Genomic DNA, 243,793 nt, shown 5'->3' with positions numbered 1-243,793 from the left:
CTCTGGGGTTAATAGTGACTTTGGAATTGAAGGAATCATATGCATAGGGGGAAAGAATTAAAGCTGCTCCCCATGTGATGTGGGTCTGGTCCATACCAGTCCATGGCTACTTTTAAGAAAAGGAAAAGACATTGGGGAGCCCATCAGAATCTCGTGCTGTTGACCTCAAACACTCTGCTGTTGACCTCAAAATCACCATACTTCATCATCAAAAAACTTTAGTGTGTGTGGCAGCACCCACTCTTTGGAATTCCCTCCCTTTGAATATTAGGCAGGCGCCATCTCTGCTATCTTTTCGGCACCTTTTGAAGACTTTCCTTTCAACAAGCCTTTTAGGTTGAGACCTATTCCAGTCTGCGTTTGTGTTAGAATTGCTTAATATGTTTTTTAATAATGTTTTTAACCCTCTTTAAAGTTGTTTTTTTAATGTTTTTAACGTTGTTTTGTTTTAATGTATTTTTGAGAACCAGTGTGGTGTAGTGGTTAAGGTATTGGACTATGACCTGGGAGGCCAGGGTTCAAATCCCCACGCAGCCACGAAGCTCACTGGGTGACCTTGGGCCAGTCACTGCCTCTCAGCCTCAGAGGGAGGCAATGATAAACCACCACTGAATACCACTTACCATGTAAACCCTATTCATAGGGTCACCATAAATCGGGATCAACTTGAAGGCAGTCCATTTCCATTTTCAAGATCTGTTTTAAAGTGTTTTTAGCACTTTGTTTACCGCCCTGGGCTCCTGCTGGGAGGAAGGGCGGGATACAAATTAAATAATAAATAAATAAATAAATAAATAACTTCAAAGGGAGATTCCATTTGAAAATTGCTCAACTAGAACTGATCAGCAGGTTTTATTCTGTTAGTTTAGGATTCAGTCAATCAAGGCCATGGTGTTTAATTAGCATCGCAAAGCTATGAAGAGGGTATTATTGTGATTGTTGTAATGGTCACTGGGCTTATTTTGCATAAATTTATTCTTAGAAGAAGTCAGCATATTTCTTAAATGTCATTGCTTTTTGCGCCAAATGTTTAGATACCTTTTTTCTCTATGTCCATGTTGACATCTGCCTCCTGAGGACAGCACTGCATTCATCTGATTGAAGTCAGCCCTGATCTAGTCCATAAAAGCCTTTGCCACAACATATCTGTTAGTCTATAAGGTGTGACAAGACACTTTTATTTTTACATTAATAGTCTAAAATGTCTTCTCTTTCAGACAGGATTTGGGTGTTTTTAAACCTATTTTTAGCTCTTTTTATTATGTTCTTGTAAATCACCCCGAGACATGTGAAAGGCAATTCATTAATAACAGCAACAGCAGCAGCAGCAATGTCTACATAGCTATTCAAGTAGCTGAAATAATCATATGACAATGATTTACTACAATTCTGCAAAAATTGATTTTGTAATGGGAGGTTTGAAGTGGGTGACTGGAGATAAGGCCTTGTTGCACAAGAAGCTTAAACCAGCTTCTGGTTTCATCAAGTAAGTGTGTTATCTGAGTGCAAAGTTTACATAATGCTCATTTGCATTACGAAATGCCCCACCTCTACTTTCACTTCCACGTGAACAAAGATTAGACCTTAATAGATAGCATCATGTGGGTGTGGCTCAAGGGCAATCTAATCGCTGAAGGACAAAAGAAGACATCATAGCAAAGTAATCCCCATGTGCTATTTATATAAACAAAAACTTTTATTTACAGTTGTATAATATGCACCCCAGTCCTCTGCAGAATCCGTTAAGTTCAATAGGGTTTGCTTACTCCTGGGATGGGGGTCTAGAATTGCAGTCTCATTTTATTTTCCTGTTTATTTTTTACTATTTTTGTCACTTTGGGGGCAGTGTGTTTTCCTCTGTACTGGCGGTCAGTTTCACTTCCTGATTCTGTCTCTTAACAGTTATTTTGGGATTAGAACATAGAGCACTGGCTGCCCCTGTGGGTTCCACAGAAACATATACATTCAGCAAGATAACATTATTTATTGGACCAACCAGTGATTTAAAGATTATGGAAGCTTTAGAATTGCACCAAATTTTTCATTTTTGCATTCATGCATACACAACAAGGGAAGTTTGTGCATGTCTATTCATTCTCCTCTGTGATGTCTCATTAGGGATTAGATGGTGCTATAGGAAACATTAAAAACAAATGTGTCTTATCCAATTAAATCCTCAAACAGTACGATGGAAGAACTCCTGGGCTCCTGCTGTGAGGAAGGGTGGGATATAAATCAAATAATAAATAAACTAATATTCCACCTGATCTCAGCATGTGTCATCTTGGCAAAACAGGGATGATGTGTGTGCTAGTGAAAGGCTAAAGGAGTAAAACCAGCTAGGGGATTTTGTGCTTCCTAGAACTTATTCTGATAGAGTGTATACTTTTTCCCAGAGGGGCTAGCTGTACAAGTCACTTGTAACAAAAATAATCAAAAGAGTCTTGTGGCACCTTAAAGATTAACATATTTATTATTGGTGCTGGTTCCAGAGATGATTGTATTGACATTAATAAGGAACAGTCATAGATAGCACAGATATTTTGTCATTGGTAACTTAATTAACATATATATTAATTTAACAACAATAAACAAATTGACAATGACACTCTACTCGTATTGGGATAACAACTGTAGCTCTATCCCTGTGGCATATCATTTATATAGAAGTAGAGCTCAGAACGCTTTTGGCTATGTGGAAGCATATTCCATAGAGAACAAAATAACAAAGAGTTCCAAAAAACAACAATAATGAAATGATGGGCTTTAGAAGAGGTCCAACCCCCCTCCCCCACAAAAAACCAAATCAGTAGCAAATAGGCCCAAATGAGAGAGAGCACAGGCTTCCTAATCTTCCTGTTTAGATATATCACTTGCCACCTCCTGTGCATGGTAGTCACATGTTAGGACTGGAAAACTCAAAGCCAAACAGATTGTAAATGGAGTTCTTGAATGTTGGTATACTGATGTGGAATGGCAAGTTCTCCCTATACTAAAACTAATGAAATTTAAAAAGTCAATCCCAAATATTGCTTGAATCAGAGATCTGGGATTTCCACATTGCAGATGAGGTATACTGCATCCAGAACAGAATTCTAAGGACTATACTGGAGACCCCCAGATATACTCGGATCCATCATTTGCGGCTGGAAATGGAATCTTTTGTCTGGTCCACAAAGTTCTTTCGGCAGATACCCAACTGTGGAACTCCCATTCCAGATAGGATTTGCCCTCTCAGTACTGTTTTTCCATCACATTTATTTATTCAGGCCTTTGAGAGAAATTAAGACTGAAAGACTGTATTTTTAAAATAAATTTTATTTATTGTAGTTTATATTGTGTAGTCAAACACAATTCATAACATATCATCAGATATCTCAACATAATTGTTCCAGCCATCTGTTACTCTACTAATAACCCTATATAAACAACCACATAAGCAAAAGTCTTTCCAGTCTTACACAGTCATATTGCATGTTCTAAAAATGCCACAAAACAATTCCATCTTTTAGCAAAATCATTATTTCCTTGTCTTCCCTTCTTCTAACCAGGGCCAGTTCCAAAGGGCGGCCAGGTTGGGCACTGGCCCGAGGGCCCTGCAGCTCTAGGGAAGTGATTAATGTCTCTCTGCGAGAGGGGGTGGTCCCTGGCTGCCTGAAAGAGGCAGTAGTGAGACCACTCCTAAAGAGCCCCTCCCTGGACCCAGAAAATCTTAATAACTATAGGCCGGTAGCAAATGTTCCATTCCTGGGCAAGGTCCTGGAACGAGTGGTTGCAGGCCAGCTCCAGACACTCTTGGATGAGACCGATTATCTGGATCCATTTCAGTCGGGTTTCAGGCCTGGTTTTGGCACGGAAACAGCCTTGGTCGCCCTGTATGATGACCTTTGTCGGAAGAGAGACGGGAGTGTGACTCTGTTGATTCTCCTTGATTTCTCAGTGGCTTTCGATACCATCGACCATGGTATCCTTCTGGGGAGACTAGCTGAGTTGGGAGTGGGAGGTACTGCATTGCGGTGGTTCCACTCCTACTTGGCAGGTCGCCTCCAGAAGGTGGTGCTTGGGGAACATTGTTCAGCACCCTGGACTCTCCAGTATGGGATTCTGCAGGGGTCAGTTCTGTTCCCCATGCTGTTCAACATCTACATGAAACCGTTGGGTGCGGTCATCCGGAGCTTTGGAGTGCGTTGCCATCAGTATACTGATGACACGCAGCTCTATTTCTCCTTTTCATCTTCTTCAGGTGAGGCTGTCAATGTGCGGAACTGGCTGGCTGCGACAATGGACTGGATGAGGGCTAATAAACTGAGGCTCAATCCAGACAAGACTGAGATGCTGCTAGTGGGTGGTTCTTCTGACCAGATGGTGGATGTCCAACCTGTTCTGGATGGGGTTGCACTCCCCCTGAAGGAGCAGGTTCGTAGCTTGGGGGTTCTCCTAGAACCATCTCTGTCACTTGAGGCTCAGGTAGCCTCGGTGGCACGGAGTGCCTTCTCCCAGCTTCGGTTGGTGGCCCAACTACGTCCCTATCTGGACAGGGATAACCTGGCTTCAGTTGTCCATGCTCTGGTAACCTCCAAATTAATTACTGCAATGCACTCTATGTGGGGCTGCCTTTGAAGACCGCTCGGAAACTGCAGCTTGTGCAAAATGCAGCGGCCAGATTGGTAACAGGGAACAGACGGTCCAAACATATAAAACCAATTCTAGCCTGCTTGCGTTGGTTGCCTGTATGTTTCGAGCTCAATTCAAGGTGCTTGTTTTGACCTATAAAGCCTTACACGGCTTGGGACCACAATACCTGATGGAACGCCTCTCCCAATACGAACCCACCCGTACACTACGTTCAAGATCAGAGGCCCTCCTCTGGGTGCCTACTCCAAGGGAAGCTGGGAGTCTGGCAACAAGGGAGAGGGCCTTCTCAGTGGTGGCCCCCAAATTATGGAATGATTTTTATGACGAGGTGCGCCTGGCACCAACACTGTTATCTTTTCGGCGCCAGGTCAAGACTTTTCTCTTCTCCCAGGCATTTTAGCATGTGTTTTAAATTGTTTTTATATTGTTTTAAATTTTAAAATTGTGTTTTAAATTGTTTTTAAAATATGTGTTTTAAATTGCATATTTGTTTTAATGTTTTTGATTGCTGTAAATCGCCCAGAGAGCTTCGGCTATGGGGCGGTATACAAGTGCAATAAATAAATAAATAAAGTAACCTGGGGAGGTGGTGGTCTCTCCAATACTGGAGGCATTCAGGAGGCAGCTGGACAGCCACCTGTCGGGTATGCTTGAACGTGGATTCCTGCATTGAGCAGAGATGGCCTTATAGGCCTCTTCCAACTCTACTAATCTATGATTCTGTGATGGCTATTAATGGCGTCTAGCTGCAATGGCTGTGTTCTACCTCGACTGACCAAGGCAGCCTTTTTATTGCTGGGAATCACAAGTGGGCAAATCAGGTCCTTTTTGCGGGCTTCCCTTGGGCATCTGGCTGGCCACCTGATAGCAGGATGCTGCACTGGATGGGCCTTTGTTATGATGATCTAGCAGAGCCTTCTTATGCCTCCTTTATGCAAGGGGTAGTTTTGGAGTGAGGGGGTGAGTCCAGCACAGGCTCTTTCCCTCTCTCCCAGAGTCAGACGTGCCTACTGGCATGGAGTTTAAAGTGCGGAGGGAAATAGCAAAATAAGGGAGTGACACAAAAATAAGGGTGAGCGGTTTTGTGCCTTTCCGGCGCCTATGAGAACCCAGTTCCAGGACATGGAGAAGCAACGTCACACTCACTGCCCCCAGCGTGGTCGTGAGTCACCTACGCGAAGCTCATTGGCTGCCACGACGCCTCTCTTCACACTCCCGCTTCCACCGTGCTGCAAACTTTGGGTTGCATCGGCGCTCGGTTTGGTAGTTGACTACCGGGGCAGCGAGAAAGCGGAGCGGCTGCCGTCGTCAGCCCTCGGAGACGTTTTGTTTCATGTCTTCAGGCTGGTTTAAGAGGCGTTTCTTGAGCAGCGGGAGCGCCGCGCGCCGGGGGAAAAGCGCTCCGCAGCAGCAAGAAGGAGACGAAGCAGGGTCTCCGCCGCCACCCTCTCTGCTGTTGTACAGACGGCCCAGATTCCTGCGTGGAGCTTCTCCCAGCGAGGAGAGGCAGCCTGGCAAGCGCCCCGTCCTCTGCCCTTCCCGAGACAGGCCTCTCCAGTGGCACACGGGCTATGCGGAGTAAGTGAGGCGGGGAGCTGACGAAACCTCAGGCGGTCTGTGGGGAAAAGGCTTGTTTAACGCGACAGCTGTTGCAGGACAAGCAAACTTATTCTGGCTGTTTTCATGACTTGAGGCTACCTCTTGGATAGCAACCACTTTTTTAAAAAAAAAAAATCCATTAAGGCCGCAATCCCACATCAGAGGTAAGCAAAACCAAGGAGGAGGCTCGTATCGCCTTAAAAAGCGAACTAAATGGCATAATGAGCCTCCTTATTGCTTTTGCTGTGAAATAGACTAACACAGCTTCCACACTATAGATGCTGTTACTACCATTAAGGTCTGTGAGACTCCGTCAGGGGTATTGTAGTGTTTAGTGTGTTTTTCACACATGTTATGTAGACAGCCCGCGAACACCTGTTTGTTGAGAGTAAGGTCTGATCCCCACATTCATGTTTGTCCCTGCAGTGTCAAATTATGACTTTGGTGTGTGAATCGGCTATCGAGAGATCTAGAAATCTGATGCTAGTGTCTTTAAATTTTACTGGGTTTTTCTAGTCCTGCATCTTGAAGATCTGGTTTTAAAAGAGAAAGTGGCCTTTTTCTTGCTTAACTCAGAGAGAGTGGCCGGCTGGCTGGCTTTGATTAAATAACAATTTTGTTGCTTTATTTTTCTGCAGCATTAGAACTTACATATTATTATGAATTACAATAATAGTGTCTGCAAAGTATTATTAGTTATAAGGCAGGCACAGATAGCAACTACCTCAGTGTAAAATACATCTACCTGGCTATAAATGGTACAAAACAATTGCACTAGTGCACAGAAAGAGATTGTATACCATACGTGCATGACGACAACCATTGTCATAATGATGTTGGCATGACTTTGGTGTTAAGAAAACTACTCTTGTTTGGCATGGAAAAGCACCACAGCAGTTATTGCCAGTGATACAGTGTAGGACTGCTTAATATATTTTTGAGTTATGTACACAAACCTATTGTGGGGAGAATTTCTTAGGCCAAGGGTTCCCACACTGTAATCCACAGATCACCATGGTCCGCAGGCTTCATTCACGTAGTCCCTGCAGTGTGTCTGTGGATTTGTGGCTGAAGATGGGAGACGGCACATCGATAGCATTAAATGTTCATATTGATTTTTAATTGTATTTTTATTGGTTTCCCGCCCTTATATTTTATTGTATTACAATATATAAGAAGCACTGAAAATACAATTAAAAATCATACAGCATCTAGCACAGTGCATTACAATTGTTACAAAAGGCAGAAAAATCATTAAGTGGTCCACCAAGACCCTCAATGCTTTTCAAGTAGTCAGTGGAAGGAAAAAATTGGGAACCACTGGGGAGAGTTTGTACAACATGAAAATAGTTGCTAATTCTTCCAGATCATGTTAGTAATTTCAGTAATGTGTCTCAAGGCAGTGTTCTTGGGATTGGTTGCCTCCATACCAAAGAGAGTATTTGTACTTTTAATTGCTGTGTGGCAGGGAAATGGGTGGTAAGAGTGGTTTCTTGTGCCATGGTGATGGTGTGATGACAGGAACTGCATACATCCCATCTCACAGCTGTAAAATGCATGGAGTAACTTTCAAGGCTGTGGGAGGTTTGCCTGCAGAGCTGAGGCAAATACGAGAACTGATGCAAGTGAGAAGTAGCACCTCCGCTTCTGTCTTCTTGTACCTATATAGTAATACAACAATCCATGATAGGGAGTAGAGACCTAAAAGGTGTGACTTGGAGCACACAAGCATCCTCTTTACTTAATTGTTTGATTTTATAAGCATGATTCTACCGAAGCTAAGTACTTGAAGATCTGTTGATTTCAGCTGAAGAGAATTAAACACGTTTTAACTCCCCATCAAAATCAGAGGCAAATAAATTTGCTTCACTTTGGCAGAATCACCCCTGCTGCTAGGATGACATTTTTCCAGGACAACTATATTCTTGAATATCTAGCAAATTGAAGTGAGGCTGGTCACAATGATTGCATATTAGGTGATACAGGAGCAGTGCTAATAAGCATACATACTACTAGTTGGTTAAATGAACACAAGTAGTTATGATTTATGGAAAAACATACATACAAGAGCTTTAAATTTAGAGCCTCATCTCTGTAAAGAAAAATGAAAGTCCTTTGTAGTACTTAATTAAGTGTTTAAGCCCTATTGGGAATGTAGGAAGTTATATTTCCTTTCCAGTTGTGGTATGCAAACATTAGCTAAGGACATGGTCTTCCATGCAGCACAGGACTAATCAGTTCACTGACACGTTCTGTGATTGATTGATTGAGCTTATTTACATGCTACCTTTCCACAGCAAGCTGTACCCAAAGCAGCTTTCAACAAACATTCAAATGCAAAGCATTAGGTAGGGGAGAGAAATCAATTTACAGAACATAACAATGAATTCAAATAGGACAAAAAACAATGATTTAACAAACGTAAAATAAATTCAATATTGCAAAAGAAATAATCTTAAATACATAAGTACAAAAAGCAGAAAGGAAAAAAAGAAAGCTAACAGGCCATAGAGCTCCAGAAGCTAGTCTCACCACTCTCCAGGGAGTCTCAGCAGCCTAGCTTAGATACAGTTCAGAGGGGAGGGGTCCTCTCACTAGGCTGGATGACTTACATCTGGCTCCCTCAACAGCAGCAAAAAGGAAAATGTTGGTGTGATGATGATGCTAAGATCTCTTCCCCAGCCTCCTAGAAGTTCCAACGGCTTGTGCAGGTCTTTACTGTGCTGCTTGTATGTATTCCCAACAGGAGTCATTAAAGCTAATAATATGCCAACAGGTTATAACAACTGTTCAAAACAGATGTTCTTGTATTGGTCCTGAACATGAATCTCAGTGTCCCCTGACTAAATCATAGCTGCTGAAGAGAACAGAGACTGAGCAAATCTAAATGCCAGGCTTCCTACTTCATATGGCTTATCTACTCAAAAGATGAAATCAGCAGAAGGGTCTTCTCAGTTGTTGCTCTGCTAGCATGGAATTAATTATGCAAGGAAGCCCACCTAGATTCAAGCTTTTAGCTCTTAGAAAACAGTGTGTTTGTTTTATTTGAGAAGGGCATTTGGAAATATTTTGATTTAATAGTTTTAATAACATACCATTTTGGGGACAGTTCTTATGATTGCAAAAGGTAAACGATTTGGATTTTTAATGTGCACTTAAGGGTTTTAATATGTATTAGTTGGACAGTATGGATTGTATTTGGTGTTAGTGATTGTAAAATAAAAACAAGAGTAAACATCCACAGTAAAAAAGGTAAAGGTGTCCCCACACTTATAGTGCGAGTCGTTTCCGACTCTTAGGGTGACGTCTTGCGACGTTTACTAGGCAGACCGTATATATGGGATAGTTTTGCCAGTTCCTTTCCCGGTCTTTCTTTACCCCCCAGTGTATGCTGGGTACTCATTTTACTGACCACGGATGGATGGAAGGCTGAGTGGACCTCGACCCCTTTTACCAGAGATTCGACTTCCTCCTTCCGTTGGAATCGAACTCCGGCCGTGAGCAGAGCTTCTGCTGCGTTGAATTTTACCCAGCGTGTTTAGCATGTATTGCTCCGTATGAAGGGTATTTTTGCTTTTGTCACTCATTTTGTTAAAAAAGCAGGTGTAGACAAAGGCTGCATTCAGCCAAATGGTGTGGCATTATGAAAATGAGTGACTGTCATCTCTTCTCACATGCTCTTATTTCAAGGGGAGGAAGTTTCCTTTCTTCGCTTGCAGGTAAACTGTAATTAACCAGATTCAGCTAAAATGACAAGCATTGGTTTGCAAACCAGACGTGGATGCTTCTAGTATCCTCCCAAGATTTGTGAAAAGATATAACCTCTATACTGATGCTTCCAGCAAGTACTTCAAAAGATACAGAAAATGGCTTTTGTTGATGAGCTTCTGTGAAAGAACACCAAGTCAGGTATAATAATGCCAATTTTAAAAAAAAGGAAGAAACTCCAGGTGTTTGAAGGAAAGTACCTGGAGTTTCTTCCTCATTCTTTCCTATCAGTGGTACTTTTTGGGCTTTGTGGCTGGTTTTCTGATCACAAAAAGCTTTAAATGCCCAAGTAGCATCTGATACACAGAGCCTAGAGGAGATAGGTTTATGAAACCAACTTTTTTTATAGTTGAAAGGGGAAAAAACCCTTTGAAGTAAGGATGTTAAATATGGACTGCTGGTATATTTTCAAATATTGAGTATATTCCTGCATTGTCATGTTCTTTGAATAAGAGATTCTGTTTGTTTGTTCTTGAATATAAAATGCAAAGCTATACTATAATACAACAAATGATGACAAAACTAGAACCACAGTAAAACATCCTTATTGAAGATAATTTTAAAAACATTTACTAGTACTTAACAACTATTACTAAATAAACTATAAACTCATTTTAAATGCTGAAATCAAATAGTATGATTCAAATAAACTATTTTAATAATTTAAAAATAACAAAAGTAATCTCAAACTGCATCCCTCCATATTTACTTATTTAAGTGGGAGAATTTGACTTGCTTTGACATTTTGAACATCTTAGTTCATGTGTCAATTTTTCCATAACCTGAAGTACCTGGATTCTTTATACCAATTTTTTTTTACTCCTGCTAGACTATTACCTTTCAAATGTTTAATAGCCTAGCCACATTTAGTATTGATGTATTGTTTCCAAAGATGATCTTGCATAGAATCCAGTTATATATTAGGCAGAATATGCAACAAACAATAAAGTGATCACAAATTTACAGACATTCTTTTTAAACTTAGGAACAGCTGGAGCTTGAGGTGAGGTAAGGTTGTACTGCTGTCAAACTATAGTTATAGTATTTATTCTGTTGCTCTTTGCCCCTTTAACAATAAATAACAAATGTCCTGCAGGATTTTCATAGCTGAGCTTGCAAGAAATTACTTGTAGTAGAAGGAAAGAACAACATAACATTCCAATGGAAGAATAGAAGGGAACAGAATTTCCCTGTTCCAGCTAGAGGATAGCTTTGCTCATTCTGAAGCGCAAGAGTTCATAGCAAGACAGATTTCCCTTACTTCTATAAAAGTGAATGAATCTCCACTAGTGTTTCATTAGGCACCCATAAAAGTACTCTCAAACACCTTTAAGGTCTCCATCCAAATATTATTCAGGCAGGATGATATATTTTATTTATTTATTTATTTATTAGATTTGTTAGACGCCCATCTGGCGGAGGTTAATCTGCCGCTCTGGGCGACGTACAACAAAATACAATACAATCCATGTAAAAACAATTCAAAAAGCAAACAATATAAAATTTAAAACTGAATAAACCCCCATAGAACTACTCTCTGCCAGGGGGTTTAGAGCCAAATGCGATCACCAAGATATGAGAATATAGATGATGTTACTGCAGTGTTATTTAAAGCCGCATATCAAGTGATTTTATTTGAGGGCTGCATTTTGCAGATGAAAATGGACATGGACTGCCTTCAAGTCAATCCCGACTTATGGCAACCCTGTGAACAGGGTTTTCATGGTAAGCGGTATTCAGAGGGGGTTTACCATTGCCTTCCTCTGAGGCTGAGAGGCAGTGACTGGCCCAGGGTCTCCCAGTGAGCTTTATGGCTGTGTGGGGATTTGATCCCTGGTCTCCCAGGGCGTAGTCCAACACCTTAACCACTACACCACACTGGCTCTCACATTTTGCCGATTGTATTTTGAAAATGCTTTGGAGGAGACATCTGTTTAGCAGGACAATAGGCTGGCAGATGTATGAGGTGCTTTTAGCCAGGTGCCAGATCAAACATACAGGAATAGCAATGGCAGATTAGTTTTTCTTCTGTGCCACCATTCTTAAATTTAACATAAGAATCGCCTGCCAGATCAGGCCAATGGCCCATCTAGTTCAGTATCCTCAGAGCAGCCAAATAGTTGGCCATGGGGAACCCACAAGCAGGACCTGTGCATTCTCTCCTCCTGCAGTTTCCATCAACTGGTATTTGGAAGCATACTGCCTCTGCCATAGGAGGCAAAGCATAGCCATCATGGCTAGTAGCCACTGATAATTTCCAGAGGGGGTTTTCTGGAGAGTTTCTAAACATGCTATTTGGCTATGATCCTCTGCTGCTAGAAATGGACACTGAAGTTGGGATTGAAACTGAAAATCTAGCTCTTATATCAAGTGTCTCATTTTCCCCTCTTAATTCTTTTTTTTTGCATAGAGCTACAGGAAGTCAATTTTCCCTGCCTGTTGAAATTTTAAACCAGTCCTCAAACTGAACTCTTCAGATGAATAGCATTCATTGAGGTCTACAATTTCTGAAGGGTGGTGGTGGAGGTAAACAGAGCAGGTAATTTATGTGAATAAACACTTTCAGAGAACATACATGGGCAATACTATGTGACAAACAAAAATTGCTTTCAGCAACAGGAAGAAGGCAGGTGGAGTATGACCAGCATGAGTGTAGTTTAGAGAAAAGAAAAGAGCTTTCTTGTTGGGGGAGCTGCCCAAGTTATCTTGGGCCACAACAATGACAGTGTTTTGGCCTACCTGGCTCCTTAATGGTTTAAGAGTGGAACAAATTCTGCAGTCCCAATCTGTGGTCAGCCTCTCCTAGTGGTTTCAGGTAGATGTTAAAACAGCATGGGAGACAGAACAGAACCCTGAAGGGCATTAGAGGAACCCCCTCAGTGTCACCTTGAACTACTGTAACACTACCTGAAGTCCCACCCTGGCCATCTAGTTTAAAAGGATATCATGGTTGATAGTGTTGAGGTCCAGTAGAACTAGTGGGGAAACATTATTCTGGTCCACTTCCTGGTGTAGGTCATTCCAGAGTGACCAAGATAATTTCTGTTCTAAAACTAGGCCCAACATTAGGTTAAAATAGACATAGATAATCTACTAGAGTCGCCTGAAGCTGAGAGGTTACCATGCTCTCAAACATCTTGCCTAAGAATGAAATATTGGAAACTGGTCAGACATTATCCAGTCCAGTGGGACTTCTGCAAGGGAAAGTCCTGTCTCAGTAACCTATTAGAATTCTTTGAGAGTGTCAACAAGCATATAGATAGAGGTGATCCAGTGGACATAGTGTACTTAGACTTTCAAAAAGCGTTTGACAAGGTACCTCACCAAAGGCTTCTGAGGAAGCTTAGGAGTCATGGAATAAGAGGAGAGGTCCTCTTGTGGATAAGGAATTGGTTAAGAAGCAGAAAGCAGAGAGTAGGAATCAATGGACAGTTCTCCCAATGGAGGGCTGTAGAAAGTGGAGTCCCTCAAGGATCGGTATTGGGACCTGTACTTTTCAACTTGTTCATTAATGACCTAGAATTAGGAGTGAGCAGTGAAGTGGCCAAGTTTGCTGACGACACTAAATTGTTCAGGGTTGTTAAAACAAAAAGGGATTGCGAAGAGCTCCAAAAAGACCTCTCCAAACTGAGTGAATGGGCGGAAAAATGGCAAATGCAATTCAATATAAACAAGTGTAAAATTATGCATATTGGAGCAAAAAATCTGAATTTCACATATACGCTCATGGGGTCTGAACTGGCGGTGACCGACCAGGAGAGAGACCTCGGGGTTGCAGTGGACAGCACGATGAAAATGTCGACCCAGTGTGTGGCAGCTGTGAAAAAGGCAAATTCCATGCTAGCAATAATTAGGAAAGGTATTGAAAATAAAACAGCCGATATCATAATGCCGTTGTATAAATCTATGGTGCGGCCGCATTTGGAATACTGGGTACAGTTCTGGTCGCCTCATCTCAAAAAGGATATTATAGAGTTGGAAAAGGTTCAGAAGAGGGCAACCAGAATGATCAAGGGGATGGAGCGACTCCCTTACGAGGAAAGGTTGCAGCATTTGGGGCTTTTTAGTTTAGAGAAAAGGCGGGTCAGAGGAGACATGATAGAAGTGTATAAAATTATGCATGGCATTGAGAAAGTGGATAGAGAAAAGTTCTTCTCCCTCTCTCATAATACTAGAACTCGTGGACATTCAAAGAAGCTGAATGTTGGAAGATTCAGGACAGACAAAAGGAAGTACTTCTTTACTCAGCGCATAGTTAAACTATGGAATTTGCTCCCACAAGATGCAGTAATGGCCACCAGCTTGGATGGCTTTAAAAGAAGATTAGACAAATTCATGGAGGACAGGGCTATCAATGGCTACTAGCCATGATGGCTGTGCTGTGCCACCCTAGTCAGAGGCAGCATGCTTCTGAAAACCAGTTGCCGGAAGCCTCAGGAGGGGAGAGTGTTCTTGCACTCGGGTCCTGCTTGCGGGCTTCCCCCAGGCACCTGGTTGGCCACTGTGAGAACAGGATGCTGGACTAGATGGGCCACTGGCCTGATCCAGCAGGCTCTTCTTATGTTCTTATGTTCTTAAGGGAGGCCCCCATTGGCTCAACCACTGCCGCTTTTAAACTTGCTGAGACCATCCCATCTCACCTCACAAGGATTGATCACTCCAAATCACCCACCCACCTAGCCTACCTTTGGCAACTCAGCCAGGATGGGAACAGATGAGTACACATATGGTTGACCTTACCTCTCCCAAGAACTTAATTCAGATTCTTAGTCTGCACAAATGGAAAACAATAGAATAATTAAAAAAGGACAAGCAGGTGCTGAAGGTGTATTTCCTGAACCTGTCTGAATTGTAGTATCTGAATCACAATGTATAGGAGCAATTTATAGGATAATGTTCTGAACAACACAACATGCAGAATGAAACACACATATCTATCTGCTGCCTTAATAAGGGAGCAGGTTTCTTTTATATCTGCATCCAATAATGAGTAACCTCTGGATTCAGGGTTTTTTCCTTGCTTCATGTTCCTGGCAAGGAGAGGATCTGTGTTGTTGCTGCTCTCTGCCTCTCTTCCTATGTGGCTGCTGTCTCCTTGAGCAAATGGCCAGATCTCCCCTTCTCCTCACGAGGGGGGTGAAATCCTACGGAAGCCGTTTCTGCCACATCCAGTATCAAACTGACCATTTGTCACTCTGTAATTACCTTTGGAAATGTTAAGGATGCTCTATGTAGATGCCAATTCCACTTTCCATCCAAAGCTAAATTTGCTCCATGGGGGCTTTCCATTTTTAAAATCTGGAGTTCTGATTGTATGTGAGCCTGTGTTGGGTCGCAGATCAGCCCATGGGATAACAGCTACATCCAAAGAAAATGAGGTTCTATTGGAAGAAGAAGAGATTCAGGGTGAGTGTATTTCAGCAGCAAGCTAGGGAACATTCCTACCAGGAGTGTGGGGCTAGGCTGTTCAACTGCTACCACCTGCATTGTCTGTCAGCAGAAAGGGGCCTACTCCTTTCTTTTATAGACTGTTACAGGTGCAAGGAACTTAGTTCTTCAAACTCTCCCCTTTAATGGGATATTGTCAGGCCCAGGATGAGACTCAGGAACCAGACCAGAGGTTGTAAGTAATTCGTGTTTTATTAGGGTAATGTCCAAACAAAGACTGCGTCTTCTCATGAATCAATACAGGGATACAGGTCCTGTGGCATTGGGAGAAAGTTGACAGAGCAAGGGGCTGCTTCCCACCTGTTCTTTAAGAAGGGGCCAAACGGGCGCGCAACCTTTCGCTCCTCATTAACTGCCCCTCAGGTACTGCCCGTCTTCCCCCCCTTCTCTCCTGTCTTTTCAGCTGTCTGCGTGTGCGCGGTGAGGGGGGAAGCATCACTCCCTTCTCTTCTGAAGTTTCCGATTCCATTATGGGGGATAGGGGAGGGGCTGATTGTAAACTGTCTCTCCGCTTTTCTGCTGTGATCAGCCCTCCCTCTTGCTCTGAGCTGTTGAGAAGGGGGGGTGTGGGAATGTCCAGGGAGGATTCTGAAACTCCAGAGCTCTCAGGCTCCCCGTTGCTAGGCGACCCTATCACTGGCATTTCCTCTGTTTCGTCTTCACTCCAAAGGGGGGAAGTTCCTCCCCCTTCCCTCTGCCATCCATCTGAATCCCCTTCTGTTAACTCCCCGAGCCCCCCGGGACCCCAGCTCTGCCTCTCGACAGATATGTGAATTGGCCCTGAGCGTTCTGTGTTGGGTTATATTCTACTGCCAAATGGGAATCTGCCTGGTTTCGAAACGTCAGTGACTGTGTTGTTGACCCATTGCTATGACGAATATGTTATGTAATAAAAGCAGAACAAAATAGCAAGACACACTGCAAGGTCTTGCCTCTTGGTGGTTAAATGTTGAGTCAATCAATGGGGCAATCTCTTTTGAAAGAGGACACACTCTGCACAAAGGCAGGTTTAAGAGGAAAGAACACTTCGAACGTTAGCCATTTCCTGTGTTAAGTCTTCTTAGCAGTAAAACATGATTCATAAGAACTCTGTAGCTCAATTTCATTTTTGTGGTGTGTTTGGGACACACTCAAATCAGTACCCATAGATAAATGTGGAAGAAACAGAAGAAATGGGGAGCTCCAGAGTGTAGAGGAAGACCTGCTAGTTGGACTGCTGTCCCTTCTCCATCACCACATGCAATATTCAGATACTTCCTATCACGCCACTTCTGGATGTTTTCACAAAAACTTTATGCACGATAGTGGCTCTTACCTGTCCTGGGATTATGCTTGCTAGCCATGAGTTATTATCACCATTGTTGTTGAATTTATATCCCACCCTTCCTGCTGAAGGAGCCCAGAGCAGCAATCACATCAACAAAACAATTTAACAAAACAATAAAAAAATCTAAAAACAGTTACAGTTAAAAATATTATTTCATCCAGTGATCTTTGGGTTGCCAGGAACAGTCTCCTTCAGCCACTAAATGCCTGAGTAAATAGGAATGTTTTCAAATTCCTCCTGCAACTGTCAGTAATGATGAAGGCAGACAAACCTCACAGGGTCTGTAACTTGGATTACTGTAGATACTCAGTCTCAGAGAGCCGGGTGTACTTTCCTACATTCCAGTATCTCATAATGTCTGAAAAACCTGGTTGTATTCTGCTGTTAAGTTCCAATCTGCTTGGGGTCTTGGAACCTGAAAGTGTCATTTGACACTCTATGGTGTTGTTAGGTCCAAACCCAACCACGAGCCATCCAAACCTTACTCACCTCTCATTCACCCCCGGAAGAGTGCGGAGTTGAATTACTTTTTCCCCACTGCCAGAGGCCAAAAGAGATATGACACATATACGTTTGCAAAGGGGTCCCAGAACCGTCCAGCAAGATGCCTTTCAGAGAAGGGAACCCCGTTTATTGAAAGAGTCCAGAATATATACCCTCAGAGAGGTCACAGGTTAGGGGAGTAAAACGTCATAAAACATAAAGAAAAAACTACATGTCAGTACAGAGCAAAAGGAGGGGAAGGAGTAAGGAAGGGGAGGTGACAGATTTGCCAGGGGCAGGTTGCCCCCTTTGGAGATCAGCCTTGCGTGCTATACAGCCTTGAGATAAGGCTGGTGCCAGAATGTTTAACACAACAAACAGGAAAAATGCAGAACTCCCAAACCCATACAGAATGCATTCTTTATAGGTCAAAGGCTTTTCATCCCCTGACATGTCTGCTAAAGCTCAATAAACAGATGTAGATGTGGATACAACCTGAACCAAGCTTTACTCACACAGCTTTCTGGGATGTGGGGTCTGGTGAGGGGGAAATAAACCGAAATCAATTTTATTTTAACTAATGTTTCATTTTTAACTCAACAGTGTAAATGCATCCCAACATTTTTTAGTTTAACCCAAAATGTTCCATAGACCTCAGGATTCAGACGTAACAGTTGTCTTATCTTGGCAAAGCCTTGTTAATGGCAGCCATGGAAATTGTGAGAGCAGCAGGGGTTTGCATCAGATCCTCTGAATGATGGAGGCCCTTCAAACCTTAACCTAGACAGCTCACTCACTTTCAAGAATTAAGACTTGCCCGTTGTAACATGAGAGCAAATCAGCCAATAATATAAAGAAAGAGGTGAGGAAAGCAGTCAAATTCTGAAGGTGTCAAGTTTGGCAACGTTCATAATGTACACAATCATAATTGTGTAGTTCTCTATCTCTGCTGTCATCCCTTGTTCACATAGCAAAAATTGGCTTTATGTTCATTATCTCGTAGGAGTCTGCCATTGTTATCCTGCTGGAGGGCAAGCAGCCAATGGTCAGGGATGCCTCCTTTGCTACTGTGGGCTGAATGCCCCATAGTTGTCCTGCAACAGGGATAGCATCTCAGCCAGTAGGAGCCAAGCCAAGAACAGTCAAAACAGGGAGATATTATTGAGGTGATGGAGATGCTACCTAGCAGACCATGGCTGTCTTGTGGTAGATACCTGTAGATGGAGCAGAGCTTGGAAAAGTTACTTTTTTAAACTACAGCTCCCATCAGCCCCAGCTAGCATGGCCACTGGATTGGGCTGATGGGAGTTATAGTTCAAAAAAGTAACTTTTCCAAGCTCTGAGATGGAGTCCTTGCCAGAGTTGCAAGACAGTATTTAAATGCCTTGTAGGCTAAAGATCTGAGAAGGACGCCCTGGTATTCTCCAGGAACTGGAGAAAGCAGGGATTCAGGATCCTGACTTGGCACAGTATTGCTTGTGAGGAAAGTGAAGGATGATGCTAATACAATAATCAGCAAATAGAATACATAATCTGGAGATGAACTGGTCTTTTTTTATTGGATTTTGTAGGTTTTATTAGATTTTGTAGGTTTTATTGGATTTTGTAGGTTTTATTGGATTTTGTAGGTTTTGTAGGTTTACCACATAATAAACAAAGTATCTAGACTGAACATAGCATCCCTGTGCTATGGACGGAGGCAGACACATAAAAGACTTCAAAGTTGCTTCTCATTCCATTGGGCTCTCACTGTGTTCAGAAGGGTGGCTAAACTTTCGTGAGCAGAGTGCCACATTGACCCTTTTCATGTCTGCTCAGAAGATATGAAGTTGTGTTCATTAGAATTTACTCCCAGATAAATTTGTATAATTAGGATTGCAACCTGAGAGATATAGTAATGGTGGTTCATGTTTGTGAGGCTCCTGAGAATGGTAAATGCTTCAATATTCCATTTAGTGCTTACAGAATGTAATTGTAAGTCAATATGCTATCAATCAGCATTCACTAGTTTTCATTTACACAAATTCATTGGACCTCATAAAACGATGGTGCTTCAGTTATCCTAGTGATTTTTTTTTAATAACTAGAGTTATTTGTGCCATCAGAACCATCAATGCAGAAAAATCAGAATTCAATGAAGACCAAGCAACATGCTGTCAGATCTCTATAAGGAAGAGGGAATATGGCAAAGAGGAGGATCAGGAGTGGCTGATTCTGTGCACTACTGAGGTGAGTTCAGATGTACTCTATCTACAGCAGTGATTAATTAGAGCCAGGACTTACCAAGGCTCAGCCAATGGCAGAACCTCTTTTGAATGCCAGAGTTCAGTTCTGAAACTATATGAAGTCTATAGTTGAATGTCTCTGACCATGTACAGTGTGCATTTCTCTGATGGCTTATATTTGCCCCCAGTGTTATAATTTATTGAGATAATATACAAAGATTCCATGTTCAGTATAGCAGTTGAGTCATCCAGAAATCTGCCTTGCTGGCCAGGGACCCTCTGGAGATATTCATTGACCCTCATAGCATCTTCAAAGGATGATGTGAATACAATTTCCTAATACTCTAGTGATAATTATTAAATCAAATATTGCACTTGTTTCATTCTATAGTAGCAAATGTACTAATTTGAGATTACTGATTACCATCCGTCAGAACATTGAGACAGGAGATACATAATTATATCAGGTAAGATACTTGGGGTGACTATGGAGTGTCACTACTTCAGTCATGGTGGGCATTCTTATAGTTTAGAAATGGAAAGGTACATCATTTATTTGCATTGACTGGAGGTATAAGTCATAAGGATACTGTAGCTGGTGACTCAATCAAAGAAGAGTATGTAAGAAATTGTGCGTATTTATTCTGCTAAAATAAATAGCTCCTAGTTCCCACTCTGGAGTGCTGGTTGTTTAGATCCCTATTATTTGTTCCTCATCCTTGTCTGGAAGTTAGTTTTATAGTTGTCCTCCTCCCTTGTGGCGCACAAAGAAATCCACTGACAAGACTCCACTTCTCTACACAAGAGTTTCACTCCACTGTTTGGTAAAGCCCACTTTAGAACTCTGTTAATGGAAACAAACTCTATAAAAATGGACCCTTTGCAGTTTCTGCCCTGTTTTTCAATCCAGAAGGATCTGAAAGACTGTTTTAAAATAATACAACTGGAACTACTTCCATCCCCTTTGACACATAGCATTGCTCTGGGGTGACTGCCATCCATCCCCAGTTTTCATTAGGACATTGTGGATGTTTCCATTTTTGTTTGTCTGCATTTATGTTAGATATTTTTATATCAACTTTCAATTTTTTTAAAAAAAATACAGAGGGGTTTCTTTAAGAAAATTAAAAAACAATTAAATATCCATAAATCATAATACAGACAAGAGCTCTAAAATGCAACAGGATCTGGGCATTCAGTTGCTTGGCGGCATACTCCGTACAGCCCTCTCTCCAGAAGAGCAGCCTTTTCCACACAGTCCAAGGACAGAGGAAGAGAAGCCAGGTTGAGCAGCTGTGCCTCAACTGATGCTGAGTGGCGGCAAATGAATGTTAGATTGACCGGATGTGTGGTGCTTATTCTTTTCCTCCCAGGACTGCAGATCTTTTCACAGTTCATAGGCAGAGAGCAGCGAGGTGCAGTTATCATCTCCAGTGGTTGCTATGACCATATAGCATTAAGATCTTGTCCTTAAATGGCTTTTACTAACTATTTTGCTCTTCACGTATGACACTTTCCCATTTACCATAGTTAGGCTTCTTTTCAATAGGTTGTTTATTTCTGTATAGTAGTCATAGGGGGGGGAAACATTCATGGTCAATATTGGCTACTCACACATCTTTTTAAACAATTAGTGCTTCTTCCTACTCTTCTTGTGTAGTAACCCAATATAGCAAATTATGAATGGTTTGGTTTGTTCTTCATCTTGTTTGTAAAACATGCTGAGTATCCCATGAAAGGCATGAGCTGCTAGTTTCTATCTGCTTGATGAATCGGTTTTAGATAGATGAAAATGAAACAACGAAGCTCAGAATAAAACCCGAGGGAGGCTTTCATGTCAGAGTGGGCAGCTGATGTCCTTGTGAAGCCAACGGATTTTGTGGTATGCTTTTAAGTATAGTGATGGCGTACAGTAAAGGAGAGAATGTCTTCTCTTGTGTGAATTAATTGTGGTCAAAAGTGCCTAACAAGAGAGACAGCTACTTCCCTTCCAGGGTCTCTTCAGCGCTGATTTTCTCTTGAAGTCTATTCGCACCTTTGGCAAGAGGTATAAACTCAAAATGTGGTCAATGTGGGGGCCCTTGCACTAAGTCTGTACATAGCTGCAGCACTAGGGGACTGAAGAAGACCTGCCCTGGGAGTGAGTATCTGAGCATCTGGGTGCTTGCTGCTCACTGTCCCTCAACAGCTGGGTTGCTGTCCCTCGAGACAGCTGAAGTCCCTGGTAAGTGCTGCAAGGACTGGGACCCCCTGCCTGACCCTGGCTCCAGAGAGAGCCTGCAGTCAATCTTGCAGCCTCTTGCATCAGCTGCTGGCTGGGGCAGGAGGCATAAAAGCCCAGCTGCCCTTAGGCCGCGGGTCTGCCGCTGGTGGGGTTGCCACAGAAGGGGCAACAGAGCCCCTTAGGGAGTCCTGAGGGCACTACCCCCCTTCTATTACCTTTTCTTTTTTTCTTTTTAATTTGTTTTCTGTTAAACCAAACTAGAGGAGATTGGTGGTGGGGAGGGCGTGTGGTGCATGTGTAGTTCCTGCACAGGGTGAGAGCATGTGCAATGAACTGAATGATAGGAGAAAGTCGCCAGATGCCTTCAGAGCGAGAGTCTGTAACTGGCAGGAGGCTGGCCCTCTCTGGGTGTGAGACAGGAGGGGGAGTAGATGGGCCCTATGTGAAAAAGTTTGAATGGATATGACTGCTCCCAATTCTCGCAGAGGCGTATTGGAACAATTGGCTCCGGCAGGTTTTATTGGTGGGCTCGTGTTGGGTCCATATTAGGTGTTTAGGAGGAGTCTTAGTGCGGAGGAACATGGGTGATGCCACCCCAATTTCAGTGATCACGGGTAGAGGGAAATATAACCATAGGGATGTGGTGAATTACCATAGAAGACGAGGGCAGGGCTATCTGCGCCTTGTTCCTTGCTGCCACTCCTCTCATGGATGGGTTTCTTGTTGCTCATCTGTGAATTGTTTGCAAGGCACTTTGAAGGTAAAGTTGCTCACCTCTGTAGCAGTCTTGATGCCCCATCTACATCTACTGTAGTCCCCAATGAGGTGTCCAGTACAACATCTGCTGCATCTTCTTGGGAACAGCTTCAGTTGACGTGTCCTGATGACGTAGACAAGGTGCTTGCGATGATGCGGCCAGTAACGTGTCCTCTGGACCCTTGCCCTTCTTGGCTTATTAAAGCTTGGTGAGGGGGTTTGACCGAGTGGATCCAGGATGTGGTCAATGCATCATTGTGGGAGGGAGTGGTCCCAGCCGCCTTGAAAGAGGCGGTGATCCGACCACTCCTGAAAAAGCCCATCTTGGACCCATTGGTTTGTGACAACTACCGACCAGTTGCAAATACCCCCTTTTTTGGGAAGGTGATTGAGAGGTTTGTGGCACAGCAGTTGCACATACTCTTGGATAAAACAGATTATCTTGACCCATTCCAGTCTGGGTTCAGGCCTGGTTATGGGACTGAATTGGCCTTGGTTGCCCTGATGAATGACCTTTATTGGGAGAAGGACAGGGGGAGTGTGACCCTGTTATTCTTACTTGATCTCTCAGCGGCTTTTGATACCATTGACCATGGTATCCTTCTGGGCCGACTTGGTGAGATGGGTATTGGAGGCACTGTTTTACAGTGGTTCCCATCCTATCTCCAAGGTTGCTCTCAGAGAATAGCATTGGGTGACTGTCTTCGGCCTCCTGGCAGTTGTGCTGTGGGGTGCTGCAGGGTACCATCTTGTCCCCTTGCTGTTTAACATTTATATGAATCCCTTGGGAGCAGTCATCAGGAGCTTTGGGGCGAGGGCCCATTTCTATTTCTCCATAACATCTGAATCGGGAGAGGTCGTGCAACGATCAAGGGGATGGAGCGACTCCCTTACGAGGAAAGGTTGCAGCATTTGGGGCTTTTTAGTTTAGAGAAAAGGCGGGTCAGAGGAGACATGATAGAAGTGTATAAAATTATGCATGGCATTGAGAAAGTGGATAGAGAAAAGTTCTTCTCCCTCTCTCATAATACTAGAACTCGTGGACATTCAAAGAAGCTGAATGTTGGAAGATTCAGGACAGACAAAAGGAAGTACTTCTTTACTCAGCGCATAGTTAAACTATGGAATTTGCTCCCACAAGATGCAGTAATGGCCACCAGCTTGGATGGCTTTAAAAGAAGATTAGACAAATTCATGGAGGACAGGGCTATCAATGGCTACTAGCCGTGATGGCTGTGCTGTGCCACCCTAGTCAGAGGCAGCATGCTTCTGAAACCCAGTTGCCGGAAGCCTCAGGAGGGGAGAGTGTTCTTGCACTTGGGTCCTGCTTGCGGGCTTCCCCCAGGCACCTGGTTGGCCACTGTGAGAACAGGATGCTGGACTAGATGGGCCACTGGCCTGATCCAGCAGGCTCTTCTTATGTTCTTATGTTCTTAATAATAATATAATAATAATAATAATAAATTTAATTTCTTCGTCGCCTATCTGGCCAATGGCCACTCTAGGCGACTTACAAAATTGTTAAAATACAATTGATAAAATACAGTAATACAATATAAAAACAACACATCTGCAGCAACAATATTAAAACTGGGCAGCAGGCATTTCAGTTATAACAATTAACCCTCCCCAGATACCCTGAAGGCCTGCTGAAAGAGCCAGGTCTTTAAGGCTTTCCGAAACACATTTAAAGAAGAGGCGTGCCGGAGATCTTGTGGGAGGGAGTTCCAAAGAGTGGGGGCCGCCACTGAGAATGCCCTCTCTCTTGTACCCGCCAATCTGGCTGTTTTTGTTGGCGGGATTGAGAGAAGGCCCTGTGTGGCCGATCTTGTCGGGCGGCATAATTGGTGGCGTTGAAGGCGCTCCGTGAGATAAACTGGGCCGGAACCGTGTAGGGATTTAAAGGTTAATACCAACACCTTGAATTGGGCTCGGAAAACAACTGGTAGCCAGTGTAGGTCGAACAACACTGGTGTGATGTGATCTCGGCGGCGACTATTCGTAAGTAGTTGAGCCGCTGCATTTTGTATCAGTTGTAATTTCCGGACAGTTTTCAAGGGTATCCCCACGTAGAGCGCATTACAGTAGTCCAAACGAGAGGTGACCAGGGCGTGTACCACTAGTGGGAGCTGGTGAACAGGAAGGTAGGGTTGCAGCCTTCGTATGAGGTGTAGTTGGTACCAGGCTGCCCGGCTCACTGCCGAAATCTGAGCCTCCATGGACAGCCTGGAATCAAGCACAACCCCAAGGCTGCGGACCTGGTCCTTTAGGGGTAGACTCACCCCGCTGAACTTCAGGTCAATGTCGCCCAACCTTCTCTTGTCCCCCACAAGTAGTACCTCGGTCTTATCAGGGTTCAACTTCAGCTTGTTCCTTCCCATCCATCCACTCACGGATTCCAGGCACTTGGACAAGGTCTCCACAGCCAACTCTGGTGAAGATTTAAACGAGAGATAGAGCTGAGTGTCATCCGCATATTGATGACACTGCAGCCCAAATCTCCTGATGATTGCCCCCAGCGGCTTCATATAGATGTTAAATAGCATGGGAGAGAGGATAGAGCCCTGTGGCACACCACAATTGAGAGGCCAAGGGTCTGAAACCTCATCCCCCAACGCTACCTGTTGGTACCTATCGGAGAGAAAGGAATGGAACCACTGTAATACAGTGCCTCCAATTCCCAATCCCTCCAGGCGAAGCAGAAGGATACTGTGGTCGACAGTATCAAAAGCCGCTGAGAGATCAAGGAGGACAAGAAAGGTGGATTCTCCCCTATCTAATGCCCTCCTCAAATCATCTACCAGAGCGACGAAGGCTGTTTTAGTTCCGTGACCAGTCCTGAAACCCGATTGGTATGGATCCAAATAATCCGTTTCATCCAAGTGTGCTGACAACTGGTTGGCCACCACTCGCTCAATGACCTTGCCCAGAAATGGCAGATTCGAAATTGGGCGGAAGTTATCGAATACTTGGGGATCCAAGGAGGGCTTCTTTAAGATGGGCTTTACAATTGCCTCCTTGAAGGCTGATGGCATCACACCCTCTTTCAAGGATGCGTTTACCACCGCTTTGATCCCCTCGCCCAATTTCTCTCTGCAGCTCACAAGGAGCCACGAAGGGCAAGGATCAGTAAGACAAGTGGTTGGCTTCACAGATGAAAGCACCTTGTCCACTTCCTCAGAAGGGAGAAGCTGAAACCGATCCCAAGCCCTTGACTGCTGCTTGGACTCGGTGGTGGTCTGGAAGAGGGCCAGTAAACTGAATCTGAATCCTAGCAAGACGGAGGCACTGTGGGTTGGTGGTTCCCGAGTTCGGATAATTGGTCAGTTGCCTGCTTTGGATGGGGTTGTACTCCCTCTGAAAGAGCAGGTCCGTAATCTGGGGGCGCTCCTGGATCCATCTTTGTCGCTAGAGGCCCAGGTGACCTCTGTGGCTAGGAGTGCCTTTTACCAGCTTCAGCTGGTAAGACAGCTGCGGCTGTTTCTGGACCAGGATAGCCTGACCACTGTTGTCCATGCACTGGTAACCTCCAGGCTGGATTACTGTAATGCGCTCTATGTGGGGCTGCCCTTGAGGTTGGTCCGGAAGTTGTAGCTGGTGCAAAATACGGCGGTGAGACTGAAAGAATTGCACTGGCTGCCCATTTGCTACTGGGCCAAGTTCAAGGTTCTAGTCTTGGTTTACAAAGCCCTATACAGCTCGGGACCAGGATACCTGAAAGACCGTCTTACCCTTATATACCCAGTCTATCAATGCACTCTGCAGGTGAGGGCCTCTTGCAGATACCATCAGGAGGTTTGTTCTGCACAATATAGGAAAGGGACCTTTAGTGTGGCAGCACCTACCCTGTGGAATTCCCTCCCCTTAAACATTAGGCAGGCTCCATCTCTGCTATCTTTTCGGCGCCTTTTGAAGACTTTCCTTTTTCAACAAGCCTTTTAAGTTGAAACCTATCCCAGTCTGCGTCTGTGCTGGAATTACTTTGAATATGTTTTTTTATTATTATTTTAAACAATATTTCTTTTAGCCCTTTTTAAAAAATGTTTTTAAAGCTTTTTTTAATGTTTTTTAAAGTTGTTTTGTTTTAATGTATTTTAAGGTCTGTTTTTATGATGTTTTGATGTGTTTTTAGCATTTTTGTTTGCCGCCCTGGGCTCCTGCTGGGAGGAAGGGCGGGATATAAATCAAATAATAAATAAATAAGTCCTGCTTTGCTGTCATATGTCTAACATGCATCTTCTAAGTGTGGCATACACTTGCGTGCAAAAGATTACCCCTGCCAGGTATTGAAGAGTAGGGATCTACATGTGTTCACCACATTTATACATCAGTCAAGTTTATTAATCAACCAAATACAGGGTATAGCCAAAGAAAAAACAACCAAATTGTATGATTCACTACAATGTAAAAGTTATATACAACTACATTTATACAATATGCCAACTGTGGGAGGCAAGTGTGGAGCAGGCAGGCATAGTCCCCACCTCACTGGGTGTTAATATGCAGTTGGCCAAAGGTAAACAAGTCTTTGAAAGAATTACCTTTTGAGGTGAGGTTGTAGTAGTAATACATATAGACCATTCAGCCTTGAATTTCTCTGGTAAAACTTTGAGGGAAATTATCAGTGTTTGAAAGAAGTGGTGCGGTTTGGAAGGTGGATCCTAGTCTTTGATTTGTTGCCCAGTTCTCTCTAAGAAGCCCTCTTGCTGTAGTTACTTCAGAGATCAGAACAAACCTTTTGTCCTTTGCCGCTCCTTGCCCTCCCCTCCTATCCATTGTTTCTCTGTGCTTTACTCTGAAGATATTATGCCTAATTACAGGAATATCCCGCTATACGGACCTTCACTTTACGGACACTCGCGAGTACGGACATATTTACAGTAGCACCATTCCCGTTTACATACGCTCACTTCGCAAGAACGGACACTTAACGGCATGATGCCACTGCCATCAAGTGGCGATTGCAGTGCAGTACATGCATCGATAAGTGAAAAAAGGTAGTGCTTCACTTTAAGTACATTTTCGGTTTACGTACTCGCTCTGGACCCATTGCGTACATTAATGTGGGGTATTCCTGTAATCTATTGTTTTATTGCTTGCTTAGTAAGGGAATGTTATTCCACCATCTAAATATTGTGCAGGAATCTAAAGACATGCAAATAAAATAGGCTTCAAAGTGGGACCCTCTGAAATCCCTGCTAAATTACACTGTCAAACAAGACCTCTGATATGGTCTGAAGCTAATCACTCAAATAAAGCGTTTTCAAACGTTAGAATGATACAAATTAATTCCTTAAGTGTCAAAAAGCTGCTTCAATTTTCAGAATACAAAGCACTTTACAATTCTAATCCTCGCACAGTGCTATGTTTGTAGGTGAGGTCAAGAGATTGGTGACTTGCTTGAACAGGAATTTGGGCCTGGCTTCCACAAACAAATCTAACATAGCATTAACATGAGAGGCTGTTCTGTATGGTGGTAATAGTCTCAATGCTCTGACTTTCAGTATCTGACTGGCTACTACTGGGCACTGTTTGATGGCCATGGTGGTCCTGAAGCATCAGTTATGGCTGCTAAGTACTTGCACTATTGCATCAAGCAGAAACTAGAGGATGTGGTGGAAGGCATTACTGGAGACCGTCCCCCGATGCACCTCAATGGACAGTGTGTTTGCCAAAGCGACCCACGGTTTGTGGAAGAAAAGCAAATTCGACAAGAAGATGTGGTAATTGGAGCACTGGAGAATGCTTTCCAGGAATGTGTGAGTGAACTTATTTTCTCCTTTGTTTCCCAGAGATTTATGATCCTCCTTATGTCACAGATGGCCATTGGTGCAAGTCTTGCTCAAGAGCTTGTTTATTTCACAGCCATGCATGGTAACTGCCTCAGCCCTTATTGTGGCCATGTGAATTTCTGCTGGAGCTATGTTTTTCTGTGACTTGGTGCCAACTGCTGTGCTGTGCCAATGTAGATTTAGTATCCTATATCCATCTCTGTTTTATATATAAAGTTTAGTATGAGATGTCTGTCCCCATGCAAGCTGCCAGTTCAACTTTCTCCACATGATCATGTACATGAAAACATAATTGCATGGAAAAGAAGTGGCATGTGTTTGTGTGAACCAACTGTGAGTGTCCAGATGATTTAAGCGCTCTAACAATGGTTACTAAGTTAGACTTAAGTCTTGGCTGAGAAATATGACACCTAGCTTTGCATCATCAGATAATGTTTTTCCAACAGGATGAGGTGATTGGTCAGGAGATGGAAGCTTCCAACCAATCAGGAGGTTGCACTGCACTAGCTGCACTTTATCTGCAGGGAAAGCTCTATGTGGCAAATGCAGGTGACAGCAGGTGAGTTCAAATCCAAGTACATCCTTGGATGGGATCCATCACTGTCTTTTTAGAATGATTATAGGGTGTCTCTTGGGTAAGCAAGATATTCAGTTGATGTCAGAGTGTTCTTTAATAAAATTAATTAATTAATAAAATTAGACATTTTGTTACATGTTGAACATGTTATGTTAAGCATGCTTTTAAAATTTTACACTTAATGCAGTCTGTTTTCAACAAAAAACAGCTGTCTGGGGCTCTGATTTGGATCAGAAACATGCAGAGGAAAGGTTTAACCCTTTCTTCCCTGTATCGATTTCTGGATGAAAATCCCCTCCCCTCAAAAGTTTGAACCTTTGGGGGCAAACAGCAATGTCTCTGTGTGGTACTTTTTAGTGGGAAACTGATGTAGGGAGAAAAGAGTTAAACTTCTCCTTCCTATGTGCTGCAGTCCTGATGCAGGTAGGGGTCCGGTGAGGCTGCTTTTTCTTGCAAAATAAAATAAGCATGCTTCTTTAAGTGTGTGCTTAACCTAATGTAGAATTTGACTGTTTACCTTTAGGAGTAGAGTGTTGTGTTGGGCCACAGCCAGTATTGATACAGCTGAGCTATGGGTTAACTTCTTGCCACTCTTCAGGCATGGCTTATGGACAGATTTTCTCTTTGGTGTATTATTTTATAATAATAATAATAAAATTTTATTTTTGAGTCGCCTATCTGGCCGAGTTAACGGCCACTCTAGGCGACGTACATAAAAGAGTAAAATACAACATATAAGTCAAAAGCCCAATCTATAATTAATCTAAAACCACCCACATTTATAACAAGTAAAACTAATCCGCCCCTGAAATCTTGTAGGCCTGCCTGAATAGCCAGGTCTTCAAGGCTTGACGAAAACTTGTCAGGGAGGGGGCATGGCGAAGGTTATAGGGCAAGGAATTCCAGAGGGTGGGAGCCACAATCGAAAATGCCCTCTCTCTGGTCTGCACCAGCCTAGCTGTTCTAACTGGTGGGACCGAGAGAAGGTCTTGTGAGGCTGATCTTGTCAGGCGGCATATTTGGTGATGCTGGAGGCACTCCTTCAGATAAACTGGGCCGAAACCGTATAGGGCTTTAAAGGTTAACACCAACACCTTGAATTGGGCCCGGTAAACAACTGGTAGCCAGTGTAGATCTCCTAACACTGGAGTAATATGATCACGGCGACGGCTGTTCTTAATCAAACGTGCCGCCGCATTCTGTACCAGCTGCAGTTTCCGGACCGTCTTCAAGGGTAACCCAACGTAGAGCGCATTACAGTAGTCTAAGCGAGAGGAGACCAGGGCATGTACCACTCGAGGGAGCAGATGGACAGGAAGGTAGGGACGCAGCCTCTGTATTAGATGTAATTGATACCAAGCTGCCCGGCTCACTGCCACCACCTGAGCCTCCATGGACAGCTGGGAGTCTAAAATGACCCCGAGGCTGTGGACCTGGTCCTTCAGGGGCAATCTTACCCCATTAAACACCAGGTCTATATCACCTAACCTTCTCTTGTCTCCCACGAGCAGCACCTCGGTCTTGTCTGGGTTCAGCTTCAGCCTATTTCCTCCCATCCATTCACTTACAGACTTCAGGCACTTGGAAATGGTATCCACAGCCAACTCTGGTGAGGACTTAAACGAGAGATAGAGCTGGGTGTCATCCGCATATTGGTGATACTGCAGCCCAAATCTCCTGATGATGGCCCCCAGCGGCTTCATATAGATGTTAAATAGCATGGGAGAGAGGATAGAACCCTATGGCACTCCACAATTGAGAGGCCAAGGGTCTGAAACCTCATCTCCCAATGCCACCCATTGATGTCTGTCTGAGAGATAGGAACGGAACCACCGTAAGACAGTGCCCCCTATTCCCATTCCCCCCAGGCGATCCAAGAGGATACCGTGGTCGACGGTATCGAAAGCCACTGAGAGATCCAGGAGGACGAGGAATGTACATTCTCCCCTATCCAATGCCCTCCTCATATCATCCACCAGGGCGACCAAGGCTGTTTCAGTTCCATGTCCAGTCCTGAAGCCCGACTGGAATGGATCCAAATAATCTGCTTCATCCAAGTGTGTCTGTAACTGTGTGGCCACCACTCGCTCAATCACCTTGCCCAAGAATGGTAAATTAGAGACTGGGCGAAAGTTGTTCAACTCTTGGGGATTCAAGGAGGACTTTTTCAAGATAGACTTTATTATTGCCTCCTTGAGGGCTGATGGCATTGCACCCTCTTCCAAGGAAGCATTCACCACTGCCTTGATCCCATCGCCCAGTTTCTCCTTGCAGCCCATAATGAGCCACGTGGGGCAAGGATCAAAAAGAGAGGTGGTTGGCCTCACAGTAGAGAGCACCTTGTCCACTTCCTCAGAGGGAAGAGGCTGAAACCGATCCCACCGGACCGGAATGCAACTGGCCGACTCTGGCTCACTTCCTGTATCCACGGCATGCGGAATCGCGCTCTTCAGGCGCTCAATTTTATCGGCAAAGTGTTTGGCAAATGTGTCACAGAAGGCTTTAGAATGCTCCATAGGTTCCTGTGCAACTGGACCGACCAGGCTTCGGACCACTTGGAACAGCCTCCTGGGGCAACACTGTGTGGAAGCAATAGAGGCAGCAAAGAAATCCCTCTTTGTTGCCTTTGTTGTCACTTGGTAGGCAGCTATTGCTGCTCTAACTAGTGTCCGATTGTCTTCGGAGCGAGATTTCCGCCACCGGCGCTCTAGTCGTCTCACCTCCTGTCTCAGACCCCGCAACCATGGTGTATACCAGGGTGCAATCTGAGTTCTATTCAGGGGGAGAGGATGTTTCAGGGCCACCCGGTCTATTGCCCCGGTGATCTCCCTATTCCACTCCATCACCAGGGTTTCGACCGGGCGTCCTTCAGACAGCTCCAAATCTCCCAGTGCATTCAGGAATCCCTTAGGTTCCATCAGGCGCCTGGGGCGGACCATCCTAATAGGTCCCTGCCCCCTGCGGAGGGTGTGTGGCATTGAGAGATCCATATTTACCAGATAGTGGTCTGACCATGACACGGGGTTAGAAGAAACAGCCCCCATTTTCAGAGCACTTCCACCACCTCCCGAGACAAACACAAGGTCAAGAGCATGACCGGCTACATGGGTGGGCCCAGTATTACTAAGGTGCAGTTCCCAGGAAGTCATGGTTTCCATGAAATCCCGAGGAGCTCCTATGAGGGCAGCCTCGGCATGCAGGTTGAAGTCCCCCAAAACCAATAGGTTGGGGGAGAGCACCCGCACGCCCGAGACAACCTCGAGCACCTCGGTCAGGGAGTCTGCTGTGGAGCGGAGTGGGCGGTACACAAGCAGAATCCCTAAACTGCCCTTTGGGCCCAACCTCCAGTACATGCAGTCAACAAATTTGGTCTCGTGGAGAGGGGGTCTGGCAAAGACCAAGGACCCCCAATAGATGACTGCCACTCCCCCTTCCCGCCTACCAACCCTCGGCTGCTGTGCATACTGGAAACCGGCTGGACACATGGCCTCAAGTATAGGAGCTGAGGCCTCACCCAGCCAGGTCTCCGTAATACACACCAGGTCTGCGTTCTCATCCAAGATCATGTCATGGATGAGCGTTGTTTTCTGTACCACAGACCTGGCGTTACACAACAGCAGTCGAAGGTTGGAGTCTTGCATCCCCCAGTTATCTTTTGGTTATGAACAGGCCCGGAACAGGGGATGGATATTATACATCTATCCCTCGTTCCCCTAAGCTGGCGTGGCCTGCCACCTGCACCTTTCCAGCATCTGCCGCCTAGCCTCTTAATGTCGTGGCTACCCACCCTCCCCACAGTAACCCTCTCCGATCTGCACATGTCCCTCTCCCCGTCTAATACTCAGGCAACTCCTCCACCCCCAAACAAGTCCACGTAGAGTCGTCCGTGTCTCTCTTCCTTCAGGTCAGTTCGTTTGCAGCCGGTAGGCCGCCCGCCTCCTGCCACGCCTGGGCCTCCTGCACGGCTCTCTCCTTTTGAATATGAATGCAAACGGGTATTTCAAATGTATGCTTGTATGTAAGGTGGGAAGAAGCATGCATCCCACAGACCAGAGTGGTCGTACACACACACACACACACACAAACCTCTGAAGCTGCCTCATCTTTTGAGCTCACTTGAATTTTTGGCCTGGCCCAAACAAGTGTCCCCCCCATCTGAGAAGCCAGTTGTGTAGTAATATGTGCACTTTAAAATATCTGCCATTTATTCCCATGTCTGAAAAATGTAATGAGATAACCCCACTTGAAAGTGATGATAACTTCAATTCTTTTTTATTCAGGGCACTCCTTGTTCGAAAACAAAGCATTGTCCCCTTGAGTACTGAATTCACCCCCGAGACAGAAAGGCAGAGAATCCAACACCTGGTAAGGGGAAGGGGGAACCTTCTGCATATTTTGTAATGGCAACACGTCTGTGCATTATGCATCTATAATGAGTGGTAGGGTCATTTTGAAAATCAGAGTAGTTCCATTCTGAAATATTACTACTTCCCTTTCACTTCCTCTTTCAACAAGCCTTTTTAGTAGAGACCTTATCCCAGTCTGTATCTGTGATGGAATTGGTTTTTGAAATGTTTTTAAAGATTTTTTTAAAAGATATATTTTTATTTATTAAATTTATATCCCACCCTTCCTCCTAGAACAGCCTTTCCCAACTAGTGGGCCACCAGATGTTGTTGGACCACAATTCCCATCTTTCCTGACCATTGGCAATGCTGGCTGAGGCTGCTGGGAGTTGTGGTCCAGCAATACCTGGTGGCCCACTAGTTGGGAAAGGCTGTCCTAGAAGGATGTATTTCTGAAGTGTTTTGTTTTTATGATGTTTTAAAAGATATTTTGTTTTTAAGATGTTTTATACAATTTTCTTTAGCGTTTGTCACTCGTTTGCTGCCCTCAGCTTCTTCAGGGAGGAAGAGTGGAATATAAATTTAATAAATAAATGTTGCACTTTAGTGCTAGTCTAAAAAGGGCACTGAGGCAGCTGGAAGTGTTAAGTGTCTTAGTACATTCTTCAATTAGGTAGATTAGATCTATATTCTGCCACACAGAATAATACTGACTGTACTGCCCAAACAGTGTGATTTTCCAGACCCCGATCCCCATCTAGAGAGGAGTAATCTGTGTAAGGAAACAGGTTTCCCCGCAAAAATCGTCCCTACCGCACACACAAAGAGCTCAGGTTTGGGACTCTTGTTTTAAATTCTGAAGCTAGAGGTCTGCTTTGTTATAGCAATTTAAATATTTTTATTTACATTCTCCATATGAAGAGAGTTTAATTATTCTGCCACTGATGATTATTAACTTATCAACTGTATTACTGAATTATCAGTGGCAGAATATGGAACACAGCTGTCCTTCCCTCTCTCTCCTCCTCCCACTCCTCACCTCCGTCTCAGGAGAGTCGCCACAGTCCTCTGAAAATGATGCTTCTATTTTAAAATATTTTTGAATGTTCATTTTCTTCTCAGGCTTTCACTTACCCAAAACTCCTAGCAGATGAATTCACACGGTTTGAGTTTCCAAGGAGATTGAGAGGAGATGATGTGGGCCAGAAGGTCCTGTACCGAGATTTCTCGATGGAAGGCTGGTGAGTCACTCGATCTTCTTGGCTGGAATATGGGAATGCCTGGATGAACAGCCTTTTGCTGCTACTGTGGAATTGTAGTGATGGAAGGTATCTTAGAGGTCATCTTGTCCATCACTCTGCTCAATACGGGACACAACTGCAGCATCTGATAGCAATCCAGGCTCAGTTTAAATGTTTCCAGCAAAGTAGAACCCTGAACCTCCCAAGGCAGCCTGTTCTGCTGTCAAGCAGCTCCAAGCATTAAGAAGTTTCTGCTAATGTTTAGTTGAAATCTGCTTTCCTGAAAGTTCAGCTCTCTGCCCTCCAGAGTCCTGGCTTCTGGAGCAGCACTCTCTGCCTTCTGCATGGCAGGCCTTGACCTGCCTCCACTTTGTCGTCTCCTCTTCGCCAGGCTAGACATAATCAACTCTTCCAACTGTTCTTCATAGGACTTAAGTTTCCTGACCTATCACTGTCCAAGTCGCCCTCCTCTACAGGCAAACAGTTCTTCCCTGCCTTTCCAGTTGCCACAGATTTCTCCTCCATAATTCTCTCCAAAGTATGGTTTAGATATGCCCCCCTACTTCCTCCTTGCCTCGCATACCACCTCACCCCCCCCTTTGGCAGCTGCCTTCTTTACTCCTGATCTGGCCATTTTGCTGGACTAGGAAAAGAAAGAAGCAGCAGCATTGCAGTGCCTGTCAACTTCAGCCATGTTTTTCCCCCATCCTGGCAAGATAGCTTACATTGTAGGGAAAAGGCTATTCGGATTTCAGGAGGAGATAACAGCAAAGACTGAGAAACACAATGGTGGTCTTATTGCCCTCTTCCGCCACTCCTCAGGTATACCATGTAAAGCAAAAGCCCATAGGTCAGTCTAAGCCTGCTCCTAAGGACCCATGAGTAGGGTGCATATTTATTTTAATTGCTTCTACAAAAAGGAAATGTGAGATTAAGAACCATTTTCTGGCCTTCTTTTGGCATGTATTAGGCCAAGCTGCTCAATAATGGTGTAAATAATGGTAGCCTGGCTTTCGGAGTTCTGAGCTGCAATTCTGAACCCACCCACTTTGTTGACCGAAATGACTTCGGTACTGGTGCCACTGATTACATTTTTAGATGGGTTGCAGGCTTCATATATGACCATGTGTATCTCTGTGTAATGGAGAATGCAATTTATAGAGGTGAATACAACTCTGTATTAAAGGGACATGTATATACATCCACTGTGTGACAAAGACTGTAGTCACAGAATAACTTGTGTGTTTGAGTCCATTACATCCGGTGTTTTTAAGCATGCTTTTTTCCTGGCAGACTTGCCCACATAGCCTCACATTGGGTTACCATCAGTCTCCTCTAGCCCAGGCAGGAAATCTCTCTTGTTAATTTGCATGCTGCTCCTCCTATCCCTCTCAGTGTCTCCTCAGTTTCGTTTTCCTGCCAGCCCAAGCAGACGTCTCTCTCCTTCTCCATCTTTTGTTTCTGGCTTCCTAGTAGCCTTTAGTTGTTGTCCCCCCCCCCCCCTTTTCAGGCTTTTCTCTTCTCTCTAGTCACACTTTCTGCCCTTTGCTTCGCTTAAACAAACAGTTGAACCAACAAAAAACCCTGGCTATTAGGCTTTGTTGGGTTTTCCCATCAGGAGTTTTTTTGTTCTCCTGTCTCTCCTCCCTTCCCTGTCTGTGGGACTGGCGGGAAAAGTGAAAGAAGCAACCTCTCCTCACAAGAGGAGCCAACCAATACAAGAGGATGCGGCAAGGCTACTGCCAAAACAGTAGACCTCCTCTGGAGGCAAGCTGAGCACCCATTCAGGGCTGCCGCCGCGGAAAGAAAGCCTGGCTCTTCATCAAACTTCAAGGGAGATTCTCCCTGAGCCGGAGGGGGTGGGGACGCCTCTCTGCGAGCCGTTACCCCTCTACCTTCCAAGTGAGTAATCAGCCGTGGAGGCTTTGCCATGGATCAGAGGAGGGACGCCTCTGGGTGAGCCGTTTTCCCCTCCCCCCCTGCCTTCCGACTTGAGCGAGTATCCCTTCTCTATCCCAGACGTGGAGGGCATTGCCATGGCTGACCACCAGAGGCGCCCAGGGGACCATGTGAGTCAGAGGCCTTGTAGGCCTTCACGTGTCTTGAGTTGTTTTACCCCGTTCCTCCACTCAGGTGGGTAGGGAGGTGGCACCCCAGAAGGTAAACCTCAGACTTTCTTTGCTTCTAGGCTTTATCAGGGCCATTAAAGTGGCAATTCGTAAAGGGTGTATCCACGAAGGCATAAGTCTTCAGAAGCAGCAGATATATTTGCTCCTTAGGAGAACTTATAAGCCCCTTTCCTCCACTCAATGGGTTTTGGATGGGGCAAACCAGAATGCAAGCCTCAGACCTTCGTGGCCTCTAGGCTTTGTAAAAGCCATCGTACAGGCAATTGGTACAGTGGATAGCTCAAAGGCACAAGTCACAAAAGCATAAAGGCTCCCGCCTTCAGTTTCCTCGTCCTCTGCCCCCCTTGCCACAGCAAGTAAGTGAAAAGGCACAGGACAAAGCCAAACAAACCTAAGGGGAAGCCCCCTGATAACTCCTCAGATTTGTGTCCTAGCGACAGGCCTCTGCCTGTGATATTTGGCAGAGTGGCACCTTGGATAATTAACGTGCCCTGCCCATTTCTCCAGTCGGGGATTAGGCAATAAGCTTTCTATAGGTGGATCTCATAGACCCAATGGCTAATCTTCCAGATTTTTTCTAGCCTCTCTGAAACTGCTCCCTTTGGGGTGCTTGAGAGGGAAGAGTGGCAGGGGAGTTCCATGTCTGACAAGGCTGGGGATCCAACCCCACTCCTGAGCCATGCCTTTTAGAAGTGCAACATTTCTCTCCCCCCCCCAGTTATTTCCCTACCGGAATCATTCAAGGCTGACCATAGCTGCTTGGGACACCCCCCTAACCACCAAGAAAGTCTGAAGCCTAGGCCAATATTTATTTTAGATGGGTCCCTGGAATGGAAGAATTCATTCATTTTTCATCCGTGATTCAGCCACTTATTTATCTTACTGCTGGGATTTCCTTCTTGATATACAGTGGGGTCCTACAACAACCGGGAAAAAAGAGGTGCAGTTTGCCCCCAAACGGCAATTATAAGTCTGCCAACTTTCTTTACGGGTTTGTCCCCCTATCTCCTTGGGGGCCAGAGCTGCCTGTATGAGGCTGTCTCAGCGAATGGCTGCTCCAGACATGGCTGCTGACAAATTATTCACCAATTTGGGTGCTAGGCCCTTGGGTGAACGTACTGGAGGGCTGACAGTACTTCTTTTAATAATCTGTCTACAGCTCCCCTTAAGGGATTTAACCTGTGTGAGGGATGAATTTGAATAAAATTTTAGTAGGGAGGAAAGTCAAAGCCCCAAAAGGGATGTTAAAAGCACTAATGAGACATCTTTTTATTCCTTTGGTCTGCAAAGAGAAGCTTTTTGTTACAGGGCTTTCCGTGGACAGAGGCCAGCTGGAACCAGATCACATGTCTCCCAACATTCAGCTTTTACCAACCCCAAACCTGGCCCCAACCAGCCCCAGCAGAGGAACAATCTCTGGTGCCATGGCCCAGGAGGTTGTCACGGCCCCGTCGGAGGACTCATCAGACGAGGATGACTCGGGAGTAACAGCAGCAGACCCAGAAGCAGCAGACCCAGAAGGAGAAACGGAGGAAACGCCTGAGAACCCAGCTCCTTCTCCCCCTCAGCTGCAGAGCACCCCAGACACAGCTGAAGCCCTTCAGCCAGACGCAGCCAGTGAACAGGATACTCCCCCCTCACCTGTAGAACATAGACAACAGAAGGTCAGGCAGAAGAGGGGCAGGCCTGTCCACTTAAGGCCAAAACGCTGAGGGCTCACACCTGCTGACAAACCTGCTCCTTAAAAGTCAAACCTTGGCTTCAGCTTGTTGCTGACTACAACGTCAGGCGTGGCTTCGTGGGTTTCCAGATTCCCTGAACCTTATCTTGGACTGACCCCTTAGCAATTGAACCCGGACCTCTACTGACCTCGCTTCTGGACTTCTGGCTTGGCACGTAAGCTTGGAAAGGGCCTTGCCCTTATCATGCTTCATCCTTGTTAGCCTGGCAGATTTACGACCAGGCTGCCAGCTAAGGACTTTCCTGCCCTGGTAAATACCCAGGAATTTCCAGCCCCGCCTGCACTGCTGTCTCGGTGCAGAGCTGACAAAGGTTGAGGCAGCCTGCAGGACTTCACTCAGGTCTCGCAGCAGAGCACCTCAGATGTATGGGTACCACACACTGGGATCCAGGGGCTCAAATGGGAATTCTCCTCCCTCCCACACCATCACTGCTATCACACACCTGTCCCTGAGGATCAGACCGAGGCTCACAACAGGACTCGACCCATAGAACAGCTCCTATCAGTGGGAGCGATGGAGCCAGTTCCCGAGGGAGAGAAGGGGATGACGCTTTACTCCCACCTGTCTCTAGTCCCCAAACATTGGGGCACCAGGGCAGTTTTAAACCTTTGATGACTCAGTTTGGGGTGGAAATGTTACAGTCCATCACGGAGGCATGGCAGTTATGAGACTTCATTGCTTCCATAGACCTCACGGAGGCTTCTTTACGGGCCCTAATTTTTCCAGACCATCCAAATTTCTCTGCTTTGCTTATGCGCATAGACAATTTCAGTTCAAAGCCCTTGGGCTTGCTTCACCACCTCGAGTTTTCACCAAGCCCATGATAGCACTGGTAATATAACTCAGGCAACATCAAATACGGTGACCTTTTCATCAGGTCCCCATCACTACTTCAGGCATAAAGCGATATTCCGCAACCACTGCTCTGGTCTGAGGAGTCATGGATTTCTCATCAACGCTGATAAGAGTCATTGGGTTCACCTAGGAGCCTGGATGGACACCTCCACAGGGATTATTCACCCTGCACCAGACACATAGCCAAGATCCAGGCCTCAGTCCAGTCTCGCATAGTACCCATATTCACAGACCTGAAGAACCTAAAATATGTGCCTGGCCTCCTGCTACCTGGTAGGGTCATAATTCCGTGGGCCTCAGCTCATACCAGACAGATACAGTGGCTCCTGCTTCCCCCCTTGGATGCAACTGCAGCCAAACTGCACACGTTGATCTTGCTGCCTGCAGCTCTCAGACAATCTCCCCAGTGGTCGTTGCCTCTCAGACTCCTTCTGAACGGAGTTCCATGCCTGTTTTCCCCAGCACATTCTGGTCTTAATGTAACTTGGTTGGAGCTCAGGGCTGTTGCCCTTGCCCTCCAACACTTTAAGCACATACTCCTTCACAAACACATATTAGTCTTCACCGACAACATTTCAACCAAATGTCATTTCAACAAACAAGGATTCAGACCTCACCCAGCTAGCAGGGCATCCTAGCAGGAGAAGGACCCTATTGGGTCTCTCGGACAGCTCAACCCATCAGAGGGGAGCTGAATGTGAGAACAGACTTCCTCAGCAGACATCAGATTCACCCGGGGAGGAATCCGGTCTCAGCAACAAAGCATTCAAACTGTCTCAAGTCTATCGGGGCTAGCAAGTCCTCCATTGCTTTGCATCTTATCTCAAGTCCCTCACTCTGAGGGTACCAGATTTCACAGGTAGTAGAGACGACTGCTCTCACCACTCGGTGGCCTCATGAATTCCCCTTTGCTTTTCCTCCGGCTCCAGTCGTTGTGAACTCAGCCTAGAACAGTTGGAGAACATTCTGGGTCCTTAATGGCCCAGGAGGCTGTGGTTGTCTGATGTCCTACATCTAGCATTATCTCCTCCACTACCATACCATCTCTCTACAGATCTCACACAGCGTCCCAACACTCATCCAGATTGCGGAGGGCTCAACCCAGCTGTGTGGAGACGGACTGGCAGATTCTCTGCTGTGTGAACAGCCATACTCACTGAGCAGGCATCCAGACAGGCTTCCACTGACAGGATTCATGAGGCACTGCGGAAAGCCATTTTTCAGTTAGTGCAAAAGGAAGGAGACAACATGTTATTGAAGAAGCTAGTGCTTCCAGTCACTTCGTCTTTTCAAGGATGGCTTTGACCAAGAGCTTAAGCTCAGTTCCTTGAAGTGTCAGGTAATGGCTCTGTCATCAGTTTGCTCTAGGCCTGGATGAGTGGCGCTCTCACGCCAGCCACATGTTAAACATGTTTTAAGAGCGGCAACTCTACGTTCTACACCCATGATTCACGGGTTTCCTTCATGGAACCTACACAAAGGACTCAACGCCCTTACTCAATCTCATTTTGCACCATTGGTGTCTGTCACTATGACTCCTATCTTTTAAAGTAGCAGTTTTGGTGGCTCTTACTGCAGCCAGCTGAGGGGCAGAACTCGGTGTCTGTCCATCCCGGCTGATCTATGCATTTTTTCGTACAGACAAAGCAGTATTCAGGACAGACGCACCTTATATTCCTAAAGCCAATTCTACCTTTCTGAGGTCTGAAGAACTGATCCTCCCTTTCTTTTCCCCGAGCCATCACTTTCATTGGAAAGTTATGGCACAAAGTTGGATTTGAGGTGCGCACCTAACATTTCCATTCAATGTACAAAGACATTTAAGTTGACCACTTGATCAGTGCCTCTGTGGCATTAGCTTATGAATCCCAACTGCTTCGGGCTTCTGGTCACATTACAGTTCATTCCACCAGGCAGAAGCACCTTCTGCAGCTTTAGCCATCACCACCAGCATTGCAGAAATCTGCAGTACGCTGGACATGACCATCGACATTCACTAGACACACTATAAAGTGGGCACTTAAGCTTCTTCTAAAGCGGCCTTTGGCTGTAGTGTCCTTCAATCAATACTACCTTCATAGGGAGCGGACCTGCAAGTTCCCACCCAAAATGGACTTCAGCTCTGGTAGGTCCCAGTGTGAAGCTATGTGGGTGAGTCTGCCAGGAAAATAGAACATTGGTCACTTGCCGTGAAGGGCCTTTTTCTGGCAGACGAAGCCCACGTAGCCACGCCTCACCCTGCACTCATCCGCTCACTCAGTCAACGCATAGGTTCTTCCTATTACATTACATGTTCCGCTGTTCTATTTTTGGGGGGGCACTGCCTGGTTCTGTGTTAATGTTTTTCTAAGGTTTTACTACATAGGTCCACAGGCTCTTAGGGCTGGGCCAGAAGGGAAACTGAGGAGATGTTGAGAGGGATAGGAGGAGGATCATGCACATTTACAAGAGAGATTTCCTGCCTGGGCTAGAGGAGACTGATGGTAACCCAATTTGAGGCTATGTGGGCAAGTCTGCCGGAAAAAGACCATTCACGGTAAGTGACCAACGTTCCAATCTCTACATCGGACTTTGGCCACAGTGTGATAGAAGGACCACCAAAGTGAAAACTTGCATGTCTCATTCCAGGGGCTACAAGACAGTGGTGAAAGATGACCTCAAGTACCCTCTTATCCATGGACATGGAAAACAGGTGTGTCTGCAGGTTCCTTGCAAGCATAAAAGCTTGTCCCCCATTTTTTACAGTTATTTCTGTACCAGAAAGGTCTGTTTTCTTGTCAGGCCTCCAAAACACTTTCAGAGATGAAGTTGTACAAGAATATTCACCCCTTTCCCATGTATGAAAGTCAAGATGCTGTCATAAATTCAGTGCATTTGTTTTGCCTAGTAGTATCAGTGACAATGGCCTTGTCAACCTGGCCCTTTGAACGTTTGTGAAATTGACTCTTATTTCTAAATTAATTGTTTGTGCCCTTGCTCAGCTTTGTTCCTTTATGCACACCATGATCATGTTATTGCAAACAGGCTGATTCATCACCAAATCCTTCTGAATAACCATTTGACTCTGTCTTATTGGGTTCTAAGTATTCCCAGCTTCTTATTGCATGCGTAGGCCATTTTAGTTTTTGAAGGACCTTCAACCGTAGACATGATGGCCGCCTGAGGGGAAAAGGCGCCTCCCCTATCACTCCGTATTACCAACAAATTAATTACGCTCATCTATGCTTGGCTACACTTACAGATCAACAAACAGCTTTAAACATTCCTCAAGTGAGCACAAGGATTTCTGTGCTATTTTACATGCCTCTGTTTTCATAACACGCTGCTTTGAGACAGACAAGTCTGCTGAACTGCTTGTTGAACTGATGACCTACAATAAATTACAATAAGCAGTTGAATTTAAGAACTCAAGAAACCGAGTCCACAAAATTACCTATTATATTTACTGGGAAGATACTGAACGCAGTTTTGATTTTGCTCCTCCCAGTTGCAAACCTTAAACAAAAAGACACCGCAAAATGGTCTGCACAAGAAAGACGTACAGAGAGCAAAGAATCCCCCTTGAAGGAGAAATAATACCTCCCTCCACTAGAGCAAAGCAGTCAAAAATTACTCACTTCTTCTCAACTAATCTGAAGGAGAAGGAGAAGAAAGGGGATAATGAGGAAGGGAGTGCAAAAGGGACGGATGTTATTCCAAACGCCGATTTAAACGGTGTGATCCTGGATTGGTCTTTGGACACAAAAAGAACTCTCCAATCGGGAGAGGAGGACTATTTTTTACATAATCTTGCCTTTGAACTAGAGCAAGCGGAAAACCTGACCAAGCAACAGATGTCTAAACTAACAGATAATTCCCTACTCATTGGAAATGTGCTGGAGGAGGTGAAGTGTAGCCCTCCAAAATGCATCCACTCACTTTCTAAAACTCCTCAAACTATTCCAGACAAAGCAACCAAAAGTGACATCCAACAGTTTCTAGAGCAGAATTCACTGGACTCCCGGCTCTGTGTAATAACGAAAGAGATTACTTGCATTAAAAACTTTTTAACTGAGGCCAACAATTTACTAACAACCTTGGCTGAAGAATTCAAGAAAATGGGTGCTCAATGTGAGACCAAAACATGTGCAGGTAGCCAGCTCACAGGTACTGCGTATTGCTTGAAAAATCGGAAGGGCAAACGTAGAACTATAAAGACCATAAATGTGAAAAAAGACTAAGAATATTAAAAACTTCAAGATCAAGAGGGTCAGGATAATGAACTACACCAAAATCTTTAAAACATTAGAGTCCATGTTGAAAGCTAGGAAAAATCAAGGCAATAGATCACTTGAACAGGAAGCTAGTTTGAGGAAGCCTAAATTTAAGCCCAAGTTCATTTTCCCAGCAGTTTCATCGACGACTGTTAATCCACCCCAGTCCTGTTTTATAGAATCACAGGAGCAGCTGGCGCGATCAATTCAAGATTCCAACCGGATGCAGAAACCAAAAAAGGAGAATTCCTATTCCGCATGAACTAGCTTTATTAAATTGTCCCAGAGAAAATCTCCTCTACACGCAATCTGCTCGGAAACTTTATATTGTTAACCTTATACATCCAGTTTTGCCAGGACTTGTGAAGGTATCGGACCTTCACAAAGTAGATTACTTATACAGTAACACCACAAAAGCCAAGATTGTACTGACTTTCAGAAATTTGGATAAAGCCAACTCTTTCCGCATAAATGGACAGGCCCTATTTAGGTGTGGAACTGTGATCCAAAGATATTTTCTGAGCTGAACCCCATCCTTTGCTTTGGACGACTCCAACTTCGAATACGGCACAGTCCTCGGAAACTGACAGTACAGTTAGACTCAAGACAAAAACTTCAAGTAAAGATTTCACAACTCCACTACTAACTGCAGTAAAGACATTACCTATTTGCGACGCTCACGCATTACCACAGAGTACTACTAAGTTAGGAGCCGTCGCCTCTAATATCTCCTTGCTACCTAACATCCCAATTTTGATAAATCTGGAGTCCAATACCAGTGGCTGCAATAATGAAGAACCCTATAGCTTCTTCAGTGAAGAAGAGGAGAGTCTCTTTACTGCCTTCAGCGCTTTACCAAATCCAGCACAACAGGATATCATCTTGTGACTGCAGAGATTATCCAGACACCTTTGGGACAGAATGACCCAACCGAAATGTTCTACTTATATATGTAAGGGACTTCATACTGACCCGAAAGAGCCTGGATATTTACAAGCTGAACAGGAATCACACTTCCACTCACCTTCAGAAGATAAAGTTACCCACCTTCAACATCATTCCGCAGAGGACACACAAACAAACTGTATGCCAGCTCTCGAACCGCGCCGGAAAAGCTTCTTGAATACACATTCCGTCCCATCTTGGACTGATGTGAGATTCTTGGAGAAGGAAGAAGAGGGTTCTCCACCCAAATGTACAGGCCAAGAGAGGCAGCATCTTCCCAGGGTGATAACTTCCAATGTTAGTAGACCAGCACACACTTGTGAGGCAATAATTCACCTTCCGGTGGATCACAGCCCAATAGCTAGTCTCGGTGATTCGAATTTTTTACTCAAGGAGCAGCTTGCCATTCGACCACATCTAACTGTACTTGACAAAATAAGACTCTACGTAATCCTAAACTCACTCTCATATCTTGGAATATCGCGGGTTGGAGGAGTAAGAGCTGTGACCCCACATGCATGGACTACATAGGCAAACATGATATTTTCCTGCAGGAAACCTGGTCAACAGATCCGGTGGAGTTGAATGGCTTCTCCACCTATTCGTTGGAGGCTACCCCAAGCAACAACGGTGGCAGGCCCAAAGGTGGGCTATCAGTGCTGGTTGCCACTACCCTACGTGCTTCAGTTAACAGCTTAACCTTCCTATCTGAGCTTGCCATGGCGCTTCTGCTAGTATTAAATCAAGCACGATTTATTCTCATAAATATTTATCTCCCTCCTCAAGGGCAAAAATCCAGGGTGAAAACCAATAGCCACAAACTTGAGCTTTTTATCTCCCATCTGACAATAACATTCCCTGATGCGATATTGATATTAGCAGGAGACTTCAACGCCAGGATTGGAAGAAGCGATAGAGCTCTATATGATAATTACCATGAAATTCCGCCACCAATTGATGAGGCAGCTAGGTTGCCGGAAAGACAGTCTAAGGATCCAGGCTGCAATTTTGCAGTTTATTGCCTCCTCAATATGCTTCATGGTCTTAATTTGACTATCTTGAATGGATCGATAGAGGGCGACAGGTGTGGCGAGTACACCTTTTTTTCGGGCTCAGGTGCCTCAACAATAGATTTTGTGATAGTATCATCTGACTTTTTAAAATCTGTGGTCGGCTGTCAGGTTGCAAACCGTACGGAGAGCTACCATCTCCCGGTAATCACAAATTTTCTTTGCAACAACCAGTGCCACACAGCTGAATGGTGCCCAGGTCCGGACATCTCCCTAACAAACAAATTCGTCCAGGCCAAATGGTCGCACAGCCTGGAGCTGAAAGTTAAAGGAATTCTACATTCAGACAAAAATATTAACCTTCAACAAACTATCATAGCAGGAACACAGGGAATAAATATACTAGCATTTTATCATGAACTGTTTACAGAACTACAAAAGAATATTAATCTGAACTATAATTTGCCAGCTAAATCTGGCTTCGCAAAATCTTATTCCAACTCTTGGTTTGACCAAGAGTGTCACACTATGAAAATTCTTTTGGTGGAGGAATACAAGATACAGAAAGTTAGATCTTACAGTAATTCCTCAGGAATACACGGCCTTGAAGAACAATTATAAAGCGTTGATCAAAAGGAAAAAGAGCCTAGCTCAAGCAAATCTATGGAAAACTTTAATATTGGCTTCAAGAACCAAAGATGCAACCACCTTCTGGCCCCTTGTCAATAGAGGTTGGCCTAACCAATCTTTGAGACCTGAATATCACATTCCCGTACAAACTTGGGAGTCATACTTACTCAGTATTCATACAAGAACACAGGAATGTGAACCCCTCTCCCTGAATTATTTGAATGACTTACCTGACTGGCCCCCGATCTCACCCAAAGAAGTAACTGCTTTAATAGCAAGATTGAAAGAGGGCAAGGCACCTGGTCCTGACAATATACTGCCTGAAACATTTAAGCGAAATATTGAATGGTGGGCCCCCGTCTTAGCCGCACTTTTTATGGTAATAGACCGTACGGCTAAAATTCCAGAAGATTGGGGTCTAGCCATCGTAATTCCAATCTATAAAAGAGAACCACGATCCGACCCCGCTAATTACCGGCCAATCAGCCTGCTGAACATAATCAGCACACTTTACGCTTTACATCTTCTTGACAAACTACAGACTTGGTTGGCCCAGGAGAACATTCTGGCGGATGAACAAGCGGGGTTCAGAGGGGAACGCTCCACAATAGACCATTTACTAGTAATACAACATCTGGTGGAGAAATACTCAGCAAAAAAAGGGAGAGCTCTATATGCGGATTTAATAGATTTTAAAAATGCTTTTGATCAAATACCCAGAAACAAATTATGGGAAAAGTTTGAGTCAACTAAGATAGACAGGCGCCTTCTAATGCTGATACGCTTGCTCCATGAAAACACCAGACTTCAGGTTAGATGTGATAATATAGGCCATCTGACCAAATTAATTCCTACTTATGAGGGAGTCAAGCAGGGATGTGTTTTAGCTCCCTCCTTATTCAATTTTTACATAAACACCAAGCTTGGTTGGCTCCCTGGCGCGGACTGCATCACAACCACCGACTCTCACCAACAGAATGATATCGGTTTTGCTTTACGCAGATGATGCAGTTCTGTTATCGCTGACCTGCAGCGGACTACGTCGCCTGCTGCGGGCATTGGCGGAACATTGTGCCAAAGACCACCTAATTATCAATCACGCTAAAACAAAAGTACTAGTGTTTACTAAAAGTAAGGTGAGACAGAACTGGCAGCTGAATGGTCTGAAAATTGAACAGGTCTCATCCTTTCGATATCTGGGGGTGACTTTTCACCCCTCAGGTTCATGGTGTTTCCATGTAAAGAATACTATCTCGGTTGCTCGGAGGACCTCTAAAGCACTGCTGTCATTCTTTTACAACAAGGGTGGACAACACACCTCCTCTTCCATCCAAGTGTTTGTGGCAAAAGTCATATCACAAATGCTATATGGCTCGCAGATGCTAACTTTCCCAAAAACAGTTCCATTTGAACCCATACAGGCAAAATTTCTGAAGGCCGTTTTCGGGATTCCATCATGTGTCTCAAACAACATTGTAAGATTGGAAGCTGGTCTTCCCTCTATTGAAGCACGAATTTGGAAACTTAAAATAAAGTTATGGTTAAAACTTCAATTTCTTCCTGTAGGCCTGGCCCCACTAGTACTTTCTGATACCTTTCAATCGTCTTGGCACAAATCATTGATGAAGAACATGGCATCCCTCGGCTTTTTGTCTCCTATTATCTCCAAGTTAGGATACTCTAAAGCATGGACAGCCCTCTCCCAACGCATAACGGACATAGAATTGCAAACTCATTTAACTGTGCCACCTACCAAGGATGACGTTATCACCACAATCAGGGGCTTTGCCCCTGCTCAATATCTCAGCAACCTTTCTAGTCCCAGATACAGAAAAGCGTTTACCATGGCGATATTCAACGTGATACCATCAGCCCTCCTTGAGGGTAGGTTTCGTGGAGTTCCACACGTAGAAAGGCTGTGTCCGTGTGGGATTGGAGAAATTGAGACAATAACTCATGTACTTTTATATTGCACCTTTTATCAAGAGATCCATACTTTTAGTATTATCCCTATTATCCAATCGATCCCTGGTCGTGACTCTTTATTTTATACAAGATATTTATTGCAGGATCTCCATCCACAAATCACGTACATAGTTGCTAAATTTTGTGCCACGGCCATTATAATCTGTAGAGCATTGTTAAGTCAAAAGTCCACATAAAAGAACTCTGACAATACTTTTAACTTGTATAAAGAAACTGTTTTAAGTGTATGATTTTGCATTGGCCATTGGCTGTAATAAACATTGAATTAAATTGTAACCCCTGAGCCACTCACTCTGGGGGTGATCTTTAGCTGGCCCTTGACACCCAGGAGACACAAGTGGGGATTTGAACTCGCAAACCCTGGACTCCCAGCCAGGCTCTCCTCCCCACTGTGCTATACCAGCTGTTGCCATAAGAAACTGCCGTTATTAAGGTCATAATCAGAGGTTTGACTCTAGGTATCCCCCTCTTAGGTGGGATGCTTGGCAACCAGAGGTAGAGCTGCCTTGATAGTGGTGCCTCAACTATGGAACTTCTTATCGGTTTGGCTCATGCCAAATTTAATTATCTTTAGGGACCATATAAAAAGCTAGTTTTTCCAGGTTCTTGATGCTTAATGACTTTTACGTGGCTCTTGAGAAGTGGGCTGCTGCTGCAAATACTGTTTTTGTTTAATTATATTGTTGGTTGTATTTTAAACATTTGATAATTTGCCATAAAAATGTTATATTGAAAAGAGGGAACGTTTTAAATAATGACTTAGAAAATAATGACTGGCTCTGGGTGTTGGTGACACAATTCTCTTCATCTCCTTTTGTTGCCACATCCTTAACATGGGGCTTTCCCCATCCTTTTTTAGGCTCGTTTGCTAGGCACCCTGGCCGTCTCACGAGGCCTGGGAGATCATCAGTTGAAAGTCATTGAAACAGATGTTGAAGTCAAGCCTTTCCTCTCTTGCATTCCTAAGGTAGGAAAATGATAGTACATAGTGTGCTGTAGTGGTTGTTTTTCCCCTTCCCGGATCCTCTGAATATCTTCAATGTTGTCACTACTTATAGCATATTATCCCTTATTTAAAAAAAAAACACTGTAATACCTAAACGAAGTTATTAGGTAGCAAGTCTCTAGGAACTCAATTGTATATGCTTCTTAATAGGAATGCTTAAGACTCATCTGATAATATATGTGGATACTGACTTTGAGGATCTATTAACGGGGAGAGCTGTCACCTTCATGTGCATGTAAATTTCTCAGAAGCACCAGGCTGTCCCCATTAGAAAAAGAATGATGAGCTAGAAAGTAGCCTTGGTCTTATCTAGCAGTGCTTGTATATTATGCTGTATTGTAACAAGTATTTAAAGCAGGCATAGGGAATCTATGGCCCTCTGTACATTGTTGAACTCCAGGTTCCCCATTTAAACCATTCTCTAGGGAGACTGCAAACAACATCTAGGTGTTACAAATTTATTCATAAATTATCTAGAGATGGGGTGAACAGTGAGGTGGCCAAGTTTGCTGTTGATAGTAAATTGTTCAGGGTAGTTATGGGCAGGAAAATGGCAAATGCAGTTCAATGTAAACAAGTTGGAGCAAAACATCTCAATTTCACATATATGCTCATAGGGTCTGAATTGCTGATGACTGATCAGCAACAAGACTTTGGGGTCATAGCGGATAGCTTGATAAAGATGTTGACCTAGTGTGCAGCAGCTGTGAAAAAGGTAATTTCTATGCTAGGGATCCTTAGGAAAGGTATTGAAAGGAAAATGGCCAATACCATAATGCCATTATACAAATCTGTGGTTCAGCTGCATTTGGAATATTGTGTACAGTTCTAGTCGCCTCACCTGAAAAAGGATATTGTAGAATTGGAAAAGGTTCAGAAAAGGGCAACCAACCAAATGAATCAAGGGATTGGTGCGTCTCCCATATGAGGAAAGATTGCAGCATTTAGGATTTTTTAGTTTAGAGACAAGGCAAGTAAGAGGTGACTTGATAAAAGTGAATAAAATTATGCATGGCATGGAGAAAGTGGATAAAGTTCTCATAACACAGGAACTTGTGGACATCCAGAGAAGCGAAATGTTGAAAGATTCAGGACAAACAAAAGAAAGTACTTCTTCATGCATCGCATAGTTAAGCTATGGAATTCCTTTTCACAGGAAGCAATGATGGCCACCAACTTGGATGGCTTTAAAAGAGGATTAGACTATCAATGGCTACTAGCCATGATGGTTATGCTCTGCCTCCATAGTCAGAGGTAGTCTGCTGAATATCAGTTACTGGAAACTGTAGGGGGGAAATGCACTCTTGCACTCAGGTCCTGCTTGCAGGCTTCCCATGGGCATCTGGTTGGCCACTGTGGCAACAGGATGCTGGACTAGGTGGGCCACTGTCCTGCTTGATCCAGCAGGCTCTTCTTGTGTTCTTTTATTTGGGAAGAGCAATTATGAAAGTTTGCATTTTTTTAATAAATTCTGACTAGGTAGAAGTACTTGACTTCTCTGCACAAAATATCAAAGAAGATGATATCCTCATCATGGCAACTGATGGCCTTTGGGATGTTCTGTCCAATGATGATGTGGCCCATATTGTCAGGAAGTTTGTCCAGGACAACACATCTGACCCATACAGGTATGTTAGCAGTTTTAGCCAATATGGAAGTATAGTGTTGATCTCATTATGGAAGGTGCTGACTGGTAGTAGTTCCTCATATCTTGGACTAAGAGAAATAGTACCTAAGTTCCATTTTCTACAGAAAATGCCTTGCTCTCATCTCTGAATTTCTAAAATTTGGTAGCCTAGTGCTAATTCTTTACACACATTCTTAGTATTGACAATGGCAATTTTGTAGCAATCTCAACATAATTTAAAGTATTTGAAGAGTTTTTGTGCTAAAATAATTGGGGAATGAAATACATTAGCAGATATGAGTAGTAAGTGCTTTGCCATGCAAGTCCTATTTCTTATAAAACTCTGTGGCATCTTAGAAGGGGAAAAATAGAGATGCTGCTCTTTCCTCCTGTACCATGCTCATAGTTCTTCTGGGATATCCCTCAGCATTCTTGCAGTAACTGAAATCCAATGGTGAGAGATGCCTTCTTGGAGGAAGTCAGGGGTTTCTCTTTTCACAAGCCTAGCATTTGAATGTATCTGGATTGGGATAAAAGGCCTGATTATCAACCACAAGACCCAGTGTAACGGGTGGGGGAAATGGTGGTTTCTCTGCCTTTCCCATGAAGCTTCTGTTCCTTCTACCAGCGAGTACAGTCAGCCGTTTCCTGAATGGCTGGTGGAAGGGAAATGAGGGGGACAGAGAGAATCCTGCCCTCCTGACAGCTGTTCAGGAAACAGCTGAGCAAGAGGGGGCTAGCTCCTGTTTGCACCTAGAGACATTGTGGGTGGCCCTGCCCACCATTGGCAAGCTGACAATGAAGGAATGCGGCCTTCAATTAGAAAGGTTCCCCCATCTTGAATAGGCAACAGACCTAATCTGAAGAGAGCTCTCTCTCATCCTTGATAACGTGCACATCAACCTGCCAAAGCTAGGAACATTTTATCACACAGCAGATGTAGCTATGTAGCGCTCTTGGCAGTGCACAAGACCAAATGTGCTGCTGAAAGGGTTGTTTCCTAGTAGTAAGTGGACAGCTATACTAGAACTGTCAGCCAAATTGCCAGGCTTATAGCAGTGCCTTAACTATTGGAGCTTATCCTTCATCTTTCTTTAGGGTTGGTAATCACTACTCTGGGAGAAGACAAAGTAACAGTTTGTTTTTATAGGTTTACAGAACTGGCCAAATGCCTGGTGCAGAAAGCAAGGGGCAAGAAGGATGGATACTACTGGACTACGGACAGTAATGCTCCTGCTTCTTATGATGATATTTCTGTGTTTGCAATTTCCTTGCACAACAAGGATGACTCCTGAATGTCCTGTTATTACTAAGCAAGTGTTAATAGTCATTCAGATATTGCTGTTACTGGGACCATTTCTTGACCTACATGCTGCCACTAATATGGAATGATGTGAAGTTACCCATTTTATTCTTAAATGGTGCTTTAATAGTATCTTGTATATTTTTGCAAGCTATTTAGCTTGGAAATTTTTGTATCTTGGCTCACAGAATTTATGTTGAGACCTTGAGCTGCAACAGTATGTAGAACATATGACCACAAACTAATAAGTGAAGGTCCCAAATGTTTCATGTAAGAAATCTGTGGAGGGGATTGCCCAGTTATTTAAGGGAATCTTTATTAAAATTTCTAGTGTTACTAGGGTTGCCTCAAACCTGCCAGCTGAATTTGTTGAGGTAAATGCAGTGCTTAGTGGCAGGCCCAACCCATTGCAACTTGTACTTTTGAAAGCATTTTTACATTAAGTCAGACTAGCTTTTGTATTTGTTTATAATTCATTTGCATATTAAATTGTTGCAGCTCATGCATGGCTATTTATAATTCAATAAAATATTTTAAGTTTTTATTTTAAAATAAATGATACAACTTTGTTATTTTGAATAAAGACATATCCTGTATTAAGGTTTAACATAGCACAACACAGTCTTGAGAATCTGTCTAATGTTTTAAAATTGTTTTTAAAAGATGTTTTAAATTTGTATATTTGTTTTTAATGTTTTTAGTTACTGTAAACCACCCAGAGAGCTTCGGCTATGGGGCGGTATACAAATACAATAAATAAATAATCCAAGGCTTGTACCCAAAACAGCACCAAGTCTCTTGTTCCAGTAGTGCAAGAATTTAATTTGTGCAGTGGAACTTTCTCTCCCTCTTTTCCCTCTATGCTAGGGGCACCCCCCCAACCCTCTGGAACACAGCATTGGATACCACACAGACTGTCTTTAATTATTTCTGGTCTAGCTGTACATAGATGAACAGAATCAGCAGTGTGTCTATCCCAGTGTAGTCAGCTACCCTATTCTGCTTTTTTTCATGGATGGTAAATGGGTATTCAATCATAAATAGGCCAAGCTAACATGAGAAGGGGATGTGCTAGTGTAGTAGTAACATGTTCCAAGGCATAGTGGGGACAAAGTCCAACACTTCCATGCAGATCCCTCTCAAAACAAAATCTCAAGAGAGTTGAGTGCTGACAGGACTAGAGCCAAAGAGGATAACTGAGGTTCACTAAAGCATGCTGCTACCTCCTTTTATTGGCATGCCTAGAAGACCTCAATATAGTCCATTGAGCACTCAAACTTCTCAGTAGCTTCCAAGACCCCAGAATATTGCATGCCAGCTGGAAAAGAAAAATGTAAGGGGCTCATACACAGAGAGTATGAATTGATTTGCTTGCGCCCATACAGTTAGTATAGTGGAGAAGGGCAGGGCTGGGAGGAAGAACTCTTAAAACAGGAGCGCTCCTCTTACAGAATGATATACAGTATTTTCTTTTAAAAACAGGATGACTAGCTTTTAATCACCATCAGTTATGGGGGGGGGGGACACAAGCCAGTGGTGAACCAGATCAGCAGATACCACACTTACCTTTGTACATTTAGGCTACCTTCCAATCACATGAAAGTTGAGGTTTTACACACACCCATCTCTCCATCTTCCATCCAGGCAAGCAAGAGGCATTGTCACAGTTCAAGCACACATTCCAAGCAGGCAAAAACACTTGAGTCTTCAGTAGGGGTCAGTGACTGAGCTGAGGAAGAGGGTGTGGACCAGACAGAGGACTGGCAGGTTAGATTTGGCCCCCAGGCCTAAAACATTTAGGGCCAATAAACCTATGTCAAAAAAGTTAGAGATGTGAATATCACACATACTAGCTAAAAGGTGGCACAGTGCACTTTCATAGCCCAAGTGGTCTTGGAATCTTACATGCCTGCAGCCTAGATCTTCAGAAGCCACTTTTTTTTTTGCTTCTGAAACTGGAAAAAAGTGATGAGTAGCGTACTTTAGTGGAAGTATATGTCCAAGAGTGAAGAAATACAATTGCAGAGGAAAATCCAACACATGGAGACACTACACTGCAAATTTCATACAGGACAGCAGTGCTTCTTGTGGTTTATTCAATAATCAATACTGTGATTTATTTTTGACTGTAAAGTATCTGTAAGGTCACACACAAGCTGCAAATACAGGTTTACAAAATGTAACATGTAACTTAGGATGTATATAATACACTTAAGAAACGAGTTCATTTGCAAATAAAGCTTTTCTAAAGAAATGGTTTGATCAAAACTAGCTCCCAGCAAAAAGATAAATGTGGTATGCAGTACATAAATTTCACTTAGTTTACTGGGAACCAGCTCCAGTTGAATGACAATCTAATCAAGGTAAAAATAAAGTCATTGGTTCCTCTTTTTATATAAAAAAAGCTAAAACCAGGTGCAACCACAAATATAGCAAAGTGGTAAGACACTATATTAAAAGAATGAACTGAACTGCTAATAGAAAAGAACATGCAGCTCAGTGCCAAGAATACAAATGACAACAATTCAGCCCCTGGATCTCCATGTTGCACCCAAGTGTCCTGTTACTACTGCTATACTCTGAATTCGCACAGCAGAAGCCAGGTGGGATGTTGATAAAGTTGAGACAAATCCCTGAGCTGCAGCTACCTGTATTATTGAACCTGGGCAGGTTTAGGAGAGATTAAGCCCATTATCTCTGCAGAGTGACCAGGTTCTGGACACAAACAACAACAAACATTTAAAATATAAATACAATATAGTTAGTACAGAGGCAACTAGAGCATCTCCCCCACCAACTCAAAACTTCACATTCCTCAAAATGGCTCATGCCCAGTATGTCTCTGGAGGATGCACAGAACATCCATGATTACAATACAGTATAACATGAACCAACAATGTAGAGAAATTATCTCCTGCTCCAGAAGTGTGAACAAGGGCAGGGAATAGCCAAAGGTGGCTCAGCTCCTTATCAAAATACTTTGGTGGCTGTAAGGGTGATCAAAAATGTTTTGGTGGTTTGAAGGGAGATCAAAACTACTACAGCATGAAGCACTGAAACTGCTTCCTTGAGCAATACTTCTTGAAATGTGCAGGTTAGCAGTACTAATGAAGACTATCAAGCCAAGAAAGAAAACAAGCTATCAACTGGAAATTCTGCAGTTCCCTCAAGTTAGCAAGCTAACTAAATTTGTTTTAATACAATGACACAATAGATAATGGGTGAAGATCTTTGGGGAAGGGGAAAGTACCTAGCCTTGGAAGAATGTAATTGAAATTTGTAGAACAAGTGGAATGCTGTGTGAAAGGCAGGTAAACAACCAAGACTTGTTCCACCATACTGTATTGGTCGAAAGTTACTTTTTAATATCTAATAGTTAAAACATATCATGCCCCATTCACCCACCCTCCCCATATTTACATAATCAGCTATAATTACACTGTAAGAAGGGATATAAAGAATTCATTTCTATCCAGTCTGTTTGAAAATGTATTGCAACTGAAAAAAACATTTATTGCTTGGAATCATCCACTCCAAGTGCCTGTACGTCCTCGGTGCTGCCATGTTAAAGGGCCCAAAGCATTTACATAGTCTCCTGGGAGTTCAAAACTAAGGGTTGTTTCAGCACTTTGCAGAACTACAGAGCCGAGCAGCTTAAGAAACTCCCACACCCCCACACACAACTGGGTTATTGTATATATGGCACAATGTTATGTGGCACAAGAAAGCATTTACCTTAGGGCTGCCCAGTGTAGATACTGTTGATATTTCAGATGGGAGAGAACATGCTGGAAGGTTTATTTTTAAACAAGCCCAGAATCCCACAAGCATACAAGTGATAACCCACAGTTATTGACAAAAAGGAGTGACGTATCAACATGCACTTTCTCTGCCAATATTCAACCAGAGCAAAGCTGCTAACTTGAGCTCTGCTACAGTGGAGGATGATACTTGCCAGCACCTCAAGTTTCCAAACCAGTATGTGCACAGCCAAATGAAGAAATCCTTTTGAAGGGATGCAGCCAAGCGTCTGGCATAGCAAAACATACACAGGATGTGCTGAATGGGAGCATTCAGTCTCCGCATCATAATCCTAATACTTTCATTACAGTCTTCAGAAATATGTTGCTGTCAATACAGTATGAAAACTGTCCAATGGAAATGATGGATCGAGAACTAGTCATCTATAGTAGGTAACCAAAAGGCCTAGAAGAAAAAGAAAACAAGTGTGATGCTAACACTGTCTGCTGCCCTTCGACTTGCAACAATGATTAATGAGGTGATATAACCATTAAAATGCACGGTTTCAATATTAAATTGAGAATTTATAATACCCATTCATGTCACCCATGCGCATTTTGAAGTGCCTTGTTCTATAGCTGTGTTTAGACCTTTGCTTGAGGCTAAAAGGGGTTCGGGGTGCATACACAAGCCCTGCCCCAGTGTTCTCATCAGCATCATGCCCCTTCTTCCCCACAATCCCTCATCTTCCCTGTGTAGTACAGGGAAGGTCTGCAGGCTTGAATGTGAGTAGACTCCTCTGTGCAACTGACCCAGCTTTATCAAGGTCCCCAGTTGTATAAAGGGCTCTACTCACTTTCAAACATACATAAGCCTGAACATGCTTTGTGATCTAAGGCTTATATACTGGGAAACGGGGCGAGTCCATTGCAAGACTAACAAATTTTCATTTGTTTCTCTGTACTTGTGGCAAGGACACTACGAATGCATGTATTTGAGATAAAAAACTGTTCACCAACATACCGACTGACAGCATTTCAGAGATATCATATGAATAAACTTAGGGGCCTGTAGAGGCTCAGTCTCCCTTATCCCTTGAAATTATTGTTAGGGGGAAAAAAGTGATGTTGGCCTCCAACATGCCTGATACAGCACAGAGAGGAATGGTTTAAAACTCCCCCTCCCTATGCTACATTGCCCGCCCCAAACCTGCGTGCTATAGAGCTAAAGTACTCTTGAAGGAGGGGGTTAAATCCCTTTGTTGCGCTGCAACGGTGCTATAAATCAGTTGATATGAGGAGGGCTACACTCTCAGCTCTCAATCTGAGCAATACAGAGGGAGTAGAGTGTTTTCTCCCACTCCCACCTCCTCAGTACACTGACTAGGTGAGATCTTTTTCCCTGCTGAAGGGGAGGGGCCATGTACAAAACACCTAAGGTGCAAGAAGTTTATTTGCAGTAACTGGCTTCCATACCTGTCACAGGCTAATTGAGAGTGCAGATATATGCCACTGCCAGGTCTTTTCATCCTGTTCTAATCAAACTGGCTCTTCTCGCGTCACCTTTCAGAGCAAACTGCTTCCTCAGTAGCCCTGTGGTTGGGCAGAGGGACCACCAGGTGCTGGACAGGTCAGCGGGATGCTTCTCTCCCTTCACCTATCCTCATGGCAAGATGGGTGTTCAGCAGCTTTGCGTTTATCATAACAGGACTTTTAGCTGTTTCTAAGCGAGGGCTTTGGCTCTCATCAGGAGTTGCTGCATTTCTCTCCCCCATTTAATCAAAGCAATGTTTTCTGCAAACCTGAGGAGTCACACAAGTATGCCAAAGGCACTGTTTTTTCCCTACATGGCTTCTTCTTGCTGCCCTACCTCTTGGCCCAGGCTTGCTGAGCAATGCTAGTATACACTGTATCTTGACATGTTTTAATGTCTGCACTCAAAAGGTAGATATTCTTTCACTAGCTCTTTTTTTTAAAACAAAACCCTTGAGCTCAATGTGTAGATTTGAGACTCATGAAACTCTGTGAGTGCTTTTATGTGTTTTGTTAAAAATAATGTATAGGCTCATTTTCCAATATTATATTCAGTTCAGATGTTAATTTATACCAGGTTATATTGATTGAAAATTATTAAATTGATAACTATCTGACTTTAAAAATACATTAGATTTAATATTTAAAAATCTTAATTTAAGAAAACACTGAGTGGTTTTTACATAGAAGAGGAAAAATAGACCAAACAGTTTTCATAACACTAGAACCACTAGTGATCCAGTAGTGCTGCTGGTTGGGAGGAGAATCAAGACAGACACAAGAAGTGAAGAGATTCAAGACAGACACAGCCAAATTAACAAGATATGCTGGCAGCCACCAGCTTAAATGACTTTACAAGGGGACTAGACAAATTCATGAAGAGTAAAGCTGTCAGTGACTACTCATCATGTGGGTATACTGCCTCTTTTTATCAGTTGTTGGGAACAACAGTGGAAGAGGCCTACTGCCCGTATGTTTTGCTTGAGAGCTTCCTAGAAGCATTCAGTTGGCTACTGTGGGAAACAGGATGCTTGACCAAATAAACCTCCAATATGAACCAGCAGTGCTCTCCTTATGCCTCTAAACATAATGTATGGCTATTGAGACTGCATTCTGCCCATTTGTAAAGTAATATGTGAAATTTAGGGAGTCTGAGAAAGATGATCATTGATGACAACCCTGCTGGGAGGAAGGGCGGGATATGAATCAAATAATAAATAAATAAATAAATAAATAAAAACCCCTCAGTGTCTTCCAACAAAAGGGTAGCAAATCAGTGAAAGGTTTAATTTGCCTAGAATTTTGCAGAACATATGTCTCCTTACCATATTGGAGCATGCACTGGCAAAGGTCATAAACTTGGGGTTGAACTGCAAACAGGTAATAGGGCCTGTGTGTTTCCCATCCAGCACTGCTACCTTAATTCCAGTCTCTCCATTCCAGACATGGATCTTCCCATCCTCTGATCCTGTAAGTTGAAATATGCAATATTAGTATGAACCACCAACGGACACCAATTCATTAAGCAACCAAACTAAATTCCCACTGATGGCACACCAAAATAGAACATAATACAAAAAACAGAAAGGCAAAAAGCCAGAAGTTGTCTGGAAATAACCTTGAAATTGCTTTCCAGACATGGTGCCTAGAGTTATACATGGAGGAAACATTGCTCTCTTACCAATCATTATAAACTGAGAGTCTGGGGTGAATGAAGCCTCCAGTGTAACAGCTTTTGTGTTGTTATATCCCTGAAAAGAAAAAGAAAGAGTAAAATCGGTGGCTAGAAGGATGCAGGAACAGCCAAGTCAAATCATGCCTCAAACTAAGAAGCAAGCATCCTCTAGAGCAGGGGTTCCCAAACTGTGGTGTGTGGAACACCAGTGGTCCATGAGCTTCATTCAGGTGGTCCATGGCATGTCCACATTAAATATTCTTACTGATTTTTCATAGTATTTTTATTGCTTCTTTAATATCTTGTATTATGATTTGAACTCTATGCAATGCATATTGTAATTCAATAATACACAATATAAGAAATAAAGGAAGCAATAAAAATACAACTAAAATCATGCTGCATCTAGCACAGCGCATTATAATGTCTACAACAGACAGAAAAAACCTTAAGTGGTCCACCAAGACCATCAGCAATTTTCAAGTGGTCTGTGGGGGAAAAGTTTGGAAAGCACTGCTCTAGAGTCAAGAAGATGATGAACATGAAATCCTTTAGCTACCTGGGTTAAAAGGTGTTTCCAACATTTTGGGAAGTAAGTGGCAATTAGGCAAGGACCATATATATTTGAAGGAAACTTGAAAGTAAATTTAATAAAACAAACTGATGTGTTAGCTGTCAATCCAGTCCTGCCAGACCCAGAGAACTACTGAGCTCAGTGAACCCCAGGATCAGCCATGATGGACTACTGCAGTAGTAGAGTTTGGCTCTACGTAACCTTCATCATACAGAGAAGTGGCATGTGCAAGACCTCGGCTGATAAGGGGTTGAGAAAGGCATCGTCTGGTGGCCCAGTGAATGAAAAAGCTGCTAGGCTGGGAGAGATGCTGAGATGGCATTACAGAGACACCACTTACATTTTCCCCTGGAAAAATAAAAACTGTTCCCACTTCTGATCAATATAAAAACCCAAGAGGGGCACAGGAGGTGCTTTGTCTCAACGGGTGAAGGACCATGACATCCACTGACATTGATAGCCACTGGTAATTATGAACTACTACAAAACATATAATAATTTAGTTCTTAAATAGATGAGCTGGAGGAAGACTGGAGGAGGGTTTACTGATAGAAGTATTTATATACCACCCTCTCGCAAAATATCAGGGTGGTGTACAACAACATAAAAACATTTAAAAGCAATATAAAATTATTAAAATGACTGGCTACTTAAAAAAACATTTTAAACAGCTGCATACGCCTGTTAGCACAAAAAAGATGCCTGAAAGTCAAAAGCAAGGATGGCTGAACTGCAAGGATGCTGCAATGTAATATGAAGTAGTGCTATGTAAAGAATCCATGCTTTAGCTATTTTATTTATCGCCCTTATATTGGGTATGATGCCTCAATCAAGAGCTTAATATGTTTCAGTTACAATATAAACTCAGTGGTCACTCTTCCCAGGTCAAGCCTTACCCACTGGATTACAATTTTGAACCCTGATTTTCACCAAACACTAATAGGTTAACAGAAGTAGCATTTGATAGACTAAAATGTTCTCCTAATTTGTATAGCATAGCATTTAAACAGAATCAATGCTGAAATATGCTGATAAATCTCTCTAAAACAGTATCAGCTGATCTAGGTAATACATCTTACCCTATTACTAAGGAAGTCCAAAACACATAGCTCCTCCAGAAAGTAAGGAAAGCAGCCTCACCGCAAATGTATGAAGAACAGCTCCTTTAAAGGCATCAATGAGTCGGATGAACCCTCCATTGGTTGATATAAGAACAAGTTTACCATCATTACTGAACTTCAAACCAGTCCACTCACAGGTTCGGTCATATTGCATCTTAAAGGTAGCAAATGGACCCTTCAAGAAAGAAAACCAAATGAAGGCATATAACAGAACCATCCCAGTCATTCTGTTTATAGAAGTTAGCTTGAACCTGCAGAAACACGCTCATATTGAATTAACTGAGTTCTTCTGGGAAGACTGAGCAGTTAGTGTCCACTGGTCGCTGGGTTTCTAGCAAAGAATGCTGGTCTAGGTAGACCCTGATCTGATCTGGCAAAGCACTTTTTATTTTCTTTAGTATGAACACAGGATCACTTAACAAAAATATGTTTTGCCTTACAAGATCACAAGTATGACTGTTTGCTTTCTAGAATTAAATACATAATCTGTGAACTGCAGGGATTGTACCCCTGGTACAGACATCATGTTTAGAGATCTCTGGGGAACATATGCAACCTAAAATATACCTGAGCATTAGATACCTTATCAAATGAGCGAAGATCATAAAGCTTCACCATTTCGGAATTGACCCCAGCTGCAAAAATAAGCCCCTCTGGATCGAAAGAACATACAGGCTTCCCTTGAGGATGCATCAAACCCTAGAATTTGGGAAGTAGTTGAAAGGAATTATTCCACAGAAATAAAAAATTCTACTTTAATTCACTCTTCTTAAGACAATGCTTTGAGTCAGGTCTGAGGCATACATAGTTTTTTGTGCATTTCCACTGACATCTTTTAGTGTACATAAAACTATACTGCATATACCCAAAGCCTTCTGCAAAACCTCTGTTTATTCATACATATACCAACTGTAAAACTATGATCTGAGGGCACATAAGGCCAGCTCCCTGCTGAAGCTAAGTCTGGTCAGTGCCTAGATGGGAGACCGCCTGGGAACCATATGCAGGCTGCCTTGGGTTCCAATCATGAAAAGAAAGGCAGGGTAGAAATGTAATAAATAAATAAATATACATTTAAAAAAATAAAATCCATGCCTACCATATTTGCTAAACCAAGATAATTCAATTTGAATCATTAACAAAAATTACTTTGGAGTGTGTGTACGTTGTTTCCTACCCACTGTGACAAACAATGCCCCCATATAAATATAAAACCAAATATGTATTAATAATTCTATCATAGTATCTACTGGAGTTCAATCCCAACACTGTTAAGAGGATATGATAAAAAAACCTCCCTTAGTTCAACATATAATGGAGAAAACACTAAGTAGTTAATTATACCTTCTATATAATTACATCCAAAACTATATTTTCACTTGTGCTATGGGATAACAGTAAAACTCCATTCAGTATAGGTGCCAAGTAATGCCATCCATATAAGATCCATGAAGACCCTTCATAACCAAGGAAATTCAGAGTTGAAGGTAATGTGCCCTATAATAATAATTTCTCATCTTTGCATACCACTATGAGAAATATGTATTATAAATTACATCCCTTTTCTGGGTATCATAACCAAAAACCCAGTGCCATAGTGCATGACAACAGCCTATGGTCAAAAATCCATCAGTGGTTAAATTACAGTTCGCTAATTTATTTTGGCATCTCTGTACCCAACTCTTAGTTGTTCCAGTCAACATGATTTAGTTAAGACTGGTATCATCCATTTTGTTTATTCTGCAGAGATATCTCACCTGAAGCAAATACTCTTAACATGAAGGTCAGCATCAAGTCAATGAGGGAAGCTGTAATGGCCATGGGAATTTACACTTGGCTGCAGCAACGCCCTAATGATTTGTTTCTTTTCAACCCTATCATTCGAAGGGAATATACCTGTATTTGTGGTTTTTATTTTAAATTATGTGAAAGATGAATTTGTGTTCAAGACAGCCATCACCTTCTTACAGGATCTTACTGTTCTCTGAGGCAAGCCAAGAGACCTTCAGTTCCTGAGGTGAATTTTTCTGTAGATGACCCCACCTATTCAGCCTAGCAAACCAATCAAGACAGGTCTGCCTCCTTGCTACATATGAGGGAAAGCTGATAGACGGTTCTACATGTTTCAAGAAAGGGAGTGGGGGTCCAGCAGAAAAATGCCAACGCTACACTTTTCTAAACCACACCTAGGTTGATGTAATGTAAATGTACTGCCTTCAAGTCAATTCCAACTTATGGCGACCCTATGAATAGGGTTTTCATGAGGCTGAGAGGCAGTGACTGGCCCAAGGTCACCCAGTGACCTTAAAAGTTACCTAATTACTAAATATATTAACATATAATAATGTTTTCTTCTAAAAACAATAAGTCCACTTTCCCCATATCTGACTTGTCTTTCAGATTGTAAGCTTCTTGAGGGCAAGGGCCTGTCCCTTTTTGTAAAACTCTTAAGATGTTCTCCACTGAAGGTATGGTACAAGTAATAGGTCTAATAATTATTAAATTGGCAGGAGAAGAAGGGCAACAATCCTAAAAAGGGATTTAATAACACATATGAGAACACATTTACACTGTGTAAGTTGCACATTGTGGTGATATGTTGGTCACAAGAACTGTTGCATATAAAACACATGGACCTGTAGGTTGACATTTTCATTGAACTACCCAGCAGCAATGTGAAATGTCCCAATGTTTCACCAAAAAAAAGATCCCAGGCCATCAAGTGGCCATTTACATTTGTGGGATCTTTGAGCCAACATAAACTTAGAATACTGATGACTAACTGCTTCTTCCAAATAAGAGATCCAAGTTCAGACAACCTTTTAAACCTAGCTTGTTTAAAGATATCAGTGCTACAGCCCCAGCATAAAGCAGAACAGAGATCTTTCATTTCACCAAAGCATAAAGGGGAAAAAAAGTTTGGTTTGCGGTTTGTGTTTAGTATGGAGCTGGACAAAGAATATGAATTGCTTGGACAGAGTAAAGAAAACAGATCTCCGCTGCTCCTGAAGAAGGATAATTCCAAAACGCGTCGAGCTTACAATAAATCTACTCAGCACCAGAGCCTGTCTCTCTTTCCTGCCTATATTCACTAATAGACAAAAAACCTTGCTGTTTAAGAACATACCTATAGTCAACAGATATTTCTATCTAAAAAGCAGGGAAATTGGGCAGTTACAGTGAATGCACCAGGGGAGCAGGAGACCTGACCTCCTCTCTGAAATACTGGACTGCCCTACAAATTGGTCAAAATGCAAACACCATTTGGGTTGGTCTTTCACAGTCCAATCCACTTCCTGTGTAGCTTGGAAGAATTTGGTGACATGTGCCTCTGAGCATATGGTGAGTGGTGGCAACACCTGCCATCTCTGAAGATGGAGAATTACATTTTTGTATATTTGTTGGAGTTCTTCTTACTTTGCTTCATTCCTGTGTTACTACTGGTTCTACAGAGAATCTAAACTAGAAAATGTTATTTCTCTCATTATTCATCCTAAAAACCTGTGTCAAATTTATTTTTATTAATTTCAAAGCTTTTTTATTGGTCAGTGTCATATGATGGTGAAGACAGCCTTTTGTGTTTCAAATTGGAGGTAATGTTCTATTTCTATTTTGGGTGCATTAACAATTGAATCTGAAACTGCAGTTTGATGTAAAATCAGACTGATTACAATAAGTTGCTACTTCAGCAATGACTGTAGCTGTTGGAAAAAACAAACTTAGCCTGCTCAAGATGCATGTGTTCAGTCTGCTATGTTTCAACCACTTCATTTAAAGCAAGGTGGGCATGGTCAATTAAAAACATAGAGCACACCTAGAATTTTGCTAGAATATATTTCACCTCCCACTGTTTATCTTATGCAAACTGAGACACTCCTGATGTCCCCTGGAGACTATTCTGCAGAACAGTCAGTGCCATTATTCCACAATTATTTTTGGAGGGTTTTTTAGTGTAAATTTTGCAAAGTGTTGCTATACTTCAGATATTCACAGAAACAGAAGCTGTATAATAAAAATTGAAAAGTGGGACCAAAATACAGCTCTTCTTGTTATCCTAATTGCTTCTGTTAAATCATCATTAATGCTGACCCTCACTTGAATGACATTGTTCTAATGTAGAGTCTGTATGAGCGAGAGCAACCTTTTATCAAAATTATTTCTGGTCAACCACCAAAACTGGTCCCTATTTACTAAATCAAAGGCTGAGGTAAAATTAATGAAGGTTACAAATAAATGTTTATTTGGGTCACTGGTATATTTAGAAATTAAAAGGCGTAATACACAGCTGTCCGATCATATTCCTGAATGCTTCCTAAAACCAGATGGTTCTTCATTAATAAAAGTTTCCTAGAGTTGCAACTTCTATAGTAAAAAACGGATAAATATCAAAGAGCCAAACTAGAAATTGCTTTAACTGTGTAGGTAGCAACCACCACTATGGTTTAAAAAATTACTAAGGCTTCCCCCAGGCACCTGGTTGGCCACTGTGAGAACAGGATGCTGGACTAGATGGGCCACTGGCCTGATCCAGCAGGCTCTTCTTATGTTCTTATGTTCTTATGAGGGGAGAAGGAATGTTTTTAGGACCACAGCAGGTGAACCTCTCCACCCCCCCCAAAAAAAACCTGACAATTAATATTAGATAAAAAGCTCCCATTTTTTTTAGGAGATCCAGATTTATAGGCTTGTAATTCCTTCAAACAGACACCATCTTTTAGTGGACTGGAGGACTATGATCTACAGTCCGTTCCATGTTATGAAGCATTCCCCCAACAGACCTCATGCTAACTACCTAATATTTTACCTGGCAATTTGGAGACCGAAGATCCCAAAGTCTGATGGTCTTATCAAGTGACCCAGATATAAAGGTATCGTCCACTGGAGACATGGACAGAGCAACAACTCTGAATACAAGATAAAAATAAGACACACAAAACAATATTTTATCTTTCATTCTTTCAAATGTAGGCAAGAGAGATGAAGAGTCAACAAAATCTACTGTTCTTCCTGTTTTTACATCATCAAGATAATGATCAATGCACTACTCTTACCTCTTGTTATGTCCTGGAAAGTATCTGATGTATTTATTGTCATGCAGAGAGAGATATCTGATTGTATCTGCAAGAAATCGACAAGGCAAACAATATTATACAACAATCCTGCATCACCCGGTAGTAATAGCAGCTTACTTATTTCAGTAGACAGTTGTTTTTCTTAAAACATAGTTATTGTGTGGGTAAAAATTGAAGCCATGAAGTATGCTCTCCTAGTATAGTTTGATCAAAATAGTACTTACTGTCCTACAGTTAAGCGACCCAGCAAGGAAGTGTTTTTGGTTTTGAGCCTTTTTACTCTGAAAACAATCTCTGTTTTTTGAAAAGAATGAACAAAAGTAAACAAGGAAAAGTAAAAGAGAGCTATATGCAGTACTTACACGCATATATAGACAATGAATATAAAATGGAGCTCAGTCACTAGTATTACACTGCAGTATTTCTTAACCAGTATTTTAACATACAACTGTAATTGGAGCACAAAACCAATAAATAAGGTATGCAGCAGGGAAAAGTCACTAGTCTTTTAAAATAATTTCTCAGCCTTTACTCAGAGGTGTATTTCTAAATTTTGAGTTGTAAATAAGTCAACTTGTTTGATAGATTTTTTTTTTCTCTAGAGGGTAATGAGAGTGCAGAGAAGCCCATTTCCTCTAAGTAGTAAACTAAGATAGCTAAGTAAGGACAAAAATCCCACACATTCTGTTGCCCTTCAGTTCCATGGAAATAATCTGCTTTAGCATTTATCAGTGAAATCGACAAGTGATTATTCTCCATGGTAATTAAGAAGCATGCAGCCATATTTAAAAGAATAATTCTGCAAGCCAAAAATGAATGACCAAGACTCACATGGTAGTCTGAGAGCGAACTCTCCAATACGATGGACAGTTTTTAAAACTTCAGAATCTATTATTTAAACACACACAAATATGAGACTGATCGCTGGTTTCTAAGTAGCAACAGTTACCTGGCACCAAATGAACGTAGGGAGGAAGCTCCTTTGCTTAGCAGATAAAGCTCTGTCCCAGGCAAGGCAGTGGCCTGTACAGTTATCTCCTGTACCGGGTGGTATCATAGACCCTCAAACTGTACAAACTACTACCTCAGCCTGGAATCAGGCATGTAGTATCAGGCTTGAAAATTGAGAAATTCTTCATAAAGGAGTACATCTGCAGAGCTGGTTCAAGCAGCAGTTCAGAAGCACCTAATTCACGCACACCAATTGTGGCAAGTCTTGTGCAGGAAAGAAGTAATTTGTCTCGCCTGCCTCTTCCTATGCCTTGTACACAGAGAAAATGTTCAAAATGTCCATCTAATACTTTCTTCACTAGCTGCTGGATTGCATCCCATGGTGTCACTCGACTGACTGTAAGGTTTTTCTTAGCAGAACAGGGAGGGAAACAATTTTCAGCTTTTCCCCTCCCCCTTACATCTGCTCTGGGAAATCCCCCAGTTTTCCAAAGCAAATTTAAGATGGCACCAGATCCACCATACCCTTCTGAATTCTTTTTTTTTTCAATTAATTTTTATTCTAATTTTCAAAACCAAAATAATACAAAAAGAAAACACAAATCAATAACTAATACAATACAAAAATATATATAAAAATATTGACTTCCGATTTGTCATAGATCAGCTATAAATCTATAATATATAACAAACCTATCTCTTAATAGATTATAAAATCACCTTCCTCCAGCGGTTATCTTAGTTGGTTTCAAATCTCATTAACATCATATCATTTTAATATTCCACAAAAAGTCAAAGAGAAGTTTCCAATCCTTGAGATATATATCAATCAATTTTTTTTCTAAATAAACATGCCAATTAATCCAGCTCATCAAATCTACTAAATCCAGTAATTTCAAAACACTATAATTCAACTATAAATCTATAATATATAACAGACCTATCTCTTAATAGATTATAAAATCACCTTCCTCCAGCAGTTGTCTTAGTTGGTTTCAAATCTCATTAACATCATATCATTTTAATCTTCCACAAAAAGTCAAAGAGAAGTTTCCAATCCTTGAGATATATGTCAATCATTTTTTTTTTCTAAATAAACATGTCAATTAATCCAACTCATCAAATCTACTGAGTCCAGTAGTTTCAAATCGCTCTTCTGTCATTATCCATATTGGGTCCATCTTCCATCTTTACGCACCCAAAAATCTTGCTGTCATAGTCATATAATAAAAGTCTGATAGGAATTTCCTCCATCACAGATATTTTCTTACCATCAAATCCAACGTAACACTGAAGTATTGTTTCAAAGCCGCATCTCTGCTCCTCTTTTCCACATGATACACTAGTACATTTCTTGAAGGTTTTTCCATTGACACAAAACAGGGATTAATTCTATTAACTTTCTCCATTTCAAGTTCCATCAAATCCTTCCAGTCCAGGAATTTTTTTGAACCGATAATATCTTTATCTCCAATCTCTTCAATTCCTTCAGAGACAGCGCTGTATTCCAAACTGTAATATTTATCTCCAGGATCCGTCACAACCAGGAAATCCAAATCTTTTTTCATGTCCATATTTAAGCCAATCTCCATAGATTGAACCTTGCCTTTAATTTCTCTTTCATCCTTTTTTTGTTTTCCAGATCTATCTTTATTCTCCTTTCTCATAGAATCCTGAGTTTCTTTCAGCTCCTGTCTCATTTCATGAAATTCAGTTCTCCACGCTTGTCTATTATTTCTCAGTTCTTGTTTTATTGAGTTAATCCCATCCATTATTTTCTGAAGCATGTCTAGAAATAAAGTCCCTTCTTGTACATCCATGATCTTCTTAATTGCCATTCTTAAAACCAAAAGAACAAAACTCCTTCAATTTTCAATGTCCCAAGCAAAGAGCAGTTTATTTCTTTATCCAGTTACAAAGGAGTTAATCTTTCCAACCAACGTCACACGCTAGACAGTCCTTATCTCTTAAATGTCCAGAAGTGCAAAAACAGCTTTTAGTTCACAGCGTTCAAATAACTAGTAGCAGAGAGAATGAGCAGATTCGTCAACAACAACAAAAAAAGTAGATCAGAAAAAATAGTCCCTTATATATATTACACAAAAGTCTTGTAAATCAAAAAGATTTCTTATCTCTCCCAATCAGAAAGCTCTCATCCGTTGTAATCTTTAAAACGCAATTTTCCATGTCAGCTTTTTGCAATAAAAAAAAAAAAGATAAGCTATTTATATTTTCTTCCCCCTTAGTTCCGTAAATAAAGAAGGAAAGTCTTACCTCATCTAGGTTATCTTAATTGCTGTTACTTTGACAAATCTCTTTAGCTATATAGATAAGAAAATGATAAATGTAGACAGGAGGTTTGCCTGCTAGTCCGTTAAAAAAAAACGGGTCACTTATCCAGCTGAGCTAGCATAAAATCCTCGCTCTGTCTGAACTGCTGGAAGACAGACAATTCTGACGAATTCCAGGCTCCAACAATCAAAACAAAACTATGTGGCAGATCTCACGCTTCTTCCTTATCCGGAAGAAATCATCCCCAGTCAGAAAAAACCCTTCTGACTGAATTTAAAACTGGATAAGTTTCATCCAAGACGGGAGCCCGTCTCAGAGGCAGCACAGGCGGAGGGATCCTCCTGGGAAGTGATACCCTTCTGAATTCAAAGAGAGGAGAAGCAATACAAAATGATACAGGCATTCTCATGCTCACACCTCCACTTTTGAAGAGTTCATTTAATGAACCTTAGATGAACTCACAAGTGTAGAAATGGGTCCCAAAAATAGTATACAGAATTCACTCAGGGAGGTACAAATGTATTGTAGAAGCTTTACATTCAGCAAGCGTAATGTAAGGGATCCATCTACTAAAACACACAGACTTACGTTTTAAGCTGGAGAGGGAATCTTAAAGAGTGAAGACCACTGACAAGGAATGAAGCTTCCCCACTTTAATACCAGCTGCAAACAAAGATCTACCTGATAACATATAAACACCATTGTGGAATGCTAGTTTCAACAAATGACAGGTAGATAATGCTGGGTCTGACAAAATGTTTGGGCTTGGTAACCAGCCAAAATTTGCCCCTCTTTCAAGGAAGATGTGCCCTCTATTAAAGGAGGTATGGGTCTTCCCTATGATGTCATGTGGAATTCTAGAGGTGCCCCAGCACTACCAGGACACAGTACAACTGCAGGAACAAGTCTTCTCCACAGCTCCAAGTTGCACTGAGCTACAGAGAGGCTTGCAAAGAAGCATGACTTGCTGCTTTGCAAACCTCTCTGTGATTCTGTGTGAGGCCCTGGAGATTGCCATACCCTCTTCCTGTGCCTGGAGAATGGCAGGTAATTTCCCAAACCTTGTTGAGAGGCTTCTATAGGAGCAAGCCTCTTTATAGGAGCAAGCCTCATCCACAGCTCAGTGCAAATCAGAGAAAATCTCAGTCCCTCATACGCTGGGGCCTGAGAATCTCACTGACTTACTGATCCATGGAGAAACTTGGAAAAATTAAGAGATGTCTCTCATTTTCCAAGCCTCTTTGAGGTTCAAATCAAGGTCTGTGAGATCCTGTGGAATCTCAGTAGAATAAAATATGTTCATTAGTGGCAAGCATATTTGTGACTCCATTGTCATTTTTAAAAATAAAATTACACCAACTTCTAATGGGTAATCTGCAAAAAGTCCACTCTGTAAAAGCCAACCTTCACATCAGGAGAAAGGAAGCAAGTCAATCATAACAGATATATATATTGATAGAAATTTTTAAATTCTTCAGTAACTTGAGGTAAATACTTTTTGAAGCACGTATCAGTGATGCAAGGTAGAAAATGCTTATAATGGGAACTTTTTCCATTTGTAAAAATACACTATTCTGTAAAATTAATTAGCGATAACTATATAAAACAGTCAAACTGTGCAGTTTCAAAGTTGTGACTAACTTTTTTAGGTGATTATCCTGAGGAAGCATGCACAAATATATCATATAAATGCATCTCTTTGTACCTTTATTATCATAGAATCACAGAATAGTAGAGTTGGCAGGGGCCTAATAAGGCCATCGAGTCTAACCCCCTGCTCAATGCAGGAATACAAATTAAAGCATATCCAACAGATGCTTGTCCAGCTGCCTCTTAAATGCCCCCAGTGTTGAAGAGCCCACCACCTCCCTAGGGAATTGGTTCCATTGTCATACCGCTCTAACAGTTAGCAAGTTTTTCCTGATTTCAGCTTCCTATAACTTGAGACCGTTATTCCGTGTCCTGCACTCTGGGATGATTGAGAAGAGATCCCGGCCCTCCTCTGTGTGACAACCTTTCAAGTACTTGAAGAGTGGTAACATATCCTCTCAGTCTTCTCTTCCCTAGGCCAAACATGCCCAGTTCTTTCAATCTCTCCTCATAAGGCTTTGTTTCCAATCCCCTGATCATCCTTGTTGCCCTCCTCTGAGCCTGTTCCAGTTTGTCTTCATCCTTCTTAAAATGCAGTGTCCAGAACTGGATGCAATACTCAAGATGAGGCTGAACCACTACCAAATAGAGGGGAACTAGTACTTCAAAGGATATGGAAACTATACTTCTGTTAATGCAGCCTCAAATAGCATTTGCCTTTTTTGCAGCCATGTCACGCTGTTGGCTCATATTCAGCTTGTGATCAACAACAATTCCAAGATCCTTCTTGTATGTAGTATTGCTGAGCCAAGTATTCCCCATCTTTTACCTGTGCACTTGGTTTCTTTTTCCCAGTGTAGAACCTTACACTTTCCCTGTAAAATGTCATTCGGTTGTTTTCAGTCCAATGCTCCAGCCTACCAAGATTACTGTGAATTTTGTTTCTATCCTCCAGGGTATTAGCTATCCCTCCCAATTTTGCATCATTTGCAAATTTAATAGGCATTCCCTGCATCTCCTCATTCAAGTCACTAATAAAAAAGTTGAAGAGCACTGGACCCAAGACCAAGCCCTGCGGTATCCCACTCATTGCTTCCCCCAGTTTGAGAAGCAACCATTGATAAGCACTCTTTGAGTACCATTCTGTAGCCAACTGTGGATCCACCTGATAGTTGTCCCATCCAACCCACATTTAGCTAGCTTGCTAATCAGAATATCATGGGGTGCTTTGTCAAAAGCTTTGCTGAAGTGTAGCCTTACAGTAGTCTAGCCAAGATGTAACTAATGCATACAGGACCATAACCAGATCTGACCATCCGAGGAACGGGCACAACTGGTGCACTAGCTGTAACTGGGCAAATGCATTCCTGCCTAAAGCCAATACTTGAGCATCTAATAAAAAGGGTGGGTCTGGGAGCACTTCTGAGCTACAAATCTGCACAAAGGTTTGTACAAAGGTCAGTATGGAGTTCTCCCAAATCTTATCCGCACTTTTTTCTTCTCTTTTCTGGAAATAATCTTTGTATTTCTGATTTAGCATTGGTTGTTGTTGACCAGGATAGAAGGTAAAAATCTATTAATTAGGGCCGGATAGCTAAACATTAACATTCTCTGTGGGTCTCTGCTTGAGTGAGGAAAGAGTCTGTTGAGTGAGTGAACATACTTTTCAAGATCCCTGGACTGTCAGGGATACCCCAGTCCGAAACTAAGGTCCCATCAGCACCCCACATTAAAAATAAAACAAAGTAAGGAAATGTATGCTATCAAACTACCACATGACCTGAATTGATTCAATGTAGCTTGTCATCCACATTGACTTAGTTCATAAACAATGCTTAACCATAGTAGTGCTATGTAGATAATCCCCAACCCACTAGTTTTATTTAAAAAAACAAACGTTAAATCTGCAAAATAAGACTCAATTGGTTTAGGCTATTAAAATTATTTCTTTAGTATTTATTCATTTATATCCCACTTTTCCTGCAAGGAGCTTAAGGTGCATATATGATTCTCCCCCTCCCCCCATTTTATTCTCACAACAACCGGTGAAATAGGTTAAACTGAGAGATAGTGATTGGCCCAGGGTCACCCACTGAGCTTTACGGCCAGTAGGGATTTGAACCCTGCTACCCCAGGTCTCACTCCAATGCTCCAACCAGTACACCATGCTCTGGAAAACCCACATTGCTATTTGTCGTAGCACTGCAAACCATTGCTGATGATAGTTCAATCAAGGAATGAACACACATTTTAAAAAATTATGTCAAGGAGCCACATCATTATTTTGTATACCCCGCAAGGGAAGGAGAGATGTGGTTAATTATTGCTTGGTAGTCCCCCTATGCAGATGCATAGGCTACAAAGCAAATATTCCAGCTCTAGAAGATTCTGAATTCTAACATTTTAGACTACAAAGACCTCAAGTTATCCCTTGCAAGTCTTTATTGCCCTCCTTGAATGTCTACATTGCTTTTCAGATAATCTTTGGAATATTGATCTTGATGATCAATGAATATTCTCTCTTTTATGACCTGAATTTGGCAAAACCTTTAATATTAGTATTTCACTCAATCTGTTATTACATTGAGCCAAAACAGAAAGAGATATGAAATAAATTCCTTGTACATGCAGCTTAAATTGACAGACCTTTAAAAGGGCAAATTTAGAACCTTCCCTACAAAAGGGGTGATGAACCTCCAGCCTGTGGGCACAGATCCCAATATAGCCTGCAAGGCTGTTTTCCCCACCTGGCCCACATGTGAAGACAGATATAAGACTATAAGGTAAGGATGTGGCTATAAAAGAACAATCAGAAGCTTAAAGTGAGCAGTCCTAAACCCACTTACATGGGAGTTAATCCTAATGAATTAAATAGGACTGACTTCTGAGTAGACATGGTTAGGATTGCACCCTAAACCAGTGGCAAAATTAAGAGACTACTTGCACTTTACCCTGATTTATTGTTCAATCAAGAACTGGTCAAGGAACTTCTTTAGATATTATACCCTAAAAGCAGGAAAACATTTACCATCTATAAGCTTCAATGAACAAACCACTCATTTAGTTAAAGCCAATCTTTTCCTCAAACCTGCAGTACTTATTATCTATCTCTATCAAAGAGCACTAGAGCAGGCAGAAATTAGGGAAAATAAATAGATCACTTACCATCTATTTTATTGGAGCTGTACACCACAGTGTTGGCAGCATGCGTGTATCTGATGAGATCTACCCCATACTTTTTACTATATAGAGTTCTCTTTGGTCTGGCAGGAAGAAATAGAAGAACAATTAATTATACCTATTCCAACATATAAGAACTGTTCTCAACCATATTAAAACTTTTCAAAAAGCCACTGCACACCTCAAAGGATACAACTGCCATTTCAAGAATGTTGTTTCTCTCTCCTTTGATTACCACAAAATGAACTGTGACAAACCCAATAGTCTAACAAATTATTATTACACCTTAGTGTATGCCATTAAATAAAGAGATTGTGGGGCTAGCAACACTCCCAATGAGTAAGAAAATTCAGAATTATACTTTAAACTTCTCTGAAGATACATGGAACTGCAGGTGAGTTTTAGATTAGTTGTGGGCAACATCCAATACGTCTAAGGATTTGCCAACACATCACAGAGTTAAGACCAGGCACTGCTTGTCACAATGACATACATCGTAATAAAACTCTGGGTATCCTGGAACGAAGCCCACTTCAGACTATGGTGTCTGGAGCTCACTTGTTAAACTAACCAGAGTTTGTTACAAATTACAAATCTTGGTCTGGACAACACAACAAGGCAAGATTCAAGCAAAGTGAAACTAAACACATTCAGAAACCTCCTTCCCACTACTCAGAAGAACAGGGGAGGAGCAGTACAAAAGCCCTAAGCTCACTTTGGCTCATTCCAACTCCTGCGTGTCATGAATGGTTTAGCATGATGCCTGAGCATGACCACAATTGTATTTATATTTAAATTTATATCCTGCCCTTCTTTCCAAACAAGTGATAAAACAATAAATGCATCCTAAGTACAAAACATCCTAAAAACAATTCTAATACAGATGCAGACTGGGATAAAGATATCAATTTAAAAGGCTTGTTGAAAGACAAAGGTATTCAGTGGGCACTGGGCGCTGAAGACAACAGAGCTGATACCTGTCTAATACTTTGGGGGGGGGAATTCCAAAGGATGGGTGCCAAAACACTAAAGGCCTGCTTCCTATGTTGTGTGGAATGGACCTCCTGATGAGAAGGTATTTGCAAGACATTCTCACCTGCAGAGTGCAGTAATCAGCTGGGTATATATGGGGTGAGACAACTTTTCAGGTATCCTGGTCCCAAGCTGTATAGGGCTTTATATATCAAAACTAGCACCCTGAACTTCGCTATTGGCAGTCAGTGCAATTATTTTGGCAGCAGGGTAACATGTTGGTGATATCCTGCCCAGTGAATAGTCGAGTGGCTATATTTTACACCATCTGTAGCTTCCAGACCAACCTCAAAGGCAGCCCCACCAAATACATGGGCAACAGTGGTCAGGCTCTCCTTGTCCAGAAACAGCCGCAGCTGTCTTACCAGCTAAAGCTGGTAAAAGGTATTCCTAGCCACTGAGGTCACCTGGGCCTCTAGCAACAAAAGTGGATACAGAATACCCCCAGACTACAGACCTGTTCTTAAAGGGTGAGAATGTCCCCATCCAAAGCAAGCAATTGACCAATTATCCAGACTCGGGAACCACCTACCCGCAGTACCTCCGTCTTGCTAGGATTTGGAGTCAGTTTGTTGACCCTCATCCATCCCACCACCGAGTCCAGGTACCAGTCCTTAGTCTTAAAATCTTAGTCTTAAATCTAATCTACCACTGCAGTAGGAAAAGCCCTCACATCTCCCAAGTCCTGACACACATGCAAGTCCTCACTTCATATATAAACAGACAGAAGTAGCACAAATAGTCAGCACTGCTTTTGCCTGGCCCAGAGCTCAGAACATCATAGAAGACCTCTCCATACACAGGTTATATAGCATGATATAGGTGATGAGAAGGTTCCGAGGAAGGCATAAAAATGTTTGATTACTGAGTCATGCCAATATTTGTGGATCTTTACCCAGAAAGTTTAGAAGCAACCCGTGTGCTCTCCATAACTTGCTGTGAGAAGACCTTGTGGCTATGATTATCTGCCTCATCATAAAACACTATATATTGACCAGGAGATAATGAACTGTATCAATGAGAAAACTTTGAACTAGAGCCTTCCATGTCAAAACATATTGTTCTAGATACTACATCTCACAGGACATGAACCATCTGAAATGCACCACTAAACCACAGTTTAGTATTATGGGGAATGAGCTATGGCATACATCAGGAGGAGGAGATTAGAAACATCTGTTTTCAGTTTTTAACTACAAGTCCACATTATATCTGCACTCCATGAACTCTGATTAGGTTAAACACAAACTCAAGTAAGGATCATAAATCATGGTTAGAGAGATTAATCAGAGTTCCTCAAGTCTGGACATAACAAGGACCTGTAGTTATTCTCTCCTCTTCTTGCCTGCGAAAGCTGGGGGGGGGGAGTGAGAGCACCCAAAACTTGCTGTGGCTTGTTCCTATAACACTAAACCATGGCTTACGACTGGGAGATTATAGTATTTAAGCAATAAATACTATAAAGTATGTTTTATTACCAAACGTGATTATCATGTTGTGAAACAGGTAGGGGAATGGAAATTATGTTTTTGCTAAGAGAAAGGGTGTAGTGTGCCACTTCCACTATATCTAGAATTCAAAAATTCATTAATCTCACTCTGGTACATCATGGTCCCATCAAGCTGTAAGAAACTGTCAGAAGCACAACAGCAAAAGTTAGATGAATTTGGGACATTGAATTACAACTCTACGCTCCTATATCTAGCTGGGGTCTCAGCGATAATCACCAGACTAGAAGATTGAACAGAGAAAAGATGTTCTAAACTCTGATTCAGCAACAGGCAACAAAAAGATATTTAGCTGCACTAAAACACTACAGAATTCTTGTAGGCTTGATACTCACTCCCCTTGAGAAAAGGGATGGAATGAACTGTAAGCTTCAGAAATACCAGAGTGCAAGATCACAGAATTGCTTTCATGGCAGGCAGTTATTAGAAAGGCACTTATCTGGTCTAAGATCTCCTTCAAACAAGGAAGAAATAAAGCTTGGGGCTACAAAACAATGCAGTCTGATTACATATGAACATGCTTTTAACTGATGTCTTGTTCCATAGGCTGTGGACACTTTTTTTTTTTTTAAAGCTATTTCTTCCTTTGCTACTGGACTGGAAGAATTACTGTAAATCAGACAGATACAAAAATAATCTGGAAATTACCCCTTTTTACATAATTAATAGTAGGAAAACTACTTTTTAGCAAAAATAGCTTCATTCTTGATAAAGATTTCACCATCTTCAAGGAGGACTATGGAAGATTATTTTCAAACTCTAGATGATGCTCTCAGAATAACAACAGAAATTTACAATATTCCTGTGATTCCTATTCAGCAGTAGACTGTTTCATGTGTGAGGTTGAAAAGATCACATTAATCATTCATATGGTTTCAGTGGTTTTAGTCTCACAAAACAAGGAAATGGTTCAGAAAAGGGTGTTTTCTGTATTAACTTTAACAAGACATTGAGTGGAAAGTAAATCATGCTAAAACAAAAGCCTTTACAATTATACTTTATTCACTCCACCAACAGCAGCAGCAAATTGCATTTAGAACTATACTTATAACTACCAAATCATTTTGCTTCTGGGTGCACAGGGCAAGACAAACCTATAATAGAGTCTGACACATTCACAGCTATAATTACATCTTAATTTTTTTTACAAGGATGAAAGGGTAACGTATTACCCGTCTATCTTCAGTATTGTCTGGTGTTATTAAGAGGCTAGTTAGTTTCACTTCAGGTAGCGCTGCTGATACAGCCCTGTTCCAACCAAGGTATTATTTTTGCATAACATACCTATTTCCCTCAGCCTTCGTTTACCTATATCCCTGCACACCCCTGCTCTAGACCCTCAATAACATTCCATCTTTTTTGAAAAGTACAATTTCCCAAGAATCTAGTAGCTACTTAGTTTAGAAATGGAATACATGAGCTGCCAAGTACATTATTTATTTGCATATTTAATGCAAAAGTTATCAATCACAATTGCCAATAGAGCAGCGAAATCCTTTGTCAAAACATAGCATTAAAAAAACCTTCCACTGTTTATTTTAAAAAATATTGAGAGGTTGCTGCATTGTCTACTGCTTAATTGCACAATTTTAATTTGTTTTATTTATTTTATGTGGATGTTAAATGTTTTAATCTTGCTAATGGTTTTGATCTTATTTTAATTTTGAATGTTTTAATCATATGTATTTATGTTTGTTGTAAGCCACCCTGAGTTCCACTTGGAAAAAGGGTGGGGTATAAATAAAGATAATAAATGAATAAATAAAAAGTATAGCCTGCCTTTCTTCGAGGCAAAACATATTATCAGTGAGAATGTTTATAAAAGGTTTTAAGGGTCGTACAGATATTAAAAGATAAGACAGTCCCTACAGTCAAACACACACGATAGAACAGAGAAAAAAGAACAGGAAGGACAATAAACCATGCACTTAGCTCCTCCGCTTACGCGGGCTCCCTCGCTGAAAGTCAAGGCATCCATCAGTTCCCGAAATGCTTCCTGTCCCTGAGGCAATACCACCACAGACCGGTCCCCTAATCATCCTTTCCACTCACATAAACGCCTCCTGAACCTCAGAACAGGCTTATTTTAAAGAATTGCTCTTTATCCCACCAACAACACAGCTCTGCTCTAATGATTCTTCTCCACCGGCAGAAGGCTAAAGGACCTCCCCACGTCTGAGAAGCTCTCTCCTACCATTATACCGGGGGCCGGGCCGGGCCGGCCTCCGCTCTCCCCGCACTCACTTGCCCTCCTGGCAGTCATAAAGCACGATGGAGTCATCATCGCTGCTGGAGATGACGGTCTCGCCGTTAGGGCTGAAGTCAAAGCAGTTGATCTTGTCCGAGTTCTCGCGGAACACCTTGGCCACGCGGAAGCTCCGCAGCACATTGTCCGTCAACTTCATGCCGCCTCCGGGAGAGAAAGGAGCCGGAGGGGCCTGCACGCCGGGAAGGGGGCAGAACCTGCCTCGGGGAAAGGAAACAGCGGGGGATGGAACGCTGGGAGGGCGGAGAAACGGGTCGACTGCGCCGTCAGGCGGGTACAATTCAAGCTGTGGAAATGAGGAGAAGGAAAACGTTGTGGTGGCTACTCATTGTGTCCGCCATTTTCCCGCTCAGGGGAGGGTCTGAGAGACCGGGAGAACGAGGGGGTAAGTGTGCCGCACAGAATTGTGGGACATCAGAGAAAAAAAAGGGGCTGCAGCAGCTCCTCTTAAGGCGCAGTGCATGGTGGGATACTGGGGTAAGCGGGCGTTGAGCAAGCCAGTGAGTCAGAGGGGGTGGAGAAGAGCAATGGCTGACGGGATATAATGAGCTTTCTGGGAGTCGTAGGCAGAACTGTTGCGGGGAAGTAGTAGTGCATTGTGGGAGCCGGGATTCTAGTAGTTTCATATGCAGGCAATAGACCTGCTCGCGTTAACGAAAAGTTTTCTCCTTTTGTGGGAGTGACAGGCCTTTCGAGCGGGAACGTTCTTCTTAATCTGTAAAGCAGCCAATCTCGGTCGAGTCTAGAATTTAGCCCCTCCCTTTCCCCCCTCTTTTCCTCGCGGGGTTTCGAATGTCTTCAGGTACAGTCACGTTTCGCGAGCCTCGGCGTTTAAAAAGTGACTCGGGGAGGGGAAGAAGAAATGCTTATGGTTAATTTTATCTGATTTTATTATGTATTATGTATCTCTGTTGTACACTGCTCAGAAACTAGGGTATTAAGCAGATATAAATTATGAAAATAGAAATAAACAAGCGAAGGGATGTTTCATAAATGGCAGCACTGATCATTCTGGGTGTATTCCGTATATGCCCACGAAAACGGGGGTTAAGACTCACTGGACTTGCGAGTAATCATGAGTGGTATGGGACTGTTTAAGAAGATTCTTCACTCACACCCGCCCAAGCAGGGAACCATTCTTATAAGGAGAGAGACAGAGACAGACACTTTACAAAAGAGAATAACTTAATCCCTGCAACGCTGGCTATTGTGGATGATAATTGGGACGTGTGTCACTCTTAGCGGTATGAATAATTACAGTGGACAAAAAAAATTAAAAATAACTGCGGACCTTAAGAAATGGCAAATAGTACAAGTAGTTGTTCTTTGCAGGCAGCTATTTCAATATCCAAATGCCTCCTACTCTACTGTGTCTGGGATCAGAGTAGTGTCTCCAAAATCAACTACTTACCGGTACTATTTTTGGACGCTGCAATCCAGTTGCCACTGCACCTCAGGCAGAATCACAGAAAATGGCTGGGAGCTGCTTAAAATTCAGAGAGAAGGGCTCTGAGAGAAGGGCTCTAATGACAGGGAATTTTGGGGTCCTATGGATCGAGGTCCTTAAGGAAATTGAAGACAAAGGCTTGCAGCAAAAAGGTATGCCTTTATTGGAAACGATTGTAAATACCTTTTTAGTATTGCAGTCCCCAGTAACAGAGTGGGCCTAGCTATGTGAGAGATCCGAAAATTGGCATATTCCCTGGAAAGGGTTGCTAATGCCACTGCATTGGGATTACAGGCTGTAAAAGGAAAAATGAGGGAAATTAGACAGATGGTATTACAAGATCGCCTAGCTTTAGACTTTGTCCTGTCAAGCAAAGGACGTGTATGTGTTCTGATAGGAAAAGAATGTTACACAAGGATTTCTGATTCTTCTAGCACCATTGATGCCCAGATATCAGTAATCCAGCATGCGGAAGAAAATTTACACCAACAGGATTCCTGGTTTTTTGAAGGGTGGTTTAGTGACATTTTCAGAAGAATTGGTGGGACCATTTTATGTGCACTACTTCACATCTTATTGGTTTTGTGTGCCATATATATATATTGATTCAAATGGGAATATGTTGTGTTAAGAGTGTTGGAACAAAATTAGGACAAGGGAGTATGAACAAAATAGTGCATCAAATAAAAGAGAAAATAGGCCAAGATGAGGATATAGAGAAGTGGATAGCTTAGGAAGATTTTGATTTGATTTTGATTTTAATATTTCTAGCCCACCTTCTGGCCAAAAGGCCCTCAATTATTATTATTTATTATTATTATTTATTAAATTTATATACCGCCCGACTAGCGATAGCTCTCTGGGCGGTGAACATAAAATAGTATAAAAATACAATGAATAACAAAATAATATTAAAATACAATCAACAATACAATAAACATTATTAAAATTAGATCAATGTAACTTAAAATGCTTCAGAGAATAGGAAGGTTTTGACCTGGCGCCGGAAGGGAAGCAGAGTCGGCGCCAGGCGTACTTCCTCAGGGAGACTGTTCCATAGTTCGGGGGCCACCACTGAGAAGGCCCTAGATCTTGTCATCACCCTCCGGGCCTCCCTGTGAGTTGGAACCCGGAGGAGGGCCTTCGTAGCAGAACGTAGTGCACGGGCCGGTTCATATCGGAAGAGGCGTTCCGCAAGGTATCGTGGTCCCGCACCGTATAAGGCTTTATAGGTTAATACCAACACTTTGAATCTAGCCCGGAAACATATTGGCAACCAGTGCAAGCTGGCCAGAACAGGTGTTATATGCTCGGACCGCTTGGTCCTTGTCAGCAATCTGGCCGCCGCATTTTGCACTAGTTGTAGCTTCCGAACTGTCTTCAAAGGTAGCCCTACGTAAAGCGCATTACAGTAATCCAAACGTGAGGTTACCAGAGCATGTACCACTGATGTAAGGTCCTCTTTACTCAAATAGGGACGTAGCTGGGCTACCAACCGAAGTTGGTAAAACGCATTCCTAACCACCGAGGCTACTTGAGCCTCAAGTGAGAGGGAAGAGTCTAAAAAGACTCCCAGACTACGAACCCGGTCCTTTAGGGGGAGTGTAACCCCGTCCAGGACAGGGTATATATCCACCATCCGATCAGAGAACCCGTCCACCAACAGCATCTCAGTCTTGTCTGGATTGAGCTTCAGTTTGTTAACTCTCATCCAGTCCATTGTCGAGGCCAGGCAACGGTTCAGCAAATCGACAGCCTCACCTGAAGAAGATGAAAAGGAGAAGTAGAGCTGCGTGTCATCAGCATACTGATGACAACGCACTCCAAAACTCCTGATGACCTCTCCCAACGGCTTCATGTAGATATTAAAAAGCAGGGGGGACAAAACTGACCCCTGCGGGACCCCATATTGGAGAGCCCGCGGTGTCGAGCAATGTTCCCCAAGCACTACCTTCTGGAGACGACCCGCCAAGTAGGAGCGGAACCACTGCCAAGCAGTACCTCCAACTCCCAACTCCGCGAGCCTCTCCAGAAGGATACCATGGTCGATGGTATCAAAAGCCGCTGAGAGATCAAGGAGAATCAACAGAGTTACACTCCCTCTGTCTCTTTCCCGACATAGGTCATCGTACAGGGCGACCAAGGCTGTCTCAGTGCCAAAACCGGGCCTAAAACCCGATTGAAATGGATCTAGATAATCAGTTTCATCCAATAGCGCCTGGAGCTGGCCAGCAACCACCCGTTCCAAGACCTTGCCCAGGAATGGAACATTCGCCACTGGCCTGTAGCTGTTAAAATTGTCTGGGTCCAAGGAAGGCTTTTTCAGGAGTGGTCTCACCACTGCCTCTTTCAGACAGCCCGGGACCACTCCCTCTCGTAAAGAGGCATTTATCACTTCCTTGGCCCAGCTACCTGTTCCATTCCTGCTAGTTTTTATCAGCCAGGAGGGGCAAGGATCCAGTACCGAAGTGGTTGCACGTACCTGTCCAAGCACCTTGTCCACGTCCTCGAGTTGAACCAACTGAAGCTCATCCAACAAAACAGGACAAGACTGTGCTCCGGACACCTCACTAGGATCTACTGCTATAACTTGAGAGTCTAGGTCCCGGCGGATACAAGGCGGCTTACAAAAGAGCACCAGTATAAAAATACACAAATAAAACATCAATATCAATAAAACATCAATAATACATCAATAACAAGTAATTAACAAGAAAAGATGGTGACCGCGGCGGATGCTCGGCAGGGAGCTCCGCGTTTTATCTTTTAAAATACTACTTACCATCATTCCATCTGCCTGCCTGCCTATCTGTCAGCTACGGGTTGGTTGCTGCTGTGTACCTGCGTACCTGGGGTTCCATTGTCGTCCGCTGTCGCCCGTTTGCTGTCGTTGTGGACCGCTGCTGCCTTGTTTGCTGCCCGGGTCGTTGTGGCTGGGTCATTCTCTCCTTTGCCTGTCTGCCTCGGGGTGTGTCGTTGCCCGTCGTTGTGGCTGGTGTCGTTGGCTCGTCCGTTTTTGCTGCGGCCAGGGTGTCATCGTTGCTGTGCTGCCGCCGCCGCCGCTATGCGCCGTTGGAGTTCTGGGTGCCGGGCCTGCTGGCCTGGGAAGAGCACCGGCCTGTCGTCAGCGGTGAGAGCGCTGACGAGCCGGCTGGGTTTGGCGCACGGAGCTTAGGGCACCACGGTAAGCCTGGCCCCTGTGATGGTGAGAGCATCACGGAAGGGGTCCAGTCTCACAGCACAGAGACGTCGCGTGGAGTGGCTGGGGAGACGGGGAGAGACTCAGCTGGGGAGTGGAGAACGCTGCGTGGAGTGACGTCGGTGGAGCGAGACGGTCGGGGTGTGGAGAACGCCGTGGAGGCTCGAACGAATGCCCAGGGGCCGTGTAGCAGCCCGTCGGTGGTGAGAGCACTGACGGGGCTGGTTGGGCTCTGGGTGCATTTTGGGACAGCCCGGAGTGGAGTGACGACTACGAGAGACCGCCGCACGGAACGGTTCTATCATAGACATCCTGGCCTGGCGGTGGTGAGAGCACCGCAGGAGAAGGCCAGGTTGTCGGTGTGGTCCGGCTGGTGGCGACGGCGGCGGCAGGAGAACGTATGAGGGACATTTCCAGCACTGCTGACGATATCTCCTGTAGTCAAGGCTTGCTATGGAGGAGGGTTTTTAATGTTGTTGTTTATTGTTGTTTTTTGGTTGTATTTAATTGCTGCTGTTCGCCTGTTGGTTGTTGTGTGAATGAGATTGAGTGGATGTGTGTGAATATTTGTGTTGTTTGCTATTCTTAGTGTTTGTCATATTAGATTCATTTTAAGATGTGCCTGGGAGAACATACTCCGGCCCTAGTAAGGGGATTTTCGGGGCCCCCAATTAACGTAGTGACGGGTAATGGGAGGTATGGTGTTGGGAGGAGAACGTGCCAGGTAAGGGGAACTCGTCCCAGACAAGTTGTGTCTGTGCCTTGTTCCGGTTCTCCTCATATCCACAGGACTGCTGGTTGTACTGTCAGCCAGCTCTCGGATCTCCAGGTGCTGCTTTTAAATGCCAGGTCGGTTGCTAATAAAACTCCCCTTCTCCATGATTTGATCGTGGAGAAGGGCGCCGATCTTGCGTGTATTACCGAGACCTGGGTGGGTGAGCAGGGAGGAGTTGCTCTTTCCCAGCTGTGCCCACCTGGGTATTCGGTGCAGCACTGTGGTAGATCTGAGGGCCGGGGAGGTGGGGTTGCTGTGGTCTATAGGAGTTCTTTCTCTCTCACCAAGCACCCTGTCCAGATGTCGACTGGTCTGGAATGTCTTCATATTGTGCTGGGCCAAGGAGACAGACTGGGAATACTGTTGGTGTACCGCCCACCTTGCTGCCCAACAGCTTCCCTAGCTGAGCTGACAGAGATAGTCTCGGAGGTGTTGTTGGGGTCCCCCAGACTTGTGGTACTGGGGGATTTCAACATCCATGCCGAGGCTGTCTTGCTCGGGGCGGCTCAGGACTTCATGGCCTCCATGACAACCATGGGGCTGTCTCAAATTGTTACTGGCCCGACACATGTATCAGGACATACTCTTGATCTGATCTTCGCCACTGGTCATGGAGATGGTGATCTGAAGGTGGGGTATTTTTCATCTACTCCATTGTCATGGACAGATCATCGCTTGCTGAGTTTTAGACTCACGACAGCCCTTTCCCTCTGCAGAGGTGGGGGACCTATTAAGTTGGTCCGCTCCCGGAGGCTTATGGATCCTGGAGCTTTCCAGAGGGCTCTGGGAGTTTTTCCGGCTGATAGCACTGGTGCTCCTGTCGAGGCCATGGTTGATCTGTGGAATACGGAGATGACCCGGGCCATCGACATGATCGCTCCCGCGCGCCCCCTTCAGTGCCGAACTCATACAGCACCATGGTATACCCCGGAGCTGAGAGTGATGAAGCAAGCGAGAAGGAGGCTAGAGTGCAGGTGGAGACGAACTCCTGACGGATGTAATCATTCCTTGGTAAGTGCTTCCACTAAGTTGTACATAAAAGCGGTTAGGGCGGCAAAAAAGTCTTATTTTGCTACCACCATTAGATCATCCCTTTGCCGCCCAGCGGAGCTTTTTAGGGTGGTACGAGGGCTTCTACATTCTGGCTCTCATGATACTAAGAAAACATCGGAAGCCCGCTGCAACGAATTTGCGGAGCACTTCCAAGACAAGATTGCATGCATCCGTCGGGACTTAGACTCTGATGTTATGACAGATGAATCCATTGAAGTGTCCAGAGCGCGGCCTTGTCCTTTATTATTGGATGAATTTCAGTTGGTGCAGCTCGAGGAAGTGGACAAGGTGCTTGGAATGGTGCGGGCGACCACGTCTGCTCTGGACCCTTGCCCATCTTGGCTAGTGAAGACTGGCAGGGCTGTAACCGCCGGCTGGGCCAGGGAGGTAATAAATGCCTCCTTGAGAGAGGGAGAAGTCCCTGGTAGTCTCAAAGAGGCAATAATAAGACCTCTTTTAAAGAAACCTTCTTTGGACCCAGATGTTTTGAACAACTACAGACCGGTGGCGAATGTCCCTTTTTTGGGCAAGGTTCTGGAGCGGGTGGTTGCCAGCCAGCTCCAGGCGCTCTTGGATGAAACCGATTATCTGGATCCGTTTCAATCCGGTTTTAGGTCTGGTTTTGGCACTGAAACAGCCTTGGTCGCCCTGTATGATGACCTTTGTCGGGAGAGGGACAGGGGGAGTGTGACTCCGTTGATTCTCCTTGATCTCTCAGCGGCGTTTGATACCATCGACCATGGTATCCTTCTGGGGAGGCTCGCAGAGCTGGGAGTTGGGGGCACTGCTTGGCAGTGGCTCTGCTCCTACTTAGCGGATCGTCGCCAGAAGGTAGTGCTTGGGGAACATTGCTCGACACCCTGGACTCTCCATTGTGGAGTCCCTCAGGGGTCGGTTTTGTCCCCCATGCTTTTTAACATCTACATGCAGCCTCTGGGTGCGGTCATCAGGAGTTTTGGAGTGCGTTGCCATCAGTACGCTGATGACACGCAGCTCTACTTCTCCTTTTCATCTTCTTCAGGTGAGTCTGTTGATGTGCTGAACCGTTGCCTGACCGCGATAATGGACTGGATGAGAGCTAATAAACTGAAACTCAATCCAGACAAGACTGAGACACTGTTGGTGAGCTCTTTCCCTGCTCAGATGGTGGATGCTTATCCTGTTCTAGATGGGGTTACACTCCCCTTGAAGGAACAGGTTCGTAGTTTGGGGGTCCTTTTTGACCCTTCCTTGTCGCTCGAGGCTCAAGTGGCCTCGGTGGCACGGAATGCATTTTACCATCTGCGCTTAGTAGCCCAACTACGCCCCTATCTGGACAGTGATGATCTCGCCTCGGTTGTTCACGCTCTGGTAACTTCTAGACTGGATTACTGTAACGCGCTCTACGTAGGGCTGCCCTTGAAGACTGTTCGGAAACTTCAGCTAGTGCAAAATGTGGCAGCCAGGCTGTTGACAAGGACCAATCGGTCTGCGCATATAACACCTGTCCTGGCTCGCTTGCACTGGCTACCTATTTGTTTCCGAGCTAGATTCAAGGTGCTGGTGTTGACCTATAAAGCCTTACACGGTGTGGGACCGCAATACCTTGTGGAACGCCTCTCCCGCTATGAACCTACGCGTTCACTTCGTTCAGTATCTAAGGCCCTCCTCCGGGTACCAACTCACCAGGATGCCCGGAGGACTATTACTAGATCTAGGGCCTTTTCTGTGGTGGCCCCCGAATTATGGAACAGCTTACCGGAGGAAATACGCCTGGCGCCTACGGTTCTTTCTTTTAGGCGCCAGGTTAAGACCTGGCTATACTCCCAGGCATTTTAATGTTTAATGCTTTATGTTTAATGTTTTTAGTTTAATGTGTTCCTTTGTTACTGATTTTATTCTATATTGTATTTTAATCTCGTTTTGTACACCGCCCAGAGAGCTATTAGCTATGGGCGGTCTAGAAAAATGAAAATAAAACAATAAAACAATAAAACAATAAAAACAATACAATTTGTAATACATTTCAAAGTTAACACAAACTACCTCCCCCCTCACTTTGGCAAAATAGGTATTATAGGCATTGGGCTACTTTGCAAGGCTAGCCACACTCTCTCAGTCATAGTCCTATCCCCATAGTTCTGGGAGTGGCGCGGCCCTCTCAGCCCGCGGAAGCCAGGGCTCCCGCTTATGATGGCTTATGATGGCAGCGGTTCTGCCCCTGGAACCGCTGGTTCGCCTTGCGAGGGTACCAAAGGTGAAGTCCGATGGGGGGAGGCAGGAAGAGCGAGAAGCTGCCGGAGGCCTTTCCTCGCTGCAGCCTTCCTGCGTCCATTTCTCCTTGGTGCTGGAGACGCTGCCGCCTTTTGCTTGTTCCACGCACTTATTGAGCTTCTTCTGGCTGGGCCCGGCTCTTGCCAAAGGACTCCAGGTGATGGGGATGCCGCTGCCTCCCTTGCAGCCTTCATTGCTTTTGATTTTGATAAGCCGGTGCTTGGGGGAGATGTACTTGACGGCAGCAGCGTCAGGCGGGGTGGTGGCTCGCCTTTTGCTGAGGCAGGGCTGTCGTGCCTTTCCCTCGGTTGCCTCCACCATTTCTCAAAGATCTTAATTTTTATCAATTTATGAAACAAAGTTTTCAGGCCTTGCAATGTGAAAGCAAAGGCCTTGCAGAAGGAATGGATGAGGATAGGTAACATAGAAATATAGTAAAACTTTGTGTGAAGCTATTCCAGCTTCAAAGGGGGGTGTAATGGAGAATTTTTATATATCCATATATAAACATAGATATTAGAAAGTATATGTTTAAGAACTATAAGAAAATCGCAAGAAATAAAGTAACAGGCCCACAAGTCTATGAGACCCTTAAGATTCAGTGCTCACATTCTTCGGAGGGGCAAGAGAAGTTCAGCCTGAACTTCTGAACTCCTGAAATGAAGCAAACAGGCCTGTGTGTGATTAACTTTTGATTAATAAGTATGTTGTTTAGGGGCAAGTGGGCCTGTAGCAAATGTATTACTAGTAAAAGTTGTGCTGGTTAGGCTTGTCACATCAATAACAAAGGTGGAATGTTATGCTTGGTAGTCCATGGGTCAGGTACATTAGTCAAGGGGACAGGAGTATATTGGCAATATTAGTCAAAGGGACAGGTATACATTACAGTAGGGCCCCACTCATATGGCGGGTTACGTTCCAGACCGCTGCTGTAAAGCGGAACCCATTGAATAGAATGGCGCATGATGCCCAAAAACCACTGTAAAAGCAGAACAAGCGCTGTATGAGTGGGGCTTTAGTCTAATTGCGTCTAATTGAGACCACTGTATTAGCGAATCACTGTAAAGTGAATTGCTGTAAAGTGGGGCCCTACTGTAGTCAAGGAGATATGTGCTCATTTCAGTAATATTATTTGATTGGCTAGAAAATAATGTATACAGTGTAACTTTCATGTGATGCTTATGTGTAGCCCATTGATTGGGAAATGCTAATTTCTTTGTCCTAGAACTGTATAAAAGATCCATGCAGACAGTGCCACGTCGCAGTCCTCGCCACTTGCTCTGTTGAGGCTGACCGTTCGTATGCTCATTTCCAAAAAGGTCTACCTTTTTGCTGCAAGCCTGTGTCTTCAATTTCTTCAAGGTCCCCCGGTCCATAGGACCCCCAAATTCCCCGTCACTAACGCAGTGACAGAACATATGTGTGTCCCAGTTTAGAGTTGTGAAAGACCCCTGCAAAAGTCTCTGGGGCTTGGTACTTGAGATTATTATTAGCACTTTTTTGATGACACTAAGCTTTAAGAAAGGTTGTGAATGAGTTGTTACACGAGGTTGAAAGTAGGTGGCGATAATAGGACCTTATCTTGGCCTTGATTCGCCATTACACACCAGAAGAAGAAGACCCCTGTCTGAAACCCAAAAGAGCTAATTCCAGATAAAGTAACACTCAGCTAGATGGACCAATGGTCTGTCATGGTATATGGTAGGTGAGCAAGTGTGGTTAATTTGCAGCTTTTAAGAGCCAGATTTGCAGATGATACAATAAATTATTCAGGAGGATGGTAAAAACTCAAGCACACTGTAAAGAGATCCCGATGGATTTGTGTACACTGGGTGAGTGGACAACAAAATGACAAAGAGAGTCAATGTAAGTAAGTGTAAAAGTGATGCATGTTGGGGCAAAAAAAAATTAACTTTGCTTATGCACTGAACTAGCTATGACTCTCCATGAATTGTATGCTGCTGAAGGCTAGCTTCTGGGGTGTAACAGTGGAAGAGGGTTATTGCCTTCAAATCTGGCCATTGGGCTTCCTATAGGCAGCTGGTAGCAACTATTAGGAACCAGACATTCCACAAAATAGATATTTGATCTGATCCATAGGGACCAAATGTTCCTGTGCTGCTTACTATAGCAGTGGTGTAAATAGCAGTGCTATGCCATAGCCCTGTGTGGCAAAGTGTTGGACTAGGACCTGGGAGGTCAGGGTTTAAATCCCCACTCAGTCACTGCCTCTTGGCCTAACTTTACCTCACAGGGTTCTTGTGAGGATAAAATGAAGAAGGGGAGAACTATATATGCCACCAGAGGCATACACGTATTTCCTTGTAAAATTGCTTTCCCCCTGTATCTTTGACCAAAATAGAATGCTCTGAGATACTTACAATGTAAAATAATATTTTAGGACATAAAAACTTGAATCCAGACCAAATCTAATATCACAAAGGAGCATATAGAAGGAAGCATGATAGAGTACAATCTACAAACACCTCACAATGGGAATGTCTCTGGAGAATGTTAGAAAGCAGAGGGAGAGCAGATATGATAGGAACATAGGTAGTTGCCTTTTAGCGAGTCAGATCCTTGATCCATCTACCTCAGTATTGTCCCCACTGATTGGAAGCAGTTCTCCAGAATGTCAGACAGGGGTCACTCCCAGCCCTATCTGGAGATGGTGGGGATTGAACCTGGGACCTTCTGCATGCAAAGCAGCTGCAAATCTTGAGGCAGTGGTGTTACTATTAAGCATTTAGATTGGCTGAATATGCTGTCTTTCAAAAGTGCACCCCATCATGCGGTACCGCAGGGGTAGCTAACGTGTGGCCCTCCATATATTGCTGGATTACAGTGCCCATCAGCCCCTGAATATTGGCTGTGCTGGCTGGGACTCATGGGCTCAACTTCTGCTAGGTTCAACTTTCTTTAGAATATTTTGCTATTTGTAACTTTCTAATCTTGGTTTCTTTATTGTTGTCAGCACAAAAGATTAAGCTTGTTTTGGGAAGAAGAAAAGAAACAGTAGTTCAAATGAGTTAAATAATAAATTTGTCCAAGAGACATCGGAGATCAAAGTAAGGATGTAAATTATACAGCTACAAGAGTGGCTGTATACCATAGCCAGCATGGATGTTTCTCATTCCGCCATGTTAACTTGAAAATACCCCCCACTGCCATTCTGCTCCTTCCCATAAGCTCATTTCAAAACAAAATCATACAAATCTTACTGCTTTAACATGGTGAGGGGGTTTGAGAGTGTCGAAGAAGCTGAGAGCAATGCCGTCAGCAGTCTAGACCAAGAGGCTAGACTCCTAGCAGGGGCACCCAAGGCGGAATGGTCAAAGCTGAGACACCAGACTAAGATGCATCCAATCTCAGAGGACAGCAATGGTAAACCACCTCTAAATACCTCTTACCACGAAAACCATATGAACAGAGTACCCCTGAATTCAGAAATGCTTGCTTAATAACCCTGGTTTAACAGTCGGCCTCTCTTCCCATGACTGTTTAAAGTGGAATAAATGTGGAATAAAAGAGAGTGAAAATATTAAATATTAAGTAAATCTTAAGTTGCTCAAGTAATGAGGCAATGTAAATTCACCCTTAAAGAAAGTGTACCTTCTTTTGTGGTTTCACCATGTGATCAGAGGCACATGTTACTAAATTCTTCCAAATTACACAGAAAGTGGATTGGACTGTGAAAGACCAACCCAAATTGTGTTTGCATTTTTACAAATTTATAGGGCAGTGCAGTATCTTAGAGAGGAGGTCAGGTCTCCTGTTAGCTTAAAGTTTGATAGAAATATCTGTTGGCTATAGGTACATTCTTAAACAGCAAGGATTTTTTGCCTGTTAGTGAATTTCTGTTCTTTTTATTCCTGGAGGTAAGAAATGGATCCTGGGCAAGTTTGCTGAGAATAGATTGATCATTTGCATGCTTATTGCGTTCAATGGGAATTACTCCCCTGCCATTATGCTTCAGATAGGTGAAACTGACCATGGAGGAGGGGGGATGGGAGCAGGCAGGAGGGAAAGGGGAGGGGAGGGGAGGAGGAGGTCAGGTTTGATCATTTGCATGCTTATTGAGTTCAGTGGGATTTACTCCCATGCAGTCATGCTTAGTAGGTGAAACTGACCACAGGGGAGAAGGGGGAGGGCTGGAGTGGGCAGAGGAGGGAGAAGAGGGGAGGGGAAAGGCAGGTCTGATCATTTGCATGCTTATTGAGTTCAGTGGGATTTACTGTCATGCAATCATGGTTAGGATAGGTGACACTGAGCACAGGGGGGAAGAGGGTAGCAGAGGGGCAGGAGGGGGAGGGGATTGGAAGGCGACAGGTAGGAGGGGAGGGGAGCTTGGGTTATTTGCATGTTTATTGACTTCAGTGGGATATACTCCTGTGCAATAATGCTTAGCATAGGTGAAAATTATCTGAGGGAGGCGCAGGAAGGGGAAAGGAGGGAAAGGGGGATGGGAAGGGAGGAGGGGGGAGACTGGTTGGGTGGGCACTGGTGGAGGGAAAGTCCCTTTCCTTTCCAAAATGAAAACTTTGTTAATAGTATCAATTTTGGGGTGGGTCCTCTACCTTTTTATTCTTCAGCAGGCACGTATAGTCTCCCACCCAAATATAAACCAAAGTTGTCCCTGGCCACATCCATACCAGACACTGATTCCACTTTAAACAGTCATGGCTTCCCACAAAGAATCCTGGGAAATGTAGTTTATGAAGGGTGCTGAGAGTTGTTAGGAGACGCCCTATTCCCTCGCAGAGCTACAATCCCCAGAAGAGGGGCTGACTGTTAAATAAATTGACTGTTAAATAAATGTATGGTGTGAGTGTGGTCCTGATTAGCCAAACCATGCAGATGTTAGTCTGGCTTTTAGAACACTGACAGTTGGTTCTTATTGAGCATGCCTGCACTATCATAGACTCCAATGGTACATTTCTTAAATTAATTAAAAATCAGCCAGGATTTTTTTTAAAAAAAAATTTAAACTGCAGAAGATGAAGGTCAGAATATGGGGCAAGGTCAGTAATAGTATTACAGGTACTCTGTGAACATGGCTGATTTTTAATTTATTTCAACAAATTATGAGACCACTGAGAGAAAAAAATCCAACAGGGGTCTGGATTTTTTTCTCTTGTTTTACAGTTTGAACTCAAAATTCTCTGTAGTGTTTTTGTATCAAAACTTAGAGGGTTGTTAAGCAAGGGTTTCTGACTATAAGTTTCAGGACTATAAGTTTTGTAAGGTTTTGGTTTGCAATGATCTTATGGGAAGCAGCAGAATGGCATGGGGGGTATCTTCAATTTAACATGGCAAAATGTGAAAAATCCATGCTGACTATAGTATACAGCCACTCATGGCTGTATAATGATGAGAAAATACTGAAGATAAGTTCCATTCATTTGTAGGAGCAAAACCAAATTAAGCCTCAGGACACTTTAGCACATGTATATTTTTGTTAATCTTTAAGGCGCCTTAGGACCAGTTAAATTTGTACAAGCAGTCTTTGTAGCATGTTGAGACACTTATGAAAAGTAGAGTTTGCCCTTTGTAGGTTTACAATGAAATGTTGTCAAAGCCTTGCTTCCAGATTGCATTTTGACAGAGCAGTCCTGTACATGTCTACTCAAAAGTAAACCCCATTGAGTTAAACGGGGCTTATGTCTAGGTACCTGGATACCGGATTTGCAATCTAAATATTCTTAATGAGAAGTCTTACATTTTGTCTATTGCACAAAGAGTAACTCAGGGTAAACCTGTGAAAAGACAATAATGTGATGTGGCTACTGATTTGATCAGCTGTTCTTTTTAGGAAGAATGATTTCAACAAGATGTATGTATAAGGTGAGTAAAAGTGTCCATGCCGGAATGATGGCTTCAGCTCCTCAGCAAGCAAGGTTTTAGTTTAGACATTGTCAAGACAGCCATTTCTTCCCTTTCATTTAGACGTCTCTTCATTACCAATGAACTGAGAAATCTTTGTCATCTCAGATTCTAACTTACCACTGTCCAATCTACATAATTTTAGTAACAGAGTGAGCAGTTCCAGCATGGCATTTTCTCTATTTCCCTAATAGCAGGAACAAAATATAAAGGCTACACCTGAGTTTGAGACATTTACGGGACTTGCTCTGTTTCCTTGATCCCCTTGTTTACTGTATATGCCTGGGGGAGGTAACTTTCCAGCAAATGGAGATAAACTGAGATGTTGGAGTCAGAAAAGCAAAATGAGGATCACAGGTCAAGTTGTCTTCTCGTATAAAAAAATTTGATTGCAGCCTTATTTACCCATATAGATTTGACAATGCATATACCCAGTGACTGGGGCATGGCAATTATCGTACCAATACATAAAAAAGGCTCGTTGCATGAACTGGCCAATTTTAGACCAATAAGTCTTCTAAATATTGTCTGCAAATTATATTCGGCCCATTTATATAATAAACTAATTTTATGGATAGATCAAAATGAAATATTGGCTCCAGAGCAAGCGGGATTCCGGACAGGACGCTCAACAATTGATCATGCATTAGTCCTGCAATATTTTATTAATAAATATAAGAGCGAATCAAGGAGTGCGTTATATACAGCATTTATCGATTTAAAAACAGCTTTCGATTCCATCTTAAGAGAAAGACTATGGAAAAAGCTTATTGAATTTAATATTGATATCCGCCTACTGACTCTTATTCGAGCACTATATAATAATACATTTCTTCGAGTCAGATGCAACAATAAAGGTCAATTAACTGATCCCATACCTACCTTCAAAGGGGTCAAACAAGGATGTATTCTTGCTCCGTTACTATTTAATCTATATATAAATCCAATTATTGATAAGCTAACAGCAATTCCATCACATCCTCCAAAACTAATGACCTATTCTAGACCGATACTGTTGTACGCTGACGATATTGTGCTAATTTCACGAACCCCGGTAGGTCTGCGACGATTGTTATCCGCCCTTACTTCATTTTGTCAGGAAGAATCTCTGGTGATAAACTATGATAAAACTAAGATAATGATTTTTTCTAATAAAAAACCAAAACATATTTGGAGGATAAACGATCACTTAATCGAACAAGTTAGAGTATTTAAATATCTAGGTTTGACTTTCCAAGCTTCTGGCTCATGGGCCTCCCACATGAAACAATCAGTTACTAATGCAAAAAGAACCATGAAGGCCTTATTGTCCTTCTACTATACCAAAGGAGGTCAAATTCCCATAGCTGCCATAAAAGTTTTTAAGGCGAAAATAATCCCTCAACTCTTATATGGCTCTCAAGTTTCAACTGTTGAGAAACTTACCCAGTTGGAAGCGGTTCAAAATTCTTTTCTTAGAGCCATCTTTGCAATTCCCACCTGTGTTCCTAGTTTCATTTTAAGAATGGAAGCGGGACTTCCTTCTATAGAATCTCGAGTATGGTCACTTAGAATAAACACCTGGCTTAAATTACTCTTTAACCCAATAGGTTTGGCTCCCCACATTCTATAAGACAAATTTTATTCTTCATGGGAAAGGACAAACATGGATAAATTATCCAATCTCGGCTTTTCACTCCCCATAAACTCATCAATGGGTTATATGAAAGCTAAAGAGCACATTTTTTTAAGAATTAAAGACATTGATCTTCAACAACACCTGATGCTCGTCAAAAAACATATATATAATACTAACCCCCAATATCCTATGTCATATATATCCAATCTACCTTTACCTAAACACCGTAAGGCGTTTATGAAGGCAAGATTAAATTGCTTACCTTCTGCAATTTTGCAAGGCAGATTTAATAAGACACCTTACTCTGACAGAAAGTGTCCTTGTGGTGAAGGTGCGCTAGAGACATTAGCTCATGTTTTACTTCATTGCAAATATAATGAATCTAGACGACAATTAATTAAACCCTTAATTACCCACTTACCTGGAAGAAGTGAAGCCTTCTATGTTCAGTACCTCCTTTCGGACCATTTGTTTCACATAACTGAAATTGTAGCTAAGTTTTGTGCTGCTGCTATTACCATCAGGAAATTATTAACTTTAGAGAATTAATATGTTAATACCCATGTACTGCGCCTCATAATTTTATCTTTGTATAATGGTATATTTTTATATCTCTACTTTTGGTCAATGACCATAATAAAGATTGACTGACTGATCACAGGTCAAGAAGCAGGCCAGGATCAGAATTCTGTGAAGGTAGGCAAGTCAGGTGAGGGGGGTTCAAAGGGGAAAAATGGGCAATCGGGCTAGTAAGACTGGGCTAGCCAAGGAATGGCTTGTAGAGAAGATCTGGTAACATTACTAGGGCCTGAGGCTGAGAAAGTGACTGAGCCCTGGGGCAGTGTCACCAAGGGGAGCATTCCACCTCCTGGAATCTCAGATTGCAGCTTTAGCAAGAAAAATGTGTATCCACTGGGTCCTGATGCCCTCAAGTGAACCTGTAAATAAGCCCACCCAACTATGCTGATTTCATGGCCTCACATTAATTCTACAGTCTATATTTATGTCATCAGATGGCAGCTTTTGGGGGCCTGTAATTTCTTGGAGGGTTTATAGTTAGGGCACATGTTTTAAACCTACACCTAAAAATCCTGTAATGTGATAAACATGCGTTTGTAAATTTGGGTATTATACATCATTGCAACTTTGAGTGACAACCAGCACATGAACAGCCGTCACAGATCAAACACCACATCATCTAAACTCCTCCTCAGTGAAGCCAAATCGCCTGTTCAGATAAGAGTCACAGAGAGAGAGAGATTATCTGGTCAGATATTGTGTCAATGCACCCTCAGCTTTGCCCTGAAAAGGTAAAAATAGCCATTTGTATGAAAGATGGCCATTTAGGAGTCTATATACGCATTTTCCTAATAACAATTCTACTAACATACTGTTAGCATTTACTGCAGCAATGGGGAACCTATGATCCTCCAGATGTCACAGGACTACGATCCCCATCATCCCTCACCATTGGCCATGCTGGCTATAGATTATAGAAGTTGGAGTACAACAACATCTGGAGTGCCACAGTTCCCGCTTCTCTGGTTTACTCTTACGGCATTTGAGTCAAAGGGCAGGTTCCTTATTTGTAGGTGAATTGTCAGTGCCTGTCCAGAACTTTACATGCAGGAGCCAAGGGCTAAACATGATTATACAGCAGCCTTCACCAGCCTGCTGCCCTCCAATATTTTGGTCTACATCATCCTTAACCATTGACAATGCTTGCTGGGGATGATGAGAATTGTAGTCCATAACATCTGGGGGGGCACCAGGATAAGAGAGGCTGTTCTAAGATATCTCATTATATAGATAATATTTCCCCAGTGATTTGTTTGTACAGGTGGCCCAAAATCTGATTTTGGAGATATTATTGACTAAATCCTTCTTTGTTACTGAATTTTGTATTTGTTTCTTTTTATATATATGTATTATTGTAGGTACAGTGAAACTTCTTGGTTAGTATATGCTTTTATGTTGATTCATAATTATTTAGAAAATCCTCTTCACCACCTCCAGTAGATTTAATAAGGAAACTGGGAACTGAAGGCAGAGTCATCAGGAACATTCAGGAGAAGAACGTATCATGATGATTTATTCAAATTTTTACTCAAATTAATGTGCAGATTAGGACCATTATTCATTAATGGCAGTTTATGAAGTTTTCATTTAAAGGAGATTAATCTAAATCCTTCACAATCCCCAAGCAATCCTGTCATGGAAGAAGCAATTCTCAGCAGATCTTTGCAAAGATTAATGAGGGCTTCTGAACTGCTTTCCACATAAAGGCTTCGAAGTTTAAAATGAACAAACAGGAGAACAAGGAAACTTTATTTGTGGCTTGGCCCAGCCTGGCATGGCCATAGTCATTGCCAAAAAGACAAAATTGCTCCAAGGCAATTTAAATACAGTGCTGCGTTGCTGCAGTGGCTCTTCTTCATGCTTATGAGGAAATAGTAATGGAAACAGGGAGAGGGGCGGCTGCTCTGAGAGCCCTCCCCATAGGAAGCCGTCTGGCTATAAGCCATGCTCTGTCTTGGTCTGCTAGGGGATGATGGTTTCCCTTATTTATAGCCTGCTTTTCTTTTTCCAGACCAAAACAGCTTCCTAAATGTCATAAAGCTACAATTGGTATAAAAAGCTACTGTAGACTGAAACAGCGAATACAGCCCACAGACCCATTGCATGGAGCAAAATGATCACAAAACCTCAGCTGGCGTAACTGTACTTCCACACATTCATCCCATTACTTTTGCCTCACCCATTCTGCCTTTTCCTTCCCTTCTTCTGCAGTCTCTTCCGCAGTTGCAAGTTGGATTGTAAAAGCTCCTCAGGGCTGAGTCCCTGTCTCCCTGCTTAGGTTACTTGGTAAAGGGCCAGGTACATTGCTTTTTGGAAATAAAGCGGGCTATTTCCTTCAGCACCTTGTGAGATTTTGCCTCTTGTACTTTGTTTATTCTGGAAAGGGTGTTGCCCCCCTTCCCCTTCCCCTCCCCCCCCCAATGAAGGCTCCCAGACCTTCTTCACTGGCTCTAAGACAGGGGTACGCATTGTGGCACCCTCCAGATATTGCTGGGCTGCAGCTCCAGTCATTCCTAACCATTGGCCACGATGACTGGGGTTGATGGGAGTTGGAGTGCAAACAACATCTGGAGGATTGGCAAGCCCTGAGTCTAAGTTCTGAAGGGCCTAAACTATGTGGGGCTTTATAGGTCAAAGTGTATAAAGTCCTGTACGGCCTTGGCCCTGTGTGAAAGTTTGAGATGCTCTACGCAACTTGGGAATGCACAGGTAGTCACTGCAGTTGCCATTGCACTGGTTAAACATACTTCTCCCAACTTGTACAAGAGGTGAGCTGCTTCATTTTGTCCTAGCTAGAATTTCCAAACAGTCTTCAAGGGCAGCTCACAGAAAGCACATTGCCACTGTCAGTCTTTGCAGTTACAAAGGCACCTGAGGCACAGGCAAGATACTCTGTCTGTAGGACACAGCTCAGCTGACATATTGGATGTAATCTCTTCTCCCTAAACTGCAACCTGAGATTCCAGAAGCTATGCCAGGTGAATATTATGCCAGGTGGATTGCCTAATGACAAAATTGGGTGCCATAAGCCTGTTGATGATATCTCAGCACTGTTGCCCTGTCAAGGTACATTGCAAGGTACCTGAAGTGCAGGATGGAGGCTGCTGAAGAGAACAATGTGCAGTTTAGATTTTTTTTTGGAGGGGGGGGGGATCAGCCCTAAGTTTTTGGAGCTTATTTGCAGAAACATTTGGGGGGCGCATCCACAGGGTGCTTTTGTTGCCTTTGGGGGCTTCCGTTGCTTAGCAGCTAGCAGGGTCTGTCTTCTTTCCACCTGTTCAACCTCTTCATTTACAAAAGCAATATAAAACTCTAGTGTTCCCTCCTGGCAAGGAAACAGCTGCTACAAAGCTACCTTCAGAATTTCTAACACTCAGGGAAGGGGGAGGAGGTAAAGCACAGTCTATCTCCTGCTGAAAGGCAGCCATTTTAGTGCAGGGATAGGAAACCTGTGATCCTCCAAAAGTTGTTGGACCCCAACCCTTATCAACTTCTGCTGGTATGACCAATGACCATGAATGATGGGAGTTGTAGTCCAGCGATACCTGCAGGGCCACAGGTTCCCCACCCCTGTTTTAACGTGACTGGGAAGATTCCATTGCTTTATTGCCATGAGTGACTCTTGGGTTATGGACCCCGCTGAGCTACCTGCTGCGCCCAGCAACTGGTATGTCACTACCAAGGATCTTGAGCTGCAAATCAAATTTGTGTGGGAACAATTAAGTTCTTTTATTTCCCAATGACTGCACTTTCTAACTAGCTCTTCTTTCCATCTCCTAGCAAGTCACTGGGGCTTCTTATTTTGTAATCCTAATATCTCAGAGCACTAGCTTTGCAGCCTTGCTTAGTTACAATCTTGGCATTGGTCTATACCCCTCTGCATTTGGTGAGGAGCAGTTTGTCTTACTATCCTTTTCTAAAAATTGTTTTTGCTTAACTTGCAGCTTCTGGTGTGTCTAGTTCCCTAATGGAAGCCAGATGATTTTAAAGCAAGCCCTGCTCCATAAATTATTCACTTCCTCATTTGATCCATCAAATTGGCTGGACAAGAAGACCTCTGGACTTTCCCAGCAGAGCAGTGACTAGCACTGCTTGTAGAGGCTGAGGTAAGATGACAGTCTGGGTTGCAGGCATGGGTAGGCTGGTAATGGAGAGAAACCTGCCCACATGTCCCCAATCTGTCTCACCCACTTATTTTTGAGTGTGGCTCGAAATATTAATTTCCCCTTTCCTATATTTCAGGAGAATTATGCAGGTGAACTCAGACCATGGTCTCTGTCTTTAAGGGCTGGCCTGTTGCTGGCAGAGCTTTCTGGCAGCCCACTTCTCACTCCACCAGTGAGGCATCTTCTCTCAGCATGTCCCTCCAGGAACATGGGCTTCATTTCTTTCGCAGTGCTGTTGCCAGAGTCCTGCCAGGGCCCATGCTGAAGAGGGCCCTGGTTCTAGAGCCGGGTGGATGCCCCAGGCTTGTGTTGCATGGTCAGCCTTTTGAACTGAGGAGGAACTTGTATCTGGTTGGCTTTGGGAAGGCCGTTCTGGGAATGGCAGCTGCAGCAGAGGACATCCTTGGGGATTACCTCTCTCGGGGAATAATTAGTGTTCCTCAAGGCATCCAAGAAACTCTGCAGCATACAGGAAGGAGGTATTTACTTTTTGTTTATTTATTTAGAACATTTCCAGTCCACTCTTAATTTTAAAAGATAATCCCAGAACATGGCATGAGGAAGTAAGGCCCTCTTATAGGGTGATTAAATACAAAACCAGGCCCAGGGGAGCAACTTCAAGGGTCCCCTTATGGATTTTACATAACTTCAGTCTCACTCTTGATTGTGTCTACAGAAGCTGGGCTTAACTTTTCTGCCAAAAATATCTGCCATCTAAACCCAGGCCTATAGAGTCCTTTTACCCCTTACTCAATGCCAGCAGAGAACAAACAAAAACTCTATGCTGCCATTTGGCTTGTGTTAAATCCCTTGGAGAGAAATCCCAAGCTGGAAGTTTCCAAGTCAAAAACGTTCTAGGGGCTTGTTTCTTACAGTCAGTTGTGGACAACCACTTTCAACTCCTGCCTTGTTTTCCTGTTTAAGGGTTTTTGAACATGTTACAATTTTACTGCTTAAGAGTTCCTGGAGTACAGCATCCCTTAGGGAAAACACAGTGATCTCTGATAGATCCAAGACATCAGCAAAATTTAGCTGAAATCCTCTGTAATTATTGGTCCCTGTAGAATGGATTGTTGTGTCAGAATAACAGTGTGTGTTTGTTGTATTCACATGTGTCTTGGGTATGGTGATAATGTTTTTGTTCTGGTTTTAGTAATCCTGGTTGTTCAGCTGGAATCAAACCGTACTTCCATAAGTAACTAGCAGGTCTTGAGAGATATGACTACATCTGACCCCAGAACTGAACAACTGTCAGTTTATTGGCAACAGAGTACAGATCTATAAAAAATAATTGGATTTCATGAAGCAGTTGGGGGGGGTATTGCACTACTGCCCTGTGAGTCTTCATTTGTATGTGTGTTTAATGGTAAGCCAAGTGTGGTTCAGAAGATATCCTGTTAACCTTTTTTTAAAAAAAAAAAACCCTGAAGGGTGATTTTGCTGAAGCCCCAGAGCCGCATCCAAGTCATGGAAGGAGCTAAGCACAACCTTCCTGACAGAGCAGCTATGAAGGCAGCCAGCGCTATCCGGAATCTGGCCAAGTGCCTGATGGCAGAGGACCTTCTCCTGGTGCTGATCTCAGGTAACACCTTAGGATCTTCTTATGATCCCAGAACAGGGGCCTGGGCTTTACTGAGGGATCCTGTTTTCTCTTCTTTTCTTTGCTCTCTTATCATCCTTCTTTCCCTTTTTCTCATCTGATTCATGTTTCCTCCCACTTGTGAAGGGAAGAAGCCACTCCTTAAACTTGCCTGGCAAACTAGGTCAAGTTGCTGTTGCAAAGAAAGCAGAGCTGGAGCGTAAAGCGGTTCAGAGTTGTTCCTCAACATGATTCCTACACTGGTGACAGCTTCACAGCATGTGTGTTTGAATGTGCTCTTCTGGCATCAGGGTGATCACAGAGGCCTGGCCTCTGAAGGAAGCTTTTTCCTCTCCTCTCTGCCTGCTTGCTTTGGAAATGGTGTCACTGTTGGCCCAGGTAGTCCTGTCTGCCATCTGTTCTCGGTTTCTCCATCTTGAGAAGAGCTGCATTTTGGGAATCATGGCAATTTTGAGATGCTTGCTGGGGGAATAAAAATCTAATGTGGAATGCTAATACTTAGTGTAAAGTCTCTGCATCAAACATTTTAAATCAGTTTTCTGCAGTAGATTTTGCCAAGCAATATTTGTCAGTTGTTTTATCTCTTTTTCTCTCTGGTTCAGTCTTCTTGCCTCTCCTTTTTTGAAAAGCAATTTGAAATCTGTGGGTCTCACTTGGTAATTAATCTCTGAATTAGATTTCTCTTCTTGTATTGCAGTTTCCTAAGTCTCGCAATACACTACCTTTTGTTTCTCAGAACACTTGCATGTATATTGAAGTAGCATAGTATGGTTTCTCCAGGAGGTGGCAGTCCAAAATCAGAAAATGTAAAAACAATGCCATTCCAAAGTGCTATGGATGGGGGGCAAGAGCAGAACATGTGTATGCATAGAGCAGGGCTAAAGAAACTTATCTTCAATCTGCACTGAATGGGTTGAGAAGCAAATGAATGGGATTTTTTTCCTTTTTGGTATGCACTGATGAAACTGATCTTTTGACAGAGGTCTCAGTTGAAGTCAGAGCAGAATGCCTGTAGCTTTTCAATATTATATGGATTATTGGACTGCTGCACCCACAACTTGTATTGCTGCCCTGTGGATGGAAGCTGGTCTAGGAAGTTGTGCTGGTATTGCAGCCATATCTTGAAGTTACTTGGATGAGATTGGTTTTTTATATCCATTTCAGTTGGGGTTCAGGCTGTTTTGACACTGAGACCACCTTGGTTGCCCTGTATGACGATCTATGTTGGAGGGGGGGAGCTTGTCCCTGTTGATTCTCCTTTATCTCCCAGCAGCTTTCAACACCATTGACTATGGTACTCTTTTGGGGATGCTGTCTGGGTTGGGAGTAGGGGAAGCTACTTGGACAGTCAGCTCCAGGAGGTTGTGCTGGTGGGGTGTAGTTCAGCTCCATGAAGCTCTCTGTCTATTGGTCACCCCAGTGAAGTCCACTTGTCACCAGCTTGGTGCCTGGGAAAGATTTTTTTTGTTTTCCCAAGCATTGGTACAGCACCAATGTTTGGATTTTTTAAAATTCTAACTATATTTTTAATATGTTTATGTATTTTATTATTGTATTTTTACCCTCGGAAATCACTTTGGGAATTTTTGTAGTGAAAGCGATATATAAGTAGATAACAACTAAATCCTACTCAGAGTAGATTCACTGAAATTAATGAACATAAGTTACTCATGTTTATTAATTTCAGTGGATCTGCTCTGAGTAGGACTAGCGTGGAATAACACCCAATAAACCTAAGCCAACTGTGTCTGCCACCATTAAGGATGCCAGATGTGTCATTATGCAAAGCTGGTATTTAATACAGATGGGTTGTAGCAGGGGCAAAAGAAGGGTAGAACAAGAGGCAACATATGTACATGTCATTCAGAATATATTTCAGCTAAATTGGTAGAACTCTACATGCTTGATAATAGTGTAGTTAAATTATTTATTTTAAGCATTGTTATCTATCACATGCTATTAATTTGGGTTGGAGGAGGTAACTTTTTAAACTTAGCAATATAAAAATTACCAAACCATAGGTATCCACACATCTTTCTCCAATATTTCCTTAACACAGAGAAAGTGTGTTTAAATACATTTCAGTAAATGTACTAGCTCAGATTTTTCTGGGCCTGCAGGAAGAAGAAATTCCAGTTCTGGGAGGCAGCAGCTAAGAATGCCTGCCTGGGTGCCCTAACTGGTATTATTTCAATATGTGGAAGCTGGACCAAAGCAATTGTTATGGAACTTGCGGAGGGAGAAGGTGGTCTCTAAAGCAGCCTTTCCCAGCTTTTGGGTCCCCAGATGTTGCTGGACTACAATTCCCATCATTCCTGACCATTGGCCAACAACCTCTGGGGACCCAAAGGTTGGGAAAGGCTGCTCTAAAATATTCATGCTGCTCATGTGAAGAAACATTCACTGATCCTTATCATGGATAATACATACATGTGGGTGCCAGGGATGGGGGTCTGTCGGCCTGTGCCGGTTCAAAAGCATTCTGTCAACCTAACAGGCCAGTATCAATTTGAGTTTGTTCTTTGTCTGCTAGTCACTGCTTTTACCAGTCCGGTTTTTCCACTGGCAAAAAATATTGTTATTAAAAGCAATATTTTAAAAGGAAATATCAATAATTTTAAAGGAAATATTGATATTTTGAAAGGAACTGTCAAATGAAAGAAAATATTGATAAATTTATCATTTTTAATATAGATACTTCAGAGGCAAATTGGGGGGAATCCATTTTCAAAATAGCCACAGAAAATCACCACATAAAAAGTCCAATCCACAATTATAAAGAATAAGCACATTTAGCATGTGTTTGATACTGTTTAAATTTTTAAATTGTGTTTTAATTTTTTTTATAAGATCTGTTTTAAATTGTATTTGTTTTAATGTTTTTAGTTACTGTAAACCGCCCAGAGAGCTTCGGCTATGGAGCGGTATAAAAGTATAATAAAATAAAATAAATAAAAAATTAATGGAAATTTCAGTACCAGATCCGAATTAGGCAGAATGCTAGCACATCCCTTGTGTGTGCTTATGTACACATTTCCCATATCTCAGTGTTGCCATAGTCAAGTTGCAGAGAGGTGTTCCTTGGGTACAATGAATTCTTAGTTGTCCATCTGAGTCCACCGTAAGTCCCCTGGCAGCTTCATCTCTTAGCTTCACGGTGTACAACTAATCTGCCGTACTGGGCAGAGAATTCTACGGCATTATTTACCTGAATGAAAGACTAGTTTGATGGGAATCTCCTTGCCCTTTGCCTACTTTTATCTTAACAAGATTTCTAGACCCTTAAAGCTTGCTGTAGACAGTTCTTCCTCTTGGGAACCTGTTTCAGAAACTCGCTTCTGAAAGAACCCTCTTTCTCTGGCTACTCTTGACTGGATTGCTAGTGATTGACAAAATGCCATGCCTACTTACTTGTTTTTTTTTTCTGGTTTGTTGTATTTTCCGTATGCTGTGTCTCAAACCTCAGAGCATTTATCATTTAATGGTAGCTTCTGTGCTGACTCTGGTACAAGGTTGCCCTCTACTCTTTCCACAATCCACCTGATCGTATCTCTCCATGGTCATCCTGTTAGTTGTGATCACACACCTGTCACTCAGGTTGCAAGGATGCCTGGTGCTTGCGCTATTTTTCTTTCCTTTGTTTACCCTCCCTTTTCCACCACTTGGATCACTTGCCAGAAGCTTTTAGCTGCAGTTCACTTCATTTCCATATTTTGTATAGTCTGGTGCTGTTCATTATGAATGAAGTCAATAAAACAATGAAGACTGCTGCATATATGTTAGTGTTACTTTCTCTTGCTTTCTCCTTGCATGCTGCTGTTTCTGTAGGTCAGAGGTGGCAAATTGAAACAGATTAGAGGACAGAATTCTTTACCCAGCAGATTCCCAGGAGCCATAACTATAATTTTTCACTGAAAAGTCACCCATTTTAATACATGGGGAATAGCAGGTCTAGTGGTTAACTTCTAAAATACCCTTTGCCATCTAGTACCAGTGTGCTACCTGTCCCGTCCTGCATATCAAAATCTCTTTACAAGTAGTGTCCTCAGTCAAAATTCCCCTAACCAGACTTTAGCACCCTGCAACTCTCCACCACCCTGCCACTCTCCACCACCACCCTGCCAGTCTAAATATCCCTGGTGTTATAGACTACTTCTTTGCAGATTTCTCTGGGGGCCACTGCTTCTTATTCTGCACCTGCCCTTCTTCGCTGAATATGCCAGCTAACTACAATCTGTTATCAGTTTTGCTTCATGTCCATGCACTGTACTCTCCTATATGTTTTGACATCTGAGCTGCTAATTTAGCGGCAGCAGTGGGAGAGGCTGATACTAAGCCCATGCAGTAACAGCAACTAGCCCTGGTAAGAGTGTTGCTTGCTAGCCCTGGAGTCTTGGATGAATAATTTGTGTGAAATGTGGTAGGAATGCCGCAAGCCATACTGAAGACCACAACAACTCTAATAAAGCCCCTAGGCTTTACATTTGACAGCCTTGTCCTAAATTCTTCTTCTATGCCTTTATTTCTTTTCTTAAGTCTTTTCTGAATCCATCCCAAACCTTGTTTGGTATGGCTTGAAAGAGAAGCAAGGGGAAGGAATAATAACATGCAACCACATCTATATAGAGCACCTCTCCCCTCCTAACTAGTGGGATGTGAATAGAACGGTAGCTTGCAGGTTTGCTTGTTTGATTTAATACATTTTTATTCTTCCTTTCATCCAAGAAGCTCAGGGCAACATGCATGATTCTTCCCCACTCATATTTATCCCTGCAACAGGTCAGATTGAAGGAGTGACTGGCCCAAGGTCACCCAACAAATGTCATAGCTGAGCTGGGATTTGAACCTGGGTCTTCCCAATCCTAATCTGATACTATATGAAGCTGGTGATGTCAAGCCAACTAGCATGGCCTGTGACTAGGGATGATGGAAGTTGGAGTCCAACAACATATGGAAGTGCCACAGGTTAGCTAAACCTGATCTACAGGGACAGCAGTGGAAAGTGGCAGCAGAGGAAATGTGTGTTGCTGATGGCTAGAAAAGAAACTGGAGATGTGGAAACTCTTGCCATCCTTTCTACCAATATGTTTGTAATGTTCTCACCATTACTTCAGCATACCATTTCCCTCAAAGACGTTTGCTCTCTGCAATTAGGCAAAGCCCAGTCCTTCCCTAGAATTCAGCTTCATTAAAGTAGCATTTCGTCATCAAAAAAGACCAAAATCCAAATGCAAAACTTGTTTGTTTATGACACTGTTGCAGCCTTCTGTTTGTCTCTTAAATAGATCTCATCCTTTCTGGAGCCATTCCCTCCACTAGAAAATTAACCAGGACTCTGTTTCCTCACAAATCCTTTTGCATTGCATCTGGACCCTTATAGTAGTCCACTTCTTGTTCCCCCTCATCACACACTTTTTGCCCATGTGACTGAACAGCAGTAGACTGGACATCGGGGAAAACTTCCTAACTGTTAGAGCCATACAACAATGGAACCAATTGCCTAGAGAGGTAGTGGGCTCTCTGACCCTGGAGGCATTCAAGAGGCAGCTGGACAGCCATCTGTTGGGAATGCTTTGATTTGGATTTCTGCACTGAGCAGGGGGTTGGACTCGATGGCCTTGTAGGCCACTTCCTACTCTACTATTCTATGATTCAGGTAAATAGTGGGCAAAGCTATCCAAAGAAGCACCTATCTTTTTCTAGAGTTATAGATTTCTTTCCAATGTGTTTTGGCTGAAGGTTTTCCTTTGTCTCATTGAAAGGCTCCTCTTCACAATGACCTGTATCATCACCTTTTCCCCTTCTCTTTTCTTCTCATTTCCTTTCTTTTTTATATCAGGATTACTATATCTCCCTCCTTTTTCATTCTTCATTCATTTTCAACTTCTATCTATTTCTTATCCTTGAATTTATCCAGCAATTTTGTTTCTCATTTACTTTCTCTGATTTTTCTGCACACTCACATTCCTCCTGGACCATCTTTCTTCAGATTTCTGTAAATTATGATTCACTATGGTGATCCTTCTGTCCTTTGGACTATATTGGTGCCACCGCCATTTCCAAAACTGCCTTCCATATAACAAAGCCAATTGTCTGACATTCAAATATAAACTAAAGAACAATGTGCTTGTCCTGACTTCTATCGATTCTCCATTAGCTGCCTGTGTTACTACATTGTGCTTTGACAGGCCTAGGACTGTACTGAGTCACTGTTGATGAGTCAGTGATGTAAGTTTTGAGAAGAAAGACTAATGCATTCAGAGGGAGTTTGTATGTGAATCTGCGTTTTAACCCCTTGGTATTAAAAGCACTCCCAGTTGTCATTCCAATAAACGATGCATGTGGCTGGTGAAAAATTTAGGCCAAAATGTGCTTCCAGTGCAACGGCAAGGGAAGAGAGAAAGGAAAAAGCTGGCTGCAAAATGCTTCCCTTAGCTATCTTGCCTGTACAGGACTAGTGTGTCTGTGATTGTGAGAAGGAACCCTGCTGTATTAAAACGTACTAACTGTGAAGTTCTGCATTTTAGGAGGCGGGTCAGCACTTTTACCTGCTCCCATCCCTCCAGTCACCCTTAAAGAGAAGGAAACCATCACCAAGATGCTTGCTTCGAAAGGAGCTACCATTCAAGAGCTGAACACCATCCGAAAGGCACTCTCCTTGTTAAAAGGTGGGGGGTTAGCACAGGCTGCCTATCCTGCCCAGGTGGGTATGAGATGCTGTCTGGCTTTGCCCAATGATTCTGGGAACATTTTGAAAGTAACACCATTTTTAACTCTAGTCAAATGTGGGTGGAATGGAAATACAGTAGACTGAAGTGCAGGAGGGCTGGACTGGGCTTCCTTTTCTTTTTTTAACTCATCATTGTCAGCGAGTACAAAACCAGTTGGCTCAGCTGAAGAGAAGATTGTAGGTAGTCATAGGCAGCCGAGGAACGGAGGGCACTGATAGTTACTGTCCTGAAAGGTTACCAGAATCTTTTTAGCGCTGTTGAGAGATCTTATACTTCCAGATTGCACTTGTAGGGATAAACCCCAAATTGCACACTCAGAATGAACTATGTAACAACAACAATCTGATGTCAAATCTTTGCAAAATGTGGCTGTTTTTCTTTTCTTTCCCAACCTTCCTTTCTTCCCCCTCCCCCCCCGCCCTGGGGTGAGGCTGTAAGAGGGCTTGGAGGGAATGGGATTGGTGGGCAAGGGGATTGGTGGGGAAATGGGAGGCCAATAGGGTATTAGGGAGCCAACATAGTGCCCTCCAGATGTTGCCAGACTGTCACCTAGCTGCAGTCAGCCTGGTCAATGGTCAGGAATGATGGGAGATGTTGTCCAACACTCCCCTGAACTAAAGCGTGCCCCCCTGTAAATCAGAAGAAGACCTACCTTGGTGAGACCCTTCTTTAGTTCTGAAGCCATTACCAGATATTTTTGCATCTTTCCACCCATAACCAGAAATTGCTTTTTTCAAAAAGAAAAGCAATAGAGAAAGAATAAGGTCTCTTTACTGAACAGATCACCTTAGCAGGGGAACTGCAATTTTCTGCTAAAAATCCCAAAGTATGCAGTCATCAATCTTGATTTATTCAGTTGTAATAGATTATGCAAATTGGGTAAATAATATGTGTAGTTGGTTTGGGGGAAGGGGAGAATACTTAAAAAAAGTTTTCTCTTTACATATACCTGAATGTACATTTAACAACACCAAAAATCTTACAGACTTATTTTTATCATGGACTAGGAAAAATGAGCCATTTCTCAAAGAAATGTGAAGGGCAGGAACCAATTTTGTCTGAGCAGTGAGAAAGAGGTTGAAAGTGACTCCAGGAGTGGCAAACACAATTGCTGTGTAAGCACCAGTGTTACACTAGTGTTTTCTGCAGTAGATATGCAATATTTAAAGACATGGCTAGGTCACTCCTATGTTTGCAGAAAACATGTGACACAAATGAATGTGAATGATGTAGCCATTTTATGTACATAGGATGTACAGTTGTCTTAGAACCTGGACAGAGAATATTTTTATATACCTATAACCCCTTCTCCCTTTTTACCTTCAACTCGTTTTCTCGGTGATCTCCTCACTTCCTCCTCTTCATCATGCTCTTTTCCATCACCCTCTGCTGTTGTGATGTTGCTTCTGCCACAGTTGATTCATGGAGCAGCATATTCCTTGATGCTAAATACTATTAACATGTCTTCCATCGGCAGCAGTGGTATTCAGTAACTATTGCCTTTGGCTTCAGCCAAAGGACTGTAGCGCACTAACAGAGCATCTTTGCATATAGAAGGTGCCAGGTTCGATCCCTGGTGTCTCTGGGTAGAGCTTGAGAATGCCCATGTTTGAAACCCTGGAGAATCACTGATATTCAGGATAGAAAATACTGAGCTAGATAGGCCAATGGTTTGACTCAGTATAAGGCAGCTTCCTATGTTCCTCTAAAATGTGCAGCCACAGAGAAGCACTAGGTATAACCAAAGGTACACTCTCCATTCCCAATACTGAGGCCCAGGAACCTGGCTAGAACCCAGGTGAATGTGTCTGCTAGAACACTGGTTTTCTCCTGGAGAATGGGGATCTCAGAGTGGATCATACATGCGTTAGGGGAAAAGGTGTAGCTCAGTGGTAGAGCATCTGCTCAATCCCCAGTACTTCCAGGTAGAGCTGGGAGAGATCCTGTCTGAAACCCTAGAGAACTGCTGCCAGACAGTGTAGAAGTACTGAGCAAGATGGACCAATGTATAAGGCAACTTCATAGGTTCCCCAGCTTTCTGGGAGGCAGGGGGAGATGTCCTGGGACAGCATGGCCCAACTGAAACAATGCCACAGACCACAGTTTGAAAAAACGCTGAATTGGTTGCTTTAATTTACATACAGCTCTGAAGTATACTTTATTTTTAGACAATGCACACATGTTGTGGCAGGCACCATCTTAGAAGGAGTCCCACCTATTAGAGAAAAAAGGAAAATGCCTTTGTTTAAAATGGTCTTTGCTATCTGCAGTTTCTACAAGCACTCATGAATCTATTAAATGCTGCAGCCATAATCCTATGTGTAGGATTAAATCCCATTGAGATCAATAGTGCTTTCTTTCTAGCTTGGTTAAGACTAGTCTCTTTGATTTAGAGATGAGCATATGAAGTGCCTTCTTTGAAACCAGTTGTTCCTGAAGTGGTGTGAGGGAATATGAAGCACCCTGTGATGTCTTTGACCTCTGGCAACTTTTTTTCACCTATGCACGCCATTACTTGATCTGCAGTCACTGAGCGATCAGCATGCATGGATGAACTTACCCTCAGTTGCCATTAAGACGCAAATTCAGGGTAGACACAGCTGACTGTTAATGAGTAGCATTTATCCACTGCCTTCGCTTCTTCTAGGTATTAAGTCTCATCCTCTCTGATGTCATTGGAGATCCATTGGACATTATTGCAAGTGGCCCTACTGTTGCCAGTTCTCACAGTACCCAGGACTGTTTTCAGATACTAGCTAAATATGATATGCTGAACACCTTGCCGGAGTCTGTGCAGTCAGTGCTCTCTGGCTCTGTCACAGGGTGTGCCACTCCCAAAGACTATTCCCATGTCTTCAATGTTGTCATTGGCTCTAACAGATTAGCTTTAGAGGAAGCGAAAAGCCAGGCTGAGAATCTGGGTTACTTAACTATGGTTCTGAGTGATGCTGTGTGTGGGGAAGTCAGCACTGTTGCCCATCTCTACAGCCTGTTGATTCAGCTCATTTGCTTGAGCGTCACAAGAGTTTCTGGAATTGACCCTTTAAAAGACAAGGTAAAAGCAGCACTCTTCAACTTGGAAGCACAGCTGGCAATCCCAGGCTTGAGCTGTATGGAGACTTTAAAAACTTTGCAAGAATTCCAAGTGGAAAGACCTGTTTGCCTTCTGGCTGGAGGAGAAACCACTGTGCAGCTTCAAGGAAATGGGAAGGGTGGAAGAAACCAAGAACTGGTTCTGCGAGTGGCCATGGAGCTTCACAAAACCAAGTCCACTGAAGGTGGCAGCTTCCTTGAGAAATATGAAGTTGTATTCCTGAGTGGTGGAACTGATGGACAAGATGGGCCAACAGAGGCCGCTGGAGCCTTCTGTAGCCAGGAGATGGTGGCTGAGGCCGAGCGGGAAGGTTTCAGCATAGAAACATTTTTACGTAATAATGATTCATACACATTCTTCACCCAGTTTCAAAGCAGGCGTCACCTTTTGATTACAGGCCTAACAGGCACAAATGTCATGGACATTCATGCTGTTTTAATCAGAGCCAGAAGTGGTTAGTGATGCACTAAACATTCAGATTCTTTAACGCAAAGGAAGAGCATCAAACGATGGGCAGTTCTAGGCCGCATAAAATAGAGAGCATTGCTCTTCAGGTTGTCAATATCAAGGACATTGCTGAAGGTTACAGTTGGACATACAATTTTCCCAAGGCAAGGATAGCCAGTGCCCAAGCATCCTGGGTATCAAGGCTTAGTACCTCCCTGTTTAAGTCCTACTCACATAAAATAATTTTTGGTAACATATTTTTACATTTGTAATTGATTTTCATAAGAGTATAAATGCTTAAATAAAATAATAAAATGAATGGCAGATACATTTAAGATCCTGTAAAGATACATGGGAAATACTAATACAACAAAGAGACACAAGTACAAAAATAAACGTAATAAAGGTCCAGGAGATACAAAAAATAGTTATATTGAAGGTGCTGTGAAATTATACAAGGACGGAACATCCAACCAGAACAACTCATGACATTTAGCAGCATGTTGAGTGTTGATTCAGATAATATAGCAACTGGGGATTTTGTTGGTAAGAATTGTTTTGATACATTAACATTGCATTGTAGTCATTGACCTGGTTCTCACATCACCCAGCCTTATGCTTTTTTCTTGGCTTACTACTTGTGGTTTGTTTGGGAGAAACAAATCACAAGCCTGGGTTGAGACATAATGACAAGTCAGATTGTCTTGTTTCCTCTCCAGCATGGCATCAGAAAGTGCAGGAGAGCAGCAAATCGGGAACTTTGGAGCAGTATGCACAATCACACTGCTTATTCACATTAAAACATAGTTTATATGAACTGGTTTAATGTGGCATGTGAACTAGGCCACTGGATTCATCTAACAGCAAGATAATCTATGTTGCTGTAGACACAACATTTATTGTCACATGAGCCTTTGCAAGCAGACAGCAGCCTACTTCCGCATATGCATAAATTCAGAACTCACCTGAAGGAGTTAAGTCTTAACAGCCAAACATGAGCCTTTGCTTTGATTCTTGACTCATTCCAATGTGATGTCTGTAACTACGTATGCTCATTCAGGAGTTTTGGAGTGCGTTGTCATCAGTATGCTGATGACACGCAACTCTACTTCTCCTTTTCATCTTCTTCAGGTGAGGCTGTCAATGTGCTGAACCGTTGCCTGGCCGCGATAATGGACTGGATGAGAGCTAACAAACTGAGGCTCAATCCAGACAAGACTGAGATGCTGTTGGTGCGGGGTTTCTCTGATCAGGTGGTGGATATATACCCTGTCCTGGACGGGGTTACACTCCCCCTAAAGGACCAGGTTCGTAGTCTGGGAGTTTTTTTAGATCCTTCCCTGTCACTGGAGGCTCAAGTAGCCTCGGTGGCACGGAATGCATTTTACCATCTTCGGTTGGTAGCCCAGCTACGTCCCTATCTGAGTGGGGAGGACCTCACATCAGTTGTACATGCTCTGGTAACCTCGCGATTGGATTACTGCAATGCGCTCTACGTAGGGCTGCCTCTGAAGACAGTCCGGAAGCTATAGCTGGTGCAAAACGCGGAGGCCAGATTGATAACGAGGACCAAACGGTCCGAACACATAACACCCGTTCTGGCTCGCCTGCACTGGCTTCCAATTTGCTTCCGGGCCAGATTCAAAGTGCTGGTTTTGACCTATAAAGCCTTATACGGCGTGGGACCACAATACCTGTTGGAACGCGTCTCCCAATACGAACCTGCCCGGACACTGCGTTCTTCATCGAAGGCCCTCCTCCGAGCTCCGACTCATAGAGAAGCTCGGAGGGTGGTAACAAGAACTAGGGCATTCTCAGTGGTGGCCCCCGAATTGTGGAACAGTCTCCCTGATGAGGTGCGCTTGGCGCCGACATTGTTTTCCTTTCGGCGCCAAGTTAAAACCTTCCTCTTTTCCAAGGCTTTTAATTTAATTTAATTTTAAAACCTGCTGTAATTGTTTTTAGATTTTTTATTTTTTGTATTTTTCATTCGATGTTATTGGATTTTATTGTATATACCTGTTTGCTTTCTTGTTCACCGCCCAGAGAGCTATGCTAGTCGGGCGGTATAGAAATTTAATAAATAATAATAATAATTCAAGACATTGGCTTTCTTGGCTTCTGTGTCTACACAGATAGGAACCCAGTGGTCCCTGGAAGGGCAGGATCATCGGCATTTGCTGCCCAACAAATTCCCTAACTGAGCTGACAGAGGTAGTCTCGGAGGTACTGTTGCAGTCCCCTAGACTTTTGGTACTCCATGCCGAGACTGCTTTATCTGGGGCGGCTCAGGACTTCATGGCCTCCATGACAACCATGGGGCTGTCTGAGGTTGTTACCGGCCCAACGCATGTGTCGGGACATACTCTTGATTTGATCTTCGCCACTGGGCATGGAGATGGTGATCTGGCGGTTGGGGATTTGTCATCTACCCCATTGTCATGGACAGATCACCGCTTGCTGAAGTTTAGGCTCACAGCGACCCTTTCCCTCTGCAAGGGTGGGGGACCTATTAAATTGGTCCGCCCCCGGAGACTAATGGATCCTGAGGGTTTCCAAAGGGCTCTGGGGGATTTTCCGACTGAGAAGACTGGTGCTCCTGTCGAAGCCCTGGTTGGATTGTGGAATACGGAGCTGACCCGGGCGGTTGACACGATCGCTCCCATGCGCCCCCTCCTATGTAGAGCTCATACAGCTCCATGGTATACCGTGGAGCTGAGAGTGATGAAGCAAGAGAGGAGAAGGCTTGAGTGCAGATGGAGGCGAACTCCTGACGAATGCAATTATGCTTTGGTAAGTGCTTCTTCTAAGCGGTATATAGTAGCGGTGAGGGCAGCAAAAAAGAGATATTTTGCTGCCACAATTAAGGCATCTCTCTCCCGCCTGGCGGAGCTCTTTAAAATTGTACGAGGGCTTTTACATTCTGGCCCTTGGGATATTATGGATTCATCTGTAGCCCGCTGTGATGAGTTCGCGAGGCACTTCCAGGATAAGATCGCATGCATTCGCCGGGACTTAGACTCCAATGTTATGACAGTGAGTTCCAACGAAGCATCCAGAATGCGGTCTTGTCCTTATTTATTAGATGAGTTTCAGTCTGTACAGCTTGAGGATGTTGACAAGATCCTTGGACTGGTGCGGGCGACCACATCTGTTCTGGACCCTTGCCCCTCTTGGCTGGTGAAAGCTGGCAGGACCGGAACCGCCGGCGGGGCCAAGGAGATAATAAACGCCTCTTTGAGAGAGGGAGTGGTCCCTGACTGCCTAAAAGAGGCGGTAGTGAGACCGCTCCTGAAGAAATCCTCTTTGGACCCAGATAACCTGAACAACTATAGACCTGTGGCGAATGTTCTGTTCTTGGGCAAGGTACTGGAACGGGTGGTTGCCGGCCAGCTCCAGGGGCTCTTGGATGACACTGATTATCTTGATCCATTTCAATCCGGTTTTAGGCCTGGTTTTGGCACTGAAACAGCCTTGGTCGCCCTGTACGATGACCTTTGTCGGGAGAGGGACAGGGGGAGTGTGACTCTGTTGATTCTCCTTGATCTCTCAGCGGCGTTTGATACCATCGATCATGGTATCCTTCTGGGAAGACTCACGGAGTTGGGAGTTGGGGGTACTGCTTGGCAGTGGCTCTGCTCCTACTTGGTGGGTCGACACCAGAAGGTAGTGCTTGGGGAACATTGCTCGATGCCCTGGACTCTCCATTGTGGAGTCCCACAGGGATCGGTACTGTCCCCCATGCTTTTCAAAATCTACATGAAGCCGCTGGGTGCGGTCATCAGGAGTTTTGGGGTGTGTTGTCATCAGTACGCTGATGACACGCAGCTCTATTTCTCCTTTTCATCCTCCTCAGGTGAGGCTGTTAACGTGCTGAACCGTTGCCTGACCGCGATAATGGACTGGATGGGAGCTAACAGACTGAAGCTCAATCCAGACAAGACTGAGCCGCTGTTGGTGAGTGCCTTCTCTGCTCAGATGGAGGATGTTCATCCTGTTCTTGATGGGGTTACACTCCCCTTGAAGGAACAGGTTCGTAGCTTGGGAGTTCTTTTCGATCCTTCCCTGTCTCTTGAGGCCCAGGTGGCCTCGGTGGCACGGAATGCTTTTTACCATCTTCGATTGGTAGCCCAGCTACGTCCCTATCTGGACAGTGACGACCTCGCTTCAGTTGTTCATGCTCTGGTAACCTCTAGATTGGACTACTGCAACGCGCTCTACGTGGGGCTGCCCTTGAAGACTGTTCGGAAACTACAGCTAGTCCAGAATGCAGCGGCCAGATTGTTGACGCGGACCAGAAGGTCCGCTCATATAACACCTGTTCTGGCCCGTCTGCACTGGCTTCCTATTTGTTTCCGGGCTAGATTCAAAGTGCTGGTTTTGACCTATAAAGCCCTACACGGCATGGGACCGCAATACCTGGTGGAACGCCTCTCCCAATATGAACCTACCCGTACACTACGCTCAACATCTAAGGCCCTCCTCCGAGTACCATCCCATCGAGAGGCTCGGAGGGTGATGACTAGAACCAGGGCCTTTTCAGTGGTGGCCCCCGAACTGTGGAACAGTCTCCCTGATGAGGTGCGCCTGGCACCGACGCTACTATCTTTTCGGCGCCAGGTGAAAACCTTTTTATACTCCCAGGCATTTTAAAGTGTATTTTAAACAGCATTTCCGTATTTTGGATGTTGTTTGGTTCGTTATTGTTTGTTTTGTTTTTTGATTTATTGTATTTATTGTATTTATATATTGTGCTTGTTTTTATCTTTTTGTACACCGCCCAGAGAGCCTTCGGGCTTAGGGCGGTATATAAATTAAACTAAATATATAAATAAATAAATAAATCCTCCCAGCTGTCATGGAAGGGTCTGCTGCTGCTTCTCTTCTGCCACCAGTGCTGTGGTAGAGGGCAGAAAGGGGCATTCTGGGAGTGGATTGGGGGAAGCTTTGAATCCAAAGCCCTCCCATTCCCCTGATACATGCCCAGGGCAGGAGAAAAAGTATACCAGCCCTAGGGCACTCACACTGGGACCAATCCCCTCTTCTCCCCCAAAAAGAGTATCCAAGAAAAGACTGGCAAAAAGCAGAGGGGAGCAGAAATGCAACCCATGCACACACTGCTCCACCCTGCTGGTGTAGGTCCAGGATAGCTTGGGCTGGGCAGTTCTTCCATTTTGAGCTCTCCTATCCTCTTTTGGGTTTCTCTGCAAGACTCTTCTGCCATATTGACTCCAGCAAGAACAACCAGACCTCTGCCTCTATGCTATTAATATGCATTTTAAATGTTTATGATTTGTGAAGTCAGGAACATTCAAACATTGTATCCATGTGTCATAGAAGCAAATTAGGGTGATTATAGTGGTAAATACTAGTAACAATATAAAATTCAATGGGAGTAAGATGTCAGGCATCATAGGACTTCAGACATTGGGTGCATGGGTGGGAATCCAAGGCCCATTATTTATAAATGAAAGAAGTCAGCTTTTCACCATACCTAAATATTGATATTGTAAAGATTATTCGACACCTCCTTCATTGTCTGCAACTTTGTGAAGATTTGGAAGATGGTATCAATATTCACTAATAGGCAAAAAAAAAACACCTTGTGTTTTAAGAATGTACCTATAGCCATTTCTATCAAATTTTAAAAAGCAGGGGAATTGGGCAGCTATAGTGAATGCACCAGGGGAGCAGGAGACCTGAACTCCTCTCTGAGATACTGTACCGCCCGACAAATTTGTAAAAATGCAAACACAATATGGGTTGGTCTTTCACAGTCCAATCCACTTCCTGTGTAGCTTGACAGAATTTGGTAACGTGCCTCTGAGCATACGGTGAGTGGAAGCAACACCTGCCATCTCCAAAGATGGAAAATTATATTTTTGTTTGTATGTTGGTGTTCTTCTTTTCTGTGTTACTACTGTTTCTACAGAGAATCTAACCTAGAAAATTATATTTCTCATTATCTATCCTAGAAATCTGTGTCAAGTTTATTTTTTTTTATTGGTCAAAGTCATATGATTGTGAAGACAACCTTTTCTGTTTCAAACTGGATGCTATGTTCTATTTCGGGTGCATTAACAGTTGAATCTGAAACTGCAGTTTGGTGTAAAATCAGACTGATTACAATATGTTGCTACTTAAGCAATGAATCTAGCTGTTGGAAAAAACAAACTTGGCCTGTCAAAGATGCATGTGTTCAGCCTGCTATGCGTAAACCACTCCACTTAAGGAAGGGTAGGCATGGTCAATTAAAAACATAGAGCACATCTAGACATCTTCTAGAATATACTTCACCTCTCACTGTTTTATCTTGTTCAAATTGAGGCACTCTTCATGTCCATTGGAGACTATTCTGTAGAATAGTCAGTGCCATTATTCCACAATTGTTTTTGGAGTTTTTTAATGTAAATTGTGCAAAATGTTGCTGTACTTCACATTTTCACAGAAACAGAAGCAAAAGAAAATGATTTACTATAGGAAACATCACTAAAATTGCAAAGTAAATCAAACATATTTAAAGTGAATATCTGAACTGTATCAACTGTTTTAATATTGTTGCTTCCTCCTTGCTAAAACAAGATCAGCACAGCACATGTCTTTCTGTTATTTGGGCTGATTGCAAGTGTTGCAGGGGAGGGGGAGGAGAAACAGGTCTAATCATTGGCATGCTTTCTGACTTCAGTGGGATTTACTCCTATACAATCATGCTTAGGATATGTGAAACTGACCTGGGGGAGGGGGAGAGAAGGAGAGGAAGGGTAGGGGTAGGAAGGAAGGGGACATGGAGGGGAGGAGATTGGGTGGGTGTGCACTGGGCAGAGGGGAAGCCCCTCTCTTTTCCAAAAGGAAAACATTGTGAAACACTATCATTGTTTTTCAGGGTTTGCTCTACAACAGCAGACACATGTAGTCTCCCATCCAAAGCTGTCACTGGCCAGATCCACACTAGACCTGTATTTCACTTTAGACAGTCATGGCTTCCCCCCAAAAATCCTGGGAAGTGTAGTAAGTGAAGGTTGCTGAGAGTTGCTAGAAGATGTCTTTCCCTCACAGAGCTACAATCCCCAGAAAAAGGGCTGACTGTTAAACCACTCTGGCCACTGGAGCTCTGTCAGGGGAATAGGGCATCTCCTAACAACTCTCAGCACCCTTCACAGACTATACTTCCCAGGATTCTTTGGGGGAAGCCATGACTGTTTACATGGCTGGCATGGGTGTGGCCCCCTTATTAGCCGAGCCAAACAGCTGTGAGTCTGGCTTTTAGAGCACTGTTGGTTCTTACTGAGCATGCCCGTGCTTATCATTGATTCCAATGTTTTTTAAATTAATTAAAAATCAGCCAGGCTTTTAAAAAACTTTTAAACTGCAGAAGATGAAGGCCAGAGTATGGGGCAAGGTCAGTAATAGGATTACAGGTATTCTGTGAACGTGGCTGATTTTTAATTTCAACAGTTTGTAATGTCTCCTATTCCTTTAGCACCTGCAATAATTTAGCATTTTCCTAGCAGCTTGGAAGATAGGTCAAAGAACAGTCAATGTGAATAGTTAGCTCATAGCCACCTGGTGCCTTATCTGAGGGGCTAACGAGGGAGCAGTCTAATGTGCTGCCAGGAAGAGTAACTTCAAGATGTTCTACTTGGTAGTAGTGCTAATTAGCGCAATATTCTATCACTTTGATTTTGCAAAAACAAGACAAATGCTATGATGCTTCAAAGAATTAATGCCATTGCAATGCTTGTAAACAGGTATGCTTCATTGTTCATTGGCAATCACTCGTGGCTGAGTAAGACTGTCTTCCAGGGTAAGGTCTTTAACAGTGGGTCCGTAAGTGACTGGAGGCCAATTCTGGATCCACACAGCCTCCCACAGTGAGGACATAGGTTTCCAGATGGAAGACGGTCATGGTAAGGATTTGCTCGACGTGCCTTCCGCTTAGCTTGTTTGTCCCTTTCACCCTGTACTCGTGCTTCTTCAAAGTCCATAGCACCTTTGATAATGGCTGACCTCTAATTGGGATGCTCATGGGCCAAGGCTTCCCAGTTCTTGATGCTTATGTTAACATTTTTTTAGATTAGCTTTGAGAACATCTTTAAACTTCTTTTGCTGTCCACCAATATTCCGTTTTCCATCCTTACGTTGGGAGTAAAGTAGCTGCTTTGGAAGACGGTGATCAGGCATTCGAACAATGCTATATAATCACCTTTGATGCCCAACATGGGTGTTCAGACTGGTCAACGGTTCGTGCAGGACCTTGCAGTCTGATCCATTGGGTACACCTGTGTGCTGTAAGTTACTCAATAAACTCTCCTTGTAAGCAATCCTGAATCTACCTTATCGTTTCCTTGGTATCTCTGAAACCTGAAAGCCCACGGCTGGAGCAATACAGTCTGCCGTTGGCTAAACATCCAGACACCACCTAGTAAATGATGCTGATTTTCTACAGAAAAGCTCCCTCTGTCACAGTGACCCTTAACTAACTTTGTCCAATATGAAATAAAATTAATGCTTGCTGATTAAATTGTGTGTTATGAAGTTGTACTCGTTTTTAGTTCTATAAAAAGGTTAACCTTTAATTTTTAGTCTTCAGATTTTGCATACCTGAGCAACTATTGTAACTATTCTTATGAAACTCTTTATGGAAAAGTAAACATTTTCAATTTAATGATGTGTTGGTATATTGTAACCTTTTAATTCCAATCATTGGCCCTAATTTTGTTGTATTTATCATCTCTAAAATTAAATCAGTATTTGTTTATTTGTTTTATTACTAAATGTATATCCCATCTTTCCTCCGAGGAATTCAGAATAGTGTACAAGCATGTGTACAATTTTATCCTCGCAATAACTGTGATGTAGGTAGGGCTGAGACATTGACTGGCCAAAGGTCATCCAGTGAGCTTCATGGTAGAATGGAGATTTGAACCCTGATCTTCCAGGTCCCAGTCTGACACTCGGGTAACCCTCATAGAATCATAGAATAGTAGAGTTCGAAGGGGTCCTATAAGGCCATCAAGTCCAACCCCCTGCTCAATGCAAGAATCCAAATCAAAGCAACTTGAGCTCATTATTCCATGTCCTGCACTCTGGGACGATCGAGAAGAGATCCCGGCCCTCCTCTATGTGACAATCTTTCATGTACTTGAAGAGTGCTATCATATCTCCCCTCAGTCTTCTCTTCTCCAGGCTAAACATGCCCAGTTCTTTCAGTCTCTCCTCATAGGGCTTGGTTTCCAGTCCTGTAATCATCTTTGTTGCCCTCCTCTGAACCTGTTCCAGTTTGTCTGCATCCTTCTTGAAGTGCGGAGACCAGAACTGGACGCAGTATTCAAGATGAGGCCTAACCAGTGCTGAATAGAGGGGAACTAGTACTTCATGCGATTTGGAAACTATACTTCTGTTAATGCAGCCTAATATAGCATTTGCCTTTTTTGCAGCCACATCACACTGTTGACTCATATTCAGCTTGTGGTCAACAACAATTCCAAGATCCTTCTCACATGTACTGCTGAGCCAAGTATCTCCCATCTTATAGCTGTGCATTTGGTTTCTTTTTCCTAAGTGTAGAACTTTGCATCTATCCCTGTTGAATTTCATTCTGTTGTTTTCAGCCCAATGCTCCAGCCTATCAAGGTCCCTTTGAATTTTGTTTCTATCTTCCACTGTATTAGCTGTGCCCCCCAACTTTGTATCATTTGCAAATTTGATAAGCATGCTTTGTACCTCCTCATCCAAGTCGTTAATAAAAATGTTAAAGAGCACTGGGCCCAGGACCAAGCCCTGTGGTACCCCACTCATTACTTCCACCCAGTTTGAGAAGGAACCATTGATAAGCACTCTGAGTACGATTCTGGAGCCAACTGTGGATCCACCTGATAGTTGTTCCATCCAGCCCACATTTAACTAGCTTGCTAATCAGAATATCACGGGGCACTTTGTCAAAAGCTTTGCTGAAGTCGAGATATATTATGTCCACAGCATTCCCACAGTCTACAAGGGAGGTTACCCAATCAAAAAATGAGATGAGATTAGTTTGGCAGGATTTGTTCTTCATGAATCCATGTTGGCTCCCAGTAATCACTGCATTGCTTTCAATGTGCTTACAGATTGACTGCTTTATAATCTGGTCCAGAATTTTTCCAGGGATTGATGTTAGGCTGACTGGTCTGTAGTTCCCCGGTTCCTCCTTCTTGCCCTTTTTGAAGATAGGGACAACATTAGCTCTCCTCCAGTCATCCCGCACTTCACCGGTCCTCCATGATTTCGCAAAGGTAATAGAGAGCAGTTCTGAGAGTTCTTCAGCCAGTTCCTTCACTACTCTAGGATGCAGTTTATTGGGCCCTGCCAATTTGAACTCGTTCAAAGTGATTAGGTATTCCTTAACCATTTGTCTATCAATCTCAAGGTCCAATCATGCCCCTTCTACTTCATGTTTCCCGGGAGGGTCATAGACCCTTTTTTGGGAGAAGACTGAGCCAAAGTAAGAATTGAGCACTTCTGCCTTTTCTTTGTCATCTGTTATTATTTTGCCATCCTCATTGCGTAGCTGTGCCACCATTTCTTTTCTTTGTCTTTTACTATGGACATATCTGAAGAAAGCTTTTTTTGTTGTGTTTAGCATCCCCCGCTAGCCTCAGCTCATTCTCAGCTTTAGTCTTCCTGACACCATCCCGGCAATTCTGAGAAACCTGCCTGTACTCTTCCTTTGTGGCCTGGCCTTCTTTCCACTTTCTGTATGTGTCTTTTTTTGTTTTCAGGTCATCTGTAAGCTTTTTGTGAAGCCACATTGGCTTCTTCTGTTGTTTCCTCCCTTTTTTCCTTGTTGGAATTGCTTGCCATTGCGCTTTTAGAATTTCCTTTTTTAGAATCTCCCACCCATCCTGGACTCCTTTTCTCATTAGGGTGGCTTGCCATGGAACCGTACTTACAATTGTTCTGAGTTTATTAAAATCAGCTTTCCTGAAGTCCAGGGTGCACGTATGGCTACACTCAGCTTTCGCTTCTGTTAATATCAAGAATTCAAGTATGGTGTGGTCACTTTCCCCCAGAGTTCCCGTAACTGCCACTTCATCCACCAAATCATCTCTATTGGTTAGAATCAAGTCTAGGACAGCTGATCCTCTGTATGCTTCCTCCACTTTCTGTAGGAGGAAGTTATCTCCAGCACAAGTCAGAAATTTCTTGGAGGGGCCGTGTTTGGCAGAATTTGTCTCCCAACAGATACCGGGATAATTGAAATCCCCCATTACTACTACATCATGCCTCCTCAAAATATTGGCAATTTGCTTTTCAAAAGTTACATTCTCGTCTTCTCCTTGATTGGGTGGTCGGTAGTAGACTCCAAGCACCACATTCCTTTTATTACTTGCCCCATTAATTTTATACCATGCTGGCTCTGCATTCTTCTGTGTTGCTTTATTTTCTACTTTGCTTGACTTTCTTAAATAAGCATTTTCCTAAAGAGTATTTGAGGTTTTGCCATGGGACTTCAGAAACTCTGTTTCTTCATCTTTCTGCATCCTTGACATGGTTGACCATGGTCTTCTGCTGGACTTGCTTCATGTTCTGGGGTTTTGCATCTCAGTCCTTAGTTGGTTTGATTCTTACTTGTTGGGTTTTTTATTCAATGTGTTGGCTAGAGGTTGTGCATCATCTTTTCCCCTTTCAGTTGGGGTCCACAGAGCTCAGTCCTGGTGTCCTTGTTGTTTTTCCTCTATATGCTGTCCCTGGTTATTCGATCTCATGATCTTCACTATCATCTGTATGCCGATGATACACAGTTCTAGCTTTCAACCCCAGAACTTTCATCTGATGTCTAGTATCATATTATGGCATGTCTCTTGGACATCTCTGCATGGATACTTTATTGTCACCTGAAACTTAATATGGCAACGACAGAACTGCTTGTTTTTCCTCCCAAGCCCTGTTCCCAATATACATTTTTTATTACTGTTAAGAATGTTCTTCTCCAACCTTTGGAGGAATCGCACAGTCAGTTTCATTTTCGTCTCTTCTCTCTCATTTATCCCTTATATTGAGACTATAGTAAAGTTATGCTATTTTTTCCTTTATATATTGCTAGAATCACACCTTGTCCGTTTCTTCTGCAATACTCTAGTTCATGCTTTCTCGCCTTCACTGTTGCAATCTCCTTTTGACTGGTCTACCACTAATTTGTATGTCCACTGGTTTCTATTCAACATTCTGCTGCTAAGATCATTTATTTGGCCTCTTGTTATGATCATGCCACTCCACTTTTGAAGTCCCACCATTGGCTCCCTATTCATTTTAGGATTCAGTATAAGTTTCTTGTTCTAACTTTTAAGGCCCTACAAGATATGGCTCCCCCCTTATCTCTCAGCCCTTATTTCTTATTATAGCCCTGATCAGGAGCTTTGTTCATCAAATTCTGTGCTTCTTACCTGTCCCAGCAATTTTTGTTCCCTAGCTCAGCTCTGCCCATTTCCCATTGCTGCCCTGTACTCCTGGAACCGTCTCACAGGGCACTTGCAGACTGCTCTTTCAATTACTGTTTTTAAAGCTCACCCAAAAACCTTTCTTTTTCCCAAAGCCTTTGGAAAAACCTTGGTTTAGGTTTTAGGAAACAGAGAAGAACTAGGAATTGTGGTGAAATGGGGCTTAGGAGACAGAAATGAAGCAGGAGAAAGACATTGAATTCTGTGAGGCCAGTAATTTGTTTCTTGCAAACACATTTTTTGAGCAACCGAAAAGACGACTGTACATGTGGACATCACCAAATGGTCAATATAGGAATCAAATTGATTATATAGTTGGTACCAGAAGATGGAGAAGTACCATACTTTATGTGAAAACAAGACCAGGAGCAGACTGTGGTACAGATCATGAACTGGTCGTATTGAAAATCAGAGTAAAGCTAAAGGAGAACAACAAAGCCATCATAATGCCAAAATACAATTTAAATAACATCCCAGAAGAATATAAAGATTAAATAAGGAACAGGTTTGAGGCTTTAAACTTAGTTGACAGAGAACCAGAAGAACTATGGAGTGAATTCAGAGACAATATCAGGGAAGAAGGCAAAAAGACAATACCTCTCATTAAAAAGAGAGAAAGAGATCAATGGATGACTGAAGAAACTCTTAAAATGGTTAAAGAGAGAAGGAAAGCAAAAGGAGACAGAAACACGGCTAGAACCCTAAATGCCAACAACACAGCGACTAGTACATAGGGACAAAGAGAACTATTACAAGTTATTGTATAGAAATAGAAGAGGACAACAAAAAGGAAAGAACCAGAGCCCTATTCCAAAAGATTAGAGAAATGAAAGGGATATTTAAACCAAGAGTAGGGATGTTGAATAATCAACAGGGGAACACACTGACTGGCCGAGATAAAATAAAAGGAAGATGGAAGCAATACACTGAAGAACTCTATTTTTTTTATCATTAATTTTTATTCAAATTTTCAAAGACAAAAAACAAAACAAAAACAATTAAACAATAAAATAAAATGTTGACTTCCGATTTGTCGCAGATCAGTTATAGGTCTACAATATATAACAATCCTGTCTCTAAAATTATATTATAAAATCACTTTCCTCCAGTAGTTATCTTAATTAATCATCAAATCTCATAAACATTACTGAAGAACTCTATAAAAGAGATGCAAGGATGATAGATTCATTCATGGAGGAACCATATGATGAAGAACCAGAAATTTTAGAATGTGAGGTGAAAGCTGCTCTTAAAATACTGGGAAGGAACAGATGACGTACCAATAGAGTTGCTACAAACTACTGAGACTGAATCTGCAAATTTTGACAAAAATTTGTCAAGAAATATGGAAAACTAAACAATGGCCCACAGAGTGGAAGCGTTCACCATACATCCCAATTCCAAAGAAAGGGGATTCCAGGGAATGCAGTAATTATAGAACTATTGCCTTAATATCTCATGCAAGTAAAGTAATGCTCAAGATTCTACAACAAAGGCTCTTGCCATGTATGGAACGAGAAATGCCAGATGTCCAAGCTGGATTTAGAAAGGGAAGAGGCACCAGAGATCATATTGCAAAAAATACTTTGGATAATGGAACGGACCAAGGAATTTCAGAAGAAAATCACCCTGTGCTTTAATAGATTACAGCAAAGCCTTTGACTGTGTAGATCAGCTTTTCCCAACCAGTATGCCTCCAGATGTTGTTGGACCACAATTCCCATCTTTCCTGACCATTGGCAATGCTGGCTGAGGCTGATGGGAGTTGTGGTCCAACAACATCTGGAGGGACACTGGTTGGGAAAGGCTGATGTAGATCATGAAAAACTATAGAATGCTTTAAAAGAAATGAACCGTTGGTTCTCACCTGAAAGGTGATTTTACTGGATGCCAGTCCATCACGTGGGTAGTAGTCTGTCATCTGGTCCAAGGACAGGAAATGCACTGACGTTTGCAGTCTGAGGGGGTGTCGCTGGCCTGCAGACCCCAGTTCGTTTCCTGTTCTGGTCCAAGGCAGACACATCAGAACTACTCTCCACGTGAGTTCTTACCTAGGGGTTAAATTCCCTTTTATTTAGGGGCAATGGGGATGGAGATTCTTCCCCTCTTCTTTTCTGCCCCCCTTTTTAGCCTTTTTTAGCCCCTTTAAGCCTTAAGGTTTTTTTTTTCTTTTTTATAAGTTATTTGAAGTTTTTGGTGTGAACGGGCACCATTTTGTCGGGCTCCGCTGAGGCAGCGTGTGCGGGAGCCCTACCCAGCTTGGCCTTACCGAGGCAGAGCAACAGCAGCCCCCTCTCTCCTGCGGCGGTGCTCCCTGTTGTGGCTGCAGCTGTAGTTGGGGAGCCGCCGGGAGGTGGGATCTTCTCTTGGCTGTCGTTGCAGCCGTCGCCTGGGACCCGTCAGCCGGGGGATCCACGCAGGTCATGAATTCCCTCCTGTGGCTTCGGCCGCTCAGTAGCAACCCGACGATCAGCTGGCCAGCGGGTCCTTCGCACCCAGCCGGCACTGGGTGGCCCAGCGGGGCCAGCACAGCTGCACAGAGTGTGCAGCCAGCCAGCGGGTCCTGCATGATGGCATGCAGCCTGCTCTGTTTCCCAGTCCGCCGGCAGGCAGCCGCTCAATGGGACTACTGCTTCCACCACCACCCCCAGCCTTCAGCTGGCTGGTAGACCGCCACAACCGCTTCCGATGTGGTGAATAGGGAAGGAATAGGTTGCTCAGCCTGCAGCGACCCCTCCTGGTCAAAAATAATAAAAAATAAAATAAAAAATTCAAAGTAAGCAAAGATAATTATGAAAAGAAATGTGAATAAGCTAATAGGATGAAATAGGAATTCAAGTCAAGTTTTTTGTATAATGTAGCTCCACCTCATACCAATCACGGTAGTGAGCAGAGCAGATCTTGTTTATACTTCGGATCCTAAGCCTCCACAAGCCGAGGGCAAAAGGTTGACCAACAGTCAGTTTTTTATGCTACTACCCGATACCAATCGTGGTACTGGGCAGAGCAAGCCTTGGCCGGCACTCAGACGATATCCTACCACCCCATACCAATCGCGGTACTGGGAGAGCAAACCTTTGGGGCACTCAAATGTAATGATGCCACCCCTTACCAACTGCGGTACTGGGCAGAGCATGCCTTTTTGCTTTTGCACCCAGTCCTTTTGTTAGGTGGCCATTCCACCTCTCAGGCTAACGACTCACCACAGTGGTCAGTGAGTCAGCAACCTTACCATAACTCCTCCTCATGGCCTCTAAACAGGATGCGGCCGAGCTGCCTGACTCCTCATTCGCACAGTCAGCTCAACCTATCATGAAAAACTATGGAATGCTTTAAAAGAAATGGGGGTGCCACAGCATCTGATTATCCTGATGCGCAACCTATACTCTGGACAAGAGGCTATTGTAAGGACAGAATATGGAGAAACCGATTAGTTCCCCATCGGAAAGGGTGTGAGACGGGTGTATTTTATCACCCTATTTGTTTAATCTATGCACAGAACATATCATATGGAAAGCAGGATTGGACCAAGAAGGAGGAGGTGTGAAAACTGGAGGGAGAAATATAAATAATTTAAGATATGCAGACGATACCATACTACTAGCAGAAACCAGTAATGATTTGAAACGAATGCTGATGAAAGTTAAAGAGGAAAGCACAAAAGCAGGACTACAGCTGAACATCAAGAAGACTAAAATAATAACAGAAGATTTATGCAACTTTACAGTTGACAATGAGGACATTGAACTTGTCAAGGATTATCAATACCTTGGCACAGTCATTAACCAAAATGGAGACAATAGTCAAGAAATCAGAAGAAGGCTATGACTGGGGAGGGCAGCTATGAGAGACCTAGAAAAGGTCCTCAAATGCAAAGATGTATCATTGAACACTAAAGTCAGGATCATTCAGACCATGGTATTCCCGATCTCTATGCATGGATGTGAAAGTTGGACAGTGAAAAAAGTGGATAAGAGAAAAATGAACTCATTTGAAATGTGGTATTAGAGGAGAGCTTTGTGCATACTGGACTGCGAAAAAGACAAATAATTGGGTCGTAGAACAAGTTAAACCAGAACTACCATTAAAAGCTAAAATGATGAAACTGAGGTTATCATACTTTGGACACATAATGAGAAGACATGATTCACTAGAAAAGACAATAATGCTGGGAAAAACAGAAGGGAGTAGAAAAGGAGGAAGGCCAAACAAGAGCCGGATTGATTCCATAAAGGAAGCCACAGACCTGAACTTACAAGATCTGAGCAGGATGGTTCACAACAGATGCTGTGGAGATAGCTGATTCATAGGGTCGCCATAAGTTGTAGTCAACTTGAAGGCACATAACAACAACGGTTCTACCTTTATATTTCTCCATAGCCAGAGTATGCTACCTGAAGTGTTTGTCTTGTTCCTTACCTGTTTTAGTCCCTTTCCCTATGTTCCCCTTTTTTTGAAATGTGTTTTTCATTAATTTCCATTTCTTTTTCCAACAGATAGTTCGTCTTTTGTTTTTGTTTAGATTGTACACCTTTGTGGTAGGGATGTATTTTTATTCATTTATTTTCTGTACAGTGCCATGTGCATTGATGACACTAAGATGGTGGTGGTGGTGGTAGTAGTAGTAGTGGCAGCTTCCCTACATGAGGTGGCAGTAAGTTAGCCTGCTATGCTCCCTAGCATAGATCGGATAAGAAGCTTTCTTGGGCCAGCATCTCAGTCCACGACAGAAGAGCTTGGAAATGATAATCCAATTTATTTCAAATTCGGAGAGCATATGCATTTTAACTGTTGATCTTGGAGTTATTACAAATACTGAAGTGGGAGAGTGTTATCACTCAGTATTGGAAGAATGGTATTATTAATAATCCAGATATACTGATGCAAATGTAATCTGACCCTGTGACCTTTTGCTTACTCTTTGAGATGGCATTTTCTCCATGGTTGATACATCATGGTGGAATGCTCTGTGCAGCATGAATGCTGTAAGCTCTCCCATGTATTGTTTCACAAGCTGGCCAGAAAACAATGCAGCCTCAAGTTTGTGACCTTTTTAACTGTATAAAATCAGAAGTCACTGTCACTCTGATTAACTCTTCTAATCCTACAGAACAAAAGCAAGAAAGCCTGCAGAGGCAACTGTCCTGATCCCAATTTGCTGCACTGCAAAATGCAGGCCATTCTTTGAGTGCTGCCAGCCAGGTTTGCTTGTTCACTAGAACAAAAGCAGTCTTTCATCATATTTTGTCACATAATGGAGGCACTTGAATGGGTCATTGTCATAAATCTGGAATTTGAAAAGTATATACAGCTCCTTTTGCTCCAGTGTTCCCTCTTTCCTGAGCGTGATTGATAAATTAGAATTGCAACCCAATGCTAAACACATTCCAAGCACTTGGAAGCCAGTCCCATTGATTCCAATGTAGTTCAATCCAAATAAAAAATGCTTGGAACAATAACCTTGGTTACTCTGACTTTACTACTCATTCTAAAATACTTCCAAACCAGGCTTTGCTACTACCTATTGAAATATTTTACCACCTCTGACAAATAGGGTTCCTACTGGGAGGAAGGGTGGGATATAAATCGAATAATAAAATAGGACTCTTAGTTTTCTGACCAGGGGTAGTTATTCAGGATTAGAGATTATTGCCCTGATTATCACATTACTCAGGTGCACTTTAGATGCTCTCCCAACCTCACAGAAGACTCTTGCCAGAAAAATCTTTTAAAAGTATTCAACGGCATTGGGAGGGCCCTGTCCCATAGATTTTTCTGATAGAGACCACTGATCCCTTTTGATTGAGCCTTGCCCACATGGTTGGGTTGTTAAAACCTAACTGCATGGGTGCTGTTCATGAAAAAGTGCCTTCCACACAGCTGTGCAAATGTCTGAAAGGTACCACACACACACAAATATACAGCCCTATACAGCTTGGGACCAGGATACCTGAAAGAAAGTCTTATCCCTTATATACCCAGTCGATAACTATGCTCTGCCCATGAGGGCCTCCTGCAGATACAATCTTATCAGCAGGTTTGTTCTGCACAACATAGGAAACAGACCTGTACTGTAGTGGCACCTACCCTGTGGAATTCCCTCCCCTTAAATATAAGACAGGCGCCGTATCTTTTCAGCACCTACTAAAGACCTTCCTCTTTCAACAAGCTTTTTAAGTAGAGGCCTTATCCTAGTCTGTGTCTGTGTTGGAACTGCTTTTTAAGACGTTTTTAAAGCTTTTTGTTTGTTTGTTTTTAATATATGTTAAAGTCTGTTTTTATGATGTTTTAAAGTGTTTTCAGTGCTTTTGTTTGCCGCCCTGGGCTTCTACTGGGAGGAAGGGCGAGATATAAATCTAATGAATAAATATAAATATTACATCTTCCCACCCAGTTGTTGGGTGATTTAGCTTGAAATCCAACCAAGTTCAGAAAAGGATCTGTTTAAATGAGATACTTACTGTTTACAATATGCAAAGCAGCATATTGTTTGTATTCAAATCAAGAAATAAAACATTGATTTCTATCTAATTTTGTTCCTAAGATAGCATTAAAGTAGAAAACATGATCAGGTTTATTTTATACCTGAGAGTAAAAATCAGTTCCCTTCCCTGCCAGAAGTTCAGCTTATATTAGGGCACAGACATCTGTCTGGCAGAATCAGTTTGAGCACTTGTAGGAGGAAACGCTTTACTGTTATGGGAATACTTATAGCGAGGAAGCTCTTTGCATCAAAGGCATGCAGATAGGTATCTGTCTCAGTTGGAGGCTGCTTCTGTGGTTTTAACACATGAAAGGACAAGATATGAGTCCATCCCTAGAGGACTTAGAGCACCCTTGAACAGGAGGGGGGAGTCTCCCAAGAGGTTGTGTATCATCATACATATTCTGTATGGAGAGCTACTGGGAGACTAACGTCAAGCTTCTTTCTTGTTAGAATACAGCTTGGAAATCATACATTCATTTTTAATATTTAAAGTTCTAGTCTCAGAAAATGCAGAAGTTGGGGAGACATAATGTACCAGCATTGGCCCTACCAGTGGAGTAACTTATTTTTCATATGTTTTGTTTTCATATGTTTTTAAAGATGTTTTGATGTTTTAAAGTCTTTTGGTTTTTAAGATCTTTTAAAGTGCTTTTAGTGTTTGCTTTTGTTTGCCGCCCTGGGCACCTTCTCAAAGGGCGGGATATAAATTTCATAAATAAATAAATACATATGACTAGGGAGTCTTAACTCTGGGTTTATATCAGTAATATTTTATTAATTATTAATTAACAAAATTTATATACTGCTTGAATGTAAAAACCTCTAAGCGCTTCTTAGAAGTGCTTTGCACCCTGATCCTCCTTAAAAAACAAAACAAGCACAACATGAACCAGAAATTGCCCTGGATGACCCACATGCTTGTGAACTATTCTTGCTTGACTTTACTATAGGCCAATCAGATTTCACTTCACTCCAGCAGCTGCCACCACCCTTTTCTTTATATTCAAGCAGGTGGGGTACCTAAGGAGACACAAACAACTCATATTGCCATCTTTACTACCTATACTCTAGTCTGCTAGTTCCACAAGAGTAGTGTGGCAGGCTTGCTTTAGCTGGATGATGAGAATGACTCTTGTGGCATATGGGACAGTGTGTGTTCCCTGAAGGTTATCTGCCTGGGGGAATGTATAGTATTCCTAATAGATAGTATTACTTGGTTTATTTGGAAAATTTTGAAGCACAAGGATAAAGTGTGTTTCTGCTTCTTGGTACCAGCTTATGTCACTGCGGAGAAAGTATGGTGCATCTAAACAATTTAGTGTCACGCGGGTAGCTAATGGCAAATAAAATGTGAGTTTTTTGCAAAGAAATCTGTCTGAATACAAAGCTTGTGTGCAGGGAGGAAAAAAATTAAGGAGTTTTTGTTGAAATCACTATAAGCATTCAAGCTTACCTAAAGCTGCCTCCCTGCAAAAGAGGTTCTGTGCCCATTTGCACTGACTGATTGTTTGCCCCCACCATGCTGTCTGCATTTCCCACACTAGTGGCCGCAGGGGAAAAAAATCTTTTATATTGGCAGAGTTCTTCATTAATCCTTGGAGATGCTGCTTGTGCTTGTTCTCAGGTTCACAAAGCTTTGCAGCATCCACTTCTCTAGGGTAATCCTTGAGCTGTTAAACCTGCATACATCTCAGTAACAACATCCCTGTGTTGTTATTGTCAGGTTGTTGTTTTTGAAAAAAAAATCAGAACATTTCAGTGATGGCAAAAATAAATTCCTCTTGTAAAGGGAATAGGTACGTTAACAAGTTAGATGAAAGGAGGCTGCTTTTTGAAGCATACTTCACCTCATTGTTCACTTTGTTCCTTTTCTCCCTGAATATTTTTTAATGTAACAAACCCCTTTTCTTTAATGAGGCAAAGGCAGAAATGGGAAAAGTTGGCCGAGGACAATGAGAGGGTAAGAACACATTTACTTTTCAAATATATTGTACATGTGTGTATGTATGTATGTCTCTTACTGAAGGGCCATGCAAAATAAAGGAAAACAAACCTGTTAGAAACTTGTTGCCACAGTTTTCAGCAACTATCAGGTTTTGTTTGTGGGGGTGAGAGAAGAGGTAGGTTTCTGAATACATGCTACACCTATTATCATCCCTCACAGTTTTTGTGAGGGATGGCCAGGCCTAGGCATATCAGAGGTGGGGAACCTGGGGATGTTGATGGACTACAACTCCCTTCAGCTCCAGCCAGCATGGCTGAATGATCAGGAATGATGGGAGTTGTAGTCCAGTAGCATCTAGGGCCACAGATTCCTCATCCCTGATGTATATTAAACTAACTACAATTAAAATACTGCAGCCATGCAATCCAAATAATGCACCAAGAGAAACAATTCTGCAGTGTGTATAAATTATGCAAAATGCTCAAGATGGAATCATTTGTGTAATCCTGCTAGTTTTACTATTTTTGTGTAATTGTCACTTACTAATCATGGGGAGATAATGAAACCTGTTTCAAACCACTGGAAATCTTACTTGGCTACCTCCTGTTCTCTGGGATTTGAGCAAATACTGCCCACATGAGTTGTGCCAAATATTCATGCTCATGTTTGTGACATGAAAAGGGTGTGGGGATGAAATGTTTTTTAACTCTGTTCCTCCCCCCACAAAAAAAGAAAGGCTTATACCATTTTGTGTCTGTAACTGCTGTTTGTATTCATTCTTGGCAACTACTTTAGTGCAGTTTAAAAAACAAAATGGCATTCCTTATGCTTGCCTCTCAGCAATCACAAAGTTAACCAGAATGGTGATATTATAGCACCACACAGTCCATCGTACAGCCTTCCAAAATGGATGGGCAGAGGAAATGTATCCCCCTTGCAGATGGAATTAGGCTTCCAGTGCTGACATCTCCATTGTCTGCCAGTGCATGGGGCAAGACAGGAGTATCAAACTGCTTACTTTGGCAAGGGGGACACATCTCCTCTCCCCCTCCCACCCAACTCCCATCCCCTAACAGTGGCTGAACACTTTTGCAACACTCTGCAAAAGGGGCACCTTTTGCAAAGGGTGAAAGTGTTTACAAAAACATCTGTTTTGGTGCAGCCCTTTTGTTCACACACTTGCAAGTATTTATTTGAAGATATAAAGTCTAGAGACCCTGAAATACTGATGGGAAGGAGAAAAAGTGAAGTTTTTTTTTCATCTTCCATTTTATACAGCTTTTTGTTATATTTAAAGCCAGTGCTGTTTTGATGGCAGCATGACTTAAAGGCAGAGCTGCGACGTTCCATCTCCCTAATCGTGTTCTTTTTAGCTACCAAGCCGGCACTCTCTTGGAAGGTAAACATCCACACCTAGCGAAGACCATTTCAAACATGGCACTAGTCCTACACAACCTCCATTTAAAATGAGTACCCTATTTTGTATGAACATTGTGTATGGTTGCCATATTGCCCGGATAGCCGGGTTTTACCCGGATTCTATGCATGCCACCCGGCGCCCGGCTAGCCCCTTACATGGCCCGGATTCTCAGCTTTAATTTAAAAAAAAAATTAAGTTTCTAGGTGGTCCAGTTCTCGAGATATACATAAAAACGTCAGCCACCCCCCTCGACTGTTAAATCTTTTTTTAAACAGTACTGTACTATAGCACTTTGTAACTTTAACCCCGCCCGTTCAGCATTGCAGCCAATCAGGGATTGTGTTTCAGTTTCATTGACCTCAGGCAGTGTCTAGAAAACAAAATGGTGGTTTCACACACACACACACACACACCCGTTTATCTGAAAATCTCATAAATTGGGTAAGTATAAATCAAATAATGAAAAAACATTTGGGTACAAAACATGCTAAAGTATCTATCTGGAATGCTGTCATCTCATGCAGTCTTTATTATCCACACGTTTCATATTCTGAAAGGAGGATGTAGACATTTTGGAATATAAGCAATATATTATTAATAATAAAAGCATAATGTAGGAAAAATAAGGTGTAACTGTTTAATATTATTAGCTTTGACCCAATACTTTACAACATTTCGTTGAGCAACTTTACTAGCTATTAAATAAGTGGATCATGTTATTTAGGAAGAAAGGGATAAAAGAGAGGAAGCAAAGGGCTAACTTACAAGCTTACTGACCAGGCATCTGTAACTGTCTGGTCTAGAACTGGGTGTTTATAATTTGTTCATGGATGATCTGTAGATCAGGAAGCCTAATTAGCAAAGCTTACAGATGGCAACACATTTTCAGGGTAGTTAAACTCTAAACCAGAGCTGGGGAATCTGTAGTACTCCAGGTGTTACTGAACTACAGTTGCCATTATCCCTGACTATTGGCCATATGGAGGTTAAATGGCACACACACACACATGCACACACATGTTCCAACTGTCCATTGATTTATCACAAGAAAGATTTTGGTGGCAGAAATGTCAGAGCACCATGTGTTGTGATAAAAAAGGCAGCCATTAATATTAGAAAGGAGCAAATGATTAGAGAAAAGATGGGAGACTTTTCAAATCTGTTGTGCCCATATGTAGAAAATTGTTCCTACTGCATCTAAGTTGGGGGTTCTCAAACTGGTTGGCCATGGTGTGTCTATGGATTTGTGGTTGGAGACGGCGCAGCCATTGCAATAAATCTTCATATTTATCTGGACAGGGAAAACCTTGCTTCAGTTGTCCATGCACTGGTAACCTCAAAATTGGACTACTGCAATGCTCTCTACGTGGGGCTGCCTTTGAAGACGGTTCGGAAGCTGCAGCTCGTGCAAAACGCGGCGGGCAGATTGTTAACAGGAACTTGGAGATGTGAACATATAACACCGATTCTGGCCCGCTTGCACTGGCTGCCTATATGCTTCTGGGCTCAATTCAAAGTGCTGGTTTTGACTTATAAAGCCTTATACGGCTTGGGACCACAATACCTGATGGAGCGCCTCTCCCGATATGAACCTACCCGTACACTACGTTCAACATCAAAGGCTCTCCTTCGGGGACCCACCCAGAGAGAAGCCCGGAAGGTGACAACAAGGAAACGGGCTTTCTCTGTGGTGGCCCCCGAATTATGGAATTCTCTCCCTGATGAGGTACGCCTGGCGCCAACATTGTTATCCTTTCGGCGCCAGGTAAAAACCTTCTTGTTCTCCCAGGCATTTTAACATTTTAATATCTACTTTTAACACCTACATCTATCACTCACAATCTTAATTTTAGTAATTTTAACATTAACATCTTAAACAGCTTAATATTTTAACTGATTTAATACGTTTTTATACTTAACATTTTAGGATTGTGTTTGTCGTGTCCATGTGTTTAACTATGTTTAGTTATTTTGTTATATTGTTTCAGTGTGTTTGATATATGTTTTTAATTGTATACTGGATGTTTTTATGCTGTAAACCGCCCATAGAGCTTCGGCTATTGGGCGGTATAGAAATACAATAAATAAATAAATAAATAAATATATACATTTCAGTTTTTTTTCCTCTTGTGTTCAGGAGTCAGAGCTTGGGCAGTGTTTTGAAAACCTTCCCAATACTTGCTTTTTGTAAAAGCAATGCTAATCCCATATGCCCAAAGTAAATCCCATTTAATTCAATAGGACTTACTTTGAGTAGACATGTTATGAATGTGCTGAAAATCAATGGGACTTTGGAGTGAATGTAAAAAAGAATTATGTTTGTGTTCTAACTCTGTCTCCAGTCCAATTTTAAAGCAAGTAGGCAGGGCTTACTTAGGTATTACTGTTTTTATTCTGTAGGAAAGTAATACTGATTTTTTAAAAACTAATACTGATTTTTCTGCAATGACCAACTGGTTTGACAATAAACTATTATATGGGCTGTATGTATTTATACATCTGCTGTGTGTGCGTGTGCGTGTATGGAGTCTCCAACACCCCTGTGAGGTAGGGTTGGAAACCAAGGCAGCTCACAACAAGAAATAAAGCCATTTAAAATCCAATGACCATAAAACAAGTATAAACAGTTGCAAAACAGCGTAAAGTGGCATGATTCGGAATTTTGGGTTGTGTGAATGAAGTTGCTTATCACTTGAGGTTGCAGTTCTGTACCTGTTTGAGTAAGCCCCACTGAATACGCTGGGACTTGCTTCTGAATAAATAAACTTAGGATTGCACTATAAATATCTTTACAGTTTGTGTGAATAATAAATATATTTGATAGTCATGCTTATATACATATTTCTAAATTTATCATATTTTTGGTTTGGAATCCTGACTGGTTTTGAGATGCTTAGTTTTTTGCCTTACTCATAGGAATCTTGTGGTTGGTATGGTATTACATTTAGGAAAGTGTTACTGCCTTCTGTGTTTTTTTTTTCCTATTTGCATTTCACTTATCTTTAACCTCACTCCGTTACAGCCATAGAAGCAACAGCAGCATATGCAAGATAATTAACTCCCATTAGTGATAAGAACAAGAATTTATAATTATTATTTCAATTAAAACAAGAGGCTTCTCAATACTTTGAAGAGGACCAGATATTTATTTTCTTTCTGAGCCCAGGACTGGGTCTTTCATGATGCCCGGGGGGGGGGAGCAGGAGAGTAGTCGATAAGACAGACATCCTGGCATTGGTAATCTAATTAGCAAGGTATGTGTGGGGTTGTTGCACACTTCCAGGCCCAGTTTCATTTTGAGTATGGAGGTGGAACCTGTGTAGATGTGGTTGAGAAATTTTGAGTTAAGCAAAGCTCTGCTTTTATAAAACCTAAGAAACATACAGATACTTTGAATGTCTGAGTGCCTGAACCAGTGGAATACTGGAGGAACTTGTAAAACTTGCTGCAACAGTATTTAGAACTGAGCATGTGGTGTGAAAGACTCCTTTTCCTAACATTTTGGCTTGTTTTTCTCCACCCACCACATCTCTGAAATATATTGTATATGTTATGGTTAACCGTGCTGCTGCCCTGACTTACTTTATGTTTGTTGCTATTTTGTGTTTTTATTATGTTTTTATATTGATTGCGTATTTTTATTGTTTTTATTATATTTGTAAGCTGTGCTGAGCTCTGTTTTTAACAGCAAAAGGGCAGGATATAAATTCTCTTAATCAATCAATAAATACTCCATAGTGTTGGAAACTAGAGTCTAGGCATTTAAGGCTGAAAATGTTGCTTAAAAAAAAAGATTTCTCACATCTTTCCCCAGTTTTTGGTGGTAATTCCTAGGCACAAAAACAAAACAACTGGACAATCCAAATATTAATATGCAAATATTTGCATAATATGCAAATAATATGCAAGTATTTGCATAATATGCAAATTAACCTGCCCGGATTTGTGGGACTGGAATATGGCAACCCTAACATTGTGTGAGTTCCTATTTTGTCATGATTACATTCAAAGTTCCACCTGAGGATGGGCATGGTATAGCCTGTCTACTGAGAAAAGGAGGAGGCACCTTTGAGTGACTACAAAAGAGGTGAGGAGAGTCCTGTTTGTATTGTACAGTGCAGGCACTGCAGTTTATGTGGCTAATTATATTATAGGTTCGTGTTTGCTAAAAGCCTCAGTGCCAGCAGCACACATTGCCACTGAACAGCAGTAGGTAGAAAGTGAGGCACATGATTCTGATCATGCAGCCACTGGTTTAGTATAGATACGCAAGGCATTGTCATACCTGACAATATGCTTGGGTATACATGACTGTGGGTTCTACTTGGAGGGAAAATGCCAAGTATGAAGCAAGCCTGAGACACAGCAGAGCCTAACAAGAGTGGAAGAAAATGAGAGTCAAATTCATGAGTAGCACCTACAGCTTAGTACCTGCCTGCCCAGCCATAATTGGCATCAAGGGGTTTCTAGGAGTGTTAATCCAGGAGTGAAATGTTGGCTATTTAGGTTTTTATTTGCCTTCTCTGTAACGGGCCAATAGCACTTTTACAGGGCTCCTGCAAAGAGGAGATTACTATGAAGAATGGCAAAACATACCAATGACCCAGAGAGAGAGAGAGAGCTTACACAGCACAGAGAGATTGTAGGACTGCCCACCATTCTTTTGTGCCCATGACCATATATTGCATACCTTAGAGCTAAATAGGTGATACTTCCAGAAATAGTTTCACTCATTATCGTATCATTTGTTCCAAACTAGCCCAGCAAAGCAGGTGAGCGGAGCTCTAGGACAAATTTCAGTGGGTTTATTCCTATAGATATGGAACGAAGATGGCAAATAGGTGGCAGGCTAAACTTGGCTTCTGGCATCCTGAAGCAGCCATCCATCCAGCATTTTCCCTATTCTTTTTTTGGACAGCTGAAGGTGATATGATGCAGCCATCATTATCTGTGTCCTCCCAGTATCATTCAAATATTGAAAAGTTTTGTCAAACTTCAAAAAACTGCAAACCTGCTTTGACCGGTGCATAGCAATGGCTCTCTTTTCTATCACCTCTTTTAAAAGCTATTGTCAGTCTCCATCCAAACTCTAAACAAGTCCCAGAAGACATTTTGTGGGGCCTTGCTAAAAGCCAACTTCGCAGCATGAAAGTATAGAATGCATATCTTTAACTTTTAAGGCCAGAATGTATGATAGCAGTAGATGAGACGGGTCAGTCGAGAGTAGCACAGGGAGTCATAGCTTATACTCTAGAAGTATTTTCGGTGTCGTGGGATGGTTAGTATGAAACCTATTAATCTAGACCAAACAAGAAAGCAAGGCAAGCAGTGGCCTACCGCTGGGTAAACTGCTGTAAGCACACATTCAACTTTGACAGGATAGAGTCAGACAGAGAAGGAGAATCAGCAACACAACAGCTGGCAAAGCACTTTCTGAGGGCTCAGCTCATTTTTGTAAGTGGAGCACTTGTGGCCAAACAGTGCTAATGGTTGGGATAAGTAACTACCTTATTAACTATGGAAGCTTTTGGCACTAAATTAAAAATCTTGGCTTCTAGCCTCACCACTGCTTGGGCCTCTTAGGAGACATTAATATCCCTGCTCCACAGCATTCCTATTATCGCTTCATTAAGGATCAAATAATGATATGTATGGATAGTTTATTCTGCACAGAGGCTGATTAATGGCTAATATTTCACAAGGTGTTAATGGGACCTTCTTTTATAAAGTGAGCAGAAAGGGTTCTATAATCTCTTCCGCAAACTGTAATTTTACCCATTTTCACTAATGTGACAGATTTAACACATACTTTTGAAAAGCCCCTGCTGCCCTTTGAGAAACATGGAGGAAGATCATACAACAGTGGTAATAATCCTGCTGAGGAATCAAAGTCTGTGCACCTCTTTCCTGATTCTGTAATGCTGCCTAAACCTGCATGAAAGCCAAGGCTATCAGACTGCAGCACAGGTATGATACTTTGTCATCAGCTTGTTTGTCAGAATGGACCCTGCAGTAAGACATGCTATGTGAAGTTTTAGAATTTTAAAAAGAAGAGTCAATTATAACCTTAAAACCTCAACTGGAGAGCAACTTAACTGCTATGCAACAAAGGCACATCGCAAAGACAGCAGCAGGAGGGGGGGTTAACCTCTCTTCTGGCATCATTACTTCTCTTCCTTTGTTTATGTGTAATACCAGGGTGCTCTTCTCTTTCCATGGTGATGGAGAACTACTTCAGAAAACTGCTTAGAAGCAGGGGCTTGAATATACTGCTCTAGGCATGCTTTCTGTAGTTAAAAGGCAAGCTTCTTAAGGTGCACCTGTGCAGATGTGAGAGAAATAGAAGGGAGCTCTCTTCTGAAAGGCTAACAGACAAAGCAGAAGGTTCACTATTCCTACCAGCCCTGACTGGACAATTATCTTGGAGTAAGGTGTCCAGTTACTGAAATGGAAATGGACTGCCTTCAAGTCGATCCCGACTTATGGCGACCCTATGAATAGGGTTTTCATGGTAGGCAGTATTCAGAGGTGGTTTACCATTGCCTTCCTCTGAGGCTGAGAGGCAGTGACTGGCCCAAGGTCACCCAGTGAGCTTCATGGCTGTGTGGGGATTCGAACCCTGGTCTTCCAGGTCGTAGTCCAGCACTCTAACCATTACACCACGCCGGCTCTCGGTCCAGTTACTACTTGGCCCCAAATTACAAGCCACGTAGGAAACAGGCACCATTTCCCTGAGAGAAATATGAGTGAGATAATACTCCCAGTGAGGAGCTGTTTCTCAATTCTAACAATAATAATCTCAGATTCCCCCTTTTATTTTAAGAATTGCTGCAGCAGATGTTACAGAATGCATAATATATCTTGTGAAGAAAAGTAGGAAAGCAATGAATGTTTCCCAAAGCAGCTGAAGATTTATATTCCATATTAGGATTGTGTCCCCCCCCCACCAGTTTATCACATTTTTGCACTACTGTGCAATTTTTTTTGAAGATTTAGAGACACCTCTTATCAGCACAGGCATGTGGAAGTCTCCCCCCTTCCTTTATTCCCTCCATGGCTTGAAAGGTACTAGATGCCAATACTACAGCCCCTCTTGTGCACTTAGTGGAATGGTACATGTTTGCATGCATACATAATCCAACAACCCACACACAGCAAAAAGCAGGCTATCACTACATATAATCATGCTCATCGCTTCTGAGTGGTTATCTGAAGGGGTTGGGCCCTACAGAAAAAGGGCACTGCATGTGCTCAGGCCTAGTGCCACCCTTGCCCAGGCAACTTGCACAGTGCTAGGCGTACTATGAAGAAGCAGCTGTGACAGCAGAAGAGAGGAGGAGGAATGGTCACTAATCAATGGTTGAGTTATGACAGCTTTCTCCTCTTTATGAATGACAATAAGCTCTCCAACAGCTTTTGACTGAACAAGCCTTTCAAAGATGAGCAGCTTCTGTTGCAAATCCCCAGCGTATTGCACGGCTTCAATCCCTATATGAAATTAGCAATACAATCACATAGGAATAAAAAGCCATAGAAGACAGTGGGCAAAGGAAATATCTTTAGTACCAGTAAGATGATGGATGCCTGGGAAGAAATTGTCATTGCATGAGCCCTTCCTTACTACCCTTTTCCTCCTCCTCACCACGGAGGTGGTTACCCCGCAGTCTTTATCATGTATTTCTCAATGGAACTGACCAAAAAGGCAGCTCTAGGCTGTATCGAAGCTGAAGTTGTCCAACAGTCGCCATGGAGAATCACTGCTGAGGAATAACACGCAACCTCTTGAGTTGTGAACGAAAATAAATGAAACATAAGAAAGGGTATTTGGCAGGATGATGGGGAATAAAGAGATGACACATAAAAGATAACAATAATTAATGGAACAGTGGAATAGCAAAACAGTCTTGCTATACACGTTGCACCCTTGTGACATCTCTTTTAGGATTCTCTAACCACCTTAAGGAAGGGCTTGCTTCAAATAATCCAGTCAAACCTCTCCTTACATGAACCCTGGAATCACATCATGGGATCTTGTTACCTTGTTACCTTGTTATCTTGAACTCAAGAAACCTCAAGTGCAAATATTTTAATTCAATATGGCCCAAATAATTTGGAGCTGCCTTGATGCACTATTCACTAGCATCTCTGAAAAGGAAACAAAAAGGCCATTGTTTTGTCTAATAGTTTAAATACATCATATTAAAAATCCAAGTTAGGAGCATTAATAGCACAATGCTAACCATGTCTACAGTCGTACTGAATTCAATGGGGCTTACTCCCAGAACAGATTTTGAGGGCTGCGGGGGGGGGGGAGAGTAAGGTGAAGTCCTGTTATCTGAACTCACAAAGGGCAGCACTGGATAGAGGGTGTTTTTTTCTTCACTAAGGACTAAGTTCACTATGGCTGAATACAGATGAGTTTCTCTGAAACAAATGAAGTGACTTTTAAAGTGCCTACAATCTAGTAACTTTCCCCCTTGACAGCTGATGTGGTGCTACTATGAATCCTACATTGGTATCTTATGTATTAATGTAATGGTGTGTGCCATTGTTGCAGAATGTGCTATGTGCTGTGTTTTCTTAGTTACTTACAGCTGTTCTCCTCCCCTTGTCCAACAACTCAAAAATATGTGAAATTGACTGGAACAGAGGATTAATCATACGTTACATCAAATAAATGTAAAAGGGGAAAAGAATAGCATCTGTTGGTCCTGTCCCTACCTCTTCATCGCATTCAGAAAGTGGATCAGATTAACTAAATTAGCAAAAGAACTATCTTCCTTACAACTGAATTCAGATTTTAGTTGGCTTAAATAAGTTTTTAAAAATTAGACACTCACCAGTACTCCCACAGCCAACAACGCGTACTTGCAATATCGCCATCCACTTTTCTGCTCCCACATATATGCACATTTCCCATATGTATTGTTGCATATGGTTCCAGAGTGGGCTTTTTACATAGTACTGATCCATGAGAAACAGCTCCCTGAAAATAAAAGAAAAAAGGAACACAAAAGACTGCAGTTCAGCTCCAGTTCTACATGGTTTTATTTGAGCCCTCCTATCACTTGACTATAAAAGTCTCATGCTGATTGCAGCCTAGTGGCAATTTTCTTAGCTTTATATAAAATGACAAAAATAACGAAAGAATGTCCTGTCTGCCCTTCTGAGATATTCCAGAAGGATATTAAAGCAAACAAATTCATATTCTAACAAAACCTTACCATCTCAAAAATACTTGAAAACCAGAATTGTAGGGTTTGCCAGCCCTCTCAGATACCCAGCCCCACTCCCAAGACACCATTTTATTCAGAACCAAAAGGCAATATCCTTGTTAGCACCCTTGCAAATTAAGTCCATAAACATTACAGGTTCACACAATTTTCACTAGCCTCATTTACCAACACGTGAATCATCTGTGGTGTATTAACATATTTTAGAAAGAAAGAACGCACGTCCTTTGGTCTCTTCCTATTCATCTGGTAATGATTCTTTTTTGCTATAGACAAACATACAAGAGAGGCTTTTTACAGGGCTATTTGTCAGTAAGGTTGCTTCAGTATTAATCAATAGACAAATGTTGAATATGCATGTATTAAAAAATTAATATAGCACATGTCAAGAAGAGCTGTTAGGGAGAGATTTTTGTCCTGTTGCGCAAATTGACAATGCCTATTAGCCATATTTAAATGTTATGGCCCACCCACAGCGGGCCTTAGACATCTGAAATCTGAAAATGTTGCAAACACACACACAACCACTCAAGGCTGGACCTTTTTTCTTTCTTTTTTAAAATGATACACAGACATAGAGAATTAATGCAGGTACATGGCACCTGCTCTTGAATCTGCTGCTCGAAGGAGACTGCCTCATGTGGCTTGATAAGGCTAACCTGAGAGCCAACCCCTCATGACAAGAGCTGAGGCAGTGGAGGAAACATGCTTGAGCAAACTGTCCACAAATGGAAAAAGCTTCCCATGCCCCACCTCACGCAGTCGTGGAAATCTACAGAAAGAGAGCATCCCTGCTCATCCCTCTGCTATCTACCCACTATGACAGGGTGAAAATGAGAGACCAATTTCCAATCACGCTAGCAGAGCAAGCTCTTCCAGCAAGCTGTCAGCACCTGGTACACACTCATATCAGACTAAATCCCCTGGCAGCCCATTAGAAGCTGCTCTAGGCTGGCTGCAGGATATCTTGACAGGAAGCCAGACAACAGAGTGAACAAACACAGATATTCTGTTAAGAAGGTGTGTGTGAGAGGAATAAAATCTGGGATCTATTACTGTGTTAGAGTGTGTTTGATGACTACTTACAGGGCTGCCCATTTTCAGGAGCAGAGTGTGTGGGGGGTGGAATTCCCACGTGAGCATGCATGTTTGCCCATGTGCCCATATGTACAAGTGCACACAGACTTAAACAATGCAAATATGCCTTCTTTCCTTCCCTAATTTGTACTTGGGCTTCTCATTAGTAGCCAAGGAGAATAGGTCATTTCCCTTCCATTTATTAAGAGAGGCCTACAGGGAACTCTCATTGGCCCCAGAGAAAGAACAGTAACCTTAAGAGCACCCATTGTAGGATGATGGGTTAACAAAGGTGCATCTGCCACTAAAGGTTGCAAGACTGCCGCAGCAGCCTAGGGAGAAAGCCCTGTCCTGTGAGAGACAACATGCTTTGGCAGTCATTTCCAGGTGAGGAGACTGAGCAGCAGCATGGCAGTTGAAGCTTCTAAGGACTAGAGGAAAGTGTATATTCTACTTTGTCCCACCTTAGTCACTTTTGTCTATTTTTTGGTATTTTAAATATATTGCAAGCTGTCTTAAGAACTCCAGTTAGTAGGCAGGGCATAAATACTTCAAATAAATAAAGGGAGGGAGGGATGTAGAAGCATTGGCTGGGGGTGATGTGTGGCACGGGTGAAGTGCTCATTTCTTTTTGGCCTGATGTCATCCAACTATTGGGCCATGGCAGTAAGGGTTGTATTCACTGTAGCACTAAGGCAAACATTCCATCAGAGCGAGGATTTTTCTCTGTGTCACAGAATGTTCTCCCCCTCTCCTCCCCATGTGCCCCCTCTAATTCTGTCCTCGGGTTTCCCCCAACTCTCCAGAGCAGATTTAGGGATGGTGCAGTGCATGTGCAAGTATTTGAATCTGATGTTTCTTTACTTGCAGGAATTTTTAAAAATAAAAAAACAGAGAGCATTCAAAAATAGCATTCCCTGCCTGCAATCTGAAGCAGTGCAGTCCACTGTACCACCTCAGAACTCTACCACCTCTTTATGCTGCATGTGCTGAGTGGGCCTTAGTCTCTTCCAAGGAAGGCCCAGATGGAAAAAGAGATGCTAAAAAATGTGCAAGCTCTACCACTGGTACATGGCCCTGTGTGATGTTACCCCATAGCTACTGTTAAAACTATTGTGATTGATTTTGTGCATTTAAAGGGAGGAAGCTGAAATAAAAATGGTGTTTTTTCAGCTTGTGTGTGTGCAACAATAGCATAATTTTAACAACACACTGTAAAAAATCTTAAAGAAGTAAGGTTGTAGCTGCAAAGGCGAGGCATAAGTGTCTTTTAATGGTATCTGTTCTTTGTGTTACACGCAACAAAATATGCTACTATTCTACTCTGTATACATAACATGTTTCAGTTCACCTTTTAGCCAGTTTCCTTCTTCATTTCCTGCCGAAGTGTAACCTTTGCAGGAATACATATACTGAGTGAAATGTCCTCAGACAAAAAATGCCTTGTCCCTCAATAGGATGTATCAAAAATATGGCCCTTGAATCATGGGAGTCTCTTCAGAACAGTGGGAGTCCAGTGGTGCTGCGCCAAGCCTCTCTGAAAAGATGCTTCTCCTCTGTTCTCACCAAAATTTGTCTTGTAGTACCCAAGTCCTACGAGAATCCTCCCCCCCCCAAAAAAAACACCACACCACCTAAGCTAATCCATAGCACATCTGAACTACAAAAGAAATGTTACATGCCTTGGTTGGAATTTTTCTCCCCATGTTCTGAAAATGATCATCACCTTAAATGTGGTAAATAATAACAGCAATAAACATTTGTGTTGTGCTTTCAAGCGTTCAGACCTTCAAACCACTTCACATGAATTATATAGTCAATCCTTGCAACAAACCAGTAAGACGTCAATATAATCATCCTTCATATTGCAGATGGGGGTCAGGGGCTGAGGCTGAGGGAGAGGCTTGCCTAACGCAGAAGTGAGAATCGAACTGGAGACTTCCAGATTTGCAACTCAGTCTCTTAGCCACTACTCTACCCTACACCAGCTTTCCTTTTTCCCCAAGCATCTGGCAGGGCAGGGGTTGGGGACAGAATGGTCAGGTGTTAGTTGATGCTTCATAAACCACAAAACAATCTGCTGCACTAGCTCTGCATGGATGACAGAGAGGTAACAAAGTTGGCTGCTGACAGATGGCAGTTATGACCCTGATACACATGAGGGGCAGAGCTTTCAAGGAGAAAAGTGTCATATTGACACACTGGCTTTTCTGACTATAACAGCATCCAAGAGTTTGTTTAAATGTGACATGTCTCTAACATGCTGGCTTGGGAAACTGAAGACAGTGAAACTCAGTGGACTTGCTTCTGTCCAGGCAACCTGCTGTCACTATAATGGCTCTGGACATGTTGCCTGGCCCAGACTTAATCCACTCTTGAAAGGGGAAAGGTCCCTTGCAGCCCTGGTTCTTTCTGCAAAGCAACAAGGCAGAGAAAACACCTGTTTCAAAAAGGAGGAGGAGGGAGATAGAACCTTGCCAAACTTCTATTTGAAGAGACGCCTTTATACCATGCAGAATTCATTTCAAAGATACATCAATGGCTCAGAAGTTCAGATAAAGGTAAAAATCATAGAACTGTAGAATAGTTGAGTTGGAAGGGGCCTATAAGGCCATCTCCCTGCTCAGTGCAGGATTCCAACTCAAAGCATACCTGACAGGTGGTGGCTGTCCAGCTGCCTCTTGAATGCCTCCAATGTCCTCCCATGTAGATGAGCTAACAAATACTGTAGATCCACAGGAACCTGAGAATGGAACTAGACATGACCTTAAACATGATGGCACTGCCAAAAACAGCAATCTCGCAGTATAGTTTCCCCCTTTCCCCCTGTAATATGTTGTACTGTGAGTTGACATTGTTATTTTGTTTCTTCTTCTCCCATGGCTGGCAATGATGTGTGGGACAAGAGAATAATTATGTGTTATTTCATGCTTTTCACTATTACAGAGAAGTGCAGGGTGGACTGCAGGGTTTTTGGTGTTGGAAGCGTGGCAAGAGCAACTCCAATTTGGTTCTCTTTGCATACATATGAAGCACTAAAGAGAGGGATCCTCCAGCTGGCTGGGCTGCCTATCCTTACCTATGTTCCTCTACCTGTCTTCCTTCCTTTGTAAACTGATACTCTCAGGGAGCTGACCTCACTTCCATCCTCTCCTTCCTCCTCCTCCTTGGACCAGCCAAGGGAGAGCAGACATCTTTGTCTTTGGTCCTCCCCCCTGAAGCATGAGGGCAATGACCAAGCCTGGCCATTGGGCTTCCAACTCAGGTAGTTAGCTGGGACTAGAGCCTTTCCTATCAAGTATGTATTTCTTTTAATAAAGTAGTCTTTTCTTGTTTTAAAACATGTCCAAAGTCTCAGTGATACAAAGCTTGCTTTCTCTCAGGTAAACACACACACTCTGCACAGAAACTGAGCAAGCTACACTCAGCTAAACTCTGCTAATCTACCAGTACTCTTAACATTTGGCACCCCCATGTTTTGTTTTGCATAACATCTATAATTGTTCCAGTGGTGAAACGGCTTTCAATAGGGAATTCAGTCTGTGAGTAAAAAAAAAGGTGCAGCAGCTATGAATCATCTCAGGCAACCTGTGGCCCTTATTTATTTATTACTGCATTTATATCCCACCTTTCCTCCAAGGAGCTCATGGTGGGATATATATTATCCTCACAACAACCTTGTGTGGTAGGTTAGGCTAAGAGATGGTGACTGACTCAGTGAGTTTCATGGCTGAGTGAGGAGACCTGGGCTCCCAGGTCCTAGTTCAACACCCTAACCACTACACCACACTTGGCTTACTTTCAAACTCCCCCTGCAAGTGATCAGTTCATACCTCTGGTAACAGCAATTTCCCCCTCCCCTGCAGCCTGCTAAAGTAGGGAGAGAAAAGGAGGGAAGAAGGGGGCTCGGCAAGATAGATATGGGGTGGCAGACAGCGCAAGGGAGAAACAGGGCTGCACTGCCCACTTTTGGCTCTGGCCCCACCTATTGCTGAGTTCAGCCCAATAACTGCCACATGGAGCCCACCCCCTTTTACTCACCCCCCTGAATTATCTAAAGCAGACCTTCTTCAGTGACATGAAATAAAGAGACCTATAAGTAGTTTGGGTCCAAGCCTCTCTCTCTACGGTTACTGTTTTTCATGACTGTCATTTCTTGACCCTACACGGTCCTATTGTCTACCAGCTGTTCAACTTTTTCTATCCATGCCTCAGGTTACTTCAAAATATTAAATATTCTCCCCCCTTTTTTTGTTTAGTTCAGGTTTAATAGCAGAAAAAACGAGTTGCAAGGATTCACCTATTATTCATTCAAAACCCTGGGATTTGTATAGTGTGTTTGCAGAAGTTTAGGGTCCCCTATTTTTAAAGAGTATTATACATCCTGAATAGAAACTGCTCTCAGCAAAAAAGCTGTCCTCATGCCACAGTTACACAGAAGTCAGAAGAGTGCGCTCTTTCACTATAGTCTGCTCTGCATTCAGCTTTCATAGGCACAACTTTGGTTCCCTGCATGTTGCAACGCATCAGGAAAAGACAGTAGTAACAGCCCTACATAAAAATGCATCTGCCTGTCAGGAAAATCTAAGAAGTGCCCTGCATACCAAAAAATATAGATCTGGCCTTGTGACACTGAACACTCATTTCTGACATATTGCTGCTGCATCAACACTTTGTTAGGTCAAACTAAAACACTCATGAAAATTTGTACAAACGGAGCTTCACCTCACAAAAAGCAAAACTGAAATTGACCGGGAAATGATATATATTGCACCATAGGCATTAAATTAAAACTTAAAAAGACAAAATGTTCAAGGAGGTCCACTGAGACTCACCTTGTCCAGAATCAGTGAAAGCTACACAAATAAAGAGTTTCATGTATTGTTCACATGTCAACCATACAGCCTAAACAAAGCTTGGGATAAAATTACAACTATCATGTTTGAATCTGCCAAAGAATAAATACCAACTAGCCAACATCATACTCTAGCATTGTTAACTTAGAAGATGTTTGAATGAGTGAAGAAATATACAGTCCAAATCTACGTATGTTTGCACAGAAGTAAGCCTTACTGAATTCAATATAATTGACTCCCAGGTAAAATGTACATACAGAGAGTGACGAATATAGGAACCATGGCTAAAACATCTGGAGGACACTAGCTTGGCAAAAACTGGCACATAAAGTACAAGCCATTCACAGGCGGGCGAGCAAGGATACTTCACCCACTGCAAAAGTTCTACACACAGACATCATCTGCATGCAGAAGACTGCAGGTCCATAACATTATGTGTGATCATTGTGCACATTTTGCTAAACCGGTAGCATGCAATATGAGAATTACAAGGGAGTAATAAGACAGAAGGTACATTTGCCCAGTGGTTGAGACTTGGCACCAAAATATTTGCACAATAAAGACCATGATAATGACATCACTGCTGATGGAGATGAGGACTAAACTTGGATCAGAAGAAGCATGCCCTATGTGCCTCATCAGAGCCACTTACGCTACAGAAAAACAAAGGGAGGGCACTGCGTTTGAAAAAAATGAACAAGCCAGAACAAATGAACAGTGAGAGGAAAGATGTTGCTATTATAAAAATAAAGCCTCGAAAAGCCCCAGGAGTGAATAGTCTATCAGAAGAATCATTGATTCAGTTGGTGACTACAGTGTGAAGCTAATCTGTGATGCACAAATTACAAAATATTAGCCTGAAATATAAAAGACAAAAAGGGGATATAAACATAGGGTTTATTCCTCTAAGCCTTGAGCAGACATAAACCCTATTTACTTTATAAACAGTGCTTCTAGTGGAAATGATGGGCAGTATTCAACTTACCTCTTGCACGAGCAGAACAAGTATTGCAAGGGGATTTTTCTCTCCCTGCGCTGTCACCAAATTTGCGCTGGAATTCCCAGAACAGATTTAGGGGGGGGTGCTGGGGAAGGAGAAAGAGAGGAGAGGAAAATTCTCTTGCGCTTGTATTATTTATTAAATTTATATCCTGCCTTTCCTCCCAGCGCAAGACATTGATTCAATATTGCCCATTAATTATTTATCCTGATATTGCACATATTCAAAGGTAGACACTCTAGATTAGCCTTTGCCAACCTGGCATCCTTCAGATGTCTGGACTACAAGTCCTGTCACTTTCACCCAGCATAATTGTGAAGGTTGGGGTTGATGGGAGATGCAGTCCAGAACATCTGGAGGGCCCAAGGCTGGTGAAGGCTGATCTAGATAATCCAATATTGTGTAAAAATAAGCCAAGTGGAACTCCTACCCTTCTTTCTGCACTTGAGGTAAGAAACCTGGATAATTCAACCCATATTAAAACAAGTTGAATACATTATTGGGGAAAACACTACCATTGGCGGGGGTAGAGGTAAAGGAGATCAAGGATGATGGGGGGGCTCTTTCTTTCTTTGTACCCAAGCACATTTAACAAAAAACTTTCTGGAAATCAATCCAATAAGGTATAATTCACATGATAAGAATCAATTATCTGTCCAACCAATGGTGGTTTCTCTGAATTCACAATCATCAGGTGACACAAGGCCAAACTATAAGTGACATTAAGTTAGAATCCATGGGGAGGCAGTCAGCATCAGGACCACAGCAGCATGGGGCTTTAACCCTTTCTCACTGCCATGGTTCTGATGAAAACTTTTTTCCCCTCCCATAATCTGCTATTAGTCCTGGGAAGGAAGTCTCTATTGGTGCAAATGGGAGCATTCTCCCCACATCCCATGGTGTGATTAACCCTTGCCCCAGCAAATGCTAGTATTTACACTTTCATGTCTACATCATGTTTCACAACACATGTAATTTGGCTCAGCATTCTCATCTATTTAGATCAGGATGTTTGCAATGGCCTATGGCTAAAAGCAATAAACATTTATTTATTGGAGATCAGAATGTTGCTGTTTTAGATGGGACCAATGGACTAGCCATTCGTGTAATGGATGCAATTCCACCATTGTTCTTCAAGTCTTGCCTGAATGGGAAGACCAGCTGAATCATACATTCCTTTGTTGCTTGATTTTCACCAGCCATCTTTTTGCATGTTACACTCCAGTTTTGTTTGGAGCATCATTTGTGCCATATTTTTGAATAATGATGCTTGATAGCTTTGTGAACCATTAGATATAATTACTACATTAATTACTTTCAGTCTGAGACATTACAGGATGGGGTGGGGAGGGAGAACAGGCTGCTGTATTAAAAGAGCAGGGGGTTGATTAAAAGAAAAGATAGGTTAGAACAGGGAAGAGAGATTAGCTCTTTAAAAACCAAAACATTATTAGTGTGTGATGCTGTTGCATTAATCCCTGTGAGGTGAATGCCTTTGAGTGGTATAGGCAGCAGTTTGGACAAGAAGTCAGTGAACCTTTTGAAAAAGCATGTTATGATTTTGCTGGGTGAAAAGTATTATATAAATGTATGATTAGTGTTATTAACCACGGTTAGGTACAAGAGTAGGTATTAGCAATAATTGCACCTCTTCAGGTTTAAGAGACCTGTATGACATTTGCTCTACAATTTCAAGCTGTTTCCTGGTGCTATTCAGTTTTTGAGAGCAAAATTATAGGAAACATATCATGCCAGAGAGAGAAGTGATGCTTTCTGTGCTAGGTACCAGAACACAGAAAGCAAGGACTGAAATCGTTCATTAGGCAATTCTTTCAAAATGGGTTCCCCTTAAGGAAAACAACTTCTTACAGCCAGCAAGGAATGGGGTGGCCAGGGAAAAATATCTGGGTGGTGGCAGCATGCAACACAAAATTCTCTCATGCCACTTTAACAGACAGTAAAGAACGTCCCTCTATATAATTTTTGGTACTATTTAAAAACAGCAGCATCAGCAGCAATTTGGCTCATGACACCTGTGGATGACAGGAAAGGACTGTATTATCAATACTGCCTCACCTGAATAGTCCGTGTAAGGGCAAAATCTAGCTCTGAGAAGGCAGAGAGGCTGCTGCCCTTAGGTTATGTTAGAACTAGTGGATATCTATGGATCCAATGAGCATCTAATACACATTTGACTGTCATGATCTGCAGAGCACTGTATACTTGCTCTTCATATGCTTGCACTGAAAACAGGAGCAGTCTCAGTGTCAGTGAAATGCCCTGTACCACAATTGTCTGTGTGGTGAGAGAGAACAGAGACTTATCCATGCATATCAGGGTGACCTAACAGACTCCTTCACACATTACTTATGTGAAGGGGGTCCACACATAGAAAGATGAGCAGTGGAGTTACACTGGTAACCCTGCCCCCAACATCACACCAGCTCTTATGTGCTGGAGAAGCCTACACACATAGACTTCTATGCGCATGTAGGGTTCCCCAGGAGCTGAACTATTAGGCTTCAAGCTCCTGTGGAAGTCTACATGTATAGGCTTTCCTGGCTCAGACTTCCATGCCTAATATGTAGACATCGGGGGACGGGCTAGGGAAAGCAGTGTGATTTCAGGTGTGGGTCAATGGGGCAGCCCTGCTGCCCCCTTCTACACGTGGGCCCCTTTCATGTGAGTAACAGGCCTGTTGGATTGCCCTGATGTCAATGGATGTTAATACAAACACACATCATGTAGAACAGAAGATAAGGTAATGCTTATAACACCGTTTGACTAAAGTGGGATGGTTAATAACAAGTAGCTTGTACTTGTAGCAAACTCCACACTGCCATTGCATCTACAATATTGTTGATTCAGGGCACTACACTGATATTGAGATTGCTCCTCTTTATTATTAATGCATTTTCTCTATATCTCAGCATGCTCACAAACTTTCCACGAAAAGGCACCTCAGGGAAGCAAAACACTCTGACATTAAATATGAAAATACTCGTACTGAAATACCTAAAATGTAGCCTGTGGCTTTGTGCACACACACCTTAATAAAAACAAAAACAGCCTCCGTAAGATTTATATATTGTCCTTCAGCAAAGCTTGAAGGATGGTTTACAAACACAAGACAAACAACATAATAGTCCCATTCAAGTCAGTAAGGCTTCTTTAATTAAAAAAATAGTGAACATCGCTGTCTGAATTCCTCTGAAAGTTCTGTTGGCTTATCTAAAGGGCCAGTTTCAACCACAGGATCCTGCCTGATGCTGCAGAGGCCCTGGTTGAATGCCCACAAGTACAGTTAATTAGATTGACAACACAAGGAATAGGGCCTTCTAGGTGGTGGCTCTGGTTGTGAGACTCCCTTTTTACAGAACTACAAATGTCCCCTTCAATACCAGACTTCAAACATGTATTGAAGGCATTATTCCAGTCTGTCCTTAACAATTTTTTTATGTTGCTGATTCCCGAGACTTGGTGCTTCCTTACAAGCCTGGATTGTTATGTTTTCTACTTAATTGGGCCTTTCTTCTTTAGTTGCATAGTGCCTTGGGAGGACTGTGCCCTAAAAGGAATTATTATTATATAGGATTGAAGCCTTAGGCTACAATCTTAAACATTCCTTTTATGGAGTAAGTCCCACTGAACTCAATAAGGGTTACTTCTGAGTAAACATACTGAGAATTGTACCATCAGGGTTGCATTTTTCAACAGATTACACTGAAAAGGATGCTAGTCTATATAGTGCTCCAATGGTCCTCTGAACTGGATACTTCTTCATACAACACTGGCTCAGCTACCAATCTGTACAAAAAAAAATCATGTCTAACTGCCCCCACCCGTATTAGGATGCGCAGCTCTGCTTACTCCTGGTTGTCTGCTAGTATATGCTTAACGCTCCAAGAAGGTACGATTTCTTAAATAATTTCAGTCATAAGAAAGGGACTCATCATAGTTTTTACACAGTTCATTCAGTTTCTTCCCCACTCGTCCACTGGTCACAATAGCTTTTAACTCATTTCATTCCATTTCTTACAACAATGGTCCTCTTTTTTAAAAACTTGCTTTAAACATAGTGAGTAGCCATGATGGCTATGCTCTGCCTCCATAGGTGGAGGCAGCATGCTTCCAAATATCAATTATTGGAAACCACAGGAGGGGAGAGTGCTCTTTGCAGTCAGGGCCTGCTTGCAGATTTCCCGGGGCACCTGTTTGGCAACTATAAGAACAGGATGCTGGACTAGATGGACCATTGGCCTGATCCAGCAAGGATCTTCTAATGTTGCTTTTTACACCTTCCTGCAGTTCTTCTGCTGCCTTCCAGTTCTCTCTCTGCACTCCCGTTTGTCTCATGTGTACTTAAACATCATACTCAACCACAGACAGGGCCCTCAGAGACTCCACCAGGTCCCACATGTTCCACCCACACATCCTACCATTAAATGTGCATGCACCACAAGGAAGCAACTCTCTTTTTAAAAAATCTGCTTGGTAGCATCTGCATTTATGTGCAGGCTGTTCTAACAGTGCCTGGGAAACTGGGCCCAAGACTGAAATAGGCATGGCATTCACATAGGCATCTCTGACAGCAAAAATGTGTCCAAGAAGATATCTAGCCCATTAATTGTGCAGAACTAGTAAGCAAGTGCATACAGGCATAGGCCCTCCTGAAGCGTTGGCACATTTTATTCCCACACTGCCAAATTTGGAAAGAGAGGAGAAATCCAGTGAGAGAATATGCTTAAAATATTATCTTTCTTTGATTTGAAGATGGAAGTACTTATTTTCCAGTGGAGGCAGGGATGATCCCAGACCACAGACCCTCCCCCCATGTAGAAATCCATGTGTGCAATGGATCTGCACGTGCCTCAACAGTTGGTCAGTACTATTGACCAACTTATGTTGGTGGTGTCAGCTGTCTGTAATGTAGTTTAGAACCACACACACTGCCCCAAGTGCTGGATGCAGACATCAACCCATGAACTGTCCATAGAGTACATTATCAGTGCATTTTGTTCTTGGTCCAGTAGGTAGAAGAGATATGGACAGATACCTGTTTACAAGTGCTCATTGGACTGGGAAAGGACAAGGACTAACTTATAGTCTAAGCAAAAGGAAAGAAAAGTGAATTTCCTTAGGAATACAGAGGAAATCCACATTTTTTTTGCCCCTTGTTTATTATTCAAGATCATATTAATTAATGTCCTTCAGTAAACATTTCTGGTGCAAAAAAGATTTCTGAGGCCCAAAATCCCCTCCCCAAAGTTTACCTTTTTGTATGCTGACTGGCTGCAACTTCAAACCATTTTGGTATGTGTGAAAAAGAGCACTTCTTCCAGCTAATGGTAATGTTATCATGCAGCCAGTCACATTTTGCACACTGTTACTAAGAACATGAAACACTACATGGTGCCAAAGGTGCAGCCAATTGGGGCAGTGAAGAGGCTCCCAATGGAACATTGCTTCCACCAGAATGCCAGAATGATGCTTGTGGGCTACTTTAATGTGCCAGGAGGTGCTTTTTTATCTATAGTGCCCTAAGTGGGGTGGGGGACTGCCAAAATAGCCTTTCAAAAGATTGCCAACTGGGGACATATTTTATGAAGGAAGATATGTATTAAATGTGCATCCCTGTTTCAGCTCAGCTGTAGCTATTGCAGTACAGTATGCTTTTGAGGGGAGAACAAAGCATATAGGTTACAATAGGACATTTGGCACCCTTCTGTGTATTTAGTGGAATATGTGTGACTATATGAGCAAGAAATTCAAACTGAAATTAGTCCTCTAAAGCTGGTTCTAAAATGCCTCAGGTCTAGGATTCTTTCTCTCCCTTCATTATTGCATTTTGACAACTTTGCAGGGCAGTCCAATATCTCAGAGAGGAGGACAGGTCTCCTGCTCCCCTGGTGCATTCAGTATAGCTGCCCAATTTCCCTGCTTTTTAAAGTTTGATAGAGATATCAGTGCACTATAGGTACATTCCTAAACTGCAAGGTTTTTTTTGCCTGTTAGTGAATTTCCCTGCTTTTTAATCTGGGAGGTAAGAAATGGGATCCTGTGCAAGCTTACTGAGAATGGACTGATCATTTGCATGCTTACTGAGTTCAGTGGGATTTACTCCCCTGCAATCATGCTTGGGATAGGTGAAACTGACCACAGGGGATGGGGAGGGGAGGGGAGGAAAGGCAGAGGGGAGGAGGGGGATGGGAGCAGGCAGGAGGGGGAGGAGAGGAGAGGAGAAGGACGGGTTTGATCATTTGCATGTTTATTGATTTCAGTGTGATTTACTCCCGTGCAATCATGCTTAGGATAGGTAAAACTGACCAGGGGGGAGCGAGGGCTGGAGTGGGCAGGGGAGGAGGAAGAAGGAAGAGGGGAGGAAGGGAGAGGAAAGGGGAAGGAGGGGAAAAGCAGGTCTGATCATTTGCATGCTTAGAGGTCAATGGTATTTACTTCCGTGCAATCATGCTTAAGAGAGGTAAAACTGACCATAGGGAGAAGGAAGGGGAGGGAGAGGAGGGGATTGGAAGGGGAGGGTGAGGGAGGGGCAATGGAAGGGTGAGGGAAGGGGCAAGAGGGAGAGGATAGGAGGAAGAAGGGAGGGTGGGTTTGATTTACAGTTGCCAGGCTCAGGGCCTGAGAATGATTCTGTATCTTTAAGAGAAGAGAAAATTCAGCCAAGTACAGGTTTTGTTGCAACACTATAATGGGAGGTGAAATTCTCCCTTCCCCCTGCACAACTTTTAAAGATACAGAAGACCTCTTGGAGGCTGGGCCTGGCAACCCTAGGTTGATCATTTGCATACTTTTTGAGTTCAACGGGATTTATTTCTGTGCAATCACGTTTGAAAATGGAAATGGACTGCCTTCAAGTTGACCGAACTTATGGCAACCCTTTGAATAGGGTTTTCATGGTAAATGGTATTCAGAGGTGGTTTTATCATTGCCTTCCTCTGAGGCTGAGAGGCAGTGACTGGCCCAAGGTCACCCAGTCAGCTACATGGCTGTGTGGGGATTTGAACCCTGGTCTCCCAGGTCCTAGTCCAACACTGACCTGGGGGAGGGGAGGGGAGGGGAGGGGGAGGAGATTGGGTGGGTGGGCACTGGGCAGAGGGGAAAACCCTTTCCAAAATGAAAACAGTGTGAACAGTATCATTGCTTTTCAGTGTTTCCCTCACCTGTTTATTCTACAGCAGGCACATGTAGCCTCCCACCCAAATTTAAACCAAAGCTGTCCCTGGCCACATTCACACCAGGCCTTCATTTTACTTTGGACAGTCATGGCTTCTCTCAAAGAATCCTGGGAAGTGTAGTTAGTGAAGGATGCTGAGAGTTGCTAGGAGATGCCCTGTTCCCCTCACAGACCTTCAATCAGAGTGGCTGACTGTTAAACCAGTCTGGCCACTGGAGCTCTGTCAGTGGAATAGGAGTCTCCTCTCAGCACCCTTCACAAACTACACTTCCGAGGATTCTCTGAGGGAAGCCATGACTGTCTCATGTGAAATCAGTCTGGTGTGGGTGTGGTTCCCTAATTAGCCAAGCCCAGCAGCTGTGAGGCTTTTAGAACACTGACAGTTGGTTCTTACTGAGCATGCCCCATGTTATCATAGGGTCCCAGCCAAAATTTCTTAAATGAATTAGAAATCAGCCAGGCATTTTTTTAAATTTTAAACTGCCGAAGATGAAGGTCAGAGTATGGGCAAGGCATTAATTTCAACAGATTATGAGAACTCTCAGAGAAAAAAGTCCAAAAGGACTCTGAATTTTTCTCTCTCTTTTTACACGTTGAACTCTCTATTCTCTCTGACTGTTTTGTGTATTGCCATTAAAACTGAGAGGGTTGTTAAGCAAGCATTTCTGAGTTCAGGACCAGGGCCAGTTCTAAAGGGTGGCCAGGTGGGGCACTGGCCCAACAGCTCCTGGAGCTACAGGGGGCCCCTCAGCTGCCCCTCCGCTCCCCTTCCGCAATCCGCGCCCCCCCCACGCCCCCACCTACCTGTCTGCTGTCTTTTACCATTGCTCTTAACGAAGATGAGGGCTGCGGTTTCCTTAAGGTACTGAAGCCCCTGCTGCCATCTTAGTTGATGGGAGAGATGGATGCACATAGCACGCATGCGTGCCATCAACAAAGATGGCGGTGGAGGAATCATCCCCTTAGGGAAACCGCGGCCACCATCTTCATTAAGGGCAATGGTAAAAGACAGCAGACAGGTAGGCGTGCGCGCGCACACACACACACACACACACATGCTGGGGCCCAGGGCAAGCTGATGCCCAAGGGCGCCGGCATTCCTGAAGCCGGCCCTGTTCAGGACTATAAGTTTTGTAAGGTTTTGTTTTGAAATGAGCTTATGGGAAGCATCAGAATGGCATGGGGAAATGTGTCATTGCGGAATGTGAAAAATCCACGCTGGCTATGGTATACAGCCACTCTTGTGGCTGTATAATAATCACTGAAAAATATCCCATCCACTCCCTGACCCATTCAGGCCATAAAGGTCAAAGGCTACACATTCAAAAGAATAATTATTTTGGAAGTAGTGGGTAGGTAAACAAGTGATCAAACACTGGAGGAGAAAGGAAAAGGGTACTCATAGATGAAAGAAACTGTAATTATGCAAATGTAGTTCATGCGGGGGGGGGGTGTCAGAATCATAGGGGGAAAATGGCTGCTGTTTGTCTCTCCTGTTCATTGTATTCTTGTAGGCTAACACATGCTTGGAAAGAGGAAACTTCTGCTGGTTATTGACATTGCACAAAATGACAATTCATGCAAGTGTGGGAAAAGAGCAGAGGCTGAAGCGGTTAGTGGGGACAAGGACTTCTTGTGGCTACCATCCTCCATCATATCTCAGAATTCCTGGTATTCAAAGGCTTGTTCAATCTGAAATTATTCCTATGCATGTATTTTCCTCCATTTTATAATTCAAGCATTTGTGTTTCCATAATGCAGCAGACCATCAAAGAATACAAGATAATTTCCAGCATCTGTCCCCACCACTTGAAGAAGTGGTTATTTTGCAAATGCAAGTGAACTCTCTATTTGCTGTGAAACTACATGTAGTTAAAATAGGTTTTCCTAAATGCTTTCTCACTATAAATTTTAAACACCAAAGCTGTGAAATACCTTTACTTGTCCTGATGATTGTATGAGAACACTCTCTTGAATATTCCAAGTTACTCCTCAGCAATGTAAGGACTTCAAAATCAAGTTCTAAGAAATATGCTGAATCCTGACTTCAGATTTTAAGACACAATCATAATAATGTGTTTACTTTCTCTTGCTACCTAAATTCATTTCATCTTTAGCAATCTGGTGATGGAGCAGCAGTTGGTGGATAATACCACATTAGGAATAACTGTGTTAACTCTACACATGCCCCAGTTAGATGTAGAGAAGTTTAACTGAAGCCATTTGAATCCGATCCAGCAAAGGCAAGCAAGGAAGACAGCAGTCCATATATACACCCCTATTGGACTGATAAGCATAATGCACATATGGTCCTTGAGCTGGGTCTCTGCATTCAACATTTTGAGCATGATTCTCAACATTATGAGGAGATGGAAAGGGGAAAGGCCCCCTTAATTTCTCCCAAGGCCCTGACAAACATATTATGAAATGATCTTCAAGAAAAAGAGAAACCTCTCAAAAATGGTTGCTGCTTGGGGGGGGGTGGACTGGCCAAATACCCTATTTGGAGCTAAACAAGACCCCAAGAGATTTACATTCAGCATTTTAACATTTGAAGACTGCTTTAGAAAAAGGGAAGAGGGGACAGAAGGTTGCCCCCCAAAAACTCTATAAAGCTTATTATAGTTTCCTCACATATCACTTACTTTTCAATGCTGAAATACAGTACGAGCCAGTTTGACTATCTAGGATAGGCCTAAAAAGCCTCAGGAGATCAGCAAAAGTGCTGCTCCAGAGAACATAAGAACATAAGAAGAGCCTGCTGGATCAGGCCAGTGGCCCATCTAGTCCAGCATCCTGTTCTCACAGTGGCCAACCAGGTGCCTGGGGGAAGCCCGCAAGCAGGACCCGAGTACAAGAACACTCTCCCCTCCTGAGGCTTCCGGCAACTGGTTTTCAGAAGCATGCTGCCTCTGACTAGGGTGGCAGAGCACAGCCATCATGGCTAGTAGCCATTGATAGCCCTGTCCTCCATGAATTTGTCTAATCTTCTTTTAAAGCCGTCCAAGCTGGTGGCCATTACTGCATCTTGTGGGAGCAAATTCCATAGTTTAACTATGCGCTGAGTAAAGAAGTACTTCCTTTTGTCTGTCCTGAATCTTCCAACATTCAGCTTCTTTGAATGTCCACGAGTTCTAGTATTATGAGAGAGGGAGAAGAACTTTTCTCTATCCACTTTCTCAATGCCATGCATAATTTTATACACTTCTATCATGTCTCCTCTGACCCGCCTTTTCTCTAAACTAAAAAGCCCCAAATGCTGCAACCTTTCCTCGTAAGGGAGTTGCTCCATCCCCTTGATCATTCTGGTTGCCCTCTTCTGAACCTTTTCCAACTCTAGAATATCCTTTTTGAGATGAGGCGACCAGAACTGTACACAGTATTCCAAATGCGGCCGCACCATAGATTTATACAACGGCATTATGATATCGGCTGTTTTATTTTCAATACCTTTCCTAATTATCGCTAGCATGGAATTTGCCTTTTTCACAGCTGCCGCACACTGGGTCGACATTTTCATCGTGCTGTCCACTACAACCCCGAGGTCTCTCTCCTGGTCGGTCACCGCCAGTTCAGACCCCATGAGCATATATGTGAAATTAAGATTTTTTGCTCCAATATGCATAATTTTACACTTGTTTATATTGAATTGAGAGATCTTAAGAAGTCACATCCGAAGTTTTCTTACCAGTGTCCTGGAAAACAAATCTATACAACACAAAATGTGCAGCTTGTCTATATTGCTATATAAACTATTCAAAGCAAAACAAACAGAATAACTAATGAAGAAGTCATAGAGTGGGCACAGCTATTGACAGCAATACATGAAGCACAGGAGACAAGGTGGACATCTTTAGGACACCTTTTATGAATGCCCAATAATAGCCTACCAAAACTAGCTTTTTCCTGAGGAAAAAGCAGTTTCTTTTTCAAGACTGAGAGCTGCTGCTCTAGCTGCCCAAGATGCTCTTACTCACTCACAAACTTATTTGGACAGTAGCCCAGAACAGGATAGCATGCATAACCTAAAAGACACAATTTGTGGTAATGCAAAATGAAGCAAATCATTAATACATTTTAATATAAAGGACCATGAACATGAACTGTAGTTGGTGATGTTTGTGCACTACACAAGTTCCCTTTCCCTTTACCATTTTCTCTAGAATACCTAGTGATTTCTGTAGTCATCACAAGTAAGAATCCAAATGGAACTGGTGTATATGAATAAATCCAATAAATGATAAACTTTATTGCTATTGCAATCTAAAAATACCTTACATGCTTCAATTCAATTCAGACAACCTAATTCCAAGTGGATTTCATTGTATACTGGTGTAGGTTCATGTTATTTACTGAGGAACATGTAAAGTGTCTCTCTAGATTTAGAAATCGACGAAGATCAGCAATTACTCCAATAGATCAAATGGTACAAATTTTTGGATGGTCATCTGGAATATAAGATTGATTATATTTTTAAGAATACGGACTTAATTTTTCTGCCTAGCTTTAATTATTGGCAGTGGCACATATTAAAAACTATGCTCTGAAGCTCTTACAAATTTATATAACTGAGCACATGAGAGCTCTAGCATTTTAAAGAAAATCAAAGTATGAGTATAGCAATAAACTCCAAATAAACTGTGTCAGCCAATGACCACTTGCATTTCTTTGTGTTTTTTTGCTATCTACCTTACAAGATTTTCATAAGACATTGGGTGATATCCAAAAGTGACATCCCACTTACTTATTTATATTTATTTATTAAATTTATGTCCCATCCTTCCTTCCAGAAGGAGCCCAAAGCAGCAAACTAAAACAGCAAAAGCACTTTAAAACATATTTAAAAACATATTAAAACAAGACATTTAAAAAATCTTTAAAAAATAACTTAAAAAGCAATTCCAGCACAGACGCAAACTGAGATAAAGTTTCTACTTAAACGGCTTGTTGAAAGAAGGTCTCCAGAAGACGTCAAAAAGATAATAGAATTGGCGCCTGTCTAATATTTAAGGGGAGGGATTTCCAAAGTGTCAGTGCCATAACACTAAAGGTCCGTTCCCTATGTTGTGTGGAACGGACCTCCTTATAAGATGGTATCTGCAGGAGGCCCTCATCTCTAGAGTGCATTGTTGACTGGATATATAAGATGATCTTTCAGGAATCCTGGTCCCAAGCTGTGTACGGCTTTGTACACCAAAATTATAACCTTGAACATGGCCTGGTAGCCCATGCAATTCTTTCAGCAGGAGGGTAACATTTTGGCAATGCCTGCTCCCAGTGAGCAGTCGCACCACTGCATTTTGCACCAGCTGCAGCTTCCAGACCAACCTCAACTCCCACATAGAAAGCATTACAGTAATCCAGCTTGGAGATTACCTATGCATGGACAACAGTGGTCAGGGTATCCCGGCCACAGCTGTCTTACCAGCTAAAGCTGGTAAAAGACATTCCTAGCCACTGCGGTCACCTGCACCTGTAACAACAAAGATGGATCCAGGAACATCCCCCAGATTACGAACCTGGTCTTTCCGAGGAAGTACAACCCCATCTACAGCAGGCAATTGACCAATTATCCAAACTCAGGAACTAAAAACCCACAGTGTCTCTGTCTTGCAAGGATTCAGACTCAGTTTATTGACCCTCATCCAGCCCACTACTGAGTCCAGGCACTGGTCCAGGGCTTGCATGGCCTCTCCCAATTCAGATATTACAGAGCTGGGTATCATCAGCATACTGCTGACACCACACCCCAAATCTCCTGATGACTGCTCCCAAGGACTTCATATAACAGAAACTTGGTGGGATGACTCCCATGATTGGAATATAGCCATTCAAGGATATAAACCCTACAGAAAGAATAGAAGCAACAGAAAAGGAGGGGGAGTAGCGTTATACGTCAAAGACAAATACACCTCTATGGAAATCCAAGAGAGCGAACAAAGTGGTCCGATAGAGACCATTTGGTTAAAAATAAATGGAGAAACAAATAAAACCGACATGGTAGTAGGTGTCTACTACAGACCCCCTGGCCAAGAAGAGGTGGTAGACAAGGCCTTTCTCAAACAAATCTCTGAAATCTCAAGGAGGCAAGACGTAGTAGTGATGGGGGACTTCAACTACCCGGATATCTGCTGGGAAACAAACTCTGCGAAGCACAAAGCCTCCAACAAATTCCTGATGGGCCTTGGTGATAATTTCCTCTTTCAAAAAGTAGAAGAAGGAACAAGGGGATCGGCAATCCTGGACCTGATCTTTACTAACACGGACGAATTGGTCACGGGAATTAAAGCGGTCGGTACCTTGGGGGAAAGTGACCACGTAATGCTGGAATTCGGGATTCTGGGGAAAGCCAAAGAAGAATATAGTCAAACATGGACCTTGGATTTCAGGAAAGCCAATTTTAGCAAGCTCAGGGAAATGATGGGTAGGATCCCGTGGCTAGATAGACTAAAGAAAAAAGGAGCCCAAGAAGCGTGGGAGTTCATGAAGAACGTATTACAAAAAGCACAATCGCAAACAATTCCAAAGAGGAAGAAAAATGGAAGACATCGGAAAAAGCCAATGTGGCTACACAGAAGACTGGTGGAGGAGGTAAAAGTAAAAAAGAGCATGTATAAAGAATGGAAGGAAGGACGCATCACAGGAAGAGTACCGACGAGTGGCTCAGGCTTGCAGGAATAGTGTAAGGAAAGCTAAAACCCAGAATGAGCTGAGGCTGGCGAGGGAAGCGAGGAACAACAAAAAGGGGTTTTTCAGATATGTTCGAAGCAAGAGAAAGACCAAGCAAACGGTGGGACTGCTGCTCAATGAGGATGGCAAAATGTTGACAGATAACGAGGAAAAAGCAGAATTGCTCAACACCTATTTTGCCTCCGTTTTCTCCCAAAAAGGGAACAGTGTGCAACCTTGCATCGGTAGCAATCTCAGTAAGGGGTCGGGACTGCAGTTCGAGATTGATAAGGAGATAGTCAGGAAATACCTAGTTAACCTAAATGAGTTCAAATCTACTTAAGCTCTACTCTTTTTCTTGATAAATTAACAAGATACTCAATATAATTACTTGTGAGTCACTCAACTAAACTTCCACACATATGATAAACGTTCACTAATTTAGACTATCCTTACCAATAATCCTACACATTTAATCCATTTTCCATAAAGATATGTTAATTTTAAGACCACATTTTGAAATGTCAACCTGGGAACTCTAGTTAAAAAGAAAAAAAAACTTTCATCTCACAGGCCAGAGAATGTTGGTCTTTTAACTCTTGGGTACTCAGCAGGTAATACTGCCAGCAAAACTAAAACCTCCTAACTTTGTACAATGTTTTTGTGTTTTAATTTGCCTAGTCATGCCATCTGGGGAGTTCTGGCTCTCAATGGAAGTTGAGTGACTTCAATCTTTCTTACCCTTGAGATTGGGGGGGGGAGGAGGGCAGAGGTTTGCTGCTTGGATCTTGTTTTTAATAACCTGTAATATGAGAAGGCTGGCCCTTGGGAATGAAAGGATTACTGTCAAATATCTTTTCCTATTTGCTGGCCTTTTAGAGGCTTTATTCACGTTAAAACCTGGAAAAGCTGGAGGATTAGCTGGGAACTGAAGGAGGGATGTGAATCACTGGTTTGGGATTTTCAAGGACTAGAGCTTTATAAGAAACCTTTTGTGAAGCAGAGTAGGCCCCAAATATCAACCAACTTCAAATGACTATGAGCTGGTGGGAATGTCTATTGAATTCTAATTAGTTTTTTTAAATTAACTAGTTGGGGTTTTTTTTCTTCAAGTATGCAGTCTTAGCCAGTCTCTATGCAACTGTACAGTATTTTTGTTCTGTTGTTCTGCTCTGCGGCGTTGGACATCCAGCCAACAAGAGGAAACCCAGTGTTTTTAGATTTCCTGCTTCTTCTCTAGCAATAGTAGACAGCAAATTTTCAGACAAGGGGAATGTGATTGGTCACTGCATTGCCTTACTGTGGGCTATGATAATTCCAAATTCTCAGCAGCCTTCTAGACAGCAGAGCATAGTTCTTCACCCATGCTTCTACAATGGACTCCATAGAGGTAGAACGTCTGATCCTCAGGTATATATTTCAGAACAGGGTAAGTAGCATACAACCCATGAAATCCTATTTTGGCCCACAGACACGTTTCGTTTGCATAGAAAGTTGTTTTTACAGAATTTTAAGCACTTTAAGCTTATAGCTCTGCCTGCTTTGGGGCATATGGTATCACCAAACAATTAAAGTAAGTCCAAACACACATGCTAACCTCCTTAGACCAGATGGATTAAGTCAACTGGCACAATAAGCAAGTTCTCAGTTAACCCTGATGTGGTTACACCTAATGATATAATACCATGAGAGAAAATCTCCTGACTTTAGCTACATTTGGACAAAATACTAAGCCAAGCAGTGTAATGTAAGTGCTTCCACTTTGCCCCTCCTTTAGTCAAGAACAAACCACGGAACAGCAGTTTTAGCATTACATCTAAACCAGCGCCTGCAGTTTGTTTCTTTTGAAACAAACCATGATCTGAAGCAGAGGCTTATTCTTGCCTTCTTTATTGTGGTTTATTTGGGAAAGCTTGTACATAGTATGGTTAAGCAAACCACACTGCTTGGCTAAGTGTAACATATGAATGTGGCTTTTCTTTGTCTTGAAGAGTATTATAGTCTACTTCTGCTTTCTCAGCTTTTTCTGTTGTAACTCGTTACTTGCAAATTTCATTTACGGGACATAGAAAGCTATAGTGAAAGCTGTAGGGCATGTGGATCTTATAACAGATTAGATTTATGAATCTTACTTCATACGATTTGTGTTTTTCCTAACAGAGTAACATTTCTGTCAACTCTGCATGAATACAGGATATAATATCCATCCCAGTATGTGGTCCTGGAATACTGGCTGCTGAAATCTTTATTCTATTTCATAAAATATATTATCTATAATCTAGTTTTTCCTGTATTCTCATGGTGTTCATGCTCTATTACTTGGAACATCTCTCATTATTCAAGGATTAATCTGACTTATTTCAAAGTTTGTATCTTTAGCAAGTTTCTTTGGTTTCATGAAATTGTCTTTTCTCTTGTTTTAAACTCACTAATTCTTGCACACTCAAAGGTCCTGCACCTCCCTGTCCCATACTATGCCACTTCTCCCCCTAGTTCTTAATACCTCTATGTGCATCCACTTCATCTCTAGTTTGAGGTAACTGAGCCTACAACAGTTAAAGAGACTCACAGTTCTGGTAGCCATTCCAGTGAAGTTTATTATCACATACAAAATTGTCCCTCGGTCCCTTGGCTGGCGCCCAATGACCTCTAGGGCAAAGTATTCCTGATTTGAGAAAGGCTGAGATATACTGTATGGAAGAGACTCCATTGACCAGATTAAAAACTCGGGTGTTTATGGACAACCTGAGCCAATTAGAAGTGGTAGCTTTCTCTCTTTGTCTCACAGCTACGTGGATGAGATATCAGGAAGGCTGATGCGGATTTTATACACTAAAAAGAGCTGTATCTTGATGCATTACTGACACCTTTTGTCCAAACGTTACATGTTGCTTAGAAAAGAGAACTACACACAGTGGTATTGTATTTGTTGATTATTGTGTTTGGAACACATTATGTAAACAGTTGTTACTCCTACATTCTCAGATAATGGATATCATGAAATATCTTTTATTTGGCCAGTTTCTGCTGATAAACAGAACTATTCATGTAAAATTATTAACACAAAGGTCCTTCAAAGCTTCTTTACCAACAGATGGTCCAATAAGAGACATTGCTTTGTGTCTGAAGAACAGACACTGGGTTAGATCCAGGTATCTTGTGAATGGAAACAGAACACACCTGCTGATGGAAGGGGGGAAGAATTCCCCCACTTTCCACTTATCTCTGAAAATTATTCCCCCTTCCCTTTCCATCAGTGGGATCTTCCACTGGATTAAAGGCCCTTCTACAAACAGAAGCTCTTCTGTTCATGTAAGGGCTACTCTTCATCCAAGCCATCGTGGAACTAAAAGTGGCTATGTTAATATTAAGCAGACATACTAGCTAAACTATTAGATGCCTGATAAAAGCTTTTTTTTTCAGCAAGGCTACTCAGGCGCATAATTTAGTTATATGTATTTATTTTTAACATATGCTGATTCATCTGTGTTTTACTGATAATTTTTTAATAGTTTTATGTATATCGCTTAGAGAGTTTTTCGATTATGTGTAAGTGGTTTATAAATTCTTCTAAATAAATATGTCCTGGCAAATTACAAGCTTAATGAAATACACACCACAAATATTAATTGGTAGTTTAGTTTTGTGCCATATTTAGATTTGCAAAATGCAAAACATTTTCTTTTTTTGAGGGTTGTGTTCAATGCTAGTCCTGCTCATTGTATACCCACGGAAGTTAATGGACATGACTAATAGGTCTTTAAATTTACTCTGAGTATGCCTTAGTTGACTACCTCTCTAACCACTTGGAAATCATTGGATCTGTCTGGCATCCTCATTCCTAAATTCTCAGGCTGTTAAGAGGTGACTGACTTCTCATACCCAACATATCCACAAGAAGATTTCCCAACCCTTTGGAGCTAATTTTGGGAGAGGGTGGAGAATCAGCAAAACACACCCTGTATATAAGCAGAATTGCCTTCTGCTTATGTACAGTGATCTTTGGATGCAAGCCATTGTCTAGATCAGCTGTCTATTGCTATTGTAGAATAGTTAGTGATCTCAGTGGTAGCCAGCATAATCCCAGATCCTGTTAATTTCAGCCCCCCATCTCTCCCCATGGGGATTGCATTGCCTTGAGCAGTCCCACCCACACAGTCGTCCTCTCAGTTCCCCCTGCCTATGAATAAGGCATTTGATTGTCATAGGTCAGTGTGAGGCCTTAGGCAACCCATCCTGCTATCCCTTCTTCTTCCCCCTTCTTAGCTAAAAGGAGTGTCACCTAGGTGATTGTTTCTGGAAGTCTTCCTCCCCCCCCCTTTCTGGGCCCTGCAATCCCTAAGGCTACAACAATAGGATTTAACATGTCTGCTCCCTTCCTTTAATCAGAAAGAAACAATGTAGTGGCCTTGACTAAGAAGATTCCACAAGAGTTTATTATTCTAAGGCTGCAATGCTAACTTGCACTAACTTGAAATGAAGACCCACTGAACGCAGTAGGGCTTATGTATGAACAGACTGGCACATATATGATTGTGCTGTGTCACTCTTCAGTAACAGATTTTGAGCTACTCACAGTTCTTTATTTAAATCAACCACATTTAAAACAAACAAAATGCAACCTAATGTGAATGGATATTGTAAATAGAGAGCTAAGAAGTGGAGGAGAAAAAGTGATTCTGATAAGAAATTCTAAACTACTCAACATTTGAGGTTCAATCCAGCAAAGATAAAAAATAGAAAGGTTCCATTGAACTCAATGAACTGAAGTCCACAGTTGAATGCTTAAGTCCCATTGATTTCAGCAAATTATTTGGGTTCAACTAAATTTTGCTGGACAGAGCCCTTTGTTTTCTGAAAATATTCCAAATGTCAGATTAGCTATACACACATCTGACTTGATTTTAGTAGGGATAGGTGGAAGATTTTGTGATATTATGATTCATTGTGTTATATCCCTCTTTCCTTTACCATACATGCATTGGTAATAGCTACATTTACAGCAGTTATTCAGCTCCTAAATCAACTAAGAACGTTCAGGATTTTCCCCTTCTCTCCCCCCTCACATCCCAACACTAAATAGGAACCTTTCTCTTCAGATTGGAAACTGGATTTTGACCTTCTGAAATGCAAAACTTTGATTCTTGACAACCAGCAGAAGCTGTAAAAAGTCTTATAAGCTAGAGGTCATCACTACATCTGGTGGCGATGTGTATGCATTTTGTGAATAAGTACTTTAAACACTGAGAAATATAGTTGTGAGATATTGGAAGCCTAATTTAGGTTAATAGATACAATTCTAGTTTATTCAAGGTAGCATTTTCAGAAATGCTGCCTGTTTCACATGCAGGACCAGCTAGACCAGCCTTTCCCAACCAGTGTGCCTCCAGATGTTGTTGGACCACAACTCCCATCAGCCTCTGCCAGCATTGCCAATGGTCAGGAAAGATGGGAATTGTGGTCCAACAACATCTGGAGGCACACTGGTTGGGAAAGACTGAGCTAGATAGATAACTCTGTGGGTTCTCAATATGTGGATGAGGCAGTAGCATTTGGAGAAGGGATTAAATTTTGTTAGGCACTGGAGAATATTTTTGAATAAACTGAGCATGTACATATAGACCCATACAGTAGGGCCCAACTTATACGGCAGGTTAGGGACCAGACCCCCGCCGAAAAGTGAAAACCACTGAAAAGTGGAATATCAATCAGCTGTAGTGCAGGGAGCTCCAGCTGACAGCACTTGGCCCCTGAAGTTCCCTGCGCAATAGCTGATCAATGTTCTGCTTTTCCGTGCATCGCCCTCTCCCCCCCCGCTCGCTCACTCACTCGCCCTCGTTATGGTGGGGGAGTAGTGCTCCCTTTCTGTGGCAGGCTCCCTGCCATGGATCGCAGGGAGGGTGCTGCCTGCCCGCCCGCCCGCGCCTGCTCGCTTGCCCTCCGCTGCCTCCCTGGCTCATCCCCCCCTTGCCCACTGGCTCGCTGGCTTGATCACTCTCCGCTGGCTCCCTCACTCGTCCCCCCTTGCCCACTCACCCTCCTCCCTGCCTGCTCGCTTGCTACCGCCAGCTCCCTGGCTCATCCTCCCCTATAGTGTAAAATGGCACCCAACGCTCTTCTCTGATTCAGCTGCTGAGCACATCTTCAGAGCTTGGGAACATTCCTTGTTTCAACTACAACTCCCATCAGCCCAACTGTACTTTAAAAAAGAAATGTTTCCAATGACGATGCTCTCAGGGCATAGGGCGCCATCAATTTGTGCACTCAGTGTCTCTCTTTTCCAAGCTCTTTGTGTTATGCTGCAAAATCGCAACATAGCAAAATTGCCGCAAAAACGGAACAAGCGCCGAACACATGGAACATGGATACAATTCAAAACTGCCGCATTAGTGAAGCGCTGAGAAGCGAAGTGCCGAGAAGTGAAGCGACGGAAAGCAGGGCCCTACTGTATAAACCTGCCTTGGTGTTGACATCTGCAAAGAAGGCCCTGCTGGCAGTTCCCCTGCTGTGTGAAATTCATGAGGCAATGGTACGTGAGATGACATTTTCTTTGTTGCCCCCCAGACTGTGGAATCCTTTCCCCCCAAGGTGCATCTGGCCTTGCACTCTATACATTGAGGTATCTGGTCAGGAGGCACCTTTTGCCACATGCCTATGGGGCTAGAAGACATGGTATGTATTGAACTGTATGTAACCTGCCTTGGGACTACATTGTGAAAGGAGGACTATAAATGCCAATAAATAAATAAAACAACAGAGGGGACTCAGTTGAACCATAATGGAAGGAGACTACCAATGCTTATAATAATGGATGCAGAACTTTTAAGTGGACTTCTGGGGGAAAGCACAAAGCATCTAATTCAGGATAACACACTACTAAGATTGTGTACACACTACTAAGATTGTGTAATTGTGCAAATGTTCCAAATCCTCAATGAGATGATAGTGTGGAACTGGGCAACGAACATTTAAAGAGAGTTGGAAGAAAAGTTTTCTTCAAAAAAACTACTAAAGTGGGATGCAATCTATACATATTAATATGCTAATGCCTCGAAGCCAAGATACTGAAAATGAAGTATTTGATACTAAACGAGGAGGGTGATATTTTGTGCATACCAAAATACTTAACGGAACAATCAGAATCAGTGTAAAATAGTTACACAAGATCTATGAACGACAGTTAAGGGTGAATTGGCATTCATCTGTATATCAAAGGCACAGAGTTCAATGAACTAGAAAACTTAAAAGATGAAAAGGCTCCTATGCAGAATTACTGAAGGTGGAAATACTAGGTCTAAAAAATAATATAGTACTGGGGACATATTATCATCCTCCTGGGTGAAAATAATCTAAGAATGATCTTCAGATAGTGAAAGAAATCAGGAATACAGACAGCCAAAGAAGGAAATGTTACTGAGTGATTTCAGCTACTGTCACATATATATATACTCAAGTCACAATAAAGATTCAAAATGTCTAGGTTTGAGAGAGCAAATAATAATGGAGCTATCAGCAAAGTCTACAGGGGGAACACAAAATGCATCAAGAGTTCGGGCAAAAGAAGTGAGACCATGGACAGCTCCAAGTGAAGCTACAGGGGCAAAATCAGTCTGAATACACACACCTAAAGTAGTAGACTGGGACATTCACTGCTCCTAGAAAGGTAAGAAGCCAACTGGGGTTTTAAGTAGGCTAGCTCCACTCTCTCTGGGGAACCAGTGTTCAAATGGGCCATGCTTGATTGCTGAAACTCTGGTGGAGCTGGGTGGTGGTGGCTCCTGATTGGCCAAGTGTTCAGAAGTTGAGTCACCAGAGGAACACAGAGCAATATCCTGAGGCTGTGGAGGTAGAGACAATGCTGGTCTCTGGGGATCTACTTGCATGGAGGTCTACAACTAAATAGTGTGTTCCTGCACCCAATCTTCCTTCTCCTCAATGTCCTCAGATCTTTCTCCTGGTCATGAGGGGTCTGTTCCCTGAGGTATGAGAGCAGCTCACTAAAGGCAACTGTTGACTTAATCCTAAGGGATGTCCAGGATCTGATACAAGATAAATTGCTGAGAGGCTTGAGAGCATGATCACTGTGCAAGCAAATTCAACACACACACACACAAAGAAAGTTCAAACACAATTATTTCTAAGTTGAAACGTTTCAAAATGAGGGGGTTAGTTAAAAGCAAATTGAAAGTAAGGCTTATTAGATGGACAGTCAAATCTCTTCATGTGTTTGACAATGTCATAGTGCATGACATGACACTTGGGCACCAGAACAGGAGACCTGGAGACACAAGAACCCTAGTTAATGGGAAAGAGCCTCTCCGAAGACCATCTTAAGATGCAGTCACTGAGGCAATCCCTCATAAATAACCTTCCTGGGATGAAGAACCACATGGGATTGATGAAGAACAGGGGGCAGAGAGTAGGGAGCACACTGAAAAAAAAATTTCTACAGAGGGAACAGGTGAGATCCACAATTACCACTGTTATTTAACATATATGTAAATTATCTGAATCCAACCTGAGGTAGCCAGGTTTGTGGATAACACAAAAGTTATTCTGGATGGTGGAATCTAAAGCAGACTATGAAGAACTCCAGAAGGATTTCTCTGAAGTAGATGAATGGGCAACAAAATGGCAAATGAGATTCAAAGTAAATGTGTAAAGTGATGTCTATTGAAGCAAAACAAACCCTAATTTTCCATATATGCTGATGGGATCTGAATGTATTGTTACTGTCCAGGAAAGAGAACCTGATGTGGCAGGGAGCTTTGTGGGGTGTTGAAAAATAAATTCAGTGTGCAGTGGCAGTAAAAAAGGCAATGTTGGAGAGTATTAGGAAAGAGATTGAAACTTAAGGTATCAAGATCATAATGCTTGTATATAAATCTCTAATGCATGGCCTAATTCAAAATAATGGGTCATACTCAACTAAGTGCTACTTAGGGTGACAAAAAGGGACTACCTTCAAGTCGATTCCGACTTATGGGCGAACCTATGAATAGGGTTTTCATGGTAAGCAGTATTCAGAGGTGGTTTACCATTACCTTCCTCTGAGGCTGAGAGGCAGTGACTGGCCCAAGGTCACCCAGTGAGCTTCATGGCTGTGTGGGGATTCGAACCTTGGTCTCCCAGGTCTTAGTCCAACACCTTAACCCAGCCTTTCCCAACCACTGTGCCTCCAGATGTTGTTGGACCACAGTTCCCATCTTTCTTGACCATTGGCAATGCTGGCTGAGGCTGATGGGAGTTGTAGTCCAACATCTGGAGGCACACTGGTTGGGAAAGGCTGCCTTAACCACTACACCAAGACCCACTTAAATTAATGTCTATTAACTTCAATGGGTCTACTCTGAGTAAAACTAGTACTGAATACCATCCACTGTTTACAATTCTAGTTGTTCAATCTCAAAAAGGATATCACATAACTGGAAAGTGTAAAGAAAAGGCAACCAGAATGATCAGGAGGTTCAAGCAATTTCCTTATGAGAAAAGGCTAGAATATTTGGGCCTTTTTAGCTTTAAAAAGATGACTCATGAATGCTAGAAGTTTATAATTTATGCTTGATATGAAGAAAAGCAGAGGACAGGCTAAGGCTGCAGTCTTACACACATTTGCCAGTGAATAAGCCCTATTGAACACAATGGGACACTGTTCTGAGTAAACATGTATAGGATTACACTCAAAAGAAAGTATTTCTTCACACAATACAGAATTAACAGAGGAAATTTGCTGCCACAAAATGTGGTGAAGGCTTCTGGTTTAGATAATTTTAAAAGAAGATTGGATAAATTCATGGAGAATAGATAGACCGATGTGTATTGTCCATGATGGGCAACTAGAACCTTCATTTTCACATGCCTTTTAATGCCAGTTGTTGGAGTGCAAATGATGGGAAGAGTTTCTTGGAATCATCTATTTGGTCACTAGGGGAAACTGCATATGGACAAGATACTGGACTAGTTGAACTTTTCATGAGATCCAACAGTGCTTTTCTTATGTTTAATCAATTATGTTGGATAAGCCCAAAGTCTAATGTTTTGAGAGAGGGTAGTCTATTCATTTTTACACTCTGCTTATAATTTTATAAATCTCAACCATATTCCCCCAGTCAACTTCGCATTAGGAAAACCTGCTCTTTGGGAGACACAGTTCAGGCTCCATTAATCAGGGGTCAGGATATATAAGGATACCAGTCAGTTAGATTTGTGCTAGCCACAACAGGTCAGTGACAAGAGCCACTCCTTACTTTGCCAAGGCCTTCTTTTCATGCCAGCCCCGGTGACATAGCTGATGAGAAGAAAAAGCAAGAGCCAAGCACCATCAATTAGGCTGGCACTCAAGACAGGGCTGGCATAGAATCAGCAGTTATCTTTCAGGATCAATGGTAGAAATAGCAGCTGGGAGAGGAAAAGAAGAAAAGAAAATAATGTTGCTTGAGAGGGAGCTTGAAAGCCTATTTTATCTATGCTTTCCAGGACCTCCTATCTCCTCAAGTCAGGAGTATGCTCACCCTTTTCAGCCTTGGCTTCACTATTATTGGTCATGCATCATGCCAGAACATCACTGAACTGCCAAGTTTTTACTTTTGCAAGCTTGTTTGTGTTGCAGTAGTAATTAATGAATTAATTATCAAGGGGAAACAGAGTATGGTTTCAATCCAACAGGGAAAATTAGGCTCTTTACGGAAAACCAAAATGAGAAGACTTTCAAGTAACTGATATGTGTATGTAGGCTATATAGTTCAGAGCAGTGTTCTTCAACCTTGGGTCCCCAGATGTTGTTGGACTACAACTCCCATCATCCACTGCCAGCTTAGCCAATGGTCAGAGATTATGGAGCTGTAGTCCAGCAACATATGGGGACCCAAGGTTGAAGAACAGTGGTTTAAAGAAAAAGACCAAGTGATATCTTAAGGATGTGAATTTGTGACAAAGCTGATGATAATTAAATTCAAGGAGTGCCTTTTACTATCTTTGGCTGGTAAGAGATATGCAGCTTTTCTGAACCAGGATAGCCTGACCACTGTTGTCCATGCACTGGTAACCTCCAGGCTGGACTAATGTGTTCCATGTGGGGCTGCCCTTGAGGATGGTCCAGAAGCTGCAGCTGGTGCAAAATGTGGTGGCACAACTGCTCACTGGGGCAGGGTATCATCAACACGTCATCCCACTGCTGAAAGAATTGCATTGGCTGCCTAGTAGCTACCAGGCTGTTCAATGTTTTGGTGTATAAAGCCCTACACAGCTTGGGACCACGATACCTGAACGATTGTCTTACCCCTTATATACCTCATTGATCACTACGCTCTGTAGGTGAGGGCCTCCTGCAGATACCATCTTATCAGGAGGTCCCGCACAACATAGGGACCTTTAGTGTAGTGGCACCTACCTTTTGGAATTCCCTTCCCTTAAATATTAGACAGGCACTATCCCTATTATCTTTTTGGTGCCTACTGAAGACCTTCCTCTTTCAACAAGCCTTTTAAGTAGAGACCTTATCCCAGTCTGCATCTGTGCTAGAATTGCTTTTTACGACGTTAAAAAAGATGATTTGTTTTATATATATAATTTTAAGATGTTTTGTTGTAATATATTTTAAAGTCTGTTTTTATGATGTTTTAGAGTGTTTTTAGTGCTTTTCTTTGCCACCCTGGGCTCCTACTGGGAGGAAGGGTGGGATATAAATCTAAATAAATAAATGAAAAGTTGTGGTTTACAGACACAGGTTAAATGCTTTGCATCCTGGAAAAAGTAGGACAATATGGTTTACTTAAACTTTTGTCTATACTATATTTATTTTTGTTACATTTATATTTCTCCTTCTAATGAAGGAGCTCTTAATACAGTTCACATAAAAATGCTCTGCATAAAAACTTAAACATTTATTGAATACAATTAGATACAATTCAAAAAACAAAATGATAAAATACACAAGCAGCATCAGTCATACTAGCCCAGCAGTATGAAAGTGATTCAGAATAAAAACATCAACCAAATTCAGATGCCACAACAATCCATGGTTTGTTAGCAGCAGAAATGTATCACCAAAGGATCCAAACCCAACCTTTACAAAAGCTGAAATTAAAAAAATCGGCAAAGTAGTATGCTAACTCAAGTATTAGAAATATATAAATTTGTATTAGTTAATAGTTGTCATAAAACATAATTAAAACAACTATCTTCATCACAGGACATGGCAAAGTGGCAAATGTAACGCCAATCTTCAAAAAGGGATCCAGAGGGGATCCCGGAAATTACAGGCCAGTTAGCTTAACCTCTGTCCCTGGAAAACTGGTAGAAAGTATTATTAAAGCCAGATTAACTAAGCACATAGAAGAACAAGCCTTGCTGAAGCAGAGCCAGCATGGCTTCTGCAAGGGAAAGTCCTGTCTCAGTAACTTACTAGAATTCTTTGAGAGTGCCAACAAGCATATAGAGAGAGGTGATCCAGTGGACATAGTGTACTTAGACTTTCAAAAAGCGTTGACAAGGTACCTCACCAAAGACTTCTGAGGAAGCTTAGCAGTCATGGAATAAGAGGAGAGGTCCTCTTGTGGATAAGGGATTGGTTAAGAAGCAGAAAGCAGAGAGTAGGAATAAATGGACAGTTCTCCCAATGGAGGGCTGTAGAAAGTGGAGTCCCTCAAGGATCGGTATTGGGACCTGTACTTTTCAACTTGTTCATTAATGACCTAGAATTAGGAGTGAACAGTGAAGTGGCCAAGTTTGCTGACGACACTAAATTGTTCAGGGTTGTTAAAACAAAAAGGGATTGCAAAGAGCTTCAAAAAGACCTCTCCAAACTGAGTGAATGGGCGGAAAAATGGCAAATGCAATTCAATATAAACAAGTGTAAAATTATGCATATTGGAGCAAAAAATCTTAATTTCACATATACGCTCATGGGCTCTGAACTGGCGGTGACCGACCAGGAGAGAGACCTCGGGGTTGTAGTGGACAGCACAATGAAAATGTCGACCCAGTGTGCGGCAGTTGTGAAAAAGGCAAATTTTTCTAGTGATAATTTTGCTAGTGATAATTAAGAAAGGTATTGAAAATAAAACAGCCGATATCATAATGCCATTGTATAAATCTATGGTGCGGCCACATTTGGAATACTGTGTACAGTTCTGGTCGCCTCATCTCAAAAAGGATATTATAGAGTTGGAAAAGGTTCAGAGGAGGGCAACCAGAATGATCAAGGGGATGGAGCGACTCCCTTATGAGGAAAGGTTGCAGCATTTGGGGCTTTTTAGTTTAGAGAAAAGGCGGGTCAGAGGAGACATGATAGAAGTGTATAAAATTATGCATGGCATTGAGAAAGTGGATAGAGAAAAGTTCTCTCTCATAATACAAGAACTCGGGGACATTCAAAGAAGCTGAATGTTGGAAGATTCAGGACAGACAAAAGGAAGTACTTCTTTACTCAGCGCATAGTTAAACTATGGAATTTGCTCCCACAAGACGCAGTAATGGCCACCAGCTTGGATGGCTTTAAAAGAAGATTAGACAAATTCATGGAGGACAGGGCTATCAATGGCTACTAGCTGTGATGGCTGTGCTCTGCCACCCTAGTCAGAGGCAGCATGCTTCTGAAAACCAGTTGCCGGAAGCCTCAGGAGGGGACAGTGTTCTTGCACTCAGGTCCTGCTTGCGGGCTTCCCCCAGGCACCTGGTTGGCCACTGTGAGAACAGGATGCTGGATTAGATGGGCCACTGTCGGACGGCAGAGCTGGGGTCCCAATCCCGGGGAGCTGGATCCCGGAGAGTTGGGAGAAGAGTATTCGGATGGATGGCAGAGGGAAGGGGGAGGAACTTCCCCCCTTTGGAGCGAAGATGAAACAGAGGAACTGCCAGTGATAAGGTCGCTTAGCAACGGGGAGCCTGAGCCCTCCCTGGACATTCTCACGCCTCCCCCTCTTTCAGGCTCAGAGCAAGAGGGGAAAGAGGGAGGGCTGCTCACAGCCGAAAAGCGGGGAGGCAGTTTACCATCAGCCCCTCCCCTATCCCCCATCCTGGAATCGGAAACTTCAGAAGAGGAGGGGGTGATGCTTCCCCCCTCACCGCGCACACGCAGACAGCTGAAAAGACAGGAGAGAAGGGGGGGAAGGCGGGCAGTACCTGAGGGGCAGTTAAGGAGGAGCGAAAGATTGCGCGCCCGTTTGGCCCCTTCTTAAAGAACAGGCGGGAAGAAGTCCCTTGCTCTGTCAACTTTCTCCCAATGCCGCAGGACCTGTATCCCTGTATTGCTTCATGAGAAAACGCAGTCTTTGTTTGGACATTACCCTAATAAAACACGAATTAACTACAGCCGTTGGTCTGGTTCCTGAGTCACATCCTGGGCCTGACAGCCACTGGCCTGATCCAGCAGGCTCTTCTTATGTTCTTATGACATGTCATATGTGAGTGTTATATGACATAAAGAGAAGGAATTATTTTCCCCCTATGTTATAATTTAATTGTAATTTGTTATTATTTACTTTTTAACTTACTCTAGAATGAACTCATCTACTGACGCCCTAGATTTCCAGAATAAGACAGATACTTAGGCAATGTGATTTTCTTTGGTGTAGATATAGAGAACCCCCCTTTTTATAGATATTTGGAAATGTAAAATGCTATATACTTATGTTTTATTCTATCTATAGGCTATAACAACTACAACTAGGACCTAAAAGGAGCCCATTAATATATACACAATTTTTTCAACAGCAACTTCTGAAGAAGACCTGATATAGGTCGAAACGCATATAGTTTTTGCTAAGTTGACCTTTTATCAAGTTTTTGTATTAAGAATTTATTGTGAAGTTAGTATGTTAAGATATATATGGACACACGAGATTGTGCATATTATGCAAACCTTCCATCTTCCCATATGATGGTTATTTTAATTATGTTTTATGGTGATCACTGTTAAATAATACCAATTTACATATTTCTAATACTTGAGTTAGCATTCTACTTTGCCCAATTTTTTATTTCAATAATCATTGGCATGATAATATACCACGGGGCAGGGGGAGCATCAGGTTCATGTGCTCCACCTCCTCTTCCTCCCTCCCTCCTTTACATTCAAGGGGAGGATGTATGTTACATTGGCTTGTTAAGTAACTATGGTTTATACAAACGTAGTTTCTGTAATTGGGTAAAACAGAAAATTGACTTTTTTCCCCAACCACAAACAGAAGTTCTAAACTCTCCTCCCCTCACTCATGAAGGAAGGCAAGGGGAAGTGCATGAGCCTGAGGCTTGCTTTAGGACATTCCTGTAATAACAAACCACAGTTTGTTGTGATATCTGAATTGGGACATCTTGTCCGAGGCAGACAACTGGTCTGATGAGCCTCCATTATGGGTAAGGAGCTCCACAGTGAGGAGGCCACTACTGAGAAAGGCCTCTTACATGTAGCTAACATCTTGATTTCAAAATGTCAGTGCACTTTGAGCAAAGCTTCACCCAATGACGTGTCCAGAAATATTTTTTCTACAAGTAATGGAAGTGAGTTTTTAATCTCCTGAGAAACAAAGTAAATTAAATGTTATAGGGACCAGAACAGAGAGGCAAGTGAGAGACAAAAGTTGTTTCCTTGATGCCTTCATGCTTCCTTTCCAATCTGATGACACCTTACAACTATGTGAACATGGTTGCCAACCCAAAACCCTTTCTACAGACTCTTCATACCACTGCATCCTATAGAAATCCATGTCTTTAGATCTTTGCAGTGAGGCCAGGTATCATCATTTATACAGGGCTAAAACTAGATTCAAAGCTATTTAATGGATGAACTGTGCCAAAACGTTATAGCTTGCTCCTGCAGTGAGCTTAGAGACTAGTACAAAGCACACTTTTCAAAGCCTGCTTCCCTTCCTCTCCCAGCTGATATGCAAACAATGTAAAATTCTCACAGAGGACTAGGCAGAGGACACTGAGTTAAGAAACAGTAGGCCAGGGAGCAGAAAAGAGAGAGTACAGGTGCACTACTCTAGGGCCATTATGACTTTTGCTAAATGACCACAGAACTCAAAGACAGTGGGCTATTGCAGGGAAAGGAATCAGCATTTAACATGTTTTGTCAGCAATACACAGGCTGCCTCCAAATACCAGACCCCTTGCTGCACTAAGCAGCCAAACGAGGGGTTGTTTGTGAATGGATGAATAAAACAAACCAAAGAAACAATGCTAAAAGCATGACAGGTAGACGGAGATCAGCCAGGGAGCCAGCATGACAGATGAATCAATGTTTTTCTTTCTGACAATCCAGGACCACCTGCTGCAGAAGAATTTAAATCACAATGGGTTGAAAGGCTAAAGTGGGGGGGGGGGTGAATCATCAAAGTAACTTCTCCAGAGTGATCAATATGCCAAGTCTGAGGGACACTGAACTGTGGTGAGAGTAGCTACAGGGATGCTACAAAACCTCTTCAAAGCTAAGAGCTTAAAAAACCCTGACCATTGCTTTTCAGGTCTGGCAGACAGAAAGCTAGGTTTTATATCACTTCAAATATGCCCTGAGGAAAAAAACACCTTTCTTTTGTTTCATCAATGGAGAGAAAACAAGCAAGAATCAGAATGATAGGTAAGTTGCCATTTACGCAAATGAGCCATGTTGAACAGTACACTGTTGAATTAATACTTGGGCAGCTTGATGAAAATAAGAGAACTGTAGATGTAAGAAAATCAATTAGCCCATCTTGCCACACAAGTATTATGCTCTGCAGCCTGCTCTCCACTTCTTTGTCCAGAGTCATTTAAAAGATCCTCAGCAATGGAACTGCCATCATCTCCCATGGGAAAAACATGCCGCAGACAAATGGATCACATTGTTAAATGTAAGAGTTAGTACTCAGCTGCTATTAAACTATATTGCTCCATTCAGTAGAACTCCATCAGTTCCCTCCAGGTGAAGATTAAGTCCATTGATCTCAATTTACATCACATAAAAAGCTGCCCTGAAAATTTTAAACAAAGATTGCTTGGGAAGGTTCTCTCCCTCCTTTTTCATTACTTTTAGAACAAGCTAACATTTCCTTTAACAGGCAGTATTTTCACCATAACAAACATTTCACTAAAATAATACATCTTGATTTTGTGTCAAGTTTTTAGAAGCCAAAAATATTTTTAATAGGGAGAAAAAAAAATTCCAGCAGTCCCAATCCAGCTCAAGTTAGTCATGACTAAGGCTGCAGTCCTACACAACTTACTAGGTAGAAAGCCCCACTGAACACTGTAGGAATTATTTATGAGTAAGCATAAATGTAAAGGTACTGCCTTCAAGTCGATTCCCACTTATGGCAACCCTATGAAGAGGGTTTTCATGAGGCTGAGAGGCAGTGACTGGCCCAACGTCACCCAGTGAGCTTCATGGCTATGTGGGGATTCAAACACATTTTTATTGAATGCCCTATTGAATCCAGTGAAACAAAATCATTCACTCAGGGCCATCTTTCATTTCTAAAATACAAACAAATACAGTCTCAAATCCAAATGCATAGTAACTAATCTGCCTTCTTGGCATATTTTAAGCAATGCATTTTGTTCTGTGAAACCTTAAGAAATTAACATTGTGGTTAACCTATTTGGTAGCCTTTCTCTTTCTGCTACGGGTGGACCCACTGTTAAAGACCTTATATTGGAAAACAACCTTACTCGGCCACGAGTGATTGCCAATGAAATGAATGAAAGGTGATGAAAGGTAAAATATAGTGATCAAGTGGAGAAACCTAGATGCATTTCCACAAATATCTAGACCAAGACACATTTCCACAAAGATCTATTTGTGGATATCGCATGAGGGATATCTCCTGCCCCCCACCCCTACCCCAAAAAGGAGTGCCTGTGGAATATCATGCATAGGTGCAAACAGAAACCACAAGTGGAGGCAGGGATTGTAAAACCTGCAACTAGATCTGCCCTAAGGTTGTTTGAAAGTTCAGCCCAAATTTGTGGGGGAGGGATTTAGGAACAAAACTTCTAAGTTGGAGGGTGACTCATTGGATCTTCCTTGCAGTTCTGAATGGCTGACAGCTGCCCTCACGTTTTCCAAATTACTCTGGGAAATTCTGGTGGGAGAAAGAGGGTGGCTGCCAGCTGTTCAGAACTATAAGGGAACTCCGACTGAGTTTTACCCCACCATGTGCCTCCCTTGAAATCATGTGCCCCCACCCTTGAAAATTGCCCATATGCTCCCTGCCTCATTTCACAGCAAATGAAGACATGAAGTAGGTGGTGGTGGTATTTCAGCAAACTCCCAGGCTCCAGACTTTACAATGCAGGATGGAGAATCTGATCTGACTACTTAATGCAGCATATTCAAGAATAGGTCCAGGTCATGAAGACAAAACGGACCCCAAAATAAGAAATGACAGAAATGGAGAAGGGGAAGGAAGAAACAAACACAGCAGTGCATTCACATCCTTAAACTCACCTGCTACGTACTAAAACCTCTGGACTCTTAGAGGACTAATAACCTGAAACTAAATCTGATCAAGAAGTGCTGTTGGTCAGTGGTCCACCTAGCCAAAAAGAAGGGGAGCAATCTGCAAAGGTGTTGCTAGGTACTTAAATGATTCAAGGCACAGGCTCATGACACAAATTTGTATATAATTTTTTTAAAACAGATAGATGCAGATTTAGGTGGGAAAATGCCTGGCTCAGGCCCTCCACAAATTAAGACAGCAGGTGGCTGAGGTTTCACCAGCACAAGTATTGCAGCATGCCCTGCTGCCCTGTAGGCAAAGTTTTTTAAATGAGGTTTTTAAAAGTAGGACATTCATGGCTTGGGCTCAGGCCCCCTGAGCCACCTCTCAACAATGTTCCTACAGTTCTGCATTGGCTGAATTTGTGCCTTAGAGTTCAGGTCTACAGCTGGGGAGTGCAGTTAATTCCAGCCCTTACTTTGGATGCCTAGCTTGTATCTGTGATTGTTCAACTTAAGCTGGTATGCCATTTGTGACCTCTCTTAGACAAAGGCACTATAGCCACTGTCATCCATTCACTGGCAACATCCAGATTTGACTACTGTAGTGTGTTACATGTATGGCTGCCTTTGAAGATCTCAATTGATTCAAAATACAGCCTCTATACTGCTCACTGGCACAGGTAATTCAGAATATATAATGCTGTTTTTATAAAGAGCTTCACGGGCTCCTCATGCATTTCTGGGCTCAGTGCTGGTGTTATCCTATAAAGCCCTATATGGCTGAGGACCAACGTATCTCAATGGTCTGGTGGTCTTATAACTCTAAGCCAAACTATGGCTTAGTATGAATAATCAAGCATGCAGGTACTCAGAGCAAAAATCCTAGCCATTTTGCCCTTCCTCTGGTCCTGCTGCCACCATATCACCTGGAACTACTCTATGGCTTAGCTTAGCATTACATCACAACCCAAACAAAAACAAACTACAAGCTGTAGCCAATGTCGCCCATAGCTTGTTTAGAGGCGTTCCCAACACTCTGAAGTGTAGCTGATCCCAGTGAGGTTAGAAGTCACCACCAATCAGCTGGTAATCACTGGTTTCAAGCCCCACTTTTGGGATGAATCATCCCCACTCAGGACCTCTAACTGGGAGCTCCCAAGTGGAATTAATCACAACAGGGCTTGCATTTGGTGCCAAATTTAAAAGGTGCCAAATACAAGCTCCTCTTGCCAAGGAACAATCAGGAGCACATTTTAGGCACATATATGATGACAGGTGGGCATAGATTGGGGGTCTAGTGTTGACATGGCTTAGAGAAAACCATGGTTTAGTGTTAACATGAAAACAAACCTACATTCTCTCTCTGCGCATCATGCAAATGAGTAAATGGGTTGCATAAAGAAATATAAGTTTTATTCTGCAGCACCTGTTGTAAACTAAGATATGACGCACCTCTACCCACAGATGACATTCATTTCAAGATCAGCCAAAGCATGGCACTTAATCCTTAATTCACCTGAGGTTCTGAGGAGTGGGTGTATTCATTGCTGCCAGAACCTGCTTAACACTTATTTTTCAGGGAAGATTGTAGCACATTCTGCTGCTTGCTATAAGCTTGGCAACTAAACCTTAGAATGAAATGGCACCGAGAGGGTGGTGGTGGAGAGAATCCACAAAAATTACATGTACAGGTGTTTCAAAAGTGAAATCCCAAATGAAGATAAAAGATTCAAAAGAACAGATTGCTACAGAATGTAGAAATATGATTAATGAAAGTGTTAATGTTTTCTCAGAGAAAATGTTGAAATCTACTCTCACACATCCTATGGGAAATTTCATTTCTGGAAAAGCCTGAATGTTCCAATCCATGATATTCTCTGCCACATTTCATTAATCAGCTTGAGTCCTACATGCTTGGGTCTATGCAGATAGTCAGCCTGAAGCTCCAATATTTGGAACAGCAGCTGCCCTTACCCCCAAATGGCTGCAGTGGTGTATCTCTTGAAATCACTAGTCTTGGTCACAAGGAAACTGAAAACCACTGAACTGTTGACCTTTGTGAAAGCATCTCCGTGAGAAACTTACACTGAGCAATTATGTTTGAGCTCCCAACTTTTCAACTTTCCTGGAGCAACAAAGTTAACCAAAGCAGGGGAAAGGGGGGGGTGTCACAGAGCAACGATGAGGCACATTACTGAGCCCTGTCACCATGGCATGCAAAAGGTCACCAACAGGTTAGTGCCCAAGATAATAATGTGTTGTCTCTTGTACTGGTAATGTTCACCTCCACTTTTTTCCTTTCTGTCACTGGTCAAACAACATGTTAAGATGTTTCATGAAAACCTGAATTAAGAAGTTCATTGGAACAGGTTTGAATTCTGTCAAGTGGACTGAGACAAAGTTAAGAAGCCGTAAACACAACATAATGATAAATGACAGTCTTCTATACAGCCAAGAGTAAGTGTCTATGGGGAAAACCACAGGGATCAGCATTAAGACTGGTCTTCCTTAACATCTTCATTAATGATTAAAAAGAGGAATTAAATAGCACAGCAATAAAGTTCCCAGATGAATCTAGCTGAAGAAGCGCTAGATACCAACAAGGAAACAAAATTAATACAGAAGGGGCCTAGAGTGCTTAAAAGTGTGTGTGTGTACGCATGCATGCACAAAACCTTGCTTCAAATTCCACTTGGGAAAATGCAGGCTAAGAACATTGCCACATGATATTACTAGGACAAGGGGCTTAGTAACATTCTGAAAAGGATTAGACATTTATATGGGTAAAAATCCAGAATTCATTAGACAAAGTGATTTCAAATATATTTAATCTCTCTTATATTATGGGTTACAAAACTTACACTTAGGGACAGCCTTTTCTTTCATTACCTTATACATCATCTAGTGTATGAGTTGCTAAATTCATGCCCATCTCTCTGTTGGTTTCTACTGCTGTGTCTGAGGAAAATAATGTGAAATGCATATACTTGGGAATAAATGGATAAGTGAAATATAAAAAAAAAGGTAAAGGTGTCCCCGCACTTGTAGTGTGAGTCGTTTCCGACTCTTAGGGTGACGTCTTGTGACGTTTACTAGGCAGACCATATATATGGGGTGGGATTGCCAGTTCCGTCCCTGGCCTTTCTTTACCCCCCAGCATATGCCAGGTACTCATTTTACCAACCATGGATGGATGGAAGGCTGAGTGGACCTCAACCACTTTTACCGGAGATTCGACTTCCTCCTTTCGTTGGAATCGAACTCCGGCCGTGAGCAGAGCTTTGGCTGTGCTACCGCCACTTACTACTCTGCGCCACGGAGGTGGTAGCTAGGTGCAAAGCTAGGCTGAAGTCGATGTGAGCTTTTGGTGAGTGGTGGCTGCAAAAGACAAAACAAAAGCCTGTGCATTAAGAACTAATGTATGCAACAACTATTGCTGCAAGCTCTAGTTAGTATAAGTGTTTTAAGAAGTGACGTAAAACAGTTCTAGGGCAGAGCTGAACATGCAACAATGGAGAAAAGATGTCCAACCAACTGGAAGATGTTGCTGCTTATACAGTTGGAAACCTACCTAATTTTTAGAAGTGATACACACAGAATTCTATCAACCTTCATTAAAATCAACCTCCTTAGCTTCATTAAAATCAACCTTCTTATAATTTAATAAATTATTTTGAAATTTTGATTCACAGTCCAAGTATACAAGTCATTCTGCTGAGATAATGGCTAAAACTGGTGTCAGAATGCCATTACCAGTGCAAGGGGGCAACTGTTCCCTTTCACTGCCACTGGGACTCAGACCCAGTACAGGTAATCATTACAATACATTCGGTTGAACTTTCAAATCTGAAGACTATCCCAGCCTACATCTGTGTTGGAATTGCTTTTTAATATATTTTAAACCTTTTTAAAAATGTTTTTAAAACTTAAAAAAAAAATTTAAAGATATTTTGTTTTAATTATTGTTGTGTTTTAATATATTTTGAAGTTTGTTTTTATGATGTTTTAAACTGTTTTTAGTGCTTTTGCTTGCTGCCCTGGGCTCCTACTGTTCTCTCAGTAAAACAGGGCAGGAAAGAAAGAAAGAAAGAAAGAAAGAAAGAAAGAAAGAAAGAAAGAAAGAAAGAAAGAAAGAAAGAAAGAAAGAAAGAAAGAAAGAGAGAGAGAGAGAGAGAGAGAAGAAAGAAAGAAAGAAAGAAAGAGAGAGAGAGAGAGAGAGAGAAGAAAGAAAGAAAGAAAGAAAGAGAGAGAAAGAAAGAAAGAAAGAAAGAAAGAAAGAGAGAGAAAGAAAGAAAGAAAGAGAAAGAAAGAAAGAAAGAAAGAGAGAGGGGGGGGCTACGGGAAAAGCCTTGACTCTATTGCCACATACAGTACTATGCCAAAGAGGATGGCCCAGTGCTGACCCAAATATTCTTTTTTTTTTTTTAGTTGCAAGCAGTTATTGAGGCTTTTAAAATGGAACTGGGGCAGAGCCTATGTTCTCAACGCTGCTTCAGCTGAAGTGGTGTAATTCTCTTTCTGAAGCACTGCACCTGGAGGCAGTCCTTAAACTCAAATATATCTCCTTAAGAATTTGAGGGGAAATGCATTCAATGGCCCCGTAACAAATGGAGAAATGCTTAGAAGAGAGCAGGTCATTATGAGAAAGCTGCTGGAAATAATTTATGAGAAAATAGCAACAATAAAAAATGCTAAACAAATATGGGAAAATACTTGAATGACACATGTCATGCAGACATAGACAAATTGCTATAGAGATGAAAAAAGGGGAAATTATAATATATGGGATGGAAATAAAACAGCTTCCCAACCGTGAGATCATTTCTTGAGAAAAACAAAAATTAAACCCCATTGCTTGGGACTTCACCACCACCACTCCTCAGAGAACGGAGTGTTAACTATACAATAAGCATCTCATCTGGAACAGCTGTTCTATGATCCTGTCCCTCAAATGCATCACTTCCAGCTTTGTGCTTGGCTTGACTCTGCTTCTCTCTTCAAGCTGCATAGCTTTGTATGGCAGGTATAAGATGGCTGCCCCAGGGGAAAACAATTTTGCTGAACTGTTCAGGCTTTAAAACACTAGGCTGGGAAGGCTGGAATGGTTCCAGCCATGAAACCTGAAATACCCAACCGAAGACTTCCCAGGCGAGCACCAGCCAAATGAATGGATGTCAGCATCAAAGTCTGCCTAAAACCATCCAGAAAGGGAGGAGGGAAATATAGCCTAAGTGACAAATGTCTTGCCTTGATGGGACAGCTATTAAGAACATCTAGGATTCTATCATTTCAATGAGCCTTGTTCAATTGTAGTTCATTCCAAATGTAGACACACTACACTGAAGCTCAGGAGCAAAACTAGCATCCAGGGGCTTCACAAAATGTTCCCAGCTTATCCCTGATTTCAGGAACTTCCCCCGCTGCCCCTTATAGTATGCACCTTATAGGTGCTTTCACCTGGGCCTGTTTTACACATGCAGCAGAATGAAATGGGAGACTCCTGAGATGATAGAGTGGGCAGGGCAGAAAACAACTGTGCATTAGGAAGAAAAGCTTTAGCATGGGGGGATAGTATTTTAGCTTCCTTACCATAATTTTGTATATTTTAGGAGTCATTCATTCATCATTGGCGATCACTAGTGGCTGAGTAAGATTGTCTTCCAAGATAAGGTCTTTAACAGTGAGTCTGTAAGTAACTGTGGAGGCCAATTCTGGATCCACACAGCCTCCCACAGTGAGGACGTAGGTTTCCAGATGGAAGATGGTCGCGATGAGGATTTGTTTGACGTGCCTTCTGCTTAGCTTATTTGTCCCATTTGCCCTGTATTTGTGCTTCTTCAAAGTCCACAGCACCTTTGATAATGGCCGACCTCCATTTGGGACGTTCATGGGCCAAGACTTTCCAGTTCTCGATGTTCATGTTACTTTTTTTAGATTTGCTTTAAGAACATCTTTAAACCTCTTTTGCTGTCCACCAATGTTCTGTTTTCCATCCTTAAGTTGGGAGTAAAGTAGCTGCTTTGGAAGATGGTGATTAGGCATTCGAACATGGCCGGTCCAGCGAAGTTGATGCTGAAGGATCATTGTTTCAACACTGGTAGTCTTTGCTTCTTCCAAAACGCTAACATTAGTCCGTCTGTCTTCCCAAGTAATTTGCAGAATTTTCCGGAGGCAGTGTTGGTGGAATCTTTCAAGAAGTTGCGAGTGGTGTTATAGATGGTCCATGCTTCACAGGCATACAGTAAGGTCGGTAGTACAATGGCTTTGTAAATAAGCATTTTGATCTCCCTGTGAATATCCTGATCCTTGAACACTCTACAGTTCATTCGGGAGAATGTGGCACTCGCAGAGCTCAGACGATGTTGAATTTCAGCATCGATGTCAGCTTTTACAGAGAGATGGCTGCCGAGATAGGGGAAGTGATCAACGTTCTCCAACGTCACACCATTAAGCTAGATTGATGGTGCTACAGAGGGACTAGTTAGCACCTGTTGATGAACCACCTTGTGGTTTTTAATATTAAGTGAGAGCCCAAGCTTTTCATATGCTTCTGCGAAGACATTTAGTATAGTTTAAAGATCTTTCTCTGAATGTGCAGAGACTACATTATCATCAGCATATTGAAGTTCTAAGACAGACGTTGACATTACCTTACTTTTTGCTTTCAGCCTACTGAGATTAAAAAGCTTTCCATCTGTTCGATATATGATTTCCACACCAGTATGAAGTTTCCCCTCAATCCTCAATTTTAGGAGTACAGAAACGTGAATTAGGTTGTACCACACACATGAGGGATTCTAGACATGTAATTAAAATACTGATGTTCCTAAAACTTGATAGAAGGTTACCTCCTGGAAATGTTAAGTGTCCTAAAATAGCTTTTATTTAATGTTTTAAAAGATAAAAAGACTTATAGGGGCAAAGTAACTAATATTAAAATGTTTCCCATTACTACTAATACCACCACCACCACCTCTGGAACTGATGAAGATTGAAGAACCTTCCAAGGCACCTATGCACATCACACTTGTGGGGACTGCACGTAATAATTAGTGTGGTGCAAGAATATAATGAGGACATGTTCACCTAAGAAGTGCATATTTTTATGATGTGTATCTCCCAAATGTACATTATATAAATGCATACCAAAGGAGTATGCACAATGAGACTGCAGTTCTGGGAAGTGAGCAGCAGGGATGTGTGCTATTAGATAGGAACATAAAACAGAACAGAATAAAAAGACAAAACAAAGCAGTTTAAGAAGATGCTAATGTTAAAAACCTTTGACCAATACAAAATCCAAATATAGTGGACTGGGGAAGATTTTGAGTAACAGCTGCTTCGTAAAATATGCCAACTGAGATGGCAGGGTGGACTCCACAAAATTTCAGACTGCAAATGTGGGATGCAACTTTTGATTTCAAATAAAAAACCCAAATAGTGAAAGGTTCCATTCTTGCCTAGGTAAATTACTTACAGAGATGCTTTTCTCAGATTCCACACCAGCAGTTTGAAGTGGTACAGTCCCCTTCAGACCTCAGAAATCTGGTCATCTCATTCTGTTGCTTTCAGACGAAGCCTAACATGTACTTTGATAAACGAGAATTACTGTATTCTTCCACTAACTGCATTTTTGAATGTGTGCCTAGCAACAAGGAACGCAATAATAATTATCCTCACCTAGCCATACAGCAGCTTCATCCCTCTGTTACTACAGTTAATTATCTGGACACCTAACTCCAAGGGTTTAGCTGGCTCTAGCTCTTTTGGGGTGGTGGTGGTGGCAAGGTGCCCTCAGTGAGCACTTCAGAAATGCACTTGTGATGGAAGCAGTTCCTCTTCCTCACTATCAGCTCATCTAGCCCAGAGTTGGTGGGTGAGCAAGGAAACCTGTGAGGAGCAGCCTGCAACACTGACTGTCAACTAGGGTTGCCAGGTGAGAAGTATCCTGAGATTTCAGGGGCATGCCCTAGTGATGTCATAGGGGGTGGGCCCTAGTGATGTCATTAAGCATGATACATTAAGCATCAACCACGGTTGCTTGGAGCCTACCACTCAAACAAAAAATTTCTCTGGTTGGAAACTAACATAGAAATCTTAGCTAAATGAGGGTGTTCCCAGGTTCAGCTGAAGTGATGGGATCATTCCTTCTCACCTGCTTAGGGAGCCTGTGTGAGAAACATTTAATCTAGCCTACTTGCTTCTTGCAAAAAGGGTTTAAGTGCCCTCAGGCCAGTCCAGTCACCAGAAGGCCATTGTAGGAAGAAAGCCTAGTGTTCTGGAGATGTTAGATGGCAGCACTCAGAAGTAAAATGGATGCCCCTGAAGGCTGCATTCTAAACACACTAAGAGACTAAGCCCCATAGAACTCAACAGGACATACTTCTGAGTAGATATTGTTAGGAATGTGCTGTTGGTAAAGCTTGACTAGGGATCCTCTGCAATGATAGCCATATCAAAGCAGGGTTGGTAAGCCCCTGCCTGAAATGCCCTGCCTGCTTTTTAACATGGATACGCCAAACGTCTTCACAAACTTGACCCTTCCTAGCAGAGAGACGTTTGAGAAATGTTAAGTTAACTTCTTAAAAGTTAAGAAGATTCTCTGCTCTTTCCTGCCTACTCTGTGGGCTGCTATAAACTCACTTTGACAGCCAACCCAGTTCCAGTGAATAATAATTGACAGAGAGAAAACACACATGGTTGGGTCTACCTTCACAGGCAGTAGATTGCCACACTTCCCAGTATGTGAATTCTCTTTTACCACTGTTGGGCAAGAAGCAAACCATCATGCAAAGAACAAGGTGCATCATCAGTGGGTTTAAGGGGATTGAGCTGACCACATGGACCCACTGTTGTTGCTTCTATGGATATAAGGGAGTAAGGTCAGAGATAAATGAAATGCAAATAGAAAAACAAAAACAAAAGACAGTGATTATTTCATAAATGCAGTACCATACCAACTCACAACAAGATTCCTGTGAGTAAGACCGAAAACTCAGCATCCCACAACCAGTCAGAGTTCCTAACCAAAACTAAAAAAATCCTGGCAGCCAGTCAGCCAAGGTCACAGAAATCCTCATGCAGCACAACCTGACCCGGAGGTTGCAGTTAGTGCAAAATGCTACAGCATGATGGCTCACATGAGTGAGACCCTATCAGCACATAATACCTCTGCTCTGAAATCTGTACTGGTTGCTGATTTTCCACCAGGCCATGTTCAAGGTTCATATGCTTTCCATATTACGTGCTCCACATAGTACTTGTTTTGCTCTTGTAAGAAATAGACCCTTTAGTGTGGCAGTACTTACGTTTTGGAACTGCCTGCCTATTTACATTAAGCAGGCGCCTTCATTGTACTCATTTTGGCACCTGCTAAAAACATTTTTTGTTTAGGCAAGCCTACCCAGTCATGTAGATGCTATTATGTTTTTTATCTGTTTTTCACTCGTTGGTTTTATTATTTTGAATGTTTCTCAATGCCTATCTTTAACTGTTTTTGCCAATAATTTTATTGTTTTAATTCCTTCTATAAACCGCTTTGAGGTTTTTTTTACAATAAAGAGGTATATAAATGTTATACATAAAATACATAAATAAATGTTGGAGTCACTGTGGCCCTTGGGTCTCTTTCCTCTTTTATACTGAGTCAGGCCATTTGGTACCATCTAGCTCAGTACTGATGACGTGGATTAGCATCAGCTCTCCAGGATTCTAGGCAATAGTTTCTTTTAGAGACTGAATTTTGGATCTTTACATGCCACGTTACCCTACCTCTGAGCTACAGCCCTGTTTAAAAAAGTATCTTTTAAAATTGTTCTTTTAAATTCACTAATGAATGCACAGCATTCTAGGGCAGATCCACACCATGCATTTAAAGCACATTCAACATACATTTGAAGCACAAGAATCCCACCACAGAATACTGAGAACTGTAGTTTGTTAAGGTTGATGGGAACTATAACTTTTAGGGGGAAATTACAGTTCCCAAGATTCTTTGGGGAAGTCATGTGCTTTAAACGCAAGTTGGATGTGCTTTAAATGTATTATGTAGATCTGCATTACTTCATAAACTTTACCTGCCTATAAATCATTTCAATTAAATTTTAAAATGGAAATAAGCTACAACGTGTACTAGGTGACCATGGGCTACTCACCATCTCTCAGCCTAATCTGCCCCTCAGGGTGAAAACAACAGAGGGGAACCATGACCATCCCAAGGAAGGGCACACTTAAAATGTAGAGGAAATAATAATTTACAAACATAGTGTGAAATCAGATACATATCAAGACATAGTATGAAGAAATATTTATACAGGCGGGCCCCACTTATACGGCAGGTTCCGTTCCGGACCCCCGCCGTAAAGTGGAAATCGCCATAAAGCAGAACCCCATAGAGTATAATGGGGCATGTTGCGCGAAAATGCCGCAAAATGCTGCAAAAGCGGCTTTAAAACGGGGAATGAAAGCCACCGCATTAGCAGAACGCTGGTAAGCGAAGCACCGGTAAGCAGGGCCCTACTGTATAAGCATGAATGTCAAAGATGTTTACTATTTACACAACTGGTAAAGATATTTATAGTGCAATCCTATGTATGTTTACTTAGAAGCAAGTCCCAATGTATTCAAGGAGGCTTACAGACAGGAGAGCATGCACGGACTGCAATTCAGAGGTAAGGAACTGCACTCACCCAATCCAAAATTCAGAAGCGTGCCACTTTAAGCTGTTTTGCAACTGTTTTATACTTGTTTTATGGTTATTGGATTTTAAATGGCTTTATTTCTTGTTGTGAGCTGCCTTGATTTCCAACACTATGTCACAGGGTTGTTGGAAATATTCCATATACACACACACTGGAGATGTAAAAATACATACAGCTCATATAATAGTTTATTGTCAAAACCAGTTGGCCATTGCAGAACATTTTTAAAAAAAAATGTTTTAGTTTCCTGCCAAATAAAAGCAGTGACACCTCAGTAAGCCCTGCCTAACTGCTTTTAAAAAAGGATCAGAGGGGGAGAGAAAGATTTACAACCTTTTCAGTGTTCACTCAAAAGTCCCACTGATTTTCAGCACAATCCTAACCACGTCTATTCAAAAGTAAGTCCTCCTGAATTCAATGGGGTTAGTTCCCAGGTATGTGGATTAGGATTGCAGTTTTACTCCCAGAAACACAAGGTTTTCAAAACAAGTTATGAATAAGACAAATAAACTGCCCCTTTCAACAGTTCAGTAAAATTTAACTTGTTTGATGCCTTAATTAGAAAAGACACTGCAGCATGTACACTTTTTAAAGCTCCTGTTCAAAAATTATTTGGAAGATGTGTGTGTGTGTGTGTTATGTGCCTTCAAGTCGATTACGACTTATGGCGACCCTATGAATCAGCGACCTCTGGTATCATCTGTTCTAAACTGCCCTGTTCAGATCTTGTAAGTTTAGGTCTGCGGCTTCCTTTATGGAACCAATCCATCTCTTATTTGGTTTTCCTCTTTTTCCACTCCTTCCTGTTTTCCCCAGCATTATTGTCTTTGCTAGTGAATCAAGTCATCTCATTATGTATCCAAAGTATTATAACCTCAGTTTCATCATTTTAGCTTCTAGTGATAGTTCTGGTTTAATTTGTTCTAATACCCAATTATTTGTCTTTTTCACAGTCCATGGTATCTGCAAAACTTTCCTCCAACACCACATTTCAAATGAGTTGATTTCTCTCTTATCCACTTTTTTCACTGTCCAACGTTCACATCCATACATAGAGATCAGGAATACCATGGTCTGAATGATCCTGACTTTAGTGTTCAGTGATACATCTTTGCATCTGAGGATCTTTTCTAATTCTCTCATAGTTGCCCTCCCCAATCCTAGCCTTCTTCTGATTTCTTGACTTGTCTCCATTTTGGTTAATGATTGCGCCAAGATATTGATAATCCTAGAGAAGTTCAATGTGCTCATTATCAACTTTGAAGTTACATAAATCTTCTGTTGTCATTACTTTAGACTTCTTGACATTCAGCTGTAATCCTGCTTTTGTGCTTTCCTCTTTAACTTTCATCAGCATTCATTTCAAATCATTACTGGTTTCTCCTAGTAGTATGGTATCATCTGCATATCTTAGATTACTGATATTTCTCCCTCCAATTTTCACACCTCCTTCATCTTGGTCCAATCCCACTTTTCAGATGATATGTTCTGCGTATAGATTAAACAAATAGGGTGATAAAATACACCCCTGTCTCACACCCTTTCCGATGGGGAACTAATCGGTTTCTCCATATTCTGTCCTTACAGTAGCCTCTTGTCCACAGTATAGGTTGCGCATCAGAACAATCAGATGCTGTGGCAGTGGCACCCCCATTTCTTTTAAAGCATTCCATAGTTTTTCGTGATCTATGCAATCAAAGGCTTTGCTGTAATCTATAAAACACAGGGTGATTTTCTTCTGAAATTCCTTGGTCTGTTCCATTTTCCAAAGTATGTTTGCAATATGATCTCTGGTGCCTCTTCCCTTTCTAAATCCAGCTTGGACATCTGGCATTTCTCGCTCCATATATCGTAAGAACCTTTATTGTAGAATCTTGAGCATTACTTTATTTGGTGGGATAAGGCAATAGTTCGATAATTACTGCATTCCCTGGGATCCCTTTTCTTAGGATATATACTAAATGCTTCCAGGCTGTGGGCCATTGTTTTATTTTCCATATTTGTTGACAATTTTTTTGTCAAAATTCGGACAGATTCCATCTCAATAACTTGTAGCAACTCTATTGGTATGCCATCTATTCCTGGTGATTTGTTTCTTCCAAGTATTTTAAGTGCAGCTTTCACCTCACATTCTAAAATTTCTGGTTCTTCTTTATACGGTTCCTCCGTGAATGAATCTGTCATCCTGGCATCTCTTTTATAGAGTTCTTCAGTGTATTGCTTCAATCTTCCTTTATTTTATCTCAGTCACTCAGTGTGTTCCCCTGTTGACTGTTCAATATCCCTACTCATGGTTTGAATTTCCCTTTGATTTCTCTAATCTTTTGGAATAGGGCTCTTGATCTAACTTTTTTATTATCTTCTATTTCTGTACAATAGTTATTGTAGTAGTTCTCTTTGTTCCTACATACTCTTCACTGTATTATTGCATTTAGGGTTCTGACTGTGTTTCTCTCTCCTTTTGCTCTCCTTCTCTCTTTAACCATTTTAAGAGTTTCTTCAGTCATCCATTGAGGTCTTTCTCTCTTGTTAACTAAAGGTATTGCCTTTTGCATTCTTCCCTGATAATGTCTCTGACTTCACTCCATAGTTCTTCTGGTTCTCTATCAGCTAGGTTTAAAGCCTCAAATCTGTTCCTTATTTGATCTTTAAATTCTTCTGGGATGTTATTTAAATTGTATTTTGGCATTATGATTGTTTTGTTGTTGTTCTTTAGCTTTACTCTGATTTTGGATATTACCAGTTTATGAGCTGTACCACAATCTGCTTCTGGTCTTGTTTTTGCAGAAAGTATGGAACTTCTCCATCTTCTGCAATCAATTATATAATCGATTCAATTCCTATATTGACCATTTGGTGATGTCCACGTGTACAGTCATCTTTTCGGTTCCTCTGAAAATGTATTTGCAAGAAACAATTGGCTTCACAGAATTCAATAAGTCTCTTTCCTGCTTCATTTCTATCTCTTAAGCCCCATTTTCCCTACTTTTACATTCCAGTCCCCCATGATTATCAGAGCATCCTGTTTTGGTGTGTGATCAATTTCTTCCTGTACTCCTGCTTAAAATCTCTCCATTTCCTCTTCTGTATTTGCCGTGGGAGCATAGACTTGGATGATGGCTATGTTGATAGGTTTCCCATTAAGTCTCATTAATGTTACTCGCTCAGACCTTGTGTTATAGCTCCTAATTGCTTTTGCTACATCACTTCTCACTATTAGAGCATTTCCTGCATAAAATATTTTGTAGTTGCCTGGTTGAAAGTGTCCTATTCCCATGCATTTGAATTCACTCACACCAAGTATTGTAATATTGATATATTCCATTTCTTTCTTGACAATTTCTAACTTTCCCAGTTCGTGCTTCTCACACTCCATGTTCCTATTGTGTACATTGTACAACTCTGGACTCTCCTTTTGCATCTGTGCACTTCAGCCTCTGGGCTTCCTTTCAGTTTGACCCAGTTGTGTCATTAGTCACAGCACTACTCCTACTTGTCCGCTGTTTTTACCCAGTAACTCAATGAGTGTCATCTGACCCAGGGGGTCTCATCTTCCAGCACTATCTCATGTTGCATTTTGAATAGTCTATTCATAGGGTTTTCATGGTAAAAGGTATTCAGAGGTGGTTTACCATTGCCTTCCTCTGAATCTGGGATCATCTTAGTCTGGTATCTCAGCTTTGACCATTCTGCCTTGGGTGCCCCTGCTAGGAATCTAGCCTTTTGGTCAAGACTCCTGATGGCATTGCTCTCAGCTTCTTCAATACTCTCAAACCCCCTCACCACGTTAACATGTGCATCCTAGAGGGGAATTTGAAAGATGAAAAGTATAATGTGCCATTTTTGCAAGTAATAAAAAAAGACCCTGCATGAACACTTTTATGCCTGCCAAGATCCTGCTGTGATCTTCTGTTGTAGTGCAATCCTATGCATGTTTACTCAGGAGCAAGTCCCAATCTTGTACAAAGTTTATGCTACTGAAAGCTATATATTTACTGAATTCCTGATGTGAGACAAGCTGGAAAAAGAAACTGTTCCAAGAACTTGAAATGGGATCTAGCTATTGCCTGGGGTCAACAAATCTTGTCAATCACAACCCTGACTTCACTTATTGGCTAAAAACCTGAAAGTGTCCTGCCTGAAGTTGAGATCCAGTCTCTGATGCGGCTGTGATTTTTTTCACTTTTTATTAAAGTTACAGTTACATCAAAAGCATTGCACCTCATTAACCTAACTAAGCTTTCTAGGAACTTTTGCCCTGGCTAACTCTGACTAAGCATGACTTCGCAGCACTAAGGCATTGACTCAGCAACAAACCGCTCCCCTGCATCAACTTAAGTAGGCTTGGCTTTCGCACATAAACGTTGGCTCCTCCTCATAAACTGTTGAATCTCACACTTCAGCAGCCACCGTGCATGGGGCAAAGACAGCTGGCTCTCAGCTTCCCCTTCCAAGAGTGGCAATCAGTCAGCTTGTTTGACCATGGGAAGCTGTGGGGCACCCAGCTGGGAAATGTCAGGTGAAGCAGGTGGCGCCTCTGATACAGGTGCAGGCACTGGGGAGGTGTCTAAAGGAGCAGTCTCCAATGGGACAGTCTCTGCCAGCTCTGGTTGCGCTTCAGCGGGGGGGGCAGATTCAGGGGAGTCAAGCTGTTAGTGACAGGGATCTGCATGCTCTGTGGACTAACCCTGCTGCTAGTCTCTTCCCCCAGCTTATCTTCCCAATCTTCCAAGTCAGAGTCTGGCATCTTGAAGCCTCCCCTCCCAGCCTGGATCACAACAGAAATGGCAGGGGATTAGAGCAGCCGGTACCAGGGCTGGCCCCAGGCAGGCTGGGGCCCTTGGGCTTCAGCCTGCCCCGGGCCCCAGCACTCCCCTTCTGCGATTCGCAGCAGGATTGGTATCACAGATTGCAGGGCACGAGATCCCAAGCCGCCCCCCATTCCACTGCTCTACTTACCTTTCTCTGTGCTGCGTTTTCAGCGGCACGCCTTCATGCACAGGTTGAAGTCTCTGCCGCCATCTTGGTTGATGGCACGCATGCAGGCTACACTCGTGCATTGCTGCCATCAACCAAGATGGTGGCAGAGGCTTCAGTCCCTTAGGGAAACTTCAGCTGCCATCTTGATTGATGGCAAACCTGTATGCGCAGTGTGCGCAGTGTGCGCAGCCGCAAAAAACAGCAGAGAGAAAGGTAGGTGAAGCAGGGGAATGGAGGGCGGCTCTGAAGCTCCTGCCCTGCTATCCATGGCAGCAATCCTGCTGCGGATTGTGAAAGGGGAGCGCAGGGGCCCCCAGGGGCCCTTGGTCAGTGCCCCACCTGGCCGGTACTAACAGAAGTTGGGGGGACTGACATTTTGGTTTATATCTTTTGAACAAGACCACCTAGAAATTTAATTTTTTAAAAAACTGAAAGCTAAGAGTCCAGAGATTAAGGTGACTCACCCGGAGACCTGGAGAGGAGCCCAAAAATGGAGTCTCCAGGTGAAAACAGGAGATGCGGTAACCCTTCTGTCACTTTTTTCTGGGTATTATTAAGGATTGGATTCCACGGGCTCAGTCCTCACTGTGGCCTAGGCTTAGTGAACAGGCAATTGCAGCTGCTTTATGCTACCATCACTGATCACTCAGCCATTCTAAACAACTGCCCAAAGATGCTGGCTCTTGACAACAGCTCTGCCAATCCCCTTCTGAGTGGATGACAAGCAATGGGGATTTTATTAGACGGGTAGAGTGGCTAAGGTAGGAGAAACTGTGCATTATCAAACATGCCTCTGCAGCAGAAACAGTAAAAATAGTTATATGGAAGGGAGGATGCACTGAACACTTATTCATTCATGATGGCTAAGTTGACTTCAACATACCAGTCATTTCCAGTGCTCAGAGAAAGGCAGGTCCAAACAATAGCCTCATGAATAAACTATAATAATATTTACTGCATCATTTTTATTATCACACAAACTATTTGCTTTAATTTTCTTGCTTGTGAGCATTTGACGGTTTTTTGGGGGTGGTGGTTCAATATCCTTTTAAAGAATATTCTTGCCAAGTATTATTGTCAAGGGGGATGGGAAGAGGATTTAGTAGCTAAATTTTAGATGGTCATATCCTCAAGAGATTAGATAGCTGTTAAAGCTATAGGTATGATAGTTATAGAAATGATAGTCTTAAGTGAAAATCTGGCAGGGAGATGCTTATCTTTTGTTTATAGCTGAGGTAAGAAATACAGAATGTATTTCTTCATATGAGAAAACTGCCAGCTTCTAATATTGCTGTCTGGTTCTCAGTATCATGGGAATCAGAAAAAAGTAAGGCCAATTAGATATAGGACATCTCTGTGCCAGAGTGGGACTGTTCTTCACCATTACATTAGCAGTTCCGGCATTAGAGGCAGCTGCAGACAGCCCAGTGCTGTAGGAGAGTCCACTGGAACTGACTGCTCACCAGTTGAGGGTCAGGAGCCCCTGAGACATTTGGGCTTGGTTGGGTTGGGGGAGGCTGCCTCATGATATCATAGAAACACCACTTTTTCACATGTAAAACACATTTCCCTCCACCCAAAGAATCCTGGGAATTGTAGTTTGTTGATGGTGCTGGGAACTGTAGCTCTGTGAGAGGTAAACTACAATTCCCAGGATTCTTGGGGGTGGGGTGGGTTTTAAATGTATGATGTATATGCAGCCTCAGAGAGCAAGTTGCACAGGGCAGCTGCTGTCAGGGAATGGCTACAGTTCAGTGGTAGAAAAATCTGCTTTGCATGCATAAAAGTAGAGATGTATAAAATTATGCATGGCATGAAGAATGCGGATACAGGAAAGTTTTTTTCCCTCTCTCATAACATTAGAACTCATGGACATACAAGGAAATTTCTTATGCTACGCTCAGGTGCCCATGAAAGCAGGCAACTTCAGTGGTGGCTGCAAGGAACAGCTGCTGCTGCCTCTGCCCTCTCAGGATTATTGAATTACCAGAGGGACAGAGTAGGTGAACAAGTGAAGGCTTTAAATGGTGATAGATTTGCGAAGTAGTAGATTGGACTATATCACTTCAGACATGGGGGGTATACTTTTGAATGCTCTACTAGGTAAAAAAAATGTATTCCCCCCCCATTTGCATTCTGAAATGATATCATCCATTCTACCACCTCACTACTCTGCCATCTTTGTGTCCTTCATTGTGGGCAAGCTTTAGAAAAATAAAAGTACTCCCCATTTATTAGTACTACTAGTCAAACACTTCTCATTTTTCATTGCCCAATGAGATATAAGGCAATATATACAAAGCAGAGCAAAACAGAAACTGGAGATACTATTCCAGAGCAGCTCCTTATATGTAGTGGGCAAGTATAGTCCTAAGGACCTCATTATCCCTCCCAACAGGCAAATCCCTCAATGGGGACTATCACTGGGAGAGAATGGGAGCTGTACTAGAGCATGCATAGCAGAGGAGTATCTAGATGGCAGCAGCCTTTCTCCATAACTGAGTCAATAAGCAGCCAAGCATAAGTAATGTCAGTTCCAGCTAGCTGCCACCCTTTACTCGTCACTTTCCCCATGCCTTTCTTCTTCTCCTACAGGCAACCAGATAGTCATCCAACACAGTGGCAGGGATGTTCCCCACCCTCATGCCATACACACCACCTATAAGGTCTACAACAGTAACCAGAGAGAAGATCCTTTCTTGGAGTTGCCACCTTTCTCTCTCAATTTCTCCCTCCCTTTCCCCCACCCCACCCCACCCCAACAGCTGCTGTGCTTTTCCATAGTGCATGACAGATAGTAATATTAGTGCTGGTGTCCCCAGCAATGTTCATTTGTTTTGCTGAGCTGACCTTGTTATTGTTTCCCTCTCCCCACTTCATGCCAACCTTTACTTGGCTTTATGCACCAGCCATAATCAGGGTGGGGAGTCAGGAGAACATTGAGCTGTTGAGGCTTCCTCCTTACTCCTAGCCATGGGCAATGTACAGACACAGGTGAGGGAAAGTGCAATGCACTCACTGCAACATTGCCTTTACAGCATTTTGGCAACATCCACTATAGCCAATGAAGTAATGCACTTGAAAAAGTAGAACAGCAGCTGCTCTTCTTGTGTGTTCATTTGGTTAGGTCTGACACATGTTGTAACTACATGCGTGGAATCAAAAACAGCACGAACCATATCAGAAGATTTGGCAGTTACTCTCTATCAGGTTGTCCCTTGTTTCTAAAAAAAGTGTTCAGCTTTCTGTCCAAGCCAGCTCCTCTCAGATCCCATTAAATTAATTATTCTACAAACTCCTTCCTGTACCATCTAGTAAAATAGTAGTAGGAACTGTGTGGACTTGACTCAGGACTGTTGCCTATACCCACTTATGTCAAGCAGCTTAAGGAAAGAAGGTCCCAAATCATAGACTTGGGACCAAACTAGATGAGATGCCTTTCACACAATTAGCCATTTAATATGCAGCTTTAAAAAAGTAAATAGCAGATGTGAGGCTTCCAGATCCAGACCCTGGCATGGGGAGTAGGAGGGCTTTGACATTTTGCCATCTGCTACAGTCCTGAACCAGATTGGGCCCCCCACATCTGATAGTTGCATTGGAAGAAAGGCCCCACATGTCTAGTTTTGCCTACAGCTACAGCATTCCTGGTTACTTAATTTTACTTAAAACCTTGATATTGGGGTAAGGTATTATGCAAACCAGACTGTTGAATTCTAACAGAAATCTACAGATCCTGCAACTGTCTTAATATTAATGGGATTTCATTTTAAAAAACTTTAATATTTGTCTTCTGATTTCTGACAAGTTAAGAGGTAAATATAAAACAGATGCCTGCAACCAAGACAGTTCAAATCTATATGAAAAATTCAGGCCCTGCCACCTGCTTTTTTGCCTTCATTACACAAAGCTGCAATGGCAGTAAAAAACATAACTGCCGACAGAAGACAACTAGGGGAACCTGCAACAAAATGTTACAGTGTGTAGTGCTCTTGTTCAGGGTTCCATCAGCACACCACACCCTTTTCCAGGATGCTCAATACCATTCCCCTCCCTCCTCAGTTTTCCTCTCCCCTCTCCCCATGGATATTCAATGTTCTGTGGCCCCTGAGTATGCACAGTCCTCATTGAACTGTTTTGGGATCCCCCCCACAGATTTTTCTATATATCTTTATTTGCAAACCTTGGGCTTCCCCTGAGGCTGCTGATATGTCCCCCTTGTGCATAGATGCTTTGGTTTGGGTTACATAAGGATCAACATAAGAATAAATTCACCATTGGTATGTATGAGAGGGGACATCCTTTCCCCTTTCAGAGACTACAGTCTATACTCTAGCTCCTGAGACCTAGCAACAATATGTTCTAACACTCTGGCTCCCTGGTCTACAACCATCCAAATCTCCATTGTCTGTACTTATATTTCCTTCTAGCATAGGGCACCTCCTCTATCTTCTTAGCTCCACCTGTCTCCAATTCCATGTCTCCACCACTCACTGTTTCCTCAGGGCCCTGCTTTTTAGCCCACTGTTTGTTTTATCCACTTCTTTTAGCCAACTTGCCTCTTGACTAGCTTTCCTAGCACTCTTCTCTCCTGACTAGGTCCTTCTTTCCTCATTTCTCCATCTCCTCTGTCCTTTACCTCAAGCATCAATTTTTAATCTACTCTTCCATCCAGGTTCCTTTTTCTCAAAGTATTGTTCACTCTCCCTTCTCCCCTTCTTGTCAGCCTCATGGCTCTCTGTTCCTTAGTTTCCTTACGATTTGGAACCTCTTTCTAGTCCTGCCCCATATGGGGTTTTAATCCCATTCAAATGGACAATTTTTCTTACACATAGAAGTTGGAGTATAAACTGTTAGGTTACTTGAGGAGCTGAACGTTCTTTGCCATCACACTAGTTTAGCCAATCAGTGTTAGTGGCTTTATTGCCATCAGCACAATACAATATAGATATACTTTGAACTGGAGTTAGTTTTGGGAAAATATTTAGATTACATTTTAGTCAGAATGATGCATAGCCTAATTCCTTCAGAATCCCAAACAATTTTAGGCCTCTCTCATGTGTAATGGACCTGTGTAATATCATTGATAAGCCTTTAGTTTAATTTTTTAACATTTAGTTTCTTTATGCAGCAGTCTTATGCTCCTTAGGACAATGGCTGAAGGACCATAGGTAGAGAAGGAGGTCTGTTGCCAGAGGCCTCCCCAGTGCAGTGTCAAACAGTTCTGCTGCTGTCACTGTTCTGCCTTTGGTGGGTCAAAAAACAGGATAAATGGGGGGGGGGAATTGGGGAGGTCATGAATCTAAGATTTTGAGTCCCGTCATCTCCCCAAAATGGGCCCAGTTATGCCAGCCCTGAAGCTGGCATAGTAAATTTCTTCTCATTTGAGTTCAATTGAGGGGGAAGTTTAAATGAAGAAGAAAAGTACCTACCCCACCTTCCACTGTGGCCACAGTGAGCTCGCAGAGTGGTAGATGTGGTGGTTGCTCCACCACATGTTCTTCCACATAGGATTGTGCTGCTAATGCCTTAATAAGCCAGGAGATGGAAGCCAGAGTCACTGTGTTCTGTGTGAAAACTCATAACTCTGTCCAGGTCAGACCATGCTAAGGAGGAAAACCAATTATTATGGTATGTGTGAAGCAGGTTTTTGTCATTAACTCTGAAAAACTCTGAAAAGGGGCCCAGCTACACTGGGATCAGAGTCATCACCCGCCCCCATAACTTGGTGGTAGAAAGCAGAAAGCAATTAGGCAATACACAGTGATCCATTCACATTGTCACTCCATTTGCCTGTAACAGAAAAGCCATCACTATAATGAGCACCTTGGCCGACTCAGAGGAGATAATAGGCTCTGTATGCCATAGCCTACCCACCAACAGATTATCAATTCCCATTAATGCAACTAAACAATGTGGTTAGACTTTCAATAGTACTCATCACATTCAATGGGAAGGGAAAGGTCACCAAGGGTGCCTTAAAGAGGACTATAAGCACACTGCCTTTGCTTTCTGCTTCTTGAGCTGGTATTTAGTTTTTATCACCAGAGTGGAAATTTCAGACATAGGATTTCCAAGTTAATATCACTTTCATTTAAATTTGGTGCTTATCCTAATTCAATAAGCTGTGTTAGTTTATGCAATCAGACAGAAGGTTTTGGTTTATGACACACACACCCCATTTAGTGGTTAAGCGCCTTTTTCAGGACAGGGTGCCTTTTCTTATCCTTACAGAAGCCTCCTTCCAGGACCGCCAACAGATGGGGGGGAAGTCTGTTTCTTCTGGGCCCAGGATCACCAGGGGTTCCAGACTCTTAGCTTTAGTTTAAAAAAAAGTTCCTAAGTCTCTGGATCACCATACACCAAAATGTCAGCTCCCCTGCTACAACATCTGTTTAAAAAAATGAGCTAGTAGCCAGCTGTTCCAGTTCTTGCCTTTTAGGTTTTTAGCCAATAAGTGAAGTTGTGATTGACAAGAGATTTGTTGACCTCTATGGAACAGCTAGAACCACTTGCAAGTTCTGAAAATAGCTGCCTTTTCCTGCCCATCACATGAGTTGAGTAAGCTTATAGCAGCACGAATGCCTGCCCATACCCAGTTCTTTCTGAATGTTCACACATCCAGCACAAGGTCCAGAACAAAAGATCACAGTAACAACTTGGTAGGCATGGACAGTATACAATGTCAGTGATGATGATGATAAAAGTATACATGCAGGTTTTTAAAATTACTTTTAAAAAATAGCATATTATAAATTTTATCTATCAAATAATTTTTGAATAGAAATAAAAAAGTGTGCATGCATCTTATGATGTCATTGCAATGTGTTATAGTTTTTTAAATATAAGGAGTCAAAGAAGTTTAAATTTTCCTGGGTTGCTTAAGAGGGCAGTTTATTTGTCTAATTCGTAGCCTGTTTTGAAAACTTTCCCAATATGAAGCTTTAATACTATGCTCACTTTTCTGGGAATAAACTGCAATGCTAATCCCATTTATCTGGGAATAAGCCCTACTGAATTCTATAAGCCTTGCCTTTATTTATTTATTTATTATTTGATTTATATCCTGCCCTTCCTCCTGGCAGAAGCCCGTGGCAAACAAAAGCACTAAAACTTTAAAACATCATAAAAACAAACTTTAAAACACATTAAAACAAAACATCTTTAAAAACATTTCTTAAAAAAAGCTTTCAAAACATCATCCAAGATTAAAAACATTTTTTTTAAAAGAAGGTTTAAGTACAAATTAAAAAGCAATTCTAAAACAGATGCAGACTGGGATAGGTCTCAACTTAAAAGGCTTGTTGAAAGAGGAAGGTCTTCAATAGGCGCCGAAAAGATTAAAGGGAGGGAATTCCACAGGGTAGGCGCTGCCACACTAAAGGTCCGTTTCCTATGTTGTGCAGAACGGAGCTCCTGATAAGATGGTATCTGCAGGAGGCCCTCACCTAAAGAGTGCAGTGATCGACTGGGCATATAAGGGATAAGACAGTCTTTCAGGTATCCTGGTCCCAAGCTTTATAGGATTTTGTACAGAAAAACTAGAACCTTGAACATGTCCCGGTAGCATATGGACAGCCAGTGCAATTCTTTCAGCAGCGGGGTGACATGTTGACAATACTCTGCCCCAGTGAGCAGTCTTGCTGCTGCATTTTGCACCAGCTGCAACTTCCGAACCAACCTCAAGAGCAGCTCCACATAGAGTGCATTACAGTAATCCAGCCTGGAGATAACCAGTGCGTGGACAACAGTGGTGAGGCTATCCTGGGCCAGAAATGGCAGCAGCTGTCTTACCAGCTTAAGCTGGTAAAAGGCACTCCTAGCTACTGAGGTCACCTGGGCCTCTAGCAACAAAGATGGATCCAGGAGCACCCCCACACTACGAACCTGGTCTTTCAGAGGGAGTACAACCTCATCCAAAGCGGGCAACTGACCAATTATCTGAATTCAGGAACCACCAACCCACAATGCCTCCATCTTGCTAGGATTCAGACTCAGTTTATTGGCCCTCATCCAGCTCACCACTGAGCCCAGGCAGCGACCCAGGGCTTGCACAGCCTCTCCCAAATCAGATGTTACGGAGAAATAGAGCTGGGTATCATCAGCATATTGCTGACATCTCACCCCAAATCTCCTGATGACCACTCCCAAGGGCTTCATATAGATGTTAAACAGCATGGGGGACAAGATGGTACCCTGCGGCACCCCACAGCACAACTGCCAGGGGACCGAAAGACAGTCACCCAATGCTTTTCTCTGAGAACGACCTTGGAGATAGGATGGGAACCACTGTAAAACAGTGCCTCCAATACCCATCTCACCAAGTCGGCCCAGAAGGATACCATGGTTAATGGTATCAAAAGCCGCTGAGAGATCAAGGAAGAATAACAGGGTCGCACTCTCTCTGTACTTCTCCCAATAAAGGTCATCCATCAGGGTGACCAAGGCCGATTCAGTTCCATAACCAGGCCTGAACCCAGACTGGAATGGGTCAAGATAATCTGTTTCATCCAAGAGTACTTTCATTTGCTGCGCCACATCCTTCTCAATCACCTTCCCTAAGAAGGGGGTATTTGCGACTGGTCGGTAGTTGTCACAAACCAGTGGGTTCAGGGTGGGCTTTTTCAGGAGCGGTCAGATCACTGCCTCTTTCAAGGCAGCTGGAACCACTCCCTCCCACAACGATGCATTGACCACACCCTGGATCCACTCGGTCAACCCCCCTCAGCAAGCTTTAATAAGCCAAGAAGGGCAAGGGTTGAGAGGACACGTTGCTGGGCTACCCTTGAAGACGGTTCGGAAATTACAACTGGTACAGAATGCGGCGGCACGGTTGATTAAGAACGGCCGCCGCCGGGATCATATCACTCCAGTGTTAAAAGATCTACACTGGCTACCAGTTGTCTACCGAGCCCAATTCAAGGTGTTGGTGTTAACCTTTAAAGCCCTATACGGTTTCGGTCCAGTTTATCTAAAGGAGCGCCTCCAGCATCACCAAATATGCCGCCTGACGAGATCAGCCTCACAAGACCTTCTCTCGGTCCCACCAGTGAAAACAACTAGGCTGGTGCGGACCAGAGAGAGGGCATTCTCGATTGTGGCTCCCACCCTCTGGAACTCTCTCCCATATGACCTTCGCCATGCCCCCTCCCTGGTAGGTTTTCGCCAAGGATTAAAAACGTGGCTGTTTCAGCGGGCATACAGGATTCCTAGGTAATTTTAGTTTTATAATGTACAGATGTGGGTGGGCTGATTAACTGAAGACTGATGTTATAATTGTATTTATATGTTGTATCTTATTTTAATCTATGTACGCCACCTAGAGTGGCCGTTCATTCGGCCAGATAGGCGGCCTAAAAATAAAATTTTATTATTATTATTATTATTATTATTATTATTATTATTATTGCTGGGCACATCAAAGCAAGCGCTTTATCTACATCATCAGGCTGCATCAACTGAAACTGTTCCCAAGCAGTTGCAGCAGACGTTGCACTGGATACCTCATTGGGGACTACACTAGATGTGGATGGGGCATCAAGACTGCTATGGAGGTGAGCAACTTTACCCTCAAAGTGCCTTGCAAAAAATTCACAGTGGCCCTCTGAATGGTCTAAACTCCATTTCCTGAAGTTGCTGTCAACAGACCCCTGACAATACAGAAAATCTCCACGGCTACTGGAGGATGCGATGGAGGCAGAAAAGTGGGCCTTCTTTGCCACCCTCACCACCACACAGTAGGCATGGTTATGATGTTTTACTCGTGCCTGATCAGCCTCACAGCATGACTTTTGCCATTTGTGCTCTAGCTGTCGTCCAGCTTGTTTCATTGTCCTTAGCTCACTGGTATACCAAGGTGCAAACCGGGCTCCACAGTGCCAGAGAGGGCGCTCGGGGGCAACCGTGTCAGGAGCCCAATGTGCCTCACTGTTCCACAGCATGACAAGGTCACCTGCTGTACCTACTGGGAACTCCCCCAGGGCATTCAAGTCTTCTGTGGATTCCATTGGTCTCTGGGGGAAGACCAGCTTAATCTGTCCACCACCTCTGCAGGGAAGGATCGGAGCCATAAGTCGAAATTTCACCAGGAAGTGGTCAGACAATGACAATGGAGTGACATCCACCCCCCCATCTCCAGACCACCCCTTCCTCCATGTAGAACAAAAAGCAAGTTGAGGGTGTGCCCTGCCCTATGCATTGGGCCAGTGATAATTTGAGACAGCCCCATGGTCATCATGGAGGCCATGAAGTCCCAAGCCGGAACACTAGAGGCAGCCTCAGCATGGACACTGAAATCACCAGACACTCTTGTTCTGGGCTCCTCCAACACCACAGCCAAAGTGGCCTCCACCAGCTAGGTCAGAGAAGCTGCTGGGCAGCAGGGTGAACGGTACACCAGCAGCAACCCTAGCTTACTGTCTCCTCAGCCCAACACCAGGTGCAGGCCCTCACAGCCAGCTCCAAGACAGAGTGGTTTCCTGGTGACAGAGATGGAAGTTCTGTAGACCACAGCAACTCCTCCCCCCCCCCGCCATCCCTGCAGCCTGTGCTGATGTTGCACTGAGTATCCAGGTGGGAAAAGCTGGGTCAGATCAACTCCTCCCAGCTCACCCACCCAGGTATTAGTAATGCACACCAAATTGGCACCTTCATCCACAATCAAATCATGAATGAGTGTGGTCTTATTGTGTACCGATCTGGAGTTAAACGACAACACACACGCAGGGCCGCATTATCCATTAGGCTTAGTAGGCTGAAGCCTAGGGGCCTGGAGCTCTTGGGGGCCCGCGATCCACGGAAGCAGGACAGGAGCCGTGGATCGCGGGACAAGAGCTTCTGAACCGCCCCCCATCCCCCTGCTTCATTTACCTTTTTCTCCGCTGTTTTTTGCAGTTTGCCATCAATCAAGATGGCGGCCAAGGTTTCCCTAAGGGGCTGAAGCCTCTGCCACCATCTTGGTTGATGGCACGCATGCGTGCTACACGTGTGCATTGCTGCCAACAACCAAAATGGTGGCAGAGGCTTCAGCCCCTTAGGGAAACTTCAGCCGCCATCTCGACTGATGGCAAACATTTGCGCGCAGTGCGCACAGCCGCAAAAGAAAGGTAGGTGAAGCAGGGGGGATGGGATGGGATGGGGACGGCGGGCAGAATCAGCCTAGGGGCCCTCCTCAGCTTAATCCGGCCCTGCACACACAGGAGGAGCGTCAACATGTCTTTGAGGAGGCATGGTTAGGATTGTACTGTAAAATGAGTGGGATTTTTGAGTAGACATAGAACAGGATTGTGTTGTAAATCTTTCTCTCCTCCTCCAATATTTTTTTAAGTAATTAGGCAGACTTACTTAGGTGTCAATGTTATGTGGCAGGAGACTAATACTGATTTTAAAAAAATGTTCTGAAATGGTTTTGACAATAAACTATTATATGGGGTGTTTGTATTTTTATATATATGCACAAGCATTTTTTGTTGGTATTTTGCTGTAAAATATCAGAAATTGGAATGTTGCAGTTAAAGCAATTGGGGGGTTGCCTTTGTGCATGTTTTCCACTTCAGTGCATGGTTTGTAAATACGACATGGTATATTTGCACGTTGTTTTTCTTCCTGGGTCCTCCCCCCTTTTATCTTTGCACAACCCTGTAAAGTATATTAGGCTATGAGTTGGTTCAGTCAAGCTACACAAGATATTTTAGCTGCTCCTATCTTTTTAATGTAATTTTAATGTCTAAATGTTATTTAATAATTATATTATTTGAACTATTTATAACTGTTGCAAAATGCCTAGTGAAGGCAGGAATTCTGAAAGACAGATTAAAAATTTGTCAAATAAATACATTTTAAATCAAGATGGTGGATTCAAAATAACTGTTCACATTGGTAATATATGTACATAAGCAGTGGTTCTTGCCAATAGATTGCAGGGATATGGGTGGTGGTGGATGGGAATGTAGAGGGCCCAATTTACATGCAGGGTACCAGGCCCAGGAAATCCTGTTGGCACCCCTGCCTCCTTCTAGCAGACAATGCCATTACAACAACAACAAAAACCCCAAAACAGATCCATTCTCCAAGTCTTCCTTTTTGTTCTGTCTTTTTTGGGAGCGAAATTTTTTTTCCCCTGACTCCAGTGACACTCTCTGATAGATATGTCTCTTACAGGTGGGGACTACCACTCCATCAGCTAATCCTAGACACTTTGGCTCAAGTTGTATGCAACACAGAGTTCCATGTTTTCCTCCTCTGCATTTTTTTTGGAAAAAGAAAATACACACAATAAGCTTGGGCTGGCTGCATATGGGCGCAGAGAAGGGCAGTCAGAGAAAGGCTGCCTGAACCTAAATATTTTCCAGGTCAAAATACCCCTCCCCCTGAGCTACTTTTTCACCCACAAGGGAACATACAGAGCCCACATACCATCCTTTGACTTCAGTCATGTCACCTTTCTTATTGTGAAAGGCCAACTAGGAACAGATGTTTCTGACCCTGCTGCTGTTTTAGACAAACAAATATATTATGTGACATGCAGCTTTAATCACTTGATTTTTAAAAGAAGTTGGGGGTGGGTGGGGAGGAGGGATAGCTGTAAACAGGGCTGGCTCTAAAGGGCGGCCAGGTGGGGCCCTGCTGAGGGCCCTGCAGCCCACAGGGGCCCCTTAAGGGCCCCTTGTTATGGTGGGAGAGTAGTGCTCCCCTTCCACAGCAGGCTCCCTGCCGTGGATCGCAGGGAGGGAGCTGCCTGCCCACTCTCCCCTCACCCCCTGCCTAGCTTGCCCTCCCCCCTGCTCGCTCGCCCGCCATGCCAAGGGTCCCTCATTATGGTGGGGGATCACAGGCAGGGAGGTGCCCACCTGCTCGCCGACCCACCCACCCACTCCCTCCTTCCCTCCCTTGCCCTCCCCCCCGCTCGCTTGCTCGACCTCCTACCTGACCTCCCGCTCCTCCACCTGCCTGGTAGGTAGGTAGATGGGGTGTGCGTGTTTGTGCCAAGGCCCAGTGCAGGCTGGTGCCCAAGGGCCCCAGCATGCCTGGGGCTGGCCCTGGCTGTAAAGTGTACTCCAGACCATTCGCTCGTTACATTAATCTCGACTCCACATATACTAGTGCTAATGGTCTGCCTTCAAGTCGATTCTGACTTATGGCAGCCCTATGAATAGGGTTTTCATGGTAAGCAGTATTCAGAGGGGGTTTACCATTGCCTTCCTCTCAGGCTGAGAGGCAATGACTGGCCCAAGGTCACCCAGTGAGCTTCATGGCTGTGTGGGGATTCGAATCCTGGTCTCCCAGGTCATAGTCCAACACCTTAACCACTACACATATAACCCCACCTTATAACCCCACAGTGACTACTGGCTTTCTCCAGTACATATTGTATCTGGGGGAGATGGGCTTTGTTGGCCTGATAATGCTCTAAGAAGCTGTTCTTTTTTGCTGCAGCTGTAATGTGAGTCCCAACCTGGAGGTTGAATGAAGCAGAGCAGGACAGGAAACAGAAGGTGAAGGTCCCAGTTTGTTCTTGTCCACTTCATAGCATATGAAAAAAAAATCAGGAGGAAAGTTCGTTTATCACACACCTAATTCCAGGGAAATTATCCTGTTCTCCATTTCCCCACAAAATGCATCTGAAAGGAGGTATACAAATACTTTGGAGAAAACAAAATGGTTCCTTGATGTTGTGGCAAGGGCAACTTTAAGCTGTTACAGATTGCCTCCACCCAGGGCCAGCCCCAGGCATGCTGGGGCCCTTGGGCATCAGCTTTCCCCGGGTCCTGGTGTGTGTGTGTGTGCACGCCTGTGCACGCCTGTGCCCCCCCACCTGCCTGTCGCCTGTCTTTTAGCATTGCCATTAACCAAGATGGAGGCCACAGTTTCCCTGAGGGGATGAAGCCTCTGCCGCCATCTTGGTTGATGGCACGTGTGTGTGCTACGTGCGCACATCTCTGCCATCAACCAAGATGGCGACAGGGGCTTCAGCACCTTAGGGAAACCTTGGCCGCCATCTTCATTAAGGGCAATGCTAAAAGGCAGGAGACAGGTAGGTGAGGCGAGGGAATGGTGGGCAGGTGGAAGTTCCTGCCCTGCGATCTGCAGCTCCCGCTGCGGATCACAGAAGGTGAGCAGAGGGGCCCCTCAGGGGCCCCTGTAGCTCCAGGGGCCCTTGGGCCTGTGCCCCACCTGGCCGCCCTTTAGAACAGGCCCTGCCTCCACCTCCATACTACCTACTGCATCTTCCTCTGGTCCACCCTGCATTGATGCTGGATAATTCACAGAGGATAGGTGGAACATGGAGGCATCAGCAGTTGAGAAAATGGAACTGGTGAAAAGCTATGGCTCCTTGGGTTTGTGGCAGGCGGTAAGCATTTACGAAACATATTAAAGCAGAAAGGTTCTAACAGAAAAAGGTCTCAGAACAGAAAAAGGTGGTTCAGTTCTCTGCCATGCTTTCTTTCAACTGGAAAGCAAATTACATTTTTTCCAAATTACAATACAGCCTCTTGTTTCATTTAATGCAGGTTATGGTATCCACTCAAGCCTACCATCTCCTTACTGAGAAGAGTTTGTTTAGAGTAATTTGCTCCTTGGCTATATGAACATTGCCCATCAGTATAAAATATTCCCCATCCTATTCAGAACCTCGGATGGTTTCTGTTTCTCCATTTTTTAAACTCATATATGCTTGTACACAACCATTCTGTATTCACACACACACACACCTGTACCTTTATCTACTACTCAGGACATTGATTTGTCCCTGAGCATGTTTCCTGTGGGCACAGTCTAAACCTCTCTTCCTACACTTCAAGAAGTGATGAGGTACAATAAAGGAAATTATACAGCAAATTATGCTATTCAGGAAATTATATAGCAAAGACAAGCTTCACTTCTGAAAAGATAAGAATGTTTATCTAGAATGGGTCACTCCCCCCAAATTGGACACCACTGACATAACAAGTCAGGTTTATCACAAAAGGGGCTTTGTGTGTCTCTAAACTGACCTGTGGCATCCAAAAAGAAGACCACAGCAATTTCAAGTGTAATCTCTGCACAAGAGCTTCCATCCAATTTTGGATGCTATGGGATTGGTCCACAGAACACCACAGTAGTTCTGCTTTTTCAGGAGGAAAGCCTCATCTTACTAATTTTTGCTGCATTTATATAAGGAGGAGATGCAAACAAAGACATTTGATGGTATGAGGGAACAAAGAGCAGAGAGAACTAGACAGGCAAACAACATTAAAATTCTATTACATAATAGGAGGGGGACAGCTGGTTGTTAACAGCAAGTCTCAACCCTAACCTATGCATATTAAATTGACTGCTCCATGGAGTCTACATCTGTACAACTCTACATGTGTATGGCTCTCTTGTGATTGGGACCCTGGAAAACTAGGTGAGTCCCAATTATAAGGTGAGTCCCCTATGTATGTGTAAAATTGTACGGGTGTGAGAATGACATGTAGTACACTGCAGCTTTGGTTTGCATTCTGTTTGTATTGATGTGTTAGATGTATTATAATATGGGTGGGAAATTATTTGAAAAACTCAAAAATGTTAATTGGTAAAATTGTACATGTGTGTTGTGTAGACTGTTTGCAGTTATGCCATCTGAATAGGGCTAAAGATTTTGTTACATTAACATACTATAATTATAGTTCTTTTATTTTATATTGCCCATCCTGTGAACAGCTTTGAGCACAAAGTATTTGTGGAAAATGTGGTACAGGCGGGCCCCGCTTATATGGCAGGTTCCGTTCTGGACTGCTACCGTAAAGCGGAAATCGCCGTAAAGTGGAACCCATTGAGTATAATGGGGCGCGTTGTGCAAAAATGCCGCAAAATGCCGCAAAAACGGCTTTAAAACAGGGAATTTCCCCTAATTGAAAGCCGCCGCATTAGTGGAACGCCGGAATGCGAAGCACCGGTAAGCAGGGCCCTACTGTATACAAATAAATTGACTATGACTACCTAAGAAGAGCCCCTATTATGTTCTTTACAATCAGTGTATATGTTGCTCTACAATCATTTTGATATTAAGCTCCAGCAGTCTGGTTCCATTTCAATTCAAGTAAAGTCTGTTCCTTTCATACAGGCACAGATTATCCCAAAATATTTTTCAGTGCCTAAGAAGTCTGAACTCCTCCCTAAGCACCACTACCTTGGATATTCTGGATTTCAACCTACTACCTACATTTTGCTTCAACAATGGCACAGTGATATTTCTAAATGTTATTGGTATCAATGTGCACCACAACCATTAACTCCTTCTCTATACCATTTACTAGCCTGTCTAGTCAATGTGTTATATCTTCTTGTCTTGCATCAAGAAGACAAGTCATCATGCACTCAACACACCCACCAAAAACTCATCTATCTGCATCAGTAATAAATGAAGCACCCACTAGTAGAGGTCCCTTGCCCATCACATATAGTGCATCACCCAAGAAATGGGTCTCTTCCAAAGAGTTGCTTCCCTCTTTCTGACACCACCCTTACATAAGACTTGTTTGTGACAGCCATTTCTCCTGGAGTGAGATGCCTCTACCACCCTGGAGGTCTCACATCTGTGTGTCCATTTCAAAAGAAGCCAGAAGAGTTGGAAGTTCTCTTCATCTAATGGATAAACTTACATTTAGACACATAAAGGCATATTAACTCTTCTACATTTCACTCTTCATTATTGTCTTTCTTCACTATGGACCAAGAAGCTTCAGCAACACAGCCAATTTCAGAGCAGCGATGATTTCTTTGCCAGAAGAGAAGTGCTCTTCACACAAGATATTAAGCATAAGACATTTTTGTCTTGACTCTGTGAATGCCCAGCTGGAATATGAGCAAACTGGTTTTCAAATCAGAATTGGCAACAGACCTGGCAGCCCTTCTTCAGACTATAAGTAGGTGCCAAAAGTAACAGACTGCTTTGTGGGTATTTCTTTTCATTGCATATGCAACAACGAGGAGTGTACTATGTCCATTCTTTATGTGACTAGACGCAGATTGGGTGGGGAGACCTTGAAATCCATTCTGAAAGCCCTCTTGATCCACAAAGCCAGCCTCCAAATTCATTTCTTTCATCTTTCAAAAGAATTCCTGCAACTAATTCTGGAGTCTTTGCTCTCTGCCATGGTGTTAATTCTTTGCCTCTGCATCATTTAGCTGTATTTAAGCATAGAGTAATCAGAAATTATTCCAAACCTGTTCACTCCTCATAGAACTCTCTTTTCCAGGACATCCCTGGGAAGACAGAAGGATATTAAACCTATTCAAAGCTGTAGCATTGATATCCTGACTAGACATTGCCAAAGGAAGATTTAGGCTGGGTCTGCCTAGCCAAAACACTGCAAACTGAGTTTAAATTAGCTCTGATTAAAGCATAATTATGAGGCCATACATCACACATGCACTGTTGCACAGCTAATCCAGAGTCTGTACCACAAACTCTGCTGTTTCTGGTCTGCTGGCATCTATATGGTATTAAGAAAGAGTTTAGCACTGAGTTGACTTGGAAAACATTGTTCCTGATTTAAGGGATGTACTATATGCTCCAACCATTCCTCCCACTTCAGGAGTCAAGTTGGAGCTGTGGCTCTGAATGGTTGAGACACAGTGTAAGCATAGAGACAAGACGAGTGAATAATCCACTGGTGGATACAGGCAGAGAAAGAAGTAAGAATTATGCCAATACAGAAGGAGAGCCCTGGCAAATTCCATACTTTTGCTTTACGGATACAATGTAGTTAAAATGGAAATGCTCTCTTTTTGCAGAGCCTGAATAGCATAAGAACCGACTGTGCATCTTAGGCAGCATTTCTATCAAAGCTGCCCTTTGAAATTGAAGAGAAGCAACTGCACTCATAGAATTCCCCTTCAAAGGTCTTTTGACTTCTTTTTTTAAAAAAATGAATGTGCTGTGAATATAAACCTATGAATGCCCTAACCAGATTGTTTAAAGGACATTAAATCTCTTCAGGGGATTGGAATGGGGAGTTCTGTCTGCTTCCTTTGAGCAAAGAGCAGTTTAGTTTTGAGGAGAGAGAAAAAAGCATTCATACCTCTCTTTATCCATTCGCACCTTTACTGTGTGCAAGCTCACTCAGGACTTCTTTTTTTGTTCAAGGTAGTCCAGTGAAAGGCCAGGGAAAGCTATCCATCTACCTCTCTCAGTCTCAATTACAATTGCAAATAAAACACAATGCACAGCACTATAGAGCTTCACAGACTGTGGCTGCACCCTCCTACTAATGAGTAGCCACATTAGATTTAAAGGCAACACTCTCAAGTGATTTGTGGAAGGCAGCCAATAGCTCTTATGAGAGGTTTTTCTATAGTGTATGGATAAAAGATGCACGGAAAGATATATTGACAGGATGGTGATCTGTCAGTCTTACTCTATTCATCACATTTGGGTGGACAACAATGGCAACATTATAAGCCACAAGGCCACAATTAAATATATATTTATTTATTAAAGTTACACAACCACATAATGAAACATTTGCTTTAATAAGATGAAGGACAACAGATTCACAGATTATATATATATATATATATATTCTACTTTTTTGATGATGTAATTTGCATATGATTCCTGGCCAGTTTTCAGCCAAATTAAAATAAAAAAACAGCATCAATTATAAATTCATATATATCTCAATTTTAAATAACTAATGACCATTTCCACATTCTGGGATAGTTTCATACCTAGTGGTATACTAGAAGCAGCAATTTATAGGCAGTAGATAGGCTATTAAAATAACATACTTGCTAAAGTTTTGAGTATGGAATATTGAGTGTTTTTTTAGTAAATAGTACTGAGTACAAAGTTGTGAACTTGAAGATGGGGTGCTGCCTTTTATATAGACCTTTTCTTCAAGATACATTCTCTCTCTCTCTCTCTCTCTCTCTCTCTTTCTCTCTGTCTCTCACACACACACTTCCTCTTCTGCTCCCCCCCCTCCACTTTCAATTTAGTGATGAGATGAAAAACTAATTTGGTAGCTTTGGTAGTTTTGAACACTATTTTGGATGCTCCAGTCAGTATCAAAGCAAATAATACCCTAGCTTAAATTCATCACTATGATTCATCTTGGAGATGGTAAGATGGCGCTTGATTGATGCTTTGCTGTTGTTATTAATAATATTTATTACCCACCCTTCACCCAAAGGTCCTTTGGCAGCTTTCAACAATTTTAAAACACAGCATTAAAAACAATTAAAAACAACCGAAAATCACAGAATAGGGTGGGTCCTGAAAATATACATGTCCGCTGTCAAAGGCCAGGGTAAAGAGGTGCATACATGATCTGAGATCCCCTTCCATCCATTACATTTACAAGTGATATCTGTGTAAAACAGGGATGGCTCCATCGATCTATCAATCATATGACATCATGTAATGGGACACTCTGAAGTTCTGAAGTTGGGACGTCAAAGCACCACACAGTGCTTGCAAAGAAGCCTGCATAATGCTTTAAAACACTTGGGGCTTTGTCTTTACTGCCCATCAGCTGATAGGACATAGACCCCAAGCCTGTTTTCTACAGGCACTGGCTACATGAGTGAGTTCTCCACTTGCTAGTACAGCTGATCCAGCAGGCTTTGGTGCTACCAGGCCAGATGTGTTTTCCAATAAGTCAGGAATTTAAACCATCATCCCTGACTACTGGCTATGTTGGCTGGGGATGATGGGAGTTAGCATCCTACACTCAAAGTCCAATAACATCTGGATAACCACAGGGTCCCATTTCATGCGATAAAACATAGAACAAACTACAGTGAATTCAAACCCAGAAACAGATGCTTCCCATTTCTTCTTCTAGTGCCCCAGAAGATGAGAGGGAAGTACTTGAGCAGGCTGATTTGCATTGCACTAAACCTAGAGTCACACTAAAACTCCCATAATCCCTGGCCATTGTCCATGCTGGGGCTGATGAGGGTTGGAGTCCAACATCTGGAAGGCCCCACACTGGCTAACCCTGCACTAAAATATGACGTAGCATTTTGTCCAAACCAGGCCAATTAGGGTTGCCAGGTCAGAAGTATCCCAAACCCTGGGATTTCAGGGGCAAGACCCAGTGATGTCATGAGATGGGTTTTAGTGATGTCACAGGGGTGGGCCCTAGTGATATCATTAAGCATGATACATTAAGCATCAACCACAGTTGCTTGGAACCTACCACTCAAACAAAAAAAATTCTCTGATTGGAAATTAGGATAGAAATCTTAGCTAAATGAGGGTGTTCCCAGGTCCAGCTGAAGTGATGGGATCATTCCTTCTCACCTGCTTAGGAAGCCTGGGTAGGGAACATTTAATCTAACCTACATGCTTCTGGCAAGGGTTTAGCTACCCTTGGGCCAGGCCAGTCACCAGAAGGCTGTTGCAAGAAGAAGGGAGCCTAAATGTTGTGGAGATGTTAGATGGGAGCAGTCAGGATTAAAGATGGATGCCCCTGAAGGCTGCAATTCTAAACGCACTTACTAAGGGACTAAGCCCAATAGAACTCAATAGGACTTACTTCTGAGTAGATATGGTTAGGATTGTGCTATTGATAAGGCTTGACTAGGGATCCTCTGCAAAGATATCCATATGAAAGCAGGTTTGGCAACTTCCTGCCTGGAATGCCTGACTGCTTTTTAACGTGACTGCTCCAAACTTCTTTACAGATTTGACCCTTCACTGCATAGAATAGGTTTAAGAAATGAGTAAGAGTTAAGAAGATCCCTACCCTTTCCTGGCTACCATGTGGGCTGCTGTAAACTCACTATGACAGACAACACAATTCCAGTGAGTAATAATGGACAGAGACAAAACACATGGTTTGGTCTACCTTCAGAGGCAGTAGTTTGGGAACAACAGCAATTGAAGCCACACTTCCCAGTATGTGAATTCTTTTTTACCAATACTGGGCAAGAAACAAACCGTCATGCAAACAACAAGGTGCATCATCAGTGGGTTTAAGGGGGTTGAGCTGACCACATGGAACTACTGTTGTTGCTTCTATAGAGGGAAAGAAATTCAAATAGAAAAAGAAAAAGAAAAGACAGTGATGATTTCCTAAATGCAATACCATATCAACCACAACAAGATTCCTATGAGTAAGGAAGAAAGCTCAGCATCCCACAACCAGTCTGGATTCCTAACCAATACTAAAAACAAATGGCAGCCAGTCAGCCAAGGTCACAACCTGACCCGGGGGCTGTAGTTAGTGCAGAATGCTGCAGCAGGATTGCTGACATGAGTGAGATCCTGTCAGCACACAATACCTCTGCTCTGAAATCTGCATTGGTTGTTGATTTGCTACCAGGCCAAGTTCAAGGTGTGTTCTCCATGTCAGGGGTGCCACATAGTACTTGTTCTGCTCTTGTCAGAAATAGATCCTTTGGTGTGGCAGTGCCTACACTTTGGAACTCCCTGCCTATTGACATTACGTAGGCGCCTTCATTGTACTCTTTTTGGCACCTGCTAAAAACATTTTTCTTTAGGCAAGCCTACCCAGTCATGTAGAAGCTATTATGCTTTTTATCTGTTTCTAACTCTGTTGGTTTTATAATTTTGAATGTTTTTAAATATGTATTTTTAACTGTTTCTGCCAATAATTTTATTGTATTAATTCCTTCTGTAAACTCTTTATTGAGGTTTTTTACAATAAAGCAGTATATAAATGTTGTAAGTAAAATACATAAATAAATTCCAGAGTCACTGTGGCCCTTGGAACAAAGGAATCTGCCTTATACCAACTCAGGCCATTTGGTACTATCTAGCTCTGTACTGATAACATGGACTAGCATTGGTTCTCCAGGATTCCAGGCAATAGTCTTTTTCAGAGATTGAATTTTGGACCTTTTAAGATTGGGGTGACTCATCTGGAGACCAGAAGAAGACCCCCAAACACCAAAGTCTCTGGGCAAAAACCAGAGACCTGGCAACCCTAAGGCCAATGTATGTGAAGGGGTCTCACCCACAATTTTAGAACCATTTGGTAGTGGTGGTTCTGCAGTACTGCTGCATTGCATTCTTAGATCAGCCAGACCAAGAAGCAGAAGTGTAGTGGCAAATACAGAAGTGCAGGGTCCCTTCATGATAGTCATGCCATGTCCCCTCACAGCCATGCCCCCTTGCTTGCTTGCTCTCCATTATCACCTCCACACTCCTCAGTCCTTCCCTAGAAGCCAAGCAGCATGGAAGGGGAATGTGTTAGCTACTGAAAAGAGTCTTCTCAGTGGCTCTCATACCTCTTTTCACTGGGATTGGCTCCAATCAGCAGGATAGGACAAGGAAGCATATTAGAAGGTTCTTTTCAGTGGCTAACACACTCCCCTTTCATGCTGATTGGCTTGAACAATGCTGGAGACATAGGGACCTTGCTCCCAAAAAAGTAGGGGGACTAAGACCCCAAGACCCTGGATAACTATACCCCTTCCAAGAAGTATCCATTACCCACCACTCCACCTAACCATCCCAGGCAAATCCAAAAACAAGCCCACCAAAAACTGTGTGATGCCACATTTTGTTTCTGCTACTGCTGCTTCAGAGGGTGAGGGTGCGGTGCCCAGCAAGAATGAGAAGCCAGCTTCTGTCCAGCTTTTGGAGCTTTTTTTTCTGTAAGGGTAGACATGTCTCAACTTTTGAACTTTATTTTAATTGAAAAATAATTTGATCAATATGGGAATGCATACATTTATTGTTGAAGAGCATGTTCATCTGTCTGGAGTATTTCTTAATCATCTAGTGGATTGCTTTTATATGTATGAGAGCACACATATGTAATTTTATTATATAACCTGAAAGCTGCCTCATGTACTCCTTCAAATTAGGATCTAGACTAGTGCAGAAACATAGAATATTATTCATTTTCTCTCTCCGCATTTAAACTCTTTTATTAAAGCTGACCACGCTTTAACAGAACCAGCAAGAGTCTTTGTCAGTATGCCTCTCTCCCCATCCCCCTTTCATAAGGAGGGAACTCTGCAGGCTGTGAGTTGAACAGCCTTCGAATCCAAGACCATGCCAGTTTTCAAACAATAGATCATAGCAATGATAGAGCTTTTGATGCTTGTCCTTTAGTAAATACTAATCTACTATTGCATTCATTACTGATGCCACATAAGAAACAGCTAAACGTTTTAAAAGCAAGAGTTTACCAGTAAGATAATAGTAAGGTATACGTTTATTTTTTCTTCACTACCCATTGGAGTAAATTGTTGAATTCCAATAATTGACAAAATGTGCAAGGAGCAAAGGAAATACAGGCAGTGATCTTGCTGTGAAAACAGAAGTTTAAAAAGTATACAGAGTGTCCCTATTTTTGGTTGTGAAATGTTAGAGGGTATGATAGCCTGCAGACACTTTAATTCCAGCACAAACTTTACACTGAGAGGGGAAGTTAATCCATTGCAGCAATTCTGCCATTTTGAACCTTTGCAGCAACACCTCTAGTTTATCAATAAACCAAATTCTGCAAAATCACTGTTCAGCCACAACATGCTGAAACTTCTTGCTGAATGATGAGGATTGTGAACTGAGCCATCTAGGGACATGGTGTATGAGATATTTATTTGTCTTCCAGGTATTCCTGGATCGTATGCTGCAACTTCAAAGGTTGCCAGGACTTAGACAGATAAAGAAAAAGAACAAAAATAAAAAGAACTGCCTATCCCAGTATCCTGCCTCTGACAGTCACCATATCTGGATGCTTCAGGGAGTTCTCTTAGTGCTAGATATTAGTAAAACATCCTATTTCTTGATGCAGATGTTTTAGATAACAGATAGTGAAGACACAGACACAACAGCTTTAAAGCTTTCATTGCTAATGTATCTTTCTTCTCCAGGATTGAGCTTTGAAAAGACCAGCTCTGCAAACTGAAACTGACAGTGCACAGTACTGCTTAGCTGGCCTCATGAGATATCACCAAGAAACTTCCACTCCATCCCCAGAGCACCTCTACATGTTTTAAAAAAGAATGCATAAATATCCATGCAGCACTTTCAAACATTAATGAAAGGCAAACAGTCCTCCTGAAACATGGAAAAGGGGCAAGAAAATAGCTGAAGCAGCATTCAGTTCACTAATATGCACACCTGTCATTTCAGTTGCTAAAACAGGAGGAAGTTAGGCTTGTGCTGCAGCTGAAGAATCTGCTGGAAGGCTTTTTTTATTATTAATATTACATTTGTCTTCACCCACGGGCATTTATGCCTTAGGAGAGATGCAGCAGGCTTTCTGACTAATAGCTGTCGTTATGCAACAAGCCTAACAGTAGTCAGTATTGCCTACATTCCAAAAATTTATCTATCCCATTTCTGACCTCATTTGTTTTACTACTGGTCTGTATTGTTGCATAATTTAAAATATTGTTAGCTGTTTGAATTCCCACAGGTCTGAGAATTAAACAAACCAAGTTACTAATTCTAATGGTAGTAAGTTTTACAATCAGAAATTTTATACACAGTGAAGAGAATTTAATTGAAAGTCACCTAACTGCAGTAATATGTGAAAGAATAAATGACTGAATCCTACTCGTTTTTAAAGATATAATCAGTTTTCTATATGACAATCATATCCCTTCTTACAGCCAAATCTGATGAACCACAGCACTCATTAAGCAGCTCAAAGCATCAAGCGTAAGTGATCCAGAACTGGCATAAGAGCAAAACTGGAACATTGGAACATGACCTTGGGGAAGAGCGGTGGCTCAGCTGGGGAGCACCTGCTTTGCATGAAGAAGGTCCTAGGTTCAATCCCTGGCATCTCCAGGTAGGATATAAACTATATCGGAAGGACAGGGAAGGACGTATTGGTGGCGGTGTCACGCTATACGTGAAAGAAGGCATTGAATCCTGCAAGCTCGAAACCCCAAAAGAGGCGGACTCCTCCACAGAATCGTTGTGGGTGGTGATACCATGCCTCAGGAGGGATTTAATACTAGGAACGATCTATCATCCGCCTAATCAAAATGCTCAGGGAGACCTGGAGATGAGATATGAAATTGAGGATGCATCCAAACTAGGAAATGTGGTAGTAATGGGTGGCTTCAACTACCCGGACATAGACTGGCCACATATGTGTTCCAGTCACGACAAAGAAGCAACATTTCTAGATATTCTAAATCAGTGGTTCCCAACCTTTATGAGCACGGGACCCCCTTTATAAGCTGAAAAAAATGCATGACCCCCTCCCCCCAGGGAGGCAGGCTGGCTGCCAGGAAGGAAGGGGGAAAGCAGCCTTTCTTTGCAGGCTTGCTTCTTTTTGCTTCACAAAAAGCCCTCTCCTCTCATTCTAAGTAAGGGCGCTGTCAGTAGCGGCAGTGCAAGGAGGTGGGAATCAGTGATAGTAATCCCCTCTTCTTCCTGGTAGCTCCACCCTCAGCCTCCTTTGGCATCTGCCATGTATTTTATAGGCAGATGCCTGCCCTTAGTGTGCCTGAAAGACGCTCTGGAGCTTCAGAAAAGGCCTCCCCTCTCGTTTGGAGCAAGGGGGAGGTGTCATCTGCAGGAGCAGTGGGAAACATACCGTGTTGAGGGAGTGAAGACTTCTTTAAAAAGTAATAATAAATAATTCATTTCTTTACTGTACATGGCCCCCTCTGGATTACTTCCCGACCCCCAGGTTGGGAACCACTGTTCTAAATGACTATTCCCTAGAGCAGTTGGTCATGGAACCGACCAGAGGGACGGCAACCCTGGACTTAATCCTCAGTGGGGACCGGGACCTGGTGCAAGATGTAAGTGTTGTCGAACCGATTGGGAGCAGTGACCATAGTGCTATTAAATTAAACATACATGTAAATGGCCAATTGCCAAGAAAATCCAACACGGTCACATTTGACTTCAAAAGAGGAAACTTCACAAAAATGAGGGGATTGGTAAAAAGAAAGCTGAAAAACAAAGTCCAGAGGGTCACATCACTCAAAAATGTTGGAAGTTGTTTAAAAACACTATATTAGAAGCGCAACTGGAGTGCATACCGCAGATCAGAAAAGGTACCACCAGGGCCAAGAAGATGCCAGCATGGTTAACAAGCAAAGTCAAGGAAGCTCTTAGAGGCAAAAAGTCTTCCTTCAGAAAATGGAAGTCACAAACTCTGGCAAAAGAAATGCAAGAAGACAATAAGGGATGCTAAAAAAGAATTTGAGGAGTACATTGCTAAGAACATAAAAACCAACAACAAAAAATTCTATAAATACATTCAAAGCAGGAGACCATCTAGGGAGGTGATTGGACTCTTGGATGATAAGAGAATCAAAGGTGTACTAAAGAACGATAAGGAGATTGCAGAGAAGCTAAATAAATTTTTTGCATCTGTCTTCACAGTGGAAGATATAGGGCAGATCCCTGAACCTGAACTAACATTTGCAGGAAGGGATTCTGAGGAACTGAGACAAATAGTGGTAACGAGAGAGGAAGTTCTAGGCTTAATAGACAATATAAAAACTGACAAATCACCAGACCCAGATAGCATCCACCCGAGAGTTCTCAAAGAACTCAAATGTGAAATTGCTGATCTGCTAACTAAAATATGTAACTTGTCCCTCAGGTCCTCCTCCATGCCTGAGGACTGGAAAGTGGCAAATGTAACACCAATCTTCAAAAAGGGATCCAGGGGGGATCCCGGAAATTACAGGCCAGTTAGCTTAACTTCTGTCCCTGGAAAACTGGTAGAAAGTATTATTAAAGCTAGATTAACTAAGCACATAGAAGAACAAGCCTTGCTGAAGCAGAGCCAGCATGGCTTCTGCAAGGGAAAGTCCTGTCTCAGTAACCTATCAGAATTCTTTGAGAGTGTCAACAAGCATATATAGAGAGGTGATCCAGTGGACATAGTGTACTTAGACTTTCAAAAAGTGTTTGACAAGGTACCTCACCAAAGGCTTCTGAGGAAGCTTAGCAGTCATGGAATAAGAGGAGAGGTCCTCTTGTGGATAAGGAATTGGTTAAGAAGCAGAAAGCAGAGAGTAGGAATAAACGGACAGTTCTCCCAGTGGAGGGCTGTAGAAAGTGGAGTCCCTCAAGGATCGGTATTGGGACCTGTACTTTTCAACTTGTTCATTAATGACCTAGAATTAGGAGTGAGCAGTGAAGTGGCCAAGTTTGCTGACGACACTAAATTGTTCAGGGTTGTTAAAACAAAAAGGGATTGCGAAGAGCTTCAAAAAGACCTCTCCAAACTGAGTGAATGGGCGGAAAAATGGCAAATGCAATTCAATATAAACAAGTGTAAAATTATGCATATTGGAGCAAACAATCTTAATTTCACATATATGCTCATGGGCTCTGAACTGGCAGTGACCAACCAGGAGAGAGACCTCGGGGTTGTAGTGGACAGCACGATGAAAATGTCGACCCAGTGTGCGGCAGCTGTGAAAAAGGCAAATTCCATGCTAGTGATAATTAAGAAAGGTATTGAAGATAAAACAGCCGATATCATAATGCCATTGTATAAATCTATGGTGCGGCCGCATTTGGAATACTGTGTACAGTTCTGGTTGCCTCATCTCAAAAAGGATATTATAGAGTTGGAAAAGGTTCAGAGGAGGGCAACCAGAATGATCAAGGGGATGGAGCGACTCCCTTACGAGGAAAGGTTGCAGCATTTGGGGCTTTTTAGTTTAGAGAAAAGGCGGGTCAGAGGAGACATGATAGAAGTGTATAAAATTATGCATGGCATTGAGAAAGTGGATAGAGAAAAGTTCTTCTCTCTCATAATACAAGAACTCAGGGACATTCAAAGAAGCTGAATGTTGGAAGATTCAGGACAGACAAAAGGAAGTACTTCTTTACTCAGTGCATAGTTAAACTATGGAATTTGCTCCCACAAGACGCAGTAATGGCCACCAGCTTGGATGGCTTTAAAAGAAGATTAAACAAATTCATGGAGGACATGATGGCTGTGCTCTGCCACCCTAGTCAGAGGCAGCATGCTTCTGAAAACCAGTTGCCGGAAGCCTCAGGAGGGGAAAGTGTTCTTGCACTCGGGTCCTGCTTGCGGGCTTCCCCCAGGCACCTGGTTGGCCACTGTGAGAACAGGATGCTGGACTAGATGGGCCACTGGCCTGATCCAGCAGGCTCTTCTTATGTTCTTATGTCTGCAAGAGACCCCTGCCTGGAACCCTGGAGAGCCACTGCTAGTCAGTGTCGACAATACTGAGCTAAATGGACCAATGGTATAAGGCAGCTTCCTATGACCTAAGCCTCATTGCTGATGCAGAAACAGCTAGCGCCTTCCCTACCACCGCAAGGGCATTCAAATTTACATGATAGGCTTGTATCCAAAGAATACTATGGGCAACAGTGGAGGTTGGCACAGATCTATGATGGCAATTCTTGTGGCAACACTTTGGGTAAGAAGTTGACAGATACTGGGCTTAATACCTGCTCCTAAGGACCTTAAATTAAAAGGATAGTGCAACCCATGAGCAGTAGTGTAGTGGCAAATTCAGAAGTGCAGGGTCCCTTCATGTTAGTTACAGCCATCCCCCCCCTTTGCTGCTGGGTTAAGAATGAAATTCTTTTTAAACCTTCTGCCACAACAACAGATATCCCTAGGAGCCCATCAGCATGAAAGGGGAGTGTGTTAGCTGCTGAGAAGACCCTTCTCAGTGGCTGACTCACTTCCTTTCACTCTAATTGGCTCCAATCAGCAGGAAAGGACAAGGAAGCATGTTGGAAGACTCTCCTCAGTGACTAACGCACTCCCCTTTCATGCTGATTGTCTCATAGATGCTGGAGACATAGGGACCCTGCTGAGACCCTGCTCTGAAGAAAGTAGGGGGTCTAAGACCACCTGGGACCCTGGACTACACCCCTGCCCATGAGGACATATTTAGAAAGAGAAGTAGTATTTAACGCCTGCTTCTTAGAACATGAGCTGGGCAAATGGGAGGGGCATGAAATGGTGAAGAGAACAGAAAGTGAAAAGTCTGTTTAAAAAGGCATTCTGGTGGGCAGCAGTGAAGAGGGCAGGAGAAAGAAGGGAGGAGGAAAAGAGCAGAGTGATGAAAAGATGAGAGAGTGTGACCTGGGAAAGAAGGAAAAGGAAAGAAGAGAAGGACGTGGTTCCAGGACAGAGCAGAAAATAAAGCAAACTCTGACAATCTGAAAGACCAGCGAGAGAGGCCCAGTTTACTAAGCCAAACTACAGCGAGTAAGAATATGGGTAGTCAGAGCTACTGCTTTGCTCTTCCCATGGTCCTGCTGCTGCTATGCTACCCAGACCAAAGCCATGGTTTGGCTTAGGATTATATATGAACCTAGGCTTATGGTTTGTCTTCCCAAGAAGTGAGACAAACAGGTTCACACTTAACACTAAACTAAACCATAGATCTGACAAGCCCAAAGTATGCCCACTGAAGTAGTGGAATCTAATAACTAATTCACTAATAGGAAAAAAAACCTTGTGGTTTAAGAATGTACCTATAGCCCATAGATATTTCTATCAAACTTTTAAAAGCAGGGAAATTGGGCAGCTATAGTGAATGCACCAGGGGAGCAGGAGACCTGACCTCCTCTCTGAGATATTGGACTGCCCTACAAATTTGTCAAAATGCAAAGACAATTTGGGTTGGTCTTTCACATTCCAATCCACTTCCTGTGTAGCTTGGAAGAATTTGGTACCATGTGCCTCTGAGCATATGGTGAATGGTGGCAACACTTGCCATCTCCAAAGATGGAGAATTATATTTTTGTATGTTTGTTGTTCTTCTTACTTTGCGTCTTTCCTATGTTACTAATGTTTCTACAGAGATCTAATCTAGAAAAATTTATGTCCCTCATTATTCCTCTTAGAAATCTGTGTCAAATTTATTTTTATTAATTTCAAAGTCTTTTTATTGGTCAATGTCATATGATGGTGAAGACAGCCTTTTGTGTTTCAAACTGGAGGTTATGTTCTATTTCTATTTTGGGTGCATTAACAGTTGAATCTGAAACTGCAATTTGATGTAAAATCCAACTGATTACAATATGTTGCTACTTCAGCAATGATTCTAGCTGTTGGAAAAAAGAGGATGCATGTTTTCAGCCTGCTATGTTTAAACCACTTCATTTAAGGCAAGGTGGGCATGGTCAATTAAAAACACAGAGCACACCTAGAATTTTGCTAGAATATATTTCACCTTCCACTGTTTTATCTTGTGCAAACTGAGATGCCCCTGAGGTCCACTGGAGACTATTCTGTAGAATAGTCAGTGCCACTATTCCACAATTGTTTATGGAGCTTCTTTAGTGTAAATTTTGCAATGTGTTGCTGTACTTCACATATTCACAGAAACAGAAACAAAAGAAAATGATTTCCTATAGGAAACTTCACTAAAATTGCAAAGTGAATCAGACATATTTAACATGATCATCTGAACTATATCAACTGTCTTAATAATGTTGCTTCCTCCCTGCTAAAACAAGATCAGCACAGCACATGTCTTCTTTCTATTATTTGGGCTGATTGCAGGTGTTGCCACCACTCACCATATGCTCAGGGGCACATGTTACCAAATTCTTCCAAGCTATACAACAAGTGGATTGGACTGTGAAAGACCAACCCAAATTGTCTTTGCATTTTGAGAAATTTGTAGGGCAGTACAATATCTTAGAGAGGTGGTCAGGTCTCCTGCTTCCCTGGTGCATTCACTATAGCTGCCCGATTTCCCTGCTTTTTAAAGTTTGATAGAAATATCTGTGGGCTATAAGTACGTTCTTAAACCACAAGGTTTTTTTTGCCTATTAGTGAATTTCTCTGCTTTTAAATCCGGGAGGTAAGAAATGGGATCCTGTCCAAGTTTGCTGAGAATGGATTGATCATTTGCATGCTTATTGAGTTCAGTGGGATTTACTTCCCTGCAATCATGCTTAGGATAGGTGAAACTGACCACAGAGGATAGGGAGGGGAGGGGAGGAGGAAGAGGGAGGGGAGGAAGGACAGAGGGGAGGAGGGGGATGGGAGCAGACAGGAGGGGGAGGGGAGGACAAGGACAGGTTTGATCATTTGCATGTTTATTGAGTTCAGTGTGATTTACTCCCCTGCAATCATGCTTAGGATAGGTAAAACTGACCATGGAGGAGGAGGAGGGGGAGGGGGAAGGAGTGGATTGGAGGGAGACAAAAGAAGGGGGAGGGGCAGGTTTGATCATTTGCATGCTCATAGAGTTTAGTTTTATTTACTCCCATGCAATCATGCTTTAGATAGGTAAAACTGACCATGGGCATGAGGAAGGGGAGAAGGGGGAAGGAAGGGATTGGAAGGGGATGGGGATGGGGAGGGAGGGGCAAAGGAAGGGGGAGGGGAGGGGCAAGAGGGAAGGGATAGGAGGGTGGAGAAGGGAGGGTGGGTTTGATCATTTGTATACTTTTTGAGTTCAGTGGGATTTATTTCTGTGCAATCATGTTTGAAAATGGAAATGGGCTGCCTTCAAGTCGATCCCGACTTATGGCGACCCTATGAATAGGGTTTTCATGGTAAACAGTATTCAGAGGTGGTTTTAGCATTGCCTTCCTCTGAGGCTGAGAGGCAGTGACTGGCCGAAGGTGACCCAGTGAGCTTCATGGCTGTGCGGGATTTGAACCCTGGTCTCCCAGGTCATAGTCCAACACTGACCTGGGGGAGGGCAGGGAGGGTAGGAGGAGAGGGAGGGCAGGAAAGGTAGGAGGAGGGAGAGGGGAGGAGATTGGGTGGGTGGCCACTGGGCAGAGAAGCCCCTTTCCTTTCCAAAAGGAAAACACTGTGAACAGTATAATTGCTTCTCAGTGTTTCCCCAACCATTTTATTCTACAGCAGGCACATGTAGCCTCCCACGCAAATTTAAAACAAAACTTTCCCTGGCCACATCCACACCAGGACTTTATTTCACTTTGGACAGTCATGGCTTCTCTCAAAGAATCCTGGGAAGTGTAGTTAGCGAAGGGTGCGAAGGGTTACTAAGAGACGCCCTGTTCCCCTCACAGAGGTTCAATCAGAGTGGCTGACTGTTAAACCACTCTGGCCACTGGAGGTCTGTCAATGGAATAGGAGTCTCCTCTCAGCACCCTTCACAAACTACACTTCACCGGATTCTTCGGGGGAAGCCATGACTGTCTCAAGTGAAATCAAAGTCCAGTGTGGATGTGGCCCCCTAATTAGCCAAGCCCAAAAGCTGGGAGTCTGGCTTTTAGAACACTGACAGTTGGTTCTTACTGAGCATGCCCGACATTATCATTTGGTTCAATGCAAAATTTATTAAATTAATGAAAAATCAGCCAGGCATTTTTTAAACTTTTAAACTGCAGAAGATGAAGGTCAGAGTATGGGGCAAGGTCAGTAATAGGATTCCAGGTACTCTGTGAACATGGCTGATTTTTAATGAATTTCAACAGATTATGAGAACTCTGGCAGAAAAAAGTCCAAAAGGGCTCTGGATTTCCCCCCCTCTTTTTAGACTTTGAACTCTCTATTCTCTCTGACTGTTTTGTGTATCACCATGAAAATTTAGAGGGTTGTTAAGCAAGTGTTTCGGAGTTCAGGACTATAAGGTTTGTAAGGTTTTGTTTTGAAATGAGCTTATGGGAAGCATCAGAATGGCATGCGGGGGTATTTTCAATTTAACATTGCGGAATGTGAAAAATCCACGCTGCCTATAGTATACAGCCACTCTTGTGGCTGTATAAATAGCTTCTGGATACACATAGGTAAGCCTGGAGGATGACCTAGCAAGGATGGAGAGATGCCAAGGGTCCATGGGGTTTTATTGGTCCACGAGATAAATTAAAAATAAGCAAGGAAACCTCCTTCTGGTCACCTGAGCACTGGGAGACCAGCAATGCTCAGACCAGACCAGAAAGGGGAATGAATTAAGAATCACAAAAGTAGTGTACTCTCTTTGGGGAAGTGGGGAGAGAACACTGCCGTTTTCTTGCTTAGGGACCCACAAAAACCTGGATTTGGCCTTGCATAGAGGATTCTTGTCTTGATAGAATTAAAGAACTGCAAGGAAATGTGGACTTTTTACAGCCCCTCCTTCCAACTCCCTACAAAGCAAAGCAGGACATATTATAAGGAAAATATGTGTATGCACTCCGACTTCCCAAATTCCATGAATGAGTGGTTTAATAATTTTCATACAGAACCTGCCATGCTACACGGGTGAATAATCACCCCATTAAACTGAATTCTAGCAAGCTCTGTCCTGCCTAGTCCTAGATTGTCTGATGATAATCCATACATGGACTGGATTATAGCAACATCCTGTTTTGAGTTTTCATCAGTTTTCCTGCTTGGTTTCTGGCTGTACTGATACAGCGTTATCTGAACCTGTTCCCATGGCCTCCTTTTCTTATTTTGAAGCATTGCTCTTATTTAAGGATCAGGAACTGACATGCTCTGTCTCTCCCCCTGCCCCAGTGCCTTTTAATGATATAAGTAGAATGTTCTCGTAGTTAGCATGACCAGACCCCATACATGAGATCTTGGTTCAAACAGTTATTTTGTCTAAGAATGTCTCTTAGATGTAAAACGTAAGACTACATTTGTGATTTAGGACATGCCAGTCCTTCATTGGTGCCTTGCTTTCCCCATCTAGAAAAGAAGATGCAGAAACCTTAACAAAAGCATTTACAAAAAGAATCTACTCCCCCCACTCCAAAGTCACAACACAAGTGGATGGCTTTAATGTCTTTCTGCCAGGAAAGACAGTAAACATTTACTGAATCAAAATGTTATGTCTGGAAAGGACCCACTCATGAGGAATGAACCCAAGATGAGTCCTTTCATTTCAAATCAACGTCTTAACATAAATGGCTTTTTAAAGAAAATATTAGTTTCTTAAGCTGTAAGATAGGTAGGTAAGCTCATTATGGCTTTATGGCACAACAACATTTAAAGTAAGGCTCATTTGGCTTCTAACTACACATCGTAGCCAATGAGATTTGTCGATGTAGTGGCATCTGAAGTCAAATCAACATGAGGGTAGTGCGTCATGCAATCATTCTGGCATCTTGTGGGTAAACAGAAAGTTTTAAAAATGATGCCCAGCAGCAAGAAAAACATTCACTGCTGCAACAAAGGGCCCTCGGTTGTCAGCATAGAAACAGGGTGTCAAACTAGGAGGAAGGTGGTCAACCCTAACCTATCATATTTTAATCTAATATATTCTATTATAATATAAAAGTGTGCCAAACACCAGATTACATTTCAATCAGCCTCCTTAAGTTTCTACCCAGTTCAGGACAAAACCTTGTTCTCTCAGCAACTAGGGAAGCTAATAGGTGTGTTTGGCATTAAATGCCTTTTCTCACAGAGGGTGCTTCCAGATGGAGACCTTATATCACGAATGGGTCGTTCATATCCGATTGCTGTGTGTGTAAATTTGGCACGTTTACAAGCATTCCCTTTTTTGTCATAACATTCATTGCTGCCCTGGACTCCTGCTGGGATAAAGGGTGGGATATAAATCTAATAAATAAATAAATAAATTGCTATTCTGCCACTTACCACCCACGTCAGTGGGCAGAGCTTGAGGGAACATATCTGGTCTGTGTGTCCATTGCCCAAATCACTCTTCTCCCACCCTCTACTATCTTCTTCCATTCTGGGCATGAGCACAGATGTTTCTGCATCTGTGTGTGCACACCTTTTTTAAAAAGAAAAAATCACTGGCAGTGCCCAACAGCAAATGTTACTGGCTTAATTCAGCCAGTTAAAATGTTTTACAGTGGGCAAAATGGAGGACTGTGCTTTTTTATGAGGATGAGGAGGGGGTATCCATTTCCATTGCTTAAAAAATAATATTGAGGTCTTGCATAAGAATGCAAGAGTGATAAAGAGGGCTGGTGCAAAACCTCTGTATTAATTAATTTATTTTAAAAGCCCAGTGAATATACTGCAGTTAGTCTCCCAGCCGGAGAGCTAGTGTGGTGTAGTGGTTAAGGTGTTGAACTATGATCTGGGAAACCAGGGTTCGAATCCCCACACAGCCATGAAGCTCACTGGGTGACCTTGGGTCAGTCACTGCCTCTCAGCCTCAGAGGAAGGCAATGGTAAACTTCCTCTGAATACCGCTTACCATGAAAACCCTATTCATAGGGCGCCCATAAGTCGGAATCGACTTGAAGGCAGTCCATTCATTCATTCAGTCTCCCAGATAATAATCCCCCACAAGTACTGTGTGAAGATCTTGAGACAGTATCTCCTCCAAACTGTGCATGTGGCAATCAGTGAAAATACATTTCTTTCTTTGGTATTAGGGGTTGCTGGGAAAAGTTGGACTCTGACGAAGAGCAAATGCAAGTAGGATGAGATGACAGAGATCACCCACTGAAATGTCACCACACATGACAACGTCCCCCCCAAAAAGTGCTAAGCAGCTTCCATGCCAACAATGACTGCAGATGTAGAACAAGTTGTTTTTATTTATCACATGTTCTACAATAAAGAAAAACCTGAATTAAATTTTTAAAAAAGTTATGGGCTGGCACCATCACACAAAAATTGTGTTCATGAGCAGCCCTGATTCCACAATAAACTACTGTCTAGAAGTGCCCAAATACTCCAGCTTTAGAAGTACAATTCCAGCTTGAAAATTTGTTCTGCAGTTTTTAATACATGCTATATGGCAGGTTGGCAGAGTAATCCTCAGATGAGTGTGGAGGACTGGCCGTGAGTGAACATGTCAGTGAATTTTGTGAGGATGTGCCTTCATACCCGAACATAAGCTTCCATACAGATGCACCCCAGAGTTGGCTTCTTGTTTCCTCCTTTCACACACCAGCAAGGAGTACACTTCAGGCAGGATTGCACTGGCTGATTTGGTGAGAGGGTACCTAGCTCTGCCCTTGGGAAAGGGGCTTGACCAGTTGACCAATGTTCCTTTCCAATTCTGTCGACATTTACAGGACCTACATAAGTATTTACCACCAGAGTTGGATGGTGCAACTGGTGTAACATCACCCCTGCTCCTTTCTTTATAATATTTTCACCCAGGGTTAAAATAATGGATTGGAGTGGTATATTTTCACTAAATTGCAAATAATAAGTGGTTGAGTAATAACTAAAGGTAAAGGGATACAGAAGAAGTTGTTCTGAGCTTGATTTTGCAGCACATCAAGGAATATACCAGCCATTGTGGTTGCGCATTTCACAAGCCCTGCTGTGTCTTACTCTTCAAAACCATTACAAACACTGACTTCATTCTCTGAGTGTGGACACTGCTAAACTCCACCCATATAAATGACATCACTGTTTCCATGGAAACTAATGCACTTGCAATGAAGGAAGGAGGGAAAGGGCTAAGAAAAAGGTACAGAAAAAAGTGAACACAATGCAACAGATTCTTTGACTGAGGAAGAGCAGATTCCACAAACAAACTGTTGGCAAGGGGAGTGTGCATCAGAGAGCACAAATAGGGGTATGTGTTTTACGTACATGCAGATATAGGCATGAGTGCTAGACCTGAGTTCTTATAGATCCAAGTCTGACACACATCCCTCCCTCCCTCCCTCCAAATGCATTCAGCTTACTATCATAATTTTAAAATATTTGATCAAAATCTTATGTATCAAAATAGGACTCCATATAAGAAAACAATAATCAGGGATGTGTGTAGAAGATAATATCTGTAAGTACTTGTAGTAGTAAGAGAAGGCCTGAAGATCAGAGGTAATGGAAAGTTATGAAGTAGTTTCCCCCCCCAAAAAAAAATAAGAGGCAAAGTTTACAAATTTACAACCCTAAATACTCGTTTTAATCTAAAATATCCACTCTCAATGCATCCCATACCTTCAAGTACTGCTACAGGTTTCTGGACCACCCACTGTGAACTAGTTGCAACAAGAAAGGAAAGGAAATGGAAAGAGGTTCTCCATATATGGAAGTGGAGTGTTAATTCTAGTGATGGAAACAGGCTAAAAATTCAAGCCGGCGTGAACAAATTACTGCTCAAAATCCTGTTGCATGCTTTTTAATGTGATTTCAGATACCCACAGACTTTTATTCTCTTTGCAGCCCCACTGTTGCCTTCTTCAGACAGAAGACCGGCTGTATTTTATCAATAGAGTATCTAAAACATTTACCTGACACAAGCTTCTATAAAGTAAAAGATCATAAGAAGCAAATAAAACCATCTTGGTCCATAAGAAAAAACTGAAAATCCACAGCTGGGCAATATCTTTATTAGGACCTAGAACACCACTTAAAATTAATCTCCAGTTTGCTAATATGCAGACAGACTGCCTTGAGTTACTTCTACTCTCTGCCTAACAAGGAACCAGTGCAATTCACTTAAAGATGGAGGCAGATCTTGATAATTGCTAGGGTTTATTCAAAAAAAGGGGATCAGCCATTTCTTCTTTATTCCAGAATACTAGGTGTAACCTAGGACCTGCAGCACCTAGAGCACTAATCCAATTAAATCTGCAATCTCCATCTTGACACTGAGTCTAGATGCAGAATTTATGGTTACAAAAACAAACCATTTTTTCTGGGGGAGGGCTCCTCTCTTTCTCCACCCCCTGATTTGCATAACATCAAGCCTGGTGAAGACTTCTGGACAACTCAAAAGCTTGATCACTGTAGCCCTGAGCAAATATTACTCACATGTAGGGCAATGCCATGTTATTCAAGTTCCATCCCACTTCTGATTCATCACTTCTGCTTCCTTTATCACCCAGTTGACTATAAATAAACCCCAGTGCACAAGCTCCTGAACATGATGGAACATTGATTGAGTGGGTATTCCAATCATGTGGACCCCTGCATGCGAACAGGAGCTTGCCATTTGGGTGTTTTTTTTTTACACACAGCTGTAGTTAGAGGAAGCAGACTGGATATCAGAGGCAGGACTAAAAGCATGGCTTTGCTCCCAGTTCAACATGGCATTGCCCTACCTGCAAGTAGCACGTGCAAAGGGCTTGTTTTGTGACTTTTTGCTTGATCCTAATGAAGGTATGTTCCAATTGTGGTACAAGATCATGACTATTATTCTAACCTTCATACATACAACTAGAAAAAAGCTTTTCTTTTCTGGGGAGCTCAGCTTCTAATCAGACAAATAAGAAAGGCACTGGAATTTGTGGCAGGAAAAGGAACAGGCACACTAGCTGGATTTGAGAGTGCTGTGGAGAGTCTTACTGAGTCCATTGGATTTGGAAGTCAACAGGAGTTGGCTCAGATGAGTTTTCAAAGTGATAATAGCACTATTCATATTTTCAGCAATGGGGTAGAGTCATGTAATAGGCCCACCTTCCTACCTCATTCACCTCTCTGAATTGACATAATATGTAAAGATGATGCGTACTCATTCATTCCAATGTGCATATACTGAACACATGCACACTTTATTGACCAATTGCAAAGAGTAAGGAGAGCAGTTGTTCGACATATACACATTGGCATGGATGCACATATGTCACCATTAAATTTTGCATCAGCATGTGGAGGGGTTGGGGAACTAAGGATACAGGGGCAAGTGCAATCTAAGTGTCCTACTGCACAATGTATTTGTGTTCACTGCTGAATGTTTGAACAGCCAATGTTTCCCAGAATCTGAAGGATTCTGAACCTACCAAACCAAAGTCAACATGCTCAACAGTGAAAGAACAATGACAGAGCACAAAAGGAGGTGGTCCCAGAAACTGTAAATCTGAACATGGGAGTCAGGCAAGACTGTAACCTGTTGTGGTGGTTATTGGTTTGGAGAATGGAACATGCCTTTATATTTCATAGTTTTTGTCTTTACCCATTAATTTTATTTGGCGCTGGTTTTCATTCTCCATTAATGTGTTTGCCCTATTTTATTTCTCCTTCTAACTAAAGTTTGTTCCAACTTAATTTGCCTGTTTTGTTATCAGAGGTTTGGGAGAAAGCTACTATGATGCACTACTCAACAAAGATGCTATCGGACTGAGCTATGAAGCAGGAAGCCCTCTATTCACATCTTATTTATTTATTAAATTTATATCCACCCTTCCTCCCAGAAGGAGCCCAGGGCAGCAAACAGAAACATTAAAAGCACTTTAAAACGTCTTAAAAACATCTTAAAAACAAAAAACACATTAAAAGAAAACATATTTAAAAACATATTAAAACATCTTTTAAAAAATAACTTTAATAACATATTTAAAAGCAGTTCCAGCACAGACACAGACTGTGATAAGGTCTCTACTTAAAAAGGCTTGTTGAAAGAGGAAAGTCTTCAAGAGACGCTGAAAAAATAACAGAGATGGCGCCTCTTGCCTCTGTCACACCTCTTTCAGCCTCACCCCCTCCCTATTTGCAATAATATTAATTTGCCTTACATAATTACACAAGAATAATCTTACTATTGTAAACAAGAGCTGTAAAAACAAGTCTGTAGCAATCCACAATTCAGTGGTCCACCTTCGTTAAACCACACAGATTTCCAGATGCTGTTTGAGAAAGTCATCTACTTATATTTTATTTATTTATTTATTTATTTATTTGAGAGCCAGTGTGGTGTAGTGGTTAGGGTGTTGGACTACAACCTGGGATACTAGGATTCAAATCCCCACACAGCCATGAAGCTCACTGGGTGACCTTGGGCCAGTCACTGCCTCTCAGCCTCAGAGGAAGGCAATGGTAAACCCCCTCTGAATATCGCTTACCCAGAGCTTGGAAGTAATTCATTACAAGTAATGAATTACTTGTAATTCATTACTTTTTTGAGGAACAAGTGGGTAATTCCTTTATGTTTTGATTGTAACAGGAGTAATTTTATTACTTTTGTGGAGTAATTGTAGTTTCCAGCATTACTTTTGGGCATTACTTGTGGGGGGAACAGGGTTGTCTTCTGCTCCTCTGATTTGTGGATGAAAATCATGTGCCTCAAACTGGGCTTCTGTGCAGCGTCGCTCTTCCCTCATGCTCTGTGGGTGGGTAGGAGGCAATGAGGGAGGAGGTGGAGAATGAGACGGGGTGGAGTGGAGAAAACAATTGTTTAAAAAAATGGATGGTGAATAAATGTTTTTAAAAAATGGATGGTGGTGAAGAATGGAGTGGAGGGGAAAAGGAGCCAGAGGGCAAGAACATGGATAAAAGAAGAGAAGGAGGCAGCAGCAGAATGGAGATAAAGAACTGTGGAGGTGAAAGATGACGGTGTGTGTGTGTGTGTGTGTGTGTGTGTGTGTGTGTGTGTGTGTGTGTGTGTGAATACTGTGTTTGCACTTAGCACACAAAGTGGTCTCCACCATCCTCTCTGGCTACTGTACTGCATTTGCAGTATTTTAACTTTTTTGCATCTCGGGGGAAAATATTTGCTTGGGTGAGTGTCCCTTAGTTGGTGGCAGGGCAGGGTCTGGGAGGTGGTTAGGTGGTTAAGTGAGAGAGATTATGCTTGATGGCTGAGTGGGGGTGGGGGTTTGTACTTGGTTTGACGAGCAGAGTTCTGAGTAGTGGCCTCTGCCTCCCTCCCCACCTCCCTTACCAGCACAGAGACCACCATTGCTATCTTATGGATAAAAAGAATTATTGTACTACCTCTGTATGTGTGTGTTTATTTTTAATTTTGTTTTAGGCTACTTAGACATGCAGCAGCCAAGGCCAGCACCTTGTAGGCATTTTTTTAAAAAAAGGTAACTGACATGTAATTGTAGTGATTACTTTTGAGAAAAAGTAAAGTAATCAGTCAGTTTCAGAGCAATTGTAATTGTAACGGTAATTACTACTTTTTTGGGCCATGAAATTGTAACTAATTTATTACTTTTTAAAAGTAATCTTCCAACCTCTGTTCTTACCATGAAACCCCTATTCATAGGGTCTCCATAAGTCATAATCGACTTGAAGGCAGTCCATCTTCATTATTTATTTATTCAAGTACATTTATATCCTAACTTTCTTCCATCATGAAACTCAGGGCAGTTTACATAAGACAATGATCACACTCAAACCTGTCTAGCATCAGCAAAGTGGCTGCCTTAGGACCAATATGTACAAGTAGATATAATGTATAATATTTATAGATATGAAGTATAGGCAAGCAGAGTACAACCTGACTGGAGAACATGTGAAATATTACCCACAATGAAATTCACCCAAAGCTATCTCCAATGGTGGACTGGAATTCATGGGGGGGAACTAGAATCACCTGTAATACTGGCCATAATTACTTTACATAGATGATGCATCTCAACCAATTTAAGGTATCCGATATCATGCATAAGTACTTGCCCATCAGATGGATTTACATGATGCTTAGCATTATCTTTTTGGTGGTGTGGTGTTGGTAGGTATATTACCCCCACCAAGAAAAGGGAAATGACCACCCTTTTACACACATACACACAATATGTTGTTTACAATGCATAGTATAGTGGTATGCATATATGCAAGTTCTCACCGTTAGTAGACATAAAGGGAGAACAGGCATTGTTAATCAAAAACCCAGTGCTAGCAGTCCTAATAAAATAAAACTAATTCCAAACAATCATATCCAACTTTAAATTTAGGAGGAAAAAACACCGTTTAACATATCTTCTTCAGTCCTTTGGTACAATATTTGACTTCCATTTCATTTTTTAAAATCTTAATTTTATTACTGTTCCATTGTTATATGTTATAGTGTTGGTATTAAAACTAAATTTCTACATTTTAATCAAGGAAATGTTCAGTTCCAGTAGACATATGGAGATATAATTTTATGCTGAAAGAAGGTTGATTCTTTTAAATGTTTTTTTAAAGCGTTTTAGCTGGTTTTTGTTCTTTGTTATTCTAAAATTGTAGGTTCTTGTTTTTGACTAGCTTTAACATATGCAAATACATTCCCTCTCACATACACAAAGCATTTGTGATACTATGAAGGAATTTAAATCTAAAAGCTAGGAGGGAGTCTGACCTGTCTACATTCCTTAGCCATTTCTCCTCCCTTGTCCTTTATTTTCCGTCTTTGAGCTATCCATGAGCAGAGAACTAGACTGCAAGAGAAAGACACCAGGTATTAGCTTGCACAGACAATGAGATGGTATCTCACAAAAGGCTCCCCACAGCAGTGACAGCTCAGTAGCTTCACTTGGTACAAAGAAGAAACTAGTCTGTGTTTTGCTTTTCATCTTTAGACTCAATTCTAGTTAAATCTTTTAAAGGCAGTGCCCTTATAATCTAGGATTGATCCATTCCCGCTGTGAATCCAAACTATTTCATGGATGACCTCACAAAACTGCGGGGGGGGGATCTGTCAGTGATTATATACATTGGCTTTAAGAATATTCTTAGTGTATAAACACACTGTTGCCTTTAAATAATGGTAGCACTAATGAATAACAGATCAGCTGTAATATTTAACACAACATATGAAGATAATGGACATTCTTTCCACCACATATACACACTATCATTGGCAATCTAGCATACTTGATTTAATTTTGAGAGGCCACATCTCATTGTGATGACAGAAGAATCATTAAAAACTTATTGATATTCCCAACCCAGCCTCTGTATCAGATGAAGAGTAATGATAGAATTACTCATCCATTCCTCAATTTAAAAACAAAGGGTTATTATCTTGATCTTCAGATTCCACCAGGCCGCTCTCTTACTGAATTATCTGAAGCCTCTGTCAGCTGAGAAAAATAATATAGCCCCTAAATATTGAATTAATAACGTACCACCTAAAACTAGCCAGTGATCACAAGAACCAACCTCTAGTATTATAAGCAACAAAGGTTAAGAAGCAGTTCCAGTCATTCTGCCCCCTCCCCCATTTTCTGCACCAAGGTGAAAAAGGATTCCCTCTTGGGAATCAATATCAATATCAAATACTTGCACCAATACATCAGTACATGCGGAACAAACATGGAAACAGATGTACATATATGTATAATTGCAAACTAAGGTTACAAAAACATCAGGATACCAAGTAGGCAAGTAGAAACAAACTACAGCAGACCACTAACAGAGATAACTACAAGTGCAGAACAAAGAAAAACATTAACATGAACTTGGCGAAGGGAGGTGATGACAGAAATTAATTACTTTCAGTATTATGAGCTTGAAGTTTGTCATACTGCTAACTTGTAGGGTTATGAAGTTAGGAATATATGTTCCTTAAAATGCAAGACAAGGCAACTTTACCTAGGTGAGCAAATAATGCTGATATAAGACATTGACATAGAAACACCTATGATAGCCTCTGGGCAGCCACACTGAAACATTTGCAAAATCACTTTGGGTTTTTCAGAAAGACTAAATGCAAATCAAAAATATTAATGGAATACTAATACAAACTGAGTAAAAAATGGTCCAAAAGAAACACTGCAAGGGAAACATACCTGACACAAACAACCCAGGCAACAAACAACATACACAGATACCTGGGCAATCCTTTACTTCTGTGTCTTTGCCAGACGCTGTTGGTGCAGTTATCTATGCTGGGCCCTATAAAATCTAAACTCCACCCTCTCTCTTCATTAGCTTCTACAATATTTGGGAAATGACAGGTTCTATTGGGAAGAGCCCATGTCTCTCCAGGGCAAAGAATCTAGACAGGAAAACAAAAGAAGACTTGTGATTGGTTCTTGCACTAACCTTTACAGGATGGTTCTCTGGAGAAAATACTTACCAGAATGATTGGGAAGGTTTTTTTTTTTTAAAGGGGATCACTTTTTTTCAGCTGAAACAAAGAAGCAGGCTAAAAAGAAGTATAGTGGAAGTGAGAGACAGAAACTGTTCCTTCAAAAAAGGAAGGGGGAAAGGGATGGGTGTCTGATGAAACCAATGCCAGAAGGAGGAGGAAGAAAAACCGTGTCTAGAAAGCTACTGAAAGAGGTGTGGATGGAAATGAAAAAAGCAAGAAAAGAAAGTGGCTAGCATCTAAAACCGGAAATGTGAGAGGGAGAAACCAGGATGCTAGAAAGGTATGTTTTATTCGTAATCCAAACCTGACGTGTTTCAGCCTTGTACATTTAGGCTTTCATTAGGGGCTGTAGATAAAAAGGCAGGGACAAATTTCACTCAATGAACATATAAAACGACATCATACATATAAAATCTATCTATAAAACCTCTTTTCACTTACAGTAAAGGCTGATGTACAATATCTTCCAATGAGCAAAAATTTTTGAGTGGTTTTACCGGCATCACGATCTCTGGTTACATATATATACAGGCCTAATGAATTCTTTTCTGAGGCATTTGTATTGGTGAAAGCAGTTTTGCTCATTGGAAGATATTGTACATCAGCCTTTACTGTAAGTGAAAAGATGTTTTATAGATAGATTTTATATGTATGATGTCGTTTTATATGTTCATTGAGTGAAATTTGTCCCTGCCTTTTTATCTACAGCCCCTGATGAAAGCCTAAATAGACAAGGCTGAAACGCGTCGGGTTTGGATCATGAATAAAACATACCTTTCTAGCATCCTGGTTTCTCCCTCTCACATTTCTGGAAATGAAAAAAGACAAAAGAGCACTTAGCAATGGCTACACCTCAAGCAAAAAAGTTATATCATCCAACGGGTTGTTCTGTACATCCAGATTCTTCTGGGTTTTTGATTAGGCCCTGTAACGGATATGTAGGTGTCCTGTTTAAAATGTATTAAATAGTATAAATTTATTTATTTGGGTGATAAGAGAACAAAAGCATTTCATCCAATATCAGTGACAATACTTGAGCTCACAACACCCTTAGGATCTTCACATACTTCAGTCCCTGAACACGTGAACTAGTGTGAATCACATATCCAGTTTGTGGTTCTCTTAGGTTATGGTATGCTTTTGTAGTAAGTATCTCTTATTGGAAACACTGTACCCAGTAGGGAAAAAAGATGGGAATGATGGTTGTATTTTAGTCTGCCTGTAAATGTGGCAGAGTCAGTGTGGTGCAATGGACAGAACCTTGGACTGGAGAGATCAGAGTTCAAATTCCCACTTGGAGGTTCACTGGGTCACCTTGGGTCAGCCATTACCTCTAAGCTAAATGTATCATGAAGTTATAGGTGAAAACACCAGCCAGTCAGAATTCTTTGGAGGAAAGGGGGATATAAATGTAATAGTCAAATGCAAAACTCCTCAGTAATGTTCATGGCAGTTTGCAGACCTGTAAATAGTCACTTCTCTGATTGTCTCATGACCAGACAGGGAAGCTTTATATAGGCAAGTCAGAACCATAGTGAGTTGGAAGTGTAGTAGGCTAGGATCTTTTGGTTATTTATCTGCAAATCTGAGTTAGCATAATTGAAAGACAAATTTTAGAGATGCCCTGACTGAAAGCAAAGTCTCAGGTATAAATCCAGCCATCCAAAAATTATTAAATTAAAAATCTGCAGTAATACTTGAAGTAAACTTGGCTCCAAAACTAGTAACATGGACATTTTCCCCAAATAGCATTTAGCAGGTACAGAAGACATTATGGAAAAGCACTGCAGAGACATAACCATGCAACTAAACCAAGTTCCCTTACGCAGGGATAATGGAACAATTGAGCACAGGTTTTCAGCTAGTACAGTTAACTTCACTCACTATTCCCAGAATTATTTGCTAACTTGCAGTAGTGGATACAGTGCTTTCTATTAATTGCAAACAATGGGGGGGGGAGCGTTATTCTGCCTTATGTTTTCATGAGGTTTGTAAAATAATGGTTCATTTTTTCAATGCAGTATAACCCAATGGCTTAGCTGCAATTTCAGCAATACTCATATTCTCCTACCCCCCCATCAATTACATAACTCCAACTTCAATGGTTAGCTGTATGAAATAACATTTGACTCATTCTTTCTTTGTGCCTCACCATAACACCTAAATATCAGTGAGGATTGTTACTTCAAGAAATTCAAGTTCCAAGTCTGGCGATCCAGTCCAGATGTTGAACTACCAAAAGCACAGAACTATATATGCATACCTGTTCCTATCATCTTTTAGAACACGGAAATTGTAGCTTTGTAGGTAAAGAAGCAAATTTTTCCCCAGCTATATGTGGGGCATGGGAATCTCTACTGGATAAAGGACAGAACTACAGAGGAAGCAAAGAACATAAGTGCACTCAAACTTTGTCATATGATCTCCTAAACCCACATAGGATCACAAAGAGAACCTTGAAACCACAGACTAGGGTAGATGGGGGGTCCTTAGCTCTGAAAAAAGAACATTAAAA

General features: G+C 42.5%; 3 protein-coding genes across 10 annotated transcripts; 2 read left to right on the top strand and 1 right to left on the bottom strand.

Moving 5' to 3' along the window:
- Nucleotides 1-5,827: 5,827 nt before the first annotated feature.
- Nucleotides 5,828-53,409, top strand: PPM1M (protein phosphatase, Mg2+/Mn2+ dependent 1M). 2 transcript variants are annotated; one of them, XM_061617954.1, is made up of 10 exons: nt 5,828-6,213; nt 19,366-19,489; nt 27,970-28,224; nt 28,704-28,816; nt 33,115-33,199; nt 34,303-34,421; nt 41,776-41,839; nt 48,831-48,938; nt 50,461-50,605; nt 51,755-53,409. In XM_061617954.1, the coding sequence occupies exons 1-10, from the start codon at nt 5,969-5,971 to the stop codon at nt 51,994-51,996; spliced, it is 1,500 nt and encodes a 499-aa protein (XP_061473938.1). In that variant the 5' UTR covers nt 5,828-5,968; the 3' UTR covers nt 51,997-53,409. The 2 variants fall into 2 exon arrangements, with proteins under 2 accessions (XP_061473938.1, XP_061473939.1); XM_061617955.1 differs by having other exon boundaries at nt 5,829-6,213; nt 50,457-50,605; nt 51,755-51,995.
- Nucleotides 53,410-53,968: 559 nt separating this feature from the next.
- On the bottom strand, nt 53,969-78,943 carry WDR82 (WD repeat domain 82). The gene is made up of 9 exons (XM_061617953.1): nt 78,420-78,943; nt 73,621-73,718; nt 65,602-65,668; nt 65,355-65,454; nt 61,133-61,249; nt 60,570-60,725; nt 58,862-58,931; nt 58,506-58,648; nt 53,969-56,113 (listed from the first exon to the last, which is right to left on the bottom strand). Exons 1-9 carry the CDS (start codon nt 78,578-78,580, stop codon nt 56,084-56,086), a joined length of 942 nt encoding a protein of 313 aa, XP_061473937.1. The 5' UTR covers nt 78,581-78,943; the 3' UTR covers nt 53,969-56,083.
- Nucleotides 78,944-79,004: 61 nt separating this feature from the next.
- Nucleotides 79,005-113,320, top strand: GLYCTK (glycerate kinase). 7 transcript variants are annotated; one of them, XM_061617947.1, is made up of 7 exons: nt 79,508-79,685; nt 92,981-93,012; nt 99,193-99,354; nt 99,491-99,893; nt 100,845-100,996; nt 107,542-107,717; nt 110,393-113,320. In XM_061617947.1, exons 4-7 carry the CDS (start codon nt 99,517-99,519, stop codon nt 111,296-111,298), a joined length of 1,611 nt encoding a protein of 536 aa, XP_061473931.1. In that variant the 5' UTR covers nt 79,508-79,685; nt 92,981-93,012; nt 99,193-99,354; nt 99,491-99,516; the 3' UTR covers nt 111,299-113,320. The 7 variants fall into 7 exon arrangements, with proteins under 7 accessions (XP_061473930.1, XP_061473935.1, XP_061473931.1 ...); XM_061617949.1 differs by lacking the exons at nt 79,508-79,685; nt 92,981-93,012 and adding exons at nt 97,978-98,016; nt 98,099-98,226; XM_061617946.1 differs by lacking the exons at nt 79,508-79,685; nt 92,981-93,012 and adding an exon at nt 79,005-79,243.
- Nucleotides 113,321-243,793: the final 130,473 nt, after the last annotated feature.

This window comes from Rhineura floridana, chromosome 3, assembly GCF_030035675.1.
Source record: "Rhineura floridana isolate rRhiFlo1 chromosome 3, rRhiFlo1.hap2, whole genome shotgun sequence".
Classification (NCBI taxonomy): Eukaryota; Metazoa; Chordata; class Lepidosauria; order Squamata; family Rhineuridae; genus Rhineura; species Rhineura floridana.
This window is presented reverse-complemented; position numbering and strand designations above follow the sequence as displayed.

What these genes read in the sequence shown, in the direction of transcription:
- PPM1M (XM_061617954.1), top strand. Translation starts at nt 5,969, where the DNA reads ATGTCTTCAGGCTGGTTTAAGAGGCGTTTCTTGAGCAGCGGGAGCGCC. An exon ending in TGATTCTGTGCACTACTGAG is followed by an intron (nt 19,490 to 27,969) that starts GTGAGTTCAGAT and finishes TCTGACTTTCAG; the next exon opens with TATCTGACTGGCTACTACTG. An exon ending in GCAAATGCAGGTGACAGCAG is followed by an intron (nt 28,817 to 33,114) that starts GTGAGTTCAAAT and finishes TTTTTTATTCAG; the next exon opens with GGCACTCCTTGTTCGAAAAC.
- WDR82 (XM_061617953.1), bottom strand. Translation starts at nt 78,580, where the DNA reads ATGAAGTTGACGGACAATGTGCTGCGGAGCTTCCGCGTGGCCAAGGTG. An exon ending in TTTCCAGGACATAACAAGAG is followed by an intron (nt 65,455 to 65,601) that starts GTAAGAGTAGTG and finishes TCTTGTATTCAG; the next exon opens with AGTTGTTGCTCTGTCCATGT. An exon ending in ATCTTCGCTCATTTGATAAG is followed by an intron (nt 60,726 to 61,132) that starts GTATCTAATGCT and finishes TCTTTCTTGAAG; the next exon opens with GGTCCATTTGCTACCTTTAA.
- GLYCTK (XM_061617946.1), top strand. Translation starts at nt 99,517, where the DNA reads ATGGTCTCTGTCTTTAAGGGCTGGCCTGTTGCTGGCAGAGCTTTCTGG. An exon ending in CTGCAGCATACAGGAAGGAG is followed by an intron (nt 99,894 to 100,844) that starts GTATTTACTTTT and finishes AAAACCCTGAAG; the next exon opens with GGTGATTTTGCTGAAGCCCC. An exon ending in TCTCCTGGTGCTGATCTCAG is followed by an intron (nt 100,997 to 107,541) that starts GTAACACCTTAG and finishes TCTGCATTTTAG; the next exon opens with GAGGCGGGTCAGCACTTTTA.